At 41.0% G+C, this 288,358-nt stretch overlaps 2 protein-coding genes across 8 annotated transcripts in view; both read left to right on the top strand.

Moving 5' to 3' along the window:
* The window catches only part of dgkb (diacylglycerol kinase, beta), a 752,355-nt gene extending 720,449 nt beyond the window's left edge, over positions 1-31,906 (top strand). For 3 of the 4 annotated variants that reach the window (XM_048520589.2, XM_048520551.2, XM_048520559.2), the window contains one exon: positions 26,383-31,906. In XM_048520589.2, coding sequence (XP_048376546.1) covers positions 26,383-26,478 — 96 coding nt within the window. In that variant the 3' untranslated portion in view covers positions 26,479-31,906. Of the gene's footprint in view, positions 1-9,373; positions 11,917-26,382 lie in introns of those variants that run through there. The other variant, XM_048520580.2, reaches the window with a different exon arrangement.
* A 72,239-nt stretch (positions 31,907-104,145) lies between these two features.
* Positions 104,146-250,883, top strand: etv1 (ETS variant transcription factor 1). 4 transcript variants are annotated; one of them, XM_048523889.2, is made up of 13 exons: positions 104,146-104,206; positions 104,511-104,780; positions 105,197-105,325; positions 106,215-106,302; positions 107,006-107,053; positions 115,083-115,136; positions 165,413-165,542; positions 172,639-172,827; positions 174,743-174,990; positions 221,807-221,875; positions 229,260-229,429; positions 244,045-244,146; positions 250,452-250,883. In XM_048523889.2, the coding sequence occupies exons 3-13, from the start codon at positions 105,266-105,268 to the stop codon at positions 250,671-250,673; spliced, it is 1,380 nt and encodes a 459-aa protein (XP_048379846.1). In that variant the 5' UTR covers positions 104,146-104,206; positions 104,511-104,780; positions 105,197-105,265; the 3' UTR covers positions 250,674-250,883. The 4 variants fall into 4 exon arrangements, with proteins under 4 accessions (XP_048379846.1, XP_059510477.1, XP_048379864.1 ...); XM_059654494.1 differs by lacking the exon at positions 104,146-104,206 and having other exon boundaries at positions 104,363-104,780; XM_048523907.2 differs by lacking the exons at positions 104,146-104,206; positions 172,639-172,827 and having other exon boundaries at positions 104,369-104,780.
* The last annotated feature ends 37,475 nt before the right edge of the window (positions 250,884-288,358 follow it).

Genomic DNA, 288,358 nt, shown 5'->3' with positions numbered 1-288,358 from the left:
CATGAGGGAAGTTTCTAATCTGAAAAAAAGTTTGTCTTTTATCTCAGTCCGCCTCAGATTAACCTGGAGGAGGAAGGTACCTTATTGAGCAACAGGTGAAGCTAGCTGTTTTGTGCTGTTACTGTGCAGCAGCAATGCAAGTATTCTCTACTAACAGTATGCAAATAGTCACGCAAGTGAGTAATGTGGTGTGTGACTATCAGTGCAAGTGTAATGCTACGTATGTAGGCCATTCGTCTCAAAGACTGGTCACCCAATCACACAGCATGTTCCTTCGGCTGTTCACAATAAGTAAGATACTGAATGTACAAAACCAACCTGTGCTTGCAAAGCACAAAGCACAGCGTCCAGCATTAGATATATTTCAATGAATGAACTACATTTACTACATAATGCTGAGCATGTTAGAATTGTAGTGACAACCAATTTATGATTGCTGGTCGAGCATGTATTATGGAAAACTTGTGAATACTGAAAGCTTCTTTTATTAATACATGAGACCCTGTTCAATAATGCATCAACTTATTGTGCCAGTTGCAACTTAACAAAATATGTGACAGCCATTCTCTGGTTCATTCCAGGGCAATGCCTTGACTGATTAGAATCAACCTACCTGGTTTAAATTTAAGCAAAGCTTGGCAGTTAACTGTCAGGCATCTTCTAACTGGTGCATTCTCTACAGTATTGCCTCTACCAATTAGAGTCTCCTTGCCAGCTAATCAAACTTTTTTCTCATACAAAACAGAAATGTTGTTCCACTTTACGTCAGTATTCCTATGGAAGTATAAGACAAAAAGTTTCAACAGAATGTGCCTTTTCCAGAAATAACCATGTTTTTTTCTTTCTCAGCAAGTCTCTTGTCCTCATTTTTGTTTCTTTGTCTATTTTATTCTAGGCCTAGTTATATTGTGTTTCTCAAATATTCCCTTTCTTCAGATTGCCTGTTTATTCTGCTACATTACTCTGAACCAGGTTAGGTTGCAGCAGCAAGAGATTGAGTGAGAAAATGGTACAACATACCTGCAACAAAAAAGCCTCTTTTCATTAAAATTCCCGTGTACGTGTGAGACAGACATAGAGAAATAAAGTAGAACTGATCCAAACCTCAGATCACAAAGAAGAAATCCTGTCTGATCACATTTCATAGGTCTTAAGCAAACCAGGTTCCATGTTCTCAGCTAGAGCACTGTGCACTAGGGTACCGAGAGTATCTAGAGTACTAGATGCCACACTGTAGGAAGGATATTAATGCTATGGGGAGAGTGCAGAAGAGGCTTATGTTGATGGTCCAAGGACAGAAAACTTCAGTCATAAGGATAGATCAGAATTTTCTGAAGAAGGGCCTAGGCCCGAAATGTCAGCTTTCCTGCTTCTCTGATGCTGTTTGGACCGCTGTATTCATCCAGCTCTGCACCTTGTTATCTCAGAGAAACTGGGACTGTTTTCCTCATAAAGGAGAAGGCTGACGGACGATTTGACAGAAGTTTTCAAGAAGTGAGGGCTCTGGACAGAGCAGATAGGGTGAAAATGTTTCCACTAATAAAAGGATTGTGAATCAGAGGGTACAACTTTGAAGTGTTTTGTTAAAGAAAAACAAACATGAGCTGAGGAAAGTCTTTTTCACATAGCAAGTGTTTTGGATTTGGAACATGCTGTATGGAAATGTACTCGAGGCATTCAGGAGGGTATTGGCTGATCATTTAAATATAAGCAACAAACAGGGTTATCTGGAAAAAGCAGGGATTTGGTACTGAGTCAAAATGCTCAGGGATCTGGTGCAAACACGGTGGAATAAATGGTCTTCTTTTACACCTGATCAATTCTGTGATTTTGTGATTATCAAATATCTGAGTTAACAGACATTGAGCTATAAATTCAAGATACTGCCATCCCTTTGGCACACCTCAAGGCTAGGATTTGAAAACTGGCAGGTTGTGGGGTGGGGGTTTTCAGTGGGTACCTTGGCTTCCTGTTCAACATTCAAGGTTTGCCTAGTGTAACATTATGAAAAGCCTGTAAATGAATGTTGTCTACTTACCTGAAACAGGCATTAAGTTGCTTTAATATGCAATGTGGGTCACATGAATGAATAAATATATTTATTGTCATGTGTGATTTTACAGTAAGATTATGATAAAATACAGTGAAAAGCTTTCCTTTGTTGCCACGATTAGTCGCCATTTAGAATAGTTTAAAAATAATGTAAAGAAGGATATAGCTCAAAGTTAGTCCTAATCCAGTTTATCACCATCAATGGTGCCCGCACTGCCATCCCTCCTCCACTGCTTTGCCACCATCTACACCAGATCTAACCAACATCACCAATTGCCAGGCGTTATCTTTCACCGGTGGGCTGATTCTCCTCCACCACTGCCTCGCCACTGCCTGTGCTGCACCAACCAATGTTGGAGTCACGTCTCTCGTCACTGGGCCCACCTTGTCAATGTCACTCTGATGCCTGTCCACCACCACTTCACCGCTGTCAGTGCAGGACCCAACCAACAACAATGTCACCCATCCTCAGGTACTGTCGTTCACCGTTGGGCCTACCTTGCCGACATCAGCTCCGCCAATATAGCAGCTTCATAATTCTGAGGCCAGGGCCTGGGCTCACCCCAGAAAAGTAAGTGAGTGCTCATTCGAGGTCTGTACTGGATCCACTATCCTCTGTACTGGGCTCAATTAAGGTCTGTACTTGGCTCATTCTAATCCCTGCTGGTCCCACTCTCCTCTGCGCTGGGTTCACTCCCCTCTGTGCTGACCCCACTCTCCTCTGCATTGGGCCCACTCTCCTCTGCACTGGGTTTGCTCTCCTCCGTGCTGGGCCCATTTTCCTCTGCTCTGGGTTCGCTCTCCTCTGTGTTGCCCACTCAAGGTCCACACTGGGCTTACTCGAGCACCACATGCTGTTCATATGCAGACTGTAAGCCTTTGCTCGCAGTTTGTAGTCAGAAATAGGTGAAGTACATGCCAGTATTGAGGAGGCGGGGCGGCTGCAGAAGGGCTTGGACATGTTAAGAGAGTGGACTAAGAAGTGGCAGGTGGAGTATAACATGGGAAAGTGTGAGGTCATGCATTTTGGTAAGAAGAACAAAAACACGGGCTATTTTCTAAATGAGTAGAAAATTCAGAAGTCTGAAGTGCAAAGAAACTTGGGAGTTCTCGTCCAGGATTCTCTCAAGGATGTTGTCATGGTTGTAGGGTTTCAGCTGTAGGGAGAGGTTGAATAGGCTGGGCTATTTCTTTGGAGTGTGGGAGGCTGAAGGGTGACTTTATAGAGGTTTATAAAATCATGACAGGCATGGATGGGATGAATAGTCAACATCTTTTCCCCATGGTTGGTGAGTCCAAAACTAGAGGGCTTAGGTTTAAGGTGTGAGTTGAAAGATTTAAATGGGATGTAAGGAGCAACTTTTCCACACAGAGGGTGCAACGTGCTTGGAATGAGTTGCCAGGGGAAGTGGTAGAGGCTGGTACAATAACAACATTTAAAGGCATCTTGATGTATATATGAATAGGAAGGGTTGAGAGGGATATGAGCCAAATGCTGGCAAATGGGACTAGATAAATAGAGGGTATCTCATCCTCATGGACAAGTTGGACCAGAGAGTCTGTTTCCATGCTGTTCAGCTCCATGACTCTAAGTCTCTAACAAACAATTTGGGGTGCAAGATACCAGAATTAGAAGGGCACAAATATCTTAAAAGCTTATGCTATTGGCAAAGATTACAGAGACAATAAGGAGTGAAACCGTGGAGAGATTTGAAAATAAGGATGGGAATTTTAAAATCATGATGTGATTTGATTGGGAGTAAATGTAGTCCACAAGTACAAGGGCAAAAGCAAAGTTGCTGGAAACAGCAAGTTCTGGCAGCATCTATGGAGGAGAAAACAGAGTTAACGTTATGGGTCCAGTGACCCTTCCTCAGAACCCAGTACAAGGGTGCTTGCAAAAAGGACTGACTGTGAGTTAAGAAATGGGCAATAGATTTTTGAAAAAGCTCAGGTTTATGAAAAGTAGAATGAGGGAGACTGATATCTTGCAACAATCATATCTATGGGTAATATAGACATTGATGAAATTTTCAGCAACAGATGAGCTGAAATGGGGTGACTTCAAGCTGTGTTACAGGAATAGAAATGGGCAATCTTAGCAATGCATGAACATGACAATAGAAACTCAACTTGGGAACAGACTGACTTCATTTCAGAGGATTTCCAGAAACATGGAGCGGATAATTTTGGAATGGAGTTTGGAGAAAAAGCTAAAAACAATTATTCCCATCTTCTCCAGTATTTAGTTGCAGGAAATTTCTGCTTATTCAATATGAAATGTTAGCTAAGCAGTTCTGACAGTTCAGCGATAATGGAGAAACCAATTACAATATTTGATAAGTATTGATGTTCTTATAAGAGCTCAACATACGAATTATCTAAATACCATTGTTTATTAAATATATGCAAGCCACAGGAAATCTGTACTGTAGCATTCAAGATGTAGGCTGTGTCTGGAGATTGTATGGATCAATTTAGCTGTAAATAAACCCATGAGAGATCAGTAAACCAAGCCTGTATACCTCGTGCATTGCATTTAGATAGCATGAGAATATTATTACAGTAAGTTTGAACTGTGCACCAGTGTGCATCCAAAAATTAACACTGACTTTGGATAAAGTTGCAATGAACAAAGAAAGTAAACACTCTGAAAGCAGCACAGTGCCATAAGAGAATATTAAGTTAAAGTCTTGATGTCATAGCATTCCATTGTTAGTACTTTGTCTGTAGAGTCTAAGGACACAAATGAAAAGAATCCCTTTTCCCCGATGTTTGAACTTCTTTAAACTACAAACTCAGCTTTTCAGTGAGGTGAGCAGTAACAAACTATTCATAGAATAGGGACATATATGGGAAAGATCTTGTGAAATAAAATCAGATGGCCCTGGAAATCTCAAAATAAATCTGACATAATGTTAATTGTTTCTCTGTATGATTGATTTATTTTTTCTCAATAAGCAGCAAGTTGTTTAACTTATATATATGGTAAAGCAATTCAAGCAAGCCAAGTTTAAAGTAACAATTAAGAAACTGTTTTGCCTATTAGATTAGATAAATGGCCATCGTAAATGAGTTGTGCTGGTTTTAGATTAAACTGAAGGTAGCGCTCAGGTAGATATCCTGGAGATATATCTAATTTGCTGTGAGAGATGAAAACATAGGGTGCAGCTGTGAGAAACAAAATAATGTAAGAAATGATCATCTAACTTTGAACGAAAGTTCATCCAAATAAAGACAACTAACACCAAGGATAAGCATTAGATAAAACGATGTTCCAAGTTAGGAATTTTGCACTTCCATTTTAATCTGAAATGTCCACGTTACAAGCTGGAAAGTCTATGAACTCAAAGGGCCAGATGTTCTGCTACCCCACTGGTAGGTTTAAAGCAAGGGACAGATCATGGTCAAGAAGAGTATAGAGATAATGGGAACTGCAGATGCTGGAGAATCCAAGATAACAAAGTGTGGAGCTGGATGAACACAGCAGGCCAAGCAACATCTTAGGAACACAAAAGCTGACGTTTCGGGCCTAGACCCTTCATCAGAAAAAACGCTTTTTTTTCTGATGAAGGGGCGAGGCACGAAACGTCAGCTTTTGTGCTCCTAAGATGCTGCTTGGCCCGCTGTGTTCATCCAGCTCCACACTTTGTTATCAAGAAGAGTATAATTGGGTTTCCAGTGACCAACTAGTGCCATGTTTAACATTTGGAATTCCACATTGTACCTCACTTTCTTTAAGCAGATCATGAAATGAAATCTATTAATTATTTTAATTGCTGTTTATACAAAATTGTTGATATGCTGAAAAAAGCTTCTAATTTACAGTGTCTGCTTTTATACTTTGGACAAATTATGTAGATAAGCAGTTCAATATTCTCAAAATAGAAGAGAAAAACTGTGACAAAATTCCAATTAATTTGTAACATTGAAATTAGTGATAAAAGATAAAAATTCAGTAACTAGTAATTAAATTTAAAATATTCAAAAGTGTCGTGTCTCAGTGTCTCAAGAATATTTAATTTCCATTTTTGTTCAACACTCCATCTATAACAACCTGAAGCTTGACAGGTCTATTAATTTCGAGGCTCAGGGATACCTATTAGTACAAAACATGGAAAAATACCATTAATCATTTATTTTAATTTTGCATTTCTGTCATTTTCATAGCAGGTTGTAGAATTGCAATGACACAATAATGTCCCTGGTCTAACTGTGTGAAAGACTACTTAGAACACTGCAATTAAAGTAGAGTCTGAAGTTCATTACTTCTGATTGCAGTGATATAATGTGATTAGATTTAGCACATTTTGACGCAACTGTCCTTGAAAACAAATTAAAGTTATCATCTAATGTTTCTTTCAGAAAGCACCATCTGCATTCAGTGATACAAAAGTAGAGATCAGCAGATCTAAAATAGCACCACTAATTTCAGAGGAGATAGGATGAAAAGGCAGCCATTTGACTTTAGTTTCTTTCAGCATAATCGTAACCCTCCCAGAAGTTACTGAACCTAATTATCACACATTAAGCCAAAAGTAATTGCAGGAGGACAAAACTGCAGAAGTGTTATGTATTTGAGTGGAAGATTCTAAACATAATGCCCTAAATTGCCTGGGAATAACAATATTCTGAAAATTATTGACAGATCAATCTAATTTGTAATAAACATTCAGCTTTCTTTGATAGATCTCAGTGCAGTGCATTTAGATTAGCAAAAGTGGATTACAGACATTTTCTTGAAGAGTACATTTATATTAATTAGATGGAACGAAGAAAAACAGAATAACAATGAGAATGCAACATGAGGATAGAATCGTGACATTGTGAAGCACTCATCAAAAATGTTTGCACTGAATGGATAAAGTTCTGAAGCTAATGTATAGTCAGCTAAACTGACAGGAATGAAAAAGTCAATGTGATCACAATATTCTGAATGCTGAACATTTGCTTGAAACAAATCACTTCCATCATCCATCAGCAAAACCTCTAATACCATATCCTAAACTAAGTAGTGTGATTTTAAGGGCTAATTCACCAAAATCTACGTACTGACATGGTTTTCGTTAGAAATATTTAAAACTTCTCAATGATTTTAGGTGCATTCTTCAAAGACAATTATTAACAGGGGGAAAATGCTTCAATTTGCTTAAGACTTGTGAGAACAGCTGTCTTTTGAATATTCTTTCCCATGTATAATTTTATTCATATCTGCATTGACTGCACAAGGCATTCCATCACGTATTTAAGTCTGTGACAGAACTACTGCATCAATTACCTTTACTCCAGTGTAACACAGGACATGATGAACATTTCATTCCATTCTGAATGTGAGTTTGCTCGCTGAGCTGGAAGGTTCGTTTTCAGACGTTTCGTCACCATTCTAGGTAACATCATCAGTGAGCCTCTGACGAAGCGCTGGTGTTATGTTCCGCTTTCTATTTATCTGGTTAGGTTTCCTTGGGTTGGTGATGTCATTTCCTGCGTTGGTGATGTCATTTCTTGTTCTTTTTTTCAGGGGATGGTAGATTGGCTCCAAATCAATGTGTTTGTTGTTGGAGTTCCGGTTGGAATGCCATGCTTCTAGGAATTCTCGTGCATGTCTCTGTTTGGCTTGTCCTAGGATGGATGTGTTGTCCCAATCAAAGTGGTGTCCTTCTTTATCTGTATGTAAGGATACGAGTGATAGTGGGTCATGTCGTTTTGTGGCTAGTATGAACATCAACTAGCCACAAAATGACATGACCCACTATCACTCGTATCCTTACATACAGATAAAGAAGGACACCACTTTGATTGGGACAACACATCCATCCTAGGACAAGCCAAACAGAGACATGCACGAGAATTCCTAGAAGCATGGCATTCCAACAGGAACTCCATCAACAAACACATTGATTTGGAGCCAATCTACCATCCCCTGAGAAAAAGAACAGGAAATGACATCACCAATGCAGGAAATGACATCACCAACCCAAGGAAACCTAACCAGATAAATAGAAAGCGAGACATAACACCAGCGCTTCGTCGGAGGCTCACTGATGATGTTACCTAGAATGGTGACGAAACGTCTGAAAACGAACCTTCCAGCTCAGCGAGCAAACTCACATCCAGAACCTCCACCTGAGCTACAAATCTTCTCATTTCATTCCATTTCGTGGATCTTTGTGATATTTCACCAACTAGCATAGTGCATTATGTACCACACCATAATATAATGCTGATTATCAGAAATAATTGTATTCTGATCTCCCCAAAATATTGGGAATAGTGCAATGTAGAAGTGATTCAACAAACAGTTGAAAAAGCTTCTCAGAGCATTCATTAATCTGACCTAAATAACACAAGTAATATCTATCAGAACCCAAAGATCACAACAGTTTTTATTTTGAAACATATCATATTCTGTGTCTTCTAGGTAATCAAATATATAATGTTTTGTGACGATATTAACTGAGTAAATACGTAACATTATTAATTTGTCAGCCTCTCCTCAATCAAAAGATCCAGACTAAAACAACTGTGCTGATGATATTAGAAATGTTTAAATCTGAACAGCAATCAAGTGCATTTTGCTGCCATGCTTTTCAGAAATAGCCATTTATTTTGTTTAAGGGGACGACTTGCTGCTTGGAGACATGCTTCTGGCACTTATGAATGTACTTTCTTAGAAAGTTTGGATTTTTAAAATTAAGAAGTCTGAGCAATTTTGCCCCTCTTTTGCACTGAATAATGTGGATAAAGTGGTCATTATAAACATCAAATTTCGGGCATGAAAGACATTTTAATAGTTATCCCCCATATAGACCAAAATGCAGCTGACCCATCTGCGCATGCAAGCCAAATAGTGGTTATGAAGATTTCAATCTGCAATTAATGGGAACATATATTGCATTTAATTACACATCAAAGCATGCGTATTTTCTCAAGCATTCATGGAATAATGAGTTGCTTGAGGAAGAAAGATTTGCATTTTTTGATCATCAGATCACTTGAAGCACTGTGCAGCTAATGCAGTACTCCTGATGCCATTGCTGGAACCGAGGAAATGTGGCAGCAAATTGGGCACAGCAAATTCCCATAAACAGCAGTGATTGTGGGATTATTCGCGGGATAAATATTGGCCAGGATATTGGGGGTTAGCTCCCTGCTCAGATGGCCAAATATGCTGAAAATGGTGATTTTTGACATTAAGAAAAGGAACTGATTTTATATGCACAACTTTAAGTGTGAAACAAGAATCTGACCAGTAAGTTAAATATATTGCATCTCATTGTTAGCTAATCATGCCTCGTTTATGTGCACCTTGCTATTTTCCCAGGTAGTGAGAGAAAAGAGATGGTGACAATTTGCTGAAATGGAAGTCTGAGTGGGTACTTGGTGACCCCAGCTCATCATTTGTTCCTCTGGGGCTTCAACTTGCCAACATTCCACAACATCTCAGGGTGCATCCCATGACCAGTGACTACCAGCATGCATTTTCCACAGAGGTTGACATCACACATGGACGGCCTTCAACACACCATTAATGAAACTTCTCTGATTTAGAGTACAGTTCTCCACTAAATACTTTTCTTGTAATGCGCTGAAACCTTGCATTGTAAGGCTGATTCTGGGCTGCTTTGCATGTACAAACAAGCAGCCATCATATGGATCAGATCAGGGTGCCTCAGAGCCATCAGCTTGTTTTCTTAGCTGTTACTCACTTAGAACCTATTTGGATATTCCAGTATCTCTGTATTGCCTTGCCATTTTGCACATTCTAAGTTCTGAAAGAGACAGCCTCACAGTTCGTCTGTCTTGCCTTGCCTTTGTGTGAGGACAGAAAGCCAAGCAGCCTGTCATGATTTCCAGTGATGATCAGTCAAGGGATTCAGAGATGTTGCTTTATGGCACCATGTTAAGTCAAAATTACAGCTATAGGGTATGACAGCAGCTTATTTGTCAAACATGTGGAATTTGCTTCGAACATCTCTATGTCAAAGGGAAGTAGTCTTTAGTCAAGTCAAGAGGGGCTATTGTGAGTCAGGGGATGCCAGACAGTCAGTCAAAGGCATTGTCTGATCGCAGGCTGAGGACGTGAATACAGTCATTTGGATGCTTGGTCTAATCAAGGTTAGGGGATCCATATCGATAAAGCCTAGGGTGTGGGCCACGCTCATTCTGCACATTAAGATCGTGAGGGTGAACCTGTGACTCACTCTGTGAAGCTCTACCTGCATTTCTTTCACCCTCATCCAAATTACAACTGTGCATCACAATGGGAAATATTTGCCACCAGATCCAGAATGGGCAAAGTAAATACTTTCATTTTCCGCAGGAACAGACTCAGTTTGTAAATGATGCAAACCCCTTCAAGGTGTATTTGCATTAAACAGACACTCTCACAAAAGTGTCTGGCATTGTGGAATTTTGTATATTAAACTCATGCGTTGATCAACTGTCTCAACCAAAATTCTTGATCATAAAACATCTTGGCCATTATCATTCAAAATTGCCAATTCATCTAGTAATGGCTTTGAAACAGAAGTAATGTCAAGCGACCTGTAAAATTCAACTCAATTCTAAATCTTGCATTCAATTCCAAGATGATGTCATTTATGAGTGTTGCAACTGCTGAATGATTAGGAGCTGCTTTGTTTCTGATATTGCCCACATAGGCTCATTGGGACCATCCTCAACCTATTTAAACAAAAAAAGTGTTGTTGTCTCAGTGGCGTTGAGAGTGTTTAGAGGAATGACTGAGGAACACAAAGCCCAGGACCAGCATCAACCTGAGTGGATGTGGTGCAATGTCCTAATATAGAGTTTCCAGTCAGATATGCTGTCATAATGCGACAAAAAATATAGGAGACCCACAGCCACTTGTCTTCCATAAAACACTACACGGATGAGAGACAACAGGAGAGCTATCCTCTGTTTGCAGGTGTCGGTCAGATCACCTCGTTGAGATGTCTAGAATACATATAGTACAACATTTGCATCCAATGAGCAATATGATGTCTCCTCCACACCAGGTTCCCATGCAACTCATAAGTAGGGGTTTACTGCAGTACAGTAAAGATAGAGGATGCTATCTCATCCTTGGTTTCCTTGCACCAGACAGCTTGAGGACACAACAAGACTATGTGATGATTGAATAGAATCCTTGAGAGCTACAGCACTGTACATTCTTCAGAAGGAACCGTACTTTCGGTATCCTACAGCACAGCAGTGCTTGATAAAGCAAGCCAGACTGGAATTTTTTTGCAAACTTGATCAATGCATCTGAGTTGCATTAAGTCATCTTACTCCGGCTGTAAATGTTTTGAGCTGCTTAAGTCGGCATCCTCATTTTAATCCCTGCTATAAATTCTGCCTATCTTACTATGCTATTCCTATTCAACAACAGAAATTGCTGTAAAGCTCAGTAGGTCTGAACAGATTTGAAGATAGGCCACTCAACCCGAAATGCTAAACTCTGACTTCTCTCCACCAATGCTGTCAGACCCGGTGAGCTTTCATTGCAATCTCTGTTTTTGTTTCTGATTTACAGCATCTGCAGTTCTTATGTTTTGTTTCATGCTTTTGTTATAGTTTAATAAAGGGAAAGGTTAAAAATTGTCAGCTGCATTCACAACATGCTCTCTCATTCAGTCATAACACAGTTTCATGTCAGTGTGGGCACTATGGAAAGGATAGCTATCATTCATACGGGGTGAGAACATTTTGTGGTACTAAGAGTAGCCGACCTCTCTACCTTCACTCTTTTAGCTGTAGCTGTGGCTGACAGTCACTAATACAGCTGATGGTGAAAACTGACATATATTTTAAAACTGGATGATGTATTGACAATCAGAATTCACCCATGCCAGCGATGTGCCCTCAGACGTTTACCTATTTCCTCTCCTTCCCAAAATTGTTCAGGTGTAATCTCAATATCTAAGTCTAAGTCAAAAAGTCAATATCTAAGTGCTAAGTCAGAAAATTCTCTCATCACATGGGTTAAGAAGATAAATGTCTGGTGCTCCCAGCCCATCTTGACTCCTTCTGTTCTATTGGGTTACTTTTCTCCTGGAAAGAGGGAAAGGAAGGGAACTGAGACAAAAGTGGCAGGCATAACTGTCCGTGTTGGTGTCATTGGAAGAAAGATGGTGAGGCATCCCGAATAAATGGGTAGGAAGTGGAGAATGCATGTAAGATTCATTGTCTGAAGGTGTGGGGTGGATGAGACCAATTGAGGGAATATGCTGCGTGCAATTGTAAGCCTGGTATACTGTAACCCTTGGTGGTCGGTGGCAGATGACAGGGTTAAAGTGAGCATGAGGTTGTATAGAAAATAATGTATTTATTCTCGTGGAGTGCAGAACGTCATTAAGCTTCTTCCTTGTGTTGTTGGGTGTTCCTATGGGCCATTGACCTGCACTGACCTGGGTGGCAACTTTAGACCAGGCTGGCAGACTGTGGCTCCATTGTGTTCGCTGGTGGTCCTACGAGAAGATGAAAGTCAACCTCTCCATCGTCCTTTCACCTGGACCATCAGGTCCCTGTTTTACCAGGAGGGATGTAAAATATGACAGCTGGGTAACCCACCGTCTCCTACCTGAACAGTGGTTGGTTGGGCACCAAAACTGGCAGCATTCCTGCCAATGGCAGTTGAACATATTTGGTAACTAATTAGCTGGATATTAGCCCGTCCACACTATAATACATTTGGTATGGGCAGATAGGTGACAGCACTTAGTCTTTCTAACTTTTAAAACTGGCATTGCTACCCACAGTGTGTTAATGCTGTGGGATGGCCTTATTTATCATAAGTCAGCTGACATTTGACAGTACTCACACAGTAGCAAGCAGTATGACGTGGTCCCCCATTGTGTATCCAGCTCTATCGGTGCTGAAATGTTCTGTGTATACCTTGAAAACAGTTTTGTTATAGTTAAAGGTGGTCTGCTGAGTCTGTGGCTGGTGGTGGAGGTGGAGCAGCAAAGAGGACAGGGGGGAGCAGGTGAAGGTAAAAATGCATGAATAATATGGACTACATGTGCCTCCAACTGCAAAAGCAGGAGATTAACTCAAAAGACGAAAAGGTCTCCACATCCCCATGCAGCAAGCATTTCTCAATTCTGATCATGTCACCACCATCTTCCAAATTCCTTCTAATTGTCATAATCATAGTAAAATGGATTATTGATGTTTAATCTCATCTTTTGATTTTACACCTGAGATTTTCATGTACCAAAATAATTGTTTTGAGAACAGAGAAGTACTGACCGAAACTGACCGCTAGTATCAGCTAAACTCATAAATTCAAGAACAAACATTAGAAGTTGCTGGAAAAGCTCAGCAGGTCAGGCAGCATCTGTGAGTTAATGTCTCGGATCTGGTGACCCTTCCTCAAAACTGACGATGGCTGGGAAAACGTCAGTTTATTCACAGAATCCCTACAGTGCAGAAACAGTCCCTTCGTCCCAACAAGTCTGCACCAATCCTCAGAGCATCCCACCCAGACCCATCCCCCTAAAACCCACCTAATCTACACATCCCTGTACACTACGGGCAATTTTAGCATGGCCAATCCACCTAACCTGCACATCTTTGGACTGTGGCAGGAAACTGGATGACCCGGAAGAAACCCATGCAGACATGGGGAGAATGTGCAAACTCCACGCAGAGAGTTGCCTGAGGGTGGAATCAAACCCAGGTTCCTGGTGCTGTGCAGCAGCTTTGCTAACACACTGAGCCACTGTGGTGTCATATTGCGGAAAATAGAGAGGGGAATGGGGTAGGGAGTAAATGATGGGATAGAGCCCAAAGAGAGAAAAGAGCAGTTGGATAGACAAAGGAAGTGATAACGATGTGACTTGGAGGGTGAATAGTTGTTAATAGGGACTGTTAGTAACAACAATAGGTAGTGTGTAATAGCAAGCTGTGTGGTAACAAGGCCTGGTGTGTGGGGTTGGGGCTAGGACATTGGAGAGTTCAGGCCTGAAATTATTTAACTTGATATTGAGTCTGGAGGGCTGCAGGGTCCCCAAGTGGAAGATGAGGTACTATTCTTCCAGCTTGCATTGACCTTCGCTGGAACACTGCAGCAAGCCAGGGACAGTGATGTTGTCCAGGGAACAGGGTGATGTGTTAAAGTGACAGGCAACTGGAAGCTCAGAGTCTTTTTGCGAGTAGAACATAGATGTTCTGTGAAGCGATCACCTAGTCTATGTTTCATTCCCCCAATATAGAGGATACCACATTATGAGCAGCGAATGCAGTAGACTGGATTCTGGGAAGTGCAGGTGAAGTGTTGCTTCACCTGGAAGGTGTGAAGGTATGTTTGGTCCATTGGATACTGGGGAGGGAGGAGGTAAATGGGCAGGTGTTGCACCTTCACCCGTTACAGGGGAAGGTGCCTTAGGGCTGTGGGGGTGAAGGAAGAGTGGACCAGGGTATCCTGGAAGGACTGGTCTCTGCGGAAGGCGGACAAGGGAGGGAAAGGGAATATGTGTTTGGTGGTGGCATCTTGTTGGAGTTGGCAGAAATGGCTTCTGATGATCTTCTGGATGTGAGACGGTAGGTAAAGACAAGGGGAATCCTAACGCTGTTGCAGGAGGGAAGAGACGAGGTGAGGATGGAAGTGTGGGTGATTGTTTGACCCTGTCAACAGCGGTGCTGGGGAATCCTCGGTTGAAGAACAAGTTGGATATTTCGGAGGCTCCCTTGTCAAAGTTGGCCTCATCTGAACATATGCATCAGACATGGAGGAATTAGAGAATGGAATGGAGTCTTTACAGGAAGTGGGGTGTGAAGATGTATCGTCTAGGTAGCTGTGGGAGTCAGTGGGTTTATAGTAGATATTACTGGCCAGTCTATCCCTAGAAATGGAAATAGAGGTGTCGAGGAAGGGAAGGGAGGAGTCAGAGATAGACCAGGTGAAAGTGAGGGCAGGGTGGAAATTGGAAGCAAAATTGATTAACTCTTCCAATTCCAGATGAGAGAAGGAAGCATCACTGATGATAATATTGATATATCATAGAAAGAGTTGTGGGTGGTGTCCAGAATAAGACTGGAACAAAGAATGTTCTACTTACGCCATGAAGACACTGGCATAAGTCCAATATCAGTGTGAAACAAATTTAACATTATCATAAAAAGACACTGAAATTCATGCCTCTATCTCCTAGTTGGCTGTCACCTTCCTGGAAGCTGCACAGTAAACAGATCTTTCAGTCCCTTAAGTAGTGTGGACAATTGTGAAGAAATTGGAAAAATACGAGAACAAGAAAAATTGATCTCAACGTCAAGAAAAATTTCCTGAGTTTTCCTTTAAGCTTTAAACAGCATCTGAAAAATTTAGCTGATTTAAAGTAGCCTGGTGTTAACACAACTCGACTTATTTGCACTTGAGCATTCCCCTCTCCTTCCCCAAGAAGCTTGACAATGCCGATTCCTGAAATGAAGATCGGAGTGGGTACATATTGGCTGCAGCTCGCTGTTGGCTTGTCTTGGCCTTGATCCAGCTCTGTCTTCACCACAAAGCCCCTGCACTCTACATGGCCACCATCCTCCTCCACCCTTCATTCACATAAGTCAGCATCGACAAAGCACCAGTCACCACACCATCATGCCTGCTCTCGGCCCAACTCTCACACTGCTTCAGTCTTCCAGAAACTGATTAGGAGCCCAGAGTCACCTACATCTTGCATATCTCTGTCAAGTTGCTTTCTGCGCAGACATGCTAGCACTTCTTGCATCTGCACAGCGTGCACCTTATGACTCTCAGTTTCATTTCTTAGCATTCAGTCACTTTGTGCTTATCTGGAGGCTGCCAGCATGTCTTGCTTTTCAGTGAACAGTGTCTTTAGTGTTCTGGTACAGGCTGGCAGCCTCTGTGTCTTGTATTCCTTTTTAGTTCAGAGAAGCAGGACACTTGTCACAGTTTAGAGCTCTTAACAACCAAAAGGGTGCACATGTTGCTATCCACAGTGCTACATCAACGTCACACCCCCTGCATGTACTAGCAGCTTGCATGACAAACATGCACACTGCATATGCTTCAAGCAAATAGTCATGTGTGAAAGTCATAGGGGAGCAGCCCTTAGTGGGATGAAGAGGTACTACAATCAGTCAGAGTACATAGTTAAGGGACATGTCCAATTCCAGCCCAGGTGTTGGCCAAAATCAGATGCACACGTGATCCTACCAGGAGCAAGTTATCAGTGTCCTTCCAGTCAGCTGATTGGTCAATGAGAAGGCTTGCAAATCTGGGGAACACAGGTAGCCAACACCTGGGGAACACGTGCTGTGGAAACATTGGTCTAGGCTTCTATAAATTTGTCCCACAATGAGACAAAATGAAGGGATTGAATATGGATTGAAGTGGATGATGGAGCAGTTATTTGTGAGAATGGGTGACAATTCTGTCATGAGTAAGCAGGAAGTACAGATGGCAGAAAGGGTTAGTAGTTTAGGAAGATGAAGTGAATGAGAGCCATTGAGTATAGATGGAATATGCAACAGTGAGAATTGTAGCCTATGAGCCCTGGTGAGTATATATGCAGTGGCAGAGTTAAAGTGAGTGATAACCTGTGAATGTGAGGTAACAGAGACAAGATAGAGCCATTTGCCCCTACAGAGAACAGAAGACTGTTAATATACTATCTCCAATTCTGGGCAATCTTTTAACCCAAGACACAGTACTGATATGGGCTGCTATATGGTTCCAGGCAGGTTGTGTTGGTGCTGTGGCTTTCTTTGATGTCAGCAGGTCTCTCCACCATGCCGACTATCAGCACATTCCTATTTGTGAAGTAGGTCTGTTGACCTCAATGATAATGATTGAGCACCGCATTGTGAGGGGCAGTTCCTGATGTTCAGCATCTGCAGTAGCGTGCAGCTAAACTTTAAATGTGGTGCCAATGGTGTGAACACACAATATTCTGGCAGCAGCAAGCACTTCCAACTCTCTGGCTATGTGATTGCACAGAGAGGGTCCTGGAGAGCCTGATTGCATAAATGTTGTGATGACTGTGCATCATGAATCTCACCTTGACAACACTTGACAAAAAAACAGAAGAACTTGAAGACTCTCTCTGTCAGTCCCTCTCGCAACCTGAACCTCAGAAGCCATTTTGTGAATGAAAGACAAAACAACAACAGTGATTCACTGAAAACTCACATGCATTTGCAAGTTTACCATTCCAGAGGAAAGAAGACAATAGTTTAAAAAGTTGGACATGGATTTTTCATTGTTGTATTTTGGGAAACTTTTGAGAGCTACAACTGCGATTGCTTTTATTATCCGTACCTATATTAGACATCATTCTTCTAACTTACTTACTTCATAAAACCTTCATTTCATGTGTTGTACATATTTATTTGATGTCATATTAATTTTTTTGCATTTAATTGGTAATAAAACTCCAATCTCTTTTACTCAAGAAAACTTTGATTCTTGCCCGTTTTGCTCCAGAAATTTAATATTTTTTAAGGTGAAATAGATGTTTACAAAGAAAGGAAGATTTTTAAAAATTGCTGCGATTGAACAAGAATGTATAAAAAGAGAGAGGCACTGTGACCCCTTCTTTCGTGGTCATAACACAGTTGCCTTCCTGTAGCACAATCTTATATGTTTTATTGTCAATGCACGACATACACCAACACCAAATCCAAATAAATGAACAGGTTTTAATAATTTTATTCCATTTGTAGATAGTAATAAACAGGAATAATTAAAAATTACCATTAAGAAACTCCTAGGCGTCTGCCTTTTATCTATCCTGATACTACAATGAGGGGCATCTCTAATGACTATATTTTAAAAGGTGGAAGATTGCAGAGGCTACAGGTTACACTTAGACAGTGCAGTTGTCTGCAGTGGCGCTAATAAGAGCCCTGCCATAGGCGTTGGTGGGGGTGCAGGCATCCTGCGGGAGGATGGCAGATGAGGTTCTGATGAGGGCTCTACAGGACAAAGTAGCTTGATCAGAACTCCATCCTCCACTTTAAATATTCACTGTGTCCCCAGTCGGTGTGTTATGGTAGCACTGTATTATCTTCGAGCTGCACTTCAGTGATTCAACAGGACTCCATCAACAACACGTTTCAAACCCTTAAACTTATGCCGTCTGGTCAAGAGATGAACTTGATATCCTCCACATCTTCCATATTGCTTTCAGTAACATGGCGTCCAACAACAGAACACTGAACATGAAAGCTATGTTTTTTTTAAAAAACTGCTAGTTACAGGTTTATTTTTGACACTATCAATCCAGTTTTAGATAATTTAATTTATTTAATCTTCAGGATTGTAGTTCGTAATTGTTCTTATATATATACCATAAAATATCCCCTTAAAGACTGCACCTACATTTTGTACTTTTTTACTAAATGTGACTCTATCAACACTTTGCAGAAAGACGGCAAATTTAGAGAAGCATATACTTCTGCCAAATGGCACAACACCAGATGATACATGTGAACCAAGGAATATTTGAATTTACAGTGTGCTGACAGCGGTGTTCTGTGAAACTCCTGAAGGCTTGAAAACTACTTGTTTAACAATCTAGAATGTCATCACACAAAGAATTTCAGGAGAAATTAGCCCCCCCCACCATTACTTCAATTGGTAAGACAAATTTTTAACTGAACCATAAGATGCCAATGATGGCTGGAAGATGCCAAGTTTGAATCCACATTTTATTAAGCTATCTCATTGTAGGTGAGTGGCAAGGAATGCTGCAAATGGTCCTGGTGCCCCAGGGCTAGGTAACAGAATGTCAGTTAGAGATCCCTCTGTTGATTGTTGTCTTGTAACTGATGTATATATGAACAATGGAGATTAGATAGTAGGAACTGCAGATTCTAGAGAGTCTGAGATAACAAGGTGTAGAGATGGATGAACACAACAGGCCAAGCAGCATCAGAGGAGCAGGAAAGCTGACATTTCAGGCCTAGACCCTTCTTCAGAAATGTGCTTCGCAGTAGAGTTAAAATTGTTTCAGAGATAGTAGGAACTGCAGATGCTGGAGAGTCTGAGATAACAAGGTGCAGAGCTAGATGAACACGCAGGTCAAGCAGCATCAGAAGAGCAGGAAAGCTGATGTTTCAGGCCTAGACACTTCTTCAGAAGAAGAGTCTAGGCCCGAAGCATCAGCTTTCCTGCTCCTCTGATGCTGCTTGGCCAACAATGGAGATGAGACTGATCTTAAAAGTAATGGTTGACTACCTGGTGACTATGCAGTGTTTGGGCATTCACTTAGAGAATAACTAGATTGGTAGAATACCAAAGGCTGTTGAGTGCCTGCAGAATCTTACTCCATCAGGACAGTGTGCCGTTGGGAGAGATAGAGGTGCGAAAATTGCTAAAGCAATCAAGTGGAAGTATTTTTTTCTGAAAGATCATTAGCAGGTCTTTTAAAGTTTAGTTGTGTTTTTCTTTTGCTGATACAATCTTTTTTTTACACAAATAAAGAACACCAATTTTAGGAACTTCAGCATTTCTTCTTCAGTAGTAATAATAAAGAATGGTCTAATGATTACTTTGTGATTAATATCTTTTGTTTGACTTAACTCACCAAAGAAATTTGTTGAATTGCATTTGGAACAGGCCCTCATTCTTGCATTGGCTTAAGGCAAGATGTGACCTTTTTGTTTAATAATGAGAATCATCTATTATCTAAAAACATTTCAAATGGTCAAAGAGAAAATGCCAGCTTTTAATTAGCTTAGACATTACAAGCCCTTAAAAACATATTGTTTAATTTAGTTTTATGTTTGAGAAAATTTTGTGTATAAAATGTGAAATATGGTATCCCATGCTCAAAGATACCTGTAGATAATTTTGGTGAAACACAATTCTTAAACAATAAATGCATTTAAACAAGGCTTTATCTTATTTTTGTTTTATGTGGAATGAAATATTTTTTAAAATATTGTGTTTATTGCAGACTTTTTCCATAGGCTAAGTTGTTTTAAATGATTAAGAAAATGTATTGAAATTGTTTATTTATTGTAGTTCAGTACATTACTTTGTTTGAATTTCTGTTACAGTAAGTATAAGGACAAGGTGATTAAGGTAACTTTGACAAAGGTAGATACTTTGTGCAATTGATCTTAGAAGTTGCTTGCAGAAGCAATGTATATAAAAACTTTGATGTGTAAATTGACCTACCCAAGTTGTTCATAGAATCTTTATAAAATCAGTTGTTTCTTGCCTTTAACATATGAATTTCAAAATACATTTTTCCTCCCGCAAATTTGTCATTATTTGTTTTTCATAATTAAGATGCCATTTAATCTGATTCTGTCTACATAAGTACCAACTTCAAATTAAATTATTGCTACAAAGTACTGAATGTTCGTAACATGTTGTGGTACTTCAATGGGGAATATGGCTTAGCAGCTGTTCATCTGGCAGCATTCATGGACGGTATTATAGACTGAAAAACTAGCATCTTCAAGGACATGAATGCCCACATGTTTTATATAAACACTATTTTTTAATCTCCCACTACTGTTATATTTCTTCCTTCAGAGTGGGAAACAGCATTAGCAATAGCTATTACTGCTGCATTGAAGCAGAATTTGGAGCAGAGTGAAGCACACGAGTTTCGTGAATTTTTGGACAGTCACCTCTTGCATTTCCAAAAATTGGCCACTCTGTTGCAAGCTGGAACGTTATATGGGATTCCCGAGAGATCTTTAACAATAAGCATGTGTGAATGTGAGAATCAGACAAGGCCAAGTATGAAGAATTGCTTCATAATCCAACATTGCCACACGAGCTGTGTCACACCATTAGAAATATGTAATGCAAAAATACACCAATCTGAGGACTGTTATGAACATAAACCTCTTACTCTAGTGAACTTTGAGGCAGTATGTCCAAGTTGAAAGCATTGTCATTATGTCTGTTACTTATAACCATAGAATGGTACAGCGCAGTTACAGGCCCTTCGTCCCACTATGTTTGTGTCAACCATGATGCTGTTCTAAACTAATCCCATCTGCCCGCACGTGGTTCATATCCCTCTATTCCCTGCCTGTTCACATGCCTGTGTAAATGCCTCTTAAACGTTGCTGCCTGTTTCTATCACTTTGCAAGGCAGCATGTTTTAGGCGTCACCCTCTAAAAGACGTGTCTTACATATCTCCTTTAAAGTTTCCCTTTTACCTTAAACCTACATCCACTAGTATTTGGCATTTCCACCCTGGAAATAGACTCTGACTGTCCATCCTATCCATGCTTCTCATAATTTTATATCCTTCTATCAGGGCACCCCTCAGCTTCCAATGTTCTTGTGAAAACAATCCAAGTTGTCCAACCTCTCCTTATAACTAATGCACTCCAATCTGGGGAACATCCTGGTAAATCTCTTTTACACCCTCTCCAAAGCCTACATATCCCTCCAATAGTGTGGCAACCAGAAATGCACACAATTCTCCAAAAGTAGCCTAACTAAAATCCTTTACAGTTGCAATGTGACTTGTCAGCTTTCACACTCAGTAACCTGATTGATGAAGGATAGCAGACCAGACACCTTCTTTACTACCTCATCTACTTGTGTTGCCACTTTCAGGGAGCTAAGCACTTTCACTCCAAGATTTCTCTGTATATCAATGGTTGCTAAGGTTCCTGCCATTTACTGTATATTTCCTCTTGCATTGCTCTCCTAAAATGCATCAACTCACACTTAAACTTCATCTGCCATTTCTCTATATACGCCCATATATATATCCAGCTGTATTCTTTGACATTATCTGCAACTCCATGAATTTTTGTGTCATCTGCAAACTTACTAATCAGACCATCTACATTTTCATCCAAATCATTTATCCACATTACAAACAGAGGTCCATCTTGTGCAACACCACTGGTTGTCGACCTCCAGTCAGGAAAACACCCCTCCACAACTAACCTCTGTCTTCTATGACCAAGTTAATTTTGTATCCAATTTATCAACTCACTGTGGATCCAAAGTAAGATAATCTTCTGGAACATCCTACCATAAGGAACCTTGTCAAATGCTTTAGCAAGCCCATGTTGACTATATCCACTGCCCTACCCTCATCAATCGTCTTTGTCACTTACTCAAAAAAAAACTCAATTAAACTTATGAGACAAGTTGTCCTTGTACAAAGCCAATGCTGACTATCCATAATAATTCAATTCTTTACCAAATGTAAGTAAATCCCTGTCCATAAGAATCTTTTCCAATAATTTATCCAGCACCGATATAAGGCTCACTGGCCTACGATTTCCTGGATTATCCCTGTTGCCCTTCTTAAATAGAAGACTGGAGAGTCTTCCAGGAACTCACCTGTGCCTAAAGATGATACAAAGATTTCTGACATGGCCCCAGCACTCTCCTCCCTTGTCTCCCTCCGTATTCTGCGATGGATCCCATCAAGCCCTGAGACTTATCTATCTTCGTGTTTTTCAAGGCACCGGACACCTCCTCTTCCTTATTATCAACATTCCCTAGAATATCAACAGTCCCCTCTCTAATTTAAGCATCTCCCTTCTCTTTGATCTTGGTGATTGCCAATGCAAAATACGCATGAAACATCTCACTTCCTCTGGCTCCACACATAAATTCCTTCCTTTGTCCTTGGGTGGACCTACCAATTCCCTAGCTACCCTCTTGCTGCTAATATACAAATAAAATGCCTTGGGATTCTCCTTAATATCATTTGCCAAGGATATTCCGTGGCCCATTTTAGCTCACTTAATTCCTTGTTTACATTCTTTCCTGCTTCCTTTGCATTCCTTAAGCACTTTATCTGATTTCAGTTTCCTAATCCTTACATATTCTTCCTTTTTTCTTTCTGACTAAGCTTTCAATGTCACCTGTCATCCAGTGTTCCTGAATCTTGCCAACCTTATCTTTCATCCTTAGAAGAATGTGCTGGTCCTGAAATCAGATTAACTGGCCCTTAAACGACTCCCACGTGTCACATACCCTCAAACAGCTAATCCCAATCTAATTTTTCCAGTTCCTGCATCATACCATTATAATCAGTATTCTTCCGATTTAGTACTTTTACTCAAGCATAAGTCTTATCCTTAACCATAACTGTGGTAAAACCTATGGAATATGATCATTGTTTCCAAAATGCTGCTTCGCAGAAATTTCAAATACATCCCCAGCTCATTCCCCAATATGTGATCTCGTATGGCCCTTTCCTAGTTGAACTATCGACATATTGTTTCAAGAAGGCCTCCTGAATACAGCTAACAAATTCTGCCCCATCTAAGCCCCTAACACTAACAGTGAGAAGCCTAATCAATATTGGGAAAGTTAAAATCACCCACCAGAACAACCCTGTTGTTTTTACACCTTTCCAAGATCACTTCTGTTATTTCTCACTCCCCATAATCTAAAAGGCCTATGCAATAACCCCATCATAGTGACTTTCACCCATCTTGTTCCTGAGTTCCCACATGGCCTCGCTGACTGAGCTTTCCAAGATGTCCTCACTCAGTGCAGCTGTGACATTCTCCTTAATCGATCATGCAACTCTCCCACCCCTTTTATAGCCCTTTCTATCATGCCAGAAGGATCTAAACACTGGAAGGTTGAGCTGCTACTACTACCCTTCTCTCAACCAAGCTCTGCATAACCTGCTTTATTCTTTGCATTAAAATAAATACACTTCAGACGACCAATCCTGTTGTATTCAATAGCTTGGCCCTGCCTGTGCTTCCTGTTCTATATGTCTGTCACAACCCATCTGTTTCAGAAGACCATGTTTCTCTGTTTTCCATGTGGTACATGTTATATCAATTTTTACACACGTAATTACTATGGTAAAAGATAAACTGCCTTGTATAAGGAATTAAATATCTATTTTATGTGTTGTCATCTGTGCTTCTGTGATGAGTAGACGTTCTAACATTGTATCCTTATGTGTTAAACACAGAGAGTATGAATCTTCTTGTGGGCAATGTCATCAAAAATCCCTGTATGTAAGGTAACAGTCCCTTATCAAAACCAACTGTACTGTTCAGGCTGCTCCAATAATGATGCATGGACACTATGAATAACAAAGAAAGGCTAACTCCACTGTTAAGACATAAAAAACGTGTAAATCTCACAAATTTCAGAACATTTTGAAATGAACATGCACTTTGTTGATTCGACATGTAAACCATATATGCAGAATTGGAATTGTAGTTTCTTCAGTAAGACTTTGACCATTTGTTGAAAACTTAAATTTGTAAGGGAACAAATGAGATATGCGTCTAGAAAGCATTCACACCACATTTGTGAAGCATCCTAGACCTTTTTTTTAACCTAATTCCATGCAATTGAGATGGTGTCAAAACTATTTTACCAAAAAATAAATTAAGAGATTAAACAAATGATGATGTGATCAGTATGCTAGCACTATAGGACAGTATTTCCCCCTCTCTGACAATGAAGGAGAAGTAGTTTGTTGAGTTTGCTTGGGATAGAAAATCACTACACTGTCTCCAACTCTGCAATTCAATGATGGGTGAGAAGGCCTATGGGCAATTTGCTTAACTCACTGTCAATTAAAGCCCTTAATTAGTCAATTAGTGGCCATTTAAGGGCCTCAACTGCATACCTCCCAACTACTTGCCACCCCAGTAGGTGAGAAAGGTTTTCCTGAAAATCTGTTGCGACCTGCCTGCCAAGTCGGTTGGTGGTAGGTTAGGTATTGGGCGTAGTACCTGTCTGATTATGAAGAATCAGGGGCATGGACATCCTCTCAAAGCCACTGTCCTGACTCACTGCGACCCTCACTGATTGAGAAGAAGAGTAAAGATTCACCTTTCGGTTGCTAAAGAGCTGATTAGTGGATGGTCTGCTGAGTTATCTTGTCTGCGGGATTGGTATGTCAGTCATCACCCAAGACATTCACCCCATTCTTGGAAGAGAAATAGAATATTGTGCCCATTATGTTTATCCATGGGGAACAATTAGGGCCATTGTATGGTACCCTGCCAACAGCCCTGCAGGCAGTGAGAGCAGTAAAATTTGCTGGATGGCATTCCCGCTGCCATTCCTGTATTCCCAACTCCTCATTTTTTGGGGAAGGGGGAAGCAATTGAGGTCTGAACCCAATTACTGGCAACTTAAGGGCTAGTTCCAGCCCAGTGGCAACTTTTCATATAGAAGAGGAGATCATGACCATGAAGGAGGGGATGGGTTAGGGTGGGGGAAAATGGCAAGGCTCAGCAATTTCCCCTGCTTGGGCTTTGGGCAGGAAAGAGGTGGTGCACCTTATTTACTATCTGGTACAGGTTTGGTGCTGTCCCACCACCCATTTCAGTCCTGTACCACTTTCTGGATGCTCTCTCCATTCTTGAAGAGCCATCAACACCACTTCCGTACTCTGCCCATCATACCAGAGCCTCCCCTACTAATTCAACCCGTGAATCCCAATACTTACCTCTATACTGGGCTCTGGGACTGGCTATTGCCCATTGGCTTCTGCTCACAGTCTGCTTGGAATACAGAGCTGTCAGCCAATCCGATCAGCCAGCAGCTCCCTGAACTGAGATGACCTTGTGATGTCCAGCCAATTAATATTCTAAGGATAGGAAACCCTACCACCTATAAAACACAGCCCTTATTTCTTTTTTCAAGTTTAGTTTATTCAGTTGTGCTTTTTCTCAGTTGCTGCTTTTATAGCATCTAGCATCATTGCAGGAGATGCACAAGGTTACTATTTTAATTGTGAACTGGCTTCAATTGCAATTAATCAGCCCTTTTGGACCCCTGAAAAATAAAACGGAAAACAGGTAATTCACTCTTGTGTGAATATTTGGTTTAGTAAACTAAAAGGCATCCTTTTCTTAACAATTCAGATCCAAGGTCGAAGCCCATATTGCATGATGATATCTCAAGTTGCTGAGGTTAAGAATAACTTGTATTTCTAAATGAGATAAGAATATGTTTTAACTACTTTTGCTGTGTTTGAATACAATTTGAACCTGAGATCTGAAATTTCCTTCCTAGGTCGAATCTAACTGAATAAGAACAAAGTAGGAATTAAATCCAGAACTCTCATATTGTTGTTTATCATCTGGCATGGAAACGTTTCATCTGGGCTTTTTTTTTGAGCAATATGAAGCTTTTTCTTTTATCAATGAAAGTTAATTTTAATAATTTACCATTTGAAAATAAATGTTGCTTATCACTGGCCATCCGTGTTGAGATTTACCATGGCCTCAAGGTTTTGGAGAGAAAAGTGAATCCTGAGATTGTTAGCAGTTTAACTTTGACTGCTTCCTAATGTTATGGTCTATTGAACTGCTTTGAGTTTGAATTGATGTGCAGTAATTATAATTTTTTAAAAGTCTCACCAAATTTTTATTTCCCTTAGATTACAATAAGTCACAAGAACCAGGCTCCGATGTTGAAAGCTCCACCTCCTAGGACTGGCTTTGTGTCCTCAGTCATCAAGCGAACCAGGAACTAAGATGTAAGGATAAGTTGGGAAAAGAAGCTAGCCTCTTGAGCAGCATAGTTTCTTTTAAAGTGAGAACAAGGACAATATGGAAATTGAAACCGAAATTAGGAATAAGTTGTACTCTATAAGGACCAGTTTTCAAATTTACTCTGACTGTAGGGAATCTCACCCACAGAAGCACATAATGGAAATTCAGTCATGCCCTGGGCATGGCTTTCCTCTCTGTTCATAATAATAGTCAAAAAAAAATAGATGGAAAACACATCCAAAGCTCCAATGGACACTGTTGACAAGAGATGCTTCCCTGACTGGACGAAGCCAGAGAAAGTATCACCTAGATTAGAATAGTGCTCACCATTCATTCACACAGTCGCTATTGATGTGATTGAACATAAGAATTAAATCGTGAAGGTTAACTGGCACATGTAACATTGACCTTCAGTTTATGCATGACAAACATTTAACTTTTATGGCCTATGAGTTCAAATTGCATGAATTGCATTTAGGTTTAAGTGCAGGACGACATTCCTTGCTTTTGTCTTTTGTGATAATTGGAAGACAATTTTTAGCTCAAAGCCATTCGCTTCAATAAAAGCTTTCCTGTGGTTAGGATGGAGGTCTAAGGTGATAGCAATTACTGTCATTAACTTTTAAAGTATAGCAGAGCCACATTAAGCAACTGTACTGTATTAGTAATAAACCGGTATGAAATTCCTTGGCACATATCTAAATTAAAGTGTTAACTAATGTCTCCATTAAAATAAAAGTTTGTCATACAGATACATCTATTATTATCAATACCACATAAAACAAAACTATTAAAAATTCTCTCAGCTAATGAAAGTTAGAAAAATTATGTTACAAAAAATATGATGGACAGTTCCTTCTGAGTTACTTTGCCAGCCCCCTGCTTATTCACTGCATGTCCAGGATTTCATGCCAACAGTAATGGGAGTTGAGTGTGGGGAAGTGGAAAGTGACAGAGAATCAGTTGAATATATCCTACCAATTCTGCTGCATTACTATGCAAAAGACAGAAATTTATCATCAAACGTAATTACTGTCACTTGCACTGTAACAATGCTGGATGCCAGGGATGATATATTTCCAAAGTTTTTACATGTTACAGTTCAGGGGAATGGTTCATGTGAAACGATGGGAGCCAAGAAATAGAGCTCAAACATATAGTTCAGAAACAAGGTGTCATTTACCTGTATGTGTTTCAGTGTGTGGAGCTACAGGCCAATACAGCAAATTTGTAGTGTTGTCCGAAAAAGAAACTGACAGAGAGAGGAAAGTATTGATAGATTAAGTTATTGGGCAAAACCGTAGCAAATAGATTTTGTCATAAGAAGATATGGTCCTGAATGTTTACAAAGTCATGGGGATGCCACAGCATATCCAAACTTGAAAGTAGACTTTTGATCTACATTCAGTGCCACAGAAACTGTTTTTGCTGGAAAGGGGGTTTAGAAATAAGAAACCTGAACTCTGAAGGGCTGTTTAAACTTGATGCAGAAATCAAGTGGACCAAGTTTTTACTGAAACACTTGGGGTGGAAGTTACAAATCTTCAGCAGCCTTTATGACTTATTTAATGTGTGGATGAGATCTGTAGAAATTTTAAGCCATACGATTATTTGAATGTACAGCCCTGTAAAAAAAAATTTAAAAGGGAAAAAAGAAGTTCAGTTGAAAAACATTTGTTCCAGCTATATCAATAGTCTTTTGTTGGTATAGCCCTAACCGCTATGACTGGAACGTTAGTGTCTTCAACAGCCTATCATTGTCACAGTGATATTGAAGGTTGAGGTGTTTTTGATTTGGGGTTATAGAGAGAAAATTTGTTTTTAGAAAGGATTAATTACTGATCTAAATGTACTGATGTATCATAGAATAAGGATTTTTCTATATTGTGAAATTTTTAACAGATGTTTAGAATTTTATCTTAGCTCATCTTATCATGTTTCCTGAGGACTGCTCATTGTGGAAAAAGGGTGAATTGGTACAAGGGTGTAACATTCCATGGGACTGAATAGAAGCTCACGAGTTGGCACTAAGTTTGCACATGTATTTTAAGGAGCCATAAGGACAGGTTAGACAGCATGTTTTGGCATGAGCTAGCATGTATAGGGCAAACAGTATGGCTGGGGAGTGGTGAGGAATAAAAGCTGAACAGTGAGATGTTTGGGAAACAGCTGGGATGAAGTCTCAAGAGCCCGAGGTAGACCTTCCAGCTAGTGCACCATGCTACTCATCCATCCTGCACTTCCCATCCCACCCCTATTTCTGGAAGGAAAATGACTCCATTCAGGGCACTATTTTCAAGGTGAGTGTAATGTGCCAGAAAATGTCTCTATTTCTCACCTTTGGAGCAAAAAGTCAAAATCCTCTACTCACCCAATTTAAGTTTAAAATGAATAGTTAAATAACACGATGGGATTATGCTAGCTGAAGCTGTAATCCCAATGATTTGGAGGGTTAAAGAGTGATTTGATCAAAATATTTAAGGTATTGAAGGGAGCATATGACAGTGTTAGACACAATCATAAGGCAGAGTTTTCCATTCCCGCAATGAGCTCAGTGTTGGGCTAATTTCTGGTTTATGAAATCAGATGTACTTGTGGCAGGCCATCAGGTGCAATCTTCCTGGAGGATGCTTATTTAGAAGCTGCCTCTGGATAAACCATTCAGTTTGGGACATTGAGCAGCCTGATGATGATGGAGAGTCAGAGTACCTGAAGAGAAAGGTGGCGAGCAGACCCACTGTGAGTGTTGTGTTTTGCTGAGGTGAATGGTTAAGGACAGGGGAGCACAAGGGGAAGTCCTACTGCTTATGGGATCAGAAGCCAATTCCAGTATCCAGTGGATCGATTTTCAGAAAACAAGCAAACAGTTGAAACATTAGCCTTTGCACATCTGAATATTGCCAGTTTTGTGTTTTAAAGTGGCCAACTACATCTGAATATCATAATATGATGACCTGCTTTGCCATAAACCTATGAGATATAGAAGCAAAATTAGACCATCTGGCCCATCAGGCCTGCTCCACCATTCGATCATGGCTGAAATTGTCCTCAACCCTTTTCACCTGCCTTGTCCCTATAACTGTTGGTCCCTTACTAATCAAGAACCTATCAATCTTTGTCTTAAATACACTCAAATGACTTGATCTCCACAGCCTTTTGCAGCAAAGAGTTCCAGTGATTCACCGCCCTCTGGCTGAAGAAATTCCTTCTCATCTCAGTTTTAAAGGGTTGTCCCTTCACTCTGGGGCTGTGGCCTCAGGTCCTAATCTCTCCTACTAGTGGAAACATCTTCTCCATGTCCACTCAATCTGGGCTTCTCAGTATTCTGTAAGCTTCAATGAGATTCCCTCTCATCCTTCTGAACTCTGCTGAATACAGACTTAGAGTCCTGAACAACTCCTCACATGACAAACCCTTCATCCTCAGGATCATTCTTGTAATCATTATTCTCCATGCATTCATTGCTTCCTTTGTTCTAAAACAAAAATTAGCACAGGTTTGTTGGGTTGTATAGCCTATTTCTGTGCTGTGCTGTTTTTTTGTTCTAAACATCTTCTGGACCACAGTCCAAAACTGTTCACAATCTTCCAAATGCTGTCTGACCAATGCCTTATAAAGCCTCAATAGTACATAGAACATTACAGTGCAGTACAGGCCCTTTGGCCCTCGATGTTGCACCGACCTACGAAACCAAGCTGAAGCCCATCTAATCCAAACTATTACATTATCATCGATATGTTTACCCAATGACCATTAAATGCCCTTGAAGTTGGTGAGTCTACTACTGTTGCAGGCAGGGCATTCCACGCCCTTACTACTCTCCTAGCCATCACCATCCTAGGAAAAAGGCTCTCACTGTCCACCCTGTCTAATCCTCTGATCATCTTGTATGTCTCTATTAAGTCACCTTCTTCTCTCTAACGAAAACAGCCTCAAGTCCCTCAGCCTTTCCTCATAGGACCTTCTGCTCTTATATTCTAGACCCCTCAAAATGAATGCTAACCTTGTATTTTCCTTCCCAACTGCCAGCTGATCCCCCATGTTGACCTTAAGAGAACCTTAAACTAAGACTCCCAAGTCACTTTGTGATTAAGCTTTCTGAAACTGTTCCCGTTTAGAAGATAGGCTGTGCCCCGATTCTTCCTACCAAAGTGCTATAACTTCACTTTCCCAAATTGTATTCTATTTGCCACTTCTTTACCCACTCTCCTAGCATCTGCTTCAGCATCCTCTCTGCTTCCTCAATACTATCTGTACTTGCATCTATCATTGTCATTTGCAAGATTAACAACAATGTTGTCAGTTTCTTCAGCCAGATCATTAATATATAAAGTGAATAATCATGGTGCCGACACTACCCCTGCAGAACTTCACTAGTCATCAGCTGCCATCTTGGAAAAGACCCCTATCTTCTCCATTCAGCCTGTCCTCAATCCATGCCATTACCTTACCCTAACACCACTGCTCATTTTATTTAGAATATCAAAGGCTGTCTGGAAATTGAAATTGATCATGTCCACTGGCTCTGCTTTGTATAATTTGGTCGTTACTTCTTCGAAAGAATTCTAACAGATTTGTCAGGCATGATCACTTCTTGGTGAAGCCGTGCTGATCCAGCCCTATTGTACCACGCATTTCCAAGCACTCCTGAACCTTATCCTTCATAAGCAACTCTTAAAACCTTACCAACAACCAAGATCTGGATAACCAGCCTATAGTTTCCCTTCTTCTGCCTCCCTCCTTTCTTAAACAGGGGTGTTATATTTTCCAGTCCTCTGGGATCCTCCCTGACTTCAGTGATTCCTGAAAGCCCACCATCAATAGCTGTACAATCTCCTCAGCCAGCTCCTTCAGAACTCTGGGATGTAGTCCATCTGGTCTGGGTGATTTGTCCACCTTCAGGAAGCTTTCAGCTTTCCCACCTTCTCCTTAGTGATGGCTTGAATGGCCTACTAATTTCCCTTGTGATCCAGAGTTTTCAGTGATCAACCTTATATGGAATTCAATTTTCTGTAATAGTTTAAACAATAACTTTGGAGATTTTGGGCAACAATTCTGAGAGGATGAGCTAGCCTGCGTGTCAGCCTGTAATAAAATTTATCCCATTCATTTCTGGAAACATTCACCTGAAATAAACATCAGAAAGCTATTTCAGTGGCCAGAATGATCAAGTCTTATATCCTTACTGACCTATTTCTTCAGTAAAATGGCTGAACTGTAAGAACTTTGCAATCAGAAATGTATATATCTGTGTTAGAGGTAAAGTCCTTATCATGTAAGGCAAGTGCCCTGCTATCTGTAAAATAAGCAATCATTTGAAACCTTGAAGAACTAGATAAGTTTTTGTTTTGTCAAAATCAACGAAATAAGAATTAAGAGATAACACGGTGTGAAGCTGGATGAACACAGCGGGCCAAGCTGCATCAGAGGAGCAAGAAAGTTTGATGTTTCAGGTCAAGACCCTTCTTCAGAAGAAGGGTCTCGACCTGAGACGTCAAAATTACCTGCACCTCTGTGTTGCCTGGCCTGTTGTATTCATCCACCTTCACACCGTGTTATCTCAGATTCTCCAGTATCGGCAGTTCCTACTATCTCTGAAGTAAAAAATAAACTGAATATAAAATGAGCAGGGAACCCATTCATTTAACTTATTGTCCAGGTGGTGAAGCTGAAAATGTTTATCTGCTGAGTAACCACAGTTCATAATTTCTGTAAAAGTTTGATTTGGTAGAATGCTCCAAGCTGAGTGTTTGATGGGTCATTGGTGCTGTCCCATCATCCTCTTCCCTCAGTGTTCAGAATTTTGACAACTCACATCTAGAGCATTGGAAAGACATGTTTGCAAAGTGCAAACTAATCTCACTAACTTGACCCATTCAAACATGAGGAAAGGGAGATGCAGATTTTCACTCTTCATTGTTTATAGCTAGATCATAGACATATGTAAATAAAATGTTTTTCATTTAAAATCAAGTAATAAACAACAAAGATCTTACCTCTGAGTCATCAAGACTCACTGAACAGAATATAAGTGCACACTGTAAAATGACCATGGATAAATAACATAAAGATGAGTTGAAACAATGGAATAAATATCATAGTTTCAAATCAGTTTTACATATCAATTTATGGCAATTGGTTGTACAATGAAGCAGTTTCTAGTTTTTAACTAAAATGGCTTTCTTTAAAAATGCAGTGAATAGTATCAGGCCATGACCTGTCACCTGTAATCCAGCTTTTGTATTTATCATTATGAGGTCAACCAATTACGAATTATCATTAGAGTATTCTGAGAGAATGCCAAAAACAATGACATAAACTTTACCTCCCTGAGATTTTTATTTGACTTTATTGTTTAATCAGCAGTAGAACCAGAAGGCCAATAAGGAGTTTTCTTTTTACAGAAATGAGTATCTGAAGAGTTAGTAAAACCAAATTTAATAATAACTACAAAAGGACATTGGATAGTGTCTACACTTGGAAAGGCAAAATTTATAGGCACATAGATTCAAGACAGAAGAGTGGGACTATTTGAACAGCCTGCTCAAAGCCCAGCATGATGGTGCAAATAACCTTTTTTGCTTAAATGTTCAAAAACGCTTACAACTATCTGAAGACAATATTAAAGAGCAGGTCTGTTTTGAAAAAGACAAATCCTAACCCAATGGAGTGGCAAAGAGTTTAAATTATTTCCTGCAGTATGTTTCAATGTTAAGATTTTGTCTATAATTTTTGCAAGCTATTATATATGAATTGCCTGTCCAGCTTTATTGTGACACAATTTTCAATGTCGTACCATCAAATACTGTCATTGTAAATGTTGTGCTTTTTAAAAATGCCAGCATGGCATAAATTTGTTTGCGCGATTCCTCATTTAAAAGTGTATGATTCACAGTTACATGTCTGCCCTTTGCATGTTTGAAAATTATTCTTCCCTTTCTGTGATTGTATTGACCAGAGAAAATAATGCACATCATTTCACAGCATGGTGAGTCTTTTTAGATCATGTCACAGTACATTTTTGTTGGGATGTGCAGATAAGGCTTTCCAGCAACACAAGTGGCAGTTTATCAAATCAGCTTCAAGGGCGTGAAAGCACCAAGTTTGTTCCTGTTGTTTTATGGCATCTGGTTCATCATCTGCTTATCGGATCAGCCCTTCTTTTCTGTAGATTTCCCATTGGCGCTGTCAGAAACAGACAACTTTATTTATATTCTTATTTTCAATTTGCTTCAGAGGAAAATCTGCTTCATGTATCTTTGCAGAACTTTGAGACCTGTGTTGCATACTGCTAGCATCTTTCCTATGTTTTACAAAACAGAGGGAAATGCATGTAGGCTGGTAGAATCAGCTGCTGTTATCACAGGGCACTACAACTCAAGCACAAGATAATAAAATGTGAGGCTGGATGAACACAGCAGGCCAAGCAGCATCTCAGGAGCACAAAAGCTGACGTTTCGGGCCTAGAAGTAACTATGACTCTCTTAAGGGGCTCTCTTCGGAGGGACATAGTTGCCCACTATGACGTTTTGACGTATTTTTGGCGCATAGTGTGAGTCGTGCCTCCTCGTTGGCCTCGCCGGTAAGCCCAGCAATCCTGGTTGCTGGGTGACTAAACGACCAGAAAAAGTACGAGACGGCCCTGGTCTGCGTAGACCAAACCAAAAAACCACAATGAGTCTTCCAGAATCTCTGGAGCAGTCCGGCTGGGGAGCGTCCCGGATAAACAACCCCCCCGCAGCCTCGTCCACAACCGCGAGCTGTGATAAGTCGCTAGGTTGTACATGCTCAAAACCCGCAACAAGGTCCATCTCGGTCCAGACCGAGACAGCGACCTTGAGACGTTACCTCCTGCCTTACATGGAGTTGAGACCGGTTACCCCTCCCAGAGGGCCGGCTCACCCAGTAATGGATGACATAGATAACGTTGCAGAAGGCACCGGAAGGGCGGCCCACCCTCCGGTAGAGATAAGCATAACCACCCAAACCTTCTACAACAAAAGTTATCGAGAAACGAAGGTGGGCACAGACCAAAATACCACAAATGAGACTGGCAAAGAAACAACTGATGCAACTGCCTTCATGGAAGGAGTTGTAATCGAGCCGGTATGCGACAGAACGTCCGTGTCAGAGGTAACAATCCACTATCCCGTCGACGGGCTGTTTTGCAAGGACTGCGACACCCTCTTCCCCACGGTGAGCCTATTCAAAATCCATATGACTAAAGTGCACGGTGTAAAGAGCATCCGAACAAGATGTTCTCGCTGCGAAAAGGCAGGGGAATACCACTCAATAGCCTGCCACTATCCTAAATGCAAAGGTAAGATACAACACCCAACCGGAAACTTTGCATGCAGCGCGTGTGACCAACGGTTTTCAACACAGTCAGGCCTTGGTCAACACGAGAGGCACAGACACCCAGTTCTGCGTAACGAGAAACGCCTCAAACCGGCACCAAAAGTCAAAGGCAAACCTGGGAGAAGTGACCGTGTGTGGTCACAGGAGGAGGTTGCACTCCTGAGGGAACAAAGGGTCTAGGCCCGAAACGTCAGCTTTTGTGCTCCTGAGATGCTGCTTGGCCTGCTGTGTTCATCCAGCCTCACATTTTATTATCTTGGAATCTCCAGCATCTGCAGTTCCCATTATCTCTGATACTATTACAACTCAGGCACTCCTGTGTTACCATTTCTAACTAAGGTGACTTCACCCCTTTAACAAAGGCATTGTATTGACATACATGAAATTGTTTCCTAGTATATCATTCAAAATATCGTCAATCGATCCTTTCTTCGAAAGATAAGAATTATTCTTCATATGATGGTACAGGAAATACCATTGTGTTCTGCAAGGATTTTATAGACAATCTTAAGTGGGCAACTGCACTTGAATGAAAAATGGAACTTTAATCATAATTAAGTGGATTATGTATCCATGCAGTGTCCTGTTTGGGTTTATTGTTCTGTTTTTGTAGCACACCAGATGACAACTTTAGAAGGGACGTTAAAGATTATGGAGATAGTAATGGCATCGCTTGACTTGTTTTTTGAAGGGTGGATCAGACAAGCAAGCTAATTGTTTGGATTTTTATCACAGTGGAAGAAACTGGGAGTTGAGAGATTTGCTGATCTTGTGACTCTCTGTCTGGGAGGTGACAATGAGCTGGCCAATGCAGAGATAGGCAGATTAAAAGGTCTGCTTCCTTTTGCTGAGACATTGGCACTGCATGTGAGGCCCCAAGATCCCCACACATACACCACTCACCCCAACATACCTGGGTTCTTCCCCTCAGCTCCCAAATACACCAAGCCCACTCACCTCTCCGTACGTGCTAACTTAACGTGTTCATCCCTTATCCACTATAAACAGAGTTCACAAGCCCTATAATAACATTGGGAAGCCTTTAAGAAGCTCAGGAATCTGTCGGGGTAACACACATTCCTGGAAAGCTTCTTAAGATAAATATTATTCTCTTAACAGTTTCCAACCCACTCCATTACCCTACATTGCAGAAAATTGCTGACTAGGCCTCCACGCAGACTATTTTTAATGTCTGCCCAATGTACTTAGGCTCCTTGTAAGGAGGATAGGTTTCCTAAAATACGATCCATTGGGGATCTGGGTAAGTGATGCCAAACTGGATACCGTTGTGAATGGATTAAATTGTTTTTCTATGCTTTGCAGAATCAAATTATCATGTAATTTTTGTCAGTTTTCAGTTGGTTTCAATTTGTAAAATCAGCTGTTTCCATACTTAACAACTTTGATAGATACTTAAAAACAATTGAAGCAAAATGTGATGATTTATTTCTCATAGAAAATGCCACCTTGAAATAAAGGGCTGAACCGGTCTACATCAGCAGCCCACAACAGGCTCAAAGTAAATCGGCAGCCAATATTTTTTCCTACATTCATTTTCATTTTCCATTCTCTTGAATATTTTGTCAAAAGTTTTAAATTTGAAACTAAGTGAGAGGGACAGTGAGATGAGAAAATGAAAAAGAGAGTTTAAATCATCATTCTGTGGACTTCAGTGAATAGAAGTTCAGACGTGGTTAGTAAATGACTGCCTGTTCTTTATTAAATTGCTTGACACCACAGGCTAAGTCCTACTTACCTCCAAACCTTTTTAAGGTTTAAGTTTAACATTAAATATTACTTAAATTTTAATTTCTTAAAGAAAATATAGTGCTGGACTCAATAGGACAAAACTAAATTCACAAATTTAAACCAATTTTATGTGCATTAGCTCTCTACTAGTCTATTATCTAGTAATTTAGAAGAGTTAATATTGTTACTGAAACTTAGAGATGAATGACTCACATAAAATTAATGTAGAAATTGAAATTTGAAAATATGTGGTCTAAAGTGCAAGACACAGGGACACTTACTTCTCACTAGATTCATCTGCCATGGTGTTGCATATATAAAAAATAGATGCTGGAAATATGCAGCACATCAAGTAGTGCCTGAAGGAACAAACAAGTAAGGTGTTGGTGATTAACTAATAGAAGGGTAATTGTTGACCTTTACAGTGGAAATTAATCTAATCATCCATCCATTTTTCACTAGCAGATCACTGGATAGCCACTTCACCCCCATCCTACTCACCATCTGGTGAAGTGTGAGGCAAATCATAGGATGCCCACATTCTCCTTGTGCAAGACCATCTAATGCAGATTTAACTGTTACATTTTAGGAAATGATAAAGTGTGAATTCCAGCTGACAAGTTCTTGCAAGCACTGTTAAATTCCTGATAACTAGAAAATTGCTACTTGCAAACTGCAACAGAAAGAAATAACAATCAACATGAGAATTCTCATTTTCTCAGGATGTCAAGTTAGGTTGCTGCTGCAAACTAGACATGGTCCCACAGCATTTTACTTCCTGATGAATGTCAGCAGTTTGTGTTGTTGTAGAGTCTGTTGCAGCGCTACTAATTTCTGGCTTTTTCTGATGCTGTCCTCAACATGTTCAATGGGGGTCAGGGAACAGTGATTATTTTTCCAACTTTTTCGCTGTTACCTGACAGTTGCTGAAGCCACATTTGGCAGTCCCCATCCACTTTTCCAGTGAACACAGCTCCATTTAGAATTGAACCTGTTCCTGATCTGTAAAACTTAACATCAGATCACAGGATGCATTAATCCACCGAATCATCTGAGCATCTTTAGTGCAGTTAAATATAAATGATCCAATCAAACTAAATTATTAACGAAAGGAGTCAGTGCAGTTGAATTGGAAAGGAACTGTGGCTTATAATGGCTGGGAAAATACTTGCAGCATTCACAGTAGCAATTAAAATCAAATACTGGAAGTCTTCAAGACTCAAAATACACAAATGATATCTGCAACAAACAAGTGTCTCACAGCTTTCACCTTTATTCCCTTACTAATGAAAAAGTATTCTTTACACATCACTGAAGTAGGCTGCCCGAAGATTGCAGGAACAGCAACTCATATTCCACTTGCGAACCCTGCAGCCCAATGGTATCAATGTGGACTTCACCAGCTTCAAAATCTCCCCTTCCTCCACCGCATCCCAAAATCAGACTAGTTCGTCCCCTCCCTCCACTGCACCACACAACCAGCCCAGCTCTTCCCCTCCACCCACTGCATCCCAAAACCAGTCCAACCTGTCTCTGCCTCCCTAACCGGTTCTTCCTCTCACCCATCCCTTCCTCCCACCCCAAGCCGCACCTCCATCTCCTACCTACTGACCTCATCCCATCTCCTTGACCTGTCCGTCTTCCCTGGACTGAACTATCCCCTTCCTACCTCCCCACCCATACTCTCCTCTCCACCTATCTTCTTTTCTCTCCATCTTCGGTCTGCCTCCCCCTCTCTCCCTATTTATTCCAGAACCCTCACCCCATCCCCCTCTCTGATGAAGGGTCTAGGCCCGAAACGTCAGCTTTTGTGCTTCTGAGATGCTGCTGGACCTGCTGTGTTCATCCAGCCTCACATTTTATTATCTTGGATTCTCCAGCATCTGCAGTACCCATTATCACTGCCTCCTAAATTGGACCGCTCATGGTTCGTGGGTGGCTTGATAAACTGGTAACAGCAATGTGAATAGTAATACAGTAACATCAAGTAGTATCTGAAAGAACAAAAAGTAGGTGTTGGTGATTAACCTACTTCTGGCAGAACTTCTGAACATGTAAATCAACATCTGCCTGAAAAAATGGATTGCCTAAACATGCAGCAGTAGGTGAGCAGGGCAATCCTGCCTGTGATTGTTATCACTGCAATTTTAGGCAAGTGTTCTGAAATAAGTTCTAACATTACCTAGCTGAAAATTGTCCTCATGTGAACAAGTTACAGAGTGACATTACAAATATTCTGATATAATATGAGCAGTGATCACAATGAAAGAATGATTATTTTGTTTTAAGTAACTTTATAAACAGCTAACTACAATGTTTTGAAAATAATTTATGCACACACTCGAATTTTATAAATGAGCCATAGTATTGGGAACACAGAAAGCTGTAGGTTTGAATTATATAGTGGGCTAGTACAACTTTTTGTCCCTTGACCTTTTATGTTCAAATCCAACACAGTTATATTTCCTGCTTTTTTTTGAACTCCATCCCCAAACTCTTGCTAGATCATTTCAAAAGGAAGTTACGGATCAGCCATATTGGTGTTGAATGTGGATCATGCTGGTTTCAAACAGAAGGCCTCCCTCCCCTAAACGACATCACTGAACAAATTGGAAGTTCATAAGCAAGAATTCTGGTCACATTTTATTAATGGCAGTTTTTGTTTTATTTTTAGACATTTTTGAACTGAATTCAAATTCTCAATTTGGGAAAGTTGGATTTAAACTTTCATTTTCTAGATATTTGATCAAAGCCAGTTATGTTAAGTCAGCGTGACAATGCTGTTTCAAATATGTACCTGAAAAGAGCAAATGTAGCGAGCCATTTTAATGATGGGGCCATTTGCAATAGGGTTATGATGGGACAAAAAGACTCCTTGGGGATTCACAAGAACAATATGCAATGTTGCAGCCCTGAGTTCTTCCCTTCACATAGTCCTAATGGGCTGCCAACTCAGTTGATCTCCAGATTACCTGCCATACATCCATAATCTGCCAGTGCCGTAGTAAATGAGGTTGCACTGTAATCCTATTGCATTCTTATTAGACACTCAGACAATCTGCTTCACCAATTTGTTGTTTGTTAGTTGAGATCTATTCTTCCCTGCTTCTGTCTGCTTCTATCTCTCATTTTTCCTCTATTTTTGTCTTCCTCCATCACATTCATTAGATTCAGTTAGTTTTAACCCAATGAATATTGACCTATAATTTTGCATATCTAAACTGACAATTTCCCTCCAATAATTTAAAGCGATATGTCGTTGGGGAAATTCAAAACATGACAATGAGGTGAATGAGGCATTCTTTTGTGATTATGGTTATAAGCATTTAGTTATGCAGCAGAGCATGTTTAAAAGTAGCTAAGAAATGCAAGTCAACAGAAATACGTCATGACCTCTTGGTGAGGTGACAAATATATACTAAATCAATTGACAGCTTAGAAGAGCTCATGACCCATTTTTTTTCTCCCTGTCTGTTTGCTAGTAAGCTACCTCTGAATGTCGTCACTCATAAATTGCACTAAGAGACTTTATTTCTAATTTAATTTAATGATTATTCCTTAATTGGGTGCTCTGAACATGAAGCAATGTCTGACTGGGGAGTCGCAATCCCTCAGCCCCTTGCTTTTTCACAACTAATTTTACATGGATAGAAAATCAGGAACAGCAGGATTATTGACAAGCACTTCCTGCAGTGCGCAGCTCATTGTCTGGAATGCCCTGATTGATGAATCAGCTCCTCTATTCCAGCAGAATGAACTGAATTCAAGTTCAAGTCCCAGAAGTGCAAGGACAGCATACCAACCATTCTATTCAATTTATCCCTCTTTCTGTTCCGAGTTGTCTTTCTCCAGACAACAATACCATTTATTAGTTGCTAATACTTCTGCGGAACAGACATCTTGTTTGCTCGCTTCCTTACCTTCTTACTCCCTCTTACTTTTTTTTGTGTGGTGCATAGCTCTAATCTATGCAAAGAAAGCAAGTGAATACTTACTGAACATGGAGTGAAATTTCTCTTGCGAATTATACCATTGTTATGTCAATGGCACCCCATACTGGCATATCAGCCTTGAGTAATTACCCAGTCGCACCAAAGTGAGCCAACTTACTTAGTCCTATTTTGGGGTCACAACAGCCACAAGAAATTCCCTTCAGCCAACAGCACTAATAAAACAGTATAAAAGCCACAGAAGCACGTTACACTCAAAAGAAATATTCCCACCAATGCTTCAGTTGAAAATATAAATCTGCATTGTACAAGCTACAATCAACTTTGAAATAAATACGTTTTTTTCTTACACAGGAATGTTACTGAATTACAGCTGAGAGATAAACATTGTTTATTTTCATCTTGTTTCATTGTATAATATGGAAGTGCCATTGCAGCAGGGCTGAATCTATGCCTGGTGATACAAAATGTTCGACATTTGCTATGTCATGAAATCATGTCACTAATTTCCAATTAGTATGGTAGTCAACAAACATATTTAATTCCTGAATGTATGTCTGCACTAAGGAAGAAGTTAGAAACCTTTGAACTTTGGAATTAGTACTTTGGATCACATACATTTATAATCTGCATGATGACTGCTATTTATTTGTGGTTTCAGAAACCTGGTAATTAATTAGAATTATTTTCCAGGGCATCTGTAGAACAGCTGGATTTGTGGACATATTTGATGCAAATGACATTTTTATTCCCAGGCTTGACTGATGCTCGTGTTATTTTTTAAAAATAGGACCTGCATACTTTTATTGAAGCAAAAGGTGATGAAGTGTATACTTTCTTATTGGTTGCAACCAAACCAACTTTTGAATTAGACATTTTCCTTCTCAATTAACATATAACACATAATCATTGCAATGTTATTGATGTTTATTATGAGATGTCTTAAAATATTCTTAAGTGCTTACCATTTTGTACCTATTATTCCCATCTTTGTGTACAATGTGGAGGTGGTAATGTTGGACTAGGGTGGATAAGGTCAGAAATCACACAACAGCAGGTTATAGTCTGAAAGCTCATGTTTTCAAATAAACCTGTTGAACTATAACCTGGTATCATGCGATTTCTGACCTCATCTTAGTTTAAATTTAGAAAATTTATGATGCAAATACTTTTTCAAAGTTCTGCAAATTAACAACTAATCTGTTTCTGCAGCGTTTGAATTTTCTAAATTATTGGTGACTAAATAGCATATACCACACCCACTTGGCATTTGCTTGAAGATGTAAATTTCATTCTGGAGTAATTTAAGAAGGTAATTTAATTTGCAAGGAACATGTGTAAAAATAAACTGCATGCAAATTAAAAACATGCAAAAATGTTGCAGCAACAAGGATGACATTTTATTTTTACAAAGCAGGTACCACAAGATCATAAGGTATAGGAGCAGAATTTTCCATTTGGTCCATCAATTCTGCTCTACCATTCAATAATTGCCGATATGTTTCTCAACTCTATTCTCCTGCCTTCAGCCCGTGATCCCCTTATTGACCATAAGACATAGGAGTAGAAGTAAGGCCACTCGTCCCATCGAGTCCACTCCGCCATTTAATCATGGCTGATGGGCATTTCAACTCTACTTCCCTGCACTCTCCCCATAACCCTTGATTCCTTGTGAGATCAAGTATTTATCAAGAACCTATCTGCCTCTGTCTTAAATGTACTCAATTACTTGGCTTCCAAAGCCATCTGCAGCAATGATTTCCACAGATTTACGAACCTCTGGCTGAAGAAATCATTCCTTATCTCAGACCTCTGTTCCATAACATAGATTCTGCTTTGCCAACCTTTGATGTCTCTTTCATTATCATTCAGCTGAAGCAGGTTGCCTTAAAATACAGATATCTTTGTAAACTAAGAGACATAAAATAATATGAGTTGTGCAGAAAGATAAGAAAACATATATTGCCTGGTCGAGTACAAGAGCCGCACAGGGTTTGGATGCATGACCTTCCTATCGATGTCAGGAGTTCAATAGTTACCAAGTTTATGTTTTCAAAAGTTCTTGTGTTTGGAACGTTGTCGACACTGGGCAGGCATGGGTTTATTGTGCATCCTCAAATGTCCTGAGAAGGTGATCGTGGACCCTCTACTTGAGCTGCTGCTGTCCTTGTGGTGTTGCTGGTTCCAAAGAAGTGTTTTGTGGGAAATTTGGGGATCCTAACACAGCGATGATGAAGTCACCAATGTTGGTGTGAATTTTGATGTATTTTATACTTCTTTGCTTAGGTCAACATTATTGCCCTGCATTCTAGCAAATGTATCACTGCTAATAATTGGTGTGACTTAGGCCATGTTTATCAGTCACACGTCAAGAGCACCATGTTGTGTGAGGTCACAGACAGTAGTGCATTTGAATTTAAAAATGTTTTTGAATGCTTGGTTTCCTGTAACTAAAAGATGTATATTGTAGGTGCAGCCATTTGGGACTTGAAACTGTAACGCCTGATTTTGTTCCTGTTGGTCTATAAATTATGTATGTCAGCATGCATTCTATTGCAGACAGCTGTATTTTCAAATAAAAGAGTTCTGTATGTTCTAATTTGTGAAATCAATGCTCCTGCTTGAAGCCCTCTGGTGTACTGCAATTTTTAAGAATGGAAAATGCGAACTTAATAAAACATTTTACCTATCAGGTTCACCCTTTGAATTTTATGAAAAGGTAATAAAAGTTTGATTTTTGTTTTGTGATTTTACCTGGGCTACAATGGGGCATGAGGAGGGCAGAAGTAAGACGATCTTAGCATTGCGAGAATTAGTCCCAGAGACCTCGGGTAAGGAAAGGGAGAAAATCAGAGCCCAAATATACAATTGCAAACTTCTCTGCTGCATGAGGCCATTAGGATAGGATAGGATTGTACTTGGCTATAATCCTGTACAAACAAATAGCCAGTCAGTATTCGGGCCTAGACCCTTCTTCAGAAATGGGGGAGGGGAAGGGGGTTCTGAAATAAATAGGGAGAGCGGGGGAGGCGGATAGAAGATGGACAGAGGAGAAGATAGGTGGAGAGGAGACAGACAGGTCAAAAAGGCGGGGATGGAGCCAGTAAAGGTGAGTGTGGGTGGGGAGGTAGGGAGGGGACAGGTCAGTCCAGGGAGGACGGACAGGTAACGCGGACGGGATGAGGTTAGTAGGTAGGAGATGGGGGTGGAGCTTGAGGTGGGAGGAGGGAATAGGTGGGAGGAAGGACAGGTTAGGGAGGCAAGGACAAGCTGGACTGGTTTTAGGATGCGGTAGCAGGAGGGAAGATTTTGAAGCTTGTGAAGTCCACATTGATACCATTGGGCTGCAGGGTTCCCAAGCGAAATATGAGTTGCTGTTCCAGCAACCTTTGGGTGGCATCGTTGTGGCACTGCAGGAGGCCCAGGATGGACATATCGACTAAGGAATGGGAGTGAGATTTGAAATGGTTCGCGACTGGGAGGTGCAGTTATTTAGTGTGAACAGAGCGTAGGTGTTCCGCAAAGCGGTCCCCAAGCCGCCGCTTGGTTTCCCCAATGTACAGGAAGCCACAACGCGTACAGCAGATACACTATACCACATGGGCAGATAAGCAGGTGAATATGTGTTTGATGTGGAAGGTCATCTTAGGGCCTGGGACTCCCTAACTACCTCTGTGACACCACCCATGCCCTCCACCTCTTCAAAACTTCCGATTCCCTGATCCCCAAAACCTCATCTTTACCATGGACATCCAGTCATTATACACCTGCATTCCCCATGCAGATGGCCTAAAGGACCTCCGCTCCTTCCTGTCTCGCAGGCCCAGTCAGTCCCCCCCATTGACACCCTCATCCGCTTTGCCGAACTCGTCCTCACCCTCAACAACTTCTCTTTCAGTTCCTCTCCACTTTCTACAGACAAAGGGGGTGGCCATGGGTATCCGCATGGGCCCAAGCTATGCTTGCCTCTTTGTAAGGTACATGAAACAATCCCTCTTCCATTCCCACACTGGCCCTAAACCCCACCTCTTCCTCTGTTACATTGATGACTGTATTGGCACCACCTCGTGCTCCTACGAGGAGCTCGAACAGTTCATCCACTTCACTAAGACCTTCCACCCCAATCTTAAGTTCACCCGGACCATCTCTAATACCTCTTTCCCCTTCCTGGACGACTCTGTCTCCATCTCTGGTAACCACGTGGAAATCGATATCCATTTCAAGTCCACCGACTCCCAGAGCTATCTAGAATATACCTCCTCCCACCCACTTTCCTGCAAAAATGCTATCCCCTATTCCCAATTCCTTCAGCCCCGAAGCATCTGTTCCCAGGATGAGGCATTCCACTTCTGAACATCTCAGATGTCCTTGTTTTTCAAGGATCGCAACATCCCCCCTTCAGTGGTCGAGAACGCCCTTGACCGTGTCTCCCGCATTTCCCGTAACTCATCCCTTACATCTCTCTCCGCAATAACGACCAAAACAGAATCCCCCTCGTCCTCACATACCACCCCACCAACCTCCAGAACCAACATATCATCCTCCAACACTTCCACCATCTGCAATCCGACTCCACCACCAAAGATATTTTACCCTCCCCACCCTTATCTGCTTTCCGGAGGGACCACTCTCTCCGTGACTCCCTTGTCCGCTACACACTGCCCTCCAGCCTCACCACACCCGGCACTTTCCCCTGCAACCGCAGGAAGTGCCACACCTGCCCCTACATCTCCCCCCTCGCCCCCATCCCAGGTCCAAAGAAGACCTTCCACATCAGCAGATGTTCACCCGTATATCTGCCATTACCCATCTTCTATCCACCTCCCCCCCCTCTCTATTTATTTTAGAGCCCCCTTCCCCTCCCCCATTTCTGAAGAAGGATCTCAGCCTTCCTGCTCCTCTGATGCTGCTTGGCCTGTTGTGTTCATCCAGCTCAACACCGTGTTATCTCAAACTCTCCAGCATCTGCAGCTCTTACTATCTCTGAGCCAGTCAGTATTCACACTGAAAGCTCAGATACCAAGTATGGTCATTGGAAATCAATTAGCATGGAAAGAAATGTATTTCAGAAAAGGATCAGTATTCTCAGGAGACAAGTGAAGGTAATTGACAACAAGACAGGGAAAAAGTATTTATTTAACTAAAAGTCCATTTTTATCATGGAGCCTTTCAGACCTTGCCAATGAGGCTTAGAAATAAGAAACCCAAACTCAGCAGAGCCATTTCTCCTGGTTGTGATGTTCAAACAGATCCCAGTTTGACTGCTGGAAGTGTATCAACCTACAGGGTAATGGTCATAAATTTATGGAATGCCCTTGGAGGGCAGATGAGATTGAATGAACTTTCATAATCTGAAGTTTTTTTTAACAATATATCTCTTTAAACTAAAATAAAACTGGCTGCAGCTGACAGTGAATGTTAAAAACAACATTCTGTTGGGCTGCTTTGATTGAAAGGTCAGCTGGTATGGCATCTGCTCAGATTGTTGATAGTCTTTTTTCTGTCAACAATTCCCTAAGGGCTATTTATTTAATTAAAAAAAAGCGAAAGAATCGCAGATGCTGGAAATCAGAAACATAAACAGAAATTGCTAGAAATGCTCAGCAGGTCTGACAGCGTTTGGGGAGAGAAGTAAGAGTGATCATTTCAGGTTGTGTAACCATTCCTCAGAATCCACTGAGTTTCTGTTTTTATTGTTGTAGGCTGTGGGCTACATTTTATCCGCGGTTGACTGAGTTTTAATAGTCGCATAGGCTTCTGTGTTTGCACTTCGACTGACAGCTTAAAGAGTCTATTAAAGGGTTAGGAGCATAAACCAATATTTGTTTGTATAAGAGACCAACCAGTTGAAGAGATTTAAAATCTTTGATGTTTTCATGAATTAGAATTTCTTTTTCCTAACAAGCCATTTTGGAACAGCTGTAACAAAATCCATTCGTGGTGATTTCAAGAGAAAACACCCAGTCGCATCAATTTAAATAACCTTCAGTTGGAACTTGATCACTGGGTAATTTGTGTCATGTTACTCCAGATAAACAGGAAAAGCAAGCATGGGTGACAGTGGTGGAGATTTGAAAATAGCAGATAGGAAATGGCTTTCCAAAGATAATTATACACAAATGTACATACAGCATTCTTAAATTTTGTAATATGAGATGTTCCCAATTTCGCACTAAAATCTATTGCCACAGCTTTTTTATTTAAATTCGAATGAAGTGGTCTTTAACAGATTATACAAAAGAAATGAAGATAAAATAGAATAAACCAAACTGTTGACACAAACAGGTTTACAGATTTCAAAACACATATTAAAATTACAAGCCCATTAATCCCAACCGCACCCCATTACAATAGTCAAAAGCCAGAGAGAATTCCTTCTCTATCCCACATAAGGCTTAATTTGCTGTGGTTTTAATTCCCATTCGTGAGAAGCTAACTGTTTTGTTTTCCTTGATTACTCTTCTTTCTCAACTTAGACTTAGTTTAGACTTTCTCAATTTCATATAACACCTTCAGGATTTTAACCAAATATTTGTGGTCTGAAAATTTTAAACCAGACACCTTAATCTGGGATAACCTCTTTCTTAACAGTTCAAAACTACCTCCCTTTCTTGGGAGCAACTGTTTTACACATCCAGCTTTAACCATGGATTCTGAGAAACTGCTCAAACTGAAACTAAGAGCTTCTTTTTCAATCCAATCATCAGTTATTTCCCCAATCAAAGGAAAATGATCATTCCCTGATCTTCTAAACTGAAAACCAAATGCACAGCTGTAACGCTGTTCATTAAACATTCACAATGTAACCAATTCCGATTACTCTCCCGGAAGTCTCCAATGCTGTGTTTTAAAAGAAATTGCAAGGCTAACGGGATACCTAAAGTTAATCATTGAACCTCTCAGACACACAGAAAACCAACAAGCGACCTCTTCAAACTTCAAAACGCTAAAATAAATGACACCATCATACACGTTACATCATACAATGAATGCTTTCATCTACTGGCACCAGATGTCAATTCAGTCCTAGGTGACAAGGTGTAGAGCGATGAACACAGCAGGCCAGGTAGCATGCGAGGAGCAAGAAGGCCGACATTTCGGGCCTGGGCCCTTCTTCAGAAAAACAAAAAATTTCTGAAGAAGGATCCAGACTTGAAACATTAGCTTTCCTGCTCCTCTGATGCTGCCTGGCCTGCTGTGTTCATCCAGCTCTACACCTTGTTATGTCAGATTCTCCAGCATTGACAGCTCCTACTATCTCTGAGTCAATTCAGTCCTGTCTGGTTCATTGCATTCAGTGGTGCAGTGTTGTATGAGGTATGTTTCTGCTCAATGTCCTCTTCCTTCATCAAGGAGCATTGCTCCAACTGTCCCAGTTCATCAGACTCCATCACATTCCTCTTTACCTGCTCTCTGTGGGCAAAGGACAGCATGCAAAATAATATGGCACACTCCAAAGTGTTTAGTTTCTATTGGGCCAGTGGGAGAAGTGAAAGCTGGTAAACTCATATTAATAAAGTATGATAAGGTAATAACGAAATGTTAACAAAGGCTACTTTCTGCAAATATTTTTCTTGCCACTCTCTGGTGAGATTCTCATCTTCCTGTTCAACATTCGGTTGAAAATGGAACTTTCTCCTCTCGATATCAACAAACTCCTTGCTGGCCACCTTACATAATTTTCCCAATATTTTGCTGTGGCCCACATTGTTCAGGGACTGAGTTGGTTCTGCTCCTTTTTTCAACCCACAGACTGTGCAATATCAATAAAGCAAGTAGAGCCAATATTTCACTAGGGTAGGCAATGGTCCTAGTAGTACTATTGCTAGGCTACTAATCCAGAGACCCAGCTAATATTCTGGGGTCTTGAATTTGGATACTGCTAAGGCAAAGATTGCAATTATAATTCAATAAAAATCTGAAATTAAAAGTCTAATGATACCTGTGAAATAATTCTTTATTGTTTGAAAAACCTATCTGATTCACTAATCTCCTTTATTGAAGGAAATCTGTCATCCTTAGCTGGTTTAGTCAATGTGTGACTCCAGACCCATAGCCATGTGGTTGACAATTAAGTGCTGTCTGATCATTATGGATTGGCAAAAAACGCTGGCCCAGCCAGTGATGCCCACATCCCTTAAATGAACTAAATAAAAGAACATTAATCCCTTCAGAACCAACATTTTATACAACAGATAAAATGTCTTACAACATTTCACAAAGCAGAAAAATGAGCAAAAAAACAAAAGAGCTATGGATGCTGTAAATCAGAAATGAAAACAGAAATTGCTGGAAAAGCTCAGCAGATCCACTGCTAGATATGCTGAGTTTTTCCAGCAATTTCTACTTTCGTTTCAGAAAAAGTAGCTACTAAATTGAAGGGAGCAGTAGCATAGAACCATTGAATTGTGACAACATAGAGGGAGTCCATTCATCTGACTCAAATCTGTCTTGTTCTCTGCAAGAACTAATTGTCTAATACTACTGTGTGTCCTCTTTAACCCTGCTCACTTGCCTTCTGCAGATAATGATCCACTTCATCATGAATAGGCATGATTGAATCTGCCTCCCCACTCACTCAGGCAATGCATTCCAAATCCTAACAAAAACAAAGTTGCTGGAAAAGCTCAGCAGGTCTGGCAGCATCTGTGAAGGAGAAAACAGAGTTAATGTTTTAGGTCCGGTGACCCTTCCTCAGAACATTCCAAATCCTAGTTACTTACTGTCTACAAATGCCCTTCCCCTTGCTTATATTATTACATTTAGTAATCATCTTATTGTGGGCTCTTTGATTCTCAAATTTTCAACCAACAGGAACATGTTGCCCCTCGATCACCTGTTCTGACCTTCATGATTTTTGATTCTTCTCAGCCCAATTTTCTCTAAAATTGGTGGAGTAGCAGATAGTAAAGAGGACTGTCGGAGAATGCAGCAGAATATTGATAGATTGGAGAGTTGGGCGGAGAAATGGCGGATGGAGTTCAATCCAGGCAAATGCGAGGTGATGCATTTTGGAATATCCAATTCAACAGCAAACTGTATGGTAAATGGAAAAGCCCTAGGGAAAATTGATACACAGACAGATCTGGGTGTTCAGGTCTATTGTACCCTGAAGGTGGCAATGCAGGTCGATAGAGTGGTCAAGAAGGCATACGGCATGCTTTCATTCATCGGAAGAGTATTGAGTACAAGAGTTGGCAGGTCATGTTGCTGTTGTATAGGACTTTGGTTCGACTACATTTGGAATACTACATACAGTTCTGGTCACCACATTACCTAAAGGATGTGGATGCTTTAGAAAGGGTGCAGAGGAGGTTCACCAGGATGTTGCCTGGTATGGAGGGTGCTAGCTATGAAGAGAGGTTGAGTAGATTCGCATTATTTACATTAGAAAAATGGAGGTTGAGGGGGGACCTGATTGAGGCCTACAAAATCATGAGGGGTATAGACAGGGTCGATAGCAAGAAACTTTTTCCCAGAGTGGGGGATTCAATTACTAGGGGGTCACAATTTCAAGGTGAAAAAGGAAAAGTTTAAGGGAGATACGCGTGGAAAGTTCTTTACGCAGAGGGTGGTGGGTGCCTGGAATGCGTTGCCAGTGGAGGTGGTAGAGGTGGGCACAATAGCGTCATTTAAGAGGTATCTAGACAGATACATCAATGGGCAAGGAGCAGAGAGATACAGATCCTTGGGAAATAGGTGACAGTTTTAAGTAGAGGATCTGGATTGGTGCAGGCTTAGAGGGCCAAAGAGCCTGTTCCTGTGCTGTAATTTTCTTTGTTCTTTGCTCGAAGACCAGCCCCAGCTCGAATCCGTTTAAAGGACAGAAGATCTTCATTCCCGGAACTATTCTCATTTGCCACCTTTCCACTTCTGCCTTGATGAAACCCAGGGAGAGACTTGTGGACAGTAAACTTGTACCCACTGCTGTTCAAAGCCTTCAATGGGAAATTAACGGCCATTGAAGAACCATATTCCTCCACCACTGATATTCACTCAGCAGTGGGTCTGGACTTGCCATGTGGAAAGCCCAAAACACAGGCATGTAGGGGATTTTAACTTTCCTAATGTGAACTGGGATTACGACAGTGTTAAGGGCTTGGATGGAGACAAATTTGTTATGTAGGTTAAGGAAGAATTTCTGATGCTCTATGTGAAGGGTCCAATAGAGAAGGGTGAAAACTTGACTTCCTCTTGGGAAATGAGGCGGGGTAAGTGAAGGAAGTGTTAGACGGGGAGCATTTTGGAACCAGTGGAATAATTCCATTAGTTATAAAAGAGCAATGGAAAAAGATAGACCTGGTCCACAAGTTAAAGTTTTAAACTGGAGCAAGGCCATTTTTGATGGTCTTAGACATGAATTTTCAAAAGTTAATTGGAGGAGGCTGTTTGCAGGCAAAGGGACATCTGTTAAGTGGGAGCCTTTCAAAACTGAATTACTGAGGGTTCAAAGCCAGCAAGCTCCTGTTAGATTGAAGGGTAAGGCTGGCAGGAGTTTTGGTTTTGATAAAGAAGGATGCATATGACATATATAAGAAGCTGGGATCGAATGAATTCCTTGAGACATATAGAGGGTGTTGGAGTACACTTAAGAGAGAAATCAGGAAGATTAAAAAAGGACAAGCAATGTCATTGGCAGATGAGGTAAAGGAGAATCCAAAGAGATCCTACAAGTACATGAAGGGCAAAAGAGTAACTAGGGAGAGAGTAGGGTCTCTTAAAGATCAAAAGGATCAACTACATGTGGAGCTATAAGAGATGGGCGAGATTCTAAATTAATATTTCTCCTCAGCATTTACCATCGGGAAAGGTATGAATGCTAGGGAACTTAGAGAAATAAATAATGTCCACATTACAGAAGATGAGGTGCAGGAAGTCTTAACATGCATTAAGGTAGATAAATCCCTGTGACCTGATGAATTCTGTCCCAGGGCTTTGTGGGAGGCTAAGGAGGAAGTTGTGGTGCCCCTAATGGAGATATTTGTATCATCGACAGGCAAGGGTGAAGTGCCCGAAGACTGGAGGGTGGCTAATGTTGCGCCGTTATTTAAGAAAGACTGCAGGGAAATACCTGGGGGCTATGGACCAGTTAACCTTACGTCCCTGTTGGGTAACTTGTTGGAGGGGATTCTGAGAGACATGATCTACAGACATTTGGAAAGGCAAGGGCTCACTTGGGATAGTCAACATGGCTTTGTGTCTGGGAAATCGTGTCTCACAAATTTGTTTGAGTTTTTTGAAGGGGTGACAAGAAATTAGATGAGGGCAGTGCAGTAGATGCAGCTTACATGGACTTTGGCAAGGCCTTTGACAAGGTACCACATAATAGGTTGTTGAGTAAATTTCACAGGATCCAGAGAGAACTGGCCTATTGGATCCAAAATGAGCTTAAAGTAGAAGACAGAGGCTGGTGGTAGATAGCTGTTTTTTCAGACTGGAGGCCTGTGATCACCAGTGTGCAAGAAGGAATGGTGCCTGGTCCATTATTTGTGATTTATATAAATGATTTGGATGAGAATTTAGGAAGCATGGTCAGTACATTTGCGGATAATTCCAAAATTGGCAGTGTAGTAGGTAGCAAAGAAGGTTATCTCAGAGTATGACAAAACTTGTAAACGATGGGCCAACTGGCTGAGGAGTAGCAGGTGGAATGTAATTTAAATAAATTAAATTTTGGGAGGGCAAACCAGTTTAGTGCTTACACAGGCAATGGTAGGACCCTGGGGAGTGCTATAGAACAAAGAGATCTCGGTATATGTTCATAGATCCTTGAAAATGGAATCACAGGTAGACAGGAAGAAGGCTTTCGGCATGCTAGCTTTCATCAGTCAAGAGCACAGAGCATAGGAAATAAGACATCTTGTTGCAGCTGTACAAGACATTCATGGGACTATCTTTGGAGTACTGTGAGCAGTTCTGTTCATCCGACTCTAGAAAGGATTTTATTAAACTAGGAAGAGTGCAGGAATGATTTCCTAGGATGCTGACTGGACTGGAAGAGTTGTGCTATAAGGAGAGGTTGGATAGGCTGTTGTTGTTTTCCCTGGAGTGTAGGAGACTGAGGGGGACCTTAAAGAAGTATATAAGATCATGAGGAGTATAGATAAGGTAGATAGTAGACAACTTTCCATTGTGGTAGGGGAGTCCAAAACTAGAGAACATAGGTTTAAGGTGAGAGGGGAGACACACAAAACGGTCCAGTGGTGCAATTTTTCCACACAGTGAGGAAACAGGTTGCCAGAGGGAGCGGTAGAATTGAGTACAATTTCACATTGAAAAAAACATTTAGACAGGTACATGGATGAGATATAAATGGAGATATTTGAACCAAATATAGGTAAATGAGACTAGTTTAACCTGTGAAAACTGGACGGCGTGGACAACTTAGGTCGAGGGGCCATAATGTAGACCTTTATGTCTCAATATGGATGCTTTCAGGCTCCCATTGTTCAACTGCACTCAGTTTCCAGTTGAGTGACCAGGTATCAAGTAAAAGAGGTCACTGAGAGTCAAACCCCTTCCTTGTTAGCAAATCCATCCCATCCTCCACAACATCGACCCTGCACCCCACATCTCCCTACCTGGACTCTCTGCAATCTTGGGTTTCACATGACAACATAACTATTAGCAACCAGTACCTCAGACACCAGTCACTGATTTGTTGGCAGCTCTGAGCCCCTGGGAGTCCTTAACCCTTGGAAAGCCAGTTGCCAAGTTGAGTGCCTGATTGAAGTTGAGCTCAAAATATTAGCTCTGTATCTGGGTCCTCAGATGTTGCCAGACCTGCTGAGTTTCTCCAGCTCTCTCTATTTTAATTTCAGATGTCCAGCATCCACAGCGTTTTGCTTTTATTTTGAAATTGCTAAATGTTCTCCAACCGAAGCTCATCAACCTAGCCCATTTTCTTCTCTGTTTTCCTCATTGGGCTTGAAACATACAATAGGAGAAAGTTTTCCTGAATGCAAGATAAAAATTCCTGCCCCTCTTTTCCACTTACAATGTTACCATTCCAGTTAACATTAGGATAGTAAAAGGTGCCCCATTTTATGCAGTGACATTCTTGTACTTCTTTGTAATTTCCTTGCAAATTTGTACTTCTACATGTTTCTCAGTAGTTGGTGGTCTATAGAATATGCCCAGCAAAGTATTGATACCCCCATTGTTTCTTCTCTCAAACCAAATAGATTCTGTCCTTGATCATTCTGGGATATCTTCTTTCTCCCACACTGTCATGTTCCTTTTCATCGACCAGTAATCTTTCCTCCTTTCTTTCACTCCCTATATTCCTGAACACTTCATATCCAAGTATTGCTAGTATCCAATCTTGCCCTCTTTGATCTAGATCTTCACCTGACTAATTTTATTTATCACTCTCTGTGCGTTCACGTACATGAACACCGATGCTAATTTAGACATTATCAGATTCGCCATATTCTGGCCCATCTAATACCTTACTATTTCCTACTCTAATGCTGCCTGTCTCTCCCATTTTCTAATTATTTTTGTTTTCTTCTTTAATATTATCCCTTTTCTTCTATATCCCTTCCGAGTTAGTTTAAATAATTCAAACACTAACAAACCTTCCCACAAGGACATTAGTTGCAGTTCTGTTCTGCTTCACCCTGTCTAGCCTATGCAGGTGTCATCACCCTTGGTCACAATGTCCCAGCAATCTAAAAACCTCCCTCAAACCATTTCTCCACCCATGCTTTCTCCATCTTCCATTCCTATACTCATTTGAACATGGTACTGGAAGTAATGTGGAGATTGCAACCTGGAATGTCCAGTGCACCTGTCCTTCCTAGCTCCCTAAACTTGGCCTAGAAGATTGTCTTTCTACCCATGTCATTGTTAGCGATATGAACTATGACTGCAGGCTAAAAATGCTTGTTTTTTGCTTCTAACAATTGAATTCCTATCAGCATTGCTTTTCTCATCTTCCTTTTACTAGTCCAGACAGTTGTTCTCTGTATAATAGGAAGAATAAAATCAGAATTGAGCAGAAAGTGCAAATAAAGCAAAAATAGCTCTTAAAAGCAGTTTAGGAGGAGGAATGGCACAAGGATCTAGAGAAGGAATTGCGATAGCTTGAAATGTGCTGTGTGATACAGTTGCCATCAATGGTAGAGCAAAGAAGAAAGGGAATGAAGATCCATCTCAGTCAGAGGACCAGAAGACACCAATGTAAACATTGAGCTAAAAAAGATGTTGAGATCAAATCATGATAATATTTGAAGAAAACTGTCAGCATATCACAAATGAATTAACAGCTCTGTGGGAGCCAGTTGAACTGGTGAAGGACTTGATAGAAAAATGTATGCCTCAAATAAGGATTTAAACAGATATCCAAGTGACTTGCAAGAGGTCTTATGATGCAACAACAGCACCTCTACATCTGGGTCAGACAGTTTGATTTCAACTTCCATGTCTAGACTTAACAGCAGTAGAAGCAGTGTCATAACATACCTAACCAGGTTGGTTATCAGTTTGTCAACCCAGCAACAGATCTCTGGGGTCCTTGATCAGGGAACATATGTTGCTGGCCTGTCAAGTGCCTGAGTAGAATGAAATGTGATGGCCATTCCCAAAAACAGGTACTCCAGGATTCTTCAGAGATAATGGGGACTACAGATGCTGGAGAATCCAAGATAACAAAGTATGAAGCTGGATGAACACAGCAGGCCAAGCAGCATCTCAGGAGCACAAAAGTTGATGTTTCGGGCCTAGACCCAGGGTGCTGAGATGCTGCTTGGCCTGCTGTGTTCATCCAGCTTCACCCTTTGCTATCTTGGTTACTCCAGGGCTCTTATCAAGTTTCCAGCCTGCAACTGAGAGTCTCTTGACTGCTCAAAATTCTGCCCATCATGTCATTGAAACAAATAAACTCGCGAAGATGGCCCAAGACTAATACAAGCTTGTTCATTATACTTCACATCATAAGATTTAAAGGTGATGACAAGATTGACATAAATAAGAGAAGAGGGAAGTAGGAGAGCTGCTCAGGGGCAAGATGAATTGAAATACTTTGGTTATACCTGCATTCAGCTGGACAAAATTCTAACTCATCCAAACTTGATCTCAAACAGCTAATTGGGGAACCCAAGAATCAATATATGTGGAAACTGATGGTGTGCTGCCAGGTGATGTCACCAAGAGATAGTGTATAAATGGTAAACAGGAAGGCACAAGAACTTTTAATAATAATGAGGTTTGAGTTAACAGGTCAGCAGGGTGTAAAATGTCATTTCTTACATGGTGGAAATAAATGAACATGATGAATTAGATTTTTCCACATCTGAATGTTGGAAAGACAATCTGACTGCTGAATATTTCCAAGTTTTAATGTAAGGAAGGCTTTTGAGGAAACAAATGCACCACTGAAGAAAAGCATACAGATTTTAAAAATGTGCCAGTAGCCTATCTGTGCAACGGTGAACGTGAGGTCATTGACAGCCTCTGAGCATATGCTCCATTCACCGATCAAACTCACCAATATTTCCATATCAGAGCTGATGTGGGGTCCAGGGCCTCATCTTGTCAGTGCTTCCTCTGACCCCTGAATTCTGTAATCCACAAAAGGCAAGGAAGTGTCCTATGGAAAAGGTGCTGCTCACTGAAGATTTACTCCAGAACTTGGCTGCAAGATACAAGAAGCAGAAAATGTCATGGCCACTGGTTATAAGAGGTGCCCAATGCATGGCAATGACTGCCCAGTGAGTGTCAGCATTTCAGTGCAGCAACCTGTGCCACCTCTGCCAGCCAGCCAGCCAGCAAGAGGATGGCACACCTCTGCATCACCTTATTATTCTCTATCAGAGAACTGTAGCGGGAACTTCCCCTTCACAGCTATCTCTCTCCAGTCCTGTGAAGGAGCAGGGCATCTTCCAGATGCTGGCACTCCTCTAGATACACAGCAGGCTTTCAAAGAGAGCGCACTTGCAAGAGATTCTGGTCTCAGGGTAGAAATTTGTTAACTGGTAATTTGTTCCAGGAAAAATGGGGAGGGAATCAGGTATGATATTCACCACTGGAGTAGCAACAGCCAATAATGAGGCATGGCTTGTAAAATATAGTGAGATACCTCACCCTGCCTTGCAGCAAAAATAACTTCGCCAAATTTAATGTGACTTGAACTTATCCAAAAAAAATGGTAAGACTCAGCCTTTGGTGTTTTTGTAAATCTAATGATATGCACCAATGTATAAACATTAAGAGGTGCAAAGCTTAGCAGAGATATTGTATAGAAATGTAAGAGTCTGAAAGGGTTAGAAAAGATGAAATCTTTAAGCACAACCAAAGATGAAGGTTTCATATAGACTGAGTAGGTGAGCAGTTTAGGATTTCCAAAGAGTAAGACTCAACGTCTGGTCTTTCTCATAGTCTCTAAAATGATAGCTATCATCTTAATGTGACTTATGTACAGTTGTTATCATGCAATGAACCAGATCTTGCTTAAGACAACTCACACTTCTCATTAGACCACCAGGTGGCTTTCCTCTATCACACAAAACCAAGGAGGTCCTGTAGATCTTTACCTTCTACAATTTCCTTGTGGATATGTTAGAAAAGACAGAGGTCATGGAATAATTGGACTATAGTGACACGGATACAAATTTGGCTGAGGGATGGACTAATGGTTAATGGATGTTTCCAGACTGAAGGGAAGGTAGGAGTGGAGTTCCTCGGGGGTCAGGAAGGCCTAGCGACTATCAAAGGAAAAATGTATGTCCCAGGCACCCCGAGTGAACTACTTGGGTTACCAATTCGACAAGACTGGGCTACATGCCTTTGGAAAATAAAGTGAGGGCAATCAAAGATGCCCTGGCTCCCACATCTGTACCAGAGCTGAGTTGTTTCTTTAGTTTGGTGACTTATTACAGAAAGTTTATATGTAATCTGGTCTCCCTCCTGGCACACTTACATATGCTATTGAAAACGGGTGAGCCTTGGAAATGTTTACATAGCCAAGATGTAGCCTTTAGGGAAGTGAAGAGGCAGTGATCAATGTCTAAGCTGCAGGCACACCATGATCCCAAGAAAGATGCTGACAAGCAATCCCTCCCCATCTGGTATCTGGGTCGTGTTAGTTTACCAGTGGCCCAGTGGAAAGGAACGCCTGATGTCATATGCTTCCCAGACTTTGGTTGATGCCGAACGACAATACGGCCAGATATGGAGGAAGGTTCGATGATCATCTTTTGTGTGAGGAAATTCCGTCGATATTGCTATGGACATAAAGTTGTAAAAACAATGCACCACAAATCCTTACTAGGGCTAGCTGAAGAGGACAGGGCCATGCCACCCAAAGCTTCAGGTCAAATTCAGCAGGGGGCTCTCATTCGAAGTGTGTACAATTATAAGTTGCAACACCATCTGGCAGACCCAGTAGCAAATGTGGATGCCTTAAGCTGCGTCCCACTGGCAGACACTCCATTAGTGGCACTGCCACTGAAGCAGGCCATTCAGGTTTTAAACATTCTGGACGCCCTTCCAGCCAATGCTGACAATATCAGACTGTGGACACAGAAAGATTCCATCCTGGCAAAACTAAAACAGTTGATGATGATAGGGGACACAAAAGGGCCATCACAACCAGAACTCAAACCTTTCTGGACCTGGAGAGACCAGATCACCATCGACGATGCCATGTTATTACGTAGATGAAGAGTGGTTGTCTTGAGCAAAGGTCACTTCCAGACTGGCAAAACTCAGCTAGGGTCATCCAGGGATTTCCAAAATGAAGATGTGGGTGAGAAGTGGCCAGAATTGGATGCAATGTGTTGATGGGGCAGATCCCAGAGTGCCATTGAGGACGAATATCACCTCTGGCATCTCCTTCACATTCATGGCAATAGCTGGGTAAACCCTGGACTAGGTTACACATCGAATATGCCTGTCCTTTTATGGGCTGTACGTTCTTAATCATTGTGGATGCCCATTCAAAGTGCTTCGGGCCAATTTGCATCGAGTTCATTCATCAAACACAGGGACGATTCTCGAAACGATGTGAGCATCTTTTGAAATACCTGGACTCCGAGGGTGTTGGCCATAGACAATGCACCATCATTTATCAGCAGGGAATTTGAGCATTTCCTAAAGTCAAATGTCATTTGACATTAAGGAGAGCTCCATACTGTCCATTGTCCAATGCTGTGGCAGCAAGAGAAGTCCAAACTTTGAAGGCAAGCTTGAAAAAACAGCCTACAGCTTCATTAGATACCAAACTGTACTGTTTCTTATTTGGTTATCAGACCACCGCTCAGACAACTACAGGGATAACTGCAGCAGAGTTGTTAATGGGGAGGAGGCTCTGCACCAGGTTAACCCTGATCTACCTGGACCTGTGGGGGGAGGATGAAACTGCATCAGGAACACCAATACTGGATACAAGTCTCCTCTAAGCGAGGCAGGCAGGTTATTTTGGGGGATGAGGTTTGGTGTCGAAGCCACGGCAATGGCACTACATGGCTAAGAGGCATGGTTGCGGGAGGTTAGGTCCCATGACATACAAAGTTCGAGTAAAGCAGACGGTCCTGAACGAGCATGCGGACGATATGAAATCTGCAATTTCACAAATGGGGCAGGAACAAAACTGGCCCCTCAGAATATGTGGCAAGGCTGTCAGAACCTGTACGTTCACCCCTTCCGCCCAGCATCAAAGAAACCTTTGAGGATTAGATGGACACAGCAGATGTTGCAGCCTCAACACTGTCACCACCCTGAAGAAAAAGATGAATTTGGCTGAGACACTCCAGGTGCAAGAAGTAAGTATGGTCTGGTACAGGCTGCCATTTACCAAGACAGAGTCAGAGGAACCAGACCTGGTGCAAAAACCTCCCAGGAGAAGCTACTGGAGAAAGAACAGCCTACATCCCAGGAATTAGAGGGGGAGAGTTGTAGCGATTGTAATGAGCTCAGCCAGGTAGACCTTATAGAATATGAGCTCCCTAATTGAGGCTGTTCACCTGGTCCAACCAGGGAGTCCTGACTGACAGATTTAAACAGGAGTGTCAGAGGTTCTGTTCACTCTAGAAGCTAGCTCTGAGCTAGCTGGGTCAGTGTCAAATACTATACACATGCAAATAAAGGGTAACTTGGTGATAGGGTATCAGCTTTCAGGGAGCTTTTTCACTGAAGTCATTAGGGATCAATGGAGGCACACCGAGTGACAGGTCTTTGAAACATAAAGGACCAAAGGGACATGTTTCCAAGGAAGTTGATGCCATTAGGTTGGAGAGATTCTCTCCAAATGTGATGAGACATCTGAATGTGAAAATACACTTCCCCGCCCCACACCCACCCTCAATTCCACCTACAGGGAGATCCCTAAGATTTACTGGATGGTCTCTACTCATGGGCAAGACCTCCTCCTAGCCTAGGATGACTTGCCCATGGCTTTCTTGCCTGTCGTGAGGTTCACTGAGATGCCTGTCCAACAAAATAATTATGATTAGTGCAGATAGCATGTCAAGGGATTGCAGAAAACTAAAATTTGACAATGCAGCAGAGAGACAAAAAAAAACTTATTTGGTTGGTGCTCTTCAACAAGTATTTCTTGTAAGTATTTAATTGAATAAAAGAATTTTTACTGCTTATGATTAATGCGTCAGAAGATGGTATTTAGAAGTGCAGCCTGAACTTTGCCTTCGTTACTGATAGAATTTCTATGGGAGAACAACCTTATTCAAAGAAAGACATTTTAAATGTCTATTTTCCTAACTTGCTGCTCAGACAGATTTCTTTTTTCTCTTTCTTCTTCATGATGTTGCAAAACATTCCTCAGCTTTATATGATTTATTGAAGCTTGACATTGCCTGGAAGTGCTGGAAGGTGTTTGTGAATGAACACCGGAAAGTTTGCCTCATTGTTTACAGCAGGGAAGACTGACTCCACCCTGTCTCAGTCGCATGCAAGCTGTCCTTTGTGGTAAGGATTTGTGAATGGAACTCTCCCTTTCTAGCCTGAAGGAAGAAGGAGTCATAACGGCAAACTATGAATAAACACATCAATTATCTTTTCATTTCTCTGACAAGCAACATGGGATGTTTTGCAAATGATGGGGCATGTTGATAAGAACAGTTGTGCAGCCGGATTAAACCTCCGATAATGTTGGCTTTTTGCCCATAAACCTGTTGCAAACTGCTGTACGTGTGTGTGTGTGTGTGTGTGTGTGTGTGTGTGTGTGTGTGATAGGGTGCAAACACATTCCTGGCCCTAAAAATAGAAATATATAAATTTGTGGAACTTAAATTATTTTTCAATCACAATCATTTCATCAAAGAACAAATGCTGCATTACATATTTTGATTTTGATTGTCACTGTTCTTTCTTCCCATTGAAGAATGGCCTGTTCACACCCATGACCAAACTGTGGAGTGGACATTGAACTAATGGGAAACAGACAGAGGGAAGGATGGCTCTGGCCAGGCCCTACTGACAAACATGTGAATTGCAAATTTTTTTTTGTTTATTTTGTCAGGAAGTATATGTAGCTCCTTATCCTTAGTTGGCCTTGACAAGATGGTGCTGGATTTTTGTTAGTATCGTAAATATGTGGTGTTCCTACAGTGCTGTTAGGCAGGAAGTTTCAGGAATCCATTCCAAAAACAAGGGATTCAAGTTGATAAATTTTGTTGAACCAAAGGATTTCTTGTGCTTTCCCATGAATTTCTGGTTTCCATGACTGGACAGAAGAGAGACTATAATTTGGTTATGTAAGAAATAAGAAGCAAGACCTTATTTGTTTGATGGAAAATATTATACAGGGGCTCCATTTTGTAGGCCCTTTTAGGCCAGGTTGGGGATGGGAACCCTGGCAAAACAGGGCAGAAAGAGCTGGCATCTCCTTACCTGTATACCATATTGCAAATGGCAAAAATGTTGGTGCTTGGCTTTCTAAAGAGGGCTACCTGATCCATTGCAGGTGGCCGATGAAAGTCAATGTCATGTTATAACCATACTATGGCATTAAGAGGTGTATTATGTCCTTTTTTTATGAAGGTTAAGACAGAGGTGAAGAGCAACCTATTCAATGCCTGTGAAGTAAACAGCTTGCGGGGCCTTGGGGATTTCTTTTAAAGTTAAAACAATAGAAGCAGCCTGAACCGGTGGGGTCAAGTTTCCACAGAACCACAAGTTTTAGTTTTAGTTTTCTGCAGTTCTGATAGATGGATGTGGAAGTTCTTATTCCTCTCTATGTTACAGCTAAAAGCTAGGGTTCTCTCACTGCTGCTAGAATTACATGTGAGACAATCTATTTATTTTACTGAATATATGTTTGCCAATGGTGCATTTACAGGATGTTACTATATTGGAATAACCATTTTGATAGAATTACCGTTAACCCTATTCCTTTTTGAAAAACATTTTGTCTGTATTTTGTTGGTAGTGTAAAAATAAAATAGTTTAAACAGCTGAATAGTATCTGAACTATGTATTTTGAGGGCATTTGGTCTGGTCCATAACACTTTCTCCGCAGCACTTTGCCCACCCAGATCAGATCCATATGGAGATCATCAGCTGAAACTCACTGGCATCCTAGTGGTTTTAGGCATGCTGGCAGGGAAGATTTCTACCTCATAGCCTTATGGACCCTCCAAAAGGTGGACCCTGCCACCACATTCCCTCATCTCACCTCTGCCACCACCTTCACCTCAGAGTGACAATGTCCACTCACGCACTGACAATGTTGCTGGGGCTACATAGCTCCACTGCTGCCTCGTCTCCAATTCTCTGGGCCTGCCCATTTTATTCCACTGCCCCTCAACACAGCTCAACTGTCTTCTAGGATGGCCCACTGCTAGGATGCCCTTTCCTTGGAATGGCAGCCTCAGCAATGGCCATTGCTGGTAGAGATATTGCTGAGGCTACTGAGCTGCGATTCCTCTGTGTGGACTGGCAATATGCCACCCAGTGCCCCACGATTAGCCAAAGAACTATTAGTTCTGGCTTTCAGCCTCAGCATTAGGACTTCACCATCAGTCACAAGATTCACTCCTGGTTGTCAGGGATAGAAAGATTTGATTCACATCCCAGCAGGGTTCACTCAGCCTCTGACTCTTTGGATGTGGGAAGAAAACTGAAGATTACAGGAACTGATTTATGCCAGAACACTATGGCTTGTCTGGGTTATTTAGTGATCAAAATATCATTGGTTAATTTCAAAGGAGGCCAAACTTTGCATCAAATCACTCACCCTCTTGTCTCTATAAAGTTGTGCCATCAAGATATTTTGAACCTGTTAAAGGAGAATGGTACCTCCATATGGAAGGATTAAGTGGCACAATTACATCATTTAGTGTGTCTGATGTTGTAATGGTTATTTAAAATCACATGAAAATTGACCAAGAAAGTTTGTTTGATCATGATCTGGAATAACTTTGGAGAAAGTCTTCATTGTCAATATTGTTCAAAAGATTGAATTGTTTGAAATTCTCTAATGCGACAATATTGAGCCTTTTGATAAGTGAGTAATTCCTTAGGTATTAATAAAATCTCCATTTGGAATAATGTGTTTGGAATGCTGCCACACCCAGAGTCTCAGCAGTGTTCCTTATTCACATAACCTGCACTATTCAGGAAGTTCATTACAGCCACACAAATTATATTGACCATTTGCTCACAATAAAGCCAGCCCACAGTTGCAGCTTTCAACATATCTGTGGTTTATACTGTCTTAAACAGACACAAATAAGATCCATTATCACTGAATCATTTCTCGATATTATGGTAATGAGTTGAGCTGACTTAATAGTATTTGATAGTGTCCTGACGTTCCTCAATATTTGAAGGTTGGCATCAACCTGACAACATGGAAGGTTGCCCAGATTTATTCTGTCAATAAAGGGAAAAAAATTACAAACTGGCCAACTGCCACCCCAGCAATCCACTCTCAACCTTTTGCAAAGCAGTTGAGATGTCATGGGTAATGCTGTTAAATTGTAATTACTAATGATTAGTTCATTGATGATTCTACTCAACTTCAGACCACGTTACAACTTTGGACAAAAGAGCTCAATTCAAGAGGCAGACTGCATCATTCTACACCGCCCCCCCCACCACCAATCAAAAAGTCAGAATGGGGTCATTCACGGAATTTATTACCATGCTCTATTCCTCAGGTCATGAAATGCCTGTAACTATGTGCAGCAAAACCTAAATAATGTACAGACTGAGGTTGTCATGCAGCAAATCTGATTTATGTCATACGTGACAAGTATCCCAACTAGAAAGAATCAAACCATCTTCCCTTGACTTCATGGGACATTACAATTGCCAAATCACTTCCATCAGTATCCTATGGGTCACCATTGACCAGTAGTTCAATTGAAGCAGGCACTTAAATTCAGTGGCTGCAGTAAGAGGTCAGATGCTGGATTGTGTGAAGTAATTAATGCACCTTCTGATTGCCCCAAAGCTTCTTTTTACCACCAAAAAGGTACATATTAGAAATGGAATATGTTCCGTGTGCTTCAATAAATCTTCAACAGTACTCAGGAAGCTTGACACCATCCAGGACAAAATAATCCGCTTGATTTGTACTCACCCACCTCCTGAAATAATCACTCCTCCACCACCAGCATGGTTTGGCAGCAGTATGTACGATGTTAAAGATGCACTGCAGCATCTCACCAAGGCTCCTTCGACAAATACCTTCCCATCCCACAACCTTTGCCATCTGGAAGGACAAAGGCAGCAGCTGTATGGGGAGACCAGATCAATCAACTTGCACTCCAAATCATTTGCCACCCTTAACCTGGAAAGATACCACTGTTACTCCTTTTGGTGCAAAATACTGCACTTGCTGGAATTTGTACTGAAAACAACAAATGCTGAAAATCACAGTGGGTCAGAGAACAACCATGGAGATAGAGCAAGCTAATGTTTCAAGTCTAGATGACTCTTCATCAGGCCTGAAGTGAAGTGTGGAGGGAGCAGCATTTATGCCATAGTTGTGGGGGGAGGGAAGGATGTGACGGTGGTGGGGTGTAGAGTGATGGTGGAGAAAGGATGTTGATAGTTCAGATTAAGTGATTGGAATGTGAAAATGGCAAAGCGTTCCTGACAACCACTGTGGGTGGGAACCCACAGTCCTGGGAGAAGCAGCACTGTCTCAGAAGCTGGAAAGTGTTTTCACTGTTCCTGCTTTGGTATTGGTTCAAAAAGCTAGAATATCTTCCCTAACATTGTGATCGCCGACACAACATAACAGCAATAATTCAAGAAGATGGTTCACTGGCACCTTCTCAAAGAGAATTAAGGATAGTTAATTAATGTTGACCTTGCCATCAATGCTGATAAACCACAAACTAAATCATTTTAAATGAATAGTTCGTTTGCAATGGGCAACATTTGAAAATGCAACTTGCATGATTTTATGAATATTTTGATGTCGCACTCCCATGACAGTAATGTAAATGTTTTTTTAAACTCATCATTGACAAAGTTGTCCGACATCAGAGTTATTTAAATTTTTATTACAGCATTCATTTTATGGAAAAGCATAGTCATTTTGATACAAACATCCATGGGTTCACACATCTTGGAGCTCATAGCTGTAGCTGTTATGCAAAGACTGGAACACACAGCTACCCCCTCCCCCCCTACCCTGGATCCAGCCTAAACAATGGATTAGATACGTGGACGATACTTTTGTGATCATTAAAAGGGCAAAGTTAGAAGAAACACACACCACCTTATTAACATCATATTCATCAGGATCAAGTTCACCACAGTGCACAATTCCTTAACAGTGTATACAGAAAGACTACACACACACAGACCAAATCCTGAATTACAACAGCAACCATCCCAGCGTCCAAAAAACAGAGCAGTGTCAAGACTCCTTAAATAAACGATAACTCAATGCAACACCCCAGAGCTGTGCAAAAACGAAGAGGAATATGTACACAGAGTCTTTGCAAACAATGGTTGTCCTAATACCTTCGTCTACCAATGCGTGGCAAACAAACAACAACATGAAGACGCTGTATGCCCCAACGCTCTGGCCATCCTGCCGTACGTTTGAAACACATCAGAACTGACTACAAGACTTCTTTTGACCTCTTGGAATAAGGAGAGCACATAAACCAACTGCTACACTTTGCCAGTTACTCTCAAAAATGACAGACCCCATTCTCACAATGACCAAAATGTGATCCATAAAAGACAATGCAACAACTGCAAGAAGAAAAGCTACATAGGAGAGATGGGTGGAAAACCTGCCACCAGGATAGACAAACATGAACTCGCAGCAAAAGGGCATGACCAATTCTCCCTTGTTTCAATATACTCTGACATGGAAGGACATCAATTCGACGAGGGCAGAGACAAATTGCGGAATTCCTGGAAGCCTGGTTTTCAACCACTGGTGCAATTAACAAACGTGTTGAAATAGACCCCATCTACATACCACTACAATTCAAAACTGAAAACAAGACTACCCACTGTTTCAGACCGGGCCACATAAATTCAGAGGGGGCAGAACAATAACGCTTCAATGGAAGCTACATTGCACTGACAATGTCACCTAGAAGGGAGATGAAACGTTTGCATGATAACCATTCAGCTCAGCAAACCAACCAACAACTCCAATTGATATGTTAGCTGTGGTGCTGAGGTGACATCAGATTGGATGGTAGGCCAGTATTTCCTGCAGTGTAACAAGGACAGGTGTTGAGTTTGATGGAAGGGCAGTGCTTGGTGGTGCAGGAACAGAAGCGATGGTGAGATGTCCCCACTGAGTGAGTAAAAATTACAGAGAGCACAAAGGTTTCATAGTTAGTGATGATGTGGTGGATGAGATTCATTGATGATGCATGTAATAGTGAGGGTTGTTGTCCATGAGCTTTGATGAGAGGTATATGTAGAGGAGGTTTCACGTAAATGGTGTTCTGTAAGTATGAGATAGCAGAGAGAATATAATGGTGCTTATAGACCTTGGAGAGCATAAATGATCTTTGATTCTCTTGCTGCTTTATCTCAAACACAGCATAGATCCGGGCTGCTATCTGTGTCCGGGTTGGCTGGGTTTAGTGGTGTGGACTCCTGTCGGGATCAGATGGAAAAAAAGGTGGCCCTCTTCTCCACCAATGTTCTGCCAGTACCTCGAGGTCACTGTTTGTAAAGTGGGATGTGACCTTTCTTATGTGTGCCATAAAGCTCCAGCATCACAGTGTGAGAAGCAATTCCGGGCTTGCTGGGTCTGAAGTTATATGCATTTGGGCTTTAATTGTGGCATCAGTGGCATAAATGCGGGCAGGCCCTGGCAGTGGTGAGCATTTCACTCTCTCCTTCCACATTACTCAGAACTTTCTTGACTGTTCTAACCATCTCTCCCTTTCTAAATAGGCCTGAGGGAACACACTCTACCTTGAGCATGGCATTTCTTTTTCTGATCCATCCCTTTTCTGAGGATTCCTTAGGTGGTTCCTATCACTGCAACAGGTTTCCTGTTTAACTTCCACTGATTGGCTTTATTACATCCAATATTATGACACTGGAAGCAATTATTTTCTTTGTATCACTTTTAGGTTCTAGCTTTTCTGCTTAATTATGTTGGCATCCTTCTTCTCATTCCCCAGAACTAATACTTCTTCTAGCCACACATTTTCTAATCCTCTGATTTCCTTGCAGATGCCTTTATGGTCATTTCCAGGCATGTATCTGTGTGAAAGAGATCTAAATGTCTGCCAGAACAGCCACTCTTCAGACTTTTGGAACATGACGGTCAAATAAATGTGTCATGAATTACTTAAATTTTGATTTGGAATTCTTCCATAATCATAAGTCCCTCGTATTCTCATTTTTTTTCTCAAACTATAATCGTAGCAAGCATTTCCTTTCGCGACTTTCTGCACATTGATCAAATGCAGTTCTCAAAATCACTTTCTCTCCCAGAGAAAGGAACAGGCTAACTGCTTGACTTCTCTCTAACTTTGACCGAATTGAGCCAACTAAAAAGAAATCTTCAGGCTTATCTTGAGCTGTGTTGGCCTGAACACTTGCAAAAACGTACAATCTATCTTTCTGCTTTGCTTGTCTTTTCATTAGGTTTTAGAAATTCATCGTATCAAACATTCCAGCAATTAGCATTTGGTGGTATAGATTCAAAGGGCTGAATGGCCTCCCTTGTACTGTACAATTCGATGATTCTATCTCCCCAAGTAGCTTGTCATTGAACATTAGTCACATGCTGTCTTGGAAAGGCTATCTTTAGCTCACTGTTCCAAATGAAACAAAGACTATTTAAGCTCAATTTTAGAAACAAGTTCTCAAATAATAATACTACTAATACATTACAAACCTTATGCACACTCTAGATAACTTTTATTATCTAGTTGCAGTTGATATCAACCCATGAATGCAGTGTTTCTGAGTTTTACTTGGAATATCAAAGTTCTTGATGTGCTCTGTGCATGAGTACAAAGATGTGTTTTACATAGTTGGCTTCTGCCAGTGCCAATACAGCATGATCTACCCTTTCTAAAGCTGCAGCATCCTGAATTTGTTGTGAAGTTCTGGACTATCTTCACTGCATGGTAGTAAATTGATTTCTAATTCCATAATCCTTGTGATCTCAGGTTCAGTGGTCACTTTACAGGCTGCAGAGATTTTTAAGACCTCACCATCCCTCGCTGTTAGTCATGATTCATGAGCCAAAGACTTTGTGCTTGCTTTCCTATCAGGTTCTGCCTTTCCGCACTGTGAAAAATTTCTTCATTTAACTGTAGCTGCAGATGTGATTCTGTATCACCTTGGTAGATTCTGTGTGAAATAATTATATTTCATTACTTCCTTTACTTTCACCAGGAAAAACACTGCCTCCTCAAAACAGACAGCTGTCTTTTCAGGACGAGTGTCGCTCATAACATCGAGGGCCGAAGGGCCTGTACTGTGCTGTAATGTTCTATGTTCTTATATCCAAAGGAAGGTCCAAAAAACACAGATTCTAGTAAATGAATGATACAGGCAGTGGCTTCCTTCCAAGAATGCTGAAAGAATAATCCAAGGCCTGGAATACCTCAGGTGGCTTGTCTACCCCTTTTTATTCACCTTTGGTTGTGGTTGAAATCAGTTACTTTAAGTCTTGTGTACAAGTATTACAGACTTAATTCACAAGTATATGCTGGAGATTCATTCAGAAAATATCCACCAAAGTGCTTCCCTGAACACAGTCAGCATGTCAATTTACGGTCTTAATTCTCACATTTACTTGCAATGTTTTTACAGTTCACTTGTGGTTGACTGCTTTTTATATATCCCTCATGATGAAGAGGCTTGAAGATGTCCCATCAATGTATTGCTTGCCTACCCCCTTTCACATTGAAACTGTTGAATCAGTGCTGAGAAGATTATTCAGTTTTACAACTTAAATTCTTGGCTAGGTTCCCTTGGAGTTAGAACATAAAACATAGAACATAGAAAAGTACAGCACAGTTCAGGCCCTTTGGCCCACGATGTGCCGTAGAATAATCCTATTCCAAACGTAAAATAACCTAAGCTACATTCCCCTCAATTCACTGCTGTCCATGTGCATGTCCAGCAGTCGCTTAAATGTCACTAATGACTCCGTTTCCACGACTACCACTGGCAAAGTATTCCATGCGCTCACAACTCTCTGGGTGAAGAACTTCCCTCTGACGTCTCCTCTATACCTTCCTCCTAACACCTTAAAACTATGACCCCTCATGGCAGTCAATCCTGCCCTGGGGAAAAGTCTCTGGCTATCGACTCTATCCATGCCTCTCATTACCTTGTACACCTTGATCAGGTCTCCTCTCTTCCTCCTTCTCTCCAGAGAGAAAAGTCTGAGCTCAGTCAACCTCTCCTCATAAGACAAGCCCTCCGGTCCAGGCAGCATCCTGGTAAACCTCCTTTGCACCCTCTCCAAAGTCTCCACATCTTTCCTATAATAGGGCGACCAGAGCTGGACACAATATTCCAAGTGGTCTCACCAGGGTTTTGTAGAGCTGCAGCATAACCTCGCAGCTCTTAAACCCGAACCCCTGTTAATGAAAGCCAAAACACCATTTGCTTTCTTAACAACCTTATCCACTTGGGTGGCAACTTTGAGGGAGCTATGCACTTGAACACCAAGATCCCGCTGTTCCTCCAAACTGCCGACAATCCTGCCTTTAATCCTATATTCAGCATTTAAGTTCGACCTTCCAAAATGCATCACTTCGCATTTATTCAGGTTGAACTCCATCTGCCATTTCTCAGCCCAGCTCTGCATTCTGTCAATGTCTTGCTGAAGACTGCAATAGCCCTTGATACTATCAATGGCACCTCCCACCTTTGTGTCATCAGCAAACATACTAACCCACCCCTCAACCTCCTCATCCAAGTCATTTATAAAAACTACAAAGAGCAGAGGCCCAAGAACAGAGCCCTGCGGGATACCACTCAGCACTGACCTCCAGGCAGAATACTTACCATCTACAACCACTCTCTGCTTCCTGTCAGCCGACCAATTCTGAATCCAGACAGCCAAGTCACCCTGTATCCCATACCTCCTGACTTTATGAATGAACCTGCCTTGGGAAACCTTATCAAATGCCTTGCTGAAGTCCATGTACACCACATCCACTGCTCGACCCTCGTCTGCCTGTCTCGTGACTTCCTCAAAGAACTCAATAAGATTTGTAAGGCATGGCCTGCCCCTCACAAAGCCATGCTGACTTCCTTTAATCATGCTAAGCTTTTCCAAATAGTCATAAATTCTATCCCTCAGAATTCTTTCCAAAAACTTGCTGACCACAGACATAAGACTAACTGGTCTGTAATTTCCAGGGATTTCCCTATTCCCTTTCTTGAAAAGAGGAACAATATTTGCCTCCCTCCAATCTTCCAGTATGACTCCCGTGGAGAGTGAGGAAGCAAAGATCTTCACCAGTGGCTTAGCAACCTCCTTTCTCGCTTCCCGGAGCAATCTCGGATAAATCTGGTCTGGCCCTGGGGACTTATCAATCTTAGAGTTTGCCAAAATTTTCAGCACATCAACTTCCTCAATCTTGATCTGTTCAAGCCTGTTTTCCTGCTCCTCAAAGTTCTCATTCACAACAAGGTGCCTTTCCTTAGTGAAACCGAAGCAAAAAATTCAATTAGGGCTTCCCCTATCTGCTCAGACTCCACGCACAAGTTCCCTACGCTATCCCTGATCGGCCTTACCTTCTCCCTGATCATGTATGAGTAAAATGTCTTCGGGTTCTCCCTAAACCTTCCTGCCAAGCCTTTATCGTGCCCCCTCCTGGCCCTCCTCAGTCCACTTTTGAGCTCCTTCCGAGCAAGCCTATAATCCTCTAAAGCTGTGCTAGACCCTTGCTTCCTCCACCTTATGTAAGCTGCCTTTTTCTTTTTGACGAGAAGCACCTCTATTTCTGTCATCCAAGGCTCCTTAATCTTACCCCTTCTTACCTGTCTCAGAGGAACAAATTTATGCATCGCTCGCAACAACTGCTCCTTAAACAGTCTCCACATGTCTGCTGTGCCCTTTCTGTGGAACAATTGCTCCCAATCTGTACTTCCTAACTCCTGCCTGATAGCGTCATAGTTTCCTTTTCCCCAGTTAAATATCTTCCCCTGGTAACTGCTCCTTTCCCTTTCCATGGCTATGGTAAATGTGAGGCTGTTGTGGTCACTGTCGCCAAAGTGTTCTCCCACCATGAGATCTGACACCTGTCCTGGCTCATTGCTGAGCACCAAATCCAAAATGGCCTCCCCCCTCGTTGGCCTGTCCACATACTGAGTAAGGAAACCTTCCTGAACACACCTGACAAAAACAGCTCCATCCAAACCATCTGCACTGAGGAGGTTCCAATCAATATTGGGAAAGTTGAAGTCACCCATAACAACAACCCTGCTACGGTTGCACTTTTCAACAATCTGCGGCCTACGAGTTCTTCGATGTCCCTACTGCTATTTGGGGGTCTGTAGAAAACCCCCAATGATGTGATTGCTCCCTTGCTGTTCCTAACTTCCACCCAAAGTGACTCAGTCGATAAACCTTCCTCGGCAACCTCAGCCCATACCACTTCAGTAGACGAGTCCTCATCAAAAGTTCTTTCAGCCACCGATATACTGTCCTTGACCAACAAAGCCACACCTCCCCCTCTTTTACCACCTTCCCTGACCTTAATGAAAGATCTAAACCCTGGAACCTGCAACACCCATTCCTGACCCTGCTCTATCCATGTCTCCGAAATGGCCACAACATCGAAGTCCCAGGTACCTACCCAAGCTGCAAGCTCACCTACCTTATTCTGGATACTCCTGGGGTTAAAGTAGACACACTTCAACCCAGCTTGCTGTCTGCCAGCACACTCCTGTGACAGTGGCTTCATTAAAATAATTATTCCTTTGTACTTGTAGCATCGACTATATTGCCCTTTATGCTGAGAGAAGATATTCATAGCTACATTTATCTGTTCTGAGATAAGGAAGGTGCACATTTAAATATCAATATTAATGAATTGCCCCTTCAATCCCTCCTGTTGTCCTTGGCCAGAATCTTTTGAGTCACAAGGCCACCAACCTGGATACTCTAGATGAAAAGTCTTCTTTGCAGATGTCACATTCCTCCGCTTTTAATCGAGTATATTTAATGGCTTGACCTTTATGTTAATGATAGAGTGAGATCCACATTTCCTAATACCTACAGCTAAACCTGCACCCACCTTTTTTTTTCCTGCTTGGCAGTGTTGGTCGCATCTCAGCCAGCCATTGCTGCCTCCAGCCAAAGGCTTAGGGAAACAGATACAAATAAACAAACAAATTACTCTGAGTGCTCGCTACTGCAGTTCAGTGGATGCTTAAATCCTCCAATTTATTTTCCTCTAAACAAACTGCTTCTGCAAATGCGTGTAGTAATATTTCATGGTACACAACATGATCGGATCCCAGAATCATTCTGCTGTTTTCAACTTGTTAGACAAAGCAGGGGTTGGTCTGTGCCGGTGTTACAGAGTTACAACCAGACCCCAAACAATATTCCCCATTTGTTAAGGGTCCAGATGGGATAACTTAGACAATTAAGCTCCCAGGTTGGGAAGGATGAAATTTATTCTCCTTCTTTATAACTCACCTTGTTAGTTGATTGTAACAAGATTAATTTAAAAAGGATTCCTTCCATTGTTGCTCCCTTTCTCCTAGCACCAAAGGAACATCTATTTTTAAAAAGGGAACAACTTAGGTTTTTTTTTCATTCGTTCATGAGTTGAGGGCATCTCTGGTGAGGCAACATTTATTGCCTATCCCTGATTAACCAGAGGGGAGTTAAGAGTCAACCACATTGCTGTGGAGTCACATGTAGGCCAGATCAGGTAAGGCTGGCAGTTTCCTTCCCTAAAGGACACTAGTGAATCAGATGGGTTTTTCCAAGGATCGACAATGGATTCATTGTCAGCATTAGATTCTTAATTGTAGACATTTATTGAATTCAAATTCCACCATGTGCCATGGTGGGATTTGAATCCAGGTCCCCGAATATTGTCTTGTCTCTGGCCTAACAGCCCAGCGATGATGCCAGCCTTCCCAATTTTGCTGAATAAACAAAATTTTATTCATTTCCATACATGAGAAAACAAAACTAGTACACCATACTTACACAGTTAAGGAATAAGAAATGAGTCCAAAAAGATTTTAAAAAACCCAAAAAACATAATACAAATCAGTCTCAGAATTGTTTGTGAAGAGCAGCTACAACAAAATTATGTCAATCATTAGGTTGCAATGGTGGCATTGACATTGGCAGTTGAACAGTTGACTGGCAAGATTTTTGGTTTCATGGACAAATTGAAGTTCCATTCTTTAACTGGTTTGCAGCATACAGACTGAGAGAAGCTATTCATAGTTTTACTGTGGCTTAGAGGGTCTATTGCTGTTCTCAAATTGTGCGTTCCATAGCATACTAGAGACACTATGGCTCACAGCAGCCCAGTAATAACAGCCAGACAGTGTTAAAATTCTTTTCAACCCCTTTCTGTATACTGCTAAAACAGAAAGCCACAGAAATGTCTGCAAGAGACGGTTCTCTGCCAAGGGTTGGAGCAGGAGAGTCAGCCTCTCATTATCTTGTCATTCTCCCTCTGTCTGAAGCTCCTCAACTCCTTCAGGTTTTATATTCCATCAGTCCCTCTAGACAATGGTTAAATATATAGCAATTTTGTCCTCTTCTAAAAGAAGCACATTTTGGAATTAAGAGCCAAAAATGCTCGTTGTGTTTTGGGGAACTGACCCATTTTTATGAAGCCAGTTATGGTAGTACCAATCCTTTCAGAACCTAGAAAGCAACTTTCCAATTTGTTTGGATGGGACTTTCATTGTTCCAGATTAATCAAACTCAAGCCATGAACCTCCTTGTGCAAAGGCCCGGGCACAGTTCCAAAATTAATATTCTCACTGCTCTACGTTACCAATTAAGTCATTAGCCAGTACGTACAATTAACCCTTTAACTAGCTGTGCTGTTGTAAATTTATGGTTTTGAATGCATACTTTTCCAGTCTTTTAGCATCTCTCACACAATAAACTAAGTATTTTCATTTATATAGTAGATTTGCTATGATTTTAGTACCAAATCAATATGCCCAAATTATATTTTGTTTCTTTCTGTTCTTATGGCTCCTAACTACAGGACCTACATGATTCCAATAAGCCAAGAAATTTTGTGCTCTACCCAGCCAACTTATCTAAGATGGCTACTGGTGTTGGTCTTTAGCCATTTAAACCTAACGTATTCATGGTAACATCATCTTCAGCCTATCCTTATCCTTATGATGTTGTCCTCAAGAGGCAATTCAGAAGTCGAACACTGCATCAGGTTCCAGCAGCCACGTACAGTCACAGAGTGATAGAGCTATACAGCATGGAAACAGACCCTTTGGCCCAACTTATCTTTACTAACTTGGCATCCTAAATTGATGTAGTCCCATTTACCAGAGTTTGGCCCAGATCCCTCTCCATTCTTCCTATTCATGTGCCCATCTCTGCTTTGACTCTCGTCTTCCTTTCTGAAGTGGTGCTGTTTTGATCTCATTTTCTTCCAAAGTTCCAAAAACAACGCCACAACTTATAAAACAGTCATTGCTGTTCCTAGAATTCAACAAAATCAACTCCAATGCTGAAAATACCTCAAAAAAGGAGCAGCTCTTACAGCCACAATTTTTTCCTGTCCTCCATCTTGGGTTACACAAAATCCATGCTGTTGCATTAAAGTATGTTACATCAGCACCCTAACTGATTAAAAATTCTTGTCAATATTGTACTTCAAGTCCAGTCTCCTATTTGAAGGGAGGCAAATTGGTCAATTCCGGTGAAATCTTAACCATTACTGCAGCATTCTTGCTCGGAGACCTTCAACTGTTGTCTCCTTATCCTATTTTGGGTGAATATAAGTACTGCTCAGGATGCAGGCAGGTGATCTTCCTGATATATATGGTGGGAGCTTCTCATTCTACTGTGGTTACCTAGAGTGTGTTGACCAAGACTGCTATCCACTGGCTATCATTAATTTGATGGTTTTCCTGAAACAAAACAATTAAGAGATCTGCTTCTGACTTTCCTTTAGCAAAAAAGAGAACGTGAGTCATATGGCTTGAGCCGAGATCATTGGGAGTGGTGTCACCCAGTCTGAAATTTCTGAAAAGTAAAGTACCATTCTCATCATCTCAAATTTAAATAACAGTGCTATTGAACTCAGAGGTTCCATCCAATATTTTGTTTGTTTCTCTTCAAAAGAAAACTTTATTTTTCATATTCATTGATACCATTGTGTCTATTTACTTCCGTTACTGTTTTCAGAAAATCTCATCATATCAAATACACTACATTTATTTCATCATTCCCAATTCCCCACAAATGTTTGATCGAATTCTTGAAGTTACAAGGAATCTTGCAAGCATAAGAGATCCACTCTGCTTCATGTAGAATGAGTTAATCCAGTGGCCTGAAGTCTTAATCTGCCAACAGAAAGTATTAACTTCTTTCGCTTCTTCAGAAAGGTAGAGCAAAACTTACTTTGCACTTGCATCACTCTACTTACTTTTTCTCAAGTGTTCCTGAACCACGAAGGAACAGGACCCTTACAAAACCCACCTTTATTTCGGCAAAATAGTCTGTCGCATTTTAGGTTAATGCCAACTGTCTCATTTTTGAAGCTTCTTTCTCAGTCTGAACTGTGTTAAATTTCCTTCGTTTTAACACTGTAAGCTAACTGCATCAAACTCAAATAAGTTTGTTGTCAAGTTCCAATCAGCAATATCCAGATTTAAAATTCATTGTTTCCTTTTGTGAATTGTGTTAAGAACAAAATCCTCAAATATTTAAACTTTACAAGGTCTCTAATCATACTCAAGACCAAGATCAATCCAACTCAAGATTAATCATATTCATTCCTGTAATCTTAATTTACATGATCAAACGTAGAAAATATCATTTGAAATATGTGTGAAACTTGTATCAGTTCAAAACTCCCTACATATTTATTGGGATATTTTCAAATCATAATTCTGACCAGTAAACATGATTCCAGAGTTCATTCCTTTAAAGTTTTACTCTTATTTATTACCTTCCAATGAGTAACATTGCTTGTTACGTGGAACAGTCCCTCTTCCGCACCTACACAGGCCCCAAACCCCACCTCTTCCTCCGGTACATTGATGACTGTATCGGCGCCGCCTCTTGCTCCCCAGAGGAGCTCGAACAGTTCATCCACTTCACCAACACCTTCCACCCCAACCTTCAGTTCACCTGGGCCATCTCCAGCACATCCCTCACCTTCCTGGACCTCTCAGTCTCCATCTCAGGCAACCATCTTGTAATTGATGTCCATTTCAAGCCCACCGACTCCCACAGCTACCTAGAATACACCTCCTCCCACCCACCCTCCTGCAAAAATTCCATCCCATATTCCCAATTCCTCCGCCTCCGCCGCATCTGCTCCCACGACAAGACATTCCACTCCCGCACATCCCAGATGTCCAAGTTCTTTAAGGACCGCAACTTTCCCCCCACGGTGATCGAGAACGCCCTTGACCGCGTCTCCCGCATTTCCCGCGACACATCCCTCACACCCCGCCCCCGCCACAACCGCCCCAAGAGGATCCCCCTCGTTCTCACACACCACCCTACCAACCTCCGGATACAACGCATTATCCTCCGACACTTCCGCCATTTACAATCCGACCCCACCACCCAAGACATTTTTCCATCCCCTCCCCTGTCTGCTTTCCGGAGAGACCACTCTCTCCGTGACTCCCTTGTTTGCTCCACACTGCCCTCCAACCCCACCACACCCGGCACCTTCCCCTGCAACCGCAGGAAATGCTACACTTGTCCCCACACCTCCTCCCTCACCCCCATCCCAGGCCCCAAGATGACATTCCACATCAAGCAGAGGTTCACCTGCACATCTGCCAATGTGGTATACTGCATCCACTGTACCCGGTGCGGCTTCCTCGACATTGGGGAAACCAAGCGGAGGCTTGGAGACCGCTTTGCAGAACACCTTCGCTCAGTTCGCAAAAAACAACTGCACCTCCCAGTCGCAAACCATTTCCACTCCCCCTCCCATTCTCTTGATGACATGTCCATCATGGGCCTCCTGCACTGCCACAATGATGCCACCCGAAGGTTGCAGGAACAGCAACTCATATTCCGCCTGGGAACCCTGCAGCCATATGGTATCAATGTGGACTTCACCAGTTTCAAAATCTCCCCTTCCCCTAATGCATCCCTCAACCAGCCCAGTTCGTCCCCTCCCCTCACTGCACCACACAACCAGCCCAGCTCTTCCCCACCACCCACTGCATCCCAAAACCAGTCCAACCTGTCTCTGCCTCCCTAACCGGTTCTTCCTCTCACCCATCCCTTCCTCCCACCCCAAGCCGCACCCCCCGCTACCTACTAACCTCATCCCACCTCCTTGACCTGTCCGTCTTCCCTGGACTGACCTATCCCCTCCCTACCTCCCCACCTATACTCTCTCCACCTATCTTCTTTACTCTCCATCTTCGGTCCGCCTCCCCCTCTCTCCCTATTTATTCCAGTTCCCTCCCCCCATCCCCCTCTCTGATGAAGGGTCTAGGCCCGAAACGTCAGCTTTTGTGCTCCTGAGATGCTGCTTGGCCTGCTGTGTTCATCCAGCCTCACATTTTATTAACATTGCTTGTTGGCTGTTTTTCTTTTCAAACTTAAGTTTGTCCACATATTTGCACACATCCTCTGCGACGATCATTCAATTTAACAACATTTTTCACTTCTGAGAAAAGTTTTTATAAACTTATTCAGACTGGTCTCTTACAGCCACAAGGAGGAAGAAAAACGGGCTTTTCGTGTTTTCTTTGACAGGCTTCACATTTTTCACTACCCCTTGAGTGTCTTATACAATTACACCCCCAGCCTGGGGGAATGCACTGAGAAATTTCATTTACAACAAACAACATCTGCATTTCCTCATAAATTATTCTAATTTTGTACAAGAGATGTTTCACACGCCTTAAGCAAAACAGATTTAAAACATACAAAGCCAGACAACAAAGGGTTAATGAATGACTACTGGCACCAAATGGGAAACTCAGGACAGTTTTCCGCACAGAGACAACAGACAAGGCTTATAATATTTTCCTTCACTTTTTGCTTTCAAAAGCATACCATATTTCTGTGGTACTTTCCACTTTCTGCGAATTGTTTCAACTCCAAATTTTCTTTTTTGTTTCAACTTGTGACTTGGTTGGTGTGAAAATAAGAAATTACTGTTTCTTTGTGGCAAAACAGAGAAGCAGCTAGGGGGTTGTCTGTTGAAAGGGGAACGCTCATCTCAGCCGTCACCAATAGCTGTTGTTAGTCCAGTTTCCCTTTCAATTCCAATATCCTAATCTCACACAAAGACTGGATCTGCTTCCCTGTACCTACCTCTCATTTGTCTTTATACTTTCTGTGAGCTTCTGCCTAAACTTCTATAATTGTTCTTTTTCTTGAGTGAATCTTTCTAACTCCGATGCCCCACCGCCCCGACTTTTATGTAAATTACTCACTGGCATAAAAAGAAATCAGGGAAGGTGGCTCAACCATGGTTTACAAAATAAATTAGGGATCATGGTAGATCTAAAGAGGAGATACAGGGAATTGTGAGGAAAAGCAGCAAGCTTGCGGACTGGAGGTAATGGGAACTGCAGATGCTGGCGAATCCGAGATAACCAAGTGTGAAGCTGGATGAACACAGCAGGCCAAGCAGCATCTTAGGAGCACAAAAGCTGACGTTTCAGGCCTAGACCCCTCATCAGAAAAGGGGGATGGGGAGAGGGTTCTGAAATAAATAGGGAGAGGGGGCAGGCGGGCCGAAGATGGATAGAAGAGAAGACAGTTGGAGAGGAGAGTATAGGTGGGGAGGTAGGGAGGGGATAGGTCAGTCCGGGGAGGACGGACAGGTCAAGGAGGCGGGGTGAGGTATAGTAGGTAGGAAATGGAGGTATGTCTTGAGATAGGAGGAGCGGATAGGTGAGAGGATTTCCTACTTACTAAGCTCATCCCGCCTCCTTGACCTGTCCGTCCTCCCCGGACTGACCTATTCCGTCCCTATCTCCCCACCCATACTCCCCTCTCCACCTATCTTTTCGTCTATCCATCTTCAATCCGCCCTTCTCCCTATTTATTTCAGAACCCTCTCCCCATCCCCCTCTCAGATGAAGGGTATAGGCCTGAAACGTCAGCTTTTGTGCTCCTAAGATGCTGCTTGGCCTGCTGTGTTCATCCAGCTTCACACTTTGTTAGCTTGAGGACTGGGAGCAGTTTAGAATTCAGTGAAAGAGGACAAAAACATTCATCAAAAGGGAGAAAATAGACTGTGAGAGTAAACTTGTAAGGGAGGTAAAACAAAATAAAGTGCTTGTAAAAGCTTCTATGTGAAGGGTAGAAGATTAGCAAAAACAAATGATTCGTACAGTCAGTTGTAGAGGAAATTGTAAAAAAGAAAGTAAAGGCACAAGATTTGAACAAATATTTAAATTTGAGCACACAATTCATTTCTCAAGAATGTCGGGGAATCAAGGGCCTGGTGAGAGAGAACAAATTAAGAAAATCAACATTAGGAAGAAAAAATGGTGCCAGAAAAATCAATGTGCTTAAAGGGTGACCAAATTGCCTGATAATCTGCACCCAGAGAATGCCCAGGAAATATTTACTGCGTTGGAGATCATCTTCCAAAAGTCTTGAGGTTTGTAGGCTAAATTATGGCAGAGAATACTGTCATGGATTGGAAATTGACTGATAAGCCAGAAACAGAGGAGGGAATAAATGGTATCAGAGATAATGGGAACTGCAGATGCTGGAGATTCCAAGATAATAAAATGTGAGGCTGGATGAACACAGCAGGCCAAGCAGCATCTCAGGAGCACAAAAGCTGACGTTTCGGGCCTAGACCCTTCATCAGAGAGGGGGATGGGGGGAGGGAACTGGAATAAATAGGGAGAGAGGGGGAGGTGGACCGAAGATGGAGTGTAAAGAAGATAGGTGGAGAGAGTGTAGGTGGGGAGGTAGGGAGGGGATAGGTCAGTCCAGGGAAGATGGACAGGTCAAGGAGGTGGGATGAGGTTAGTAGGTAGCGGGGGGTGCGGCTTGGGGTGGGAGGAAGGGATGGGTGAGAGGAAGAACCGGTTAGGGAGGCAGAGACAGGTTGGACTGGTTTTGGGATGCAGTGGGTGGGGGGGAAGAGCTGGGCTGGTTGTGTGGTGCAGTGGGGGGAGGGGATGAACTGGGCTGGTTTAGGGATGCATTAGGGGAAGGGGAGATTTTGAAACTGGTGAAGTCCACATTGATACCATATGGCTGCAGGGTTCCCAGGCGGAATATGAGTTGCTGTTCCTGCAACCTTCGGGTGGCATCATTGTGGCAGTGCAGGAGGCCCATGATGGACATGTCATCTAGAGAATGGGAGGGGGAGTGGAAATGGTTTGCGACTGGGAGGTGCAGTTGTTTGTTGCGAACTGAGCGGAGGTGTTCTGCAAAGCGGTCCCCAAGCCTCCGCTTGGTTTCCCCAATGTCGAGGAAGCCGCACTGGGTACAGTGGATGCAGCATACCACATTGGCAGATGTGCAGGTGAACCTCTGCTTGATGTGGAATGTCATCTTGGGGCCTGGGATGGGGGTGAGGGAGGAGGTGTGGGGGCAAGTGTAGCTTTTCCTGCGGTTGCAGGGGAAGGTGCCGGGTGTGGTGGGGTTGGAGGGCAGTGTGGAGCGAACAAGGGAGTCACGGAGAGAGTGGTCTCTCCGGAAAGCAGACAGGGGAGGGGATGGAAAAATGTCTTGGGTGGTGGGGTCGGATTGTAAATGGCGGAAGTGTCGGAGGATAATGCGTTGTATCCGGAGGTTGGTAGGGTGGTGTGTGAGAACGAGGGGGATCCTCTTGGGGCGGTTGTGGCGGGGGCGGGGTGTGAGGGATGTGTCGCGGGAAATGTGGGAGACGCGGTCAAGGGCGTTCTCGATCATCGTGGGGGGAAAGTTGCGGTCCTTAAAGAACTTGGACATCTGGGATGTGCGGGAGTGGAATGTCTTATCGTGGGAGCAGATGCGGCGGAGGCGGAGGAATTGGGAATAGGGGATGGAATTTTTGCAGGAGGGTGGGTGGGAGGAGGTGTATTCTAGGTAGCTGTGGGAGTCGGTGGGCTTGAAATGGACATCAGTTACAAGCTGGTTGCCTGAGATGGAGACTGAGAGGTCCAGGAAGGTGAGGGATGTGCTGGAGATGGCCCAGGTGAACTGAAGGTTGGGGTGGAAGGTGTTGGTGAAGTGGATGAACTGTTCGAGCTCCTCTGGGGAGCAAGAGGCGGCGCCGATACAGTCATCAATGTACCGGAGGAAGAGGTGTAAATGGGTCATTTCTGGGAGGCCGGTGATGACTGGTGGTGTGGTGCAGGGATCAGTGCTTGGGCCCAAGCTATTCATGTGATACCTATAAATGTCATGGATGAGGGAACGAGATGCAATATTTCCAAGTTTTCTGATGACTCAAAATGAGGTGAGACTGTGAGGAAGTTGCAAGGAGGCTTCAGGGCAATCGAGACAAATTGAGTGTATAGGTAAGATACGGTTTAACATAGATAAATGTGAAATTAAACACAAAAGTGTAAAAGCACAGAAAGGCAGAATATTATTTAAATGGTGACCTATTGGGGCATGTGGATATATAAAGGGATCTAAGTGCTTTTGTTGGCCAGTCAATGAAAGCAAACAGGCAGGCTACAGCAAGCAATTAGAAAAACACATGGTATGTCAGGCTTTATTGAAAGAGAATTTGAGTTCATAAGTAAAGATGTCTTATTGCAGTTGTACACGACTTTGGTAAGACAACACCTGGAGTATTGTGTGCAGTTTTGGTGGCCCTATCTAAGAGAGGATATGTTTGTGAAAGATGGAATGCAGCTAAGGTTCACTAATTGATACTGGCAATGGCAGGACCATTGTAAGGGGAGAGATTAGTTCACTTGGACTGTATTCAGTTTGGATGAATGAGAGGAGATCTGATTGAAATGTACATAATTCGAAAGGGCTGGAGAGATTAGATACAGGGAGGATGTTTCTCTTTGTTAGCGGGTCTAGTGCCACGGCTCACAGTCTCAGGATATGGGTAAGCCATTTAGTTTTGAGATGAAGAAATGGAGGTGGTCAGCCTCTGGAATTTGCAACCACAGAAGGTTGTGAAGCCTGTATATTCAAGAAAGAGATTGATAATTTTTGTACATTTTAACGGCTTAACGGGGTAAGGTGAGAAAGCAGAATTGAGACAAAGGAATAGTCATGGTCATATTGAATTGCACAGCAGACTCAAAGGGCCAAATGATCTAGTTCCGAATTTAGTTTCCATGTTTTTCTTTCACTTTTGTCTCTTTCACTTGTGCCTGTTTGTCCCAAACCATATGCTTACCTGGAGCTGCTGGTGGAACTAAGCCTTCCCTAGTCATTTTACTTTGGATCTTCTTACTCCTATTAGCCAAGAATTGGGTGAGTGACCCTTCAAGTCCCTCAAACTAAATTTTTGTTTGCCATGGTTGATGTTCTATTTATGGTCTGATGGTTGTCTTTCTAGGAAATGATCTTCCCTACTTTACCCTCTTGGCTCAGAGATGGTTCCTCTTATCCTACTCCAGTGGCTTCCCGAGGAAAAGGTCTCCCTTGTTTTCATCCACTGAATTAGGAAACAATCTCTTTCATATTACCCACTGGTTCCTTCTTCACTGTTTTACTCACAGCTGTTTATCAATACATGTCAGTTTATCCTATGAAGAATTATAATTATACCTTATTATTTACACAAGCAATTAAACAGCAATGCTCATAACACACCATCTCTAATTATTGCACTCACAGGCTCGGTGTCTGGTTTGGATCTTCAAATTGGCTGATCAACCTCTCTTTCCAAAGCACTTACCTATCTAAGGGGTGGTAAAATCAACATTCTCACACTTTCTTTGATATACTTGCTGTTCGGCCCAGTGTCACTGACGAATATGATGAAAATTTTGATCACTGTGCTGAATTGCTGAAGTTGAAGTCAGCCATGTTACGTGTTGGGTAAAGCTATTGCAAATTTTAATTACAAGCAATGGCTTGACACAGGCTTACTAAAAGTTTACCACAGTTTATTACAGTGTTTTTGTAGCATTGTTTCTGTGTCATTGTTGGAAATACTTTTTATTTCTGTAATGTTTTGCTTATTGTAGCCAATTTCTCACAGATGCTTGGGATCACATGACATTTATCACCTGATACTTTGTTATGGGCCTTCTCCATCATATTTTTAGCCTGTGTGCAACTTTCACTTTACTCCATTTAGTTCATAGTTCAGCCTCAAAATTTGTCGCACAATTCCCTCACTGATCTTCACTCTAATTATTTCCCACATTTCTTGGTTTGGATCACTAGCATTGAACTGTTGCTGGGCTTCACAATGGGGTCTTACTGCAGCTTGCCTCTTGTTCTACAAGGCTAGTCACCAGTGTCACCATGTAGTAAAGTAAGATCTTATGAACGAATAGCAACAGATTTTATCGACTGTTACAACATACTGATCCTACTATGAGAGGATGTCTTATTTGGAGCAGCACAGGCCCAAGCTCTAGTTCCATGTGATCTGATGTCACTGTGACATTGACCCTTTCACACAAGCTCAGCAGCTTTCTTTTGAGTAAAAGATACAACTTCCTTTTTTTGTGCAAAATGCGCAAGCAGCAGGAATACAAAAGATGGGACACCAAGATTCGGACATATATAACCATAATTTGAATGAGTGAGCACCAGGTGAGCATTTAGTGAGTTCTGAGGAGGTCTTGGTTAGGTAGTGAATCAGAGAATCTCTACAGTAGGGAACAGGCCATTTGCCCCAGCAAATTCTCACCGACCCTCTGAAAAGCATCCCACCCAGACCCACCTCATCCAAATAACTCTGCCATTTCCTATGGCTAACCCACCCTACGTAAACATCTTTGGACACTATGGGCAATTTAGCATGGACAATCCACCTAACCTGCACATCTTTGGACTGTGGGAGGAAGCTAGAGCACACAAAGGAAATCCACGGAGACACAGGAAGATTGTGAAAACTCCACACCGACAGTCACCCGTGGCTGGAATCAAGCCTGGGTCCTTGGCACTGTGAGGCAGCAGTGCTAACCACTGAGCCACCGTGCCACCCATTTAATGCATTAAGTGAAATAACCAGTTGAAGCAGAAGTAGACCATTTGGCCCATCAAGTATGCCCCACAATTCCATTAGAACATAGAACAGTACAGCCCACGATGTTGTGCCGAACTTTTACCTGAAGCCTAAGGTCTATCTAACCTCCACCGCTACCTTATACTATCATCCATATGCCTATCTAATAGACACTTAAATGCCCCTAATTACCAACTCCACTAACCTTCTCCAGCAATGCATTCCAGGCCCCATCACTCTCTGAGTAAAGAACCTATCCCTGACGTCTCCCCTATATCTACCTCCACTCACTTTAAAACTATGTCCCCTCGTAAAAGCTACCTCCACCTGAGGAAAAGTCTCGGGCTGTGCACTCTATCTATACCTCTGATCCTTTTGTACACCTCTATCAAGTTACCTTTCACCCTTCGTTGTTCTAAAGAGAAAGGCCCTCAGCCCTAGCTCTCTCAACTTTTAGATCATGGCTGATCTGGTAATACTTAACGCTGCTTTCCCTGCCCATAACTCTTCTTCAAGAGCACAGTAAGTAGATTTCATATAGTCCCAAGGAGTTCAACACACAGCCGATTACAGTGCTAGTTCTCAAGGGAGTGATTTAAGTATCTTTCATGCTAATGAAAACTTAAATATGCAGAGTCTACCATTGCTCACTCCCGATGACCTGCAGCCCATAACCAGTAGAGGCAGCTACATTGTGCTAACTTGTGCACTGCTGGAAGACAGTGTCTGCTGGGCTTCTGTTGCAATTTTCTCTTCTATTAACATCGGAGTCAATTTGTTACAAATAAGTACATTGAAGGAAAATCTGTCACTCATCAGAAAAAGGACCTTGGCTGAGATCTTACCATTTCAATATGTCAACTGTAGAGTCAAGGCCTGGATATAAATAGAGTTTATGCTGTCAAATTAAACTGCTATTGCACAAGGTGAAGTGCTGGGATGAGAGATTAAGCACACAAAGTAAGTGAAATTATTTTTTGCTTTCCAGATAAGGAATGTGCTGTGGTTTTGAGAGCACATTGCATTTGCTACATCTTACGCTATAAAAGCAACGTAGGGGTAAAGCAATCTTCTAGCCTAGCTGAGTGGTTTTCAGTCAGATGCCAATGAAAGTGGATGGCACTTAACATAGAGACAACAGATAAAGGAGCGAGTTAAAAAAAAACAAACATCAATACGATTTCTGTCCAGACCAAAAGAACTTACACTGCAGCTCCTTTGACAAATTTAGTGTACAGTGGGGACTAAAGTGATGACTTATGCTGGTCACAGACCAACGTGTCCCTTTAAGCTGTTAACAATATACAAGCCAAGTATAATATTTTAATTTCCTATCCCATCATTATTAGCAGTATAAGAGTTCTGTTCTGCTGCATAACTGTTAGGAACAGGGAAATAGAATTACTTATGTGATACAAGAGATACAAGAACAATACATTTCTATAGGAAAACATTGTTATGAGCTTTTGGAAAAACGTTCTGACTTGCACTGTGTTTTTATTGAGCTGCTTATAAGACGGATGCCTGCAATGAGTATCTCTTGGCAGACTTACATGATCACTCCAAGCCAAGAGGCGCATTGTTGTATTCTATCTCATGGTCAATGTGTCCATCTACTTTAAGCAGACACAGTGTGCCTTGAAGTGTGCCTATCATCGCTGCATCATAGCATGTGACCCAAGGGTGTAAGGATATCATTCATCCGCCATGTTAACTCAGATTACTTGAAGCATAACACGTTACAAGAAGCATGCTGTTTTGAAACTTGACAAAAATTACACTTAGCCAAATTGTGGTAAAATTCAGTCTACAATTATGAATTAGACATCCAATGCCACTTTTATTCAATCATAGCTTTACAGAGCAAATGATAAACAATCCTGAGAAAAGATCTCTGAAAATCCTGCTTGCTGTAGTTAATGAATGGCTTTGCAGTATTAACGCATTGAGTTTTTTGATGGATGATCAGGCTCCATAAGTTACTTGAAGGTCAGCTCAAGGTTGTCAACTTTAGAATTAATTGATTCTAGAACAAAGAACAAAAAACAAAGAGAATTACAGCACAGGGACAGGTCCTTCAGTCCTCCAAATCTGCACTGACATGTTGCCCGCCTCAACTAATACCCCCTACCCTTCCAGGGACCATATCCCTCTACTCCCATCCTATTTATGTGTTTGGCAAGACACCCTTTAAAAGTCACCATAGTATCTGCTTCCACTACCTCCCTCAACAGCAAGTTCCAGGCACCCACCACCCTCTGTGTCAAAAACATGCCTCGTACATCACATCACCTTTAAACTTTGCCCCTCTCACCTTAAACCCATGGCCCCTGGTAACTGACTCTTCCACCCTGGGAAAAAGCTTCTGACTGTCCACTCTGCCCTTCATAATCTTGTAGACCTCAATCAGGTCACCTCTCAGCCTCCATCGTTCCAGTGAAAACAACACAAATTTCTCCAACCTCTCCTCATAGTTAATGCTCTCCATACCAGGCAACATCCTGGTAAATCTTTTCTGAACCCTCTCCACAGCCACCACATCCTTCTGCTCATGTGATGACCAGAATTCAACACAATATTCCAAATGCGGCCGAACAAAGGTTATATAAAACTGCAACATTACCTGCCAATTTTTAAACTCAATGCCTCGGTCAATGAAGGAAAGCATGCCACATGCCTTGTTGATTAACTTCTCCACCTACGTTGCCACTTTTAGTGACCTGTGTATCAGTACACCCAGATCCCTCTGCCTATCAGTACTCTTAAGGGTTCTGGCATTTACTGTATATTTTCCATCTGGATTAGACATTCCAAAATGCATTACCTCACATTTTTTCCGGATTAAACTCTATCTGCCATCTTACTTCCCAAGTCACAACCAATCTGTATCCAGCTGTATCCTTTGACAATCCTCATCGCTATGCGCAATTCCGCCAATCTTTGTGTAATGTCATACAGACAGCAACTCCAAGAGTCTATTGACGCAGTTTGTCAAAAGAGGCCAAAGCAAAAGTGTATATGTGTGTAATTTTTCCAAAGAGGAAATGCCAGAGAGGATCTTTCCATCATCTCCTCACCAGTGAAAGCCTTTAGGAAGGACCATTTGAATACAAGAACAGGCCATATCATCGATATTACCTGAGGATAAATGCAAGTATGATGACATAGTGGCAGGCCAACATAGTGGATACTTTGTGATCAGAGATAATGGGAACTGCAGATGCTGGAGAATCCAAGATAACAAAGTGTGAAGCTGGATGAACACAGCAGGCCAAGCAGCATCTCAGGAGCACAAAGGCTCCTGAGATCCTGCTTGGCCTGCTGTGTTCATCCAGCTTCACACTTTGTTATAGTGGATACTTTAGCTGCAGACAACACTATTGTTATGGTCATCAAGGTACATCAAACCAACCAGTACTGTAGCAGATGTGGTTTGATGCATCTAGTTGAAGCTGTTCAGCTTTTCGTGATAAGCAAGGCACATCAGGCATGCATCAATAGGAAATCTGGTACTAAAGTCCATGCCAGACACCTTAAGAGCATGCACAAATGCAAAAACATCAGCATCAACCAAGCAAAAGATAAATATCAGGAAATGGCAAAGTGTTTCAATTTTTTAACCTTTCGCACCATTTTCATGATATAAGGTGAACAGAAACTTTTACAATCATTCGTATTATATGTCATGAAAAGACATCATTATAAAGTAAAAACTAAAATTTACACTGTAGCTAGTGTCAACATTTCACCGCTATGCATCATGTAGCTTAGCAAATGGAAGTCAATGAGCCCATAAGAGATTGTATATTACAGTGTGTAATAGTCACCAATTGGCTGTATTGGCAGAATCACACTGCAATGCAAACATGCAAGCTCATCTTTCCTACTCAAAAGTTTCCATCTCGTAGATGTAAATGGTACAGCAGTGGCAGGACAATCAATGTGTATAGATCTCTGTGCTGTCACAATTCACAACGTCCACCTTGGTGGAAGAGACTACATCTGATGCAATCAAAGCAGTCAACAATTGCCAAAGATATGACTCTGAAATGAGATATAAGCCAGGTGCCAGAATGATTATGTCCAAACTGCTGAGCAGATTATCCAACCCACATAAAGACCAAGGTATTTCTCTTGATCCACACGTTAATGCTCTCGAATATGAAGGTGCATTTATATCAAGGCCAGAACTATTGCAGTCAGCAATAGACGAAAGTGAGCAAAGATAAGTAATACAGAAGGTCATTTTCCATGGATGGTCAGACAGTATTAATAAACTTCTGGGGAGATTTGTTAAGTTTGGTCTTACAAAGATTAAACTGGGAAATCATGACAAGTTGTGTTTAAAGGCAAACTAGCCATAATACTAAAATATATCGTGTCCATGTTACACGATTATTGAACACACAAGGTGGTGATCACATGAACTGTGTATTGGCTGGGATGGATCACAACATACAATGACTTATGAATCTGTGTGAGGCATCCAGAGTTATCTAATCCAACAGTAAAGGGAGTCAGTACATCTGCAAAATGTTCTATCCACTGCTTCGGTTAAAGCAAGAGAACCATTCACATTGCACAATGGAGATTACATCCTTGTGATGGATTACTTCTCTAATTTCAGTTTATTTAATATTCCAAAATGGATAGTGTCTGACAACAGACAGCAGTTCACTCAAAACCTACTTAAAAGACACGTAGAGTCACATATCACATCATCATCCCATTATCTCCACTTAAATATGTAGCAAAACATATGGTGCACACACTCAAACCAATGACCACTCAGTGTCAAATAACAAAACAAAAGTTTCACATTTCATTGTTGCAGTTTTACAACACTTCTAGAGAAGGGATCACCATCCCCACTACAACTTTGCCTGGAAGGCAAGTGTAAATGCCAGCAACCAACTATTCAACCATTCCAAGACACCGGACATTCTCCTCCAAAGACTAAGGAAAATGAGTGCCACTGGAAAATTTCAAAAACTGCACACTGGATAGAGATTGTAAATTAAAATTTCAAATACAAATATCAGCATGCTCAGATCAAAGTTATTACTAGTCATAGAAGAATAGAAGCCAGCTCGGGCCAATGTATAACATACCAATCATGTACAAAGAGATTAAGGAAGATCACTCTGATGATAATGATTGTCTGGTAATGTTGAATTGAAGCAAATAGCAGGAAAACAATCAAGTTTGAAACAAGTGCAGCAGAGAAACACACATATCTCTTCAGATGGGTATGCAATGTCTAGATCAGGATGAGTGGTCAAATCTTCAACATGTTTACATCAAAGATTGAAATATTAATCTTTTAAAACATGTTTTACCACTTTGTACAATTATTAAATTGATAATATATGGCCATGTACAACAATGTATATCAGTTCGTAGAGAGAGACTATCTTTTGAAAAAGAGGGATATTTTACTGTGTCTCACAGTCAGTGTGTCAATGTACCTTTAAGAGACATGCTCATGATATCATCACTCGATAACAGAACGTGACTTAAGCATTTAAAGATCTCATACACTATCTTAACACAGAACACTCATTATAAGAATCATGCTGCTATGTATAAATAGCTTAATATTAGGCCAGACATTCATGTGCCTATGAATATTACGTTTGTATATAACGGCTAGCTGTAATAAAGGTCTGTTAAATTCTTCAATATTATGATACTCAAGTCCAGTTTCCGGTTACAACAAAAAACATTGTATAAGAAATAACAAAGCATTGCTTCTTTGAGTAAACTACCTTGCTGGAGGCAAAAACCACATGACACATTGGTAAAGTATTGCATTTCTATCTCAGAGAGACATCCTAAGGTTCTTCACGTGTACGACACAAACAGAAATTAAACACCAAGTGTCGTAAGGAGTTACTGGTACCAGAAGTTTGGAAAATAAGACACACAGTAAAGAGGAAGGAGAGCTAAAGAAGTTGCGAGTGTTGGAATTCTTAGTTTTGGGACAGGGCAGCTGAAGTCACAGTAATAATTGGAGGAACCATTAAAATAGGTTTGACCAAAGGCAAGAACTGGAGGAATGCAGAGATTTTGAAGGTTTGTTGGACTTCAGGAGGCTCCAGAAAAAGGAAATTCCAGCAAATAGACTTTTAATTTTTTTAAAAAATAATCTTACACTATGTTTAACTCAATTAGTTGTTCATGCTGGCCCTTGGGAATAGTAAAGCTAATTGCACCAATGTTCTTAAAATACTAGCAAAGGTTAAAAAAAGGATGATTTGCAAGAGAAGATATAAAAGCTCCTTTACAAATTTGAGCTCCAAATTTAGGAGCATGCTCCCAGGAGTATGTGTCATTTACCAGGAGTGAATATCTTGAAACTGTGGACATACTTGGTATGATTTTCAATCTATTAATTACGGCTAATTTAAAATCCAGCAGAGCAAGTATGCAATTTCCCAATATGTGCTATACATGAATAAGGTTCCCTGCAGGATTATGTGGATATTGTAAATGCAGCCTTTTGACCTAATCCTTCCAGAATTTACCTATATATTTGTTCCTTACTACAGATATATGAGATAACTGCACTATTATAACAAATCTACACTTACACTGTTTCCCCCTTCATTACCATGCTCCCTTCACCTTACAAAGTCAAATGTTCTACATCCTTGCCTCAATTACTCTCGCTGGCACTCTTCTTTCAATTATTGATCACTCACTGTGCAAGGAAATACTTATCTTAAACTTGCCATGCACAGCTGTGAACCTATGCGCGCTTACATTACAACAGTGATTGCACATCAGATAAGTACTTTATTCGATGTCGAGTACTCTGGCACATTGTAAAATTGCTTAGAAATGTACAGATTTATTTTTCTGTCATTCTTTCTTTGCCTCCACCTGTATTAATAAATTAACAAAATATGAAGATTTAATTGAATTTGTGGGTGTAGTGGAAGTTAACTTTGATACATCCACACCTATTTCTTAATAAAAACCAAAAGAACTGTGGATGCCGTAAATCAGGAACAAAAACAAAGTTGCAGGAAAAGCCCGGCAGGTCTGGCAGCATCTGTGAAGGAAAAAAGATTGTTAATGTTTTAGGTCCGGTGACCCTTCCCAGAATGGTTCTGAGGGAGGGTCACCGGACCTGAGACATTAACTCTGTTTTTTCCCTTGCAGATGCTGCCAGACCTGCTGGGCTTTTCCAGCAACTTTGTTTTTGTCCGACCCAATTCTCTGCTCCACCAATGAACATGATTTTCTGCAGGAGGACATTAGCATTAACTGGTGTCTGACCCTTTCTTAAACATTGCAACGATCCAAAAAGAAGTCAAGTATAAGTCAAAAGTTCTAGTTTTACTTTATTGCCCAATTTAAACTAATATGCAAAGCAGCAAATACTTTAAGAGATAATGGGAACTGCAGATGCTGGAGAATTCCAAGATAATAAAATGTGAGGCTGGATGAACACAGCAGGCCCAGCAGCATCTCAGGCGCACAAAAGCTGACGTTTCGGACCTTGACCCTACATCAGAGAGGGGGATGGGGAGAGGGAACTGGAATAAATAGGGAGAGAGGGGGAGGCGGACCGAAGATGGAGAGTAAAGAAGATAGGTGGAGACAATATAGGTGGGGAGGTAGGGAGCGGATAGGTCAGTCCAGGGAAGACGGACAGGTCAAGGAGGTGGGATGAGGTTAGTAGGTAGATGGGGGTGCGGCTTGGGGTGGGAGGAAGGGATGGGTGAGAGGAAGAACCGGTTAGGGAGGCAGAGACAGGTTGGACTGGTTTTGGGATGCAGTGGGTGGGAGGGGATGAGCTGGGCTGGTTGTGTGGTGCAGTGGGGGGAGGGGACGAACTGGGCTGGTTTAAGGATGCAGTCGGGGAAGGGGAGATTTTGAAACTGGTGATGTCCACATTGATACCATTAGGCTGCAGGGTTCCCAGGCGGAATATGAGTTGCTGTTCCTGCAACCTTCGGGTGGCATCATTGTGCAGTGCAGGAGGCCCATGATGGACATGTCATCTAGAGAATGGGAGGGGGAGTGGAAATGGTTTGCGACTGGGAGGTGCAGTTGTTTGTTGCGAACTGAGCGGAGGTGTTCTGCAAAGCGGTCTCCAAGCCTCCGCTTGGTTTCCCCAATGTAGAGGAAGCCACACTGGGTACAGTGGATGCAGGATACCACATTGGCAGATGTGCAGGTGAACCTCTGCTTAATGTGGAATGTCATCTTGGGGCCTGGGATAGGGGTGAGGGAGGAGGTGTGGGGGCAAGTGTAGCATTTCCTGCGGTTGCAGGGGAAGGTGCCGGGTGTGGTGGGGTTGGAGGGCAGTGTGGAGCGAACAAGGGAGTCACGGAGAGAGTGGTCTCTCCGGAAAGCAGACAGGGGTGGGGATGGAAAAATGTCTTGGGTGGTGGGGTCGGATTGTAAATGGCGAAAGTGTCGGAGGATGATGCGTTGTATCCGGAGGTTGGTAGGGTGGTGTGTGAGAACGAGGGGGATCCTCATAGGGCGGTTGTGGCAGGGGCAGGGTGTGAGGGATGTGTTGCGGGAAATACGGGAGACGCGGTCAAGGGCGTTCTCGATCACTGTGGGGGGAAAGTTGCGGTCCTTGAAGAACTTGGACATCTGGGATGTGCGGGAGTGGAATGTCTTATCATGGGAGCAGATGCGGCGGAGGCGGAGGAATTGGTGGGCTTGAAATGGACATCAGTTACAAGCTGGTTGCCTGAGATGGAGACTGAGAGGCCCAGGAAGGTGAGGGATGTGCTGGAGATGGCCCAGGTGAAGTGAAGGTTGGGGTGGAAGGTGTTGGTGAAGTGGATGAACTGTTCGAGCTCCTCTGGGGAGCAAGGGGCGGCGCCGATACAGTCATCAATGTACCGGAGGAAGAGGTGGTCAAGGGCGTTCTCGATCACTGTGGGGGGAAAGTTGCGGTCCTTGAAGAACTTGGACATCTGGGATGTGCGGGAGTGGAATGTCTTATCGTGGGAGCAGATGCGGCGGAGGCGGAGGAATTGGGAATAGGGAATGGAATTTTTGCAGGAGGGTGGGTGGGAGGAGGTGTATTCTAGGTAGCTGTGGGAGTCGGTGGGCTTGAAATGGACATCAGTTACAAGCTGGTTGCCTGAGATGGAGACTGAGGGGTCCAGGAAGGTGAGGGATGTGCTGGAGATGGCCCAGGTGAACTGAAGGTTGGGGTGGAAGGTGTTGGTGAAGTGGATGAACTGTTCAAGCTCCTCTGGGGAGCAAGAGGCGGCGCCGATACAGTCATCAATGTACCGGAGGAAGAGGTGGGGTTTGGGGCCTGTGTAGGTGCGGAAGAGGGACTGTTCCACGTAACCTACAAAGAGGCAGGCATAGCTGGGGCCCATGCGGGTGCCCATGGCCACCCCCTTAGTCTGTAGGAAGTGGGAGGAGTCAAAAGAGAAGTTGTTCAGGGTGAGGACGAGTTCAGCTAGGCGGATGAGAGTGTCGGTGGAGGGGGACTGGTCGGGCCTGCAGGACAGGAAGAAGCGGAGGGCCTTGAGGCCATCTGCATGCGGAATGCAGGTGTATAGGGACTGGACGTCCATGGCCTCTTTGTAGGTTACATGGAACAGTCCCTCTTCCGCACCTATACAGGCCCCAAACCCCACCTCTTCCTCCGGTACATTGATGACTGTATCGGCGCCGCCCCTTGCTCCCCAGAGGAGCTCGAACAGTTCATCCACTTCACCAACACCTTCCACCCCAATCTTCACTTCACCTGGGCCATCTCCAGCACATCCCTCACCTTCCTGGACCTCTCAGTCTCCATCTCAGGCAACCAGCTTGTAACTGATGTCCATTTCAAGCCCACCGACTCCCACAGCTACCTAGAATACACCTCCTCCCACCCACCCTCCTGCAAAAATTCCATCCCCTATTCCCAATTCCTCCGCCTCCGCCGCATCTGCTCCCACGATAAGACATTCCACTCTCGCACATCCCAGATGTCCAAGTTCTTTAAGGACCGCAACTTTCCCCCCACAGTGATCGAGAACGCCCTTGACCGCGTCTCCCGTATTTCCCGCAACACATCCCTCACACCCTGCCCCCGCCACAACTGCCCTAAGAGGATCCCCCTCGTTCTCACACACCACCCTACCAACCTCCGGATACAACGCATCATCCTCCGAGACTTTCGCCATTTACAATCCGACCCCACCACCCAAGACATTTTTCCATCCCCACCCCTGTCTGCTTTCCGGAGAGACCACTCTCTCCGTGACTCCCTTGTTCGCTCCACACTGCCCTCCAACCCCACCACACCCGGCACCTTCCCCTGCAACCGCAGGAAATGCTACACTTGTCCCCACACCTCCTCCCTCACCCCTATCCCAGGCCCCAAGATGACATTCCACATTAAGCAGAGGTTCACCTGCACATCTGCCAATGTGGTATACTGCATCCACTGTACCCAGTGTGGCTTCCTCTACATTGGGGAAACCAAGCGGAGGCTTGGAGACCGCTTTGCACAACACCTCCGCTCAGTTCGCAACAAACAACTGCACCTCCCAGTCGCAAACCATTTCCACTCCCCCTCCCATTCTCTGGATGACATGTCCATCATGGGCCTCCTGCACTGCCACAATGATGCCACCCGAAGGTTGCAGGAACAGCAACTCATATTCCGCCTGGGAACCCTGCAGCCTAATGGTATCAATGTGGACTTCACCAGTTTCAAAATCTCCCCTTCCCCGACTGCATCCTTAAACCAGCCCAGTTCGTCCCCTCCCCCCACTGCACCACACAACCAGCCCAGCTCTTCCCCCCCACCCACTGCATCCCAAAACCAGTCCAACCTGTCTCTGCCTCTCTAACCGGTTCTTCCTCTCACCCATCCCTTCCTCCCACCCCAAGCCGCACCCCCAGCTACCTACTAACCTCATCCCACCTCCTTGACCTGTCTGTCTTCCCTGGACTGACCTATCCCCTCCCTACCTCCCCACCTATACTGTCTCCACCTATCTTCTTTACTCTCCATCTTTGGTCCGCCTCCCCCTCTCTCCCTATTTATTCCAGTTCCCTCTCCCCATCCCCCTCTCTGATGAAGGGTCTAGGCCCGAAACGTCAGCTTTTGTGCTCCTGAGATGCTGCTTGGCCTGCTGTGTTCATCCAGCCTCACATTTTATTAGCAAATACTTTAATGTACTTTTTGCAGGGTTTAGTTTGATGGTGGAACAAAAACTATCCAAGAAAAATGTCAGCATGTCTATCGGTATCTATTGTGCAGGCTTTGCAGAACACCTATGTTCTGTCCGCAAAAATGGCTCTGAGTTTCTTTTTGCCAGCCATTTCAACAAACCATCATGTTCCCTGGCCAACGTCTCTATCTCAGGCTTGCTATAGCACTCCCACAAAGATCAGTGGAAGCTGGAAGAAAATACTTTGTTTTCTGTTTGAAAATGCTGCAGCCTTTGGGCTCACGATTGAGTTTAACAATATTAGGGCTTGAGCATCTTCTCCCAGGTCCTTATCCCAACCAGAACGCACCAGGACTTGTCACAACCTGGACTGCTAAAACATACAAACCCAACTGTCAGCCTTTAAAAACACGCATTAGCAGCTATTCATTCTCCCAGGCTGATTGTTACTTATTCCTTTGTCTGGTCAATTGTTCTTTTCTGTCTCTCTCTGGGCTCCATCTCCACCAATTGTATACTCCTTCCCCCTTCTTCTCCTGCCCCACTCCTTCTTTAGTACATATATATCAGTTCATGAGAAGGGTCCGAAACATTAACTCTGCTTTCTTTCCACAAATGCTGCAGTCTTGCTCAGATTTTTCCAGCAATTTCTGATTTTGTTTTTGATTTCCAGCATCTGAAGTTTTTTTTTTGTTTAGTTAAATAGTGAATGACCTCTGTTCTATTGATTGTGATGCCACTCAGTAAAGATTGTGAGCGACTGACATAATTAATCATTCAGAAAAATAATTCTCCCACATTTGGATGAACTCTTGTTGTGATATTGCAAACAGGGTGGTAAACAGCAAATTTAGCTTTGCATACTTTTCCTCCAAGTGCTTAACATCATACAGCAGATGATAGCTCTTCTTGCAGCAAATCGCGGTCTGAAATCTGACATTGTGAAACATCTTGCCAGATCCTTGCTTCTATTTAAAGTGCCGAGCCCAGATGCCCTAATGCGAGTTAATCTTTACTGACACCAACTCTAGGAGACCCTATAACCCAATGCGTCTGCAATGTATAACTGCCTCCCCTCTCAATGCCTGGGCAATGTACTCCAGGATTTTCTTCCATTACCTCCAGATTCCAAAAGTATACTCTGTCATTCATCAACCACCCTATCACATTAAGCAACAATATACCAACAGCAAACCAACACATATTCACATTACTTACAGGCTCTTTTGTATCATTCCTATATCCAACCACTCATCTCATTGATTATTCAATGATTCACAAAGAAAATCATTGAGGATATCTTCCTCCAAGTGTTAAGTTTGCATCCTCTGGCTGAGTCAGTCATGTCTGGAATGGACCTGCTTCAGTCCTCCATGACTACTCCCATTCAGGTTTATAAAGTGACTGGCCTCCACTATAAGATTGTTGGTTTTTTTTAGGGCAGAACCAGGGTAAAAAGCTTCTGCCTGGAAAACAAAAAGCCTCAGAGGGAGGACAGCTAGTTGGGGGTGTTGGTACCAGGCATCACCCCAAAAGGGGAATTGTGTTTTCTCTCCATGCCTATGTCAGAAGACACATTAAGATGTTTATCTCATGGACTGCCTTGCTCCTCCACATGTGTTAAGTTTATGGGAAACTTTCTGCAGTGTTTCACAAAAATAGGTAACAGGCTCCTTTAACTTATCCACTACCTGCAGCATTACAGGAGAATGCTTTCATTGCCTGAATATTTGATTGACGGTCTCAGATCTGCTGTCTCAGTTCATCTGCCATTGGAACCTTTATGCATACTTTCATTACCATTTCATTGTTCCTGTGCATTCCACATATATTCTGCATGATTATGAGGCCATCCAATTGTAGCTACTCATGTTTTAGCATAAAGGAAACCCTATTTCACCATCAGTCCTGTATTTTGTTGAGCTTGGCTGGCTTTATTGAGCTTGGCTCCTGGTAAAACCATATCTTGATTTTAAAATTATCACACGAGTTATCAAATGGCTTTGTCCGTCCCTAACTCTCATTATCTCCTTGAATCCCACAGCCTTCCAAGATATCTGTGCTATTCTAGTTCTGGCCTTTAATATACGCCCATACAAAATATTCCATCAATTGTTTAGGTCCAAAGTTCTGGAATTCCTTTCCTACATCTCTCCCCCTTTAACATATTTCTTTGAACCTTTTGGTCATCTGATCTAATAGCTTTTCACATGAGTCAGTGTCTTTTGCTGTTTCAGAATGATTCTGTGAAGCCACATTTCATTACATTAAAGGTGTTATATAAATGTACTTTGCTGGTGTTATCTTCCTGTTAACTGTAAATCTTCAACATCATCTAAACATAAAGTTTTCAGGAATAGAATTCCACCTTCAGCTTTCACTTCTCTGATGGTAGTTAAGGGCAGGAGCTCCAGGACGGAGAACACAGAGTTAAAGAAGTATGAGTGGCATGGACATTCCCTGGCTTCGTATGACCTAAAGGATTGAATGATAATGAGTCTGCAAGTACATTGTCTCTTTAAATCAAGCAGCTTCAAGGCAAGCAGAATTCCCTGTGCCAGGAAATTATGAATGCAAAGCATTGTGTGAGTTAAAATAACGCACAACTGTTCCTTCTTGTAAAAATAAACAGTCTCTCAGACATTAGGTGGTGAAACAGAACGTTGGACTGACCTCCAAAAGATGTCCACCAACTATAAGGTAGAAGGAATACTCCTTAGTAACAAGAAGAGTGCAGTTCAAATAATACAAAGAAGTTTAACAACATACAGAAGAAAGCAACTCACTTGATCAGCATCAAACCCACCAACTTAAATTTTACTCCCTTCACCAAGTATGCACAGTGTAAGGAATGTATACCATATACATGATTCAGTGCAAAAACTCATCAAACCCTTCAACAGCAGCTTCCAATGCTGTGGCCCCTCCTGCCTAGAACAATAAGTGTAACAGAGCAAGAAAACCTATCACTAGCACTTTCCTTCCACCTAATCACAAATGATCCTGGCTAGGAATTACATTATTATTCCTTCACAATTATTAGGTCAAAAACCCAGAACTCCATTCCTAAAAGGACTATGAGTATACCTAAACAAATGGTTCACAAAGCTGACTGAGCATTATCTTCTCAAAGGTGATTGAGGATTCACAATAAATATTAGTTTTGCTAGTAATGCCCACATCCATGAACAAAAGTAAAAGTAGAAACTCGTGAGCTGAGGTGGTGAGTGTAATCTCTTTCAATTGTATTGGATGCAAATTGGAAGTGATGCTTTCATTTACTTTCCCCACTTTTGCAAGGTTATTCTGCATTTTTTTCCAGCACTTTGACAGGCTGTATGATGATCAAAGTTGCACTCATAGTGTCAAACGTTCCTTCATTAGAATTATCTTCTAATAGGGCAATTTTTTCACCTTGAACTATTTTGTTCCTTGCCCTTGTTTCAATGAGCAAAACGTCCATGCGTACATCTGCGAATCTGCAGGTCCAACCTGATCTTGACTGTCCAATGTTAGTTCATTTTTACTCATTGTGGATCCTGTTCTCACAAAATATTGAAACTTACCCTTTAATTAAATGCAGTATTGTATATGCTATGCCACCATTCTACTTTCCTCCTTCACAGTGATAATTCAGTGAAAAACCATGTTCCTATTCCTAACTGGCCTTGTCTACACAATATGAAAACAAAATGAACCTTAATGTTAACTACAAACAAAATCAGAAATTCCTGCAAAAATCTCAGAAGTTCTGGCAGCTTCTGTGGAGAAAAATCAGAGTTGATACTTTGGGCCCAGTCACATTTCTTCAGAATCTTAATGTTAACGTTAGAGTCATGTGGATGTATTAGCACACTGCTTCAATGTTAATTTGGAAACAGGAAGAAACAGCAGTCCTTTATATTTAAGTAAAAGCACAAAGAACTATATATAAAGATTACTCAATATCACAAATATGTATCTACTTAATGAAGTTGTATTTTCTGTATTTAATATCTTCATTAAATCTTTACAAATAGTGCAAAATAAGAGTTTAAAGAAAATAACATTTATTTCAAAACAACATGATTACATTAATCTATCAATTTGTAGTTATGTGTTTTAATTCTTTCCTTATTGTTTTAGCTACTTTCAGATAGCAGGACCTACAACTGACTTTTTTTATTTTTCCCGTGACTGTTAAGAGTTGAAGTAGAACTATGAAATCAGAACGACTGTACCTATTTTCTCACCCATATAATTTAGCCAAAGTACTGATGCAATCTTTGTCTTCAGTTTCTCGCAATAGATATTGAAGAACAGAACAAATTTCAAAGGTCAGATATATGTTAATGTTTTTTAAGGGTGTTGTATGTGTGAATTTGTTTGAGAATTGTGTGAAAAGATGGCTGTAAAATAATTAAACACTGTTCTATGTTTTTTTGTAGTTTAAAATTTTGAGAAAATATGTCAAGCTAATAGACAGTTTCAAGGTGAGAGAGGATAGCGAGAAAATAGGCTGATGTAGAGGAGAGGGACAGCTATAGGGTAATAAAGGGGGAGAAAGAATTAACTTAAGGTAGGAAAGAGAGTACCTTCAGCTTATGCTAATATTCGATTTTCAAAAAAATATCAGCTAAGCTTTAAAGCCAACTAATTATCTCCATCTGTGTTTTGTTGACAATTAGAAAAGGTCAATGCTAATCACTTAAACCTGTGAGATACGAATTTCTAACAACTATTAAGCTGAGGGTGAAAAATACAGAATAATGATTACTTTCTTCATGCTTTTTAAAAAAGTTGTAACAGTAAAGGAAGGGGAGTAGAGAATACATGTTTTGCACAGATTTTTTGGTCTTATTCTTTATAGGATGTGGGCATCACCAGCAAGGCCAGTACTTTTAACCAGACTAATTTTCTTGAAATGAGTCTCTTGCTCGGCCATTTCAGAGGTCAATTAAGAGTTACCCACATTGTTTGGGCATTGCATCACATATGGAGATGAGTTTTTACAATAAGCGATGATAGTTCCATGGTCACCATTATTGAGTCTAGCTTACAAATCCAGATTTTATTTATTGAGTTTAAAATCCATCAAGTGTGTGTTCCCAGAATACTTGTCTGGACCTCTGCTTCACTAATCTGGGGATGTCACCATTATGCCACATCCTCCTGTGAGACATCTCAGTGGAGAAGAGATAGCAATAACCTTGAGACTGAGGGCTGGTCAGAAAGGGCAGAGATGTTAGAATGTGAAATTAAATATGGTGCAAGAACAATTGGGAGAGAGGTGGGAATGGAATTGCTAGGGCCACACTTTCTCTGTGAATCCCATCCCATGTGCAGCCTGCTGCAATGGATGATCTTTTCCCTTGCTATCACATTATAGAAAACATCACCTTATACCCAAAAGAGAAGAAAAGCAGAAGAAGTCAGATAAAATCAGAGTGATTCAATAAGGTGCAAATGATGAATTAATAATACCATTCTTGAGTGAGTTATTATGACTGGAATGGAGAAAGGGCAATGCTTCCCCAGGAAATAAAACAGCAAAGAATCAGAGTGACAAAAGCAGAAAATAGAAAAACAACAATATGAAGACAAAGTCAAGTAAGGATGATTTATCATGTACAGAATTGTAGTTAATTGATTAACAAGTATGGAAAAGTAGCTGTTGCAAATCAAAATTAACACGTCATGTTTGAACCATTAAAGGTAAGCCTCTGAATATAATGGCAGGTCTATGTATGAGCAGCTGCCATAGTTAAATACAACAGTAACTATGAGGTTTACTTGTAAGATAATAAAATAATTTAAATAAATATGCCAAACAAAATATTTTAAACATGAAAAGCACTAATGCAAAGTTCATTTCACAAACAACTTGTATTTCTATAACATCCCTCAACGAGAATAACATCTCATTGCAATTTAAATTAAGAAGAACCAACATACCAATTAGTGACAAAATGTAGAATGAAGAACCAAGTACATTTTTAAACTTTTTCAACAGTCAGTCTTGCATACAGTATTTACTTGAATCATTCATTCCCACAATGCCAATTTACTCCTAAAGGACTCAATTCAAAGTGACATTGCATTCGCTGTTTTTCTCCTGTCATGATACTTACCCATCCATTTCCTCTCAATAATGATATCCTCTCTTTCTCCTTGCATTCTGCCCTCTTATCCTGGCTACAAAATGTCCCTCTCGTGTTAGGAAACATTCTCATTCTTATTTTAACAATTGTTTATCCTGTCTACTCTATCAGAGTCCACTGGCCAACACAAAAAGCTCATCCTACACGATTCACTTGTGCATTCCCAAAACTAATATACTGGCTCTGTGTCCAGTAAGTGAGAATTTATGTCTTTGGAGGCATTTTTGTCTATTGCACACTGAGGTAGTTCTTGGGGCAGGCAAAGGAAGGTGGAAGCAGGCAAAGAGGAACAATAAATGTGTCCATTGTGTGAGCATACTGTTGACGTGAAAAGCCAAAGTTCGGTTTATGTACTTTACTGCACAACTGACAATACATTGTTTTTACAGAAGCATAGCATTGTTAACCGCAGCGATGAAGGCCATTCAATTGTTCAAATCAATTCAAATCATGTCAATTGTTATAATGCCAGTGGAGGCCATTCAACACATTATGTCAATGGTTACAGTACCAATGGAGGCCATTCAGCCCATCATGCCATTTGTTACAGTGTCAATGGAGGCCATTCAGCCCACAATGTATGCGCCAGATTTCCAAATAAGTGTCATGACATAGAGCCATTCTCCATCCTTTTCCAGAACCCTGCACATTAATCCCATTTAAATAATCAAGTTGTACCCTCTTGAATACCTCATCTGAATTTGCTTCCATGATACTTCCAAGCAATGTGTTTCAGAACTGAACCATTTGATGTGTGAAGTTTTTTCCTCACATCACTAACTTTTTATGCATATCTGGCCAGCACAAGCTGCTTCCCTCCAAAAGCAGAACTACGTCTAATCTGAAAACTGTGATCCATTTGTTTCAAGTCTCCAGCAGAAAACAAATTGTAAAAAGGAGCAAATGACAACTTTGGAAATATAAGGAACCAGAATGCTGGGAAAACAGCTTGCAACTACCACAGAATAGACGGTGAAGTACCATTGTTTTGTCTTTCTGATGAGTGGGGGGTTGGGCCATATTGAACTATTACTTCATAATCGTATAGATTTTCCTTTCAAGTACTGCTATAATGAAGTATGTTATTAGGTTGCAAATCATTGAGCCATGACAACTGATTTTGATTTTAATTGAACATGTAAGCAGATTCTGTGCACCAGTGATTGTGTAGGCGTAGACTCGTAGACAGGCAATGACAATCCAGAAATACCAACAGTCTGCTTGGTGTAGAGCCTGCAAAACAGCTGATTTGTGGCGGTTTACTGAAGTCACCCCATCAGCCACAGTGACTCACCTCGCCCAGAGATGTGCTGAAACATGCGCACAAACAGTAAAGGGGAGCAGTGGAGGCTTCGGGGAAACTTTGCAGAGGCAGAAATCAGTTGTGTCCTAGGCTCTTAACGAGCGCCATGGAGACAGGAACTGCAAACGTTGACAAGTCTGTGCAGAAACTGTATAGCTGACATTCAGAGGAGGGGCGAAGGAAAAATTACATTTGGGCTGCATCTAATGTTATGTAACCAAACCTTTAAAGGAGTTCATTATGTAAATAGCATATAAAGATGTAGATAAGTTTGTTTTGCTTTTTCTGTCAACTAACTTACTGTTTTAATGTAAAAAAAATTCCTATTCGCATACGAGTTGACTTTTATATTTTACTCACAAGCTTTGATTGTAACTTTGCTTGCTTTGTCTCTAGATAGGGTTTCATTTTTTTGTGAATGAACTCTTCCCTCCCCCAGTCCAGTCAAACTTCGGGATTTGTTTACTGAATGAACTCCTCCTTCCCCTAGGTTTCTCGGCTGATCTCGGTGAATTTGACCTTTTTTTGTGAATGAACTCTCCCGCCCCCTCGCTTTCTTTTATCTCTCGTCTGACCGTAAATTTTAAGACTTTTTTTGTGTGAATGAAATTCCCTGCGCAACGATATCTTGCTGTCAGGGACGTGTTCCCTGCATTGTTTTCTTTCCAGGTGAAATGAATTTGCCTTCTCCCTCACTTTGAATCGTCCCTTTTTATTTGTTTTTGCCCCCTGATGCTCTTTCGCCTGGAGGGAAACTGTTGCTCTATGAATAAACACATCAATCAACTGAAAAGCAGCCTGTACCATTGGTTAGCTCAGCAAAGCCATGCAAATACAGCTTGGTCATGCACAAAGCGCCACCCCCTGTTGCTGCGGTAACCATTCTTCCTGCCTGATTAGACAGCTTGAAAACTGTTTCACAGATTATATTAAAGAAACAGTGGGAAAGAGACGGGGACATTTTAGGAAGTTAAAAAAGCTCAGCCACAAAACTTTTTTTTATGAAAAAAAACTCGCGTTGCAATTCTTAAAGCAGCATTTCCCTGATGCCGTACGATTTCTTCAGGCAAGTTTACACCCCACGACTTGGTTTAAAAAAAAACAAATGCAATTATACAATTTAAAAATAAAACATCTGCAGCTTCGCAGGATGCGTCACTGTTGCCAGGGCTTTTGTGACTCTTATAATCATTAAACACGATCTGGGAGGGTCAGAAATGTTGCAACTGGTTCTTTTTCAGTTGCGTTTCTCGCCGAGTAATTAGCATAATTGTCAAAAAAATGTTTGATTTGTATCTGGTCTTTGAATGACAGATGTGTCGAATTAAACCACAGAACACAGAAGCTTAGGTAGGCAGGGCTAATATGAATAAAAGGATCAATGTTGTTTTGCAAGGTTTATTTGTTTAGTATTGCATCTGCTCCAGACCTGTCAAATATGTGTAGCTGTTGCTATGGATTATTAATACCGAATTATGTTTAGATAATAATGTTGGGGTTAGCTATGATGTCTCCGAAACTTATTTTGAATGTCTCGGGTCTGTATCTTTCTCAGAAGTGTGATGAATAGAATTGGATTTGGTATACTAACTGATTTAACCGTTCTCTTTCACCACCTCTCTTTTTTGAATAATTGTATTCTATCCTGCGTTAGTCCAAGAGAAAGGAAGCCTGTATCTTTAATCAAGTACAGAAGTGAGTGATTGACAGCTAGAAATTGGAGCCGATGAAACAGACAGGCGACCAATGAGAAAGATCCATCAGAAAACACTGGAGGCCCCTGGAGGAGAAGCAAAGGAAAAACGACTGAATTGAGCACAATCATAGGTCTGGGCTGCCTTGAAAGGACTCTACATCAACTAATTCATGCTATTTACCAAATCTGACGGGAATATTTATATGCGATCGCTCTGCACCCATTCAGGTGAGACCCTGTTCAACTTTTGCAAGCCTCTACAGCGAACGTGATACAACGTTGCAGAAATACTAATAATAAAACGCTCTCCATTTAGTCCCGTTATCTGCATATAAGGAAAACATTTGGGAATTCCACGATGATCGGCCATTACCAATTTACTGTGTGTTTACCACGTTTGCAAGCCCTTTATAATCGATGCGAATGCATACGCACTGATAAGTCCGAAGTACCGGGAGAGGATCAGTTTTGTGCTCTTCCCCCAGCAGTTTGTTCATGTTTGCAGGCTGATCGCTATCTCTCTGGAACAGGTTGGGGCGGTAGTCTGGCATTTTTTTTGTGAATGGGGAGCTGAAGGCTAATTAGATATGCAAGTTCAGGCGGTCCATTCAAGATTTTTCTTTGGCCATCTTCTGTCGTTGTAGGCTGACCGGTTCCAGCAAGGCACAGTCTATCCATCTAAATGCTGGAGTAGGACGAGCTAAGAGTTTGCGATGAGCTGCGGAATCGACGGATACTACGACCAGCAAGTGCCTTACATGATAACAACTCCTGTAAGTGAACTGACAAGTGGGTTCCTAAGAAGTTGGCAAACGGAAGTTTTTTTTAGAAGTTGCTTTATGAAAGACATCATTATTAACTTCGCTTTAGCTCCTTTTAACATTTATAACAAAACACGAGCTGAAAATAAATAGTATTTCAGAAAATTCAATTTGACTTTAATTCACTTCAACTGATACCCCGCATTCCTGCCTTTCACGCTCTCCCCACAACCCCCCCACCCGAAAAAAAACACAGGGTTTGGGGAAGCACGTCATGTATAAATCTTATTTATACCACAGCTCAACCAGGCTATAATATGTAATCATTATGACACAGCTTAAGTAAGCAGAAGGTTTTCAGAAGTCTGGAATCACCATCCATCTAGCAGTTGACTCAGGGTTATGTTGCAAATACGAGTCGAGGAAACATACTTTACTGTGTCAAACTAATTAGGAGATGCGACTTTTGCCCCTCTTCGGCCCTCTTAGTATTCTTTGTCTTCAACATGACACACTTTTACAAATGCATCAACATTCCAAACAAACCCGCCCTTTTCCTACGTACTTGTGTTTTAATAATATTTCTTAATTGTTTTGGAATCCATTTAATATCCGTGGGCAAGACTGTTTAACACAAACTTACACTGCTTTGTCATAAGCTGTTTAAAGGAAAATACAGGTTCCACGTTAATAATGTAGCATCAGGATTTCATTTAAAATAATTAAACCCTCAAAGTGCATTGGCTGATCAACCTGCACTTATTATTTGCTAGAAAGCAGTAAAGTGAGTTTTGAGAAGCTGTCTCTCAGTTAGGAGAGAGCCTTCAGAATTGTGTGATGGGGTCGTTTCATACATCAGGTGTGCTCCTCCACATTTTAACAACTATTTTGTCTTCTATAGAAGCCACATGGAGGGAAGTGTAGTGAAAGGACAACCAGTGAAAGGAAAAGGAAATTCATTGATACAGATTTAGCTCAAGATTCAGAAGGTAACTTACTTCAAGATGACATATTCTTTATTACGTTGAATTTCTCTTTCCATCGCCCACAATTTGTTTTGGTTATAACTGAAGGTGCTTTAAAGTACCTATTGACGTTTTCTCTTCGTAGTATTGTTAGTTGTGGGTTAATAGTCACATCTTACCATCAAATATGGCCAGTTCACATATTCAGTAACTTTAGACACAGGCCGTCAAACAGCTTCTGTCAATATTAACTTCTTATTGTGTACATTAATTCAATCTGCCATAAAGCACCGTATTTTCTGTTTGGCAACGCTCTTTAATCTGCCGAGATTGTGTATTATAGATAAAATAGTTCAATTAATCCAACCGTTCAATTTTCTGTTGTGCTGTATGGATCCTGGTGATCCGTGTCCTATTCCCGATTAAAATGATGACATGATGCATGAAAAAAAAGTATTTTTGAACCTGGACATGTTCTTGGTGGTGGGTGGGGGTTGGGGGATCTTTAGCACGCATTACATGAGATTTAGACCTGATCGATATTGCTGTTTAAATTTCTCGACTGAGTATACAGTATTGCATTCAACTGAAGGATACTGAATGGTAACTCGACGTGATTAAGTCCGTTTCACGCATTTTTGGCTGAACTGTTGACTTTAGATTAAAAAAAATAAACACTATACAACACGCAACAATGTTTTGATTTTCTTCTTCTTCTGCATTGTAGAACTCTTTCAGGATTTGAGCCAGCTACAGGAAACCTGGCTCGCAGAAGGTAAGAAACTCTTAAAGCCCTGAGAGAGAGAATAAAAAATGTAGGAAAAGAAAACAATTGCGACGCTTAAAAGTTGCGTTCCTAACGTGAAGCCCAATTAATTGAGCTCTAAAAGAGCCACCTCATGTGTCATGCATACATTATAGACTGTGATTAGTCTGCCTTGGGGAACTCAGGGCTGATCTTCCCAGTGTCATCACAGATTACTAGGAGAAATTGCTTCCAGTTTACAGTCACATCTGCTTTTGGGAAGATCTGTAGCCGTCCAGACATCTAGACTTAAGTTTGAAAGCACCATTTAGTTTTGACTGGCGATGATTTTACTTGATCAATCTTCACTGCTGCAGGAGACGTTTTTAAGCGTGAATTATTAAGACACTAGGCTACATCCGAGCTCCGATGGTGCCAAAAAACGAGCTTTGATGTTCTTTAGGTGTTGTTTTCTGATGGCAAAAAGTGTTTATATTCCTCGATTCATCGCGACGGGATGCTTCAGGATTTGAGTGCAAGTGTCTTTTATCCAGCTTGCTCACAGCATACAACTTTAGGTTTGTAGCTGACATTTTAAATCTTTTATACTTATCTGAAGGATGTGACAAATTTCGAAATTAATTGGGTGATTTTGACACCCATAAATTGTATATGTTTAAAAGTCTTTTAGCGATATAACTCAGCTTTGTATTCGTGCCAAAACATGTTTCAATAATTATTGTAAATTTCAAACAACATCACTTTGGTTTATGGAGAATTTTCAGCACTATTTACAGATTGGTCTAAAAGTGTTTAAAATGTGACAGTTTTATACGTTGAAATAATTGTTCAGAGTATTCATTGAAACATGGAACATAAATGCATTTCTACTTAACTACACTAATTGTGTGATCACTATATCTGTGTATATATTTAAATATTGGTACTTTAACATGCTGCCAAAAATAGTTATATAAATATGCTCAGTTTTGCTGATTTTTTGCAGTTCTAAATGATCCTGGTTTTAACGTGTCTGGACACCAAGTGGAATGCAATTCATTGGCATTATTCAAAATATATTTGGATGAAACTGATTAATAGTTGAGACAGTGATTTGGAGAAAATCAGTATGCAGAAGTAATCAAACAAATTGTTTTGAAAATATGAAAAAGGTGAAATATTTGCCTTAATCCATTTCCTAAAGCCCCATTTTCAAATCAATTTTCAAAGTCCCACTGTGTTGAGTTGCAGCCCTATCTTCTTTTCCTATCAGGTATTGTGGCTGCTACCTTATTGAAGCTTGTTAGAGAAAATACTTGTTTCCAGGCAACTCTTAAATAAGATTGGCCTTAAATAAAATTAATTATTTTCACTCAGTTCTTCTGCTAACACTGTGAGCACATTTTGAGATGTTGAATATCTTGTAAATAGTCTCATTTATATCACTGAAGCCAAAAAGAAGAGGAGGACTAAACATTCTCCTGCCTTTTCATTGGGCTATGTGACATGACCAGGTATTTAAAAGTGTCTGAGATACTGAAAAAGACAACTTCATCCGAAGGTAAATGTTACTGCTAGTTCCTAGACTGGAAAAAAATATGCTAAGTAACTGAAAACATGTTCCATGTAGTAGTAAATAGATCCTTGTGATGGGTGGAAAGATGCAATAAAATTTTGGTAAAACATCTGTTTGTATGTATTGATAGTGAATTGATCGTGTATGTGATTAGTTTTCGTTTATTGTCTGTGCTACGAAAGCATACTTAAATGTACTAATAATTCAGGTTAAACAGTTTGAATGATGTCACGCCGAAAAAAGTTAATTAATCCGCAATTGTGCAAAAGGCAACCCTTATTCCTTCTGTTTCTTTTTCCACTCAGCACTTCTAAAGAGCAATGTAGAGTGAGCACTAAACTGCATTCTAAACTCCAATAACATCGAGCTTTTCAACTGCGATTAATGGAGATTCGGGGAGGGCGCAGCTCATGTTGCCAGCAGTTGTCTCAGTGTGTGTGGGTAGCATTAAAAGCTTGGGTTATTGAGACAGAGATGATTTTGTTGACATAACAAAGCTGTTCTGTAACCCAGACTTTCACTTTGGCATCTCGTTTGCAAGTTACGATTTGCATCCAAAGCCGCCTCGAAAGATAGGTCGTTTTTAATAGAGTTGGATATTCCAGAATTCCGTTGTCCTTCCATCAGTTTTGCAAAATAGCCGTGGTGGTACGCAACGGCTTTCTGATCAGCAGTATTAGTCCGTATTACCAATGTATTGTTTGCGCTGCAGTTCAAGTTGGTAAACAGTGTTGAGCTGACTGGGGACTGGACGTACTGAAAGTAGATAGAGAGTAGCCAAAGTGGATTTACTCATGCAAATATCGGGCAAGATATTTTGAACAGTCCTAAAGACAAAATGTTTCAAAGAAAAAAAACGTGCACCATTTTTCTACTTTGAACTATTTCTGTTCTGTTGTATTGTGATGATCTTGTTTAAAGGCATTGCTGTGGACGCATTGGAAATAGCTGTGCGGGGAGTTTATGCAGAATAATTAGAAGCCACTTAGAAGCGTGTACTAGACGCGTGGGCTTACTGTTATTGAAATGCGGCAAAGCGGTTTGGTTTGGTCGTGCGTTTTGGCATTATCAGTTCCATTGTTCGTTTTCGAACCGAAAACCACAGCGAGAGTAGAGGCAGGTTCGGCTACCTCTGAGCATGATTTATGTGAAGTGCGTTTGTTTAAGCCGCCATCCTTGCCATCCCCTCATGTGTTATGTTATCCCAATATACCTGCTTTAGCCACTTCCATTCCCTTCTGACAGTTTGCGATAAGTCAGCAAGCTCGTTATCATGTCATCAATCCGACTGTTGATCAGCTGTCCTGAGTATAAACTTCATATCCTATCACAAGTTTTCCTTCCATTGATTTCTTCTTTAGATTTTTTTTTAAAATTGCAAACTTCCTTGATTGACTTCAGTCTTCGGCGATTTGAATAGAGGCCAGGCTGTTCCAATGGCATTGTTGGCTCAAGGAACTTTGGACCAATTTTGTTGAACTAGTGCCCAGTGTTGAACTAGAACTAAGCTCTTAGAACTTGGCATTGGTTTGTAATAGGTTGCTCATCAAGTCCCATCGAGGGCTGAATGTGGAAAATGGAGAAAAAAAAAATCCATTGCAACTGCAGGATTAGTTTTAAATGCTGTGGTTAAGGCATATTGTGCCGCAGCACAGAAAGAGCTTTGTTATGAAGCTGACTGATGTTATTCTTGACTTGGAACTCAAATAGAGAAGATTGCAAAAAGTTGGGTAGTACCCCATTTACTAGCATTGATGATCAGCTCTTGAACGGACAAATGTACCAAAATATTTGTATGAAAGCAAATGTATTTTATTCTTCTGCCAGATGGGCACCATATCTTGGTTCACGTGGCAAAATAGAGCTGTAAAGAGTAGCTAAATTCAAACCACGGTTGAGGATTTGATTGTGAAGTGGGATATGTGTTTGTCTCTTGGGCAGTCTCTCATTAACACAGTAACCACTTCAGAGATTTATACTGTTGCATAGGTTAACAGTAGTTCCCAACAGGTAGCATTGCTACTTTTTTTTTCCAATCAGTTTACCATGGTTCTGCTCTGCTAATAGGAAGCATTGAAATCACGGTACTGCACAACATCAGCTTATTAAGTGTGTGATGGAAAATCATTGTCAGCCCCAAGCTAAGAAAGGCACTACATATGTTAATGAATTTCAGCATTTTAATTTTGCCTATCAATACAAACAATGAATGTGTTTACAGGGAAAGTTCATGTTTCCCTTAAACTCCCCTCCTCCTCCTCCACAGGCCAAAGGCTGTGACGTTGGTCTCAGCGGTCTGACACTGCAAAATCTGAATTGATTCTCTGAAGAAAGGTGGGGTTTCATTTTTGCTGCTGTCTTCAGTAATTGTTATAGTCAGTTTTCTTATTCATTGTTAGCAAGCAATAACTTTTCAAAAAAAAATTAAGTATAAGTTACTGTTTGTTAAATTTCCAGTTTCATGCAATTGTGTGTGTTCCTCATTCAAGTATTTTTCTTTCAAATAGAGTAGTCAATTGCTGGTGACTTCCATTAACCCTCTCCTGCTTGAGCAGTGGAGGCAGTTCTTTGTTGTTTGCCAATGTCCCCAATTTTCTAAATTGTTTTCACACGACATCACAATAAATGTGGAATAAAGAACTCCCTTAGAGTGGATATTCACAATTACAGATCCTGAAATAACCCTGTTCTCTAAACCGAGCCCCAAGTTTCTTAATATTTACAGTTATCGTTAGTTTGTTTAAATAAAAAACAAAATATTGCTTTGATTGGACAGCTTTTCATCTCATATCATTTTTAAAATTTTTTGTACTGCAGAGTTACAGTTGTAATTTAGATAGAATGCATAGATTAAATATATATGGGCTTGACTTTAACTTAGTACCATAATGTACTAAAAGTATATGAATCCTGTTCAGCCTTCATTTTGCCCAGTGGTTTAAAAGAACATTTATTTTTATCCTTGTTGCAGGGTCCTGTTGAGGGAGTGCTATCTGACTTTCAGCTGAGAATTAGAAATCTCTTCCCTTAGTACTGCTTGGATTATGATGGAGTATAAATGTAGAAGTTGGTTTCCCACTTTTAAAGAGTAGAAACTGGCTTCTTTAGTCAGAGCAGAGTATCTTGCAGTTTCACATTTTTGCGGAATGTGAATCCATTCATTTCCACAACTTCAGTCTGTTATATTATGGAGTTTTACCGATGGAGGGAGAATTGGGTGCCTGTTTTTACTCCATTGTGGCAAAAGCTTTGGGGTTTTTAAGCTTTATTGTCCCAATCCTCTCTGTCTAGTAATTTCAGGGTAAGCAATTTTTGTTTTCAAGTCAGTGTTAATTTCAAACCAGATCATAGTGACCTCTCTTTACTTTTGATATTCAGATGCTACTATTCTTAAAGAGGCCAATGCATCTTGTGCCATTTCCTTGATGCCCTCTCTAGAGTTTGCATCAGCAGTTATAAGAAATCGCTGATCAACCTAAATGACTGGGTCATTTACTTTAAGTGCTCTCTGGTTATCGTTGAATGTCTATATTTGTACCAGAATGTGGTCAGCCACATTGAGTAAAAAAAAGTAAAAAGTTTATTTCAGAAATTGTTTATAAAATTCCACAAATTTTCTGTTGATTTTAAAAATATTATCACAGCAAAAATAAGCTGGCTAATTTGCTCATTTGGCCACTATAGCTTTCTAGGAGGTCCATATCTGAAGTATAGGTGCATGCCAATTTAGATGGTCAATGACTAGTGTGCACGTAGATTCCTTGTATGTGCTGACAGTGGGCTCACCTCCTCGTAAACTGTAGGAAGTAAATTGTTAGGTTGGTAAAACTTTCTTTCTCGATTTTCTCATATTTTCCCACAGCAATCACCTCTCTGCCAGGATATGATACACTGTGTCGCAGATTGCTGAGTCACCTATTATTGACTTGGGAAACTTGACAGACAGTGTCCATGGCTATTCAACCACAAGGGCCATCAAGTAAAAAACCTGTCTTGATGTGATGTCCATAAGCCTCATTGGACAATGCTGAAGTAGATGTTTACTTCTCCTCTTGGTGCATTGAGGCTAACTAAACTTTGACATTTTACTACTTGATTTCCACTAACTCTACAAAGATTGTGGATTGATCTTGAGACTTTTTTGTTCTGTATGATTTAGATAAGCTCTCTAAAATTACCTTCTAGGATCATCAAGGAGTATGCAGTTTTCTCTGATGAAAAGCAGTATCTGAGCAGCATGCTGAACCCACTGAATAACATTCTGTGATTTAATTTTAAATGTTCTCCAATTAATTCTCCCATTTGTACATTAATACTGCTCTTTTCTTGCTGTGTTTCTCTTCATGAATTATTACTTACAAAATATGTTTAACATCGGTTTGGTTCAATACCAAAATTACGTACTGTTTAAAAGTGTAATCATAACATTTAATAAATCTGGATTAAATTGATCTCATGTACAGCTCTATCCAGATTGTTTTGACAGTTGCTGCTTGTTTTGATACCAAATCTGATAGACTGAAATTTAGCTCAATTCTTGGGATCACAGTGAAAATTTAAACAGAGGTCATGAGGGTGATAGAAAATTATGATAAGGCTTAGCAGAATACCAAACCGTGGCTCATTCTCAGAGCATTCCCTAGCAAATTCTTTAAACTGAATTCTTTAAACACAATTCAAAGCATAATGCAGCAGCAGGCGTACATTGCTTCCATAATCTGCAGGATGAGGAGTCTACTGGAGCAAGTTGGTTAGACTTGGGTAGCTCTTCAACAACTGGTGCATCATTCATTCATTCAGATATAATTGCCTTCTGTGTCATACATTTTGCTATTTTGTTTTTCATTACTTGCAGAGTCCGAAATGTTTCCAACATAACATATAAGAAATAGAAAGGGTGATTGTCTGAGAGATTTGCATGTGTCAACATGTTTGAAAGAAAAAGGAAAGTCGTGGAGAATTTCTGTGCAGTTCTCATGATATTTGTACTTTGATGAAAGACGAGCCATAACACTGGAGTCAGAGTAAATGGCTGCTCTTAGCTATTTATGTTGATTCAAATAAAAATATTAAGAACCTTTTATACGTGTAAGCAACCTATGAAATCAAAACTGAGTTGTTAAACTGTTTAAAATTTGGGGAACAGGAACAGGGATTGTGGAGTTTTAAATTAGAGAGGTTTTCTGAGCACTCAAAATATAGTAGCAAATATTGACCACAGTTTTGGATACTTGTTGACTTTATAAGGCAGTGTAAAGTGGGTAATAATGAACTGGCACTCTGTTGTATATTTCTCCTAATTTTTAATCAAAAATTATAAAAGGAGCTGTCAATTCACTCTTGTTTGTTTTGTCTTGTTGTGATAGAAAGTCCAAAGCTGGTCCCTTGAAGAGATTGTACAGTTGGTGTTGATACTATTAAAACATTACTGCTTTTTGACCTTGCTGTAGCAAATATGGTCTAAATCTAAATACTTGAATCCTTTTTTGCGCCCGAGAGTAGTCCATGATGAACAGAGCCTCGGCTTTACATTTTCTTTTTTACAGTCAGTAGAATTATCAATAACAACCTGCTTTGCACCAAAGTTCCACCAAAAATGAAACTTCACTGCCATAATACCTCTTAGTGCCATCATCCTTTAAACTGAATATTGCAAAACACAGCAAAAACTGGAGTCTTCCCTTCGACAATTCTGAAATCATGCTGAATGTGCCTGTTGAAAATTTGAAGAAATGAAGATATGTATTCTGCATCACAGCTTGGTGTACAAAGTAACCAGAGAATATGAAGGGTAACATTTAAAGTTGTCATATATATTAAGAATATATATATATTTCTAAAACATTTTAATTATAATTTGGATCCCAATATTTAAAGTTGTCATCTAAATTATAACTTTGAAGGTCATTCCCTGCTGTTATTCTCTGTTTCTGTTCTATTGTAGTCTTGTACTCTTTTCCACCCTGTTTATATCTTAAGTATGCCTTACGTTGATTGTTTGGGCTTCTGAATACGGCATTTAAAACAAAACCAAATCCTCCACAATCTATACTGGAAGGACCTTCACAATGGATGTGACTCTTTACCAGCTTTTCTGTTTTTGGTTCAAGCGTCAGAATATATCAGAAATTACATAAAGCTACTCCTTTATATTTCATCTAACGATTGTGTAAGATCATTCCATGTGCAAAGAATAAACTCTTTCTCTGGTATCACAGGAAAGTTAAATCTCAGCGTTTTCTCTGGCAAATATGTTAAAGGCTGGTTTGTTTGCTAAAATGGGTTTTATTTAATGATGGATGTTCAGTTCTTTGGGCTACGGATGTTTTTGTAGGACCAACTCACCATATCAAATATACTGCTGATTATTGAAAGGAAATGTGAATGGCTTTGACAAAATGTTGGAATTCAGAATAAGTCAAAAGCTTTTGTTTAACATTCAGTATTTTCACACATTTTCCTTCTTGCTCTCCTTTTCAACAGCTCAAGTCCCTGACAATGATGAACAGTTTGTGCCAGATTTCCAGTCTGAAAACTGTAAGTACAGTATGACTCAGCTGATTACCCTTTTTCATTCTGTTTATAAAATTGAGCAAATAACATTTTATGGTGTTTTGGATTGAAGAAGGTGATGCGCAATGGGGTTTTTTTTCCTTCCCTTTCTGTGTAACATCAGCAAAGCCAGGATTTGGGCTGTATGTTATGAATGAGGCTGTTGTGGCTGCAGTCAACTCTAGGAAATACCAACTGGATCAAGGTGTTAAACAGAGAGAGATCTGTCATTCATATGTTCTCTGGACTGAAGACAGATGGGGAACCAATTGCATGCAGTTTCAGCAGCTCGAGCCAACTCTCGTTACAGTAACATGAATTCATTGCATGCTGTATTGAAAAAGCTGGGCAGTCAGTTTAATACACAAACGTTGGTGTTGATTAATGCACATAAATCAACCTATTACTGTTTTGCAGTGAAAATTTTCAAACTGGGATCCCCAAGTTCATCACGTTTCAGAATCTTTTTCAATGATTGATGTTTTCTTCCAAGTAGTTGACATCATATTTCGGAAGCTAGGGTGGTGTCCCTGGGAGTGTGCTAGTATCTTCAGGGGGTCCTGAACATACATACACACACATTTAATAGGGATAATTTTAGATGCTGATGTCCACAGGCTTAATGTAGCTGCTCATCAGGAATTTACAGACACCAGGAGCAGGTACCCAAACTTTTAAGAAATACTTTCCCAACATCTTGTAGAACTTCATTACCTTACTCTGCATAAACCAATACACATAAAATCAATATGTATGGTGAAGAACGTGAATACTTCATAGTTTACACTTTCTAATTAAATTTGCACAATTTTAGCCTAGCTGATGCAGACTCAATTTTTTTTCAGTTGTTCAACACTCAAAATACTTAGTAGTCAAGCATTATTATGAAACCTTAGTTTAAAAACAGCTTCTTTTCTTTCGCATTATTCCTTGCTGTGTACTTCTACCAAAGTAGAATCATACAATTTTACAGTACAGAAGGAGACCATTCAACCCATCGTGTTTGTACTGGCTCCTGAAAAAGCTACCCAGCTCATCATACTCTCCAGCCCTCAGATCTCTGTAGCCCTCTAACTGCATCACTTTAGAATATATTTCCAGCTCTCTTTTGAAACCTTTATATAAGATTCACCTCCACCATTCTCCCTGGCAGTGCATTCCAAATCCTAACAACTCTTTGATTAAAGATCTTTTTCTTTATCTCAATCGTAATTCTCCTCCTGACAATCTTAAAATGGCTGATTGTGAAAATCACAAAATAATTTCACACTTTTTCACTGAATGTTATTTTATCACGATTTAATATCTTTCCTCCAAAAATAACTTTTAATTTCAGTTGATGAAGTTTTTAGTTTATTGAGCTGTCACGTATGCTAACCCCAGTGTTAGTGACCTTCAGATGATCTCCAGATGGTTTAGAAGTAAAAGCATACATTAATTAAAATGCTGGATTCCATCGTCACCAATACTGACAAAATGTGGTCAATTAAATCAGATGTTAAGTTTGAGTTGACCATGTTTTCTGGCCACAATGGTCCGGATGACTTTGTCCGTTTTACAGGCTGTATGTCAGTTACTGATTACCGGGGTACTGCTTACCAGTTTGCTTTTGTTTAAATGTTTTGTCTCTTATTCACAAAGTGCTCACAAAAGTACCTTTGCTTGAAGTGACTAGAGTGATGATCAGTATATGGTCACATGCTGGACGAATGGCAAGTCTGTATCATATCTGGTGTGTGTATGTGAGTGTGTGTTTGGCGACTAAAGGGAAAATGTTGAGAAAGAAGATGGTGGATTCAATCTTCCCAGGCCCTGAATGACTAGGGCAGTTACTTGGGAAACTTTTGTGAGAAATTCAGCAAGGCCTTCCTCGATGTTAGGAGCAACCAGTTATATTTTCCAACTGAAGTCTGAATATTGAGATGAGACTCTCGCTAATATGCAGTGAGAAGTTTATTAACAGGGATTATTGCTTATTATCACCTAAATTAATACCTAACCTCAACCTATTCGTATACACGATCCTATTCCAACTCATGCTGGATAGAAACTAGATGCCAAGAACTGTCATCATGAATGTCATAGCGGGCACCGGCGACTCCTGCTTGCTGCTTATTCCTCCGGACTTCCATCTAGGACACTGGGCACCAGTGCCTCATGGCACCCTTCCAGGCAGTGTCTGCACGCATGCATTCCACCTGTGCCAGCAACAGTACATCTGTTTCCACTTACTTTGTAACACAGCTACTAAGCCAGGAAACTTGCCATGGTTGTCAGCAGTAATCTGTCAAGGAGGTGGTCATGTTGCTGTATGGCACCTTATGCCATCAGTGTATGTGGAGAGTGTATTGTATGGAAGCAAATGACTGTGCCTCGAAGTTTGAGAGATAGACCTCAGTCAGGTTGAGGGAGAGACCCAATAGGGAGTTCTGTACAATAAGTTCAGGGCAGCCTCTGCTTTCAGCCTAGGGATTTGGGCAATGACATTTGGCCACTCCGGGCTGTCAGGGCCAGGCCTCACCCTTGTAGGGAATGCTGGGAACCCCGTCACCCATCTTGACTCTTCCTGCCCTATTGTCAAATGAGGGAAAGGGATGGATTGATAAAGTGAAAGTGGGTGGCACAGCTATTAGTGCCAGTACACGTAGGGGCAATTTGGTGAGGAGCCCGGAGTGAGGGGGTGTGCAGAAGCCAGGAAGGGTGAGTGGTCTAAGAGAACTGGGGTGGGCGTGAATACTGACAGCGAGTAACAGAAGGTGTTGCAGGCAACATTGACAGCGTTAGAGCAATTTCCTTTGGGTGCAGTGAGTATAGTAGTAGAGGAAAAGTGAATTTGATGTGGCCGAGAGAAGTCAGTTGCACCTACCTGTTGGAGTGGTGGAAGTCCTCATCCTTCTTCCTAACAATGCTGGGCCTTCTTTTAGATGGCTGAAACCACACTGACCAGGCTGCCAGGGATGGTGTCATGGTCTCCTCTTGCCAGTTCTTTGGGAAGAGGAAAACCATTCTCTTTACCACTCCATCCAAAAGGATTTCCAAGTCTCTGTTGGCAAAAAGAGGTGCTAATTTCTTGTCTGCCACGTCCAGGTGAAATATCTACCAGCACTTGACCTTGTGCCTGAAAACATTTTATATATAACCCCAGCGCCAGCCATCCCAGGGTATTGCAGCAGTGGCGAGTACTATCAGCTGTGACAAACGAGAGGGCCAGGCCGTGTCAGCCAAGAGGAGTGTCATAGGGCCATGGTATATAGTGAACAAGATAAGTTTGGCACATTAGCACGAGAAAACTTGCAAGGCCTCACAAAGAGAAACCTTCCATTAAAACTCAATGAAAACGTTACGTTGCTGAAATATTGTGAGCTTCAGCTTAGGTTACTAAATATGAAACACGCTTATCTTTTAGAACAATTGTTTTGGTCTGTGAGGCCATCCCTGTGATTGCTGTAGTTTAGTGGGATAGAGGATTTGCATTTGCGTAGTGCTGTAGGCGAGAAATGCCTGAAAGTTCTTTTTGTACTGTGAATTACTTCGGAATACAGTTGCGCTAGTCAGGTAGACATTCATTTTTTTGCACAAGAAAACTTTACAAGCAGTAGTGGCATAAATAGCAGTAAATAAGCTATCCCATGTTTTGTGTTGTTTGTTGATCGAATTCTAGCGGTGGTTAGTTGTTACTGTTGCCAATCAGAAGAGGAAACCATCCCAAACCCAATTTTTAATGACATCTTTGCGATCAATTATGCTCTTGTCAATTTATTCAGTGCTGTAATGCATGTGGATTGACACTGCTGCTGTTAAAGTTAGAAAAACCCAATTAGAACAAGAGCTTAACTGTGTTTCTCCAGCAATGAGCATTGGCTGTTTACAAAAGCTGAACAACTGTCCTCAGTGGTACGTAGGACCTGGTTATTCATTTCTGTCTGACTGAAAAACCGGCTTCTTAGCTTACGCTGTGCACCATCACAGCACATTCAACATTGTTAACATATATGAATGTTACAGTGATATTGGCAAAACGTTGTGATAACAGACAGAATGTCACAAGTGGACGTTTTGGCTGGTTTTACAGGCAATACAGTGGATTTACACATCCAAAAAATCCTTAAATCCATATTTGCAAATTTTTTGCAACAATGCACAAGCAGTTCTGGCGCGCATTCAGCATCTTCAACTGAGCCTCAGCACACGTGGACAATTAAATCATTTACAGTGGCATACATTTTAGGAGGTCATCCCAGTTATGAGAATTTGAGACTGAGTCCTGATAAAGGGTTTTGGCCAGAAACGTTGCTTTTCCTGCTGCTTAGATGCTGTCTGACCGGCACTGCTTTTCCAGCTCCACTTTTATTGATTCTAGCTTCCTGCATCTGCAATCCCTACTGTGTCCAAGTGTGAGAATTAGCTGTTGTATTTTATTTACACATGTGTCTTCAATGTCTGTATGCACATTGATGCAGTGTGATTACCTTTGTTTGGAGGTGATCAGCCTGACCTTTGGCTTTGAATTTTATTATGAAGTGTTGAAGATTTAAAAGGGTGGCTCATTCAAGCATTCATGTGTAAATCTCAATATAAAGTTCTGTGTCTGCTGATATTTTTGTAATTGTTCATGCAATATTTATGATTATCCTGATCTTGGCACTGTTTTGCTTTAAAGAGCTTCTGCTTTTTCTCTCAACAGCCCTTCCTTCACCATTAAAATGTGGATTTGTTATGCACAGTGACAGATGTCGAGAAGCAAGTTTGGCAAACTGCTCTGACAGTAAACCTGTTAACATTTCAACACTGCTGTAGCTTTTTAAAGAATGCTGCAGTTGTTGGAGGAAGGGATGCAGTGTAGCTAATCAATTTTATGTCCTCTAGCCCTGTTCTCCCCAAATAATCTGGTGGCTATTCTTAAGAATGCTAAAAATGAGTGCTAGTCAGCAACTTAGAAATGGAAGACAACTCACTCATATCTTTACCCTACTCAAAATGTGCACATTCATATCTAGTCACTGGATAGTGATCAGGAGAGGCAATTCCTTTTCTAGCTAAGACAACCTGAGACAATTTGTAGCACTGTATCGCAACTCTGTCTGGGGTCAACTCAGTAAGCTCAGACCTGGATATAAAAACCGAAAGAACTGCAAATGCTGTAAATCAGGAACAAAAATAAAGTTGCTGGGAAAGCTCAGCAGGTCTGGCAGCATCTGTGAAGGAAAAAACAAGAGCGAATGTTTCCGGTCCCATTCTGAGGCAGGGTCACCGGACCTGAAGTGTTAACTCTGTATTGTCCTTCACAAATGCTGCCAGACCTGCTGAGCTTTGCCTCCTACTTTGTTTCAGACCTGGATATGTCAGTTTCTCAAGGAGCGCAAATATGGGTTGTGAGACAATATCTACTGAACAAGTGATCCTAGCGTCATCAATAACAGAATAAAAATTTATAAGGATATGTCCTTATAGACAAGGAATTATTGTAAAATATGTTCATTGGTCTTTTAATCAATATTGCAATTATCTCAGATACAATGCAGCAGACTCTAGATATGAGATCTGATAATTCTGTGAACTAGTTAACCATTTATCTATTATTTCATGTACATTTTGCTCAGCTTTTTTTCTCTGTACCTTGTGATTTTAAAATTTAAAAAAAAGTACTCTGTAGTTTGGTGGGAAGGAGGCAAAGGAATAAGCCACCGACTGCTAATCCAGATAATCAGAGATTCAGGACTCTGTAGTCTTCTCCTGGGAAATGTGACTCCTGTGGTGGGATTCAAAGGCCTTGTTAAAAGGCCTAAACTCTTGCTTGCTGGGACAGGATATTATGTAGCTCTAGTAAAGAAAGTATAATAAAAGCATTCTTGAAAGGTAAACGTGATTAATAGAGTCGGGTGCAATAGATGAATTTATTTTTTTTTGTATTTTAAGGAATGTAGCGCTATTAACAACTGAATGACCTTGAATGTCGAAAAACAAAGTAATTTTAATTTCCATTGCCATATAACTTCAAAACGGATTTCTATGTAGTTCCGAACACGTATATTTTATGAAACAGAACTTGGAGGAAAATTGTCCAATCAGTGAACCAGATCTGAATTTGGAATATTTTAAAGGAATAAGTTTAAGATTTGGTACTAAAAGTGTATTGCTTCCTTCCAAATGTAATGTTTAAATTGATTTGAAAATGCGCATTACTTGGAAGAAGCAATAAAAGATAACCCTAATACAGAAAGTTCTCCCTGAATTTACAAATTTAAATGGGCTGATCCTAGTGCAATTGTCTGTAAAAAAATAGAGCCAGTAGAAAAGTAATCAGTTTGGATTTTGGAGGCATTAATGGTGAAACATAAAGGATTTAACAATGTAAAGGACTACATTGAGAAAATGAACTTCTTTGACGATCTCTTAATGGGGTAACAGTAACTAATTTTGTCAAAGTGATGTACTCCCCCACCCAGCTCCCTAGAACGTTGCTGCTATGACCATACTAGGGTTTGGATTCAGAGGCAATGAAGAATTAAAATGTTAGAAATACGTTCAAAATCTGAACAGACAACTTGGAACGGAGCCTAATTTTGTTTTGGATTCTGGACATTGACTACGATTTCAGTAGCTGATACTTGTCTTCAGTTTTGCCGTGAGCCATGTACATGATACTGAACCATTGTCAGAAACTTCAACTGAAGCCAGCCCATTAAGGTCATAAACTCCCAATACAATAGAGATGGAAACAGTTGCTGCTTCAGCTATGCTCAGTCCCCAAACATCCCATTTACAGACTGCCAAACTCTGTGCCTTGTAAATCTAATTGATTAATCTTCCCATGTAATCCTCCCAAAGCTTTCAAGGCCTTTCAAGAGGGGCACAATGTTTGTATCTTACAAAGTTGTGAAAAAAGAGATTTTCTGCAAGGTTTAGGTATTGAATATTGTAAATTAGGATTAGCTGGACAGAAGGTGCCAAAGAAATCTTTTTATTTCACAATTTTCATATATTTTTATCTCATTTGATTGGTTTTGTTTTACAGATGAATGGCAGGGTTCAGTGTGTTTAAGTTGGAGTGAGCTTTAAAATAAACAAGTAATTAAAATTCAGCTTTCTTTAGCAGCTTGGGTCAGTGCAATAACTGTGATTTGACCTTTGTTATTTTAGAAGCTTGAAGTACAGACCATGTATTAATATAATTTCAGACAGCTATTTTGTGTTTCAACATAATGCCGAATCTTTATGTAGCAAAACAAAGTGGCAATTATGATGAAACAGAAATCTGGAGAAAATAGAGTAAATGCCCTTTCAAAATAAATAAAAATCCAGACATTGTTGGTGAACAGGACGGTGGTACGATTTCGTTTTAGAGAATATTAACGAAGCGACTATGAACGCAAGCACAGTTAACTTGATACTGCTTAAATCTGCAGTTGTCACTTTCTTCTGTTCCTGAATTAAGTTTTTACCTGTACTCGGGCAATCTTTCAAGATTCAGGCTGGAATAGCAGTTTATTTTATGCTACACTTTTCTATCCATATAAATGTTGGCACACAGCCCGGGATACAGAGCTGTCTGATTGCCCTTGACTTGCTACATTGTGGTCCGATCCTATGACAGTCTTTCAGTATAATACTGCGCCCCTTTTGGCTGTCTCTTCATCCTGGATTCCCTCCACTCACTTATCCTTTCTGAAATATACTGACTGCAGCTGGCTATCGCCAGGGTTTCTGATGAGTTGTGCTGCTGCATTGCAGCCAACGAGACTGATAGTACATCAGAAGGTGAAGCAGCGAATCAATAAATCCAAGCCCTCCTCTTGTGAAAAGCTGATGGATTGATCTTCAATTAAATGTCTGAGTTTTTGTCTTTGGAACTCTGAAACCTCACCATTGTGACACCAGCAGCTTTTCTTTTGCTTAATTTTTCTTTAAAGGTATAGGATCTGGTTTAGACTAGACTGCTAGTTTGATAGAAAACTGCGCTAAAACATATAAGGTCAATCAAAAATCACCCCTTGCATGTTGTGTAACCTTGGCCTTAATTTTAGCAATATTCGATTTCAGTTAAATAAATAATTGATACTTGGTTTTTGCTTTGTTGAATGAACAAGGGCTCAAACAGAATGATGTCGCACTTATCTGTTTTTAGTAAAGATTTTTCTGGCTAACCCCTTTTACCATGTTTAAAGCCCAGAATGTATTTAAATGCTTTGCAAAATGAAAATTACATTCCAGTATTCAATCTACAGTATTACTAAACTCTTAACAGAGATGGCTCCTGCTGCTCTGGCAGCTGGCTTACAGCCGAGTTACTTCTCGTGATTAAAGCCACGTGTAACTCATATACTTATGCATTTGTTACACTGCTACATACAAATGTACATGTGAGCCAGTCAAATATTTCAATGGCATCTGTCTTAGTCCTTCAACCCTTAGAACAAATTGAATACATTGTGATAACACAACTGGTCAGGTGGTTCACAAGTTGAATAGATTGTATTTGAACAAGTGTGAAAGAAAATAACACCATTGTACAGCTAATGTAAATTACCACAAAATGCATTCACATTTTCATGTATCACAGGACTTGAATTTATTTAGCCCTTTAGGAACTGGAAGACACAAAAATTGGCCATAAAATGTGACTAAACTGCCTGTTACAGCATTGTACAAAATTGCTACATTTATAAACTGTATCAGGTACAGAGTCCACATTTTAAATTTGGGAAAGGGCTTAAACTTCCTGAGATTCTTTCAATAATTAAATCTAGAATAATTTTCAAAATTTATACTTTGTGATGTTGTAAAACCGAGTACAACTGATTCTTTTTTTTGCATGAACAACTGTGTTGATGGAGAAGAACAAATGCCTAATACTGTGGATGCTGGAAATCTGAACTAAAATCAAAAGTGCTACAAGCATTCAGCATATCTGGCAGAGTTTGAGGAGAGGGAAACAGAATTACCTCTTCAGGTTGATGCCCTCTTATCCAAACCAGCAGTTCGCTTTTGCCAAGCAAAGCAGTGAATTGGTGAACTTTTGATTCTGCAAGTCAACGGCATTGGGATTTAGGAGCAGTGCGGTTTTGCAGTTTGCCACCCTAAATGTCAATGTAAAGGCCATTGTAATGTTAATAATGATCGGCTCAGAGGCCTGATGCCTGCATGCATCTGCGACTTGTGCAAACATATAGCCTCGCCCTATAATATCGTTCTGTGTCCATAAATTGCATTTAACAACCATTAGAAAGCTCACTGGCAGAAATTCATCCAAGGATGTGGCTCAAACTTTATGAGATATTAAACAGCATCACTGGTGCTAATAAGGTGTTTATTGCCGAATTTTTTTTAAGTCCCTATAATTCCATTGACTTTATTATCTTTAGAAGCTGTTTAATTTTAATAGAAATTTGTTCAAGGCCTGTGCAGCTGGCTTTTGGTACACAAGTCATAAGTGCTGTCTTCTGTTAACGTTGGAAGTTGGGTACTCTGCAAGATATTAAACTCTGACCTTGGCCTTTTTGAATCAGTGATCAGCAGAATTATGTTGCTGACTTTTACAATGTATGGCGATACTTTTCTGTTTACGCTTCCTGTTTTTCATTTTATTTTAATTTTTAATTCAAATCAATGTCAAGATCTGCAACTCAGCAGCAAGTGACTGTAACATTGTTAAGTCTCAGGATTCCAAATTTAGTTTTGGAGCTATGTGTAGTCATCAAGTGCCTGATGCTGTTTTCATAATAGGCAGGAGCAGTTGGTACTGAACTAATGTTCCCTCTTGGTGGTTAACATGTTTTATGAATATAGGAAGTGATATATTTTATAATATCTGAGTGATACTTAGTGTAGAAGTGAAATGCTGAATAAATCTTTAGCTTAAAATCACAACAGCATCTGAATGAGAGATTAATTAATTAATGTTTTGGATATCACCTTTCTTCAGACCTCCATACTTCCTGTGGTGTCCAGAATATGTATCAACAATTTATTAAATTCATGGCTGTGTGTAATACTACACTACTGTGGTAGCCATGGTTTGGCATTTTTAATGATCTGCATGCACAATAATTTAATTCTCTTACTTACTTTGATAACAGCCATCGCCATAACGTCTAATCCATACAAAGCCTGCAATGAGTCTTATAGGCTTGAAAGTGTAATTCCTGTAGGTAAAATCTCCAACAGTTTAGGAGCAAGAAGAGGAAACTCTAAATAAGTGCGTGCTGCAATTTCTCCAGCCTCCTCCCGAATGGTATATGCAATGTTGAGGGTTACCTCACAAAAGGTTAAATCATTAGATAAGGACCCATGGTGTTGGAGGTAGTATATTGGCATGGATCACTGTCAGAAAGCCACGAGTGGGGACAAGAGACCTGTGACCAATGAAGATCTACAGGGATCAGTGCTCAGACTGCAACTGTTCACAATATCTATCAATGACTTGGAGGACAGAAATGAATGTACTGCAGCCATATTTTCAGACGACACTAAAATAGGCAGAAAGGCAGATTGTGAGAGGAATCAACAGTTTACAGAGAGATAACAACCGGTTAAGTCAGTGGGTGAAAAAGTTGGAAAGTGGGGTATATTATTGGAAAGTATGAAGTTGTTCATTTTGGAAGGGAGAATGAAAGAAAATAATATGATTTAAACAGAGAAAAACTGTAGAAAGCTACAACGCAAAAGGTCTATGGGAGACTTTGCTTCTTTGGGAGCAAAGAAAGCTAGCATGAGGTGCAGCAGGCAATGAGGAAGGTTAATGAAATGTTGGCCCTTATTTCAAAGGGTTGGACTATAAGAGTGGGAAAGTTTACTGCAACTGCCCATTATCCAATGAGACCACATCTGGAGGACTATGAGCACTTTTGGTCCCCTTATCAATGAAAAGATATTAAAAGAAATAAAAAATATTGGAGTTTGGAAGAATGAAAAGTGATCTCATTGAAACATAAAGGATACATATGGAGCTTGACAGGGTAAATGCTGAGAGAGTGATTCCCCTCATTGGAGAATGTAGTACCAGAGGGCAAACTGTCTGCATAAAGACAGAGCCAGCTTAAAACTGAGATGAGGAATAATTTCTTTTCTCAGAGCGTTTTGCATCTTTGGAACTCCTTGCCCCAAAAATAAAGTTTTGTTGGGGGGTGCTGCAGAGTCCTTATGTGTATTTAAGGCTGGGATAGATAGATTGTTGATCAGTAGAGGAATCAAGAGTGACAAGGAAAGGGTAGGAATATGGATGCAAGGAACGATCAGCCATGATTTTATTGAATGGTGGAGCAGGCTTGAAAAGATGAATGGCCTACTCCTGTTCCTATTTCTTAAGGACTTGTAGTCAATCTTCATCTTATAGATGGGGTCTTTGGCATCAGTTCATGGAAAACAGCTAGTAGGAGAAACAATGCTTTTCTATTTTGGTATTCCGGTCAATTTCAAGCATTTCCAAGTCTCACAGCTGATTCAGAATTAAGGTCTCTCACCTTTCCCGCAACAACTGTGCTTAACTTTTAGAATGTTCTATCCTACACTAGTTATTTTTTACATTGGCCATTCTGATTGTGCCTGGCTGAGTTCGCCAAATAATGCTGACACTTACAATTTCACTTCGTAATTATCTTAGAAACTAGATTGAGACTGTTGTATCCCTTAACTGAATTATTGCAAAATGTGAGAAGACTGAATCAAACTTAGGTGTTTGAAATAAAAGTTCTGTATGTTACTCAGTATTTCTTGATGCAATTCTATCATCCTGCCATTCTGACTAACCAGTGATTCTGACAAGAATGTTGTTCAAACAATATTAATGTCCTGTGCCACTCCAAATTGTTGGTACAAAAGAATATATGAGGCTGTGGTCAAGAAGAAGAAGGAGGCACAGGTTAGGTCTAGGCAGCTGGGATCAAGCGAATCCCATGAGGAGTAAAAGGGGTGCAGGAGCATTCAAGAGTCATGGATTCATCAAGGTATCGAGCATGGAGACGGATCCTTCGGTCCATGCCAACTAGATATCCTGAATAAATCTGTTTCCATTTGCCTGTATTTGGCCCATGTCCCTCTAAACCCTTCCTATTCATATACCCATCCAGATGCCTTTTAAGTACTGTAACTGTACTAGCCTCCACCACTTCCTCTGGCAGCTCATTCCATACACACATGGAAAAAAATTGTGTGTAAAGAATTGTCCCTTGGATCCCTTTTAAATCTTTCCACTCTCACCATTAAACCTATCCCCTTTAGTTTTGGACTCCTCCACCCTGGGGAAGAGACCATGTCTATTCACTCCATCCATGGCTGTCATGATTGTATAAATGCTTATAAGGTCACCCTTAGCCTCTGAGAGAAAATAGCCCCAGTCTATTCAGCCTCTCCCTATAGCTCAAACCCTCCAGCAACATCCTTGTAAATCTTTTCTGAACCCTTTTAAGTTTCACAACATCTTTCCTGTAGCAGGGAGACCAGAATTGCATGCTGTATTCCAAGAGTGGCCTAAATAATGCACATTACAGGCATAATATGACTTCCCAACTCATACAGACAATGCACTGACAAATCAAGGCACGCATACGAAATGCCTTCTTCACTATCCTGTCTACCTGTGACTCCTCTTTCAAGGAACCACGAACCTGCCCTCCACGGTTCCTTTGTTCAGCAATACTCCCCAGCACCTTACCATTAATACTAAAAAGAGAAATCAGGAGGGCAAGAAAAGGACATGAGATAGCTTTCATGAATAATGTAAAGGAGAATCCAAAGAGATTCTACAAGTATACTAAGGGCTAAAGAGTAACTAGGGAGAACTGAAGGTCCTTTAAAGATCTATATGGTTATCTATGCATGGAACCACAGGAGATGGTAAAACCCTAAACAAATATTTCTCATCAGTATTTACCATGGAGAAAGACATGGAAGCTAGGGAACACAGGGAAGTAAATAATGATGTCTTGAAAAGAGTCCACGTTAAAGAAACGGAGGTGCTGTAGGTCTTGAAATGCATAAAGATAGGTAAATTCCTGGAACCTGATCGAGTGTATTCCAGGCCATCTTGGGAAGCAAGAGTAAAAATGGTTGGTCTCCTAGCAGAGATATTTGTATCATCGATAGCCATGGGTGAGGTGCCAGATGACTGGAGGGTGACTAATGTTGTGCTATTACTTAAGGAAGGTGCTAAGGAGAAGCCAGGGGAGTGCAGAATGGTGAGCCTAATGTCAATAGGGGTTAAGTTTTTGGAGTGGATTCTGAGAGACAGGATCTGCGTGCATTTGAAAAGGCAAGACTGATTAGGGATCGTTGGCGTGGCTTTGTGCATACGAAATACTCTCACAAATTTGATTGAATTATTTGAAGGGGTGACGAAGAAGATGGATGAAGGCAGAGTGGTAAACTTTGTATACATGGACTTCAGCAAGGCCTTTGACAAAGTTTCATGCGGTAGACTGGTTAGTAAGGCAGGATCACATGGGATCCAGGGAGAGCTAGCCAATTGGATACAAAATTGGCTTAATGGTAGGAGACAGGGTGACAGTGGAGGGTAGTTGTTCAGACTGGAGGTCTGTGACCAGTGTTGTTCAGCAAGGATCGGTTCTGAGTCCATTGTTGTTTATCATGCATATAAATGATTTGGATGAGAATATAGGAGGCCTAGTTAGTAAGTTTGTGGATGACACCAAAATTGGTGATAAAATGGACAGTGAAGAAAGCTATCTAAGAGTAAAATAGGATCTTGATCAACTGGGCCATTAAGTCAAGGAATGGTGGATGGAGTTTAAATCAGATACATGCAAGGTTTTGCATTTTGATAAGGCAAACCAACACAGGACTTCTCTAGTTAAAGTTAAGGCCTTGGGGAGTATTGTCAAGTGGAGAGACCTAGGTTACAGGAACATAGTTCCAATAAAGTGGTATTACAGGCAGAGAGGGTTGTGAAGAATGAGTTTGCCATGCTTGGCTTCATTGTTCAGAGCAGTGAGAATAGGAGTTGGGATATCATGTCACTGCTGTACAAAACATTGGCAGGGCACATTTAGAGTATTGAATACCATTTTGGTCGCCTTGCAAGAGGAAGGATATTATTAAGTTTAGTTGCATAAAAGATTTACAAAGATGTTATCGAGACTGGAAGATTTGAGTTAAAAGGAGAGGTTGGATAGTTTGGGACTTTTTCCCCTGGAATGTAAGATCCTGACGGGTGACCCGAGAAGTTTATAATATCACATGGGGCGTGGATAAGGTGAATTGCCAAAGTCTCTTCCCCAGGCTAGGGGTGTCCAAAACTAGAGGGCATAGGTGTAAATTGAGAGGGGAATGATTTAAAAGAGATCTCAGGCGCAGCTTTTTCACACAGAGGGTGGTGTGTATATGGATCAAGTTGCCAGATGAAGTGGTATAGGTAGGTATAATTAATTTAATTTAAAAGACATTTGGACAGGTATTGGATCAAAAAGGTTGAAAGGTAAATAGGCCATACACAGGCAACTGCGACTAGCTCTGTTTCGGAAACCTAATCGGCATGGATGAGTTGGGCCGAAGGGCCTGTTTCTGTGCTGTATGACTCCACGCCCCTTTGACTGTTATACTTCCATTGTTTATGCAGATAAATCTGAGCAAGCTGAGGTTGGCCAACCGAAGTGCCACTTCAGCTGCTTGTATTTTGTAACATTGTACATCAAATGCCATTTTTCAAAATGTGGTTTTGTACTACAGCATTTCTTTATAAATGGCTCAACTTTTTCAATAGTGTAGTCATGTATGAAAATCACAAACTCACTCAGTTCTGTACAAAGGGCTCACTGATACAGACCAGGCATTTGGTTTAAGTAGACATATTTATCACTGTTGATGTGATTCTTAAAGGGACTTCGGTAATTTACTGAACACTGCCAGTTTAAACGGTTGGTCAGTTAGAAACGGTGATGAGTTGTCATTGTCATGGATTTGGTTTAGAGATTCTGTCATCTTCTGTTGCTTGTCACTTTAATGGAGGTGTGCACTTCGGTTGAACAGGGTATCAAGCTGAAGTGTGGATCTCATTCAAAAGCTTAAATTTTCAGCAGCAAGATAGGTAGCCGTGGTGCAAGATTTGAACCTCACCCGATAAAATATTTCAAGCTATGCTGGGTTTTCACAAATACCGCTAAATTCAGCTCAACATAACTGTGATTCTGATCTACTTTTCAGCTTAGAAGGCCAGCCCATGTTGACCTGTAAATCCAAAGTGAGCCTCACATTTGTAAGCATTGTCAGCAACAGGTACACCCTGTTGTGTTGGCACCTGTTTCACTTTGACTTGCAGATTGTTGCTGTATGCATGGCAGAAGGTTCAAACAAATGAGAATAGAGGTGATTTTGCTTGTCCTTCAGTAGTTCACTGAAACAGAGAATATTCAAAACAAATAGCATATGAGAAGAACATATAAATTGGCACTGTCCTTAAATTTATCTCGGTTGTGTTCTAATTGCAGTTAATTGATACTGCCTTACTGTCACAGATATAATTCATTGCTATTTCAGTCACTGTAAACAAGTAAGATGCTTTAATGGCTCCATAAAAGACTGCTGAGCTGATAGCTGAGATTAGCCCTCTTAGTAATGGGTTTTGGGGAGTACTTAGCTTGGGTAAATGTACTGGAAAGGAGCTATTGAGAGGCTGTGATGTATCTCAAGTACTTACTGTTGTACTGATCTGGGAAAATGGATTTAAACAGGCTGTTGCATAGTGGGTTTGGCTTCTCATTCTAGAATTTGTTGTGGATTAAGTTTAGACTACTACTTGGTAGTGCAGACATTTCTGATTTGCTGTTACAATGAAGTCTCCTATCTACAAATATAATGACTGGTACTGCACCTTATTGGTGCTTAGAATCATTCTAACATGCATTTCAAAGTGACACTGTATGTATAACAGCGCGGTATTGGCTGTTGAAAATCCAAGCGTACAGAATAACATTGGCATCCTTACAGGCTTGTGCCTGTGTCAAAATGTAGAAAGTCGTAGTTTGTCCCTTACTCAGTGTGAATGTGTACATGAGTGTCAAGGTCCCAAATTGCAATGAGTTCTTTTGCAAATCACTCCAATACGTGGCTTTGTAAATTGAGAATTTATTAGTAAAGGGGACAAGGGGAATATAGAAACAAGAGTGGGTCATTCAGCCCTTTGCGCCTTTGGCCTATATCCCTCAATACCTTTTGCTTAAAGGAAATTTATCCGTCTCATTTTTATAGTTAATAACTGATCTAGCATCTGCTCCATTTGCAGAAGGGATATGTTTATTGGTTAAACAAAATACAGAAAGGAATCAATCAGTGGCATAATGCTATTGCAGTGCGGAGTGTGAAATTGTGAATGAAATTATTCCCAGTTCTTAAATGTTATATTTTTGATGCATCTCACTTGATTCTTTGCAGTTCGTGTAAATGACAAGGGTTTAATCTTTCTATTTTTATAAAACAATTATTCATTTTTAGATAATAAAGGAAATGATTCTATATTTCATTGATCAATAAGTACCATTGCAATGCACTTAGTGCTATCTGTAAACCTGATCCAGTGTAAGCCGATCTACAGCAGACTCTTGATTTAACAAAAGCTTCCTAGTCTCTGCTCTCAGCATTATCTCCACAGTAGAGCTGCCCTAATAAGATATGAACCTGGTTCAAACCCACTTTAGTTTTTGTGTCTTCAGTATGACTGGATTGTACAATACATTGAATTTTTAGTTACTCTGCACAGCAACTGGATGACAAGTGGTTTCTAAGTGTGATTTTATTTTAATTTTTTTAAAGATCCTTTTCACAAACCTGCACCAACTCCACGCAGCAGCTCAAAGGACATTCTTGCCTTGTCACTGGAAGCTGGTCACAAATGGGTAACTTGTTCTTCGAGTATTCTTTCCAATTTCCCCAATACACTACCATGTTCCAAGTTCAGAAACACACCCACGACCTGTCCCCTTCTGATCGAGGAATACTTCATTTCTTTAAACTGTTTGTTTTATCTGGTTTTTGAGAAGAAAACTTTCCAGAAAGTCACATCATAACTTATTTAGATCTATATCCACATGAATGTAGCTATTTGCGCTGAAAAGTCTCATGGTCCGAGAAGTCCTCCCCCTCTTAGCTCAGAGGGATCATGACTGGGAGTTTATTTCAATGTACTGTCAAGAAATAATTAAATTTAGAATGAATTAGATAAGGTGGGACTTTATATTTTGAGGTATTTTGACTATTTATCTAAGATTATGCACACAGAAATTAGCACTAATTACAGAACGACTAACACAAAAGTAATAACTGCAATTAAAAAGTGTTTCCATTCTCCCATTCACTCTCCTTTTCCTTGCATGTGGTCATTAATGGTGCTGGTGCCTTTTTTTTAGTGCTTAAATGCTTGTTAATCCTGACTGCAAACTCATTCATCTGAATAAATAAATTTGAAAGAGGAAATGAAAAGAATTACTCCAGGTTAGAGCCCTTATGCTGTTTCATCCTATTTAAAGTGTTATGAAAAAATGACTCCATAACTAATTTAAAGAAAGTAAAATTATTAATGTCAAAACGCATAGGTTTTCTTCTACCATTCACTTTCCCACATTTGCGAAGCCTCCACTAAAATTTTGCCTGCTCTCAAGTTCCCTGAACCAGCACCTGAAGGCTCAACAAATCCTCAATTGGAAGACCACACAACAAGTAGGAGTTCATACTTATTACACAGCCTCCCCAAAAGCCCCTTCAGTTTCTTTGCTGGGTTTCCTGCCTGACCTAAGTAAGCTGACCCATTCTGAGTACAGTTTCATCTCTCTGAGATGGCTTTTCTCCATATGTTGTGTGTCTTGAGAATGAGAGCCTGTCAGATCACAGTGAATTATCACAGTCGAACTTCATTGTGTCCTTGTATGGTCAAGGTAATGTGCAGAAAGAAATTGAAAGGAATTGGCAGCCCTGCAGGAGAGTTAAATAAGACTTGTGAAAGCATTGGTTGAAGAGATTTTAAAGAACGGCTTTTACAAGGCGCAAAGCGAAGGAAAGGGGCATTTAAGGAAAGAGTTTCAAATTGTTAGAATAAGGGAAATGAATGGTTAACCCCAAAGAGAGGAGCAATACACAGGAAGCTATAGCCTGAGGATAGAAGACACTGGAGTGGATTAGAGCTGCAGAGTTGTGGTGGAGGAATGCATTTGGAGGTGAGTGAAGTGATTTTGTTTTCAAGAGAGGGGACAGAGGGTCAGTTCCGGAGTGATGTAGAAGCAGGGCCTAGTGCAAGACTGCCGTAAGTTTCTCTCTTTCTGAACACCTCAAATTCTGAGGAATGTAAATCATTTGCAGAAACGTCATTCAAGCAATCAGAAATACCTTACTTTCACTTTCTGAAGTCTCTTGCTAGAAGGTTTGGGGATTCTGACCTTTACCTATGCTATATATGGGCAGTGCAAGTTCTCATTATAAGAAGTGGGTTTTCTGAAACTGCTCACTGATGTCTTAAACATATTGGTTGTTTAAATCATGAGAATTTTAGGGGGAAGTAAGTTTGGGTGGTGGAGAAGGATTAATACCCTGAAACATGGCATTGAGTTGGGAGCTCAATGATTCACCTTTACAGGTGAACAGGGAGTCATTGTGGAGCTATTGGGTAGATGTTCTAAATATTTAAAGCAACAATTATCTCCTATTTAACAGCCAATGTTTGGGTTTCATGAGCTGTGTGGAACTCACCAGGATCAACAAGGTGAGAGCACAGTGGGGATTGGTTCTTCCATGAAATCAGTAGCCTTGAAAACTTGCAAACAGTAAAATTGATTAGCTGTAGCCTTGCCTCAGTCAGAGACCCACTGCCCTTCTTCTGAGAGAATGTTTTCATGACGATTTCCATCTTCTTGTGGCACTTCACTTATCTAGCATGGAGTTCCCTGATGCCAGTTTTCATTACTAGAACAAGCACAGAGGATGCTGGAGAAGTTCAGTGGGTTTAGCAGCATTTGTAGACAGAGAAAAAACAGAGGTAACAGTTTGAGTCCAAATAATCTTCTTCAAAAGAAAGGTTTCTCCAGCAGACTCTGTTTGTTTCAGATTTCCAGCATCTTCAGTATTTTGCTTTTATCTGAGCCTTTGTTATGTCTTGGGGGCACTTTATGCAGTCCTGCGTTGTACCTATGAGCTGCATAAACAACACAAGCAGTATCAGGAGGATCAATAACCACACCATCTATCCTCTTTGACACATGTTGCTCTGTGACGCTGGGGAAACCAGCACTCTAAGGCGAGACCCTCAACACAGCCTACAGGCAGATGATCAACTCTTTCATCTTGAATTAGTACTACCTCTTTCCCAGCAGATCAGGTCAGCATGCATTGTCAGTGTTTGTCAAGATGATGTAGCAGGAAGTTCACCAGCACTGATTCCCTGCCTCTCCCTGGATTGAGCCATCTCTGTTTTGCTTTGCAAGGAGAGAAATGAAAGCAGTGTAAGTGTGAGAAATGGAATAGTTACAGAGAAAAGAATGACATAGAACATCTAAAGAAGTGTGAGACACTAGATGGAGCTGTGGGATGAGTGGAGGTGAGGTGGACAGAGAACCTGATAGTGGGGTGGCTTTCCTAAGGCTACTTTCCGTGATTGTTGCTGAAGGGTTATGGAAATAATTTTATAGTTCAGCGATTCTGACCATTGCAAGAGCCTCTATAACTACTGTACTGTGCTGTACAGTTCTATGTTCAATGTTCTATAACTAGAAATTTTTCCTTTAACACGCATCTCACCCATTCACTTTCTCATAGGCTGGCCAGTGCAAGAGTGTGACACTGGCCGAGCTAAGAGGCCAACGTAAAATGTCATGATTAAACAATAGGTTTTTAACCCACAACAGGCCTCCGTGCTGCCTGGTTGTCTGCTTAGATAAAATCTGCCCATACATTGGTGCTGCATTCAGTGATAATGAATGGAACGGATTTCAAACTAAAATTCCTAGTCCTGCATCCATGTTCCGTTAATTTGGAATTATACATTGCCTGGTTTACAAAAGCACTCCAGTGTCCAAGAGGATAACAGCCTTGTTGTAAATCGTTCAGACTCATTTTCTAAAATGTTGTACAATATGAATTGAAAGGTAAAATGTTGTGGAAGCAATTCATAATTTATGGAAGCAGTGGGTTCATTGTATCAAATGCGTTGGTGGTTCTAAGCATTTCAAGGTTATTACTTCTACAAAGTGAAGAATAACAATTTAACGGTCAAGAATAACAATTTAACCCCAAATTAACGGTCTGAGGTAGTTTGTTGATTCCTGTTTTAAGATCGCGTGAGAGAGATACAAATTTTAAATAGTGATTTGGCAGTTGTCATGAAAAATACATCTGAACATTTTATTAGGTTGGCGATGTTGCAAAGTGTGGATTTTATTTAACCTATAAATAGTGTCATGGGTGACTGAGATCCTGACTTCTTTTCTGAACTGGTTTCGTCTCGATTTTTTTGTCATCTAGTTCAGACATGTATCTTTCGTGACAATAGTTCATTCAGTATTTTGGCCTTTCATTTCCCTTACAAGATCTTTAAATAAACACCAAGGCCCAATCTTTTCTGTTTACATTACTATTTTCATGTTTATCCGTGGCATCATTTTGAGCACATTTCATGTACTGTTTGGAGGACGATAGATGCGTGCTCACTTTTATTTATGGTGGTTAAAAGTTTTCTTTGATGTCGCCACAATGTAAAGGAGCAGAGTCAACAATTTCTTGTTTGTATGCAAACTGTCGCCCATTGCATCAGCGGTAGCACAACTTGAAAATGCAACTGTATTATCTTGAAACCCAAACTGAGATTGCGAAGGAATGTTTACAAAGTGCCTGATATTATTACCGATAGTCCCGCACAGTATACTAACAAACACACAAAATAAAGCCTTGGAAAACATATTTGATAAAGGAATTAAATATTTTTGACATATGGACAGATGTTTTTTGAAGTAAAAGAACCACCTTTCCTGAATCTTCATGATCATAAAATATGTTGCTGACTCCCTGACAGTTCCCCCGTGTAATAAAAACTGACACAGCTGCAAATATACCAACAGCTACGACTACTTGACTAATGCTTTATTCAAAATATGGGCAGGTTATGATGATTTTCTTCGAAATGATATGGGACAAAACACACACTGATCAACAAAAGATCATTGAGGCTTGCATTGTGCACACAAAATTTTATTTACAGCCTTAGTTTTCATACAAAAGGTGTAATAGTGGAGTCCTATTCACACATCAATTAATGTAAGCCTGGAGCTACTTTTTGTGTACAATGCATTATACATTTTGGATGATCCACCAGTTCATGTTGGGAAGTGGACAAAGTAGTAGCAGATGGAACAATTGTCAAAATATTTGACTAGAGACGTGCATTTGACACAATTAATGACTGACTTGTATAGAACTTGCATTTCCTTCACTTAGAGACACTGTTGATAGAATTGTCATGTTTTCTTGCTTTCGATATAATTAATTCTGACTATTTGACTTTCTCAACATACTTATATATTTCCTTCGACATTGACTAGTTACTACTAGCGTAGTGCTGGACCAGTCATCTTGGTTGGTTGGCCCTGAAGGGCACCTTTTTGGTTTGGTTTGAACATAAGAACGTAAGAACTAGGAGCAGGAGTAGGCCATCTGGCCCCTGGAGCCTGCCCTGCCATTTAATAAGATCATGGTTGGTCTTTGAGACGCAGCTCCACTTACTCACCCAATCACCACAACCCTTAATTCCTTTACCTTTCAAAAATTTATCTACCCTTATCTTAAAAAAACATTCAGTGAGGTGTCTTCAACCACTTCACTGGGCAGGGAATTCCACAGATTCACAACCCTTTGGGTGCAGAAGTTCCTCCAGACCTACATCTGCTTCCCTTTATTTTGAGGCTATGCCCTCTAGTCTTAGTTTCGCCTGCTAGCAGAAACAATCTCCCTGCCTCCACTTTGTCTATTTTCTTCATAATCTTATATGTTTCAATAAGATCTCCCCTTATTCTTTTGAATTCCAATGAGTATAATCCCAGTCTACTCAGTGTCTCCTCATAGTCCGACCCTTTCAACTCTGGAATCAACTGAGTGAATCTCCTCTGCACCCCTCCAGTGCCAGTATAACTCTTCTCAAGTAAGGAGACCAAAACTGCACATAGTACTCCAGGTGTGGCCTCACCAGGACCCTCTTCAGCTGCAGCATAGCCTCCCTGTTTTTAAACTCCATCCCTCAAGCAATGGCAGACAAAATTCCATTTGCCTTTTTAATCACATGCACAAGGACACCCAAATCCCTCTGCACAGCAGCATGCTGAAATTTTTTACCATTTAAAACATAGTCTGTTTTGCTGTTATTCCTACTAAAATGGATGACCTCACACTTATCAATATTGTACTTCATCTGCCAGACCTTTGCCCACTCACTTAGACTATCCATATCTCTCTGCAGACTTTCAGTGTCTTGTGCACATTTTGCTCTACCACTCAATTTAGTGTCACCTGCAAATTTTGACACAGCACGCTTAGTCCCCAACTCCAAATCATCTATATAAATTGTAAACCGTTGAGGTCCCAACACTGATCCCTGAGGCACGCCACTAGCCACTGACCGCCAACCAGAAAAACACCCATTTACCCCTACTCTTTGCTTTCTACTGGTCAACCAATCCTCTATCCATGCCAATACATTACCTGTAATACCATGCAACTTTATCTTATGTAGCAGCCTTTGGTGTGGCACCTTGTCAGATGCCTTCTGGAAATCCAGATACACCACATCCACAGGTTCCCCATTGTCCACCATGCAAGTAATGTCCTTAAAGAACTCCACCAAATTAGTTAAACATGACCTACACTTCATGAAGCCATGCTGGGTATTCGCAATGAGAAATTTAATATCCAGATGTCTTGCTATTTCTTCCTTAATGATAGATTCAAGCATTTTCCCACCACTGGAGTTAAACCACCTGGCCTGTAGTTACCTGCTGCTTGTCTACTTCCTTTTCTAAACAGTGGTGACACCTTGACTGTTTTCCAATCTGCAGAACTACCCCAGAGTCCAGTGAACTTTGGTGCATTTGCTATTTCCCTCCTCATCTCTTTTAGTACCCTGCGATGCATTTCATCAGGGCCAGGAGACTTGTCTACCTTTAGCCCCATTAGCTTGCCCAGCACTACCTCCTTAGTGATAATGGTTTGGTTTGCATGTACAATAATTTTCAGACTGAGAGACCACTTCGGACAGGCAGCAGTCTTCGAGATGACATGATCAGACAAACTCTTGATGAACTAGCACACACAGGAAGCCTGTAACTGGGTTGTCATCATCTGCTGATTGCCATTGTCAGCAATCACTTCCTTGTGACTGTGATTGCCTGCTGAGGAAGTTTCATGTCACTGGTCAAGGGTTTTGTAGGTCTAGAGCCCCATCTTTGACCATACATTTTAGCAGGTGGAATTGGCCCCTGGCCTTGAGATCATTGGCATTCCTTTGTCCAATTCCTTTTCCATACTTGCTCTTGATCACCATGTGTTCTGAAAAATTGTGTCCCTTTATAATGGAGTTGCCTCCAAATCAGTTTCTTCTGACTGAAGATCTCCCGTATATAGAGTTGATAGCCAGAGACTATTTCTCAGGGCAGAAATGGCTAGCACGAGGGGTCATAGTTTTAAGCTGGTTGGTGGAAAGTATAGAGGGGATGTCAGAGGCGGGTTCTTTACACAGACAGTTGTGAGAGCATGGAATGCGTTGCCAGCAGCAGTTGTGGAAGCAAGGTCATTGGGGACATTTAAGAGACTACTGGACATGCGTATGGTCACAGAAATTTGAGGGTGCATACATGAGGATCAATGGTTGGCACAACATCGTGGGCTGAAGGGCCTGTTCTGTGCTGTACTGTTCTATGTTCTATGTTCCATATATTGACAGTTATATGGCGTTTCTTGAGGAAAGCCTTTGGGGAGTTTTTGAAGCATTTCCTTTTGTTGACCTCTTGTCTGAATGCCTTCCTTGACCTGGGTGAAGAAGATTTCCTTTAGCAATCAAAACTAAGGCATCTTAAGCATATGACCAGCTGGGTGGAGTTGCTTTCGGATGAACATAGCCTCGATGATGGTGCTGTAATCTGCTTCAAGAACACAGATTTTAATACACCTGTCCTTGCAGTTGATAAACAGAATCTGTCTCAAACAATGTTGATAGGACTTCTCAAGGTTCTTGAAGTGCCATCTATATGTAAGTCAAGTTTTGGGAGCAATATGGAAGAGTAAGAAGGATGACTGCCTAATGCATAAGGACCTTGGTATCAGCACAGATTGTTGAAGACTCTCAATCTTAGACATCCAGATTTGATGCTCACAGATTTGGTGTGATGTTGAATCTCCACATTGATGTCAACTTTGATGAGAGGTAACCTCCTAGGTAGGAGAAATGTTCCATGAATAGAAGGATTTCTCCACCAATCTTGATGGAGGAATGGCCCGGAACTTGACCTGGGACAGGGTGGTCAAAACTTTGAGTTATCTTGAGGCAGAGGCTGAAACCAAATCCTTGCTATGCTTCCACAAAGGTTTAATGAGACTTAAAGATTGTGCTGCGAGAGAGCAGAGATGACAGTGTCATCTGTGTGCTGAAGTTTCATAGGCGAGGTCAATGTTGTTTTCTTCTCTTGGATTTCAGCCGATTGAGGTTGAACAGTTTTCTGTCTGTCTTGTAGACAGTGTCCACAGCAGTGGGAAGCATGTTTGTTATGGTGTATTGGTTAGCTGAGTTGGCTGGACAGCTGGTTTACAATACAGACTTATGCCAATAGCGTGGGTTCAGTTCCCTTCCAGATGAGGTTAATGTGAAGGACTTTACTTCTCATCCTCTCCCTTCACCTGAGTTTGTGGAGAACCTCAGGTTAAATCATCATCAGCGAGCTCTTCCTAATGGTAGAGCAGACCTATGGTCAGGAAAGACAATGGTGACTTACTTGCTCACTGCATTATGTTTTGGGGGATCCTTCAATTTCCTGCTCAATGTCTGAGGCAACCATTGAAAAATAGCCAAAGCAAACAAGGCATTATAACCTTTATCCATTGCAAAAAAATGGTGTTGTAATTTTATCTGCTGGTCCAGACTTGCCATTTTTCTTAAAAAAAATCAATTCTAACGTTCCTGCTTAAATGTGTTGAGATTTCACTTTTTAATGAAATATCATACATGCCTGGCTATTTTTTTATTCTTGTCTCAATGCAACAGGAGGCTTTGAGGCACTTGCCATTTTTGTGATTTCTGCTGTTATCTGATAAGTCATCACTACACAATTCAAAAAGGTAGAGGAGCAAAACAAAAAGAGGAAAGAAAACTAGCATGCAAATGTCATCATAGCATTATCATCTAGAAATAACTGTTCAATTGCTTTTTGTTGATGTCCCAAAATGGTTATGTGATTGAAATAATAGGGACGGGCTTACATGCCTCTCACAGATTTGACAGGGGTCCCTAACTCGCAACAATATTGGAACTTTAGAGTGGTATCCTGCTGCACAGAAATGGGAGTCGTGAAATTGGATCCGATGAAAGGCAATGATGGTCTGACAATTCCATTAGGCAGCAGGACCAGTTTTTAACTCTGTTTGTGGATTCAATTATTTTCCAACCTCCTTACATCAATGTTGTTGTGAATTTTGGCTTACTTCTATTCTGTGGCTTTGGGTAGTTTATTGTACATTAACTAAGTTTCAATTCGCAAAGTTTCGTGGAATGTTTCTTTTTGTGAGTGCTAGAGAGTTTTGTCCCACAATTTTATGCTGCTGGTCTTATTATCAATGTACCATGACATCACACTTTACCAGTGCCAAAACCTTTCTAGAATTTCAGTCATTGGCATCGTAGTTAAAGCCCAGTTCTGTACCAAGTCAAACAGTGCCAGTCGGGATTAACGTAATGGGAGGGAGACAAAATAAAAGTATCTGAGAACACAGGTACGATGGTCATCACTTCATAGCAAGTACAAGCTCGCATCCATTAATGTATTGTTATTTTAGATCATCACCTGATTGATCAATGTAACTGCCTCGACAAGAATGAAGCTACAGAGGCTTCCTGTCCAAGTGCACACCATGTTTGATCCCTGTTTAAGGGAGTGCTACTGTACATAAAGCCCAGCATGGCATAGCATCGTTATTGTTCAAAGTAGGAGCATCACCTGCTGGAAAGTCTTCACACAGTTGAAAAGGTTAATTTTTGTTGGACAGCTACGAAAGTAAACAAACCAAAAGACAAGTTGCATTTGTTTTTGGGAGCAAACAGTGACCGTTTGCCTTTCGAACATCAATCAGTGAATGAATGATCATTGCATCTATCTCATGTCCATTGGAACTTGGTGTTTATGGTGTCCTGTTCAGCTTTTGCATCCAACTCTCTGTGCAGCTCTATCATACTGAAGCTGATGTTGCTCCTGTGCAATGTCCTCATCTTCTTCCTCGGAAGACAGCTGCTACCCTCCCAGACCTTCAGTGTCTATCACATCCCCTTTAGGCCTGCTCCAGTTGTGCAACATCCAACATGCTGGGTTTATGCAACATCTATTGGGAATGTACTGCAAGGGCAATTCAAACAGCAGAAAGGCATCCTCAGGTGCCCTACTGGCTGCAGAATAATGTCCTTGATGGAAGAATGTATGTTTGCTCGGCCTTCATCAGCGTTTGTGTAATGGAGTTATCAACCATGGTTGCAGTGTGTAGCCCTTGCCTTTTAGTATCCAACTTTATAAAGCATCCAGCCCTTAAAATGAAATAGAACCAAAAGAGACACAAGTATCATTGCAGCTTCCCAGATACCTGGTGCAGAATGTGGTACCAATGACTACAGATGATTGTATTTTGTCTTTTCAATTGATGAAGTCTGCTGCATGATATGGCTCTCACACTGTAGTGTGTGCACAGTTTATAGAACCCTGCATTTTGTGGGATGTCAGCTACTTTGGAAGAGCCTACTGTCCTGGCTGCAGCACCGACCTCATCGTGGGGATGTGAGATGAAGTGATGTGATCTGGCACAACTTGCATCAGTATCAGCTTTGATACATTTCTGAGTCGAGGAGCATGAAATCCCACAGAGGCCCCCATTGAATCCTTGGAAGCAGCCAGTAGATTAAAAATTTATTGTAGCTGTCACCTTGACGACCACCAGAATAGGTGTTCACCTACCCCTTCAGGATCATCTGATGGTGGTAGCAATGCACTTCATTTATCTGAGGAAATGGCATTGAGGATGATTGGCTGTGGACCTCTTGTACCTGCTGTATGTCCTGAGGGGACCTTATGCCACTAGTTCTTCATACAGTATCTGTTCGGTAGCTGCTGGCGATTGGTGTTAGTCTTGAGCTTGTTGGTATGTTTATTTCTCCCCAGTTCCTCCTCAATTCCTCTGTATCTTCATAGATCCGTGGCTGCAGTGACAATGACCCCTGTTGTGGCTGGATCCATTGGGCACAGTTCCAGTGAACCTGTGTGAGGAACGTCAGAAACAGAATGGGCCCTTAGTAATGCGAGTAATCCACATTCACATCGCAGAAAAATGATGGGTTAGTCTCATTCTCCATACAGTGGGACATGGAGGCCTCATTAAGAAGAGCCAGAGAATGCATTGCTGTGAATTTGAACACTGGAAACCTCGTTCCACCATTTGCAGCCACGCTGCACAAAGCACAGTAGGCGGTTGTCAGAGTGGTAGGCTTACTAAAATCTTGAACCCCTTATTCTTTCTCCCCAACATCTTGCAAGAATGGCTGCATTGCATGTAAGAGCACATTGACACGTATTTACAGTTCATTGTGAGGAGAAATTGCCTTCACATCATTACACAGCCAATGAGGCCATGGATTCATAGAATCATAGAACTGTGTGGAAACAGGCCATTCAGCCCCCCTGGAGTCCACACTGACTCTCTGAAGAGCATTCCATCCTGGCCCACCCCACCCTCTTCCCTGTAACCCTGCATTTCCCTTGGCTAATCCAGCCAGCCTGCATATCCCTGGGCACTATGGGAAATTTAGCGTGGCTAATCTACCTAACTTGCGTATCTTTGGACTGTGGGAGGAAGTCAGAGGACCTGGAGGAAACCCCCACAGACACGAGGAGAAGGTGCAAACACAGACAGTCGCTCGAAGCTGGAATTGAACCCAGGTCGCTGGTGCTGTGAGCCACCCGGTGGATTGTCTTTGTGAATTATGGCCTGAAGTTGATATGAGTAAGATCACCTCTGATTACTTCTGCTTTGTGAAGTTGACAATCTTCAATCTGCAAAGACACGTTGACGATTGCTTGGGACGAGGATGTGCGCACTACACACGTGTTTCTAATGCAAGGTACTATGGTTACAGATGACTTCAGTGTAAACTGTGGAAACAACTGGTTAATGCAATTATCCCTTGAAGGGCATGCATGTTGAGACAGAATAAAAACACTTACTTCACCCTCTCTGTGATTGGGTGCAGCCAATTTCCATTGTTCAACTCGGGGGGAGGATAGAAGGTAAAACAGATTGCACTAGGTAGAGAGAGTCACATGCTTGGCACGGTCATTACAGGGTGCCCTGAATCTTCAAGTCTGTTTCGTCATTGTGCTCCCCATCAACCCACTAGTACTGAGCTTCCACTAATTCCCTTCCAACGTTTTTCATTTATGCCTTAATTTCCTACCCATACCTCCAGAGCCCCAGTTCTGCAATTTATTCATGCCAATCTGCATGTTGTTCTGATTCCCCACTGAGGCCAGGGTAGTTGTCACTTTTAATGCTTGCCCACCTCCACACGCTTCTCACTCCCACAATAACTCATGTCCTCCAATGCACTGCTCCCTCCCATCTTTGTCTTTTGGTTTGCCAATATCATTTCCTCTGCATGCCAGCACGATGCCTCGATTTCCGTGGCCTCCCTACCACAGCAGTGGCCCCTGAGAATCTATTCCTTCTCCTTGACTTTCAATGAACAGACTGCAGGACTGATAAGAGGTACACAGGCACACCACGCCACATACACCGCACTAACACATACCTCCCCCGACCTCTTCCCCCCACTGATTTACCACTAATCCCTGACAAATTGGATTGCACCTGTAAGACTGACTGAGACCTACTCTCTGGACTGCAGTGCCAAGAACCCTGACTCTGTACGCCCCAGGCAAGCGGTAAACCCCTGGACTGAGATCAACACTTGGCAGATTGTGGCTGGACCCTCTGACTGCTGAGGGTTGTGAGGAAAGGTCACACAACCCCAAAACTTTCACTCTGATTCCTCTCCACAGACGCCGCTAGACCTGCTGATCTTTTCCAACAATTTCTGTTCAAGAGTGTCTATTGATTTGACTAAGGATAATTCCCTCAGACAATGACACTTGGCCATTTGGCTGAAGCACATGTAGTGTGTTTGCCTGCGCATTATTGGCACATCACCTAGCTGTGTCCTTGATGTGGCATGATGCTGTACAGCAACATGTCCACCCTTGATAGGCCACCTTGGACAACTACAGCCAACTGCCTGGCTTTGTGTCTGCAGTAAATGGCAAGACAACGCAGAAATGCTGTAAGCCTCTAAACTCTGATTTTGATTGTTGGGGGCTATGTTTAAATTTTTAGGGCTTTTTTTTGTTCTCAGCAACTAAAATAAGTGGGAATGAAGGGGCAAACTCTCTGCTGGCGGGAGTCAGACCTGGCACATTGGAATATGGTTGTGATTTTTGGAGGTAAGTCATCTCAACTCCAGGACGCCTCTGCTGGAGATCCTCAGGGTAGTGTCCTCGGCCCAACCATCTTAAGCTGCTTCATCAGCAATTTTCTTTCCATCATAAGGTCAGAAATGGGGATGTTCACTGATCATTAAGTAATGCTCAGGACCATTCATGACTCCTCAGATGCTGAAGCAGCCCATGTTCAAATGCAACAAGATCTGGACATTATGCAGGCTTGAGATGACCAGTGACAAGTAATGTTTGCATCACACAAATTCCAGGAAGTCTCCATCTCCTACAAGAAAGAATCAAACCATCACCCATTGATATTCAATGGTGTTACCATCACTATATCTCACACTAACAATGTCCTGGGAGTTACTATTGACTGAAAACTCAACTGGACTCACCAGATACATACAGAGTGGCACGGTGGCACAGTGGTTAGCACTGCTGCCTCACAGTGCCAGAGACCCAGGTTCAATTCCAGTGACGGGCGACTGTCTGTGTGGAGTTTGCACATTCTCCCCGTGCCTGCATGGGTTTGCACCGGTTTCCTCCCACAGTCCAAAGAGGTGCAGGCTAGGTGGATTGGCCATGCTAAATTGCCCGTAGTGTTCAGGGAGGTGACGATTAGGTGGGTTATTGAGGGATGCGTCTAGGTGGGATGCTCTGAGGTTCGGTGTGGACTTGTTGGGCCGAAGGGTCTGTTTCCACATTGTAGGGAGTCTGATTCTGATTCTAATTCTAATTCTAAAAGCTACAAAAGCAGACCAGAGGCTAAGAAAACTGTGGTGAGTAACTCACCTCCTGACTTTCCATAGCCTGTCAACCATCTACAGGACATAAGTCAAGAGCATGATGGAATATTCCCCACTTGCCTGGATGGGTACAACTCTGAGAACACTCAAGAAGCTTTACACCATCCAGGAGAAAGCAGCCTGCTTACTTAACCTTGTACTGGAAATTCCATATTTATTTACAAGGATTTCATTACCTCAGTGATATCAAGTTTTCTGGGATCCCACTTAGCTGAGTATAATGACAAATTTCAAACTGTTTCCACTGCCTCTCCTCCTTTGAGGCTCCTTTCTGCCTCCACAGCCCTCTGGAAGCCTCCTTCACTCCCCTACACCAGTCTTGTAGCCTTGCTCCCACACCCATCTTGCAGCGACCTTTGGCCAGTGCCTGCTGTTCCCCAGCAGACAGCTGTATTCCAGATTCAGCTGTGGGAACGTCCGCAGTTGGCTAATGGGAGCCTTGATGCCATACTCAGCAAAAGCTTACTCCAGTGTTTTCTTGGCAAAAGACAGTCCCCATAATGTCCTTGGCAAAAAGCAGCCTCTGCTCCTGGCCTTGGCTAAAGGCTGTCCCAATGACTCTCCCACTGTGATAACTAGCTTAGTCAGCTCACTGCATATCCATTCACAAGATCGCTTATCTTCCACATTTGTGGTTGTTCGGCTCACAGTGAGTATGGAAAAGACCTGGCCTGCAATTGGATGATAAAATGTGAGGCTGGCTGAACACAGCAGGCCCGGCAGCATCTGAAGAGCACAAAAGCTGACGTTTCGGGCCTAGAGCCTTCATCAGAGAGGGGGATGGGGTGAGGGTTCTGGACTAAATAGGCAGAGAGGGGGAGGCGGACCGAAGATGGAGAGAAAAGAAGATAGGTGGAGAGGAGAGTATAGGTGGGGAGGTAGGGAGGGGATAGGTCAGTCCAGGGAAGACAGACAGGTCAAGGAGGTGGGATGAGGTTAGTAGGTAGGAGATGGAGGTGCGGCTTGGGGTGGGAGGAAGGGATGGGTGAGAGGAAGAACAGGCTAGGGAGGCAGAGACAGGATGGACTGGTTTTGGGATGCAGTGGGTGGAGGCGAAGAGCTGGGCTGGTTGTGTGGTGCAGTAGGGGCAGGGGACGAACTGGGCTTGTTTTGGGATGTGGTGGGGGAAGGGGAGATTTTGAAGCTGGTGAAGTCCACATTGGTACCATTGGGCTGCAGCGTTCCCAAGCGGAATATGAGTTGCTGTTCCTGCAACCTTCGGGTGGCATCATTGTGGCACTGCAGGAGGCCCATGATGGACATGTCATCTAAAGAACGGGAGGGGGAGTGGAAATGGTTTGCGACTGGGAGGTGCAGTTGTTTATTGCGAACCGAGCGGAGGTGTTCTGCAAAGCGGTCCCCAAGCCTCCGCTTGGTTTCCCCAATGTAGAGGATGTAGCTTCGTCTATATTGGGGAAACCAAGCGGAGGCTTGGGGACCGCTTTGCAGAACACCTCCGCTCGGTTCGCAATAAACAACTGCACCTCCCAGTCGCAAACCATTTCCACTCCCCCTCCCGTTCTTTAGATGACATGTCCATCATGGGCCTCCTGCAGTGCCACAATGATGCCACCCGAAGGTTGCAGGAACAGCAAATCATATTCCGCTTGGGAACCCTGCAGCCCAATGGTATCAATGTGGACTTCACCAGCTTCAAAATCTCCCCTTCCCCCACCGCATCCCAAAACCAACCCAGTTCGTCCCCTCCCCGCTACTACACCACACAACCAGCCCAGCTCTTCCCCTCCACCCACTGCATCCCAAAACCAGTCCAGCCTGTCTCTGCCTCCCTAACCTGTTCTTCCTTTCACCCATCCCTTCCTCCCACCCCAAGCTGCACCTCCATCTCCTACCTACTATCCTCATCCCACCTCCTTGACCTGTCCATCTTCCCTGGACTGACCTATCCCCTCCCTACCTCCCCACCTGACCTATCCTCTCCTCTCCACCCATTTTTTCTCTCCATCATCGGTCCGCCTCCCCCTCTCTCCCTATTTATTCCAGAACCCTCACCCCATCCCCCTCTCTGATGAAGGGTCTAGGCCCGAAACATCAGCTTTTGTGCTCCTGAGATGCTGCTGGACCTGCTGTGTTCATCCAGCCTCACATTTTATTGTCTTGGATTCTCCAGCATCTGCAGTTCCCATTATCACTGCAATTGGATGAGTAGCCTTTTCTATCTTTTACACCCTTTCGTATCATTTGTTTACAATGGACTTTTGTCTGATTTGTCAGCGCCACGTGTAGATTTTCTTCAGTGACTTTGGGGCATCTGGGGCCAGATATGCCTAATGCAGCCGTACATTTGAGCGTTGATGGGAAAGAATTGTCAAGCTTACACTGATTGTTGTGTTAAGCAAGAGGGTTGTCATGAGTGATGCCAATTGAATAACTACAGGCAGAGTCCCTTTACCCAGACTGGAGTCTCATTTTACTTATTTCCATGGATTAACATTCATTATGAAGTTGTATTTTGAATTTTCAAACTTACAAAAGGAAAACATTGTTTTGATCTTCATATAGGGGTAGAAAGCAAAAGTAGAAGTCGAGTTGGAAGGTGAATTAGAGCGTGAGCTGGTCTTTGTCATATGTTATTTTTGAAGAAATAAGAACTAATTATGTGAATGTGTATCTGAGGTGCCATGTTTTACTGATAATTATTACTCAGCCTGTGACTACAGGCAAAATTGCAGTCTTGTAGGGCCAATGACCTACTACTGCTCCTAGTTTCTTTGTAAAAGTCCATAAGCTGTATAGAGAACTACAACAATTTCACTTAGTGAAGCTCCAGCACTTTGTATCTGAAGGGTAATTATTTCTAAATTATGGGAACGAGAAGATATGAAATGCTGGCAGCAGGTACCTGTGAGTAAAGGCTCAAACATTACTCAACAATCAAGTTAATGCCAGAAAGAGGAAGAAACTGAGTGAATTGGGCAAACAAACAACATCCATAATCTCTCAGCTCTATCCCACGATGAATTGGGGAGGGGGCAGTAGGGGGAATGAGAGTTGAGTTGGTGGTGGTGCTGACAATGGCATAGATGTATTTCCTATGTTAGAACAAGACCGCAGACAAATTTTAGCAATTTTCTAAAAGTCAAAATGTGATTTAAGTCCATTTTGGGGTAGACAGAAAGGGTTAAATTTGTTTAATAGCTAGGAACTGAATGAAGATAACAGTAAAATTGCAGACATTTTTGAAAACACAGCGTAAATCTCCAGCTAAAATTAAATCATCCAATTGCAGCAGTATGAAATTCAAAGCCTGAGGCAGGAATCAGGTACTTTGCAATTTCCTAATAATATTTAAAAAACAGTTGATAAATTTAAGGACACAGATGAAAGGCTGCATGATCGGTTCATTTCGTGTTCTGAACTCCCTGAAGCCCAAGAAAGAATGGTTTCCCACAATCAAACCCACAATATTACAGATGGTGATTGCTGGTAGAAGATGTGAAACCACAAGTAGGCAGATGGAAGATACTGACTACCAAATGGTTAGCTTTCAGTGAGGGAAAGAGAAAATCATTAGGAGTGATGCAGTGAAACAGCAACAAAAGAATGCTAGGCTGATAGGTGGGAGGATGTGCAAGAGATGGGGATGAGCAAGAGTTCACAGATGGAAGAAAATATTCCACATTTTGCACAACTGAGAAAGGGTATGAAAAAATTAAGGTGCTCCAGGAGTTATCAGAAACAGAAACAGAATGAATGAAAAGAGAAACAAACCAAAATACACATACCCTTGAAACTGATGATGGAGTTTGAGAACTCATTGTGACAGTTCCCAGAGAAAAGAAAGTCATAATATCCTTCATATTGAGCAGAAAGTATGAAATTAGGCACACCCACAAATCTGAAGCTGAAACTTGATGCAGAAGCGCATAGTAATATCATAACATTCAGACTGAACTAAAAGATCTTTTTGGAAACTTTGAAAGAAAATAGTAATCCAAGGAGATGAGATTCAATGGCTACAAACAATCTGAAGCAAAGGGATGCACAAAGGAAAATATTTTAACTGAATGTTCCACATCATTTGAAACAGAACGTCCTACTGTCGTGGGGCTGAACAGGTGGAAAAAGCTACGACTTATCCAGGTAAGCTAGCAGATGAAAGAACCAATACTGAAGGTTGAACACTTAGTGCAATCATTAATAAGTACCTTACAAACAGGAGCAAACAAGACCTGGTACACATGTACCAGAGTGTTTTGATAAGATGGTTGAATACTTTGGAGATTTTTAACTGTTGACCCAATGGTGAAACCAATGATTGATCTCTCATATAAAGTACCAATGGAACTGAAAGGAAAGTGTGAAAGAGAGCTCCAAAAGATGGAAAAAGATAGGGAGATCTCAGAACCTACGGGTTAGTTAAATACATTATACTGAGGGAAAAACCAAACAAAATTTACTTGGTTTCTGAAGAACTTAATGCAACATTAAAGAAGAATCACTGCTGTATTTCAAAACTGAAATAAATTACATCATCATTGACAAGGGCGAAGGCTTTCAACAAGTTTGATTCTAGAATTGGGTCCTGTAGCATGAAGCTTGATGATGAATCTTCACTGTTGATGACATTCAAAATATCCTTTGGTCAGTACAAATTCCTGCTCATATCTTGGCTAATATTAAGGTCACTTTCCAGCAGAAAGTCAATAGAGTTATGGAGTTGTACAGCACTGAAACAGACCTTTTAGCCCCAATGCAATGATGCCAACCAGATATCGTGTATTAATCTCGTCCCATTTACTGGCAACTACCCATATCCATCCAAACCCTTCCTATTCGTGTATTCATCCAGATGCTTTTTAAGTGTTGTAATTGTAGCAGCCTCCACTACCTCTTCTGACAGCTCATTCCATCCACACACCATCCTCTGCATGACTAGTGAACATTTACATGAGTACACAATATAGCTCAGTTCTGACGAAGGGTCACCAGATCCAAAACGTTAACTCTAATTTTTTTTTCTTCACAGATGCTGCCAGACCTGCTGAGCTTTTCCAGCAACTTCTGTTTTTCTTTGTGAAATACAGCATTCACAGTTCTTTCACTTTTTGTGAAGGTGACAATACCAGTTCTTTGCAATTGTGTACGCACCTGATGGAGTCAAGGCACATCCTGAAAATTTCATAGTGTTTCTAACTATCTCACCTCAGAAGACACTCCCTCCCTGGCAGTATTGCTGTTCAGCATAGCTGCTGTCTTCTGATTGGCCTGTGGTTCTCTGCGGGTGAGACTTCCCACTTCGGGTTTAAATCCTACGGAAACCCTGCTGGTGAACTGTCTGCAAACTCCATGCCAACATTAGTTGGTAAAACGTAAACATGGTAGAGGATAAGCGTGAAGTAAAGAACAACAAAGAGTAACTCAGTAAACAAAGGCTGAGAATTAGTTTAGGTGGAGTTAGGCAACACAAAAGGCAGAAAACATAGTTGTAAACTATTTATTGATTTTCTAATAGTAGAATTAGATCTTAAAATAGCCTGGACAAATCAAATTTGCAACAATTGATCACCGGATGAATTCTAGGTCAGTACATTGATGAGATAGTGACCATAGACAAATTTTATGTTGAGTTTGAGTGTGATTTCGTTAAATCCAAAGCTAAGCTCTTAAATCAGAATGAAGTAATTTGGGAAACTGGGTCATAGGAAAATGATAGATAAGTAATAGTGAAATCTAGAGAATTAATTCAGAATAAATATGTTTCTTTAAAGAATTAAAATCCTGTGGGAACAATGGTTCAATTTGGCTGGCAAGAGAAATTAATGATGATGTAGAATTAAAGAAAGAGTTTTGTAACATTAACAAAAAGAAATGTCAGTAAGGATTGGGAACATCTATAGATTTCACCAAATGAAGACCAGGAGAATGGATAATGATAGTAAAATGGGAAGGAATACAAAAGCAAGTCGTAAAAATCTCTTGTAGCAATGTTATGCAAAAGTGTTGCAAAATAAATATAACTTTTTTTTAAAGGGATAGGATAAAAAATAAAGGGGAATAAAGAAATGGTGAGGCCATTAAATCAATGCTTTATAGCTGTCTTCGCAGTAGAAGTCACAAACTATATTGCAGAAACAATGGGGAGCCAAGCCTCTGGTGAGAATGAGGGATGTAGTGAAATTGGTGTCGCAGAAACAGGAAATTTAATGGGAGTCAAAGCTGAAAAGTTGCCTGGGCCTAATGACATAGTTCCTAGGGTTTTAAAGCAGTTGCCTAAATAGATAATAGATACATCTGATCTTCATTAATTCCCTGGATTCTACAACAGTTCCTTTGGGATTGGAAGGCAGCAAACCCACTATTCAACAAAGGAGAGTGATGGAAAACATGATGCTGCAGACCATTCAGTCTTTTGGTAGAAGGTAAAATACCAGAATCTATTGTTAAGGATGTGATCAGATAACACTTAGAAAATGATAGATGATTGCTTCGCGTTAGCCCATTTTATAACATGAAAATAGTGTTTGACAAATTTGTTAACCATTCTTTGGGATTGTAAAGATAAGAGCGAAAACAGTTAGTGGTGTGCCATTTTTGGATTTTTCAGAGGAATTCAAGAAGGAAAAAAGGCATCTGGATGAGTACATGCATAGGAAGTGTTTAGAGGGTTATGGGCCAAATGCTGGCAAATGGGACTAGATTAATTTCAGGTATCTGGTCAGCATGGACAGGTTGGACTATACGGTCCATTTCTGTGCTGTACATCTCTGTGACTCTATGAATTGCGCCAGTGAATATTATAAACATAAGAGGCTCATGGGAACAGGGAATAGAATGGGCTACAGAATGAAAACAGAGATAAGAAATAAAAGGGTCATTTTTGGGATGTTTTTAACAAATGTGGCATGACATGGGTTGGTACTTCACCCTCAGGTGTTTACAGTCTATTGAGATAGGGAGATCCAGTGAAATGGATCCAGGTTTGTTGATGCACATTAAAATGAGAAAGCAAGCTGCGAGGAGGATGTAAAGAAGCAGTAAATGGATATTTGCATTGTCAGTGTGTTTAAGTGTATGGTAGAAAGTATATAATTTGGAGAAATGTGAAGTTGTTGACTTTGGTAGGAAAAACAACAAAGTTAGATATTGGAAGATGGAGAAATGATGGTATTCAGAGGGATTCGGCCTTCCTTGTGCATGAATCATAGAAAGTTAATAGACAGTGCAGCAAGCGATTAAGAAAATATGTATTATGTAGTGTTTTGATGAGACAAATCTGATCACTTTGTTCTCCTTGCCTAAGGAAGTGCATATTTTCCTTGGACGGAGTGCTATGAAGATTCACAAATCTGCTTCCTCAGATTAGGAGTCTGTCATATGAAGTGAGATTAACAGTTTGTTTTCTCTAGGGCTTGGAAGAATGAGAGATGATTTCATTGAAACATATGAAATGCTTAAGGGACTTGACAGGGTAGATTATGGGTAGGATGTTGTAGCTGGTTGAGACATAAAGGTTGCAGTCTCAGAATGAGGGTCTGTTATTTTGGACTGAAATGAGAATATGTCTCTTTATTCAAACAGTTGGGAATCCTTAGAATTTCTATTCCAGAGGGTTGTGGTTGCTCAATTGTTGGGTGTATACAAGGCAAAGATTGACTGACTTTTGGGTAGGAAGAGAAACAAGATATTTTGGGTAATCCAAAAAGGTGGACTTGAGCAAAAGGATCAGCCATAATCTTATTGAATGGCACAGTAGGCCAAAGAGGCTGTATTACCTACTCAAACTTGCACTTCATTAGCTCTTACTACAAGGGTGGAGGAGAGATTTACTAATTAAAACCAATTTAAAAATTAATTGAAGGAACGATTAATTAATGGTTTGAAATGGGAGACTGATCTCTTACTGGAGGACAAATTTGAATTCTGACCAGGAGTAAGTAAAAAAAATGCCTGTCCAATCTTATCAAAATTTAAACCGACTAATGAAGGAAAAAAAGAATGGCGATTACTATGATTGAGAAAATTTGGTTTTATGGCCTCTTGATCACCCCGCTAGTAATTGCTGCACCTTCAGGTGTCGAAGAACTAAATCTGAAAGTTTCTGCAGACAGTTCTCTGCCTCTAATTCATTTTCTTCCTTTAAAACTGTCCTTGAAACCTGTCTCTTTTGATCATGTGATGTAATATCTGCTTCTGTGACTATTTCCATTTTTTGCTTTCTGTTGCTCTGTGAAGCAGTTGTGGTGTTAAAAATGCTACAAATGTTCAGTGAGGACATAGTGGAACAGGTAAGAACCTAGGAATTCTGCTGCCAGTAACAGTCCTCCTGGCTCCTTCACTATCACTGGGTCAAAACCTTGGAATCCCCTCTTGAACAGCACTAGCGACACCTCAAGGAGACCAGCGGGTCAAGAAGACAGCTCACCGCCACATTCTTCAGTGCATCTCGAGCTGAACAATACTTGCAGTACTACCCATTAACAATATTTTTTTAAAGAGCTCTGAAGAACAGACAAAATTACAAATTGGCTCATATGTGGAAATAAATGCTGTTCCACTTGCTTAACTTGAACGTTTCACTATTTGCAAACGACCATGCTGCTCATGATTCAGACAGTAAGGAAAGTCTAGTCTTGAGAAAATCTTGAGATGTTTTCTGACAGTAAAGTTGGTGTATAATTGCTTGTCAGTGCTGTTGAAATTCAATCTGAGCAGTACGTTGGTGAGGGGGTGTGGATGATGTGGAGGGGTGAGAAACAAAAGTCGGAGTTCTAATTTGACACACATACTGACATTCTGTAAACATCAACTAAGCTATAGTATGGCTCCCATGAGAAATGGGAGGAATAAAACCTACAAAGCAGTGCAGACAGTTGTAGTCTAGCAGTATTTAGTGAGTGTAATTTAATTAGTGTTGATCATGACTCCAGATGATTGTGATTTGATCAGGAATAATTTAGTACTTAACAGCCTCTTAGATGCATTGAGTACATGTGGGAAGGTAAAGTAAGTTGCATAAATTAATGTGCCATATTCATGTGGTGCCTGTTAGAGATGTCTGCTTGTACTGTACCCTCCAAGCAGGCAGTTATTTTAAGTTCTGAAGGATGGTGCAACAAACATGTTTGCTTTTGAATTTTCACATACGCTATCTGGTAGCTCTTGTGGGGATGACTGTCACCACTTAGAATATTTATCGGCCTGTCATACGGTCTCAATAGCCCCAAGTCATACTGATGCTTTCATTGCTAATTGGTGTTATTAAAATGCACACTGAATTTTAGTCTGGGGAATTATCAACTTTTCTAACGGAATATACTGATATAATGTGAGTAAAGAAAGTGGCGACAAAATACATTTATGTAGAGTTTCATGTTTAAAATTGGCTCAAAATGCTTAGCTGAGCATTAAGAAGAAACAAAATGGGTGTACAGGAATGACCAAGAGCTTGATCAAGACATGAAGTACAAGGTGAAGGTTAAAGGATGAGAGGGAGATAGGAGGTGGGGAGGTAGATTGTCCTGGAGAGGAAATTCCAAAATGTGCAGCCTTGAGATAAAGGTGTGGTTACTAAAGGATTGAAGGGATGCTCAAGGTATCTAAAAATTAGAAAACATGGGAGGGAGTGTTCTTGCAGGGCTGAAATAGGTTTCTGAGAAAGGCAGAATAAAGCATGAGGGGATTTAATTAAAGAATGGAATTTGAAATTCATTGCAGAATTGGGGACCAACGTAGGACGGTGAGGAAAGGGTGACGGTAAGGAATATCATACTGTCAGCAGAGCTTCTGATTAGTCAAAATTTCCAGCTTGTCAATGAAAGGAGGATTGCCAGGAGAGCTTGGGGTAATTGAATCTGAAGTTAGAAATGGCAAATCAAAATTTCAGCAGTGTATTTTACTGAGATAAGAGCGGAGGGAGGGATGAAGGTAGGTGATATCCCTAGGGTTGAGGATGAAGGTGGATGAAGTTACTGGCAGTGAGTTTACGCAAAAGGTTTTCCTGATATTGCCTTCTGTAACATAAGAAATGGGGTGTGGATATCATTGCATTGAAGAATTCAAAAGATATTTACTGCAGCTAACTATTATATGCAAACATTACATTCCTCAGACACTTACATGTCTGGGCTAACATTAAGCAGCTAAGTTACAACAAGGCATTGCATACTTCCAGTGATCTGAGATAAGATGGAGTACGAGATCTTTATACGCTCAGATCATATATTACAATGCAGTGACAAGATCACAAGCCTGTGTCTGCAAGGCCCACTGACATACTGACTGTGATATTTAACACGTAGTCCCCCTTTTTCCAAAGATAAAAACTCATTTCAAATAGACAATAATAACTGTACATAGACACATTATCAATTTGATATATATCTGATCAGGTAAAACTGAGTTTACAAGACTGTAACTTCAGACTTTAGAGAAAGGTCTTAGAGGCCTGACTATTCATTATGATCTGGTGATCATTTATCCATGTAGAGGGATGTACATTGTTCAACAATTTTGGTTTGCTATTGGTTGCTATCTTTCAAGACTACCACACAAACACCATCAGAGTGTTTTTCATCATTGTCTTTTTGCATGATTGGTGTGTTCTACATTGATCTGAATTGGCTTCTGTTCCTTCGCAAAGTAGAACTGTGATCAGCAAAAACTTAATTTGACGTAGGCTGGTTGTGTATTTGCGAAACATTCGCTGATTTTTGGATTTGGATTTGGATTTATAACACACACCCTCTGCCAAGTTCACAGTTTTGATAGTTCTCTACCTTTCATTTTCCTCTGCCTTTGGAGAAAAATGTCCTGTGTCTCACAATAGTTATCTAATTGGTTGCTGGAGAAGGTTGCTCACACTTATCTTCTGATAAATTATGCTTGGGGTGAGAATCTCTTCTCAATTGCTGTTGCACGAAATTGCAACACTGTGGTGTGCATATTTTCCTTGATGCTCGAATCTTAATGATCATTAATTTATCTCCTGCTAGATCTTCTGAGTGAATGCTGGACTCATGATGTGTGTGGGTCAATTCCTACTTAGTCCACATCTTTAAATACTTTGCCAATACATTGTCATTGTCAGATGCTAACCATTCCATGATACCAAATAAACTGAATATAGCACTCAGCATCAGTGAATCAAAGTGAAAAGGGAAGTTTAGAGATATCATACACCACTTGGATGTAATTTTGCTCGTGCACTAGAAATAGGTGTGTTGCAGCTTTTGTTCAAAGAGTGAATGTAATACCTTGTGGATGTGAAGGCTCCCTTTGCAGCTGGCATTGATTCATTTGGTGTGCCTCATATGCACTCACAAGTTGTTGAATCCTTGGAGATCATTGCCTGATGCAGTCTGGTCAGCACCGTGAGTGTGGTTTAATTCTCATGAATAGTGACCATATTTTGGGCTCTTCACATAAGAGTAGTCCCACCATTGCTGGACCATTGGTATGTACCAGGTAGAGGACTTTGGAAAGCTAAAATGAGCTTGCATATTGGCATTGCAGTGTGATTTTGCCGATGCACAAAACTGGTGATCCATTATATGCTGTGAAATGATTTCTTGTTTTTGTAGCATGGAATGTGGCTTGCTAGTAACGTGTCTTTCTCAACATAGAGAGATAAGATGTCAGCTCTAGCTACCATGGTGATTTGAGATTTTAGTATGTGTTCTCCTGCCTCTTCAGGACATGTGATATTAAGGGTTGTAAAATTTTCTGTTTGGCTTATGCTATCGCCAACGTTAACAATATGGAAATCAAAGTCATGTTCTGAAAATTTTCTTCCATTTGATGTGTGTGGGTCTGAACCTCATTGATGAGTTTACGTTTGCACATATTCTAAATGTTTTCCTAGGCGCTAGTGTTGTGGTGTTGGACCATCTTGTAGTTACCTTTGTTTTGTTCTGAGGTCTGTCTTGGCTTTTGGAAGCAGATTTTTAGCAATGCGTGCCCAGAATGCCTCAATGCCACATTCTATTCTATTATCAAAAGAAGGTTGGATGGCTTTTGAGTGGGTGTGCCAAAACATATTGGCTACAAATTATGTTGATTTGGTTCACTTTGCTGATGTTTGTAATATTATTGGCTTGTCACTGTAGCTTCACATTCGGTTCATCCATGAATAATGTGTCATTGGTCTGATCCTTATTCTTGTACTGAAGATCCTTGCTAAAGTTTTTAATCGGTGTAGAGGTGGTGACCTATTCAGTGATCCTTTCAGACAGTGGTTCTTGGAAATGTCACACTCACGTGTTTTGCAATAGCTCTTCTATCAAACTGGCCAGTAGACCCTTAACTTGTTGCCTAAATAATAAGAGTTGGAATCTGCTAATCCTAAAGCTAATTCATTTCTTAAACATGTCTTTGCAAACTTTTCAGACCGTTTCTGGATATTTCTGATTTTCCTTGGAAAGATCAGATATGTTAAATCTCTGAAGCCCCTCTTTGGCGATGGGAACAAGATTTCACAGCTGTTTCCTCATGAACATCTGTTGCTTAATCTGAATATAGCTGACCATAAAAGACAACTGAATAAGTTGTTTGAACAGTTGCAATTCAGTCAAGGTATCAATAGATGTTCATGCCACAAAGAAATTTCTGCCACCCAGGATAGATAATTAAAAATGTTGGATGGTACCCTTGAGTCATGTGTCCTTGACTTGTGTCAATGTAGATTAAATGTTACCATTCCTTAGTGACAGAGACTGTGCAGCTGGGCTCCAAAAGATATTGTTACTTACTTATTAAGTGCAAAGAACAGATCGTACAGAGCTTCTGCCTGGCCTTGTGTCCAAGCTGAAAAGTGAAATGTTTTTTCAGTTTGAATTGAGGCAATCTTCAAAATTTATCTTGTATCTAAAGAGCTTGCATTCCAATCAAATGAAATTATCTCTGATATCTTGGTGATTATGCCATTTTGCAGATCATTACAGTTATCTGTATTCTAAGAAACAGATGCCGTTGAGGGGCAAGAAACTTGCCCATTTGTAAGAATTCTTTGTTGATCAATCAGACTATAAATAGATCACTAAATATATACCACCAGGATATCGGAATATTTTTGTAAACGACCACTTACCATGGTGTGAACTTGCCTCCGAGAAGATGTTTAACTCAGTGTGGTAATGCTTGTGTTTAACTTCTGTAACATATGAAACTGGGTGTAGATATCACGGTATTGAAAAATTTAAAAATGATCATTACAGCTTACCATTACATACAAACGTTACATTTCTCTATACATATGTGCCTGCGTTCATACCAAGCTGTTAAATTACAACAAAGAAGCCTGTTTCCAGCAGAGTGTCATGCTTCAAGTGATCTAAAATTAGACTGAGCGCGAGATCTTTTAATCCCTCGGGTCAATGCTCTGATGCAATTATGATATGAGCATGTCTCTTAAAGTTAAACTGATTTACCGAGCATGAAACAGTGCACAAAATATTCAGGTGGATGCTGAAGTAGTTCTATTACTGAGGTTACATTGAAAGCGACAGTGTCATTGAAGGGGTAATGACTACAAGTGATATTGCTGAAATGCACAGGGGATCTTTGTTTTGCCAGTGTCAGTTTTGTCAAGATTCATGGAGGCTGCCTTTCTACGAGGTCTAGTGAGAACTTTAGCAACCCCATTAACAATCTATCCCACCCCATGGTGCTCCTCTTGTCTAATTCTAGCCCCTTCCTACTGCTTGCTTTTCCTGGAAGAACTTGTCATTCATAGATACAGCAGTAACACTGACATCTGAACCATCGTTAAAAGGTCACTCTGCACTTGGACAAGTGTTGACAATTGGGCCCTGCCCTCACCGGTAATATAATAGCACAGCAGCCACAAAGTTGCACCGCACATGGCACAATTTCTGACATTTTCCTGACAGATAAAACCCACCGCTCTCATTCTCGTGTGGAAACAGGCCATTCGGCCCAAACTGCTCATTCAAAGAGCATCCCATCTAGACCCATTCCCCTAACCTGGCATTTCCAACGTCTAACGCACCTAGCGTAAACATCCCTGGGCACAATGGGCAATTTAGCACGACCCACCCACCTACCCTGCACATGGACTGTGGGAGGAAACCAGTGTACCTGGAGGAAACCCATGCAGACACAGGGAGAATGTGCAGAGTCCACACAGACATTTGCCTGGGGATGGAATCAAACCCTGGGCCCTGGCGCTGTGAGGCAGCAGTGCTAACCACTGAGCCACTGTGCCACCCTGACAGATTGCGCCACAGAGACAGGCTCTCCTAGTTTCTGCTGAACACAAGACCATGCCCTTTATTTGTCCTCAGATCCATTCTGTCTATACATCCTCTCCACGTCACCACTGATCTGTCCCTAGTACTCACTGGAGACCTGCATTCGTCACTGTCCAGTACAGAAACATCATGTACAGACGAGGAATAGATAATTCCAAATATTAATATTTATTTACAACTAGAAAAAGCAACACACTCAAATCTAGAAGAGCCTGCAGTTTGCTCTCTCAGCATGAAGCAAATGCTGGCACAATGACCAATGACTGTGTTACATTCCATGATTAGCATCTGCACCCAGCTACCAGAACCTGGTGTGAGTCAGGTTCCAGTTGGGCTTGTAGCACCCCTGCAGCTGACCTCCGCCATGCACAAGGAAAACTTGCTCCTCCCAAGGTCCTTATCTTCCTCCTTTCTCTCGCTTCCTCAGCATGCAGCACATCATATCGTTGCCTTGTCTAGTTGTGCAGAGCACAGCATACCAGGATGATGTGGTGCACTCTGTCTGGATTATACTGGAGGACCCTTTCAGGACCGAACAAAATAGCAGAACCACATCTCCCACAGCCTAACACTCTGCTCAACCACAGCCCTGCTCAAAGCATGGGTGGCACTGGATCTGTGCTGCACGGCAGTTGCGCATGGAGTGTCATGAGCCATGGTCGCAGTGAGTAACCATTATCTTCCAGTAACCAGCCTTGTAAAACATCTGGATTCCAAATAGCACCAGGTGCATGAGAATGCTGTGGGATGTAGGAATGATGACAACTGCCAGGGAAGATCTAGGAAGTATTAACAGTGATCATCGATCACTTGGACATTAGTTAATTGGATCCCCTTCAAATGGATGAATTCTGCATCCTTGTGATACAGGCCTCTCATTGCCATGTGTACAGAACTGATGGCACCCTGCACCTGGGGGAAGCCAGCTGTGTTTCCAAATCTTGCTTCCCAGGCTGCAGCACTGACCACGTCTTTGGGAATTAAAATGAACTGGTGTGATCTCACACAGATAGTCTCAGCTACTGTCCTGATGGATTTGTGGCACTGAGGGATCCTGTGCTCTCTGGAAGAAACCAGACACACACACAATTTCAAAGTGGCATTTACCTTTGCAGACACAGTGGCTCAGTGGTTAGCACTGCTGCCTCACAGCACCAGGGACTTGGGTTCAATTCCACCCTCAAGCGACTGTCTGTTTGCACATTCTCCCTGTGTTTGTGTGGGTGTCCTCCCATGGGCCAAAGATGTGCACGCTAGGTGGATTGGCCATACAAAATTGCTCATACCGTTCAGGGATGTGTTAATTAGGTGGGTTTTGGAGGGATAGGTCAAGGTGAGATGCTTTGAAGGGTGGTGTGGACTTGTTGGGCCGAAGGGCCTGTTTCCACACTTCTCAGGATTCTATGACACCAGGAGAGGATGATTCCCTGTTTTTGCAGCCCCAGCTCCCACTGTAGCATCTGGTATAGTTTGTCAGTGTCCAAGGCCACACAAATACTAATATTGCTCCCTGCTCATCCCCAGGTCATCCTGCAGATGCGGTGCATTGTTACGGGCCTGTGGCTGTTAGCCCGCATGCCCCCTCAGCCTTGATGGTGGCCTGCTGCTGTTCCTGCACTCACCACCAGTCCTGGTCCTCTTGCCTCTGCCTTGATCTTGGGAAGGCAGCTACAGAGCCCAACATCCCACTAGTGGCTGGGTGGATGACTCTTGCTAGCAATGACCTATGTTGGAAACATGAGGACCAAAACAAGTCCTTGGCTGTGAGAGCAGTCTGTGATAGCAGACCCTGCAGATGAGGGCTGTGCATCCTCTCCCAAACAGTGAGACATGCTGCAGACTGGTAATGAGGATCATGCCTCCATCATTCATTCAGCTTCAGCCTTAGCATGTGCACCAACTTGGTAAAAGTGCTACATCGACTGAGTGACTAATGCGTTACGTCGAAATGAAAGTGGCCAATGCACTCTGAACATCTTAGTCTTCCCTCCCTAGATCCTCATCAACTGGGAATTATATTACAGCATTCAGTAGAATCTATCATAATACTTACATGACAGAAAATTAAGTGATTGAGTAGCTTCCTTGCAGGTGAGACATTTATGGTTGCTTTTGGAGATAGTAGGAACTGCAGATGCTGGAGAATCTGAGATAACAAGGTGTACAGTTGGATGAACACAGCAGGCCAAGCAGAATCATAGGAGCAGGAAAGCTGACATTTTGGGTCTAGACTCTTCTTCAGAAGTGGGGGTGGGTGAAGGGGCTCTGAAATAAGTAGGGATAGAGGGGGAGGCGGATAGAAGATGGACAGTGGAGAAGATAGTTGGACAGGAGACAGACAAGTCAAAGAGGCAGGGATGGAGCCAGTTAAGGTGAGTGTAGGTGGGGAGGTAGGGAGGAGATAGGTAGGGAGTCCAGGGAGGACAGACAGGTCAAGGGGGTGGGATGAGGTTAGTAGGTAGGAGTTGGGGGTGCAGTTTGAGGTAGGAGGAGGGGATAGGTGGGAGGAAGGACAAGTTCGGGAGGCTGGAATGAGCTGGGCTGGTTTTGGGATGAGGTAGGGGGAGGGGAGATTTTGAAGCTTGTGAAGTCTACATTGATACCGTTGGGCTGCGGCGTTCCCAAGCGGAATATGAGTTGCTGTTCCTGCAATCTTAGGGTGACATCATTGTGGCACTGCAGGAGGCCTAGGATGGACATGTCGTCTGGGGGGTGGGAGGGGGTGTTGAAATGGTTCGCGACTGGGAGGTGCGGTCGTTTAGTGTGAACCGAGCGGAGGTGTTCTGCAAAGCGGTCCCGAAGCCTCCGCTTGTCTTCCCCGATGTAGAGGAGGCCACAATGGGCATAACGGATACAGTATACCACATCAACAGATGTGCAGGTGAACATTTGTTTGATGTGGGAGGTCTTCTTGGGGCCTGGGATGGGGGTGGGGGGCAGGTGTAGCACTTCCTGCGGTTGCAGGGGAAAGTACCGGGTGTGGTGGGGCTGGAGGGGAGTGTGGAGTGGACAAGGGAGTCATGGAGAGAGTGGTCCCTCTGGAAAGCAGATAAGGGTGGAGAGGGAAAAATGTCTTTGATGGTGGGGTCAGATTGCAGATGGTGGAAGTGTTGGAGGTTGATGCGTTGGATCTGGAGGTTGGTGGGGTGGTACGTGAGGATGTGGTGCTTTCTGTTTTGGTTGTTATTGCGGGGATGCGGTGTAAGGGATGAGTTGTGGGAGACATGGTCAAGGGCGTTCTTGACTACTGAAGAGGGAGATGTTGTTGTCCTCGAAAGATGAGGACATCCAAGATGTACGGGAGTGGAATGCCTCATCCTGGGAGCAGATGCGGTGGAGGTGAAGGAATTGGGAATAGGGGATGGCATTTTTGCAGGAAGGTGGGTGGGAGGAGGTGTATTCTCGGTAGCTGTGGGAGTCGGTGGACTTGAAATGGATATTGCTTTCTAGGTCATTGCCATAGATGGAGAGAGAGAGGTTCAGGAAGGAGGGAGAGGTTGCTTTTGGTCAGTTTTTACCTCTTTAAAATCATTACTGGTAATCTTTGCATCATTGAGGTGCCAGTGTTCAATTTGCTGGATACCAGCAATGGGCAATACAGTGGCTCAGTGGTTAGCACTGCAGCCTCACAGCGCCAGGGACCCGTGTTCACGTCCAGTCTCAGGTGACTATCTGTGTGGAGTTTGCACATCCTCCCTTTGAATGCATAGATTTCCTGCAGTGCTCCAGTTTCCTCCCACAGTCCAAAGATGTGCAGGGCAGGTTGTTTGGCCATGTTAAATTGCCCCGTAGCGTCTGGGGATGGGTAGGTTGGATGGATTAGCTATTGGGGTTGCAGGGATTGGGTAGGGGGCGTGAGTCTGGGTAAGATGCTCCTCAGAGAGTTGGTGTGGGCTTGTTGGGATAAATGATCCCTTCCTGCAATCCAGGGATTTTATCTAATTACAAATGACATGATACAAGTTGACCAGTAGTTGTACCTTGAGTGTGATCACTTTGCATATGATGCAAATTAAATATAACTGCAGTTTTGCAAGTGCATATTCCAATATCCTAGTGTACAGTAGACATAGATCCCATGCATTCACCCGTTTTTGTTCCAGCCATTACCGGTTAAAGTTGTGTCTAACTCAGAAAATAAGGGCATAGAATGCAGCTCATGGTAAACACGGTGAGGACCAGGTCCCATCTCACTACCAGGGACCTTTCCAGGGTCTTTGTGTTCTCTTTTGCCTCTTAGTATCCCAACAGTCCATTTCCACCCAGTCCTCACGATTCAAATGTTGCCTCCAACTTTCCTCCTTGTTTCCTGAGCTCCTGAGCTTCCTGATATTGAATGAGATCTTGCACACTTCCCTCGTGAAGGACACAGTAGTGGTTACTGCCACTAATCCCCCCAGCTTCCTGTAGCCTTCCATGTCCTGAAACAGCGACTTTCCTGCTCCCCTGATGCTGCCTGACCCGCAGTGCCCCTTCAGTTCCACATTTTATTGCCATTTCCACCTCAACTACTTTTCTATGTTGTCTATTCCTACTCTCTGTTAATGGTTTTCTCTTCCCACATCTTGCTGACGTTTTTAGCCCTTTTGGGGTGGTGGCCTGATGGCCTGATGTGAAATTTAATACACCCACTGATACTTTGCCTTAGGAAGAGAGGTGACATCAGCCGAGATCAGTGCTCCCTGACTTATAATTGAGTATTTTGTGCTTTAACTGAAGACTTTCCTTCAGCTGTGTAGTAGATGTTTGTCCATCATTCGCTACTTAATGTGAAAGCAGTGACCTCTGACCTTTGTCAATACTGAATAACTTCATTAATATTAAATAGCAATTTAATAAGTAAAATGTGTGCAAATGATAAATCACACCAGATTCAGTGAAATAAATTAATTTTTTTAAAATTACGTTGTTGGGTAGGTGAGATGACATAAGCTGCAAACACTTGTGTTTGTGATTTCTTCGTCTAACTAAGATAAAAGGCATGCTCAAGCTAGACCAGCTGTTTAGCTGCACTGTTACTAGTTCTAAATATACGCACTTTGCCTGTTGAGCAATAAGAATTGGAATACCATGATTATTTAAGCTATGCACTCTGAATATTGTGCAATGAAACATTCGGCAGCATTGTTTGCATAGGATTATAATTTGCGAAGAATAAACTATTTTGCTTTATACAATAACTGTTTAAAGTTGTATTATTTTGAACTTTTGATTTCCTCACTATTCATTGGTGAGCTGCCCCAAAAAGATTGAGCGACTATATTTAGCAGTTAGCTTAGTGCATTTTATCACTGGCTTGACCATGTCCAATTAAGCCATGATTTGAAATACAGGCAGTGGGTTCCAAATACTTTAAACAGCAAATGACAACACCAGTTTCAGGTGACTAATCTCAAAGTACAAATAATGCCTGATGAAGGAAAATGCTAATCTTACAGATCTGTTTGAAAACTTATTAAGATCTGACAGGACACTCCTTTTCACACTTTTTTTTCTCTCTCTCATTTTAGTGGCTTTTCATGGCCTCCCTCTAAAAATCAAGAAGGAACCACAGAGTCCCTGTTCTGAGCTGAGTACTGCCTGCAGCCATGAGCAACCTTTCAAGTTTAGTTATGGGGAAAAGTGCCTGTATAATGTCAGGTAAGATATTTGAGTTGCAAACACGTAAGTCTTGTCATACGTATTGGTGTTTCTGGTATGATTATGTATGATTTTATTTCCTGAAAAGTAAACTAGTTCCCTGAATATTATGCTTCTCTACCTTTCGTCATCGAAATGGCTGCTTGTTATTATACACTTTATTTTTTAATACGTGCCCCTATTTTCTCATTCTTATCCCAGTATGTTCATTACCTATCTGCCATAATGTGGCTTGATAGGAGAGTGCTGTGTCCTACCATAATGAAAAATAGCCCAACCAGGTTTATGTGCCATTTTTATCCGTAAGCTGAATACATACTTTCCTGGCCTGTCCAGCTTGGCCCAATGTAGCAAGTTATATAGATTTAAAGTATGTGCTATATGAATTGTATTTTACTCATCACATCCATTAATTTAGCAGAGTTTTAATTATTGTCCTGGAATTAAGGTCTTTTCTTAGTTTGCCATCTATTATTCAGGCCATTTTAATCTCTTACAATGGGATATTGCATACAAACTACAAGACAATGTGCACCTCTGTATTTGTATGAGTTAAATATTCTCAGTTTACCATCAAAACAAAACTACACATGAGAGCAGTGGTATTCAAGTAAGTTCCCCTGAAAAGAACATGTGCACCATTCATTAGAGCATCTGTAAGATGCTCTTAAACAAAAACGTAGCAGAGATTTCACATTGTAGCAGGTGTTTTGGTGACAAAAATTTCCAGAGACGCCCAAAATGGGATCCACTGTGCGTGCACGCACTTACGGAGTCATGGAGTCCACACAGCATGGAAACAGGCCCTTTGGGCCAACCAGTCCATGCCGTCCATAATCCCAAACTAAACTGGTCTCACCCACCTGCTCCTGGCCCATGTTCCTCCACACCTTTCCTATTTGTGTACTCAGCAAAATGTCCTTTAAACATTGTAACTGTCCCCCTGTATCCACCCCTTCCTCAGGAAGTTCATTCCACACGCGAACCATCCTCTATAAAAATTTGTCCCTCCTGTATTTTTAAAATCTCTCTTATTTCACCTTAAAAGTGTGCCCCCTCGTCTTGAAACCCCTATCCTAGAGAAAAGTCACCTACCACTAACCCTATCCACACCCCTCATGATTATAAATTATAAATTTCTATAACGTCACCTCTCAACTTCCTACACTCCTGCGAACAAAGTCCCAACTTATCCAGCCTTTCTTTATAACTCAAACATTTCATACTCAGCAGCATCCTGGTAAATCTCACCTCTCGAGCTTAATAATATTGTTCCTATAACAGTGCAACCAGAACTACTTCTGGTGTAACTTGTGTCTAATAATATGTTGTTAGAAAGTAGTAGTGCACAGGTTGTGGGCAGTGGGAAGATCATGATATCAGCTGATTTCTTATGAACATTGTTGGAGCAGAGCAGTCTGTTAACACTGCCTTTAATCAATATGGCTTGCCCATGCATTCAACGGTGGAGTTTAAATGGATTGTCACTTGTATACAAGCTAATTGCTGCTTATTGTATAAGTATTTTCCAGACCTTTGTAAAGTTGTTAAAACCTACATAAAATGGTTTGGCAGGTACTGCACAACTTTGTCCTGATTCCAAGGATTCTGCACTAAGCAATTACCTGTAGGACAGGGTATTCCACTTGGAATGCTGCAGGGGCAAGCTGCAGCAAGAGCGAGGAAGGGTTCGGAAGAAGGTCTCCCAGCAAAAGGCCATAGTCACCATGATGTTGAGGGAGTGTTTCTCCCATCTGAACCTCAGTGAGGAACAATGTGTGTGCACCAAAATAAATGAATCTACACTGAAAACTGCTGCCAGCTGCAGTCATAAATAAAACGTTATTGTAGGTAAAGATCGCATTACTACTAGCTGTGAAGGTGACAGTGGCCATGAACTTTTCTGCAAAAAGCACCTTCTAGGCTGAAGCTGGAAACAACTGCAATAGCACACTAATGCAGAAAAGAGGTTACTAAGGCTCTGTATTCAAAGTGCTGATAATAGTTCATTGTCACTTGACAGAGACAAGTACAAACAGCACATTGTGGCTTCACTAGAATTGTAGATATCCACATGATGCAGACTACCATTGACTGCATTTCCATCATTGTACCGATGCTGCATGTCAATGCTGAAAGATGAAACAACTGCATAGGATTCCACTCCCTCAATGTCCATCTGGTGCAAGACCATTAACAGTGAACCGTGCCCAGGCTCCTTTCATTCTCTGTGGGTCGGCTGTGCCATCTGTCTTTGAGGCACTATAGCAAACCAAAAGGTGGCAACTGGCTGCAAGGACCTGCAACTGAGCAAACAGCTCATGATTCCGATACATGACCACACATGGGCAGCATGCAAGCAATGAAAATCGTGTTGCCAACATCAAGTATGATAATTCAGGTCATTATGTTGCTTAAATAAAGTGTTCACTGCCTGAACTAGTCTGCAGGAGCAGTGCAGTGTTCAGCGGAACAGATTTCAAGTCTGTGGGTTATCCATTGCATGTTATTATGACATCATTATAAGGACAACTCATGATGACAGGCAAGGACAGCTGAAGAGCAGCAGAAGAATAAGGATGAGAAAGAAGAGGCAACCTCATAAAACCTTTCCTGCTGGGTGCTATTTGTGAGCAGGTTATCTTACGAGGATGTCAGTGAACAATGGAGTGACATGGTGGCTCAAAGGTTAGCACTGCTGCCTCACAGAACCAGAGACCAGGGTTTCACGTCCCCCCCCTCGGTTGACTGTCTGTGTGGAATTTGTGCATTCTTCCTTTGTTTGTGTGGGTTTCTGCCTGGTGTCCCTTTCTTTGCGCAATCCAAAGATGTGCAAGTGAGGTTTTGCTAAATTGCCCATAGGGCCCAGGGATGTGCAGGTTAGGTGGACTAGCCATGGGAAATGCAGGGTTACACAGATAGGACAGAGAAGTGGGATGCTCTTCAGAGGATCAGTATGGATCTGATGAGCTAAATGGTGTGCTTCCAAACTGTAGGGATTCTATTCTAAAATTTATGATATAATTCCATTTCCTAATTTAGCAATCCCTTCATTTGGACACAATACAAAAATAAAAGCAAACACCAAGGAAACATTTCCAACCAAATTTATCAATGACAGCATTCCATATTCCATGCAAAGCCAACTAATCATTTTTTAAAATTTCCTTAATGCCATCTTTCTGGTGCCATTGCCTGTTCCAGTGCCCCTATGCTGTGCTAACCCAGTGGCTGAAGCCTGGCTCATGCGATGTTGTTATCTTTTATTGAGGGAGACTGCAGATGGTTAGGCCGTAAACCTTTAAGCAACTGTCAGCCTCGAAGGCCCTGTATCAGAATGCAGAAATTTGTCATGGCAACAACAGTCTAACTGGTTGACAAGCAATACTGGGAGCACTCGCAGACCAATAACCATAGGAGAACAAAAATGATCATCCTAACAGAATATAACAAGTTCATGCACTATGAAATCATTGCCATTCTCCTGGGATGGTGCCTCAGTAATCTGTTGGAGGACAGATTGCTGCACGACATGACTTCAGACTGAGCATGCACTAATTTACTCCAATATTGATTGCTCTCTGCTTCTGTTTCTAAGAAAGCAGAGACATTGGCCAACAGATGCTACGTCATGGTTGGGTCCGAGGATTCAGCCACTTCTTTCATGTTAGAAAGAGGGGGCTGCAAGCTCTGGTTAAAACACTGCACCAAACTGGTGCTATGTTCCTTTATGTTCCTTGATAGTGAGAGCAGGCTTTCTATCAGGCCAGACAATGTACCAAGCATTTCATTCTGCATACCGACCAGCTTTCTTCTGTAGTCCACTGCATCCAAGTACTTTGTAAGAGTTCTAGGCAGCAGATCTTGTGGGTAACTTCATTCTGTATTGAGCTGATACCTTTGCCATTGTCCCCTGTAGGGCTTCATGTGACCTGTGATCGATGTTCAACCAGGTTACAGCATTGCTTTTCTTGTGATCCTCTAAATTACACAATAAATTGCACATTGCATCGAGTGAGAACAGAAGAAAAACACAATGATAAAGTTGTCATTTTACAATATCTCAAGCCTGTGTATATGGATTTCAGCAAGGCGTTCGATAAGGTTCCCCACAATAGGCTATTGTACAAAATCCGGAGGAATGGAATTGTGGGAGATATAGCAGTTTGGATCGGAAATTGGCTTGCTGAAAGAAGACAGAGGGTGGTAGTTGATGGGAAATGTTCATCCTGGAGAGCAGTTACTAGTGGTGTACCGCAAGAGTCGGTGTTGGGTCCACTGCTGTTTGTCATTTTTATAAATGACCTGGATGAGGGCGTAGAAGGATGGGTTAGTAAATTTGCAGACGACACTAAGGTCGGTGGAGTTGTGGATAGTGACAAAGGATGCTGTAGGTTGCAGAGAGACATAGATAAGCTGCAGAGCTGGGCTGAGAGGTGGCAAATGGAGTTTAATGCAGACAAGTGTGAGGTGATGCACTTTGGTAGGAGTAACTGGAAGGCAAAGTACAGGGCTAATGATAAGATTCTTAGCAGTGTAGATGAGCAGAGAGATCTCGGTGTCCATGTACACAGATCCTTGGAAGTTGCCACCCAGGTTGACAAGGCTGTTAAGAAGGCGTACAGTGTTTTAGCTTTTATTAATAGAGGGATCGCGTTCCGGAACCAAGAGGTTATGGTGAAGCTGTACAAAACTCTGGTGCGGCCGCACTTGGAGTATTGCGTACAGTTCTGGTCACTGCATTATAAGAAGGATGTAGAAGCTTTAGAAAGGGTGCGGAGGAGATTTACTAGGATGTTGCCTGGTATGGAGGGAAGGTCTTATGAGGAAAGGCTGAGGGATTTGAGGCTGTTTTCATTAGAGAGAAGAAGGTTGAGAGGTGACTTAATTGAAACATATAAAATAATCAGAGGGTTAGATAGGGTGGATAGGGAGAGCCTTTTTCCTAGGATGGTGACGGCGAGCACAAGGGGGCATAGCTTTAAATTGAGGGGTGAAAGATATAGGACAGATGTCAGAGGTAGTTTCTTTACTCAGAGAGTAGTAAGGGAATGGAACGCTTTGCCTGCAACGGTAGTAGATTCACCAACTTTAGGTACATTTAAGTCGTCATTGGACAAGCATACATGGAATAGTGTAGGTTAGATGGGCTTGAGATCGGTATGACAGGTTGGCATAACATCGAGGGCCGAAGGGCCTGTACTGTGCTGTAATGTTCTATGTTCTATGTTCTATGTTCTGTGAATCAGAGGTGATTGTGAAATGAGAGTGAAACGGGCGTGAGAAGGGGAATGAGGAAATACGGATATTGTCATTGTAATTGAGTGGTGTCACCTCCGGTCATAGCCACAGACATTGTGCTCCAGTCATTGCAAGCACTCAGTTTTCATGTGGATAAGGACATGCGGCTGTGTTTGTCCCATTCCAGTTCACTCCTGCTACCTCCAGTTATGTGCTACTTTATCCTGAGAGAGAATGGCAGGTGTGTCAGTGAGCGCTTTGTGAGGTTTGGCATTTGTGGTTGAATAACTGACAATCCATGCAATGCATTAGGTTTGAATGAGAGCCTTGCAGCTGTATGAAGTGTGTGAACATGTGGTGCCTCTGGGATCGTTAAATGAGAATCCTGATTGTTGTTATGTTTGTGACGGACAGGGTTCTGATACATTGAACAGTTGTTGAAACTGGTGTGAAATGGCACTTGAAGAAACATTCAGTTTCATTGTATGCTTATGTGGTTATTGAACTTAATGTCGCACCATATCCAGCTTCTCAGAGTTTGACCCCTGGCATTGAACTACCATCAAACCCCCTACTCCAGGCCCCGTGGCTATCTGTTCACACTGCCTTTTGACTTATGTCAGGATGGCCTGCTTTCCACCTTGGCAGAAACAAGCTATCTGCCATCTCTTCCATTACCTCCACTGAGTACCCTGCTACAGTTCTGTAGGCTTCAAAGCATGCTCCCTGCCATGTAATACCATCATTCTGTTTTTTTTCCATGTCGGAGTGACTTGCGTGATAATTTTCATCCCCTGCACATCCTTGTCAGATTCCTTGGGAAGAGAATCAGAGTTTTGGGGCTTTAAGGTTTCCTCTCACAGCCCCAGGATGTGCCAGTTAGGTGGATAGGCCAAACTAATGAAAAATTTCCCCGTAGTATCCAGGGATGTTCAATTTAGCTGGTTTAGCCATGGTAAAAAAACCCATGCGGGATTATGGGGAGGGGTGAGAGCCCCCTTCTGTACTGTAAGTGTTCTATGATTCTAGATGATCAGAAGCCTTGAGGTGGATCAGAAACCAGGGATGGTGAGGGGTTGGAGCTGAGGTTGGTAGACTGGTGCTCAGTTTTGAAGGCTCCTCAGGTTGTTATCTGGATCCAGGAGGCAGATTTAAAGCCACTGAGCCAAGTCTAAATCTTAGATCATGCAAGCTTTTGCAGTAATTTTGGTTCAGAAAGGCTTTTCACCATCTTGTGATATTATCAAAGAGTGAATAGTGCCATCTTCTATTAAAAATCTGAGAGGAGAAGTAATGAAGCAGTCAATCTTTCATATTAGCAAACTTCCAACTCCTAATCAATGCTGCTGCCATTGTAAAGACAGGCTGCATGTCTGTATCTGATATCAGCAACCGTTCAAACTTTCCTTGGATTTCCCAGACTGTCACTCTTCAGAACTCCCTGACTGATTTTGCTTGCACATTAATGTGTTTCAAGGCATCAATGTACTTTTGCAATCCTACCAAGTAGTGCTGTAATGGAAGACTATTCGTGGGGGCAAAAAGGTTAGTATCAGATTTCCAGGCATGCCTGCTGACGTGCATGCATTCCTTTTGAATGCTTACAACAAATTGACAAATGGGAGGTTTCATATGAGGAATATCCTGTAAAGGGATTGGCTTCCCCTTGCATTTAAGTGTGCGAGGAAAGTGATGTATGTAAGCCTTTCTCCCTATACCCCACCCAGAGCCCAAGCCAGGTTAAGACGATCATTTGATATTACAGGTTGCAGTCTTCAGACATTTGCCATAGAGGAAAGCACATTTTGTTTTCTAATCTCTCGATTTGTTTGTGGGCTTGTTTATGTTTCTGTAGTGCCTACGATCAGAAGCCACCCGCAGGATTGAAACCCTCTAACCCGCCAACCCCATCCAGCACACCAGTCTCCCCTTTGCACCATGGCTCACCTAATCCTGCAGCAACTCCCAAACCGGAACGGAGTTTTCCAGCTCATCTGCCTACCACCCAGCCCATTCCAGAGAATGCCTATCCAATGGATCCTAGGTCAGCAAGTACACTTAGTTATTTCCTTTTATTGATTTAGATACGATAAGTGTTTGCTGAGTCCTTCCACCAGTATCTTCCAAATCCAGCTGGAGAATCTGCGATAATTAGGTGTAAAGCTGGATGAACACAGCAGGCTAAAGCAGCATCATTGGAGCAGGAAAGCTGATGTTTCAGGTCCTCTGATGCTGCTTGGCCTGCTGTGTTCATCCAGCTCTACACCTTGTTATCTCAGATTCTCCAGCATCTGCAGTTCCTACTATCTCTGGAGACATGTGAGTCCTGAGTATACAGTCAGTGGGCATTCTATGTTAATTCTTGTGGCAGCATTGTCACACCTATTGGTGTGGGATGACTGCTGCCCGCATTTGAAGCTATTGACAACCCAAAAGTAAATGGATGTAAAACTGCATTGGGTTTATAAACCGGCAGTGAAATTGCTTTCAGGGTAGTAGTACAGATGGGTAATGGTGAATTGGTGACCTGCTTAACACCCTGAGGATTTTTTTTCACTCAATTCAATGGAAAGGAGGAGCAAATGGGAAGTAAAGCTGACTAAGGGTTCACTTTTGCCTGTTCGAAGTCATGTCCCAAGGCTAGTTCCACCTTCAGGTTTTTCAGGTCCTTGATAAGTTCACTGCCGAGTACTCATCATTAAAATATATGGCATCTTTGTGCGTTCTTATTATTGGAATTTAATAGTTCTCTCAAATACAAGTGAACGATGGTTATGTGGTTTGATTCGAAGTGGGAGTTTGAGGAATTCAGATGAAGCCAATAAACTGCAAGGCAAATCTGGAGCTGTTTATACTTCAGATCAAGAATATATTCCAACCTTGAGTGGTTCCATAGAACTGTCACTTTTTTACACATCTTATGAGAGTATCCTTTTTGGACTCCCAATAATTGTTTCTGGCGTGAGAGGTTCTGTGCTGAGAGTGCAATTCATGAAGTCACCTCTGACAGCTTCAATCTGCTTCGTGTCCTTGTTCGTCCTGGCAGAAGCTCTCAGTATCCACACTGTCAAAGTATACTGTTGTGTCATTGATGTGTGGTGACATTAATGCTGAACAATGAATGCCAGTAATGTAATTACCATGAGCTTATTATACTGTAACTTGCTGTTTATTATTCAAGAGTGTAACAAAATTTGGAGTGAGAAAAGGTTATTTGCCTATTAAATCTAATGTAATTATCCACTGATGATTAGCTCCCCCTCAGCCCACTGGTGTGCTCTTGCTTTCAGGAACACTTTGTTTTCTCTGACGTTGTTGTAAAATGAAGCAATGTTACCACAATCCCTGTAGCCTTCAGTTCTCTATCTCCATATGTAAATAGCTGTTTCAGCATCTACAGTTCCTTCAGAATTCAACAAAATGGTTGTAGGCCACTTGAGCTTCCAGTATGCCTCCTTTTGATGGGGATCTATCCATCAGCAAATCCGTTGCTCGCAAGTTTCTTGCAACATACATTTGGATATTATTACACTGTATTCCCTAAGAAAGTAATTTATCCTGCACAAAGTTACAGAATGAATGTTATATCATATGGAACCCTCGTGCCCTCCTCCTGGTCTTGTAGATATACACTGAACGATGTCTGTGTATAAAACAGGTTTATCGTTGTTGTCAAAAATGTGCATGCCCTCTCCTATTATAAAACTCAAGTTGCTCCTGAGATGCTGCTTGGCCTGCTGTGTTCGTCCAGCCTCACATTTAATTCCTTAGCTCTGTTGTGGTATCTCAAACTAAGCCTCTGATTTTTACTTTTAACTTAAATCCTTTGTCCTTGAATGTAATTGATCTTTACTGTGGTGTTCAGTTTTTGCCACCTATATCAATGCTGGATTATTAAGGACAATGATGAAGCATACTTGAATTTTTCACTCAACTTTCCTACTCTGTATCATTTTCAGATTCCGGCGTCAGCTTTCAGAGCCGTGCCATTCGTTCCCACCTCCTCATGGGCTGCCCAGGGAAGGTCGTCCGATGTACCAGAGGCAATTGTCTGAGCCCAACATCCCTTTTCCCCCTCAGGGCTTCAAACAGGAATATCATGATCCAGTCTATGAACATGCTACCATGATTAGTGGGCCAACAAACCAGAGTTTTCCGCAGCCGATGATGATTAAGCAAGAGCCACGAGATTACGCTTATGATTCAGGTTAGTGATCTTGGGAATACAAATGTACAAAATAAGATCCAAGGTAGTCGCATCAATGAAACAAATGATCTTCAGCTGCAGCTTATTGAATATCAGGCTTCTACTGTTACACTGAAGGGATGGCGACTGGTCATTCTCAGCCCCTGTGGACCCTCAGCCTGAATACATTATCTGATGTGCTTGCATTAGAAAAGTGCTTTGGGTTCACATTCCCAGTCCTCCATGTGTGGAAGTGGCCAGAGACATTGTGGTTATTAAAGATAAACCCATTCCTCATTATGAGCGGTTGCGTTACCACAGTTGTGTGATGGCCTTGCACTTCTCTATTTTCTCCCGATCCTTTATCTTTAATAACTGTTGTTCTTGCTTAATAAAATAACTCCTTAAGGTAGCCTAATCCTAGCCCTAAAGTAAGAATTAGAAAAAACTGCTGCATACAACCTGTGTCATTAGTTTGACATTAATGGTTAATTATGTCTTATGTATTATAATTCTCTCCCAAGCTTAAATATACATATATCTATATATGCATGAATGCATTTATCCATCCTTTAATCTGCCTATCATATATTACAAATCACATTATCATATTTTTCTGACATCGCTTCTAAAAAACACTTTCATCTTTATATTTGTTAGTCAAAGAAAGCTAGTTGTTGGGGAATTAATTTAACCTCACTGAAGTGAGAAATCATGATTGTGTGGATTTACTTCACTTATAGCAGTGCTTTAAAGACAAATCAAAAAGGAACCACAGTTATATAATGTCTTGCACAACCATGATCTCCCTAAGTGCTTTGTAGCTAATGAGCAACTTAATTGAAGCTCAGTTGCTCGTATAACTTGGAGAAAATAAAGCAGTTGCTGTTGCAACATCAGGTCCCCATAAACTGCTGTGAAATATAACAAATTTTGTTTGAGGGAGTTGTTTGGTTAAATATTACTGCAACATCTGTGGAACATCTCCACTGTTCTTCAAATTATGTAGGAATCTTTTACAACTTTCTAAAGAGAGCAGTGGGCTTGGTAAATTTGCCATCAAAAATACAGCATCTTTCGCAGTATGGTGAATGAGGTGTTTGGCTGAAATATTTGCACAACTCGTTGTATTGGAGCTTGAGCCCATTCCCTCCTGATTCAGAGAAGAGAGTGCCACCACTGAGCCATTACTCAATCATTTAGATTTTTGATCACTACTGTGTGGTTTTCTCAATTTGCAAGTAATTTTTCTGAGTTGTGCTGCTGGTATGTGCTCATGGTGCAATGTTGGAACAAAGTCTAAATTATTTGCACTTTTTACATCCCTGCGCTGCATTTGCGCATTGCCAAATAATCTGTTACGTTACATAATGTTTTGAAATAGTGTTTAAATTATGCTCTATAAGGGCCAGTTTTGAAAATGTGCACTTCCATGAGTACAGTCTCATTAGATGCATAATTTAAGGCAAATATCTTTTAGTGCATAATTTGATTGGTCCTTGTGATCACTAAATCATCTTTTGTCATTGATCCTGGGAGCAACTTTCCATTAGTTGTTATTCTCCACTAATCTCTTTTCATTGGTTACAGCTAATGCAGTGCCTATCATGTTACAGCCATCCTTCAGTAATGAACAACATCCACTCCTGTCCTAACTGCTTGCTCAGTCATCTTGTTCCCATAGTGAATGCCTTCACTACAGCTTTCTGTGCTCAGACTCTCAGGTTGTACCTCAGGCCTCAAATACATTTACCCTGTCAGTATGCAACAGATCCACATGGTGCTCTCCTTACTAAGCTAAGCCTCAACTCCAGCAGATGTCTTTCTTTTTAACACAACGTGCCCATTGAACCCAACAATAATCTGGCAAGTAGCCTCATTTTCACCCCAGCTTTCTCTTTCTCTGTGCCCAGTTAAACCCATAGATGACCCAATCTGGCAAGTCATACAACCAAGCCATAACCTGAATATTCTGGTTAGGTCATCAATATATGAAGAACAAAGCTTCCTGCCATAAAACAACTGTGACTTGGTTAAAATCTTGATTCACTCTGGTATAACACTGCAAATGACACTGAATTTGAATATAAAATGTTACCAAATGTATTGGCTGTGGTGGTATGCTGTTCTCTGTGTTAGCATAAAAGTAAAATGAATCCCAAATTCTGAAGTGAATGTAGTCATGGACATCTGTACATGTTCAGGAAGAAAAACTAGATGAAACAAACATGCATTTGTGGTGTTTGTACGTATTTGTGGAAAATATTTTAAAATGATTGGATTTTAAAGACTAACAAATTTGACATTAATTTCAGTGTTAGCCTGTATTGTAGTACCTTAGTTTTTGCAGGAATTTGTTGTTGCGGTGATGAGTGATTTGTATTTCTATTTGTACATTAAAAAATGTAATACTGTGAAGTAGACCCTCAGAATTAATGTACACAAGGACTTCTTATGTTGCACTGTCCACTTAAGTGGTCAAAAGTCATAGAATTTCAGTAGCAGTCAACAGCTTTCTGAGTTCAACACATGTCAACGGTATAATCCGGATTTATACTCCTATTACAGTGTTATGAGGTCAAATGGACTCTGGCTGTCTTCCTAAACCAGTAATTGAAGGCTGAAGCCACATTAGCCCGATCATGTCAACTTTGCTCAAGAGTGATTGATTCAACCTATCCCCTTGGGGCCTCTGCACATAAGCCGAACTCAGGCATGAATGGAGCTAGGCAGCATTGAGTTTCATTCATAAAATGGAGTGAAGGGAAAGACTAGAATTCCCAGTTATACTGGGCAGGGTGTACAATTCTAGCAGCTGTTTCCTTTGCCAGATTACTTGATACAATCATCACCGCAACAGGCATGCCCAGCGTAAACTGATACCATTCTTCTGCCTTTGTGCACAATTAATGTGTAGCGAATGAGGATGTCCCATTCACATTGTGCAGAGATAACAGGTGCTGACTGGTCTGAATTCCATTCAAATATTTCTTCTAGCCACACACCATTGTGAGTACCTTCTAAGTTTCTGATGCAAGCTATATAAAGGGAACAAGAGCAGCCCCACATGGTAAAACAGGGAATTCATTTACAAGGTCACAATGAAGTACTTAGCAATCTCTTTTTTGCAGCAACCAAATTTCTGACATTTGCTTTTGCTTCTCTTCCAATACCACGCTGGCCAGTACATATTTGTCAGAGGATTGAGAAAAAATAAACTGTCATACTTGGGCCAGAAAAATTAAAAAAAAACTTTTCCTTGTTTCCTCCTGATTTGCGTACAGTTGCAAAATGATTGCATGCCAATCCGTTAGCAGTTAATTGTTCAATCAGTTTATATTTGACAAGCATTGTCAGGGAACAACCTTGTCAAATAATTACCTCCTTAAAAAGAGATATGAGAACGATTTAGGTAGGAGGCCTAAAAGGCATGGTGGACAATTTGGATTTACCTTAGAAGGAGTTGTTTCACATCATATTAAGATTCTGGTTCTTACATCCCAGTGATCAGTTACTGATCCACATATAGAAAGAGATCAATTTAAGCTGCTGACTCATGGTAATGGGAAGAGACTTAACTGAATATGGATACTGTGGGCGTAGTGAACATGAGGTTTAAAATCAAACTGAAAAGGGAAACAGTAAAGATGATATAAGAGTCAGCATTAGATTGGGGAAGGAGCAAAAGGAAAGGAGATGATCGGATATAGGGACAAGGTAATTAGGACTGTTTGTACATGTGGATGGTAAATGCTGACACTAGTTGGGTGAATGGCTTTCTTTGCTTTCCAGGCTTCTTTATGTTTCTACAAAAATGAAATAGAACTGGAGGAAAACAAAATCAAAACAAAATTGTGGGTGTTAGGTCTGAATTCAACTTCCAGAGATATTAATTTGGTCTGAATTACAATCGGAATGTTTTAAATGCCAAATGCCATTCAAACAAAAGACCAGAGAAAACTATATCCATCACATTAGAATAACTTATTCAGTTTGATTAGCAATATGACTAAAGTGGCTCCAAATCATATTATCATGTAAGGTTATATCTAATATTCACATTTAGCCAAGCTTTTAATTCAGTGGAGCCCACCCTCAGTTTGGGACTGTCCTATGTTTGTTGGGATCGGGCCTGAAGCCTAAAACTGTTCTACATTGTGACATCTAATGATGATATTAATGCTTGTAAACAGATTGAGTAAGCAAATGGAAATTGCTTAGATGTTGTAAAAGGATAAAGCACTGGGGAACAACATCAACTAGATTCTTCCTCCTTATCCTAACAGTGATTTGGACGTCTATCAAAATTTACGTGTTACCATTCCAAAATGACCTTGTGAATCTATGAGGGAGTATTTTTCAGGTAATTTGAGGACCGATTGCAACAATAAAAACAAAACAGTTGGCCATTCCTTCCCATTTGTGTTACAACAGGTTGAACTCCACTGGTGATATACTACGGATGCTAGAATCCTGTTACTAATCTGTGGAATTCACTAGCCATGAGCCGGATGCATGCTGGGACATTGAGTAAATTTAAGATGGAGGCAGACCGATTTTTTTTTAATGAGTAACATGGCTGAAAGGTTATGGAGGGTAAGCATGAGTGTGGGGTTGAGGTCAAGATGAGATCAGCCCTGATTGTTTCAAAGGGCAGAGTAGGTCCAAAGGGCTGAACTGCCTGCTCCTAGGTCTTATTGATGACTTTGAACTCCAGAGACTGATTTCATTTTCCTAATCATGAACTATCAGTGTGGTTGCACCGTCTCCATAATAAAATTGTACTGTTGCACAGGGAAGGCATTGAAAGATAATTGTTTTCTTTCTTTACTGTCAAGGGAAAACAAAAGTTATTTGCTGGCTAAAGAAAATAGGAGAGGTTTTACAAGTGTTCTGAATCAGCGAACTCATCGATAGATTGTTGAATTGAAATGTTGCCACTTTATTTAAGTGAAAATTGATATGTAATGGAGAACTTTTGGCTTTGGTGATGGTTAAAAAATGGAGAGAATACTTTTCATTGGGAAAGGATATGTTGTACATTGTGTACTGAATGACTGATTTAAAATGGCTAGTCTGCCAGCCCTGCTGATATTGAAAGTAACTCCCACACAAAGTTAAAAGTGGTAAATCTGCTGCTTTTAGTGTGATTCACTCCAGAGGATCCTGTTCCAGCACCTTTTCTAAACTTCAGTCAGAATTATTCCATTTTCACTTTCTATGCTTCTACTTCAATCTTAGAATTGCAGAAACTAAAGCACAGAAGTAATTATATACATAGAGTTATACAGCACCAAAACTGACTCTTCAGTCCAAATTGTCCATGCGGACCAAATTTCCCAAAGTAAGTTAGTCCCACTTGCCTGCATTTGGCCCATATCCCTCTAAACCTTTCCTACTCATGTATTTATCCAAATTTCTTTTAAATGTTGTAACTGTGCTTGCATTGTTTCAAGTAGCCTCTCGCACCTGAATTATTGACACTGGCCCTTATCCTGGGAAAAGTATTCTGGCTAGAGTTGGGAACATCTTTATCCCCAGGTAGTGGCATCCTTGACAGGGCATCTGCATAGTTTTTTTACCCTGTCTCTCAGTATTGTGTAGGCTCACAGAACCAGTGCCGGGGGTGTACTGCTCGAGAGCTGGACAGTGGCTCTGTCAGTGTACTCATGAAGTCCTTTATAAATCTAGTGTCGATCATTTGACTGTACAACAGGCAAAACAATTACACATTTATAGCTTATTCCATTGGGCCTCTGCACGGCTCATCAAGAGATTTTGTAGGTGGACATGGCCAGTCCATTTTGATATTGAAGTGAGGGCCCTGCTCCCATTTTAGGTCCTGTCACGTAAAATTTGTTAGCAAAGGTTCTAACCAGCAGTTAGAGTTTGAGGTTGTGTACCCTGCTGCCACCTGAATGATGTAGCATAAATACCATCGCTAATTGTGATCATTTGCTTCAGAGAGACACAAGGTTTAGCGATGGGGGAGCAATGGCAGTTGCCTTCACTACGGTTTGGAAATTTGACTGGGCACATGTTACTCTCCTGAGGGAAAACACAAAACAGCCTTATAAATAAGTATTTTTGAAACTCCCAAAGAGACAGAGGGTTTTTGTTCAAGATAATCAAGTTACTTAAGATCAGTAAGGCTTGCCTTTTAAACATTTGGAGCCTTTATCCCATCCTCAGAAGCCTCCCTCAACTCTCTGCAGGTGAACATTCTGTTTGAGACCTACCAAGTACCTGTGTGTTAAGCTCCCAGGAAATCAGAGCTATTGCATTGAGCTGTGACAAGTGTGGGCAGAAGATTCATCCCTGACTGCAGCTCCCCACCCCTACCCCCTCAAACCCTCAGAGTGTCTTACAGGTGAACACATAGGTTACAGAATCCTTTTAATTCCTGATGAAACAGCAGGTCAATTTATGTCTTAGTCCCGAGACTGGAATTTCATATTCTCACTGTTTAGGACATTATCTCTTTTCCCACGTATAATATTGCATATTTCAATGCATTGAACTTAATCTGCCACAATTCTTTCACTGCGTAGGTGGTTTGTGTCATTCTGTTATTTCTTGCATTCTTCCTCACATCTTTAATTTGATGTCCTTATCAAATTTTAATGGCAGTATGTTTGTTTCTATGATCGAGTCAATTAAATGAATTAAAATAAGGGGCCAGCATAAACCTTTGTAGAATGCCATTACCCTCATTTTATGTCTAATTTCTGTTTTCTGTCTCTCTCTTCTTAGAGCTGCAGTGACTTTAATGCCATTCACCTTTCATTTTCAAAAGGTTTCCTGAATGCCATTTATTTAAATAGATTCTGAACATTCTTCTCTCTCTTCTTTATTCATACCGTGATTATCTCAAAATACTCGACCAGTTGAGTTGTTTGACCTGCTCTTTGTAGCATCATGCTGACTGTCCCTGATTAATTCATGTCTTTCTAAGTGCTCAATCATTTATCTTGAAGTATATGAACTCTAAAGGGGCAATCTAACAAAAACACAATCCTCACAGAGAACCTGTTGCAGTGGGACAGCATGTAGAAAATGTAGCAATGCTTCTTCAAAATGCACTATCATTAAGAGTGATCTCTGCGTAGGGTGGGGTGCTCTGCATTGAGTTTGCAATTTCCTCAAATGACCCCTTTGACTTCACCCATGACTAGCAAGGGGTCAACTGGCCATACATTCTGCAGTTATCTTCTTCCTCTTTCCTAATGAAGGAATATAAAATTAAGATTCAAGAGGAGGGATTTGGGAATGACTTCAGCAGGAAGGCGTACTTCTGATGGGCTATGAGGGAAAAGACAGCATATTTGGGAAGAGGCTACATCTATTTGCAATAAAATGTTAGACGTGTTGGGGTGAATAGGTAGGTAATGGGAAAGTGGCCCACTGATCGTTAAGGAAATCGAGGGTTGTAGTACATAGCAGAAAAATGGAGTTGAGGATTATCAGATCAACCGTGGGCTCATTGAATGGTGGAGTAGACTCAATGAGTTGAATAATCTACTTCTGCTCCTCCTTCTTACAGATGAAGTTTTCAAATTTCACGATCTTGTGTGTAATAGACAAACTAAAAGAAATCTTGACTTTACATTAGCTAGGTACGACTGATATTTGAAAGAAAAATAATACACGTTTATATGACCAAAAACCCCACACCGCAGTGTTACTTTTCATCGAATTGTGGTCTTTTGACAAAACAATCTGACACTTGCAGCTCTCAGTAGACTTGGGTATCCTCTCTTCACTGAGTCATAGAGTCAGGCAGCATGGAAACAGATCCTTCGGTCTAACCCTCCATACCGACCAGGTTTCCCAAACCAAACTAGTCCCATTTGCCACAACAACAAAGCTGCTGGAAAAGTTCGGCAGGTCTGGCAGCATCTGTGGAGGAGAAAACAGAATTAACATTTCAGTTCTGGTGACCCTTCCTCAGAACTGTCCCATTTGCCTGTATTTCCTATCCATGTACCTGTCCAAATGTCTTTCAAATGTTGTTGTTGGCTGCCACTTCCTTTGGCAGCTCATTCCTTACACACTAACCTCTGTATGAAAAGGTTTCCCCTCAGGACCCTTTTAAATCTTTCCTCACTCACCTTAAACCTATGCTCTTTAGTTTTGGACTCCTCTACCCTTGGAAAAAGACCTTGGCTATTCAACTTATCTATGCCCCTCATGATTATATAAACCTCGATAAGGTCACCCCTCAGCTCCAATGATCCTGTGAAAATTTCCCAGCCTTTCCACTTTCTCTTTATAGTTCAAGCCCTCTAGTCCTGGCAACATTCTTGCAAACTTCTTTCTCTACCTTTTCCAGTTTAACAGCATCCTTCCTATAGCAGGGCAGCCAGACTTGTATGCATTATGCCAAAAGTGGCCTCAGCAATTTCTTAGGCAGCAGCAACGTGACCTCCTAACTCCTATACGTAATGTTCTGATCAATGAAGGCAAGTGTGCCAAATGCCTTCTTCACCACCCTGTTTGCATACAATGTTGCTTTCAAGGAAACAATGAAACTGCATGCCTAGGCCCCTCTGTTCAACAACACTCCCCAAGGGCCTATCACTAACTGTGTAAATCCTGCCCTGGTCTGTCTTACCAAAGTTCATCACCTCACATTTATCTCAATTCAAAACCATTTGTCATTTCTCAGCCCATTGGCCCAACTCTACTGTCTGAATAATTCTGAGAATTCCTGAACGGACTTTCAGCAAGAAGACCCACTTTAGGGATTTCTTCTACTGGAAATCTTCCAGTCCCCTTCAATTGCTCTGGGCTTTTTCTCTTTGAGAAGTGGACCAGCTTTCCAGAATTCTCAATGTTTACTCACTGCAGACTAAAATATCTGTTGTTCATTTTCTCTTTCTCTTGTCAAATGATTTTTAACTCAACACAAAGCACAATAGCTGCCTCTCTTTTTTTATGCAAATACTGAGTATGTAATGTGGTTTAAGTAAGGCTACCTTCTTCTGTCCCCACAATGACTATCACTCGCTTGTTGCCTAGCAGAGGTAGCAAGAAGCCACATGTTCCTATCATTATGCCATTTTGAATTTGAAAAGTTAGTCCAAAACATTATCATCTTCTTTCATTTCTTCATTCCCTCAAACCTTGCATTTGCAACACTCAGTTTCATTTTTCAAAGATGCTGTCTGAGTGTTGTGATTATTTTCCATTTTTCCTTTAGATAATCAGAATCCGCAATACTTTGCTTCTGTATTTGTGGGCTAATTTTCTGATGTACTCTCACCAATGTATTTAAGGTGGAGGGTCTTCATAAAATAAAACAGCTGGTGAGCTCCCCATCTTCCTGTCTACCTTCCAACATGACCCCCATGTGCCAAGGGCCTATTAAAGTCCAAGGCAGCCTCCTGTAAGTGGGTATTTGACTTCTACTTGAGGGCTTCATTGGCATTTGAATGAAATCCATTGGCCTGCATGGAAGGTGAGGGAATAGCAAAGCTGGGGTGCAGTTTGACATCCCACTGTAAAATCCACCCAAATTTTCTCAACACACGTTGGTGGGGGAGTCTCTTGCCAAACTCAGTGTAAAATGTATTGGAGAACTGCTTTGAGTATGTCACTGCATTCATAGAGACAAATTGGAAGAGATGCAGCCAGTGTCGATCCTGAGAACCCATTGTGGCATGCTGTTGTTTATATCTTAAGTGTTTAAAATAGATGGTTTAAAGATTGAACTGATGGGAATGGTCAAATACTTTTCAAAACATGGAGAGTTAGTTTATTTTAGGGACTTTCTTTTTGTGCATCTGGTTAATTTATTAACTGAAGCAGTGACACCTCCACCTCCAGACTAACATCTGCCATCATGGAGTTCCTGTCGTCTCGTGTTGGTTGTGTGTATAATATAGAAACCAGACCTATTTAGTATTCAGTAATTCAAACAGTCTGTAAACAGATTATGGCAACTGTGTTACCTCAGAGATCTCCATTCAAGTCAATCTGAACCCATATCACTCTTCCTTAATTGACACTGCCTCAAGTTGTTGGAATGCATTAGCAAACAGCATGATGAGGGTACCTTGCCCATTGGAGCTGCAGTACTTTACGAAGATGGTACTCCATTTCCTCAGGGAAAGCAGGGGCATGCAATAAGTACTTTCCTTACGCCGACATCCCAAATGTGAAACTTGTGAATGGAGAGAAATTGATCATTAAGTGAGTCTTCTCGTTGGAAATAGTCAGTACAGCTCAAATGCTAATCTTTGAAATAGTAGTTTACTTGCAATCTTCTTTTCATCAACTCTAGATATGTAGGGCCAGAGTCCCACAAAGTTAGAAGGATTTTGAATTCATTTACTAGTAGTTTTTGGGACCTGATGCCCGGAACCTTGAGTTCATAAAATTCCCACAGTGCAGAATGGGCCATTCAGCCCATTGAGTCTGCACCGACCTTCTGAATAGCATCCCGTCCAGACCCAGTCCCCTACACCACATTTCCCATGTTTAATCCACCAAGCCTGCACATCCCTGGACTCTATACACAGTTTAGCATGGTCAATCCACCGAACCTGCATATTGGACAGTCATCCCAGGCTGGGATTGAACCCAGGTAGCAGTGCTAACCACTGAGCTACTGTGCCTCCCAGGTGTTTTTGTTGGTGTGTGGATTAAGGATATAGGTCTGCACAACCAACCCATCTAGCTCCATTACAGTGGTCGGTATCTCCTGTCTGACTGCATTTTTCATGGAACTGGACCAGCTTCTTCATGGCTTGTTATTCATGACCCCTCAGAGGATTGTGAATCTTAGTCTGGATTTAGGAAACTTTTGAAAAGGGACTTCAAAGTGTCTGATCCATGGCAACTTATGTTCCCAACTGCTGCTTATGTCAATTATAGTCCCCCAAGCTAACTCGCGTCCCTTCCATGCTTATTTACATAGAATTTACTATGTACAGAACCATGTATATGTATAACAGTGATAATCTTAGAAATAACTTAGAAACACATATTTATGAGTTTTGGAAGAAAATACGGTGTTTTTACAACTCTGTAAATGTATCAATCAAGCAGACCATTAATGTAATAATAACAGAAGCATTAAGCACTTGCTATCTCTTAACCTTGTGCAAGTAAGCATTGAGATATTAGCAAATGGGATCAAGAAAAAATAATAGAACAGAATCCCTACAGTGTGGAAATAGACCCTTCGGCCCAACAAGTCCACACCGACTCTTGAGCATCCCACCCAGAGCCATCCCCCTATAACCCACAACACTACAGGAAATTTAGCATAGACAGTCCACCTAGCCTGCACATCTTTGGACTGTGGGAAGAAACTGGAGCACCCGGAGGAAATCCACGCAGGTACAGGGAGAAAGAGCACAATTCACACAGACGGTCTCCCAGAATTGAACCCAGGTCCCTGGTGTTGTGAGGCTGCAGTGCTAAGCACTGAGCCACTGTGTTGCCTCTGACTAGACCGAATACAGATGTCACTCAAGTAAAGTCAATCCCTCTTAGCGTCTGTGTAGACAAATTCACTCAAGTAATCCGTTTATAAGGACCTGGATTCTCAGCCGACAGTCCGCTGACAAAGAGGCAGATATTCAAGTTATTCCCTCTTATGGCTTATGATTGTTCAGATGGCTTGTTTAACTTTCAGGCAGTTGGTGTACGTGCTATGGGAGGGTGAGAGATAGATATTCCTATAATGCTCAGTAGATTTATTTCATACGTTATATTTATTGTAGCATTTGGAATAAGGGGACATGTCTTGTGTTGGAGAAAGGAACATGTTCATGCAGTGCACCTTTTTTTGAATTGAACAGAAGTGTGAGGGACAATGGTTTACTGCTGCATTGTTCGTGGCAACATCTCAATCAAATTCACTCGTCTTGCCAACTAATCAACATGTTTTTCTCATGCATTACAAATTTTCGTACCCTGTGAAATTTGATGTTCTTGTGTCAGTCTTGATGAGTGCAAGGTGGCAGGTACCTATGTCCCATCCCCTCCTTTTCAGCAATTATTGTGGTTGACACCACCAAGCAATAAATTTCTCAGAAGAAAAACAAAGAACTGTGGATGCTGGAAATCTTGAGGTCTGGCAGAGAAAGGAGAGCCTATGTTTCTGGTCCAATGACCCATTTTTAGAACTGACAATAGCTGGGAAAAGGTGGTGTATGTGCAGTGACAGTGGAGAAAGGAGTATGCAGTAGGTGGAGACGGAGCCCAGAGAGAGAGAACAGTAGTGGTTGGTAGGCCAGGGAGCAAGAAAAACTGATAACAGGAACCATTAGTAGGTGAAAATGGGTTGGCTGAGATTAAAGTAGCCTGGGTCATGTTGGGACCAGGGATCTGTGGGTGAACAAAGGACATGGAAGAAAGCATTCAGGCCCTAAAATCATTGAACACCACATTGAGTCCTGAAGGCTGCAGGTTCCCCAAATGGGAAATGAGATACTGTTCCTCCAGCTTGTGCTGAGCCTCACGGGAGCGACGCAGCAGGCTTAATATGGCAAACTTGTCTACATGTGTCAGACGGAAGACTGGGTACTGGGTAAAGGTTATGTTGCTGATAGCTGTGGGACTCACAAATTACAGAATTTGCCATCATTTCAATTTGCCTGCCTTGATTACATTGAGTTTTTGTCAGTTCTGGAATAGATTGCTGCTGTTTGCACTGAAAAACTGAATCCTTTCAGATGTTAGTGATGAGAAAATGAGAGTGCCACAATTTGGACACACCAACCTCTCTGCCACTTTCTCTAATCTACATTCCTTTCCTATTGAGCCATGTACAGTCTTGGCAAACTTGTCTACATGTGTCAGACGGAAGACTGGGTACTGGGTAAAGGTTATGTTGCTGATAGCTGTGGGACTCACAAATTACAGAATTTGCCATCATTTCAATTTGCCTGCCTTGATTACATTGAGTTTTTGTCAGTTCTGGAATAGATTGCTGCTGTTTGCACTGAAAAACTGAACCCTTTCAGATGTTAATTCATTTCTGTTCATTCTTGCTGCCAAATCATAAAGCAAAACAAATTGCTCCTTGGCAAGTTCCTTGGCAAGAAATATGCATCAACAGATACATTGTACCTATAGCTGCACAAAGATGTTTTGCCAGCATGTGGTTTGAGCTCTTGTTTTCTTTTAAATAGAGTGAGCCATTAGTTGAAGGAACAAAGTTGGTCAATAAAATAAAGGAATCCAAGACAAGAAAGCACCTCAGTTACAGGAGGACACATGCTGCCGGCTGATTTTTAAGCAGGAATAGACATTTTAGCCTTTCTTGCTTGTTCTGCCATTCTATAAAATTATGGTTGATCTGGTTGTAATCTCTACTTGACTTTCCTGTCTGCCCCTCACAACTCTTCACTCTCTTGTCTGTCAAACTCTGTCTTAAATAAGTCAAGTATCCAGCCTCCACTGCTTTTTGGGGAAAAGAATTCAACACTTCTGAGGAGTGACAAAAAATTCCCAATCTCTGCTTAAAAGGAAGATATTTTATTCTTCAATGGTGTCACCCACTTTTAGTCTCCTCCACAAGAGGAAATATCCTCCTTGCATTCATGGCATCAAATACCCTCAAGATCCATTTTTTTAACTCAAAAAAGTCTGTTCTCATTCTTCCAAACCCAATGGACACAGGCCCAACCTGTTCAAGCTTTCTTCTCACAATAAACTCTTGATCCCAGGAATCCCTGTTGACAGCTTGGAGAAGGTTATCCTTGCTCTATCTACCTTTACGTCCCAGGAAAATGTGGTTGTAGCTTGAATGTGGTTTTAGGTTCTAGTTATTTCAGCATGCACAAAGATTTCAGACCATTGTAAGATGTTTATCCTCCCACAAATAAATGAAAACTTTCAAGGTTTGGGGAATTGTCTGTTGGTTGCTATTTGTTGTAAAATCATTTGGATCCTTGATAAATGTAAAGTTTTTTTTTAATGCAGAATTCTTTCAATCATCCACAATTTTTGCATAAAATCTCGAGCGCTCTTTCTGCCATTAGCTTGGAGGTCTGTGAATCTCTGTCAAAGCCACAGCAACGAACTAAGACTATGCCCTTGGAAATTCGACTCACAAAATTCTAATTTTGCTGCTTGCAGCAATCAAAAAAAAATTCCACATACAATTATGCTTTGCTGTGCTATTATTTTGGATGCAATTGTGGAGGAGATAATTGTCACAAATATTTTCAGCATTGAACCATAACAGGATCATTTTAGCTCCAAACATGCCTCTAATGGATGAGTTCAGTCATAACAAATGTATTGTAGTCAGCCAAACCATAAATGCAGAAGGGGATTCTGGAATATTCTTCAAATCACTTCCACTCTGCTAATACAACCACTTGAATTTATTGTTGGTCAGTGATGCTTCAGTAGCTTGATTTATGAACGATCCACGTCAGGACTGATTCGATGTTTTCACACTTCAGAAGCACAGTATTAGGCCCACAGAGTCAGAGAATGACTGGTCGTGGGGTGGCAGTAATCAGATGAGTAGACTTGAGCGATTGGTACTGAATTATCTATTCCACAAAAGGAGAGTCCCTTCAGGCTTTTGGCTCTGCAAGGCCTGCAGGCTATTTGTTCTAACTTTCTGTCACATAAAGCTGTTTAAAAAGGCGTTGGACACTTGGGATTTTTCCAACTGCTCTCAATGTGCCAAAATGGAATGTAGGCTATAAGGCAATTATTCTTGCATTTGAGACTTATTTTGTGTCAGTGCAGTGGATATAGGAAAAATGATAAGCACAGTTTATATTTTATAAATGTTAAGTAATGCTTGAGCCTTCCACATACCTCTGGGGAGGTAGTTGTAGGGAAGTGACATCACTGGATGAATAACCCAGAAGACCCACATCAATTGACTGGGGTCACAGGTTTACATCTGTAAGTGGAATCTGAATTTAATTAATGAAAGCATAAACTGGAATTAAAAGCTCAGCCAGGATTTACTGATGTTTACACAGAGTGTTGGCATAGGTAACTTCAGGGATGACTGACTCCTTGCACCTACCAGTACAAAGTACAAATGAGGTGCTTAAGTGATGTCCAGCAATCTTCCGACCGAAGATAAATTCTCAACACTGAAGTCCGGCGTTCCGGAGGCTGTTGGCCTATTGGTTTGTTCTCCAACCTCAGGGAGATAGAGGGTCAGGCCGTACAGGCATGAAGAGCTATATTGGTAGGCAGGTAAGTATCATTGTTGGCTTGAGGTGAGAATCTTTGGCTGGAATTCAGGAGAAAGATGGTCAGGGTTAGGGTAAGTATCAGGAGGTTCAGAAACAAGGGCAAGGAGATGGCTTTTATCATGAAACCCTCCTATTCTTTACCGACCCCAGAGTCCCACCTCCTCAATGATTTCTCCCTAGGTTGTGGCAGATGGAGCCGCACCCAACTCCTGGTCACCCTGGATTCCCTGTCGGGAAAGCATTTTCCACATCCTGGATAAGTAGGTATTCAGGTCCTTGGTGTGTTGACATCTATAAGTGGCTGTTAATTGACCAGTTAAGGGACTTAATAGATTACCGGTTAAGAAGATCATAATATCATTCCGATTTTAATTGCTGAGGTAGCAGGAAGGGGGCAAGTGTCTTTCTGGGCACAATTTACCAAGTTATTTGTCTTTCTTGCTAACTCCAAGGAGGCCAAAACTCACCTCCAGTTTCAGTATTGGTGACCATTACTGTGTTATAAACACCAACCTGATTCCGCTGTCCTTACGGGAAGGCTGTCTGCCATCCGTACCTTGTCAAGCCTACTTGATGCCCCAGAGTCTCAGAATATAATTGATTTCTAATTGCCCTTTGATATAGCCTGACACCTCCACAGCCCCAGGCACCTGACATTCCCCACCCAATGCTGGACCAGTTCACTCCCATCCACTCTGATGTACTCTGAACATTCTATCATTTACTTGGCTGCCTTGGGCTCTTACCCTGTAACCACGTGGACTCCTACCCACTTGGCACTTGACCCACATCACACTATCCACTTGGCACCTTACTTACCTGGTACACTACCTTTTAACAACCTGCCACCTTACCGTCTGCCATGCTAACCTCACCTGGCTCTGCAACTGAACAGTAGTGATCGTGAAGAGTGGTTGATGTTTGAGAATGTGGTGCCACTTAAGTGGGCTGCTTTGTCCTGGATGGTGTCAAGCTTCTTAAGTGTTATTGGAGTTGCAGTCATGCAGACAGTTGGAGAGTATTCCATCACACTCTTCTACCTTATAAATGGTGGCAGGCTTTGAGCAGTCAGGTTTGACAGCAGTTGCCAGTGCCATTGTCTATGGTTCTGGACTTGTAAATTTCAGAACACAGAAGCTGACTACTGTGAAAAATGTGGAGTGGTTTGCATTCCCTGACCCCTCTGCAATGTGAGAGAGCTGTCATAATCAATGTAGAGCTCCACACTTCTGAAGGAGCCCTGACTAGAATCTCCTGCCAGAATTACAGCACCCTTTCGTGGTGTAAAAAAGGAGTGTAGTAAGCTGTGAGAGATTGCCATTCCTTGGAAAATCCAGTGCGGCATTTCTGTTTGAGACAATACTAATTTAGAAAATGCTGTATGATATTTGCATTTCTTATTTTCTTCAGCCATGAGAATCATAATAGTTAATTATAAAATAGAGACTTTCTTATCCTTTCTCTCTGCCTCCCTCGTTTGATGACCAAGCCTTTAAATGCTCTTTAAATCCTTCTATATATCATTTCTTGAATAATACATCAGGCTGACAATCTACAGCTGCTCTATAAGTGACCACAAGTATATATGCATGACGCTAATGTGAATTAAACTCCTGTTTTATTACAGTTTTTCAATCCATCATCTGCACTTTTCCATTTTCCATCAAGTACAATTTCCTAACAGCTTGCATATGACCTCATTTCTGACAGAATTGCTGGATAGTCATCAGGATTGGGAAGGCGAATGAAAATCTTTCCCTGTGTAAGCTCAGAAATTGTGAGGGTTGCTGTCGTGGTTATCATCCCTCAGGCTAAGAACTGATTTAGCACAGGCCAAGGATTATATCTGGGACCTTTGACATTTGAATGGGGCAAGGCCACACTTCTTGGTGCATGTGGGGCATGCTATATTCAAAAAAAACGATTAAATCAGGCATTTAGATCAGACATTTCTGTGCCTCAAAGCCTCTTATTGTTATAAATCTTACTGGTGACCACACCCTGACTGACTGGCTCTCTATGTCAAATACCTATGTCTCTCAAGTTCTCGAATATTTTGTACTCCTGGAGAACTCATTGAGGAGTGCATTATCAACGAAGCCAAATGGATGTACAGCTATACAGCTATAATCAAATCGCTGTGGTTGGGTCAGACCAAACGTTCACTACACCACACTATTGGTTCTGGTCACTGAGATAGAGGAGCATATTGAGTCATAATGGACTCTGGAGGCGAGAGCTACAAGGAAAAGAGCTATAAGGACCTCATGACCCCAAAAGAAGAGTGGGGGGGGGGTCTTTAAAGGAGATCTTACGGGGGTAAATAAGGATACGTCTACAAAATTGTTTTAAGCGATTTCGTAAAATTAGTTAAGTTCAAACCAAAATACCTTTCGATTTCTTCCTCATTTAAATAGCAATCAAATGTCCGAAATTACTCTCTGGTGAAGTTGTGGACTTCATTACCTTAATTTAGGGGAAAAAATTTGGTTGCTGAACAGATTGGCTTTTTGGTTTTTGTGGTTAAATGAGAAATGATAGGCCAAATGGCCTACAATGTCTGTAACTATCCTGTGACGTTCATAAAATCATACTGTCATAGAGAAATAAGCACATGTCCGGCACTTCTCGCTTGATTCCATTCACTCCGGTTTCTGTCCTGTAAGTGGCTACGTGTTTATCAAAGTTCGACTCTGCTTTCCAACCGACTGCAGCCATGCCATTCTTGCTTCCCTGCAAATTTTTGTTTACTGCTTTCAAGGCAATTTAGTGCTCCATTCCTCTCCACCGAATATTCACCATGATCCCTCTCCATGATGTCATCCAACCTGTTCTAAGACAGTTATTCAACTCCTCAGTCCTCTTTGATGTCAATATGGTTACCTTCCAAACGCCTCAAGGCTCGTACGGTGTCTCCTCCCTTTCTCCATTTACAACAGTTCCAAGCCAGAAACTCAGAGGAGGGTTTACATGACTGGTGTCCTTTAGACATTATTGCCTGAGGTACAGTTTCCAGCAGGAGTTGAAGATGGTGCCTTGAGTTTTGATGTTAAGATCGAGAAAGGAGCAAGAGTGTAAGGAAGGAAACTGACACTAGGAATGAATTGTAGATGAGACAGTGTTTTAATGCATCAGTGTGTTAGGAGATTGAATGGATACATTAACCACCTGAGAGATGATAGGAGCATTGGAATGATTGTGATAAGTTAGAGCTAGAAAAGCTTTAAATGAACTCAAGTTTCAGGAATCCAGAGCAGGGAAGCCTGACCAGGAGGCTTTTGGAGGAATTGTGGTGGAAGCGTGGATGCTGGTATTGATGTGATATTAGCAAGTCAGGAATTCAAAAACAGTACTAGGAAGCAGTAAAGGAGGAGATAAGCAAGATGGAGCTTGCCCAGAGTTGTTCATAAACAGCAGCTGCCCAGCATTGCTTCATGTGATCATCACGTAGAAGAATGCATACTGTGAGAAATTTGCCTTGAAGAGGAGAATGGGTTGATGGTGCAGTCTAAAATGCTACAAGCTATATTTCTGATCCTTGAGCCATCTCCCTAAAGACTTGACTTAGCACAGTTGTAAAAGATGAAGTAAACTTCCCAGCTGCTGTTGAAATAGACCTCTGGTGATGATGTGCCCTCAGTAGATCAGATTTTTTTTTTCCCCAGCATTTACATTGAGATATATTTTAAAACTCCCATCCTGTCACTCCATCCTTGACTGCAGAAGAGATGCTGTCTTTCTGGTGAATGTATTACTCAAACTGTGAAGAATAAAATTCCGAATACCTTCTGCCATTGCCAGGATCCCTCCCTCCTTTAACTTGGACAATAAATTGATGGGTGCACTGCTCCTACATTTTTGAACATTGTTATTAATAAATGGAAAATTAAGGGAAAGCGTACTCAAAATTCAATGGCTTCCCGTCTGGTTTAAAATCTCAGCTTCAGTGTTGAAGTTCACTAATTTTTTCTGAAAACAGAGCCACATTAGAAGGGAGCTGTATACTGAGCATTACTACTGATGGTAGCAATAATTACAACTGTTCACCAAGAATGCTGCATATTCTGAATTGAATTTCTTACAGCATAGTCATTTTGGAAAGCCTGGCATGGCCTTTTGTGCTCGCTGAAGGGACCTGATTACAGCATTTAGTGTAACTTATTACTGTAAATGTTAAATCTTGTTTGTTTGCTTTTTATTAGATCTAGTCACAATGGAGAAGGCAGGCAATTTAATTAGAAGTAATGTTATTAGGTCAGTCATTACTTTGATGAAGTTCAGGATGACACTGATGTTCCAAATTAACCATGTTACTTATTTTATTGGATAATCATATGTGGAGATGGTTTTTAAAATTTAATTGTACTTGCAGTCTCTGTGTTAGTCATAAATAAAGTATACATATTATAATAGCACAGTATTTCATTGGACTTAATACTCTCACGCATCTGAAAGAAGGCCATTTAGGGGGAGATCAACATTTTTCTCACTATTTTAAAAATAACTGTCCACTGAAATGAAACAATGGGATATTTGTGTGGGTTTTCAACTGAAACTCATATCTTCACTATATTATAGTGATATTAAACTCTTACAAATAAATGAGTTACTGACTCCACTGAAATGGCACAAAGAAAAATTTTGGATGAATACTTAAGGTTTTGTTTTCAATTGTCTTGCGTAATGTTCCTGGTAAATAGTTTGCACACATGGCTGAATAGCAATCTGGAAATCGCCTTGTACACTGTTCAAAAACTATTAGCTCTGAGGTTACTGCACAAAATGCAGCCATTCAAAAAGATGTGAGGCACTGCATGCAGAAATGGGCAAGTCACGCACAACAAGACATTTAAGGGAGAATTTAGTCTCATAATATCAATGCAGAGCACTTAGGATGTAAAACCTATCAAGTCCAGTCAAAAAATATAAACAACTGCTTGATCAAATCAATGCTTATAACTTGAAGAAATTGTTGTGGAGTACAAACAGCCAAATCACAGTCTGTCCACATCCATGGCATCCAGCAATTGTTGAGGGTAGATTTTGACACAATGTAGCTGATGTTATTTTCTCTAGAGGGAAAGTCTAGGATGAGACAGTATACTATCAGATTAAGGGGTTGCACAGAGGGTTAGAACAAAGAACAAAGCAAATTACAGCACAGGAACAGGCCCTTCGGCCCTCTAAGCCTGCGCTGATCTAGATCCTCTATCTAAACCTGTTGCCTATTTCCCAAGGATCTGTATCCCTTTGCTTCCTGCCCATTCATGTATCTGTCTAGATACATCTTAAATGATGCTATCATGCCCGCCTCTACCACCTCCACTGGCAGTGCAATCCAGGCACCCACCACACTCCTGCATAAAGAACTTTCCACGTGTATCTCCCTTAAACTTTTCCCTCTCACCTTGAAATCGTGACCCCCTAGTAATTGAGTCCCCCACTCTGGGAAAAAGCTTTTTGCTATCCACCCTGTCTATACCCCTCATGATTTTGTAGACCTCAATCAGGTCCCCCCTCAACCTCCATCTTTCTAATGTAAATAATGCGAATCTACTCAACCTCTCTTTATAGCTAGCACCCTCCATACCAGGCAACATCCTGGTGAACCTCCTCTGCACCCTCTCCAAGGCATCCACATCCTTTTGGTAATGTGGCGACCAGAACTGTACGCAGCATTCCAAATGTAGTCGAACCAAAGTCCTATACAACTGTAACATGACCTGCCAACTCTTGTACTCAATACCACGTCCGATGAATGAAAGCATGCCATATGCCTTTGTGGCCACTCTATCGGCCTGCGTTGCCATCTTCAGGGTACAATAGACCTGAACACCCAGATCTCTCTGTGCATCAGTTTTCCCCAGGGCTTTTCCATTTACTGTACAGTTTACTGTTGAATTGGATCTTCCAAAATGCATCACCTCGCATTTGCCTGGATTAAACTACATCTGTCATTTATCTGCCCAACTCTCCAATCTATTTATATTCTGCTGCATTCTCCAACGTCCCCTTCACCCGCCGCTCCACCAATCTTCGTGTCATCTGCAAACTTGCTAATCAGACCATCTGTACCTTCCTCCAGCTCATTTATGTATACCACAAACAACAGTGGTCCCAACACAGATCCCTGTGGAACACCACCGGTCACAGTTCTCCATTTTGAGAAACTCTCTTCCACTAAAACTCTGTCTTCTGTTGCCTGGCCAGTTCTCTATCCACCTAGCTAGTATACCCTGGACCTCATGCAGCTTCACTTTCTCCATCAGCTTGCCATGGGGAACCTCAGTAAACATCTTACTAAAGTCCATGTATATGACATCTACAGCCCTTCCCTCATCTATCAACTTTGTCACTTCCTCAAAGAATTCTATCAAGTTGGTAAGATATGACCTTCCCTACACAAAACCATGCTGCCTATCACTAATAAGCCCATTTTCTTCCAAATATAAATAGATCCTATCCCTCAGTATCTTCTTTAGCAGCTTCCCCATCAGGGTTGTTGAGGCTGAGTGATTAAGTACGTTCAGGGATGAGATAGAAAGATTTTTATTCAGCAAGAGAATCCAGGTTAATGGGGAAAAGGCAGGAAAGTGGATTATCAGATCAGCTGTGATCTCGTTGAATGACCAAGAAGTCTTCATGAGCTGAATGGTGCTCTTGCATCTTGTGGTAAAAATGTCAAAGGCAACTCTGTAGCTTTGGAAATAAAAGGAAGTTCTGTGATACATAGATAGATGTTGTCTACTTACTTTTTGTTATTAACTGCATGGGAAAGCATTCAAGTAAATTTAGATATTACCACCTGAACTCCGATCCACACTGGATGGCAAAAAGCCAGGGGAGAAACAAGTAAAAGTTATAATTTAGTCCCTAATCTTCTACCAACACCTATGCAGTCATTCTTACAACAGTGTTTGCATGATGCATATATGTCCTATCTGGGAAAGGTGAGACTTTGCATTGTAACTTTTATACCATGCAGTCAGGAATCTGATTTGAAACTAACTCTGGTTGGCTGGGTTTCTCCCCATGGCTCAGGAAATCTGGCAGTGAAATGAAGACAGGAAAAACTGGCTGCAGAAGGTAAATGTTTGTCCTCATCCATCGATGATTCCTAACACCTCCCACTGCCGTCTGCACTCTGCAGCTCTCTCTCAGTGCTGTGATTGATCAAGCATCTGCATTTCCAAGCCATTTGCTGAGATCCCACCTTCATTCCCCCTTCTGCTCCTCCGCCCCCAACATTCCAATTACCAGTCTAACACCACAAATCAAAGCGAAACACTACGGAGGCTGGAAATCTGAAATAAAACCAGAAAGCAGTGGAGTAACTCTGCAGATCTGGCAGCATCTGTGCATAGGGGAGAAACTGATTTAACATTCTGAGTCTGATATGACTCGTCTTTGGAATGTTCTGGCTCTGACAAAGAGTCATTGGACTCAAACCTCTGTTTCTCTCTCTGCAGATGCTGCCAGATCTGCTGAGCTTCTGTAGCACTTTCTATTTTCATCTCAGTCCAAACCCTCTCAGCCATCCTGCAAATGAAAACAAAGAACTGAAGATGCTGGAAATCTAAAATGAAAACAAAAAGCACTGGAGAAAGTCAGCAGTTCCGGCAACATCTGTATTGAGAAAGAAGCAGAGTTAAGGTTTCATGTCCAATGACCGTCCCATCATGTTGCTGTCAGTGGTTTATCTGTCATTGATTTTACTATCCTGGTGTTCTTGGAGTGTTCTCACTGCTGCTATATTTTTTATTCATGCTCACTTGCTGTTTTCTTCAGAAGTGCCTAAATGCCTTTCCATGTATTTAATGCAAGAGGGTTTCCTGATTCACCCCAACAAAACTGAAGTTGAGTCTTGAATTCTTCTAAATCTATTGCTTTGTATCTTTTTACGGATCACACTGTAGTTTGATACATCTTTGACTGTTGGGTAGAAGTCAACCCTGCTGCTGACCGATTTACAGTTAAGAGAAAAGCCAAACAATCCAAATCCTGAATACTAGCAATGACGTGAGAAGATCCATGAGAATAGTCTGCAGGGATGACCTCTTCTAATCTGCCCAGCCATCACATGACTTTGCAAACTGGTCATGTAGATTTCAAGTGGGCACTGACCAATGTTCTCTCACTGCACATGAAAGAAGCCCACCTTTGTATTACACATCCATGCAGATCAAATACTTACACTTCTCACTGTTTCACCCGCTATCTGTATTCTGTTGATGGTTACTTGATGGGCTTGACAGCATTCTCCTGTAAATCATGTGTGTGGCACATTGACCAACCAATGATCGATAACATTTTAATTCAGTTACAAAATCTTTTTCTGTTCAGTTTGACTTAAGCCTGTTTCCTGGTAACATGATGGTGACTTTACCTTTACCTTTTAAGATGGAGGATCTGCCTTATCCTGATCTTGATGCTGAAGAAGAACAAGCTTTTGTGTATCTAGGACTTTGGCATTTTTTTTGCACTGGCTTAGGTACATCCCAGTGCAGGCTCGAGCCTTTGCTGGGTCATGTGTTGGGGAACACAAGTGCAGTTACAAATCTGAGAGGCCGTTGACAGGCTAAACACTCAAGCCTCTGCAGAGTTGATGGATTGGCTATTAAAATTTAAAACCTTTTCTTTGATTTGCTAGTATGGCCCTCGGGGTACAACTTGAAGGGAGCACAAACTGTCCAAATGTTTGTTTGAACCCTTGCAGATATGGGAAGGTCATGGTTGCAAATCTAGGAAGAAGAGGAAAAAGTGAAAACCACTCCTCTCTTCCCAACTCTGCACTATGATAATTAATGGAATTGGAGCATGCCATTTGCTTTATTGAAAGTGTAAAAAACTTGCATTTATATAGTGCTTTACATAAACCAATTAAGTACTTCTGTCAAAGCTTTTTATCTTGCTCTCATCAGGACAATTTGCATTAAGTACAATGTAAAAGGAAAACAATATTTGTATTGTATGACAGGAGAATGCTGATTGGTTGGCGAGTTGACTCTGATAGAGGCATGCCTCGGAAAGTGTTAATGATAACTTGCTGTCCCAAAGTCCAGTGATCATATCAAATAGTGTACACCTTTGGCTGTTTGTAATAAGCAAGGTACTGACCACACTTAACCAGCCTGTGATTGCAAAATTCACAACAATATGATTTTGTGATTGGACAACATTTGGATGTTAAATTGTCTTAAGTGTACAAAGATTTATGTTGACGATGAGCTTAGGATTGTCAGTCAAAATCAGAGTGTGGTACACTTGCATGTACTGGAAACTATACAAATTAATACACGGGGGCCTTCCCTTTATCGACAGAAAGGATATGTATATACTGCCCTGATTCAACTCAACCAAATAGATGACAGTCATTCTCTGATTTATTTCTCAGGGCGATGCATGACCGATCAGAGTGAAACTATTTAGTTTGCAACTTAAACAAGCTTGGCAGTTAACCATCAGTCATTTGAGCTGTTGCATTCTCCAAGGCCATGCCCTACCATTCGGAGCCATCCTGTCAACTAATCAGCACCCTGTTCTCATACTATAAATGTTGCTTTCCCTTTATTGTAGTATTTCTTGTGAATGCAAGAAGAAAAGTTTCACTAAAACATGCTTTCTTTCAGCAATAAGTTCTGTCGTATCAAATTATGTTGTTTTTTTGAAGTGTATTCCCAGTTATAGTGTAGGAAATGTGACAGCTAATTTAAACTTGGTAATACTCCCACAAGGAGCAATGTGATAATGACCAGATATCTGTTGCTGTCACATTGATTGAAGGTTAAATATTAGCCATGATATCCAGGGTAGCTCCTCTGTTGCTTTTTTGAAATAGTGCTGTGGAATATTTTGCATCTATCCAAACAGGCAGATGATGCTGTGGGTTAAGCTCTCATCCAAATGAAGGCACTTCCAACAGTGTAGCATTCCCTGTATACTTCACTGAAATGTCATCTGTAATCTTTGTACTTAAGCCCTGGAATAGGACCTGAAGTCGAAATTAAGGGCCAAATTTTACAGCGTAATTTGGTAGTGGTTGTTTTGCTTTCCTTGCCTTCAGCTGACAGTCTACTTAGACAGCAGCCAGGTGCTGCAGCAATTTTCCCTGCCTGTTCAATGAGGTCAGCATACCAGTAAATCCAAAGATGATGGTGTTGTCAATGAAGCATGTGTTACAACGTCAAACCCTGAAATCAGGGAGGGCCAGGGGTGCATCAATGAATCCGATAATAGCTCCATTCTACCCAGATATATGCTCCCAGTGGATACTGATGTCGTTTGATAATTCTGCAACTTTTCACATGCAGTTGTCAGAATAAATTTTCTTCATGTACACACCCCTAAAACAGTTGTAAATGCAGAAATGGATCAGGACATCTTTGCTTATTACATGATCTATATGCAAAAAATCCTGTTCTGATCTACCTATTAAAATGTCACAGATTTTGGAAACTATATCTGACAAACCCTTCAAATTTTCAGTCTTCTTCAGTCAAGGCTGTATGTTATCTCATCCAATTTTTCACCTTCTGATGTGGCAATGAGATGTCTCTGGGATATTGATCTCGGGGAGGTTGGACGACAACACCCCTGAGGACAAAGTCAATTGAGATAGATGCTCTTGATTGTTGTCAAGTGACCCCAATATGGACGTTCGATGAAGGCATGATTGTTCACAGTCATAATGCCCTTCCTAATCAAAAGACCTGTTAACTCTCGCTTTAAGGATGGTACATGGGTGAAGTATTGAAGAGGATAGAGCTTTTTTTACCCAAGCATCGTCAATAACTTTGTGACAAGGAGGGGAAATATTGATTGAAAAGTACTCTGCACTTTTGTGCCCTCTAGCGTATGGCTAAAGGCACTTTCTCATTTTTGAAAATGTTTGATTCTGTGTCTCTAATTATGTGATCATGCTGGATATAAACAAATTTCCCACCACAAAGCCCTATCCACCAGGAGAGCAGACAAGGGATTTGGGCAGATTGTCCGCACAGTATAAAATCCATTTAAAAATAATTATAAAATTTTTAAAAATGCTCCAGATAACAATCAAATTTTACATTGTCATACTGCAATATTGATCAATGATTGTTAATGGTTCGACACGTGAGAGGAGGTCTGACTTAAGTAAAAAAATGTTGCTGTTTCCTGCATCTTGGTCACGTTCAGGGTTATAAATAAACTCACAGGAATGTGTGTGCCACGGAGAGAATTTACAGCACTGCTTTTTTTTTGCAACTGACCTTGTGGCAGTGCATGTGCTATTCTTTTGCCTGACGTGAGTGCTCTGATAAATGGGTCCTCAGTAAAACAAATATGCACTTAAATAAATATGCCTAAGTATTATTTTTAAATTGTTTATATTTTCTTCCTTACATTGACCACTGTTTTCACTGAAGAACAGTTTGGCAAGTGTCCATAGATGCAGCAGTTGTAAACACAGACCGGTTTATAAACTCTTCAGGTTAGAACAGTGATTTTCAAACATTTTTGGGTGTACAGTTAGGTACCCCTTTGCAACCTCAAAGACATGACCCGCTTTAAATCCTGAAAAAAAAGCCAGCTGTTCAAACAAAAATATGGAGCAGTTGAAAGAAGTGCAATGATAAATTAACAAATGCAGAGAAGTCAATTGTATGACAGATAACAGCAATTTATATCAGCCAAATCTCGCAAATACAAAATAAGACTAGGTAGCATTTAGATTATCTTTACTACCATAGATACATGAATTAAATTGACTCCAGAAGTTGCCCCTGTCTTGTAGTTTTAAGTTCTTTAAGAACTAACTATCTAGAGTAACATAAGTTAATCGTATATAATATAAATAGAGATAACGATATACACTGTGTATACCTATACTTTGTGACAGTTTAATGTCTTACCTGTGCAATTTAAAATCCTATGGTGTGGTGAGTTTGTAAGGATAGGCAGCTATTCTAGAATTATCCCTTGATTATGCTCAGAAGTCTGTAAAAATGTTTATCCTTTTGCAAATATTAGCTGCAATACCTTTATCTTCAATCTACCTTTTGTTTCTTACCCTGCTAGACTATTCATGTTTCAATTAAATCAACTGATTTGCAAAACTTTGAGCATCCATATTAATGTGGATGTAATTAGGACAGCTGTTGTTGAGGTCAGGAGGCAACACAATACTGTGGCCTATTGCTTGAGTAGTCAATGAGTGCTTCCACTTCAAAGTCTTGACTCAAAAGAGGACTGACTCTCACAATAAGCAGGCTGATGAGCCCAAAAAAATCAATTGTTTTCACTTCATTCCAAGTTAGGCTCATGGATTGCAGACATTGATGCCTGCCTGGACTTAAACATGTATACAGTTGAGTGTTTACTTCAGAGCTGCTACAGAAATTGATGAATTCCTTAGCATCAAAATTCCTCCTTGCTTCCTTGACCTCGCTGAGATCATGGGCCATGTTTGGATCTGGTGGAGCCACCATTGCTTCAAAGCTATCTGCACATCAATGCCAAACAGAACTGTGGTAGTGACTGCATTTTGGGATCATGTCAGAATTTACACCCGCATTCGGTTTAAACACCCCACACTAGGATAAAAAAAGAGTGCATTTGTTGAGAGTTTGCTGTGTTGGAAATTAAATACAGATCAGTTGGAATCTTTCTAATTCATCCTTCGAGGTGAAGATAACCATGTCCATCATCTGGAGGGGTTGGCAGGGTTTTCAGTGTGTGCACAAGTGACCATTAAGGTTGACCTTCACCCAGAAGATGCTGCTGTAAATAGGACAGGATTCTGCAGATGTTTGACTTCTGGATGAGCTTATGGTGATGGTATTCCTCCCCATACCTTTTCCCTCTGCCTCTAATGACCACTTGCTTTTGAAGACCACAGCATTTTTCATTTTGTTGTGTTTTCGCTTCCAGTGATCCTGGGTGAGCTCCTCCCAGGATGCATTGTCAGTATCTTACGTGTCAATACCTTACGTGTTGTGAGTGTCTTTCCGTGGCTTCCTTTGGCCTTTGAGTGCTAATCTGAAACTCAAGGTCTCCAGAGGAAATTTACTTTGATTTTAAAAAAAGCAGACACTGTGGCAACATGACCAACTTAAATCAGTTGTGACCATCTTAAAATTGGATGGATACTTAGCAAGCGAGCTAGCCAAGAACATCAGTCTGGTATTTTATCCTGCCATCTGATCTTAAGAAATTTCCAAAGAAAGCTCATGTGAAAATGGTTCCTGACATGATGCTGATCTCTAGTTTAAGTCTCGCGTACTTAGAAGAGTGGGCAAGTCTAATGGAGTATCAACTTTCAGTTTGGGAAGCAGGCTTGCTTCTCTTTAATCCAATAGCGATGTGCCAAGGCTGCTGAAGACCACGTTTAATTTGATGATTCTTGCTTTTGTTGGACTAGGTATGGTGTGGCAAATTTTTTTTTTTCATTTTTTGCTTCGGTTAGCTGTTTCTAAAGGAGACATTTCAATGTTATGGAGAAGATTGGGAAGGTACAGGTTGGGAAGGTATCCATCCTGAATAAGAGTTCAGATATCAGGAAGAAAAATCTAAAAATCAGCATTTAGATACATGTGAAAAGGACATTTGTAGAGCGCAATCATCTGCTGTGTTGTGCTAACTTGGCATCATTACAATTACATAACTGTTCCATGAGGTTTTTTCCCTGCCTGCTTGATGCTCTGTAACCACAAATCCAAAAATAAATAAATAAATTAAGAGTTCCTATCTCGCTGAGATGTAAAAGAATTAGATGCAGCAATATACTCTGAAAACTCTGCTCACAGTTGGACAGCTTTGACAAATTCTACCGCAATAGCTGAGACAATCTACAGCAATGCAAAACAATTAATGATATTCTAAATAAAACCACCCACAACATTCTTCTTTAAAACAAGTACATTTGACCTGCCCCCAAATGTTAATGAGATCTATATAAAAAAAAACAATATCCAGATTCCACATCTTTGCTAAAATCTAATCAGTCCTTTCAAGGGCTCCACCCTATCTACGTAACAAATATCCTTAAAATCTGTGCACTCATTTTTGAGAAATATGGTTTAAATGCGTTTATGGTAATAGGTGGAGACAAAAATATGACCTCCACCCACCTTCTGTGGCAGAGGGAATAAACAGAGAAGTTACATAGAATTATTAATTTATGGAATAATTTACTTGTAACTTGGGAACCAGTAACTTATTTTTGACCTCCTCGGTATTGAGGCAGCGGTTATTGTTACTGATTCTGTCGGATAGGCCGCACTGTCCACTTGCTCAGCACGAGACTTCCAAAGCAAGCTGTCTACTATACGTTTTGTGTTGGCAGTTGGTTACCAGGAGAGCAGAGGAAACACTTGGGTGCCCTCAAAGCGCATACGAAGTTGCCAACTGGTTTGAGTGTCTCTGCCAGACCCAGATGGAGAACGAGTGCAAACAGCAGAAGCAGCAATCCCATCCATCTCCTTCAGTTACCACCATCTGTGGAAGGCTTCTGGATCTTGCTTGCACTGTTTAGTCACTCAGCCCCACAACTCCAGAGTGAAAGAATATCACCATCATTCCTGAGAAACTGCCTAAGAATCAGAAACGTATGTTGCTGCATGGGTAGATATCCAAAAAAACAGAAATCCAAATAAGCTAAATAGACTTTTATTGATTTGGCAGAATTTCTAGTGGTTTTGCCGAGAATTTGTCTGGGCCACCTTTGTTTACTGCTTTCTTCGAAATGATCCATCGACATAACAGGATCAATATCAAATTTGGTGAAATACCATACTAGGGGCATGTCGAACTAAGGAGGCATATAGCAACTTGCAAAGGCATCTGACAGGCTGGATAAATGAGTGTATATTTGGCAGATGCAGTTCAGTAAAAGTGAGCAGGAAGGAATAGACTTTTTGAAAAGGCCAATAAAATGAGAATATCTTGAAAGTCAATTTCCATGGAAGTTCCACAACTTGTTTACATAATTTAACCTCCTATTAGTTCAGAAATGCCAGACGATTGAGAGATCAGCCGCATATCGTCCCCCCAGACCTTGTTCACAAACTCATAGCACACATGCGCGCGTGCGTGCACTCACAAGCATATACTCACACACCGACACACACACACACACACACACACACACACACACACACACACACACACACACACACACAAACTCTGTCAGCAACTCTTAAACATGTAGATGAGGAGAGGTCTGTTGAAGTGAACTTCCAGTGCTCCCCTGAAACATTACCTCTTTAATCACTGTCATTGTGACTTTATCTATTTCTACTTTTGCCACCTCTTCCCTCCTTAAAATCCTCTCGAATATCTAAGGCCCTCCAATCCTGAACTCTTGAACATTCCTGATTTTTGTTCTTTCACCAGTGGTGACCACTGATTTCAATGTGGGGCTCTAAACAAAGGTATTCCTGATTTAAATCTCTTCCAGTGTCTGAGATAACAAGGTGTGGAGCTAGATGAACACAGCAGGCCAAGCAGCATCTTAAGAGCAAGAAAGCTGATATTTCGGGCCTAGAGCTTTCAGTGTTTCTCTGGTTTTGTGACATGCTTCTTTGGTCAAGCATTTGGTTTCTTGCAAATTTTATTTCATGGCACTTAACAAACCTGGAGCATTTTACAATGTTAAAGTTACTGTACAAATGCATGTTGTTATTGTAGATGCATTGGTGATGTAAATTGATTGCATAGCATTTATTATTTGTGTTATAAGTGGTAATTTGGTCTAACATGGCGACCAAAACATTATAACTTCTCTTCTGAAAGGTTGATGCAGACTACGCTGGATGTCAACTTACACTAGATAGAAATGTGAATGCAGGGAGTATGTATTGTAGATATGCAATGTCAACTGATCATGACAAAAATCTATATACAATGCTGATTTGAATCCATCTCTGCTGCTTCATTGCTCAGTTCTCCTGTTAGAACCCGCTCTTAATGTTGCCCAGCTCAGCAGGTGGTCAGCAGCAGGAAGGGCATTTCACTGATCTATTTAAAAAGATCATTGGTTACTTTAAGTTTAATTCCTTATTGATTTCTAGTGGATGTTGCTGAGTTTGTAGAGGCCTTGGAGATTTGTACTGCTTTTCAAAGTTGTTGAAGTCTACATTGGAGTGGTGTGCTAGGTATTTTAGAACCTAAATACTTGCTGCACTAAATACTTGTTTGCAGTTATGTCTGCAATAGTTCCATTCCTCTTAGTCTACAGCATAGCAAGAAGAATGAGTAGAAGTGACAGAGTTTTCTGGCCTCCCATTGTGACATTCCGACTATCCCTCCAATGGACCTCCATGTATCCAGTTGTAGGCGTATGAGCTCTATGCCACATTGTGCCACATACACTCCTTCCCCAAACCAATCAGCCAGTTACCTTTTGCGGTGGGCACTTCTGCTTCCCCATCAGCTACGAATTGCCATCCTACTGTCCTGTATGTTCAAGGACTTCTTTCTGTATCTGAGCCAAAATGAGCAGAAATAACAACCCTCTACCTGTCTTGGTCCGGTCCCTTATTTTATGACCTGTCTTCTTGTACAAGCAAAATGGTGAACAATATTTATTTGTTGTCTCAGGGAGGCAAGCACCACATCAATGCTGCTGGCAGTCCAGCGGTTCGATATGGGAGCACACAAATGCCTCACTGCTTATGGTTGATCTCGAGGAACCTTGTGAGTGCAGGGATAGGTCACAAATGAGAAAATAGCATCTCTCAAGGCGATGCAACCGTCTGTCTGGTAGGCTATGCTGTTTTCCAAATCCCATTGCCAGCAACCCTCTCATGTTGCCACATGCAAGCTCTGAAGGCAAAGAGATGTGGACTCTTCCTTGCATCTGGATGCGGTAATCAGCAGGCTTGCAGCATTGGGTCTATGATCATGGTTGACCCACAGTTATTGACTTTCTTTGCTGTCTTTGAGTTGGCCTTGCTTTTCTGATGAGCATATCCTCCCCTTATCTTTCTGGGAAAAGGGCTTCCCACCTTGAAGCCTGAAGGAGGACCTGCGGGGAAGTATGGCTAAGTTATGTAGCCATACATGTTCTTCCACTGCCATCAGAGTTGCTGGTTTCTTTTAAATTTACACCTTCCTGGGTCATTAAATTCAAAGCAATCAGCCCTTTCAATATTGTGCCCAGTGTCATCTGACTCCACCTTCACTGCCTTACAGCCCACCTCCACACCATCATTGTCAGCAATTCCCTCGCTTCCCGCTGCAAGTTATTTAACTGCAAGAAGGTTGCGTGTGGCACCCTCCACCTGGTTCCAGTCCTCACTGCAAAATGCAGCAGAGCGTCAGCTATCTCCACTTCACTAAGGCAGTGGTCACTGAAATCTGACTTGCTCTATAACTACAAACTGCGGCCTTCAGGTAGGGCAAGGATGACATTGTCACCACATGTGATGATGATCTTGACTATGAACTGTTATCCTCTCTTTCTAGGCCAGAGCAGACACTGCTCGAAACGCTTTCCTGTTGGGTGCCCTCCATTGATGAGGGAGGTCACAGTGGCACCATATTCAGAGAGAGCTAAATGCATTTCATTCTCTCTGAGAGAAGTGAAGAGAGTGTGAGGTTTGAGAGTTCATGTCAGTAACTGCTTTGCCTGTCCATTCAGGTCTATTTTGCAGCTGGACTGGATTCCATTGCTCAATATGCCATTGGTATATGACCATAGTTGGCATGCCATGCAGGCGAATGTCACACCCTGGCAGGAATCCTGATGGCTTCATTCTGTAATAATCCACTGTCCCGACTGAGCCAACACAACAAATAAGAGGGTGGCTACTGGGCAAGGAGAATAATCTGGTGAGCAGTTGGCTCAGGAGTCCAAGGTGTGACCTGCACAATATGTGGGCAGCATGCCCAATGCAAATACCATCCTGCCACAGGAAATATAATCAGGCAGAGCACTGGGTGTTTAGACAAAGCTTCCAATGCTGGGCCACCGATAGAACTCACTAGAGATTGCCATGATCCATTAAGGTCATCTGCATACTACACAATCTCACCATTTAGGAGGCAAATAGCCTTTTGCCACCAGGTAAATGACACAAACAACCGAGAAAGATTCCACCACATTTCCATTCTGGCAAGCTGTCAATGTTTGATTCATCTGACTACGACCTAAGTAAATGCAGTAGTAAATTCCCCATTCACACTTTAGATTTTAATTTAGTTGGGCTGTTATCATTCCTGAACTCTGATGCCTTCCTACTTCTACTAGAATGAAGTCCTACCCAGTCTCATTTTCGACCTTGCCATTTCAGTCACCTGAGGTCTTTAGGTGGTTCAGGCTTACAGCATTTGAAGATTGTAACTCCCATAAAACTGGAGTAAGGGCAAAGTAAGATATGAGATGAATGATTAAGAATGATTATGCCATCTTCTTTGAATGTTCAGCCCTGTTGCTGGACATGGTCTCAGTCATGTTTTCTGCAATAGTGATGAACTGCAGGGTAAGGATGGGCAGTTATCTGCCACCTTGTCCAGCAAGAACAAGGTAAGTGTGCCAGTGAACGTGATACCCTTTATTTGGGTAATGTGGTTGTCATAATTGAATAGGTAACATTGTGGCCAATTTGAGATGTTGATGAAGCCTTTCAGCAGTTCTAACGGTGTGATACTGGGGTGAAATTTGGAATGTTAGCTGTGAGTCCTGTTTGATAGGCCTTGTGATGGGGATATGGTGGCTTGAGCAGTCATTCGTTAAGGGATTCAGTTGGCAGAATGTGGCAGTTGAGGATGCAGAATAAGGGACGAAGAGATGGCAGATCAGTTAGATATGTACTTTGGTTCTACTTCACAAAGGATGACACAGATAACATCCCCAAAATGTTAGGGAACACTGTGTTTTGGGAGAGGGATGAACTGAAGGAAATTAATATGTAAAGGGAAATGGTAGTGGGGAAATTTATGGGATTAAAGGCTTTTAAGTTCCTAGAGCCCAATAGTGTAGAAATCGCAGATGCATTGATGATCATCTTTCAAGATTCTATAGCTTCTGAAAAGTTTCTGTTATTTAAAAATGGAGACAGAGAGAAAACAGGGAATTATAGACCAATTAACCTGACATCGATGGTGGGGAAATTGCTGCAGTTCGTTATAAAAGATTTATTAGCAGAGCAGATGGAAATGAATGACTGTCAGAGTCAGCAAGGATTTACAAAAGGGAAGTCATACTTGACAAATTTACCAGACTTTTTCAAGGATGTAACAAGTCGAGTTGTGAGGGGGGATCCAGTGGATATATTTCACTTGGATTTTTAAAAAGCTTTTGATGAGAGATTATTATGTATAATTAAAACACGAGGGATTGGAGGTAGTGTATTAACATGGATAGAGAACTTGCTGGCAGACAGAAAACAAAGTCAATAAATAAAGTGGCCTTTTTCCTTTGGTAGGCAGTGACTAGTGGGATACCATAGGCAGGAGTGCTTGGCCTCCAGCTATTTGCAACATATTTACATTTAGATGAGAGAACGAAATGTAATATCTCCAAGTTTACAGATAACACAAAGCTGGTTGGGAGAGTGAGCTGTGAAGAGGTTGCAGAGGTATTTCAGTGTAGTTTGGACAAGTTGAGCGAGTGGGCAAATGCATGGCAGATTAAGAATAATGTGGGTAACTGTGAGGTTATCCACTTTGGTGACAAAAACAGAAAGGCAGATGATTATCTGAATGGTGAGAGTTTTGGAATGGGAGAGGTACAACGAGACCTGGGTGTTGCTTGTCCATCAATCACTGAAGGTAAGCCTGCAGGGAGTGAAGAAGGCAAATGGTATGTTGATGTGATCTCAACTGGAGGATGATGTGCACTTTTGGTCACCTTATCTGAGGAAGGATGTTCTGGCTAGTATTCTCTTGAGTTTACATGAATCATATGGTATCTCATTGAAACCCACAAAATTCTAACAAGACATGGTAAATGCAGGAAGAAAAGGTTCCCGATGACCTCGGATTCCAGAACAGGAGCAGTATCTAAGCATGTGAGATGAGAACAAATTTTTTCATCCAGAGGGTGGTGGGCCTGTGAAATTTTCTGCCTCAAAGTAATTGAGGTTAAAACATTGAATTCTTCAAGGATCGGTTAAGTATAGTTCTTCGGGCTAAAGGGATCATAAGGTATGGGGAGAGAGCAGGAAAGGGAATGGAGTTGGCTGATCAACCATGAATGACCTACTCCTTTTTCTATGTTTCTATGATTCACTAACTTTGACCACTTGTGTGATGATATTGAACTGTAGACTGCTTCTTTTGACTTCAGTGACTATCTGCTCATTATTATTAATAAATTGGAGAGGGTTCAGAAAAGATTTACCAGGATGTTGCCGGGAATGGACAGTTTGAGTTATAAAAAATAGGCTGTATAGGTTTGGAATTGTTCACTGGAGTGTAGGAGGTTGAGGGATGACTTTATTGACATTTTATGAAATCACGAGGGGCATAGATAAGGTGAAAAGCAAAGGTCTTTTCCCTAAGGTGGGAGAGTTCAAAATTAGGAGGCATATTTTTAAGGTGAGAGGAGAAAGATTTAAAAAGGACACGAGGGGCAGCTTTTTTTACAAGGAGAGTTATTTGTGTGTGGAATGGACTACGAGAGGAAGTGGTGAATGCAGGTACAGTTCCAATGTTTAAAAGTCATTTGGATAAGTACCTGAATAGGAAATGTTTGAAGGGTCATAGGCCAAATGCAGGCAAGTAGGACTAGTTTAGTTTGGGAATGAAGTCAGTGTGGACTAGTTGGACCAAAGGGACTGTTTCCATGCTGTATGACTCTATGCTCCTCCTGCATTTGCAAAGTCCAACTGTCGATAGTGAACATCTTTCTTCCTCTTCACCTCCTGTATAGCGTCTCCAATGCAACATCAGAAATATGTGATTTGTTCTCTGGAAAGGCTAAATAGCCTACTCTTGCTCCAATTTAAGTTTATATAACACAGTGTTTTCGGTCAGAGATTAATTATTACCCATTCATTGTAAATTCAGGTCTCGTTTTTCTAGTAGCATTACTTTGAAATGGTTTTCTCTTACAAATCCAATTAGTTCTTCATTATGATATAATTTCCATGAAATATATTTTAAAATAATTTCCTAGTTAGTGGTGGTCTCGTGTGGCATTATCAGTAATTTAGTTTTGTTTCACAATTTGTATACTTATTTTCCTGTCATTATGAGGCTTGCAACAAATCATGGAATAACTACTTGTCATGGAATGAACAAATCAATCATCTATGTGAATGCAAAATTACTAAACTCCAGTCCTCAAAACTAGAGTTCATTAATTTGACAACTGCAAATTATCATCTTCACAATTGTTTACCCCATCTCTGTTTACAATGGATCCTAGAAATCTGGTTTCGACAGGAAATACAGAGAAAAACATTGTGCTTTGAACGTGATACTTCATCTGCAAGGAAATGAATGTGCGCGTCTTAAAGTTTTTTCAGTGAGTCAGAAGACAGATTTAGCTTTATTCCATTCTGTGTGTGTATTTGGGCTTTGTATTTGTGTGACTGTTTTGGCATGTTTTGAAGCGGGGTATGCAGACACTTCTGGAATGTAAACATGACAACGAAATAAATATTTTGCAATTTCATTGTTTTTCCTAAATTTCTTGTTTATGTAGAGGAAGTCCTGATGTGTCATACATGGCATTGAGCTATTTTCTGTTTACTTTACTAATGTACTGAAGAACCTTCCATCAAGGGTCAGTGCTGAGTTATGTAATGGTATGGTCCAGTAAATCACAGAGCAGTCTCTTTCAACAAACTGCTACCATTTGTTGGGAACATACCATTGCCCTAATCTTTTTGACAATAACATCTTGGAATGCTTTATTCTTGTTAACCTGTGGGGTTTGCTTTGATAGGTATTTTAATAGGACAAGTTGGGTAGAAATTGTACAACTTCTGCTCATTTTGTTAATTGATGCTTATCAAAGATTTAGTACTCAGCCCACAGGTTTGATGAGTGTGTTTAATTTAAGTGAAGCCTGATCTGCTTTCTGGTATGTGCATATATGCTTAATTTAAATGTTCATGTGATTTATAATTTGACCTATCCAGTCAGCTTCTTCATTTGACAGTTACAGTGTCATGAGTTGTTTTATATTTGTCAAATGTTGACAGAACTGAGTTTGAAAAAAAGAAACATTGTGCGATTTTTGGGACAGATATCTCAAATCTTCTTTCTTCCACTTGGTCTTCTGACATTCATTGTCCTCACTGGCATGTCTGGAGATGCATGGGTTCATGAAAGAAAATGAGTTGGGAGGAGGTTTAGGCATTATGGATGTGTTACTGGATTAGTAATCCAGAATCCCCAATTAATGTTAATGTTCTGGGGAATATGTGTTTGAATCTCACCCAGAAGATGGTGAAATTTAGATTTAGTGAAATCTGACATTAAAACCTAAGGTAATGGCAAACATGTCACCGTAGTTGATTGTCCGATATCTGTAAGAATAATGGTATCATAATGGTAGAGGATTTTAACTTTCCAAACATAGACTGGGACTGTCCGAGTATTAAGGGCTTGGACAGGGATGAATTTGTTGCCTGCATTCAAGAAAACTTTCTTATTCAATATGTGGATGAACCTACAAGAGAAGGAGCCTTACTTGACCTTCTTTTGGGAAATAATTTGTGGCAAATGACTGAGCTGTTAGTGGGGGAGTACTTTGGGGCAAATAATCATAATTCTATTACTTTTTAAACTAGTTGTAGAAAAGGATAGAACTGATCAAAAAGTTAAAGTTCTAACTTGGAGTAAGGCCAATTTTGATATTGTTAGACAGGAATGTTAACAAAATGATTGGGGAATCTTTCAAATGACATAACAAGAGTTCAGAGATGGTTTGTTCCTGTTAGTATGAAGGGCAAGGCTGAGAGGTGTAGAGAATGCTGGATGACTAGAGCAATTGAAGCTCTGGTCAAGAAAAAGAGGAGACATATATCAGGTACAGACAGCTGGGATTGAGTGAATCCCTCGAGGAATGTACTTAAGAGGGAAATTGGTGGGGGCGGGGGAGCAAAAAGAGGACAGAGATACAGATTCAATAAATACATTAAGGGCAAAAGAGTAACTGGGGATGGTATAGGGCCTCTTAAAGATCAAAGTTACTGTTTATGTGTGGAACCACAGGAGATGGGTGTGATACTAAATGAATGTGCGTCAGTATTTACTGTGGAGAAGGACATGGTAGCTAGGGAACTTGAGGAAATAAATAGTGATGTCTTGAAAAAAGTTCATATTACATAAGTGGAAGTGCTGGAGGTTTTAAAATGTACATAGATAGATATTCTTTGGACCATTTCAGATGTTTTCCAGAATTTTGTGGGAAGCTTGCGAAGATATTGTTGGGCACTTGCTGAGATATTGACAGCTGTGGGTGAGATGCTGGAAGACAGGAGTTTGGCTTTTAGGGCGCCATTATTTAAGGAAAGCTGTCAGGAAAAACCAGGGAAATTATTGACCAGTGAACATCCTTTATGGAGAGGGACAGCTTAGTGGTATTATCGTGGGACTGTTAATCCAAGGAGCAAGATAATGTTCTGGGGACCCAGGTTTGTATTCCATCAAGGCAGATGATGGAAATTGAATTCAATTTAAAAAAATCTGGAATTAAAAGTCTCAGGTGACTATGAAGACATTACTGATTGTCAGAAGAAAAACCCATCTGGTTGCCTAACGGCCGTTAGGGAGGGAAACTGCCAGTCTCACCTGGTCTGACCTACATGTCACTCCAGACCCATAGCATTGTGGTTGAGTCTTAACTGCCTGCTGGGTAATTAGAAGTGGACAATAAATTCTGGCCTAGCCAGTGATGCCTAAATCCCATGAATAAATAGAAAAAAATCCAGTGGTGGGTAAGTTGTTGGAGGGGATTCTTAGGGACAGGATTTACATGCATTTGGAAAGTCAAGGACTTATTATGAATAATCAACATGGCTTTGTGGGTGGGAAAATAACTTGATTGAGTTTTTTGAAGAGGTGACAAAGAGGATTGACAAGACAGAGCAGTAGATGTTGTCTATATGTATTTCAGTAAAGCGTTTGACAAGGTTCTGCATGATAGACTGGTTAGTAAGGTTAGATTCAGTGGGAGCTAGCCAATTCAATACAAAATTGGCTTGAAGATAGAAAAGAGAACATAATGGTAAAAGGTTACTTTTATGACTGGAGGCCTGTGACCGGTGGTGTGCCGCAGGAATTGGTTCTGGGTCCATTGATATTTGTCATTTATGTACATAATTTGGACATGAATATAGGAGGTATGGTCAGTAAGTTTGCAGCTGATACCACAGTAGATGGTGTAGTGGACAGTGAAGAAGATTATGTCAGAGTACAATGGAACCTTGATCAGGTTGGCCAATGGGCTGAAGAGTGGCAGGTGGTGTTTAGATAAATGCAGGGGGTTCCATTTTTGTAAGGCAAACCAGGTCAGAACTTATGTTGATAATGGTAGGGCCTTGCAGGGTATTACCGAGCAATGTGACCTAGGGGTGCACGTGCAAAGTTCCTTGAAAGTGGAGTCACATGTAGACAGGGTGGTGAAGAAAACATTTGGATGTTTGTCTTCATTGGTCAGAACATTGAGTAGAGGAGTTAGGATGTTATGTTGTGGCTGTACAGGGCATTGGTGAGACCACTTTTAGAATACTGCACACAATTCTCATTTGCCTTTCTGTAGGAGGGATATTCTTAAACTTAGGAGGATGCAGTAAAGGGTTACATGATCTTGTTGGAGGTGGGTGGTTCGAGTTACAGGGAAAGGCTGAATAGGGTGGGCCATCAGAAGCTGAGGAGTGATCTTACAGAAGTTAATAAAATCATGAAGGATATGGAGAGGGTGAATAGCCAAGGTCTTTTTTTTCCCTTGGGTAGGGGAGTCCAAAAACCAGAGGGCATAGGTTTAAGTTGAGAGGGGCAAGATTTAAAAGGGACCTGAGGTGTAACATTTACACACCGAGGGTGGTGCATGTATGGAGCGAGCTGCTAGAGGAGGTGGTGGATGTGGGTGAAATAACAACATTTAAATGATTAGATTCCCAACAGTGTTGAAACAGGCCCTTTGGCCCAACAAGTCCACACTGCCCCTTGGAGCATTCCACCCAGACCCATGCCCCTGAACACTATGGGCAATTTAGCATGGCCAATCCACCTAGCCTGCACATCTTTGGACTGTGGGGGGAAACCGGTGCACCTGGAGGAAACCCATGCAGACACAGGGAGAATGTGCAAAGTCCGCACAGATAGTTACCCAAGGCTGGAATTGAACCTTGATCCCTGGCGCTGTGAGGCTGCAATGCTAACCACTGAGCCACCGTGCCGCCGTAGGTATCTGAATGGGTACATAATTAGGTAGGGCTTAGAGGGAAATGGGCCAAATGCTGGCAACTGGGACTAGGTCAGATTGGGATATCTGGCTGGCATGGCTGAGTTGGATCAAAGGACCTGTTTCCATGCTGTATGACTCTATGACTTTATAACATTGACTCCTGGGAACATGCGTCTCAAGGTATCAGATTTGACATGGACTTGGAAATCACTTACAGATCATATTATCTTCCCCCTCAGCTGGTGAATTAAGCCTCCTGCATAATGGCTACTGTCCATCACAAAGAGTGCTCTGTCGTACACTACTCCTGGAGCTGGACGGATCTGAAGTGAAAAGCTGTGGCATGTGATGAGGGAAATAACAGGAGTGAAAAACCTATGTGATCTTGTCCTCACCAATTTTCCCTGTTGCAGATGTGACCCTCCATGGCAGTATCATTAGGAGTGACCATAACACAATGTTCATTGTAAATTGTCCAGGTACATTCCATGCACAAAAGGCAAGACAAATACAGCTGGTAAATTACCACCGTGTCAGTTTCTTCTTGATCATCAGCAAAGAGAGAGATGCAGTAACCAACAGTGCAATCAGGTGGCATTCACTGCTCCCAGGAGTGCAGGAACTCAAACTGGGCACCAGTTTGAGCTCCTGCGCTCCTGACCTCATTGTAGCCTTGATCCAAACATGGAAAAAACAGCAGAACTCCAGAAGTTAGATGAAAATGACTGCGCTCAACCTGAGTGTGACATTTGTTTGCAGATGCAATCAAAGAGCTTTAGCGAATCTGGAGTCAATGGAAATCAAGAGGGCCTCTCTCCACTGGTTGCGGTCATATCTACTATGACCGTTGGAGGTCAGTCATCTCAACCTTGAGGCTACTCTACAGGAGGCCTAACCATCTTCACTTGCCTCATCAGTGACATTCCTGCTACTATGAGGTCAAAACTGGGGATGTTTGCACAGTGGTCAGCACCATTTTGATACCTCAAATACCAAAACAGTCCATATCCATACGTGGCAAGACCTGGTCAATATCTAGGCATAGGCTAGTAAGTATCAAGTAACATTTTTGCTGCACAAGTGTCAGGCGATGGCCACCTCTAACAAGAGAGAATCTATCACTCCTTGAATGCAATGGCAATACCATTATTGGATCTCCCACTATCAACATCCTGTGGGTTACCATTGACCAGAAGCTGAACTCTGCCAACTATTTAAATACTGTGACAACAAGAATAGACTAGACACTAGGAATTGTACACCGAGTAACCCAGTTTCTGCTATCCAAATATGCATTCATCACATGCTAGGTGCAAAGCAGAAGTTTGATAGAATGGCTTCAGTTGCCTAATTCCAAAAACATTCAAAAAGCTTGACACCTTCTGGAAAAAAAGCCTTTAACAATTATGTTAATCTCAGAACAAGTAAAATTATATATATAAAAAAAACTGTTAGAGTTCAGGATAATCCGTAGTTAATTTAATTAATTATCAGTACAGATTATTGGGAAATGCAACAATGGTGATTTGAAAGTCAGAATTCTTAGGATCTTGAATTGCTTTTCAAATTGCTGATGAAGCTTTTTCGGATTTATCATGATCAAAAGAAGTTTTGAGTACAGAGCAAGCTATTCGGATATTGAGTGAAGGAAAAATCTAGAAACAGCACTGATCAATCTTAATAAAAGATGATCAACTATTTCATAGGAGATCAGAATCTATTCAGTTCTGCAGGTACAAAAGTTTGTGAGCCACAATCAGCTCCATCAAATATGACAGGAACATAAGACTAGCCAAGTGTGTTTTTGTTCTTTATTCATTCACAGGATGAGGGCATCGCTGGCTGGGCAGCACTTATTGCCCATCCCTAATTGCTCAGAGGGCAGTTAAGAATCAACCACATGGCTGTGGGTCTGGACTCGCATGTAGGCCAGACCAGGTAAGCATGACAGCCATGTGTCACCATTCATGACAGTTGCGCTGAAGGCAAATGTTATGTTGGCTTCCATTGCAAGTGGATCTGAGTACAGGAATGTAGAGTATTTGTGAGACCTTATCTGGAGTATTATGTGCAGTTTTGATCTCCTTACCTAAAGAAAGGCTATTATACCCGTAGACAGTGCAGCATAGGTTCATCAGACCGATTGCTGAGATGGCAGGATTGTCATATCTGAGGACATTAGGTCAGCTGGACCTGTATTCACCAGAGTTTGGAAGAATGAGAGAGGATCTTATGGAAAAACATGAATTTTTGACGAATTGGAAAGACTGGATCCAAGAATGATGTTTTCCTCTGACTGAGATGTCTAGAACAAGATGTCATAATCTCAAGACACTGGGTAGGCCAGTTTGGACTGAGATATGGTGGAATTTCTTGATTCAGAGAAGGATGAATCTGTGAATTCTCCATCACATAAGCCAGTGGAAGGCAAGTCAATGAACATATTTTAAACAGAAATGGATTGCTTTTCAGACAAATTATGTCATGGGTATAGCAGAGACAGCTGGAGTACGACATTGGGATAGGTGATCAGCCATGAATAGCAGAGCAGGATCAGTGGGCTGAATGGCCAATTCTTGCTTCAATTTTCCATTTCACTATATTTCCATAATGGACAGACCAACGACCCAATAGGTAACAATGAACACATCCCTCCTCCCACCTCAAGCCGCACCTCCATTTCCCACCTACTAACCTCATCCCGCCACCTTGACCTGTCCGTCCTCCCCAGACTGACCTATCCCCTCCCTACCTCCCCACCTATACTCTCCTCTCCACCTATCTTCTCCTCTATCCACCTTCAGTCCGCCTCCCCCTCTCTCCCTATTTATTTCAGAACCCTCTCCCCATCTCCCTCTCTGATGAAGGGTCTAGGCCCGAAACATCAACTTTTGTGCTCCTAAGATGCTGCTTGGCCTGCTGTGTTCATCCAGTTTCACACTTTGTTATCTCAGATTCTCCAGCTTCTGCAGTTCCCATTATCTCTGATCACAACATAGACTTACTTGTGTATGATGAATGCATCATTACATCTGCTTCACTTTTGGAGGATGTCCTCGAACACTGTGTGCATTTGGATCACCAGGTGCAGTGCCAGAACCAGACAGAAGGTCTACAAGTTTAAAAGGATTTTCTGTCTGGGACAGAATCAAAGTGAACAGTCCTCATTGAACAGTATTCCAGTCTGAGTGCATTCTCTGAGATAGTAAAAGTTCAGGCTGCCTGAATTCATGAGATCAGAGATTTGCGGGGAGATAGGTCTGTGTTAAATGTAATTACGTGTACAATCGTGAAAATAAAGTTTTGGTGGGTGAGGGTGAATGAGGATATCAGGGCCTGAATGGATTTGTGCTGAGGACTGCCTTAAGTAGAACCCATAATGATGATGTCATACAGCCTTGTGGGGAGAGCAGCTCAGGACTTTGAAAGAGTAAGTCTTCCTGGCCAAGCCTTCCTTATCATCTCTGCAATAACAGTCGGAAATGCAGGGCAGTTAGACTTCCCTGTACTTGGTGATAAAAAAGGTCAGTGGTCAGCCAACAGATGGAGAACAAGCCTGAAGCAGTGCACGGCTAAAGCAGTGCAGAGTAGGACTTCCAGCCCTCACCAGTGGGATGTAACCCCAATTCTAACAATGTCACAGCTCTGTATTGGGTATTACTGGGACTGCAGGGGAGCCCACAAAGGACGCTGAGTGGATCCCAGATCCAAATAAGTCGGGGAGTGGGGGAGGGTCTTTATTACCTCAGAGAGTGAAGCAGGATGAGTGAATGATTTTGATCTATTTTGATGGTAACAACGCAGGCTCCTACCTTTGGGTGGGGTTCCGTCCAAATGGGCATAGATAGAGCTGTGTCCCATCCTGCCATTTGTTACAAAGCAGATGGCCCATTTTCATCTGCCTGCCTATTGTCAACCATATGACAGAATGGACAAATAATTATTAGGGTTAGTTTGAGCTGTGAGCAAGCTCTGTGGACTGCAATTTATTTATCTACATACGGCGAGTGGACTGCTGCTTTTGATGCCCAACCAGGCTACAAATTATGAGAGTCAACTCAAGGCTATAAGGGAAGGTGGTTAGCTGGAACCCCTAATCTACAGTACATGCCTCCCCCACCTTTAACACCCTGCTAAAAATACACTTAGCAGGGATATCTGATATCAAGCCAAAATTCTACTTTGTTAATAGAACTTGTACATTGTTGCTGTCATACAATAAGCTACACCTTGATTAAGATGAGTCAGTTCTCGCCATACAACCAAGTGGTTTATGGATCTCCACCAGCAGCAAATCTACCAGATACCTCATGCAACATGATGAGCTAAGGTGAGGACTCCTATTATATCAAATTCCACCTTACTATAGACACTCGCCCAGAAGATACCATTTGCTGCTGCCTGACATTGAAGTGTAAGACTGTGCTTTCTTTTGCTGACTGGAACATGATGGCAGGAAGTTTCTGTGTTTGGGATATTTTCAGTCTGTAGCAGAACAGATGTGGCCTGATTTTTTTTAAAAATGCCTCTTCATTTCTGGAAAAGAGCAAATGGCTTTTAAAAAAAGGCTTTGCATGGTACCTAAATGGCAGAACAGCATTTGTCCACTTGGCAGTTGATAAGAATCAATCACATAATGGAGGAACCTGGAATTGCATGTCAGTCAGCCGAGGTGAGAGCAGTAGATTACCTTCTCTAAAAGCTAACGGTTTGACCGGTTTCTGGGTCGATCATTTGATTCATAACCACTTTGAAACGATACCTGTTATACTTGCCAGAAATAAAGCACCGACATCTCTTTCCTTGGGACTGAGAAGGGAATGGAATCATTACCATCTGGCTGGATTTCTAAGTTATAAATCCATTACAGTTGGAACCCAAATGGCCGTACATACTTTTCCAGTCAGTGTCTTAAACGAGTGATAATGGGAACTGCAGATGCTGGAGAATCCAAGATAACAAAGCGTGGAGCTGGATGAACACAGCAGGCCAAGCAGCATCTCAGGAGCACAAAAGCTGACGTTTCGGGCCTAGACCCTTCATCAAAGGGGAGGAGGATAACTTCTTCAGGTTACGCATCCCTGGAAGAGGCGTCGCAGTGGGGTTAAAACTGTATCAGTGATAATGGGAACTGCAGATGCTAGAGAATCCAAGATAACAAAGTGTGGAGCTGGATGAACACAGCAGGCCAAACAGCATCTCAGGAGCACAAAAGCTGACGTTTCGGGCCTAAACCCTTCATCAAAGTGTCATAAACTACCTGACTCCAAAAAAAATTTCACTCTGGTCTATTGTTTTGGGAACATGAATCTGTGCAATGGTGGATTTTGTTATTAGGCACTTCTCATGACGAACAATGCTTGTGACTGATGCTTTTTCTCTTGGACTGTCTGACTGTTGAATGCTTTATTGTGCACCAGGTTAAAATTCCTTAATTGGTAGAAAAAAAGTGGGGAAAAAACATTGGAGGATATGTTCTCTCAAGTTACACTGATCCAGACAGGCATGATTCCACTCTAGTTTCAAGGGAAGGTGCTGACATATTGGTGACGTTACTGGGCTATTAACCTAGAACCCCAGGCCAATGTCCTGGGGGTGCAAGTTTGAATCTCACCATAGCAGATGGTGAAATTTGGATTCAATAACATCTAGGATAAAAAGATGGTTAGTTGGCATCAGAGAAGTCTAGTTTGCTTCAGGGAAGGAAACCTGTCATTCTGAATGTGGTCTGGCCTATATGTGACTTCAGATCCACGGCCATGTGGTTTACTCTTAACTAACTTCTGGGTAATAAATGCTCGTCTGGCCAGCGACGTCTATGTCCAATGAATGAATAAAAAGCAAGCCTCTCCCTCTTCCATTCTGATAGATTGGAGCTCACTCACCATGACGCAGTTAAACTGAGGGGGAAGGTCATTAACACGATGAAGAGACTGCACTATGGTGCTCAGCTTCCAGTTGTTTCCCAGTGCAAATGTGGCCCTTTTTCTGTTATAGACTAGGCCAAACTGCCAGCCAGATTCTCGCTGGGAAATCTATTCTGATAGGAAAACAAAGAACTGCGGATACTGGAAATCTGAAGCAAACACAGGAATTGCTGAAGAAACCCAAGAGGCCTGGCAGCATAAGTGGAGAGAAAGTAGAGTTAGCATTTCAGGTTCTAAAGAAGAGTCACTGAATCTGAAACTTTAACTGTCTACGATGATGTCCATAGATCTACCCTGATGTCTTTTATAAATTTACATTCATTTGTACTTGCAGTGGAATCAGCCTGTAGTAATTCTCCCTTTCTTTTCTGTTCCCACAGGTTGCATGTATGAAAAGGGTCCCAGACATTTTTATGATGACACCTGTGTTGTTCCTGAAAAGTTTGACAGTAAGTGAATCTACATTTAAAAAAAAAGCTTTACCCCACTGTAATTGGGATTAAGAATTTGAGATGAGCACATATAGACAAATTGGTTTGTATTGGGACAAAATTTCCAAAACCCAGTAAAATTATGGGCCTTTGAAATGACAAGGGAGTTCTCAAATTGCAAAACACATTGACTGGAGATGGCCCAAATTTCCTTTTAGAGTAAATGCTGGAAGATTGGGATTGGTTTGGTAATTTCCACTGATCTTCCACCGCAATTACAGTTTGGTTAATCAGGACAGTCATCTGAAGAAATTCTTAAATCTTGTTTATCTTTGCTTAGGGATCAGTTTGTGAAAAGAAGTTTTCTCTTTTATCTAAGGGGTTGGTGATTGAAGGTTTGTTGGAATCAGCAATGTTACTGAGGTGGAATGGTTGGCAAAAATTTAAGAATGGAAGCCTATGTTTTCAAATGCAGGCAGCTTGTAGAGATCACAAGGTGGAGAACTGGATGAACACGGCAAGCCAAGCAGCATCAAAGGAGCAGAAAGGCTGATGTTTCGGGCCTAGACCCTTCTTCAGAAACCTGTCTGAAGAAGGGTCTAGGCCCAAAACGTCAGCCTTCCTACTCCTCTGATGCTGCTTGGCTTGCTGTGTTCATCCAGCTCTCCACCTTGTTATCTCAGATTCTCCAGCATCTGCAGTTCCTACTATCTCTAAAACAAGCTTGTAGAGATGGTGGGGTTAGAACAATGACTGCTGTTCACTGTTTCGATTTGGATGATTGGAATTCCAAAATACTAATTACAGGTTTTATTTTCCGTTGGTCTACCCAGTATAGTAGTTTGCTTTGCAAATTTCTTCTGAAAGCTTTGAGATAGTTCTGTGAATCTACAAGATTCTATCTCATCTCATAGAATGCCTACAGTATGGAAACAGGCCCTTTGGCCCAACAAGTCCACACCGACCCTCAGAGCATCCCACCCAGAACCATCCGTATAACCCACCCAATCTACACATTCCTGAACACTATGAGGAATTTAGCATGGCCAGTCAAATTAACCTGCACACCTTTGGACTGTGGGAAGAAACTGGAACATCTGGAGAAAATCTGCAAAGACACAGGGAGAATGTGCAAGCTCCACACAGACAGTCGCCCGAGGGTGGAATCCAACCTGGGTCCCTGGTGCTGTGAGGCAACAGTGCTAACCACTGGGCCACCATGCTGGTCCAACAACAAGCAACTCTTGCTTTGTTCTGAGCACTATATTTACAGAACAACAACAAGCTGTCATCTGCAAATGCAGTTAAAATATTTTAATCATATGATATTAAGAGTTGGAGACAATTTACTTTCAGATGAATTCTGCATTCAGGTCAACCATTCCATATGTTCTTTTACACTTATTCCATTATCATGCAGAGAGTTTCCAATTATCAATTAATCAGAATGACATTGAACAAAAGTTCTCAATTGATGAATTTTGGTTTGATATCATTCAAATGCTTCTGATAAATGCTATATTGTATTTTTCACCTAGCTGACTGACCTGCTGTGCTTTTCCAGCTCCTCATTTATTGACTCTAGCTTCCAGCGTCTGCAGTCCTCACTGTCTCCATGACAACAACCACAGCTATTTAAATTTCCTAGTGCTGTAGAGAAGGGTTTAAGGCAGTGCTGCTGGGAAAAGCCAGGGGAATCCTAAATGGAATGGCTCCCAATGTTTTGCAGGTGATTTTCTAAAGTAGCCCTCACCATGGAAGTGAGTAAGCAATGAAGGCAGTTAAGACACCGGTCAATTGTCTTACTTCCCTTGCATTATAATTTTCCTGGGATATTATAATCCTTCAATATTTTGAGAGTCTGGCATTGCAGTGGAGACAGCTCTTTGCCAGTACGTTAACAGGCCTTGAATGGCAGAAATAATTGACAGAGTTAGGGGCCGTCATGCTCACAGATGGCCAGAATTGGCCAACAGTACTCCTCCAGAAGGATCAAATCTCTACCCTGAGGCTTCTCACATTATTCACCATCTTTTTCATCATTGAAGAGAAAAGGCCTTTTTGATCGCTATGTTTTAAGAAGACCAACAGGTGCTCCCATCCAGATGCAGCTGCTTTCTAACATTGCTACATACATTCCTATGGAATTTCCTACTTCCTTGGCCCATTTGACATCTTCACTTTGGCAATGAATGCTGAGATAATCATTTAGCAAGTTGCTCCAATAGGCAAACTGTGGGCTTGACACTTGCATTTAATCGCACTATAGGTGTCCCAAAGCTTTTGGGGAAACCCAGAGCTCTAAACTGCACTTTTATTATGGGAAAAAGTGCTCTCAGGTGCATCGTGAAGAGAAAGACAAACTGAAAGTTGAGCCAAAGAAGCGTTTAAATGGGCTAAACATTTAGATGAGCAAAATGTTAGACTAACAAATTTTAAAGATGGTCCTATAAAAGGAAAGTGTACCAGAGGAGTGGATGGATTTGATTCCACAGAAGTGAATTTCAATGACTGCAGAGTTGGCTGCCAGCTGTTTATGAAAGGTAAAGAAAGTTGTTAACTGTTTTTTGGTTAGCGATGTTTCCATGCTATGGGAAGGAAGGAAACCTGCCTGTTGAGACTCAACTTGGAATTACAGGAGAATTAGCTGTAGAAGTGGGAAGTGACAACACAAAAAGAGATTTAGAGAAGAAAATGGGTTTAGATATTGGTAGTAGTTATAGACTCAAGGACAATTTTGGGGAATAGGTGTTGGCTGTTTTCAAAGAGAAGCAATAATAATCAGATTTACAGTGCTGTTCCGAAAGGTACAAATCTATCCTGCTGTTATCCCCCATTTATTTCTTAGGAAAGGCTTTAGAAACTTATTGGGAATGACCCATAGGTTGTAAGATTATTTGAATTCTTGTTACTACTTCTGAGATCCAATGACTAAGGTATCTCTGTGATCATGAAAAGTCTTTAGCAATATGGCAGAAAAATTATTTGCCTTTAAACACCGATCATTTTTCAGAGTCACTGTTGAAAGTGTTGCATTTGGCAACAATATGTGACATGTGTTGCAAATTGGTTTAAATGTCATCTCCATACAACATCAGCAGATCACATATGAATATCCTTCCAGTGACACACAGTATTGCTTTGCAAAAGAAAAACAATCACCTCAAGATTTGTGCTCCCCAAACCTCCGCGCAGAGTGAAATTGGAAAAAAAAACACAAGATGGGAGATTAAATTTCCTTTGGGTTTGCCAATTCTTTTGTTACGATTTGCATAAATCATCCACCAAATTTCTAAAGATAAATGACTGAGAAGCCCTGCAAAAAATAATGGTGTAAATTTCTGCTCTGATAGAATCTGAATCTTCTGATTTACTGTGGGAGTCCCCACAGAATATCCACGTGTGTAAGAAAGAAAACAAGGAAGTGAAGAACAAAAATAGGCAACAAAAATACCTGCCCTTAAAACCAGCTATTTATTCAGGTCTTTTGCTGTTAATATAGTGCTCATATATCCGATATCTTCAGTCTTCCGGGCTGAAGTTAATAGAAAAGAAAACTAGACAACAGATTCCCAGTCTGCTACCACCCAATTTGTGACCTTGGCCCAAGCTCAATGTCACTCTTAAGATTGTTTTATCAGCCTGTTTTGGATGACACCAATTTCCTTCATCTTTAGCCATTTGCATATAAGTAGCACTGTGGCAGGCTGTTTAGTAACATGGCCACATAGCTTTCTTTCATAGATAACAAGGTGTAGAGCTAGATGAACACAGCAGGCCAAGCAGTATCAAAGGAGCAGGAAGGCTGACGTTTCGGGCCTAGACCCTCCTTCAGAAATGAGAAATGAAATGCAGCATCTGCAGTTCCTGATAGCTTTTTTCCATCATACTTTTTTTGTCAGTGAGCCTCTTCATTGCTTTGACTTCCTCCTATTAATGAAATTATAGGTCTTCTGAAATGTTGAAAATATATGTTGTATCAGGTCAAGCAGCATCTTAAGAGAAATAAGATTGTGGAAAATAAGGAGCAAAAACAAAGTTGCTGGAAAAGCTCGGGAGGTCTGGCAGCATCTGTGGAGGAGAAAACAGAGTTAACGTTTCAGCTCTGGTTCTGAGGAAGGTCACCAGACCCAAAACATTAACTCTGTTTTCTCCTCCTCAGATGCTGCCAGACCTGCTGAGCTTTTCCAGCAGCTTTGTTTATGTTTCTAATTTACAGCGTCCACAGCTCTTTTGGATTTTATTGTAGAAAATAAATTTGTAGTCTATTATCACGTAGTAGCATTTTAATACATTTAAACAAATGCCTTCACAAAAGACAGGACAGGTTTAAGAGAATGTTAAACACTTAAATATGGGGAGCATATTCACAAATAGCATCCACACACCTGTTGTCTTTTACAACAGTGGATCACAATAACAACCATTTGCATTATTTATATGTTTTAACATGGCCAGAAATCCAAAATGTATGGCATTAGGGAGTCTATGAGAAAGCTTGACACTTTATTATTTTATTTAAATCAGTACAATTGTAAACACAGCCCAAAACTCATGGCTGTTGTGTATCTTTCCTCGGGTTCAGGAAACCCAATAGAGATGGGAGTTTTTACAGCACTCCTTGTCGGCCAGTATATAGAGACTCCTGGTCTGCACTTTCTGATTAGCAGTTGCTCCCAGTACCATTTTGAAAACTTCTCTCACTCACCCCAGCTCTGATCAGTAACAACCCCATTTCCTAAATACCAGAATTTGTTCCCAGTGGCCTACTGCCACTTATGATCTTTCCTACCTATTGGCTAGTCTGTGAGCTGGCCAGCTGTCAGGCAGGAAACACCAGAGTACTGAAATAATAATGAAATCCTCTCATTAAGTCTGATAGGAATCAGGCACCCCTGGTCCTCTCACATACATAACCTTTTTTTTAAGCCCAATTGCACTCACTGTACTATGATCAGGTTCCATGAGTGACTGAACTGAATAACCTACAAGTCAATTATTAGGAAACCTTTCCACATTCTGTATCAACTCAGCAAAAATCTTCTAAAACATTAAAGAGATTTTAATTCTTCATTTTTGCAATGAAAGGGGACCACACTACATAGCAGATACAAAATGCAAAGTAAAATCACAGTTTGGATCCTGAAAATTGACTCAAAATAGGAAAATTATCAGTTTGAGTGAGAATAAGGAGAGATTGTTGGCGTATGCTCAGATTCTGTGTTCAAATTCACTTATATAGTGAAATGCCATGTGACTTTATCACCTTCTAATACTCCAATGACAAGCTTGCTTTCAGTATTTAAACAGCATAGGTTGTAACATATCAATGCTTAATGCAAACAGCTGAAATTTTTCTTTTGCTTATACTTAAAAGTAACCTGCTAACCTAGCAGAATGGAATGTTGCAACTGGATATGTTCAGTTCAGTGTTCACATATTACAATTTTGCAATTTAACTTGAGTGCTCCAGGTTTTGGAATAAACCCCAGTTTAGTGACAAAGGGTGCGTTGTTTTTAGAGTAAAATGTTCAGTGTTATTGCAAAACAGCAAGGCCTGACACAAAACCAAGGGACATTGTGGTAAATTATTAATGCTGCGACTACGTGCAGGAGTGTATTTAATCTTGTAGTCTTCAAATCGAGCATGGATTCTCACTGCTGGAGACATGGGAGATACAGCGATCCAGCCTCATCTCCACTACTGCCCTTGCTATTGAGACTTGGTATTAGAAGGGGAGCCTTATAAAGTATCCTCCAAACCTGCACCATTCACTTCATGTGTGGTAGGCCATTTCAGATTGAGAAAGGGAAAATATTCTTCATTCAGAGTGTGGTGAACCTGTGGAGTTCTCTGTGTCAAAAGACGTGGAGACGAAGTCAGTAGACACACTTAACAAAGAAACAGATTTCTAGAGCCCAAATGCATCAGGGGTATAGGGAGAGTATGGGAGTACAGCATTGGGATAGATAGAAGTTTATAAACCTTCAGCTATAATCAGGTAACACTGAGAATCCAAAGCAAAATGCATTGGAGTTGAAATTGGAGTGATGTAATAACCTTGTGATCTTGATATTGGAAGAGGTATAAATGATGTATTTTGTGATCTAGCTGAAGTCAAGCTATTTCCTGTGTGTGTGTGTGTGTGTGTGTGTGTGTGTGTGTGTGTGTGTGTGTGTGTGTGTGTGTGTGTGTGTGTGTGTGTGTGTGTGTGTGTTGTGTGTGTAATTTTTTTAAAAATTATTTTCCATTATCAATCAGCCATAAGCCTTTTCAAATGTACATCTAGTTTGGACGTATGAACAGTTTTACTGAATGCATGTAGAAGCACAGAAAATTCAAGCAGGGTAGGCCATTTAGCCCATTAATAATGCTCTGCCATTCAACAAGGGCATGGCTGATCCTCTATCCCAATGCTATACTCCCATACTCTCCCTATACCCCTGATGCATTTGGGTTCTAGAAATCTGTTTCTTTGTTAAGTGTGTCTACTGACTTCGTCTCCACGTCTTCTGTCATAGAGAACTCCACAGGTTCACCACACTCTGAATGAAGAATATTTTCCCTTTCTCAATCTGAAATGGCCTACCACACCTATACGGATTTCATGACCCTCTCCCCATCTTCCAAGGGAAGAATCATCCTGGTATCCAGCCCATCTAGCCCTGTTAGAATGCATTCAATATAAAGTCAGTTTGACTCGCCAAATTGATTTCACTTAGAATTGCTGCAGCCTTTAGACAGAAACATTCAGCTTCTAAGTTTCAGAACCAAGTTGCAGAGTAACACTGACACTATGTAACAACTTTCAATTGCATAGCACAGCCAACCTATTTAAGCATCCCTAAACATCTCTCAGGAGCATTACTGAACAAAATGTAACAACGAGACATAGAGTTGTAGAGGTAATCAAAAGCCAACTGGTTAAAGAATTGGCTTATAAGCAGCATTGTAAAGGAAGACAGAAGGTTGGAGGTTTGAGAGGGACTTCCAAAGCTTAAGGCCTAGGCAGTTGAGGGCACAGTCAGCAGTGGGCTGTTGAAATTACTGATATGCAAGAAGCTAGAATTGGGGAGCATAGAGACTGCAGCGGGTTGGAGAACTGCAGGAAATGGCACAGATGGAGAATAGTGAGGTCATGGACTGATTTGAAATCAAGGATGAAGATTTTACCATCATGTGGTTGTTAAACCCAGATCCAGAGCTGTCAAACTAGTGACAAATGAGTGGAGCATGATGCAAGTTAGGAGACAGCTGCAAAGTTTATAACTATTTAAGTGTATGGAGACTGAGTTAGGAGGCCAGCTAGGGGAGCTAGACTTGATTATTTCAGCCCAGATTGAGATCCAATGCGAATTTCTGACAACTGTGAAATATTGCGTGGTGTTAATGTTTCCACAGGTGACATCAAACAGGAGCCAGGCGTATATCGGGAAGGACCCACTTACCAGCGTAGAGGCTCTCTCCAGCTTTGGCAGTTTCTCGTGGCTCTGCTGGATGATCCAGCAAACTCGCACTTTATTGCATGGACGGGACGTGGCATGGAATTCAAACTCATCGAGCCAGAGGAGGTGGGTTTCCACTGTTAGCACAACTTTAGTACAAAGTTATTGGACACCTATTCAGCAAAGGAAAACTGAAGGATCATGTGGTGATGAAGGGTAATGAAATGTAAGGAATTCATTGTTTCAGTTGGCTACATGGCTGGCTTGGAGTGCAGCACAATGCCAACAGTCCATTGACTGATTTAGTCCTCTAGGCCTGAAACTGAAATGGCTGCTGCCTTCAGTTATGTGCTTTACTGCAACAAAGCAAGACGCAACCTGTTTGGCTTCAATTGATTACTGGCTCCAGATACCCCAAGGGTAATCAACTTATCTGATCAGTTACCTTGCTCATTTGACCAGGTCAATTTATAACTAAGTTAAACTGCATTTGAAGAAGTAACAATAGATTATTGGGTGCCCACTTGATTATACGCCCAAGGATTTGGTTACAATACAACAAGCAGATCTTTCATAGAGCAGTGCTCATCTACTTCTGGAACAGAAGGTTAGGAGTTGAGTCCTGTCTGCTCCAGACGTGTGTTGTGACATATCTGGACAGGTTGATGAAAATATCCACAAATGGGCCCAATCATCCAAAACTCATTGTTTTGACCTGGGAGTGTGACTGGGTTTGCAGCTTAGAGCTGACAGAGGGACTGGCAGCATTAAGTGTTCACATGCAAATCATGAATGCTTAAACTTATGTAACCTCTCCTGCTACTTCATTTAACTACATCCTGCTTTGCTGGGAACAAATTGTGCAGAAATGTTATGCCTAGAAATTTGGGGCACCATTATCCATGATTCTTTACCATCCATTTAAATGACTTGGAAACCATTGACACCATGCACCTAGAACCAGGAGTTAAGATTCTTCATTTGAACTGTGAAGTTTGAAAATCAAACCGATTATATCTTTAAGAACATATTATTTCAATTTTACTTGTACTGGCCAATAAGAATGGTAGGTGGATAAGGTGAGAACCAATGCTCTTTTTAAGCTGCATGTATGCACACTCATTCAGCAATCAGGAGGGTGACTTGCAGGGAACAAACAGGCTGGACACAAGCCACACTCCCTTTGAAACACCCATGCGCACAGCCACATCCCTATCTTAAAGATACTGCGCAGTTCAAATAGTGAACAGTGATTAGAGGAAACACTGACGAGGACAGAATAGTGAACTTTTGCTTGGCAGTGTCCAGCACTGTAAGCAAAATTACTTTTGACGTAAGCCTCACTATTAATAACAATTCGAAATTTAGAGTTGCTCATTTCAGAATCATAGTTTTTATATTTGCATTGAATCTGACATGGAACCTGTGCGGCTGAGGTTGACTACTGGTCTGAGTTATACCAAGGACAGATGATTGGATCCAATCAATTACAGAGTCATAGAGCCATACTACATGAAAACAGATCCTTCTGTGCGGACCAGACATCCTTATCTGACCTAGCCCTGTTTGCCAACATTTGGCACATACCCCTCTCAACCCTTTCTATTCGTGTATCCATCCAGCAGCCTTTTAAATGTTGTAATTGTACCAGCCTCCATCACTTCCTCTGGCAACTCATTCCATACACATGCCACCCTCTGTGTGAAAGGTTACCTCTCAAGTCCTTTTTAAATCTGTTCCCTCTCACCTGAAACCTATGCCGTCTAGTTTTGTACTCTCCCGCCTTAGGAAACACACCTTGGCCATTCATCGTATCTATGCCCCTCATGATTTTATAAACCTCAATAAGATTACCCCTCAGCTTCCTGTGCTCCAAAGGGATAAACCCAGCTTATTCAGCCTCTCCTTTTAACGCAAACCCTCCTGTCCTGGCAACATCTTTGTAAATCTTTTCTGCACCCTCTCTAGTTTATCAGCATCCTTCCTCAGATCAACTTGTGGTTAATTTACAGCAAATTTTATGCAATAGCAATAGATTATTTGTTTGAAATATGCGGCAACAGTTTATAGTCCATATAAAATTGAGCAGATTAATGACTTATCTATGTAGCTGAGGCTTTCTTTATAACCAATCAACATCACTGACAAAGGCCTAAAGATTGTAATAATAAAGGCGAAACTCAGTAAATATGCAACATGCTCTGATAATGGGAACTGCGGATGCTGGAGAATCCAAGATAACAAAGTGTGGAGCTGGATGAACACAGCAGGCCAAGCAGCATCTCAGGAGCACAAAAGCTGACGTTTCAGGCCTAGACCCTTCATTAGATGAAGGGTCTAGGCCCGAAACGTCAGCTTTTGTGCTCCTGAGATGCTGCTTGGCCTGCTGTGTTCATCCAACTCCACACTCTATTATGCAACATTCTCTGTTTGGTTAAATGGCACCTTGGAATCGTACAATATTAAAGAGGCCCTATGGTTAATCAAGCCTATACGGCTGAAAAAATATTACACCTATTCTAGCATTGTTTATAGCTGTGTGTCCACGTTATAATGTATTTAGGTTTTAATTGAATCTTTGTGCGATAGATGATGAATTTGACAGGAAGTTTATGCAAAAGAAAATTCTTCAGTTGAGTACTTCAGTGCTAAGATAAATGATGGATTCTTGCTAGTGTTAGAGTTATACTGGAGCAGAAAATAATCTACTTTAAATAATAATGCTTGATTTATGAAAATCTTCCCATGTTTGCTGACTGAATTTGGATGCTTGGATGCTTATTCTCATGAATAAAGGATTCGCTCATATTATGTTCAGCACTTTGGAATCATTTCACTTGGAATCAGAATGAAGTCAAAAATTTTTTTAAAAATTGCATACTTTCCAGTATTTTCAGTATAAGTGTGTAGTTGGACAATTACTTTATAAAGTTGTCCCCTCCACTAAGCAGTGCCTGGACTCATGACTTTGCATTCCAGACAAAACTTTTATTCCAAGTGCCTTTGCAGCTTTTTGTTTTTGAACTGAGTTTTGGGAAGTTGTTGAAAATTGTGTGTTTTACCCAAAAGGCAAACAAGATAAAAACATGTTCAGACAAGCCTGGGGGAATATTGCTCACCCTTCTTCTGGCAGTAGAGATGTGTGCATTTCTGTTAGCTCATGTTTCTGTATGAAAGACGGGTAGGTAGCAACAGTGTGAAGCTAGTGGACTTTGTCAATGACTGGAGCAAAATAAAAGGGAGCAATTCAGTCTAGCACCTCTGAATCTCTTTGCTGCAAAAGCCTTAGATCGCTTATGAACATTAATACAAGGACACAATTCTCTTATTGCTTTTGATTTGCTGGACATTATAACAGGGTAAAAAAAATCATCTTGGACAGTGACACAAAATGAGTGTGAATGGCCTGTTACTTGCAGAGACTTATATTTTAATTCAATTGACATGCAATGAAATGCATATTTGGCTTTGCATATATCCAGAAGCCATCCAATACCACTTTTTTTTCCGCCTGAGAGATATTTCTGATACAAAATATTCTGTAATGATTTCTATATTAAAATTGTAATTTATTCATTTGTTAATTTTCTTACTGTTTGTCAAATGGAGTAAATGCAACTTTAAAGCTAATTTGGTTGTGCTGTACACTATTGGCTGGAATGGCTCTGTAGTAACATTGCAGATAGGCAACATTGATGTTTCCATCAGGGGCAAACTGGACCCAGTAGTCTGATTTCTATCTTGTGAATTCAAACTGGGAGTAAAACAGTGGTAAGGCAATTTGTGTAGCAGATTGTACAACAATAGTTTATATTTATTTACAACCTTTCATGCGAATAAACATCTTTAGATTTTTCATTCAAGCAATATTTTAAAAAAGACACTGTCCAAAATAAGGAGATATTAGTACAGATGACCAACCTCTTGATGAAAGTATTATGTGTCTTCAAGAAGGAAAGATCGAAGGACAATGAGATTTTGGGTGGGAATTCCAGAGTTTAGGACCTAGGCAACTGAAGGCCAGTGACTAAAATTGGGAATTCTGATGAAGTCAGAAGTTAAGGATCACAGATATCTGAGAATGTTGTGGGGCTGAAGGGGATTACGGACACAGAATGGAGTGAGGACATGGAGAGCTGTGGAAATAAAGGTAAAAGTTATGCAGCCTATGGCATGTAACTGTGCACTATCAAAATCAAAACTCTTATGTATATCTCAATACATTGCATGAAGGACAATGGAACATATGCCTCAAATGAATGTTACAGATTTAGCAAGGTAATTGTAACTCAGAGGAAGTGGAGTATATCCATTGCTTGTTCAGCTGAAGTGAAGCTTGAACTGCTCTTCTTTCCCTGTGTAACCTGATCAACATGACAATGAAGACAAAGGTGCACATCAACACGTAGCATTCTCATTTCTATTAATAGGTTCAAAAGACTGCAGATAATATGAAAGTACTTGTTTCTGATGAAAGAAATCAATAATAACAGGTCCCAGCTCAATTTTTAGTCACAAATATGTTTGAACTGCTATCTTTGAGCAATGTATAGTTTGTTAAGACACAAGATTCCTGGTAATTCAGGAGTTACAAAAGACCAGGAAACTCAGTCCCGAACAGAGAATCAAAAGATGAAGTTGTTGAAAATTGTATGTTTTAACTAAAAGGCAAACAAGAAAAGAACATGTTCAGACAAGCCTGGGGGAATATTGCTCACTCTTCCTCTGGCTGTGGAGATATGTGCATTTCTGTTAGCTCCCGCTTCTTTATGAAGGACTGGTAAATAGCAATAGTGTGGAGGTGTTCACAGTTTCTGAAATACACAGATAAAGAACTGTTCATATTTACATTTGTATTGTAATTTGGATTATTGAGGATTATCTTGCAAAATTGCCTGTTACACTAATCATCATTATTGCAAATGTTATGCTTCATCAGAATGTCTTTTCATTTTGAAAAGTGCTCTTATGCATTCAAAATGGAAGAAAATACACTTTGAGAGCTCCATAATAATGATGTAAGGTAATTATAATGCTCAGAGTCCTTTCAAAATAGACACAAAAACATTCAGTTGTCCCTCACAGAAACAAAAATAACCTGCTCCTGGACTGCTTTGACTGGTGGGACAGTTTGGTGGAGAATAAGTGGGGGATAAAAGTGGTTCATTTTTTAAGCCTCAAAACTCAATTGTTTACATTTCTCAATGTTCAAGATGACAACTGAGTCCATGGGTTTCACTAATCTTTGAATCAACCTGGTATCAAAGGTAGGGACACTATAAACTGCACCAAGTTTCAAGAGCTCTCAAACTACTTATATAAACTGAGGGCTGCGTTCCCATTTTGATTGCAATTGTTAACAAGTTGTGAAAGAATTCTTTGATGTGATTAATGAAGTTTGCTTGTACAATGGATTGACCACTTGAGTTTTTTAAAATGGTTTCACAGATGAGAGGTTTTTCAGTACTCAATGTGGTTTCCCTAAATTTCTGCTAGATAATTAGAATTGTTGAAATTTGTCTGCAGTGGATATTATTGGGGTGCAGGGAATATGAGGGTGTATGTGGGCTACTGAGCATTTCAAGGGCTGAGATTAGTTGTTAAAACAGGACTGTATGAATAAATAGGTTTCTTTTCTGAATAGTAGAATATGACAGCTGGATTTCTGCTGGGGTGTCAGTGCTGGGAACTTGGGTTTTTGTAATTTATATCAATGACTAAGATGAGGGAGAAAAGCCTGGGCATATAAACTTGCAAATGACATATAGGTAGGAAAGTTTGTTGTGAAGTGGCAATAAACAAGGTGAAGACGGATATAGATAGGTTCACATGTATAGGGCCTTAGTGAAACTACATCTCAAATATTTTAAACAGTTTTTGTGGTTTTTTTTAGGAACAATGTAAATCTGAAGCAGGCAGTTCAGAAGAGGTTTACTAGATTAATAATTGGACAAAGTGAGGTGTCTTATGAGAAAAATTGGGGAGGACGAGGCTGGGCCTGTTTTCACTGTTGAAGAGTGAGGCATGATTTCATTGAAATGTGTAAACCTGAATGGTTTTAACAGAGCTTTTGTGCTCCTGAGATGCTGCTTGGCCTGCTGTGTTCATCCAGCCTCACATTTTATTATCTCGGAATCTCCAGCATCTGCAGTTCCCATTATCTCTGGTTTTAACAGAGTCTGTGTGGAAAGGATGTTTCCTTTTTGAGGTGAGTTCAGAACTGGGGATGGGAGTGATTGTTTAAAAAAGGTAGTTGCCATTTTAGGATATAAATGAAGAGGGTTGTTTTATAAAATTTCTGCAACATAGGAACTCTATCCCAGGAAGCGGTGTAAAGGTGTTTTTTGTTTAATATTTCTAAGATTAAGTTTAATTGATTCTCTTGCCTAACAAAAACCTAGGATTATTGGGCTAGCTGGAAATATAGAATTTGACATTCAAACAGATTAACCATGACCTTAATGAATGGCAGTGCAGGCTCGAGGGTCCCATGGCCTATTGCTGCTCCAAATTAGTAAGCTTTGAAGTTTTTATGGGCAGATATCACAGGGGGCCAAGTGCTGGAAAATGGAATTGGGAGTAGTTACTTTTGTTTATGGCTACATGAAATCAGTGGGCCAAACAGCCGTCTTCTTTTATGTAAATTTCTAAACAAGGCTGACATCAATTCTGGCAGCTCAGCCATTACCAGCTCCTTGTCCCCTCAGATTTCCCTATGGACATGAGATATCTGACTCTTCCACACTGTCATCTCGCAGAAATGAAAATGCAGCAAATAAAAGAGATGGATTGGCTGCACTAGGCAGTTGCCTGACTTATGCTTCGTGCCTGTGCCACATTAATCCAGTCCTTGCTGTTATAAAATAATAGCTAATAAGTCCAATGAGAAAATCAAAGGAAATGTATTCACCCAGAAAATGGTTGGAAGGTGGGATTTGCTACCACATTGGAGTAGTTTAGATGAATAACAAAGATGCAAATAAGGGGGAGTTAGATAAATGCAGGGGAATGAAAGACGTAAAAGAATATGTTGGCAGGGTTGGATGAAGTAGAATGGAGGGAACGTTGTGTAGAATCTAAGCACAAACATGGACCATTGGATTCAATGGCTTATGTCAGTCGACAGGAGGGTGTTACTGAACATGGTGGGACTGGCAGCCTGAAATGTATTTGTTTAACACAAGGTGTATGACAGTAAAACAGATGAACTTAGAGTTTGGGTTACTGCATATTAGTGCGATATTATAGCAATTGCAGAGACTTGGTTGTGAGACGGACAGAATTACAGCATAATGTTCCAGGATTTAGATGTTTCAGACAGAGATGTAAACAAGGTGGGGGAGTTGTGTTGCTGATAAGGGAGAATATCACATCAAGAAACTGTAAGGACTGCAGATGCTGGAAGCTAGGGAGCTGGGAAAACACAGCGGGGCAGACAGCATCCAAGGAGCAGGGAAGCCAATGTTTCAGGCTGAAACCCTTAGTCAGGACTCAGCTGTACTGAGGGAGGACGTCTTGGAGTGAGTTCAGTAAGGCCATATGGGTAGAGCTCATGAATAGGAGTAGTGCAGTCACTTTGATGGGATTGTGCTACAGGCCTCAACAGATGGAACAGATGTGTGGAGAGATTATGGAAAAATAGGAAAACAACAGGATTGTTGTGGTTGGAGATGTTAACTTCTAACATTGATTGGGACTCCCCTAGTGCCAGGGGTTTGGATGGAGAGGAGTTTGTTAGGTTCATTTAGAAGCAATACATAAATAGTCCAACAAGGGAAGGGGCCATATGTGACTTGGTATTGGGAAATGAGCCCAGTTAGGTGATCAAAGTTTCAACTGGGAAAGCATTTTGGGAGCAGTGATCATAATTTCATAATTTTTAAAATGGTTTTGGATAGGGATAGAGGTAGCCTTCGGGTGAAAGTATTAAATTGGGGGAAGGCTAACTGTGACAATATTAGGCAAGAATTGGGGAATGTAGATTGGGAATGGCTGTTTGAGGGTAAATCCACACCTGCGAAGTGGGAATCTCTTAAAGGCTAGTTGATTAGAGTTCAGGACCAGTATGTTCCTGTGAAAATGAGGGATATGGATGGCATATTTGGTAACCTTGGATGACAAGAGAAATTCTGAGGTTAATCAGAAAGGAAAAAGAAGCATACAACAGGTTTAAGAAGCAGAAGACAAACAGAACTCTCAAGGTATATAAAGACAGCAGGAAATAACTTAAATAAGGGGTCAGAAGGGCGAAAAGGAACCATGAAATGACCTTGGTGAACAGGATTAGGGAAAATCACAAGTTTATTAAAACATATATAAGGAGCAGGAGGTAAAAAAGGAAAAGCGTAGGTCCACTCATAGATATAGGAGGAAATTGGAGTCGGGGGATGTGAGTGAGGTCCTTTACTATTCTGTTGTAAACCTCAATCAGATCCTTAACTGAGGTCCCTATACTTTTCAGTATTAATCATAAAGGAGAAGAGGATGGTGGATGATATGTCTAAAGAGGGATATGTCGATGTTCTAGGTCATGTTGATATAAAAAAGGTGGTGGTGTTGGGTGTTTTGGAAAACATTAAGATGGACAAGTCCTTGGGACCTGATAATATCTATCCCAGAATTCTGAGGGAGGCGAGGGAAGATATTGCTGAGGCCTTGTACAAAATCTTCGTGCCCTCTTTAGTCACTGGAGAGTTCCCAGAGGATTGGAGAATAGCCAACATTGTTCCGTTGTTTAAGATGGGCAACAGGGATAATTCAGGAGATTACAGGCTCATGATCTTTATGCCCCTGGAAGGGTAATTGGTGGAGCAGATTGCAAAAGACAAGATTTACTTGCATTTGAAAAGAAGATGGACTTATTAGTGACAGGCAGCATGGCTTTGGCCGGGGTGTTAATGTCTCTCACATTTGGTTGATTTTTGAGGAAGTGACAAAGATGATTGATGAGGGCAGAGTGGTGGATATTGTCTAGGAGACAATAAGGACTGCAGGTACTGGAAACCATAGTCTAAAGGTGTGAGACTGGAAAAGCACAACAGGTCAGACAGTGTCTGAGGAGCAGCAAAGGTAACTTTTCAGGCCAAAACCCTGTGTCAGGATTTGGGAAGGGGAGAGAAGCCCAGAAACAAATCAAGGGACAGGAATGGAGCTGGGAAAGAGTAGGAAAGATGGTGATAGGTGGACACAGGTGCGGGGCTATTGTGACTGGCCCATGAGAAGGGTGGAGTGGTTAAGTGAGTAGCAAGATGGACCGGTTAGATCAGGTCGGGAGGGGGAAGGGCTGGACTTTGGATAAGGCTGAGAGTGGAGGGATTTTGAGGCCAGCGGAGGGATTTTGAGGCCGGTGAAGTCAATGTTAAGGCCACTGTTATAAGCTTCCAAGGCAAAATATCAGGTGTTGTTCGTCCCATTTACATTTGGCCTCACTCTGACAGTGGAGGAGGCCGAGGATGGACATGTCATCAAGGGCATTGGAGAGGAATTTAACATGGATGGCAGGTGGAATGTTGGGTTGGTTGATGCGTGCAAAGCGCAGAAGCTCAGAGAACCAGTACCTGAGTCTGTGTTTGGACACCTCAATATAGAGGAGAACACATCAGGAGCAACAGATACAATAGATCAGGTTGGGTGAAGTGCAAATGAATCTCTGTTGGATGTAGAGGGATTGTTTAGGGCCTTGGATAGAGGCGAGAGGGGAGGTATAGGGGTAGGTATTGCACCTTTGAGATTGTAGGGAAAGGTACTAGCTGGTGGGGAGTGTGGAGCTTATGAGGGAATCGCAAAATGAGCAGTCCCTGCCGAAAGCAGACAGGGGTGGGAAAGGAATTATATTTTTGGTGGTGGGGTCTGATTGTAGATAGCTGAAATGTTCAGGGAATGATGCTTTGGATGCGGGTTCTACGTGAGGGCTAAGGGAACTCTATCCTTGTTGCTGCTGGGGGGGAGGGGGTTTGCAGCTAGAAGTGTGGGAAATGGTGGAGATGCATTTGAGAACATCTTTACTTACAGAGGAGGGGAAATTATGATCCCTTAAGTAAGAGGATATCTGGGATGTCTTGCAGTAAAACACTTCATCTTGGGAGCAGATTTGGCGAAGGTGGAGGAATTGGGAGTATGGGATAGCATTTTTGTAGGAGGGTGGGTGAGGGGAGGTGTAGTTGATGTACCTGTGGGAGTCAGTGGGTTTAGATGATGTCAGTGATCGTTTGGTTTCTGGAGATGGAGACAGAGAAGTGCAGGAAGGGGAGGGAGCTGTTAGAAATAGTCCAGATGAATTTGAGGGTGGGGTGGAACGCGTTGCCGAAATTGACAAACTGCTCGAGCTCCTCACAGGAGCACGAGGCTGCACTGATACAGTCAATAATAGAGCAGAGAAAGAGGTAAGGGATTGTGTCAGTGTGGTTGCAGAAGAGGGACTGTTCTACAAATCCTACAATGAGGCAAGATCAGGCCCATGTGAGTGCCCATGGTCACACCTTTGGTTTGTAGGAAGTGGGACGAATCGAAGGAGAAATTGTTGAAAGTAAGAACCAGTTCAGCCAAGCAAATCAGAGTATCAGTGGAAAGGAACTCATTGGGCCTGTAAGAAAGGAAGAAGCAGAGAGTTTTGAGCTATCTGTGTGGGCGATACAGCTGTAAAGGGACTGTACATCTGTGGTGAAGATGAGCTGTTGAGAGACGGGGAATTCAAAGTTTTGGAAAAGGTAGAGGGGGTGGGTTGCATCCTAATGTAAGTAGGGAATTCCTGAAGCAAAGGGTAAAGAATGGAATTGACGTAGGAGGAGTTGAGCTCGGTGAGGCAGGAGCAGGCATAGATAACGGGTCAACCAGGGCAGTTGAGTTTATAGATTTTGGGTAGGAGTTGGAAACGAGCGGTCTTGGGTTGGAAAACTATCAGGTCGGTTGCTGTGGATGGGAGATCTCGCAAAGTGACGAGGTTGTTGGTGGTCTTGGAGATTATGGCTTGGTGATCAGATGTGGGGTCATGACCAAGAGGTCAAGGGAGAGTAGGACGCCGGGTGAGGGTGTCCAGAAGGATAGAGTTTGCTGGAGGTGGAAGGGGTCGTTAGAGGGTGTGTTGGATTTCTGTTCAGCGGCAGCGGAAAAAGAGCTCAACATCATGGCACGTGCGGAATTGGTTTATGTGTGGGTGCAGGGGAATGAAGGTGAGCCCTTTGTTGAGGACTGACCTTTCGCCTCAGTGAGGGAGAGGCCCAGACGAATGATGAATAACTGGCAGGGCTTGAAGCAGGGGCTGGTTGTAGAGCTGGAGCCAAGAGTGGGGTTGGAGACTTCATCAGGAGTGGGTGTGTGCACCGATGTGATCATGTGGGTGGAAGCAGAAGTAACATGATCATCACTGACATCAGCCGTCAGATGGTCGTTGACATTGGTGGAAGTGACAGTCATGTGTTTGTCGATGTTGTCTGTATGGACTTTAGCAAGGCCTTTGACAGGGACCCTCATGGTAGGCTGATGCAGAAGGTGAAGTCTCATGGGATCTTTGGTGAGCTGATAAGGTGGATACAGAACTAGCTTAGTCATAAAAGAGAGAACTATGGTCAGTGGTGTTCCACAGGAATCAATGCTGGGACCCCTATTGTGATATGTATAATATATAGTGAATGTAGGTGGCCTGATAAGTAAGTTTGCAGGTGAAGCAAAGATTGGGGTGTTGTGAATTGAGAGGAGAATTACTGGAGGATACAGCAAGATATAGATCGGCAGGAGACTTGAATGGAGAAATGGAAGATGGAGTTTAATTTGGACAAATGCAAAGGTTGCATTTTGAAAGGTTTAATGCAGGAGGAAGCAAACAGTAAATGACAGAACCCTCGATAGCATGAACATACAGAGGGATTTAACTGTACAGGCCCACAGTTCCCTGAAGTGGATAAGGTGACCAGAAGGCATATGGCATGCTTGCCTTCATTGGTCAGGGCACAGAGTATAAACATTGGCAAGTCATATTGCGGCTGAGCTTTATCAAGGCCACGTTTGAAATATTTTGCACAGTTCTGGCCACCACACTACCAGAAGGATGTGGAGGCTTTGGAGAGCGTGTAGGAATGGTTTAGCAGGATCTTGCCTGGTCTGGAGGGTCTCGGCAGTGTGGAGACATTGGAAAAAAACCTGGTTTGTTTTCACTTGAATGTCGGAGGGGTGACCTGGTAAAGGTTTAGAAAATTGAATGGTGGGGATAGAATGGACAGTCAGAGTTCTCTGCCAGAGTAGAAATGTCAGTTGCTGGTGGAAATTGGTTGAGGTAAACGGAGGCAAGTTTTAAGGAGGTGTGAGAGATAGATTTTTCGTACAGAGGGTGGTAAGTGGTTAGAACACGCCACCAGAGGAAGTGACAAAAGCAGAAACAACAGCATCATGCACCTTGACAAATGTATGAATATGCAGGGAATGGAGGAATGTGGACAACGTAGAGGCAAAAGTTTTTTTTAAGAGAGGTGTCAGTATGTTGATGCAGGCTTCATGGGCCAGAAGCCCTGTTCCTGTGCTGTACTGTACTTTGTTCTTTTGCTCTTTATACTAGTACTGTGAACTGTACTGTGAATGTGGAAGTGATAATGGGAACTGCAGATGCTGGAGAATCCAAGATAACAAAGTGTGAAGCTGGATGAACACAGCAGGCCAAGCAGCATCTCAGGAGCACAAAAGCTGACGTTTCGGGCCTAGACCCTGTGCTCCTGAGATGCTGCTTGGCCTGCTGTGTTCATCCAGCTTCACACTTTATTATCTTGTACTGTGAATGTAGTTTGTTTCTTAAACTGCGTTTGCCCCTGTCTGTTACTGTACAAATTGCAATTTAAAGTAAAGGAAAATGGATTTTACGCACCAAATGTTGAATTTTCACAATCATATAGAAGCACTTTTATGAGCCATGACTAGGAGCAAAGTTGTAAAACTGCATGTTGGGTCAGCTAATTCTTGTTTCTGATAGAAGGAGGCATCAACATAGACTGCCATTTCACTCACCTATACTCACATGTCCTAGCAGGTCACTGTTAATATTATTTTACATCCAGAGGAATAGAGGAGCAGCATCCGAAAACTAGATTAGTTCTAGAAATTTCTGATGCCCCATAAAATTTGTGTTTCAATTTTGATACAAACAACTGTTTTCTTTTCTCTTTGTGAATCATTTCCACTATGTGGGAAGCCTAACACTATACTTGTGAGAGAGAAGGTAAAGCACAAAAATGAAGAGATATAGGAAATGAAGTCAGAAAACTTGAACAGATAGAAAACAACTGGTAGAGGAGTAAGGAAAAGCACAAAAATGAAAGACAATTTTTTTAAAAAAGGGAAAGAACATTAATTGTATGTTAGTCAATGATAAATGTGAAAATGATAGAAATTAATAATGTCTTTTATCGTGAATGTCAAATCTTAGTTTGCAATCAGTAACTTGATTTCTTTAATGATCATATAACTTCTGCAGTGCAGATTTAATTATCAGTGTGAAAAGGATTATTTAAAACTCACGTACAGCTGAAAGTTTTCTCAATCTTGCAACCGGTTTTTTTTTTTGTTTTCTCATTTTCCTTACACTGTATTTGCTGCATTAGACCTCAGTACCCAACACCAGAGGAAAAATAAAAGAGCAAAAGCAACAGACAATTGGGGATTGCAACAAATGCAACAACTTGCATTTGTGTAGCATCTCTAATGAAAAAAACTGCCTAAAGTGACTCCTCGAGGTGTGATTAGAGAAGATATTTGGCTGAACTGAGTCAAAAATATTAGGAGGGGTGACTAAAACCGTGATCAAAGAGCTGGATTTTAAGGAACATTTTAAGAGAGAATAAGGATATTAGGGAGGCCATGAAGGACATGGAACACTTGAACTTGTATAATTACCAGAGGCCAGTGATTGGTAAATGCGCTTGCTTTGTTTGAATATAACTGCCTGATTCAAAGTATAATTTAGATTTGTTTTTTGTAGTTTCTTTGAAATTTTTGGATTATTTGAGTTTAGTGTGAAACGTAGACAATCATTTATTTTCCAGTTTGCTTGTACTGATCGCTTCAAGTCCATTACAGAGAGAATTTCATTCAGTGCAATGAATTCCAGAAGCAGCAGTGTGTACCACCTACAAGATGCATTGCAGAAATTCACCAAAAATCCTCAGAGAGCACTTTCCATACCCATGACCACTTCCATTTGACAGATAAAGACAGCAGATGTATGGGAACACCACCAAATTCAAGTTCCTCTTCAAGCCACTCACCATCCTGACTTGGGAATATAGCACCGTTCCTTCGCTGTCGCTGGGTCGAAATCCTGGAATTCCCTCCCAAAGGGCACTGTAGGTCAAGCCACAGCAGGTGGATTGCAGCTGTTCAAGAAGGCATCTTCTCAAGGGCAACTGGGGATGGGCAATAAATGCTGGATAACCAGTGATGGCCACATACCACAAATTAATTTTAAAAATGTGTTTGTTTTAAATGTTGTTCCTGCAAGCTGGATCAATTCTTGACACGAGTATGTCAGCCAATGTCAGTAATTACATTTTTCACATCTTTAAATCTGTCTCGATGAAATTACTGAATTAGTGCCAGAATGTAAATAGTTTTGTGCTGGGACCTCAGGTTCATTGGAAAAGTGACTTTGGACCAAAAAGCATGAGGACATTGGCCTGAAATATTACCTTTACATTTCACGGAACTGCTGTTGAAATGTGTATGCCATAATGTTATATTAATGGCAGTGTTTTCTGAATTAGGTAGCGCGACGTTGGGGAATCCAGAAGAATCGTCCTGCTATGAATTACGACAAGCTGAGCCGCTCACTGCGCTATTACTATGAGAAGGGCATCATGCAGAAAGTAAGGAACAAGCATGAGTCGTTTTATTTATAATTTCTTCAAATGTTGGTTGAATAACATCTTGATGAGTTACAATTATACATCATATTGATTCAAGTGAGGGAAGATTCCCAGCTTATAGCACATTTTGATGCCATAAAATGGATTCTCATTGCTTTTAAGAAATATCCAATGCCTTTCTTGGAGCTCGACATTTGCATTCTTTTAATCCTCAGGTCTTACACATAGTCAAATAATTCTCATCTGAATAATGATTGCTTTTCCATACATTCTGGGCTTGGCAGAAGTTCAACTGAGTAACATTGTCAGGAGCTGAGTGGTACAGAACAAAGAAGTTTGAGCTGTTAGATATTTGCTGTTATGGCTGATGTAAGAGAATTATATTGTTCAGGTTTCCATCTCCTGACATTTATTTTAACTTGGCCTGTATTTTGGAGATCAGAGTCATTTGTGATCTCTAAACTACACACTTAAATATTCTGCCAACACCTGTTGACATTGCACAGTAGAATCTCAAAATATCTTAGTTTAATCTGCAATGGAGTAACACTTCTTGTATGTGGCTGTGTCCTTTGCCCCTTCTGATATTTTGAATCCAGGGCACTTGCACTTTTTAGATTAGCAATCTTGTTATTTTTAGTTCTTTCAGAGTACATGCCTCTGTAAGAAAGAGAGATGTTGGTGTAGCACGTTCCCCCAGTGTGAGTGGATGACTGTGAGCCAACAATTAAAGGAGAAAGCTTCTAAATTTCCAATTTAATATTTTTCCACCCTCTCATTGATTAGTGCTCCTCTTCAATAAAGTGCCAAATCAGGAAGAGAGACTTCTCTTCATAAATATTTTACATGCCTACTTATAAGATATTATATCTGGTTCTTAAATGTAAATCGTATATATATTTTGGAAAGAGTGAGTACAGAATCACAGAATTGTTATGGCTCAGTCGGAGATGATTTGATGCATTGTGTGTACGTCAACTCTGGGCATGTTGACTTAGTGCCAGTCTCCTGTTTTTCCCCTTAATATTGCAAATCATTTCCAGTTAAATAATTATCTAGTTTTCTGTTGAATGCCTCAACCGAACCTCCCTCAACCACTATTTAAAGCAGTGTATTCTGGACCTGATTTACTCAGTGTGTGAAAGCTTTTTCTCACCTGGCTTTGGCTTCTTTTGCAAAGCACTCTTAAAGCTATGCCCTAAATTAAGAGAAAGAACTGTGGATGCTGGAAATCTGAAACAATAAAAACCCCAGAAATGACTAGAGAAACGCTGCAGGTCTGGCAGTATCTATGGAGAAAAAACAGAGTTAATGTTAACTGTGAGATCACAAGGTGTAGAGCTGGATGAACACAGCAGGCCAAGCAGCATCATAGGAGCAGGAAAGCTGACGTTTCGGGCCTAGACCCTTCCTCAGAAATGGTGACCTTCTTCACCTTCCTTCAGCAAAAAAAATCCAGATGGTTAATTAGGCGGGGTTTTCTCTTATTAAATCTGAATTAACTTATTTTCGAATGAGATTGTTCATCCAATCCTGAATAATTATTTCTAGAAGTTGCCACAACCAGAGAAGCTTTCACACTAATCTTTATAGAGAAGTAGAAAGGACTGTTATTGAAACACAACTGTCTGACTGTCAACCCATAAAGAATAGATATTTATTGTTTTAAAGAATATCCGTATTGTTGGGAAACTATTCTAAGTGAAATTCTTCGAAAACAAACCTCTATAATCTATCCAATAAGATATATGCCGAGCCCCTTAAAGCATTGATCCATCTCTCGTGCAATTCTGTATCCATATACTCGTTGCTAGTCATTAACAAAACCTGGCTTATCACTCATTACTAAATCCGGTGTAATAGTGTAATGTAATAGTGACTATATATGATTCAATTCAAAGTAGCATTTGAAGGGGAGAAACTGATAACATCTTCTGAGATTGTAGATTTAGGTGGAGCTGACTTCAGCGGATGAGGAAGAGATTGTCCCCTTTCTCCTGTTCTTCATCTTGAATTCTCTGGCTGTGAGTTGGTTCACCCCACGGCCCTATGACATCCACCGCAAATAGGGCAGGGAGGCAGGTCCTGAATCCAGTCTAGCTGGAACATGGTTTGTACTTAGTGCTCCGGCATCTTCCTGTAGTCCAGTTTAAACTACATAAATCTGTAAATACGTAAAACCTCAGCAGTTCAGGCGGAAGTGTATGAAAACAACATCATGGTGAAGCATGATCAGTTTGAACCCCGAACATAAGAGCTTTACAGGTAACAACATGATGGACATTGAAAGAGATGATACCCAACATTCAACTAAAAGAAAGTGCACACAAGAATCTACTCATTAGAACAATCCTAACAAATTGCAGAAGTACAAAGAACATAGGTCGTTCGGCAGGTAGTAAGAGCAACGGAAAGGAGGTACGAAAGAAACTTTCAAAGGAAGTTAAAGTTAACAGGGGACTGGAGTTTACTGCTTTGGATCCACTATGTCAGCAACAAATTTGGAACTGGCTGTTGCTAGTAGCAGGGTCGATAGCACAATTTTCCAGGTGACTTCATAACTCGCCATCTGTGTGGCTGCTGTCAATGCTGCTTGATCAGTCACATGGTTGGCATCTCTGGCGTCCTGGCAGGCCCAATGGGAGAGGTAGGTGCTGCTGAAGCAAGTTGTGGATCACATGTTCCCTTCAACATGAGGGTGCCCTCAGAAGTGTGAATCAAAATCAAAATCAACAATGATAAAAATGCAAGCTGTTAATTCTCTCAATCTTTTGTCTTTTCTTACCCACAGCCTGTCCTTGGGGCATGGAAGCTGTGGCTCCTATGTCACCTTAGCCTACTGCAGGGAGACCATTTCTGGTAAAGCTAAAGGCCTATACATATGAAGCCTGTGTGTCAATGCCAAAATGCTGGCGAGGTTGTCAAATCTCTGTTAGTTGGGGCCTTGACCAACCCAATTGCCTGCCTGCATCTGTGGAATGACCAACCATACTATGAAAGCTTGGGGGTATTTATATCAGCATGGTTATCTGGGTTAGACTCTAAAAAATTGTTGAACGATAATTTTGATGTTTCTAATAGTAGAACTGAGATATTGACGCAAAACCATGCACTATAATCTTTTGAAGAGCAGAATAAGATCTCTTAAAAATCAGACAGTGAAATATAGATGATAAATGAAGAGAACTTCCTTTTGTTCTCCTGAGATGCTGCTGGGCCTGCTGTGTTCATTCGGCCTCACATTTTATTATCCCAGAACTTCCTTGTTGCCTTTCTTTCACTGCTTGTTAAGTGAGAGGTGTCAATCCTGGACAATAGATCAATTTTATTTGACCACCTGCTGTCAAAGGAAGATTTTACATCTCAAATTTAGTACAGGTAAAACGTAGATCAAAGTTTCCTCAACTTCACGCCAAAAATTTGGATTTATAAACACCCTAAACAGTTATTGCCTCTGATACACTTGTTTACCGAACAACTGTTTTGATATTTCTTGGTAAAGTTAATTATTAATTTACAATGTAATGTCAGTTACAGGGATCTTATGCCCCATTATTAACTACGCAAACATATTTCTCTTACGATCTCGACAGTAAACAAAACACCAGGCCATTATTCTGAAGTGTTAGAGGTGAATGGAAAGTTGGCCATTTAAAATCCATTTCTTGGAAATCTAAATCCTAGTTCTTGGAAAATTAGGTATTAGATAAGTGTACTGCAGTTACTGATTTTCTAGCCAAACTAGCATCCAGTGCTGGAAGATTAGCAATGTATTGTATTTCCGCAGTCAATCAATGTTATTCACATAGGTTTCATCCAGTAAGGCAGCTGACATTGTCTGTCTGTGTGTGTGTGTGTGTGTGTGTGTGTGTGTGTGTGTGTGTGTGTGTGTGTGTGTGTGTGTGTGTGTGTGTGTGTTTGTGTTTGTGATCCATAGAGATAAATAACTTTAAAAATGATGTTCAGACATCCAATTAGTAACTGAAAGAGTAGCAAGAAGGATTTCATGTTTTAAATCTTTTCCTGTAACAAATTATTAAATACACTATTTACCACCACTGTTTTCTTTTAGTAGGCATCTTTGAATGATCGAGCCAAATGTTCTCATTTTACACTTATCACCCACCACACATCCCACAGAATTACAATCCCTGTAGCAAAAATCTCTCAGTTTCTCTTAGATTGAAATAGGTTCCCATATCCGCATGTGGCTCAGTCATGTCTTCACATGGCCATCCGCAGGTGCTTTCCATTTTTGAAGAGTTCCCTAAATCTACTACCAGCAGCTTTGTCTGCTCTAATTTTTCTTCTCCTTCGGCTTCCAGCAATGCCAGGACAAATCTTCTGGAATTGTTAGATTGCTAAATTGGTTAGTCTATCTGACTTGAAACCATCTCCTTCCTGCTCCAAGCTGTATTAACTTGTTCTTCACAAGTTTAATTTGCATACAGGTTCCAAACTATATGGCAACCAGAAACCCACTTCAATAGTGGAGAATGTTGTTTAGATGGCCAGCTGTCTCCATAAGACATGTATGCACAAAACCAGGTTTAACTTCATTCCCACCTTCACAAAATTAGGAGGTATTGTGTTCGAGGACAGCACTACTAAATTTGGATAATTTACACTATGATAAAGAGCCTAGAGAGCCAGTCGACTGTGGCAAAATTTTTAATCTTGCACTCATCTGAATACTTTACAAGAAGTAACAGTTCAAGAGAAAAGTTAACCTTTATAATGTTTTATAGGAGAGTGCTGATTGTTGGTAAATGAGCTGTTTATGCTTCTGTTTGGATTCCAGAGCATCCCTCTGGGGAGGTAACATATGGATAATATGGGCAATATCCGAAAACACCTTTGTTAGTCCAGTTTCCGTTAGGAGTCAGGTACTTTTTGGGAGATGGGAATTTGAGGTACTATTTTTGGGGTGATAAGGTTATAGAAGTTGGGCTCGTTGACAAAATAGAAAATTGTGCCAGAAAGGTACACAAACCTCTGGGAAAGAAGAAGCTGTCTAGGAAGTGTGAAACCTGCAAGACTTGTCACACATATCGAAAACTGCCCAGAGCTGACATTTCCTTTTGAATGAGGGCTGATATTTACTACTTGGAACCATGGATTAATATGAGTTGGCACAAAGTTGATGTGGGGTTATGAGGGATCAAGGGGGAATGATGACCTTGTAGAATTGTTACTGGACCGTTAATCCAGAGATCCATCTAATATTCTGGGGACCAGGGTTCAAATCCTGCCATGGCAGATGATGGAATTTGAATTCAATGAAAATCTGGAATTAAAAGTCCAATGATGACCACAAATCCATTGTCGATTGTCAGAATATCCCAACTTGTTCACTAATGTCCCTTGCTGTCTTTACCTGGTATGATTTGTATGTGACTCCAAACCCACAGCAGTGTGACTGATTTTTAACTGTCCCATCTGGGAAATAATTGCTGGTCTAGCCAGTGATGGCCTAATCCTGTGTATGAATAACCAAAAAAAAGAAGAATCATGGGATCATTAGCGTGGCTGGAGCACAGGTATGAGGGCTGGCAGACTATGTTCTGTTTTATCCTATTATTTTACTTGGTAGGCAGTGTTGAGGCTCCAAAGCAGGCTGTCTGTGCTGTCTGCCTCAGAACCCAGCAGCCTTCTCATTTGTTTGCAGCACTTCCATCGTGATTTCCAATCAGTTTTTACTCTCTCACCTTGCAGAATGCAAAGCGGGAAATATGGATAACCATATTTAAACCAAGAGTTTCTCCCGCCTCTGTGCATGTGACCTGGGAACATAAATTGAGCCTTAACCTCTAGACATAACACTCTTGTAAGACTTATAACAATACAGGAAAAATCACAACGTATCAGTCAGTATCTCTGATGAATCAGCAAATTTTAATTATGCTTTTTGGTGACAATATAAATGAAGGGAACAATTAAATGTTTTTATTTTCCCTTCCCTTTTAAGTAAGTGCATAGGGTCAAGTTTATTGTCTGGAGTTGATGTTCACTGTACATTTAGACATTCTTCAGCCAGTAGAGATCCAGATCATTAATGTATCTGTTTTGATAAACATTGTCCTATCCCTCAGTCACTGACAAAAAGCTTGAATACCTTGGTAGAAAAATTAACTCATCAGTAAAGTCTTTCTTGTGATTGGTTTTTGCATTTTAACCTTTTAACCTTAAAGTTTTAAATTCTAGATTGTAAACTGGCTAGAAATGTAACCTTTGGCTACATTAGACTAATGATGCTTTTGGTTTGTTTTGAAGATTATGCGAAACTGTTTCTCTCCTTTCTGCAGGTCGCGGGAGAAAGATATGTGTATAAATTTGTTTGTGATCCAGAAGCGCTTTTCTCGATGGCTTTCCCAGACAACCAGAGGCCAGTGCTGAAAACTGATATTGAGCGCCATATCAACGAAGAGGACACAGTCCCTCTCTCCCATTTTGATGAGAACATGGCCTATATACAAGAGAGTGGCTGTTGCAATCCCCATCCATACAATGAAGCCTATGTGTACTGATGCAACCAATCTGGGGCAGTCACTCCGTGTTTGTTTTCTTTTCTCTATTATTTTCCTCTGTAGACCATGACCCAGGATTTACTTCATCTCTTCAGCATCTCTGATATCAAGCAGTGGGTCCACGGTTTCTGTCGCATTAACCCCATGGTCCACCACCAGGGACAGTGCACTTTATGAAAAGACTCATTCGAGTTCTACATGTTTTTTTCAGGGTAGGGTGGGCGGGAAGTGGGAGTGGTTGGTGTTGGGGAGAGGGCAGTGGTTTTCATTTTAGCTTACATGCTTTTCTTTGGTGGGTAAGGAGGGATGGGAGGGTTGGGAATTGCAGTACATTTAAATGGAATGATTGATGCTATCATATGGATTTTTGTTTCATATCAGCTAAAAAAACTTACTAAGTCAAAGTTACAAGAAATCTGCTGATATCAGTAATAAAACAAATAGCATATCTAATATTGCTGTGTTAACACAGCCAGCACTCTTTAAAAATCTATATCTGAGTAGGTACATAGTACTTTTTTGTCAGGTACACATTAATATACAGTCAAGCATTTTACTGCTGTGTCATATTTGTTAAAAATATATGAATACTAGAATATGCTGAAGCTTCTGCTGCAGTCTCCTTTTCTGTAAATTCTTTTAAATGAGGGTTTATTGAAGACATTTGAAGTATTACTCTCAGTCCAGGTAGTATTTCAGGACAATGAATAGACAACATGAAACATTTACTGCTTAGGATATAGCTTATGCTGTAGATATACTATAAGCAACTGTACGCTTTAGGAATTGGTAAAAAAAAAATCTTCACCTGCAACTTGTAAAAGGAAATTTTTATGTGAAAGACTGAATCATTGGAAATCTATCTAATGTAACTTGTCAATGGCAATTTCTTTTATTTAAACCCGCTTCAGTTTTCAAATCCAGACACTGAAGTAGCCATGACAAGATAGGTATGACTAGAATACAACCTGGTAAAAAGGGCAAGTTACCTTTGAATAGCTCTTGGAACTCATAAGCTACACTGAGTAGGATTGATATTTGAACATTCTTGCAGAGGTATAAACCCATTTATTTTGAACAGGTTAACGTTTTGACAAAGGATTTTGATATGAACACATCGAAATTTCCTGGTCTAATCACTCAACATAATTTCAGTGTTGTTCTCAGCAAGTAACTGTGCGAGGAAAAGACTTTCTCAAAACCAGATGAGTTTTCATCAGATCAGGATTGTAACTCTGGTGTGTGACTGCCTTTTTCCTGATTAAGATTTTTCTCTAAAGCAATTGGAGTAGCTACCTGAAAGATACGCTGGTGTACTGGTGCTATATTTAGACAGCAGATCCTGTACATTTGAAGGGACAGTGCACATGCCAGATTTGGCATTAATTGCATTCTGTGTCATTTCTGGCAGAATACCATGATGTCAAAGTCACAGACATTCCTATAATGAATTTCTGTTGCTGTTCTAATCACTGAATGTGGAAGAAGTTCTTCTTCGTTTTCTTGAAGCTTAATGTTTCCTTCAGTCAATAAATGATCCTGTGGCTGTGAGAAGAAGCCTATATTTTTCCCTTCTCATTAGAAAGCTGATTATTCTGCATTATTTTGGAAACCTAAAAATATTTGGCGGGCATATACGTTTAGCAATTGCTATGCTCCTTTTCATATTAAAATATTTAATAGGTTTCTGGAAATCTAAACTAGGACATTTGTGTAGCTTTTAATCCTTGTCATATTGTTACTGTATTTTGCAAATGTATTCTGGCCACTTGAAAAAAATACTCCAAATCTCTGATTTGTCCAGGAGAATAAGATGAATTTGAATATTGTCAAAACCTTTGCTTACCCCAGAGCAATCATCAAATAAACAATCATCAAACGGAAACCTTAAGAACATCACCACATTTGAATAACACAGTTTAATAATAGGAAGGAAAACAATGGAGATGAATGACACATTGCATACTTGAAGCTTCTGATCCATTTCTCACCTGTTTATTGGTGAACGGTAAAATTTTTGTTGTTTTGCTCTGTTTTCATCCCCACTTCACCCTAGTCTACTTCCTTACCATTCTGGGGAAGGAGAGCAGCTGAAGGGAATGGTCATTTCACTGGGGCTTCAGAGTTTAGTGCATCCAGCAATGACTGAAAGGTTATCCATGCATGATTTCCTATAACTGCTAACACAGTAGCAGTCTCAAACAATCAACAAAACTTCGTGAGAAATCATTCAGTGAAAGAGGGTCATCAGCATCTGAAAAGAAAGAAGACAAATTAGTTTTAAAAAAACCCTTCAGTCACTGCCCATATGTTGAAAGTAGACAGGAACAATAACTTTTGCCTGAACTGTTCAGCTGTACAGATTTGGAATGAACACCTCACAGCAACATTGCTTGGTTATGATCATTTTCTTTTTATTTTGGGGCAGTCGGTTTGAGAAATCATTGAGATATACAGCACAAGAAAGGACCTTGCTGCTTCTTTGAAAGTTCCCCTCTCCAGCTTATTCTCCATAGCCTTGCACGCTTTTCCTTTTCAAGTATATATCCAATTCCTGATTGAAAATTATCATTAAGTAAATCTGGCAAGAGCATGAGTCTGTGATTTTAAATCTTGCATTAAGTGATATACAGTGCTGAAGGTATACCTAAGTATAAAAATGGACACAATTTTCCTTACCTATCTGACACTTTGCTGGGGGAATGCTATAATTACAGTACAATCATATTGCAATTCCATCGTGGGATTGAGTATGATTAATTTATAGCTGGGACCAACCAACATGCCCTCAAGTGAAATGGCACTAATTTGATGTTGTTATTGACGAACCACTTGCATTCATTCTTGTCGTATATAGAGTATATATAAAAGGGTTAATGGTCAACTTTAATCTGAATTTTCATGACTTTGGGATATTAATATGTGGACAGATCTGTTGGCTTGCTGTTTATAATTCTCTTCTTGAATTGTATTTCTAGTAATTCACATCAAGTGCAATCATGCCTGGTTCACATGGAACAAATATAGGTGGAGTTCAGACGTTGGTAACTGATTCTAATTGTTCCCTTGTGGTTCAGTAGTATTCTCAATAGCTTTTTTCATTTTTACCACACAAAGCTTGTGGCAGAGATATCCAGCAATGTAAGTTCTGTGTTCAGTCTGTGATGTGCAATCCAAGGCAAAAAAAAGTGATCTGCTTCGTAATAGTTCACACACAAGGAGTTGTGTTTTTGAATATGGAGGTAAACATGCATTGTTGGGATTGATCCTGGGGCCTTGTTTAGCATCATTGCACATATTAGGCCGAATGTCATGTTTCTCTGGCAGGAGGGCAGGGAGTGTAAAATTTGGGTATGATGCCATAGGCACCTTCCTTGACATTTCACATGCATTGAGGAAGTGTTGGGTGATTGGCCTTTCTAAGGGCTGCTTGAAGTATTTAAATGCCAATTAATGGCTATTTATGGGTCTGCCTTCTCCCCTTGAGGAAGGGCAGGGCCAAGTAGGAAGTCTGCCAGCTTTCACTGTATACGCTGATAATGGGCAAGGATGGAGGCGGTTACTTCCTCTTCCATCAGAAGCCCCCACTACATTTGACACCCACCAACTTCTTCATTCACCCTGTCTTGATTCTGGCACAGAGTAAACTTCCACCTGCTGTGACTTATTTAGGAGTGTCTGATTTCTGTAATGCTAACATTGGGATTTTTTACTTTGCTGAACATAGCGAGGTAATAAGAATTCTAAAATTAATTGTGGATTCTGCTCAGTTTTGCACATCTGGAATACAACCCAGCAGACCAGAGGCATTCCAGGTTTGATCCTGTGTTGAGATCCCTGCTGTTAGTTATCAGTGAGGGTCACTGCAGCAGTTGCCTGAACATCAGTCGAGGATAAAATTGGATTTGGTAGTGTTAACTGGTGAAGTCACATTAGTTTGCTGAGAGGTGGAGCTAGAAGTTATTGTAGGTCAGCTCACGTCTGACTAAAGTTACTTCAAAGAATGGAAATGAGTCTTTGGATTAGTTCATCATAGGTAATGCATTTAGCCCCTAACTTACAGCTCAGATTGGACTCAACAATAATTTAAAGATCTAATCAGGATCTGAATAATGAATAGTCACTCCTATGTAGTATTGTTTTCTTTTCTCACTCAATAAATTTCAATCCGTTGTCAGTTAGAATTTCTTGCATTTCATACCAGGGTCAAATATTTTAAAATAGTTTTTCTTCTAAAATCCCCAAATTATAACCAAAAATTCCGAGAGTGAACATTGGAAATTTCAACAACGTCCTGACAATGAAACCTTCCCTGCATGTATTTGTACATGTACTGTATTGAATCCTTTTATGTGTCACAAGCATTTTTTTTTGTTAGTGCAACACTTAACAATGTAGATTCTACATGAGATATTAAAGCATTGATCTTAAAGCTTCTCCCTGTCATTACACAATATGTTGTGGTGCCATCGCTTCATCTTCACATTTGTGCCAGGTGAACCAGGCATTGTGTTGAAGAGTCCTCGAAACAAGACAGAGGCAAAAGCAAATTACTACATCTGCCTGAAGATAGCCATCTGGAAATCTAATGTAGCAAAAAAAAGAGACAATATCGAGGGACATCTGTAAATGATGGACAGTATTTTTTCTGCTGTTTCTGAGAAATTTTCTAAATTTTTGTAATTTTGTATTTATCATGTATGTTTTGGTTTTATATGGCCACAAAGTAGCATTTGGATTAATAATGTAAATCTCATTGTTGTTTAATTTTCCTCAGCTAAGGCTTTGAGCAATTTGAAGGGTTCATGGATTTCTTGTATTGCTTTATGATTTTATTTTGCTTCATGAAGAAAACTGTAATAGCATAATAAACTGTTCAATTCCTAAGGAACTCTTGACATACATAGTTTGATAGAACACATTCTAGCAATGCTTCTTTTTATTTTTTCATTTTCTTTTTTATACATTGAGCACAATCTTGATGGAATTATTTAAAGCACATTTCTTGGACTTGTACAGATCTTGGTGTTGATTCTTATTAGTCATGACAGTGTCACAAGAGCATTTGCTGTATGTGCCATCACTTGCTGTCACCTGCATTTCTATTGTCAACGTTATTTCAGTCACTAGTATAGAAAAAAGAAAATGCATGACAGACTTGTAAAAGTAATCAAGAATAAGTGGTGGTTAGGAATCACTATATTACCTGAATTCATGATGTGATGTAATCAGGAGCTGTCCTAAGCAATATTGACTAGTTATCAACCTCTCAAACATTGCTAACTGTGCCCAAACTCTCTTTTCTCAGCAGAAACCCCAATCCACACCTTAATAAAATCAGGAAAAACTTCTTATTGACCTCCTCATTGACCTCTATCTTTTAAAGATAACAACATAGGTAGAGATTTGTTGCCTATGTTCCCTTTTGGGCAGAACATGGCCTGCTCTTTACCTTTGCCCTTTGCTACACCAACTGCAAAGATCTTTGCTTCAGGTTCCAATGCTTTGTGGTTCAACTCCACCAGTGTGAATCTCTGCTACTTCAAATGTAGGTTACTGTTCATCAACATCCAAAACTCATCTGTCAATGTGTTCCATCTCTTTTGAATTCCATTTAAACTATAATAGTTGTTAACCTTTCATCTGTTGAAAGGGTGCCTCAGCAACACTCTCATCAAATCTGATTTTGGGTCTCCCTCTATATCATTTGCAATCTCTTGATAGCAGCTCTTCCTCATATTTCAGAAGTGTTCAATGGTTCCTACATGAATAGAAGTCAATGAGGTGACAGAATCACTCATTCCATAGCTCAAGAGCAATTCCAAGAATACTAATTATTGTTTTATTAGAACAGCATGTACAAAACAGGATGCATGGACAAAGTAAAGTGATATAAATCACTTTAACATAAGGAGTCCCAGCAGTGAATGTACGCAAGCATAGACTTTTACCCAGAAAACAGTCTAGTCCAGTGTTTCAAAGGCTGGACTTACACAGTTCAAGCTGAACTTCATTAGCAAACTCTTACATTTTAAATGAGAGACTGCTGAGATTAATTATTATCAGGAGATTTGCCACGTGCTTGTGTAATTGGTTGAATAATCTTCACTTAGCAGTTTTCATTCAGATGCTGGTTTAGGTCGGATTCCAGGAGACCATGAATCATGAACCACCAACTGATATTTACAACAAAATCTAGCATTTGCACATATTTTTCTTTCCTGAGTTTGAATCCAGATACCAAAATTGAAAAAAAAACTTGCAGGGTAGATTGTGCATCCTGAGTATGCAGTGCAGGTGCAGAGCTTGTGATTTACTTCCTATTAATTTTAACAGGAAAGGAACATAGACTGCATACATACAGGTTCTCCTAGGAAATAGCAATGCCCAACAGAAGTATGCAATCAACCTCTGTATTAACCCATTGATCTTCCAGTCCCCTTATTGATATGTTTGAAACAAAACTCCAATGTTATATTTATGCAAAATAGGAGTAAATTTGACTTTGTGGACTTTAAAGTCAAGGCAGATAAAATTCATGGAGATATTAAACAGACCACCGATTATCTATCGTTCATTTTTCACTGTGACACAGTATCAAAATTATCCCAAGTAAAACTTATCCAGTACCTTACTAACAAACACAAAACTTTTCCGTTATTAATTTCATTAATGAAAAACTCTGGTTCTTCAATGCAGAGATTTAAAGTGTTTTGCCATGATCTAAAGCATATGATGTGCTCATCCAGAGGATTTAATTGTTCGTGAGAGTAGCAGCAGGAATCATATGTAACTGAAAGAACTCGATTGGAAATTTTGTCTTGCTAGTTATTACAGTATGTTACCTTTCCATGACATTTATAGAATGTAGAAAAGTACAGCACAGTACAGGCCCTTTGGCCCACGATGTTGTGTGGTGGAATTTATGTAGCAAAAAAACTTACTGGTAACGTTATTGTTAATTACTTGTAAATGGATATTTCCTTATTTCCGATGTACATAGCTTAACTTACATTCATGTATATTCTGCAAGAAATAGTTTCATGCAGTGCAATTATATAGATATATGTATATTTTAATTAGGACTGATGAGATGTTGAATTCAGTAAGTTGATTGATACAGAAAGACAGCTTTCAGTTCTGAGACAACAAAGTGTGGAGCTGGATGAACACAGCAGGCCAAGCAGCATCTCAGGAGCACAAAAGCTGACGTTTCGGGCCTAGTTCCTTATGTATTTATTGTCACTCCATTTCTGGGAGCTGTTGAATGAAGTTCTGTCAATAATGAAAGGAAGGCCTGACAAACTACACAGAGATTTAAAATTCAGTTATCAAAGTCTTCAGTTACAAATATTGCATTTCTGGAGAACTGACAAAAACAGTGGATTGCTCTTGTCAAAACATCAAATTGAATGAAAATAGGTTTGTCGCATTAGTTGCTCATAGTTAAATCAAATTTTCACAGTTCAACACTGCACATAATCAAGAGCAGAAAGAAACCATGTTAAATTATATGCAGAAGACTTTCTGCCTTCTATAATGTAATACCATAACCAGCTACCACAATATTTTCCCTCAAAAACTGCCTGTCCACAAGATTTTGGTTCACCCTTTTCATTTTGTTTCATGTTCATATCCATCCTTTTGTAAAATACCTCAATGCACAATAAAGTAAATTGATGATATCATTATTGAGAGACACAGGAGAAATATACATGTATAATGATAATAATGTGCATGCTATGCAGGTATCAGCTATGGCACAATTGGAGTGCTCCTGTCTTTGAGTCATGAAGTTATTTGTGCAGGTCCTGCTGCAGGAGTTGAGCCAACAGTCAAGGCCAATACTCTTATACAGTGCTGAGAATACTCTGTCAGATAAATGTGAAAGGCCCTGCTGCACAATTTTGGAAAAGAGTAGTGGAGTTCTCCCTACTATCCTCAAATTATGATGCTTTCTATGGTGCATCTATCTAATTTGATAGAAGACCTTATGGACATGCTGAATTTCCTTTGCCTCCCAAGGAATTGGGATGTTGTTGTGCTTTATTGACCATGGACCACAACAGATTGTTGGTGATGATCACTCCCAATAATTTGACACTTCGATCATCTCCACCTCAGAACCATTGATGCGGACAGGGGCGTGCCTTCCACTCTGCTTTTTGAAGTCAATGACCAGCTCCTTCATTTTGTTGATGTTGATGAAGACATTGTTATTTTTACACCATGGTGCTAAGCATTCAATCTTGTTCCTGAATTCTGTCTCATCGTTGTTTGAGATCTGACCTATGATGGTGGTGTCATCAGCAAACTTGTAAATGGAGTTGGGGCAGAATTTGACCACATAGTCGTGACTGCATAAGGAGGATATTTGGGGCTTAGTGTGCGACCTTGTGGGGCACTGATGGTGATGATTATGGTGGAGGAGGTGTTGTCTATTCTTAGTGACTGTGGTCTATGGGCCAAAATTTTCAGCATCCAGTTATAGAGGGAGGAGCCAAGGCCTAGGTCTCAGAGTTTAGAGACGAGTTTGTTCGGAATTATGGTGCTCAATGCAGAGCTGCAGTCAATAAATAGGAGCCTGATGAAGGTAAAAACCAAAAAATCTGCAGATGCTGTAAATCAGAAATAAAAGCAGGAATTGCTGGTAAACGTCACCAGATCTGCAGAGAGAAATCAGAATTAATGTTTCGTGTCAAGTGACCCTTCCTCAGAACTAGCGTTTTGGTTATCCTTGTTATCCATTTGTTCCAGGGATGAGTTTAGGGCCAAGCAGATGGTGTCAACTGTGGACATGTTGCGCTAGTAGATGAACTGCAAAGGACCAAGGCAATTTGAGAGATTCAAACACATATTGTTTGCCCTCTAGACATAGATATGCACTGCTTCCATAAGGAGCTCTCGCAGTGATGATACTGTGTTGGAAATGTTCAGAATGTACAGTACCAAAAAGTTGAAGAATCTGAGACAGTTCTTTCTGTCTTCTTTGTCTTCTGGGTGGCATTTGTCTGACATTATTGACTTTTCCTGCATCGTGGCAGAGACACAATCTGACTGTATACAGCCAGAAGAATCACCTGACTTAAATTCATCTGACACTTCTTGCTGTTGTAAATGAAACCTTCACAGTGAGCTACTGCCATCAGTAAATGAAGATTCTGCTGATGCTCTTCTTTGGTTTTTCCTATAACAGCGATATCATCAAGAATGCATTTACAACCAGGCACATTTTATTTAACTCTGTTCATATGTTGCAAGAACTAAACTGACTGATAGAGAATCCAATAGACAGTATCTGGAACAATATTTTTCAAGTGGTTGTGTTTTCCGAAGGTTGTGACTTCCTGACATTCCTTGGCTACAATACCAAGCAGTATTCATGGTTGGCATCCAACGTGGTCAAAAATGTAGTTACTGCATATCTGGAATTCAATTCCTCAAATGTTGAAATCTTGCGCAGCATGTCTTTGGGGAGAGGTTTAGCTATCTCGGATTTAAGCATGTTTTGATTGCACTGTTTTTCCTTCACGTAATTGAATGAAGTCAGTCTGTGTAGTAATCTCATTGCATTTCAAGTCATGCAGCTGCACCTAAACTTTATGTGATCACTGTATTTGCAACAAGGGACAAATAATGAAATTCCAATCTCTCCGAGGTTCAATACAACATTTCCCTTGAAACATCCTTTGGCATTCAACCTGTCTGACCCGAATTATTGCAACTTCTGGAATAACTCAATATAAGAATTCTTGGTCTCTTCTGCTGCCATTGGTACTTTTGTGCTCTCATGGGTAGTCAGAATATTGAGACTGTACACACTGGTGATCCTGCCACTGCTGGTCTGCTCATGTCTACCAGGCACAATATTTATGATTTCCACATCAAAATGCCATTTTGCATTATGTTTCTCATGTACCGATGAAAGGGTAACCCCTTGAAAACAATTAATTTAGTGGCTGTTTATACCACTGAGTTCCAACGATCCTGATACATGCCCTTCAAAGTTCAGACTGATAGGATATTTGAAATAGTGCCCATGCCAGTCTTGGTTTTATGTTTCTGTTTGCCAGTTTTCTCTAGGTGAATTGTGCTGATTATGGCAAATGGTAGTAGTATTCTCATTAGATTAATTATATGGAGGCCCAGGTAGTGCTCTGGAGAACTGGAATTAAATTAAAAGTGAAGTTTGGAAATAAAATTCTAATGATGACCACGAAACATTCATCATAAAAACCCATCTGGTACACTAATGTCAAGAAAACCCTTCTCTGGTCTCATCGACATGTGATTCCAGACCCACAGCAAACTGGTTGAATCTTAACTGATCACTGAAATGGGCTAGCAAACAGTTTAAAGTGTCCAACTGCTGTTGGAGGAGTGATGGCGCTGAGGGTGGCAAGAGCACAGAATGCACTATGGACTGAGGACTTTCAAATCTATTATAAAGAGTGGTTCAGCAGTGTGCTGGTCAAGTCATAAAGAGCATAGCTGTTAGACTGAGCTTGGGACAGATGGGGATGCCTTTAACAAAAGGGGGGAAAGACACAATTTCTTTATCACCAGCTTACCTACTGCAATTACATTTCTTGATGACAATATGGTAACTATGGACTCTGCATAGCACTTGCGGAGATTAAGTCCTGTTGTTCCATTCAGGATCTCTTCATTGTGTAACATCTAGCAAGGCTGGACATCCATAAGCCACTAGGACACCGTGGTGGCTCAGTAGCTAGCATTGCTGTCTCACATTGTCAGGGTCCTAGGGCGACTGTCTGTGTGGAGTTTGCACATCTTTCCTGTGTCTGCATGAACTTGTTCTAGTTTCTTTGCACAGTCCAAAGATGTGCAGGTTAGGTGGATTGGCCATACTAAATTGCCCATAATGCCCAGGATGTGCAGGCAAGGTAGATTAGCCATGGGAAATGTAGGGTTACAAGGATAGGATAGGGGTATGGGTCAAGGTAGGATGCTCTTCAGAGGGTCAATGTGAAATTGATGGGCTGAATGGTCTGTTTCCATACTGTAGGCATTCCACTATTTTATTGGCCATCAGCAGAAGCAGACTTTTCCTCCAATACAATCTGCAGCCTCAAAACCCAGCATATAACTCTGAAGATTGCAGGGACGGTGTGAGAGGCGCAGCACCTGGAATAACTAAAAATATTGTGGTAACATAATGAAGCTTCAAAACAAGACTACCTGCATACCATACAACATGAACAGCATAAATAGCATAAAGGGCTCAGTGATTTCACAATCAATGGGTTAGATCTAAGTTCTGCACTCCTGTCACATCTAGTCATGAATGGTGGTGAACATGTAAGCAACTCTCTGGAAGTGGAGGGTCCACATATATCTCTACCCTCTACAATAGGGGCATCCAGTACGTCAATGTGAAAATTAAAGCAGAAGCATTTGCAACGACATTCAGCCAGAAGTGCAGAGTGGATGATACATCTTGGCCTCCTCCAGAAGTCCCCAGTATCACAGGTACAGGCCTTTGGCAAATCGAATTCACTCTGTATGCTATCAAGAAATATTTGAAGTCATTGGTCGGCTGTGGGTCCTGATAACATTCTGGCAAAAGTACTGAAGACTTCTGCACATGAACTTGCCACTCCCCTAGCAAAGCACTTCCAGTACAGCTACAACACTGGCATCAACCAAGCAAAATGGAAAATTGCCCAGGTATATCCTGTACATAAAATGCATGACAAATTCAACTCTGCCAATTTCAGTCTACCCTTGATCATCAGCAAAGTGATGGAAGGTGTCATCGACTGTGCTGTCAAGCAGCATCTACTCAGCAATAACCTGCTCAGTGATGCCCAGTTTGGGTTCTAGCCAGGCCACTCACCTGACCTTATTACTGCTTTGGCTTAAAGATGGGAAGAAGAGTGACTACTCTTAGCATCAAAGCAGCATTTGACTAACTATGTAAAAAGTAGCCCTAGCTAAACTGGAGCCAATGGAATTCAGGGGGAAATTATCCACTGGTTGGAATTATACTTGGCACATAGGAAAATGGTTGTAGTTATTGGTGGTTAGTCATTTCAAATCCATGACATCTCTGCAGGTGTTCCTCAGCATATTGTCCTAGGCCCAACTATCTTCAGCTGCTTCATTAATGACCTTTTGTCCATAATTAGGTCAGAAGTGGGGATGTTCATGATGATTGAATATGTTTGGCACTATTACAACTCCTTAGATACTGAAGAGATCCCAAATACAACAAGATCTGGGCAGTATCAGGGTTTGGACTGTCAACTGACAAATTAATTTTCCCAAAAGCCAAACAATGACCATTTCAAACAAGAGAGAATCTAGCCATTATCCGTTTGCATTCAATAGTGTTACCATCACTGAAACCCCTACTATCCCATATCCAGGAGGTTACTATCGATTTGAAATTAAACTGACCTCGCTACATAAATACTATGGCTGCAAAAGAAGATCAGAGGAATCCTGCAGCAAGTACTGCATCTCCTTATTTCCTAAAGTCACAATCTACATGCAGCAAGTAGGGAGTATGATTGAATATTCCCTACTTGGCTGGATGAGCACAGCTCCATCAATTCTCAAGAAACCAGACACAACTCAAGAAAAAGTAGCCCACTTGCATGGCACCATATTCACTCTCTGTACTACTATCAACATCCTTATAGAATCCCTACTGTGCAGAAACAGGCTATTCAGCCCAACAGTCCACACTGACTCTCCAAAGAGCATCCCACTCAGACTCACCCGCCGCCAACTCTATATTTCCCATGGCTAATCCACCTAGCCCACACGTCCCTGGACAATTTAGCATGGTCAATCCCCACCTAACCTACACATCTTTGGATTGCGAAGGGAAACGAGAGCAACCAGAGGAAACCCACATAGACACAGGGAGAACGTGCAAGCTCCACACAGATAGTCATCTGAGGCTGGAATTGAACCCAACTCCCTGGCACTGTGAGGCACCAATGCTAACCATTGAGCCACCGTGCCTTTCAATGCTCAATGACAGCAATGTGCGTCATCTAAAAGACGCACTGCAGAAATTCATCAAAACTCTTTAGAAAATGTCTTCCAAACCTACAATGACTGCCATCCAGAAGCACAAGTGCTACCGAATGAGTCAAATATGAGCGCCTGCAAGTTCTTGTCCAAGCCACTCACCAAGCCATTCATGTTCCTTCTGTGTTGCTGGGTCAAAATCCAGGCATCCCTCTCCAACAGCGTTGTGTGGATCCTGACTCCAAACAGTGCACAGTTGCTCAGGAAAATGACTCACTGTCAATTTTGTTCTGGCAATCAAGAATGAGAAATAAATGCTGGCCCATTCATCCAATGAATGAATTTTAAAAGTGTCAGATTCACAATATGAAATGCCTGTGTGTCCTCTGGCTGGACATTGTTCTACTCTTGATCTTGCCTGGGGTTTGTCTTTCTGTGAACTTTGTGTTCTTTCACTTATGCATCTCTCTACTGAATTTGTGGCTCCTATTGTCATACTGCTATGCTTGTCATCTCTTTCCTTTCCTAACTTCTGGCTGTATCATTGGAACAACATTTCTTGCATAGTCAGGCCCAGCATCCATTCATACTGCATTCCTTGCTCAGATTTTGGAACGCAGAACAGCTTGCAGTGGGTGTGTTAGATTACACTTACACACAGTTATCTGGCTGAGGGTATCTCTCCTGTTTGCTGCAGCTATTGCTTGCAGGTGCTGTTGTCTGGTTACAATGGCTTTGCAGTTCTGCCATCTGCTAGCACTGAATCAATGCTGCAACTTCTATTTTCATAAGAAGTCTTTTCGCAATACTTTCATAAGTAATGACGCAGTCACCAACTCCATCATCCACTCTGACAGCTCAGCTTTGGAAAAGTCTCATTTAATTTTTTTTGTTGCATCTGCTGATAAATACTGATTTATTGATTACTATAGCATTTACCCAAAGAACGGCAATTTTAAACAATTTATTCTAAAGTTAGCTCTTACACGCAGCTGATCTTCCTCTTCCTGTACTTTCCATATCTTGGGTAACACATTCAGAGATAGAGTACAGCAAGGTCTGGTGTGCAGACACATAATGCAATGTTGGACTGAAGTTACAAGATATTATAAATGTAAGGTGCTTCCAGCCGTATACATCAGGTTTCATGAAACAATACCTAGCACCCTCGAGAGTTAAATATAAATCAACTGCAGATGGACAAAAAGATCATTTATTTCATCAAATTAACATCTGCAAAATGGGAGGTTACATTTTAACTATCAATATGCAGAGGTGCTGTGGAGCGACATCCATAACCATTGATCACAGCAGTCTTAAGAAGATAGAAAAATGTTTGTACATTTGGGCTGTCATGACAGATGAAGAACCGCACACATTCAAAAATCGTGCACCACCTACAGCTGACTTCATGATTGTATCCAGTGTCAGTATGATCTTAAACTGAAGTCTAAAACTAAACTCTGTTGTGCCATTGTTCTTACACCTCAAATGCACAGCACAAAATCTTGAGTCTGCTCAAGGAACCACCTCAGCCTTCTGAAACAGTTAACAGAAACACCAAATCCATCTTCAGAATTTGATGATAGGGCAAAATTACAAACAATAATATCCTTCATTGTGCTGAACTCAACAGCATGTAGATCCCCATCCAGAAAATTGACCTTACATGGTCAGGGCATGTCTCCTGCATGGATAACTACAGGAACCCCAGGAATTGTGCTGTGTCCCAATGCCTAAAAGGACACAAATGCAAAATGCTTCATCTATGTAGTGAAGATCTCGACAAGGACAGATCATGACCTAAACTGTTCCAGCAGATTTGATGCTTGCTTTAAAAATTTGTCCTAATCATTCAGAACTAAACATGCTTTCAAGTGCAAAGAAGATTATCCACTAATGTTTTTTTTTCCAGGGCCTTCTGAGTCATAGTTGATGTCCTTTAGCCTGCTCCCACTATTGTAAAGTGTATGCAATAATCAGGAAGTAATTCTCAATGTGTTGAGATGAAATTTTGTGTTGAATTATATGAATATTGTAGCATCTGCCAGGGAACTTAAGAGTTTTTATGAAATAAAAATGGAAAGAACTGTGGGTGCCAGAATTAAGAAACGATAACAGAAGTTGCTGGAAAAGCTCAGTCAGACTGGCAGCATCTGTGAAGACAAATCAATGTTTACATTTCAGATTTGATTCTGTGGAAGGGTCACCAGACCCGAACGCTTACTTTGATTAATCTTCACAGATGCTGCCAGACCTGCTGAGCTTTTGCAGCAACTTCTGTTTTTTCTTTAAGGTTGTACGGCCTCTCTGAACAACAAATAGATCAAGTAGGTTGACTTTAATTGGGGTGCTTTTAATTTTGCAATATGACCAGGAAGATGGTGAAAAGCTGCACAAAGAGGAAGTTCTATGCAGAGGGAAGAAGATTCTTCACAGAAGCCTCCATTTACCTCAGGAGTAATGAGGTGCCTAAAGCTTTCTAAGCAGATGGATACCGAACATTTCTGTCTCCATCAAATATTTTTGTGAAGGAAAAGATTGCACACAATGGGATTTTTTTAAAGTAAAAAATAAGAAATTGTTGACATGGACCTTGCTGCTGTCTAGAAGACAGTGAAGTTAATCAACTTTCAAAGAAAATAACAGGTTTGACTTTGCATAGGCAGTGAGATGTAAGCTTACTGGAGATCAAGGAACAATATTAGATTTGTTCTTGTAAAGCTACACATCTATCAGAAGAGCAGAACAGCTAAAATAATTGGAAAACATAGTTGACTTTGCTGGCTATGCAAAAGTAATTGTGTTTCAGTTTAATGTTTTGATTGCTTCATACGTGATGCTTAATATGGGTTTGCTTCTTCAGTAAAATATCATGAAGCACAAAACCTTGTCCTTCAGCTAATACCATTGATAGTTCGGGAGTGCATCCCTTTGTAAAAGTTTTTGGTCTCCATGGGGATCACAATAATACTTAGATTTGTAAACAGTAATGGAACACAAAAGGAAAGAAATCAGCAAGATGCACTGAATCGCTGAATTCAATGCAATCAGATGGAGTATTTAGGTATAATTCTGGATACCACATCTTTAGAAGAACGCATGGGAAGAATGCAGAGACACTTACTATGAAGATTTTTAGTCATATGGACAGATCATAGAATCTGAGAATATTCTTCTTAGAGTAGAAGGAGCTAAGAGGAGATCTAACAGAATGAAGGATTTTGATAGAACAAGCTGGAAGATGCTATTTACTAAGTGCATTAGTAATCAAAAACTACAGATTTAAAATAACCCGTGACGAACAAGATAGCAAATGTGGAGTTTTTTTTACTTAAGTTTGTTATGATGGGGTGCGTGCTTGGACTGCGCTGCCAGCAATGGTAGTGGAGTCAGACACATTAGGGACATTTAGGCGACTCTTGAATAGGCACATGGATGATAGTAAAATGTAGGGTCTGCAGGGTAGTTTGATCCTCAAGTAGGATAATAGGTTGGCTCAACATCATGGGCCAAAGGGCATGTACTGTGCTGTATTGTTCTATGTTCTATGATTTTGAATATGTTACCTGAATGTATATTGTATGTAGAAACAATAAGCAGGTCCTTCAGAATATTGGTTATGTACTTGGAGAAGACTCATTTGCTAATTAATGGTGAAAAATCTAGGATATAAAACAAAACTAGACAGTTCTCAATAAGCCAGCATATATGTGATGGGCCAAATGACCTCTTGCCTGTGCTGCAAGATTCAATTGCTCTAATTATATCCACTGGGTATAGAAGACTAAAATTGGCTGTATACATTGGGTTTTACTGGTGGTTAACATAATACAAGTCATGTAATTGAGGAGTTAAACATTCTACTAGTGAATAAGCGAGGCCTATAATTCAAATTGGTTCAGTGTGTTCACACATTGCCAAAACAGTCCAACACTTCAGTTTGTTAAACAGGAAATCTGGAAAAAAAATTATCCTGACATTTGGTAACTGAATCCAGCTGGTTTTAACTGGCCATATTGCCCAAGTTATTGGGTGCGAGATAACAGGCTTTTGCCAACGGCACTACATCAACTAACTTGTACATAGGTTCAGACAGAAACATGAAGTTATGACTTGTTTATGTAAAATTTTCCATAAAATATCAAGTGCCTTTAGATGGTTTCATTTTTATTTCTGTTATGTATACCAAATAAATCAAGAGTTTAATCTGTTTGAAGAACTTTCAATGAAAGTAATCTACTTTCAGACTTTCTAATTGTCATATGGTGTATACAATACAAGATTTATAATAAATGAATGAATATTTCAGGAAATGATGTGATGCTGTGGTTTCCCAGCAACTGTCCAACCAATTCAACTACTATTCAATCTTCTATCAGTAATAAACAAGCTAGCAAACAAAAATAATTTTCTTAAGAAACCTCACAGAAAAGAGCCAGTATTCACAGCACAGCAGAAGCAATGTTTGCATTCATTTTTTTCAGGATTTTTACTCTTTTAGAGGTATGTTACTTCAATATTTCTGTTGAATTTCAGCCAATTATTCACTTAGGTGGCCTGTTCTCAGACCATCCCTCATGTTCTCAAGTCTGTCTGCTAAGAGTAATGTGAAAATAACCGTTTGGGGAAAGCCATCTATACTTTCCACTTTTGTCCTTGGAAGATGCTTGACCATGTTAAAGAATTCAGTAGACAGGGAGATTAGGAATAACTAAATTAGTCACGCCATGGTACTGATTGCAACATTGGATGCTTTCTTTAACTCATTCTCAGACTGTGCTATCGCTAACAAAGTTGATGTTTATTGCCCATGCTTCATTCTCCTGTAGAAAGTAATGGTAGTTATTTTTTGAAATACCAAAACACATTAAAGTGCTCCTACCGAGATGCAGGAAGGAGAATTCAATGGGGTGACAAATTTGGCAACTAAATTTGAGTCTAAAAGTCTCTGATTAACACACGTAATTCGGAAAAAAGAATGCAAGTGCTGCATATGTAGAAGTGCCATCCTTCGGAAAAGAATCGAAGTTTTGCTTTCCTGTTCAAGAAGAGTATAAACAGCTTTATTTAGAAGAAGATGAGGATGTTACTTTGTGATGATAATATTTAAGTGATCGGACATTCTTCCTTACCAAAGCCATTGTTTTGGTCTTTATTCTTCAATTGATAAAATTGATATAATTGAAGAATTCCATGAGGTCTTTGTTTCAGGGCACAGAATCATTTGCAGTGTATCAGTGGGGAAGCAGAAGTCTTCTGGTGAATGGAAGCAAGTGCATCAATATGAACAGATCACTCGCTGGAAATGACATTCCTCGTCTGTTTTTGTGAGAGAGACCCTGAATATTGCAATTGATTGGGTATCTCTGCCAAACCATATGCTGGTTCTTTTACCCTTGCCTGGGAAAGGGTTATTGATTTTGGTTGTAAAAGTAAACAAGAATGGCCTTAATGTTGTTCTTTCCAGTCATACCGAATTGCAATCCACATCCGCTCAGCAAGTCCTACTGCAATACATTTCTACACTTTTAATCATTCCATTACAGCCCAAACTGATGACAATTCTTGAATTGCGACTTCCAGTAAAGTCTTGTCCAATCAAGTAATTATGTAAAAAATAAACAATGGAACACATTCAGCTTCTGTACTCAAAATTATTGGGACTAAACATACATCGTATTGTGATTCTAGCACATTTTCACTGACCACTTTATCAATTTGATTCCTTGCTCCTCCAAACATTTCTCAGGTATACAATTCCTGAAATTCCCAATAGATATTCCAGTTCAACTAATATCCTGATTGAGAAAATCTCTGACACATGGTCATGAATTTAAACCTGTCACTAATGTAATAACCGACAGGGCTAGCATGTTAGAAATCGGGCCCACAATTCCAAGAGTTATCACAAATGTCAAAGGTTTATAAAATATATGAAGCTTCCCAGTTAACCTGACTTTCAGACCCAAGTTAATAGAAAACATGGACCAGGCTGCTGTACAGAACAAGAATTACTATTCATTACAAACAATTAGACTCTAGCCATCAGTAAATGGGTAAGAACCATCAGCATATGACATTTTTAATTAAATCTCTACTCTCCTTATAGACTAACCTTTACACAGGCTAACAGGCAAACAGAGTGGAAGAAAAAATGTTCTGACGGGGGGAGAACTGGAAAGGATGTTCAGAAGTCTTTGTTCTGGGTTTTCTGGCTTAAAGGATCTTACTGATACTACTGGCTAACACACTGCTTCAGTCATCTTTGCCTGGATGCTTCCACTGATTGGTAAGAGACACAAGTTATCTAGTTCACTTAAAAAAGTGTGTAACTTATCAATTAAAAGTCATAGCTTATAACAACTGTTACAGGTTGGGAAAACTGGTTTTCTTCAGGGCTAACATTAGTTTTGATGATAGAATAGAAACACAGCTCCCAACCTCAGGAAGAACTGAACAATTCTCCCTCTATGTATCTCATTCCTGGCTCCAAGGTGTTCAATTACCTGGGAATGAAAAACAAAGTTTTTGGCATCCAGGAAAATCTCTGTCATTGATGTTGGTCACTAGTCCATAGACCAATCATTTTCTTCTTGCCAAATAAAAGCTGTATCTGCATACTCCTTTGGTTTCTAATCATTTGCAACAAAAAATTCAATGACTGCTTGTTCTAACAGTTGTTTACACAATATTGACATGGGTGTCAGGTTACTAGCTTTCAAAAAACACATTTGCCTTTTCAAACATTGGATTTAAAACAATTCTTTCTTATTTCAGTTTACGGTTTTACTTAAAAAAACATAGACATAATTAACAGGACATAGTCTTTACACTAAGGTGAGTGAGGAGCTAGTTTAACAGTATGTTGTAATCTTAAAAGAGAGGATTAATGTTTTAGGTACAGAAACTTACAAGGCCAAAAGGAAGAGTACATGATAACAGGACTTGTTTTTGAGATAGCAAGAGCTGCAGATGCAAGAGTCAGAGATAACACAGCATGGAGCTGGAGGAACACAGCAGGCCAGGCAGCATCAGAGGAACAGGAAAGCTGACGTTTCAGGTTGGGACTCTTCTTCATGAATGGGGAGGGGCATGGGAGCTCAGAAATAATTGGAGAGGAGGGGTGTGGCTGGGGAAGGTAGGTGGGATAATGATAGATAGGTGTTGCTTCAGTATGTGTTCAAAGAGTTTCAGGGCTGAAGAGATTGCCAGGGGGTTGCAGTGGGAGAGAAATCCACTGAGGTCTTTCTGGAGGGAGGAGGATAACTTCTTCAAGGTGGGCATCCTTGGAAGAGGCTCCACAGTGGAATTATAGCTCACTCACAGATAGCAAGAACTGCAGATGCTAACAGGACTTGTTTTTGACTGCTCAAGTTAAACATGGACAGAGACATGATGAGCAATGTGAACTTGCTATATTTTACTCCTTAGGCAGTTTATTTGCTGCTGAAAACTCCTAACCATATCTTTGTTACCAGTAAGCTTGACTATTCTCAAACATTTCTGGCTGACCTCCCGTTTCTCCTCTCTGTAAACTTGAAGCTACCAGAAACTCTGCTCCTTTTCCCCTAATTCACAGTAAGTGTAGTTCAGCTTGCACTTTATTATCACTGACCTGTATTGGTTAATTGTAAGTTATCTCCTTATCTCTGTTCTAAATGAACAAAATCTTATCCAGAGATCACAACCCCCTAGTTTTATGTTCTCCACATAGGTAAACCAGCCTCTCAGCATCTAATCTGCCTAAGCTTCTCAGGGTTTTATCAATTTCAGTGGTATTATTTTATATTCTTCTATGTATTGGTGTGAACAGAACGTTCTCAGTCTCTCCTTTATCCTGCAGTCAATTTGTCTATCATCCCAGCAGTCTTTGTTCTCATTCAAACCATTTCAAACCAATTATCTATGATCACCTCTGTTACGTGTGTGTGTGTATGTGTGTGTGTGTGTGTGTGTGTGTGTGTGTGTGTGTGTGTGTGTGCGCGTGTGTGTGTGGCGGCAGGGTAATTGTTCTTCTTAACTAATAATCAAAATAAAATAATCAGAGGGTTAGTTAGGGTGGATAGGGAGAGCCTTTTTCCTAGGATGGTGACGGCGAGCACGAGGGGGCATAGATTTAAATTGAGGGGTGAAAGATATAGGACAGATGTCAGAGGTAGTTTCTTTACTCAGAGAGTAGTAAGGGAATGGAACGCTTTGCCTGCAACGGTAGTAGATTCGCCAACTTTAGGTACATTTAAGTCGTCATTGGATAAGCATATGGACGTACATGGAACAGTGTAGGTTAGATGGGCTTGAGATCAGTATGACAGGTTGGCACGACATCAAGGGCCGAAGGGCCTGTACTGTGCTGTAATGTTCTATGTTCTATGTTCTAACTTCAACATATACAGTCTATAGCTTCACAACTTTCATAACTAACATCATTGGATATTCACTTATCTTCTCTATCATCTACCTATGCCCTGCTGCAGTCTTTCAGAATCCTTTTCATTGTTTATTAAACCCCAAATTGATGTCCTGGTTTCAACAATGTTTCATCCATGTTTCAGTCCCCTTTATTTCGAATATTCTGAATATGAGTCGCCACGATGGAATATCTTGTGCACGTCACTTACCGGACCTTTGCAGTCTGAGGATGCATCTATGGCTTCTATCATTGCTTTCAATCAGCTTTCTATCCATATGACCATGTGTGTCTTAGTTGCATCTGAAAGCATATTTCAGTTATTTAATATTGTGCATGACTGATGTAATAAAACGTTCTGATAAAGATGATCCATAGGAATTCAAGGAGGTAGAAAAAAGGAAGAAAAAGGAGCAGAAGATATACCACCATTCTATAAAGCTTATGTTTTAATGTTTTCATGTTATAAAGCTCATAAGCCTGTAATATCTACAACAGGGGTCTTAAATCCTGAAGCATGGCTACAACCTCTGTCGATACAGTGTCATGCAAGTCCATTGGTAGTATAGGCACACTAATATCAGTGCTCTTGCTCTGGCTTATATCCTAGCATTGAAGAATTGACTACTCGTGATCATCTGTGCTGGGGGAGTGGTGTGGACAGAAGTGGGGTGCGGGGAGTTGCCTCATCAACAGCATGTTTGACACAAGACTCTCAAAAAAATTACTCTACTTGGATCTTGGCCTCAGCAGATGTGTATGAGGAAGGCAGTGGAAACACTTCAAGGACTTGAAGAGTCCTTGAAAAAATGGACATTCCCATTGACACCTGAGAAAGCCAAACCCAAGACCACAGGACATGGAGGGAAAGCATCTGGGATGGATCTTCACACTTCGAATCTCATTGGCGATTGCATCAACAAAGAATGTTAAGAATAAGTAACCGGACATTCCACATTCCCAATTCCCCCACACTGTTTGTCCCACCTGTGACAGAGTCTGTAGTTGGTGCATAAAACATTTCAGTCACTTGGGAACTCATTTGTAATGATGAAGCAAGGCATTCTTGAGCATAAGGTCCTGTCCAGGTAAAGAAAGTTTGCATCTGGCACTAATTTGCACTCTGCTAACTATTTTATGTTCTCCTTCCATCTCCTATATTCTTCTTCAGAATTTGTCTTTCCCATTGACTTCACACCAATAGTCTAAGATCACTTCTCTTATGTCTATGTCCAACTCATTTATGCAAATACAATTGCGTGGGGTCACTTCAATTGGTGGGAAATTGAATTGATCAAATTCACTGCCAAATCTTCCACTCCACCCCAAGTTGTCTCCTATGAAAGCCAATTGAAAATAGAGGCAAGTAATATGTTTAAATGATGGCCAATCCCATCATGGCAGTATGTCACGAGAAGATTTAGATTAATGTTAACACACTACCCACATGCTGTCAAACTGCAGCATATTCACTAATTACCTAATCGTTTAGCCTTTTATTCAGGACATTGCATTTTCTTTTACGTATGGTGCCTTGAATTTCAGAACAAGCCAGTTGTGTGGTATCTCATTAATTGTCTTTTGAGGACCTATATGTAACATGCTAGCATTCAGGAATCTTAAAACACAGGGACTCATTGTGTTTTGAAAAATCTAAATATTCAAATGTAGCCAGACTAACACAAATCTACACTGACAGTTCTTGACATTCAATTCATTTTCAAATCTGTACTACCACCACTAAAGTAAGGCTGCTGTTTTACAATTATTTAACTGAGACATTTTGATCTTTCTTTAATATTGTGGTAACATTTATCATCAGAGATAGTAGGAACTGCTACACATGCCCCTACACCCCCTCCTCACCCTCATCCTAGGACCCAAGAAGATCTTCCACATCAAGCAGATGTTCACCTGCTAATGTGGTATACTGTATACACTGTTCCAGATATGGCCTCGTCCTCATCGGGGAAACCAAGCAGAGACTTAGGGACTGCTTTGCGGAACACCTACACTTGGTTTACACTAAACAACTGTACCTCCCAGTCGCGAACCCATTTCATCTCCCTCTCCTATTCCTTAGACAACATGTCCATCCCGGGCCTCCTGCAGTGCCACAACGATGCCACCCGAAGGTTGCAGGAATAGCAACTCATATTTCGCTTTGGAACACTGCGGACCAATGGTATCAATGTGAACTTCACAAACTTCAAAATCTCCCTTCCCGCTACCACATCCGAAAACCAGCCCAGCTGGCCCCCGCCTCCCTAGCCTGTCCTTCCTCCCACCTATCCCCTCCTCCCATCTCAAGCCCCACTCCCATTTCCTGTCTACTAGCCTCAACCCACCCCCTTGACCTGTCTGTCCCCCCTAGACTGACCTATCCCCTCCCTAACTCCCACCTCTTTAACCTGTCTGTCTCCTTTCCACCTATGTTCTCCTTTATCCATGTTCTATCTATCTCCAACCCCTCTCTATTTATTTCAGAACCTCCTTCCCCTCCCCCATTTCTGAAGAAGAGTCTAGGCCCAAAACGACAGCTTTCCTGCTCCTCTGATGCTGCTTGGCCTGCTGTGTTCATCCAGGTCTACACCTTGTTATCTAACATTTATCATCACTTGGTCATGTGGGTGTGGTTGGTGTGTAGACCTAAAAGAGTGAGGAGGAAGAGTGAGGTTTCTATGTATGTGGTCGGGTGGGATGTAATGGCTCCCTGCTTGTGCAGAAAGTAATTATTATAACATAGTCAAGAATTTATTGGTACCTGCCATTGCAGCCTCAGAGTTCATGTCCCCAAAATGTCAGCTTGTAATCCCGCTTGCAATCTTGAACCCAGGTTTAAGGAGCCCTACTCTGCAAAGAGGGGAGCTGGTGGCTCTTATCACACTTATAGCTGTCAGTTTCAGCTTTGTGGAATTCTTTGCAATTGTTTACATTTTTTTCTCTCTCTCAATATCTGGTTGCTATCTTTTATAATGTGGTTTCCTTCATTTTGCAAACTTTGTTTTGTGATTCCTTGTCCAGTCTTTGCAGATGTTAATCGATTGCTGACAAATTCTTTCAAGGGCCTCCTCTCCTTCTGCAAGTGGATAGAGTTAGTCATATTCCAAAGATGGATGCATAAAATCAAACATGCATTCGACACTGTCACCCTTATTTCCTGCTCTCTGAAGGACAACTTCAAGAATTGGTTGGTTTGATGTGTCATTTTTCAGACAGCTCTGACAGGTTACTGCTCCACTGCTTTTGGAAGTTAAAAGTTTCTTCTCCAGCATGCTGAGCTGGTTAATAGCGATTATAGCTGGTCTTTGCAGAATGAATGGTTTGTTTTACTGTTGACAGAAAGGGAAACCACACAGAACTGAAAAAACATTCCACATGCGGCTCAATAGTAATTGCTATTCGACATGCTTAAACACCCAAAAACTCAGTCCAAAAATATCATTTGCTATGCCTTGCTCTGAAAACTTTACAATGATGTCTGATACATTTCCATCATTTGTTGTTCAAACAATGTTGTGTGCATGAGAAAATATTAAGAAAACAAAGTATCTTTCAAAATCTTCTCACAGGCATAGAGTAGTTGGGTGAAACAGCCTGTAATGTACATTATGTGTAATCTGAGTAGCCGGGAAAAAAAACAATCCTTTCAATTAATACAGGTATGAATTAGCACGACATAAGGACATAAGAAATAATAGCTGCAGTTGGGCATTTGGCCCTTTATGTCTGCTTTGCCATTCAAATAACTTATTGCTGATCTTCTACCTCAATGCATTGAATTTATTATCAGCTCCATAACTGCTTTAGTACTCAAAAACCTAGAGGCTATTGTCTTGAGTGTAGATAACAACTGAACATCCACAGTTCAGGGATGGAGAATGTCAGAGATTCACAACTCTTTGTATGAAGACATTTCTCTTCTTCTCACTTCTAATGAGTTGTTAATTTGAGATGGTGATCCCATTTACTAGATTCTCATCAGAGACAGCATTTTCTCAATATCTGTCCTGTCAACTTTCATAAGAAATTTATGTGTTTCAATAAGATCAAGTCTCATCCATTGAAATGCTAGTGAATACAGGCTCAATTTACTCAATCTCTCCACAGAGAGAAATCCTTCATCTCAGAATGAGTCCGGTGAACACTTGCTGCAATTTCAATGGGACAAGTACATCCATTCTATGTTTCGGAAGAAAATCCCCATAGTATTATCACTAAATTATTAATCCAGAGACCCAGCTAATGTTCCAGGGGTGTTTGTTCAAGTCCTGCCATGGTCCAATTCAAATTCAATTAAAAATATTTGGAATGATGAGTCTAATTGTGACCATTGTTGATTGCCTGGGGAAAACTCCATTTAGCTTTGCTCAACCTCTTTTCTGAAGTCATTGTACACATCTGAGACTCAATGATTAATCCTTATTACAGCATGTCAACCCTAAAATATTCTGTTGTACCGCTTCTCTATTTTCTTTCCTTTAACTAAGCCTTAATTGGTGAAAATGTCTTAACTCCAATATCACAACTCCTACTTTTGTGTAGTTTTTTCTTGTGTGGTACGTTATCAAGTTCTTCTTTGGAAATTCAAATATGCTATATTTCCTGGCTTCCCTTATCCATCACATTGTTATATTTTCAACAATCCCAAACAGATTCATCAAACACCATTTCTCTTTCATGTGGTTAGGTTTTCCTCGGCTTATTCATGTTCTGATTTTTCAAAGTGTCAAATTCATACATTGAATAAAACATGGAGTAATGTTAATGTAAATAGTCGTCATTTGCATGTTGAAGCAGAATGATGACTAATGACTAATCTTATTTTATGCTGAAAAAGATCATTTTCAAAATAAAGACAAAGATGATATGGTTGCAAAGATGTAAGGCAAGATGTGAAATTAAGCACTCTGCCGGTCCTTTATTTCAGATTGTAAATGTTCAACACTACTTTCTCATTTCTAAAGCCAAAATACAAGTTACATGATGGAATTTGTAAATAATAGGCAGCATCAAAAACCCCTGGAGGCTTAGGTGTGAATTAATTTACAGTGAACTCCACCTGGACAGCATACTGAAAACAGTCACAATCTGGAAAATTAATGGAACCTCAGCAACATGTTATAAGAAACTTATTTCAAGTTCAAACAACATCTCTGCTGTCATGACAAGTGAAAGAATTACACATATAAAAAGAAGAAAGTCAGACAACGCATGCAGGGCCAGGTACATTCTAACTATGAACTGAAACATAATTTGACTCAAAAATGTATGCCATGGCCACATCAGGTATATTCATGGACTGGTCTGTGAACAGTAAATTTGTATAGTTCATTTAGCCCTTTTCTGTTATAAATTTGAGTGTTCTGCTTCCAAAACAAAAATCAAGGATTAAGATTTCCTACACTGTGGAAACAGGCCCTTTGGCCCAACAAGTCCACACAACCCCTTGAAGCATCCCACCCAGACTCATCCCCCTATAACCCACACACCCCTGAACACTACAAGCAATTTAGCATGGCTGAACCACCTAGCCTGCACATCTTTGCACTGTGGGAGGAAACCAGAGCACATGGAGGAGACCCACGCAGACACGGGGAGAATGTACAAACTCCACACAGTCACCTGAGGCTGGAATTGAACCCAGGTCCCTGGTGCTGTGAGGCTGCAGTGCTAACCATTGACCCATTGTGCCGCCTAATTTAGATGTGTTTGAATTACCTGTTCTTCAGCAGGTCACACTTGAACACAGGCCCTCCAGCTCATAAGCAGGGACACAACCATTGTGCCATAAAAACTCTCAAAGATTGGTTTTATACACAACAAATTTTGCTGAAAACTACTCAGTAGAAGGTGATACTGATATTAGCTAAAACACAGGTACAAGATTAAAAGTAGGTATGTATAAAAATGCATTTAAACATGAAAATAAGAGCAGTTTGTTATTGCCCCGCTGATAAAGCCTCTCTCTGAGATAAAGTTTTGAATGTTTCGATCAAAATCTTATAGGGTGCTGTAATTTGTGAGCAATGGTGAGATTTGTGGCAGAATTGGTTGAGGAAAACATTCAGAACAACTTGTTACATTTTTATCCATTTATTGGGTGTTGAGATAAATTTCCTGCTAGTCAAGTTGCCAAACAAGGGGAATTCCCTTTACTAACTGTACATCCCACATTGTTAATATTGTCTTATCTTACTAATCACTCCAAACAAATTAGTTGTCAAGAATCCTTGATATGGTAGTCACAGCACATACTGACCAATCCCAGTTCACCACTTGCTGTGAAGACCCTCCTTGTTGCTCAGCTTGATACAGCATGCACAGGTGGGACCTGTACAAACTGAATGGGTTACACCAAGGCAAGACTGGAATTGATGTCCTGGGGGTAATACTTGGTAGAGTGTCTGGGGAGATTTTAAAATAGGGTGGCAGGCAGATGGGAGCCAGAGGAGTAGGGTAGAAGATGCAGAAATTGAGGGAGAGGCAGAAACCCAGGCAAACATGACTGAGAATAAGAACAGGCAGGGAAACAAAGCATGGGAGGTGGCCTGAAATGAATGAAGTGCTTAATGGAAGAAGTATAATAGGCAAGGTAGATAAAATCAGAACTTTGATTAGTACTTGGAACTGAGATTATCACAATTACAGAGACTTGCCTGAAAGAGGGACAGAATTGGCAGGTGAATGTCCCAGGACTTAGATGGTTCAGGTGTAATAGAAAAGGAGGCAAGAGGGATGGGAGAGTTGCATTACTAGTAAAGGAATATCTCATAGCTGCACTGAGGGAGGATACATCGGAGGATTCATGCAGTGAGGGAATATAGATAGAAGTCAGGAATAGGAGAGATGAAATCACAATGCTACAGGCCTCCCAACAGCCAGTGGGAGATAGAGGAGACAGTATGTAGACAGATTTTGAAAAGATGTGAAAACAGCAAGGTTGTTTAAGTGGGTGATTTTAACTTCCCCTATATTGACAGGGCCTCACTATGTGCCAGGGGCTTGGATGGGCCAAAGTAAGGGCTATTCAGGAGGGGTTCTTGACACAATATGTAAACAGTCCAACCAGGGAAGGGGTTATATTGGACGTGGTTTTAGGAAATGAGCCCGGTCAAGTGAGTGAAGTTTCAGTGGGGGAGCACTTCAGGAATAATAATCATAACACTGTGAGTTTTAAGATACTCCTGGATGGGGTTAACAACACTGCTTGGGTGAAGGTGTTAAGCTGGAGGAAAACAATGTTGTCTCACTGTTTAAGAACAGTAGCGGGGTTAATCCTGGAAATTACAGGCTTTCAGGTCCAGTGGCAGGAAAATTATTGGAAAACATTCCCAGGGACAAAATCAAGTGCTTTTGGAAGCAAATGGGCTTATTTGTGATAGACAACATGATTTTGTATGGGGAAAGTCCTGTCTCACCAACTTGAGTAGTTTTTTGTGGAGGTGACTAGGATGATTGATGAGGGAATACCAGTTGATGTTGTCTACATAGGTTTCAGTAAAACTGTTGACAAAGTCCCTCATGGCAGACTAGTACAAAAGGTGAAGTCACATGGCATTGGGGTAAGCTGGCAAGGTTACTGGAGTTACTGGAGACAGAGGGTAGCAGTGGAAGGATGCTTTTCAGAATGGAAAGTTGTGACAATTGGTGTTCCACAGGGATCAAAGCTGGGACCTCTGCTGTTTGTGATCTGCAAAAATGATTTGGAGGAAAACATACCTGGTTTAATAAGTAAGTTTGTGAATGATACAAAGATTGATGGAGTTACGGATAATGAGGAGGAATGTCAAAGGATAAACAAGATATAAATCATTTGGAAGCATAGGCAGAAAAATGGCAAATAGAATTTAATCTGGATAAATCTGAGGTATGCGTTTTAGGAGATCATATACAGGGTACAATTATGCAGCGAATGGCAGAGCCCTTAGGAATACTGATAGGCAGAGGGATCTGTATATGCAGGTCTGCAGATCACTGAAGGTGGCAGTGCAGGTAGATAAGGCAGTAAATAAAATCTATGAGAGTCTAGCCCCGAAATGTCAGCTTTCCTGCTCCTAAGATGCTGCTTGGCCTGCCTGTGTTCATCCAGCTCCACACTTTATTACCCTAAATAAGATCTATGGCATGCTTGCCTTCATTGGAAGTAGCATTGGGTATAATGTTCGACCAGTTATGCTGCAGCTTTTTAGAACTTTAGTTAGGCCACTCTTGGAATGTTGCGTATAGTTCTGGTCACCACAGTACTAAAAGAATGTGGATGCTTTGGAGAGGGTATAGAAAAGGTTTACCAGGATGTTGCCTGATAGAGGGGATTTCAGCCTTGAAGAAAGGTTGGATAGACTGGGTATGTTTTTGCTGGAATACAGGAGGTTGAAGGATGACCTGACAGAAGTTTATAAGATTGTGAATGGCATGGATAGAGTGGAAAGTATGAGGCTTTTTCCTAGAGTGGAGGGGGTTAATTACTAGGCGACACAGGTTCAAGATGCAAGGGGGATGTTTAAGAGATGTGTGAGGCAACGTTTTCACACAAAGGGTGGTGAGTGCCTGGAACGCACTGCCAGAGGAGGTGGTGGAATCAGACTCAATAACAGCACTTAAGAAGCACTTGGATTAATACATGAATTGGAAGGAAATAGAGAGATATGTATCCTGTATGTGAAGACTGTTTTAGTAAGGAAGGGCAAAATATGTTGGCGTAGGCTTGGAGGACCGAAAGGTCTGTTCTTGTGTTGTATTTCTCTTTGTTCTTTGTTATCTCAGGGTGGGATCCATGAGCACCAGTGGCACACAATCCTTGCCCATAGACATTGACATTCAAGATTTACCAACTCCTCATGATCCTGGTGATGACCAAACCTGGCTTGGCCATCTTGTATGCAAAGACTGAGCAAAACGCTAGGCAGATGTGGGTTCATTTAGATGGGATGTGTGGTGACCTGGGAGGTATGATGCTTATGAAGTTTTCTGGAAGAGCTTTCAGGACGATCTAGATGGTCAGGTCTTCAATGTCACATAGAAACGGAGGCTGGTAGCCACTGGCTGTAGAGAGCTCAGTCACATTCCATCTTGCTGGAAATTGAACGTGCTCAGTGAGGAAGAAAATGGTTGTAACCACCTTCAGAGTGGGAAAGTTAATTGACTTGATTTATGAATCAGTTAGTTCAATACCCACGAATGTGAGGTTTTTTAGAGGGCAGCAACATTGTACACAGACTGATACATTGTACAGGACACAGAACCGCTTCCAAGGAAAACATCACAAAAATGCCTCATGAAACTTTCATTGCTCAGATCTTTGAATAGAAGAGTTGGGATGTTATGTTAAGGTTGTATGGGACATTGGTGAAGCCTATTTTGAAGCATCATGTCAAGTTCTGGTCACCATCTTATCAGGAAGGATATTATTAAGCTGGAGAGGGTTCAGAAGAGCTTTGTCAGGGTGTCGCTAGGAATAGAGGGTTTGAGTTAAAAGGAGAAGCTGGACAAACTGGGACTTTTTTTACTGGATTGTAAGAGGTTAAGGGGTGGACATTACAGAGATTTATAAAATAATGAAGAGTATAGATAAGCTGAATGGCAGATATCTTTTTCCTAGGGTGGGGAATTTCAAGAGTAGGGGCTAAGCTGAGTGGAGAGATTTAAGCAAGACATGCAAGCTAATTTTTTTTTACATAGAGTGGTTCGTGTGTAGAATGAACTACCAGAGGAAGTGGTGAATGCAGCAGTAGTTACAATGTTTTAAAGATATTTAGATATGTACACGAATAGGAAAGTTTTGGAGTGATATGGGCCAAATGCAGGTAGGTGGCACTGGTCTAGTTTGAGATTATGGCCTGCAGGGACTGATTGGACCAAAGGGTCTGTTTCCATACTGTATGATTATATAACTCTATGTTTACAAATTCCTGAGCTTTTCCATGTCAGACCACCAATTGCTCCCTTTTTATACTTGTCAGTGACTGACTGGGAAATTTGGCAGAGGTCTACAGCTACATGTGAAGCAATTGAAGGCCACTATTACCTTCAAAGCAACTGGTATGGGATTGCCACTTAGCCCTTCTGTGCACGGGTTTGTTTTTATTCATTCACAACATGTGGGTGGTGTTGGCTAGGGCAGCATTTCTTGCTTTCCCTAAGGGGGGAAGGGGGCAGTTAAGGGTTAGCCACATTGCTGTGACTCTGGAGTTCCATGCAGGCCAGTCCAGGTAGGGATGGCAGATTTCTTTGCTTAATGGATAATAGTAGACCAGATGGGCCATTATGACCATCATTGCATGGTTACTATTAGGCCAGATTTCTAATCACAATTGAATTGAACTCAAACCTCACCATCTGCCGTGGTAGGGTTTGAACCGATGTTCCAGGACAGTGGCCTAGGGTCCTGGATCACTAGCACTTACATTACCACAGCACCACCATCTTCCCTGGTCCTTGTCCAACAGCTAACAGATGTAGGGCACCATTCTTAAAACATCCTGATATACCTTTGGCTGTGCAGTCAGTTGGAGCTAGCTGCAGTGGTGTTCGTAAATTCTGTATTTGGCCAATACTCATTATTGCTATAACCGCTGGCTATCTGGATCTCATGCCTCTGCAAATGGTCTACAGCTTATACATGCTGAGACTGCTCATGAATCCCCAGCACTGGTCCTTCCTTATCTGCAAGACGATCAGAAGGTTGCTTTGCACCTTTCTACTGTTAGTTTTGGGAAATCTGTGGGGACAGTTCACTGAAGTGGTCAGTCATGATTGTCTTTGAGTTCTGCCATACAAACCTACTCAATGATGTGTTTGTCAAGCCAATGACCTATAATTTTTTCCTCTCTCACCTCTTCCTCAGCCTGCATCCACACCATGTAGATGGCCACAATGTATACTGTCAGAGGATAGCTCCTTGCAGCCAAATGTGTCAATGTAAGGAGAGGGCGCACATTGGCCAGGATATTTAAAGTAGATCAGAGCTCCTCCCTGTGCACAACAGTTGGCTTTCTTTCAGGGCAGTTGTATCAGATCCATTATCATCTTGCCTTGGCACTAAAGGCCAGGAAATTGTACGTCTTCACCCAAATTGCCTTGTCTGGCATAATCTTTTGGATGGGATTACAAAGGTGCCAGCCCTTGAGATGGGCCAAAATGACACCTGATGGATTGAGTCTATCTCTCTCCCTCCACAATTGTCTTCATAATTCAAACAGCAAGAAAATCCATACAGTCTACAACGTAATGCGTTTCCATCTCTTCTTCAGATTTCACTGGAATATAATGCCATGAATTCTGGGGTTATGCTGCTTCATTGGGAATGAATCCAGCTGAACTTCACTTTCATTGTAAAAATAAATGTGTCTATTACTCACCAAGCTGCTCCAATGCTTTCTCACTTTTGAATATCTTCATCTCTCCCCATTTCAGCAGAATTTGTACATGTTTACTGTGCCTTCCTTGTGTTATACCCTGAGTAGACAACTATCCAAATCCTCCTCATGACCCTCCTGTCCCTCAGCCGTCCCATCTTCATGGCCAACTGTATGATCATCTTCCATGATCCTTCCATGCATCAATTTAATCACTACCCATGACTACACAGCTACAACCTTATCACATCCAACTAACCAATTAACTGTCACCTGACCTTTTGCCAGCTAATACCACAAGACAGTTCCTCCAGTCATGAACTTTTTGTAGCAAGAATTATGTCCTGAATGCCTAACTTCCTGTGACTCTCTCTTTTCAGCCATTACACCAGACAAAGAAGGTCAGAAACTGCTCTAAAGACGCCTCTAACATCCATTTATACTCAGTACCCTATCCCAGATGACAATACATCGTCTTTGTTCCACTGATCAAGCTTTCCTTTAACAGCTTTCATCATGGAAATTTTACACTGCAACACAATGAAACTGCAAGGGTCCCATCCTACATCCCAAGGACTGGAGGGTAAGACACCCCACCCTGACCAATCTTCACTTTCACAGAAACAATACCTTTTATGCTCAGTGTGTGGGCTATAACACGTCCTGGAGTCTCCTGTCAACTGGAAACCTGCACTTATTTCTGGGAGGAGAAATTATGGATCATGTTAAATGCATGCTGTAGAATTTCTCGCCATCTACTGATCCTGTACCCCACTCCCTCCTCAGACTCTACTCCTTGCAGCTCAGGTAATATAATGTTTCACCCCCTCCATCATTCAACAAGAAATGTTTAATGCTTCATGCTGTCGAAGGCTGTCTCATACTGCGTGCTCATAGTCGGAAGACATAAAACAGCTTAAAAAATACATAATTGTCTGTCAAGAAAGAAAGCAAGGGAGTATGTTAAAATAAAAGATAGAATTCAAAAGAGACTGTTTTAATGCTTTTGAAAATGAACATTTATAGTTTCATAAAGTGTTTACAAATTTTCATTATTGTTACTGCTTCTGGGTCATAAGTCACCATAAGATGTAAATCAGAAGTGTATTGAATACTTTCCACTTGCCTGTATGTTTGCAGCTCCAACACTAGACACTCAACACAATCCAAGACAAAGGAGCCCACTTAACTCATATCCCATCCACTTCATTCAACGTTCACTTTCCAAGACTCACTCATATGGCCACAGTCTGTGCTGGATACACAAGATAGACTAAAAGATAAACATAGATTGATCACTTTCTACAGATTACCATCCAAGCTACACATCATCTTGACTTGGAAATGTATGACTGTTCTTTCTCTGTCACTGCATCCAAATCCTAAAAAAAGTGTACTCTTTGTGAGATGATGGATAGAAATAGCATGAAAACCATATGGGATATATGGAGGGTTAAAACCTTCAAGTGCTGATCACAATTATTTTAAAAGATATGAAGAATCAGAACATAGGAACATGGGAACAGGAGTTGGCCATTCAGCCCCTCAATCCTGTTCCATCATTCAATGAGCTCATGGCTGATCAATGGCCTAACTCCATTTATCTGCATTTGTTCGTTATCCCTTAAAACACTTGCTGAACAAAATATTATCAATATCAGACTTAAAATTAACAACAGATTTAGTAAGCTGTGAGGACCAGGAGTGAAACAAATCTAGTTGAATAGAACAAATAAAGTGAACACTCACAAATTTAAGAAAGTATTGAAAAGGTATAAAATTTTAAGAGAAATGCTTTAGCAATGAACGAGATACAATTATTGAAAACTTCAGCGATAATGGGAACTGCAGATGCTGGAGAATCCGAGATAATAAAATGTGAGGCTGGATGAACACAGCAGGCCAAGCAGCATCTTAGGAGCACAAAAGCTGACGTTTTGGGCCTAGACCCTTCATCAGAATTCAACGTCAGCTTTTGAGCTCCGAAGATGGTGCTTAGCCTGCTGTGTTCATTCAGCTCCACACTCTATTATTGAAAGCTTAATTGTTTCATTAAGAGAATAGTTATGGTAAAATAGATAGATATAGATAACCAATTAGACAGTCCAATTAAAGTATTAATGCCCTGGATAAATGGGAACTATATTGAGATAATAAAATTGTAGGCCTGATAATTAATTTAGCAAATACAAATTTGCTGATTTGGAAATGTGGATTTGAATTAAAAGGTTTTTACTAGTAAAATCCAAAAACAATCATCCATTGGAATTTATCAATAGGTTACTCTGAGAATGTTTGAAACTGTAACATTCAATTCGGATTGAAAATGTAATCCCTGAAATGGATACCAAGGAACATCGTTGTGTTGATATTTGGACATCTGTGCTATATTGACACTTGCAAATTGTTAGATCTTGCCAAAGCTAACAACCCAACAATTCCAATTTCAGAATTTCAAATACCACAGGGATTCTTGGGTGTACAGAACAGCCTCATTAAAATTTGTTCTGTACATAAACAATATTCTTCTCTCACTGCAGGTCATGGTCTGTCCTTGCGGCAGAGAGGTGCACTCCAATTCAGGTTCATATGGTGTTACGTTTTCAGTACAGATTCAATAAATAAATAACAGCGAGCAAATATACAATATTTGCTCAGCAGTCAACAAAATAGTAATGTTTAGTAATTTTCATAACAGTAACTTTCAGCTGCAATTAATTTCAACAGTACACAGAACTACTCCACTGAAGTGCTGGGAGAAGTTGAACGATCAAACAACTCTGTCTTCAATTTCTAATTTGTAATTCCAAGTTAAGGAGTTTAACAGCATGAACCAAAACCTTACAAATGGCCTTACACATTTGCTTTTCAGCAACTGAGAACTGCAGAAATCCTGCTAAATGTAGTAGTCACCAAATAAACTGGTGTTTTCTCCATGGTAATGCCAGTACAGAGTCCATCTGCCAACCAATCACTTCTTTCTCAAAAACTCCTTAATCAGTAAAACAATTTGCGTGCAATCTTACATGCTTTGTGACCTTGCAGCAGCCTTTCAATGCTTGTTGCCAGAGCACTCTGAAATACAGGTCTTCACTTCCTAAGCATGCTACAAGTGGATTGGAATGGGCCATAAGAATCCTGAAGGGTTGACAGTTATCAGATGGCAATGTGAGCTAAAGGACAAATAAGTAGAGCATTGCCATCTGATAATTGTGAGAATAAGATGTGAGTGTAGCTTGTAGCCATGGATTGTGCCCTAAGATGCAGTTGCATGGTAATGTAAATGGAGGCTCTTCACTGCCAATGGTGAGCTGAAGTCAGGGTCTCCTCTTAGACTTCCACGTCAAGAATTTATGTAGTTCAATTTTCCCACAGGAGGTGTTACGATAGTGTGTTCCATAATAATGAGCTGAGATTTACAGTTAATAAGGTTGTCAACTGCCAGTTATCCTACTTGATCAGCAACTAGCTGCTGTCCAGTTAAAATTTCACCTCCATTCTCGGAACATAGTTAACAGATGCAGCTAGATGTTCTTGTCATCAAGATAAGCCATACTAGACTTTGTCCATGATCCTTAGACATTTCTCACAAGTGATCCATGTTGTTCAGGCTCCTATAAGATTCTACTTTCTGTCTCTTCCTGAATGATTAGAATGAGTGGTGAGATCACTGGAATCTATAGTAGATCTTAAATTAAGAGGCAGCAAGTAACCAATAAGTATCTTTACCTCAACAAAAGCAGACTATAGTTGTTCTTTAATGGTCTTTAGACTATGGCAACTGCTTGGTCTAAGGCTCAGGAAGCTGTCATTAAACCATCCATCTAAGAATGGCCAAGATCATTGTAATGCAATAAGTCAAATTTTCTGGGGTTTATATCTGGTGAACCATACTAACCAATGGAAAACTATTCTGATGAATGAGATGCTATTAAATTAATTTATCAAATTGCATCATCATGACTTATCACCAATAATATTAGAAGCACCAGGATAAGTCATCGTGCAATTTAAAAAATGTAGTCAGATTTTCATCACAGTAATGATAAGCAGTAAAATGTGATATATTGTCATGTACATAAATGTTTAATGAGCAAATCATTTTGGGCTGTAAATTTATCAAAGAACGGCTTGTATAAGTTAAACCAGCTCTTCCAATTGAGGGAACAACGTGGGTGCTGTTAAATGGATTTGACATTATATCCTTTTATGTCGGGGCAGTAATATGAGGTGCATGTACCTTTACAGGTATATCTTAAACTACTGTAATTTATTACTGCCTCAGCAGAGGATGTTATGTTTTAATTCAATGATTCTGAACTCAAAATATAACAGCAGCTTATGAATGCAGTTTCGCAGTTCATACTACATGCATACTATCTTACCTTCTAATAAAAAAAACTCAAATTATTGATTTACAAGTCCATGACATATAATTGATTTTCCACATCACATATAAGAACACAACATGGTGATAGTATGGTTTTTGAAGATTTGACTGCGAAGTATAAAAGCTTCAATCTTTCCACTTTCAGAAAAGCAACTGATGAAGAAGAACCATCAAGTATCAGCTTATGCTGTATAAATGTCGGTGCAGCGCTGTAAGATTCCAACATATTACATGCTCATTCAAGGACTTCACTCCAGTTTGTGCAGCATTTGGAGTAGGGACGATCAAAAGACTTTATGGAATTAGGGAGATAAAGATAATCAATTGATAAGGGCTCCCAACATCTCCTTTGAGTTAAATGAAGGTTGCAAAGCAATTTTTTCACTGTATAACTTACTTGTTAAAGCCTGAAGCATCCTTTTCACTAAAATAATTGGTTTATGGGCCTGGCTTTAGTAAACTAGGAAGGCTGAGACAGAACTTAACAACATTAATGTTACAGCCAACAACAACCTGCGACTGG

This window comes from Stegostoma tigrinum, chromosome 2, assembly GCF_030684315.1.
Source record: "Stegostoma tigrinum isolate sSteTig4 chromosome 2, sSteTig4.hap1, whole genome shotgun sequence".
Lineage (NCBI taxonomy): Eukaryota > Metazoa > Chordata > Chondrichthyes > Orectolobiformes > Stegostomatidae > Stegostoma > Stegostoma tigrinum.
The sequence above is the reverse complement of the archived record's forward strand: the minus strand, read 5'-3'. Positions and strand labels throughout refer to the sequence as shown.

Coding starts and splice junctions, on each gene's coding strand:
- etv1 (XM_048523889.2), top strand. CDS start 105,266: ATGAGCTGCGGAATCGACGGATACTACGACCAGCAAGTGCCTTACATG. Junction 105,326..106,214: donor CTTACATGATAACAACTCCT/GTAAGTGAACTG, acceptor TGTCTTCTATAG/AAGCCACATGGAGGGAAGTG. Junction 165,543..172,638: donor AAGTGCCTGTATAATGTCAG/GTAAGATATTTG, acceptor ATGTTTCTGTAG/TGCCTACGATCAGAAGCCAC.